This window comes from Opisthocomus hoazin, chromosome 25 (assembly GCF_030867145.1).
Source record: "Opisthocomus hoazin isolate bOpiHoa1 chromosome 25, bOpiHoa1.hap1, whole genome shotgun sequence".
Lineage (NCBI taxonomy): Eukaryota > Metazoa > Chordata > Aves > Opisthocomiformes > Opisthocomidae > Opisthocomus > Opisthocomus hoazin.
The window spans coordinates 11,248,817-11,492,327 of record NC_134438.1 but is presented as its reverse complement, the minus strand read 5'-3'; the positions used below and the strand labels follow the sequence as shown (position 1 = coordinate 11,492,327).

At 42.1% G+C, this 243,511-nt stretch overlaps 11 protein-coding genes and 2 long non-coding RNA genes across 31 annotated transcripts; 10 read left to right on the top strand and 3 right to left on the bottom strand.

The window, feature by feature from the left end:
- Window positions 1-17,502: 17,502 nt before the first annotated feature.
- TSPAN2 (tetraspanin 2) lies at window positions 17,503-44,698 on the top strand. The gene is made up of 8 exons (XM_075442858.1): window positions 17,503-17,648; window positions 20,458-20,560; window positions 33,991-34,088; window positions 34,541-34,615; window positions 35,164-35,265; window positions 37,306-37,380; window positions 38,103-38,186; window positions 40,151-44,698. The coding sequence occupies exons 1-8, from the start codon at window positions 17,580-17,582 to the stop codon at window positions 40,214-40,216; spliced, it is 672 nt and encodes a 223-aa protein (XP_075298973.1). The 5' UTR covers window positions 17,503-17,579; the 3' UTR covers window positions 40,217-44,698.
- Window positions 44,699-45,469: 771 nt separating this feature from the next.
- On the top strand, window positions 45,470-64,566 carry LOC142364132 (uncharacterized). 3 transcript variants are annotated; one of them, XR_012766196.1, is made up of 4 exons: window positions 45,470-46,094; window positions 48,324-48,474; window positions 58,868-59,085; window positions 63,091-64,566. It is a non-coding gene; the product is annotated as an uncharacterized LOC142364132 (long non-coding RNA). The 3 variants fall into 3 exon arrangements; XR_012766194.1 differs by having other exon boundaries at window positions 58,214-59,085; XR_012766195.1 differs by having other exon boundaries at window positions 48,324-48,491.
- Window positions 51,581-55,793, bottom strand: TSHB (thyroid stimulating hormone subunit beta). 2 transcript variants are annotated; one of them, XM_075442935.1, is made up of 3 exons: window positions 55,524-55,793; window positions 52,613-52,775; window positions 51,586-51,879 (listed from the first exon to the last, which is right to left on the bottom strand). In XM_075442935.1, the coding sequence occupies exons 2-3, from the start codon at window positions 52,772-52,774 to the stop codon at window positions 51,637-51,639; spliced, it is 405 nt and encodes a 134-aa protein (XP_075299050.1). In that variant the 5' UTR covers window position 52,775; window positions 55,524-55,793; the 3' UTR covers window positions 51,586-51,636. The 2 variants fall into 2 exon arrangements, with proteins under 2 accessions (XP_009937333.1, XP_075299050.1); XM_009939031.2 differs by lacking the exon at window positions 55,524-55,793 and having other exon boundaries at window positions 51,581-51,879; window positions 52,613-55,513.
- An 82-nt stretch (window positions 64,567-64,648) lies between the features above and the next one.
- Window positions 64,649-105,249, bottom strand: LOC104333520 (synaptonemal complex protein 1). Of its 8 annotated transcripts, XM_075443080.1 has the most exons (32): window positions 105,039-105,249; window positions 102,067-102,176; window positions 100,371-100,497; window positions 98,801-99,166; window positions 98,063-98,203; window positions 97,316-97,455; window positions 97,122-97,226; window positions 96,925-97,024; window positions 95,657-95,785; window positions 95,000-95,119; window positions 94,470-94,583; window positions 84,188-84,282; window positions 83,866-84,050; window positions 82,867-82,943; window positions 81,612-81,673; window positions 80,379-80,483; window positions 77,834-77,937; window positions 77,212-77,329; window positions 76,897-76,967; window positions 76,144-76,225; window positions 75,604-75,666; window positions 75,210-75,272; window positions 74,453-74,515; window positions 73,419-73,535; window positions 72,685-72,795; window positions 71,915-72,007; window positions 70,874-70,948; window positions 68,442-68,501; window positions 68,114-68,293; window positions 66,954-67,097; window positions 66,518-66,604; window positions 64,651-66,434 (listed from the first exon to the last, which is right to left on the bottom strand). In XM_075443080.1, exons 3-32 carry the CDS (start codon window positions 100,459-100,461, stop codon window positions 66,291-66,293), a joined length of 3,405 nt encoding a protein of 1,134 aa, XP_075299195.1. In that variant the 5' UTR covers window positions 100,462-100,497; window positions 102,067-102,176; window positions 105,039-105,249; the 3' UTR covers window positions 64,651-66,290. The 8 variants fall into 8 exon arrangements, with proteins under 8 accessions (XP_075299203.1, XP_075299195.1, XP_075299199.1 ...); XM_075443084.1 differs by lacking the exon at window positions 71,915-72,007; XM_075443087.1 differs by lacking the exon at window positions 95,657-95,785.
- Window positions 85,483-93,740, bottom strand: LOC142364155 (synaptonemal complex protein 1-like). Of its 2 annotated transcripts, XM_075443090.1 has the most exons (6): window positions 92,578-93,740; window positions 89,937-90,004; window positions 89,675-89,748; window positions 88,323-88,381; window positions 87,090-87,159; window positions 85,483-85,581 (listed from the first exon to the last, which is right to left on the bottom strand). In XM_075443090.1, exons 1-6 carry the CDS (start codon window positions 92,581-92,583, stop codon window positions 85,556-85,558), a joined length of 303 nt encoding a protein of 100 aa, XP_075299205.1. In that variant the 5' UTR covers window positions 92,584-93,740; the 3' UTR covers window positions 85,483-85,555. The 2 variants fall into 2 exon arrangements, with proteins under 2 accessions (XP_075299205.1, XP_075299204.1); XM_075443089.1 differs by lacking the exon at window positions 85,483-85,581 and having other exon boundaries at window positions 86,561-87,159.
- On the top strand, window positions 102,907-111,703 carry LOC142364156 (uncharacterized). The gene is made up of 3 exons (XR_012766204.1): window positions 102,907-102,960; window positions 108,414-108,643; window positions 110,370-111,703. It is a non-coding gene; the product is annotated as an uncharacterized LOC142364156 (long non-coding RNA).
- A 3,032-nt stretch (window positions 111,704-114,735) lies between these two features.
- On the top strand, window positions 114,736-119,874 carry SIKE1 (suppressor of IKBKE 1). The gene is given in 5 exon segments (XM_075443058.1): window positions 114,736-115,031; window positions 115,033-115,187; window positions 115,666-115,808; window positions 117,941-118,054; window positions 118,452-119,874. Coding segments are annotated over 5 exon segments (684 nt in total). The 5' UTR covers window positions 114,736-114,849; the 3' UTR covers window positions 118,542-119,874.
- Window positions 119,875-120,520: 646 nt separating this feature from the next.
- On the top strand, window positions 120,521-141,196 carry CSDE1 (cold shock domain containing E1). Of its 2 annotated transcripts, XM_075443151.1 has the most exons (21): window positions 120,521-120,611; window positions 124,421-124,846; window positions 127,297-127,495; window positions 128,271-128,380; window positions 128,737-128,829; window positions 129,369-129,466; window positions 129,622-129,703; window positions 130,061-130,189; window positions 130,355-130,480; window positions 131,357-131,569; window positions 133,263-133,403; window positions 133,496-133,654; window positions 134,250-134,357; window positions 135,189-135,364; window positions 135,771-135,883; window positions 136,599-136,718; window positions 136,952-137,130; window positions 138,121-138,284; window positions 139,242-139,374; window positions 139,899-139,967; window positions 140,794-141,196. In XM_075443151.1, the coding sequence occupies exons 3-20, from the start codon at window positions 127,297-127,299 to the stop codon at window positions 139,944-139,946; spliced, it is 2,391 nt and encodes a 796-aa protein (XP_075299266.1). In that variant the 5' UTR covers window positions 120,521-120,611; window positions 124,421-124,846; the 3' UTR covers window positions 139,947-139,967; window positions 140,794-141,196. The 2 variants fall into 2 exon arrangements, with proteins under 2 accessions (XP_075299266.1, XP_075299265.1); XM_075443150.1 differs by lacking the exon at window positions 140,794-141,196 and having other exon boundaries at window positions 139,899-140,112.
- Window positions 141,197-141,284: 88 nt separating this feature from the next.
- On the top strand, window positions 141,285-148,030 carry NRAS (NRAS proto-oncogene, GTPase). Of its 2 annotated transcripts, none has more exons than XM_075443152.1 (5): window positions 141,285-141,483; window positions 142,056-142,234; window positions 142,697-142,856; window positions 143,684-143,807; window positions 144,492-148,030. In XM_075443152.1, exons 1-4 carry the CDS (start codon window positions 141,373-141,375, stop codon window positions 143,801-143,803), a joined length of 570 nt encoding a protein of 189 aa, XP_075299267.1. In that variant the 5' UTR covers window positions 141,285-141,372; the 3' UTR covers window positions 143,804-143,807; window positions 144,492-148,030. The 2 variants fall into 2 exon arrangements, with proteins under 2 accessions (XP_075299267.1, XP_075299268.1); XM_075443153.1 differs by lacking the exon at window positions 144,492-148,030 and adding an exon at window positions 144,002-144,470.
- A 3,303-nt stretch (window positions 148,031-151,333) lies between these two features.
- AMPD1 (adenosine monophosphate deaminase 1) lies at window positions 151,334-162,137 on the top strand. 2 transcript variants are annotated; one of them, XM_075443234.1, is made up of 15 exons: window positions 151,334-151,438; window positions 154,787-154,961; window positions 155,455-155,620; window positions 156,746-156,908; window positions 157,138-157,357; window positions 157,755-157,884; window positions 158,172-158,366; window positions 158,603-158,734; window positions 158,830-158,993; window positions 159,128-159,254; window positions 160,187-160,350; window positions 160,737-160,857; window positions 161,324-161,497; window positions 161,664-161,774; window positions 161,900-162,137. In XM_075443234.1, exons 1-15 carry the CDS (start codon window positions 151,417-151,419, stop codon window positions 162,053-162,055), a joined length of 2,220 nt encoding a protein of 739 aa, XP_075299349.1. In that variant the 5' UTR covers window positions 151,334-151,416; the 3' UTR covers window positions 162,056-162,137. The 2 variants fall into 2 exon arrangements, with proteins under 2 accessions (XP_075299349.1, XP_075299350.1); XM_075443235.1 differs by lacking the exon at window positions 151,334-151,438 and adding an exon at window positions 152,288-152,393.
- A 182-nt stretch (window positions 162,138-162,319) lies between these two features.
- DENND2C (DENN domain containing 2C) lies at window positions 162,320-188,245 on the top strand. Of its 5 annotated transcripts, none has more exons than XM_075443233.1 (19): window positions 162,320-162,523; window positions 170,729-171,693; window positions 173,416-173,564; window positions 174,120-174,232; window positions 174,603-174,770; window positions 177,526-177,622; window positions 178,372-178,416; window positions 179,637-179,824; window positions 181,520-181,629; window positions 182,123-182,192; window positions 182,532-182,609; window positions 183,442-183,582; window positions 183,952-184,100; window positions 184,498-184,675; window positions 185,005-185,046; window positions 186,082-186,187; window positions 187,039-187,278; window positions 187,610-187,696; window positions 188,062-188,245. In XM_075443233.1, exons 2-19 carry the CDS (start codon window positions 170,885-170,887, stop codon window positions 188,091-188,093), a joined length of 2,802 nt encoding a protein of 933 aa, XP_075299348.1. In that variant the 5' UTR covers window positions 162,320-162,523; window positions 170,729-170,884; the 3' UTR covers window positions 188,094-188,245. The 5 variants fall into 5 exon arrangements, with proteins under 5 accessions (XP_075299348.1, XP_075299343.1, XP_075299346.1 ...); XM_075443228.1 differs by lacking the exon at window positions 162,320-162,523 and adding an exon at window positions 162,631-163,044; XM_075443230.1 differs by lacking the exon at window positions 162,320-162,523 and adding an exon at window positions 168,012-168,185.
- Window positions 188,246-188,342: 97 nt separating this feature from the next.
- Window positions 188,343-192,442, top strand: BCAS2 (BCAS2 pre-mRNA processing factor). The gene is made up of 7 exons (XM_075443172.1): window positions 188,343-188,455; window positions 188,521-188,613; window positions 188,682-188,752; window positions 188,860-189,021; window positions 190,089-190,139; window positions 191,426-191,506; window positions 192,012-192,442. Exons 1-7 carry the CDS (start codon window positions 188,363-188,365, stop codon window positions 192,139-192,141), a joined length of 681 nt encoding a protein of 226 aa, XP_075299287.1. The 5' UTR covers window positions 188,343-188,362; the 3' UTR covers window positions 192,142-192,442.
- Window positions 192,443-193,423: 981 nt separating this feature from the next.
- TRIM33 (tripartite motif containing 33) lies at window positions 193,424-229,225 on the top strand. Its single transcript, XM_075442867.1, has 20 exons — window positions 193,424-193,871; window positions 199,166-199,284; window positions 199,388-199,535; window positions 201,655-201,787; window positions 204,845-204,961; window positions 208,353-208,467; window positions 210,358-210,504; window positions 211,035-211,152; window positions 213,177-213,421; window positions 213,671-213,835; window positions 214,668-214,868; window positions 216,873-217,005; window positions 217,465-217,528; window positions 217,810-217,969; window positions 219,034-219,380; window positions 219,889-220,012; window positions 221,043-221,117; window positions 221,734-221,886; window positions 223,633-223,683; window positions 223,766-229,225. The coding sequence occupies exons 1-20, from the start codon at window positions 193,424-193,426 to the stop codon at window positions 223,976-223,978; spliced, it is 3,276 nt and encodes a 1,091-aa protein (XP_075298982.1). The 3' UTR covers window positions 223,979-229,225.
- The last annotated feature ends 14,286 nt before the right edge of the window (window positions 229,226-243,511 follow it).

Genomic DNA, 243,511 nt, shown 5'->3' with positions numbered 1-243,511 from the left:
ACCCAATAGCACTCTAAAAAGCAAAACCAGCATCTACCACAAGACATTCTCCTTCTTTCCTCATCCATGGGAAAATGGATGGAGGTACTCTTATTTCGCTCTGTGCCTAGCTTTCTACTGGAGTCAGATCAAAAGAGCATACCTTGTATCCGAATGGAATGCACCGAGATCCGAGCTGGTTCATAGATCCTGTGAGGGCTTGTCCAAAGATCCTGTGAGGGCTTGTCCAACAGCCTTCAGCCAGCTATTAGCAAAGCTTTATCCTCTGCACGCAGTTTCTTCTTGCTATAAGAAACGTCATGTATGCAAGTCAGACTGTCGAATAACATGTCCCACCTCAAGCTACTGTGAACAGGAAAAACTCCCACTCTGACTTGATATTCATGAGGAAACAAGCAAAGAAAGCCAAAAGACATAGGTCAGCAATACAACTATTTTTTTTTAAACCAGCTTTTCCCAACTTTCTATTATTTAACTTAATAAGGGCAAATCAGCAGCCAATTAACCACATGCATGTTTATCTGGCTCCCAGCATTGCTCTTGCACCCCTTTCTCATCAGAAACCTGTATTTTCATGTTTGTATGATGCCGGTCTTATCTGGAAGCCCACGCAGCTGGGAACTGAAAAAATGAAATTACAATTTGCTTGGGTCCAAGCTCTTCTCCCTAAAGAGGGCATTCTTTAGCCAGCTGAACTAAGCTTGACACGTGTGAGTGGATACAGAAGACTTTAAGAAACTGGATGCACAAAGAGGGACTTTTTACAAGGGCATGTAGTGATAGAACAAGGGGTGACGGCTTTAAACTGAAAAAGGGTAATTTACATTACATACAAGGAAGAAACTCTTTACTCTGAGGGCTGTGAGGCACAGGCACAGGTTGCCCAGAGAAGCTGTGGCTGCCCCCTCCCTGGCAGTGTCCAAGGCCAGGTTGGACTGGGCTTGGAGCACCCCAGTCTGTTGGAAAGGGTCCCTCCGCATGACAAGGGGGGTTGGAACTAGATGATTGTCCTAGGTTCGGCCAGGACAGGGTTAATTTTCGCCAGAAGCCAGGAGGGGATACAGTCAGGCGGGCTGACCCAAACTGGCCAAACAAAACACAGTATTCAATACCATGTGCCGTCGTGCTGGGTTATAGCTCGGGGAGCAGGCCCGGGGGAAGGCAGTTGCAGCTTGGGAGCGCACAGGACACCGGGCAGTGAGAGTTGCTCTGTCCATTTCAATGTTTGTTCTGTATATTCTCCTCATCAGTATTGTTGTTGTTACTGTTCCCTTTGTTTTGCTGTTCTGTTAAACTCCCCTTATCTGGACCCACGAGTTTTTGCCTTTTTCTTCCCATTCACCTCCCCACCCCCGCGGGGGGAGGGGCGATAGAGCAACCGCGTGGCCCTTTTGTTGCCAGCCACAGCCAAACTGCAACAATGATCTTTAAGGTCCCTTCCAACCCAAACCGTTCTGTGATCCTGTGACAGCAACCAGGGCAAAGGCAGCTGGAGACACAAAACAGGACCAGAAGCAGAGGTTTAGAAAAAAAAAAGAGTAACCAAAGGCAAAAAGAATCAACAACTAATATACTCCACACAGGAAAGATTTGTAGGGGAACAATGGGAAGGAGCAGATTAGAAAGACTAAAGAGAGTTAGAACCAGGAAGGGCCGCAGGCCCAGCAGTAGCAGACAGCAGCAGCCAAATCACACGAAGCCGGCAGCGAGCCCAGAACTTTCTAGCACAGTCCAGCCGCCCGAGCTCGGCACGCACCTGCCGCCCCCACCACAGCAGGGCCCTCCCCAGCTCCCCGACCGCCCAGCGCCGCAGGCCGCCCCCCCGCGCCAGGCCCCACCACCGCTCACCTGCCACCTCAGCCGCCGCGGCTCCCTGCCTTCCCGGGCGGGCAGTCGCATGCGCTGCTCCGCGCCAAGCGGAGGCAGACCGGGCCGCACCGAGAACGCGCGCCCCCACCCGCTCGTTCACGCCGAGCCCAACCACGTGAGCGTGCGGCCACGCAGTGCCCTCGCGAGTCCCCTCCGCGGCGGGAAGGCGGCCGGAGGCGGGGCCTCCTGGTGCGCAGGGAGCGATCGCCGCGGCTCCACCGCCGGAGGCTGCGCCGAGCTCCCGGCGGGCTGGGGGCACGGGTCGGCCGCAGGCGGGGCGGCAGCCCGTCGGAAAACAGTCGAGGGCTGCGGTTACCTTCTGCATCGCACCAGACACGACCAGGAGCTGAACGGAACCCCCGCCTAAAGAAGCAAACCCCTTGCACTGCCCGAGGGCCCGCGCAACTTGTGACGATGTTGTCGAACTGCTGTATTTCTTCACTGCTGGGGCTCCTCCACCACACTGGTGGGGGTAAAGAACCTTCTAGTGGGAGCCCCTGCAAAATCTGAAAGGAGCTGAGCAGTGTGCGGTGCTTGTGGTAGTAGGGGACTGTCATCTGGCTGAAGAGGAGGACAAAGTAGTTCCAGCTCTGAAGAACAAGTGAAATAGGGAGAAGTGTAAGGAAAAAAGGAGTTATAGGACTTGAAGAGACACAAAGACTGCTACAGAGGATGCCAAAGTGGTGATGGCAGAAGCAGAACAAGCCAAATATTAAGATGTGAAAGAGGACAGGATGATGGGGCAGGGAAGGAAGGATGAAGACAAGAGCATTGTTTGAGAGACAGCAGACAAAGATGGAAAGATCACTAGATTGGCCAGTAGTTCCCCTACGATTGGGTGAGTACAATTAGCAAAAAGTAGATGTTCCACAATAGATAAAAGGGGTCCGTGTCCTTCACAGGAAATCTGACTCACCAGAAGGCTTGTATATTGCGCAGAAACTCAGTCACAGCTCTGAGCTTCATTTCACTGACAACTGTGACTGAAGATGCTGTGAATTGGACTTGAGTTGTGTCTGCTGTCAGGGCATAAGGGGAATTGTGTGAAACTCAGCCAGTCAAATGCAGCCTGCTTTGGAGACAGCTGCTAATTCTCAAGGAAAGTTTGTTTTACACATATAGTATGATCATCTCCTCGGAGTGAATTTTCAGTTGTGCTGTACAGTGACCTGCTAACAATGGCTTCGACGAACAAGCAGAGAGAAACTGCCCAGGGAGCCACCCTGCTCTGGGGCCGAGCTCCAGGAATACAGCCTCAAAATGGTGGGGCCCAGATGCTAATGCTAGGGAGGCCTTGATCTCAGAGAGATGTAAATTAACTTTCTATAGCTGCAAAGTAAATAAAACTGCAGACAGTGAACACGTTAACGGGGTGGGGGGAGAGAGATGTAATATAGGGGGAACTATTACAGACATTTGACAGAAAATCAAATGCTGTTCGTTCCATTTCCAGAAAAGCAATCTTTTTAGGGCATTACACTATACTTGGGGAGGGGACAGAACTGGAGCAAGAGCGATACAGTGGGAGCAGACTCCAAAGAGCAGCTCAATTCTTTGGACATTAGCTCTATTTGAGATCACATTTTCTTTTAAACTCCTAAAATATCCATATTTCTATGGTTGATCCATGTACAAAGGCAAAACACTACTGCAACCAATCAGCAATCTTTAGATTATTTCCTCCTAACTGGTTACATTGCCCATAAGCAAAATTTACACCTGGAAATCTACACTTACTCCTCCACAGTAGGCTGTTGGGGAAAATCACTAATTGTTCTACCAACCTGATACCAATAAATCCTACCAATTCCCATGTTCAATTCTGTCCACTGTTGCTCCTGAGTAAGCATCCTGCTAATCTGACCTTTACCTGCCCTGGAAGAAACAGCTCAAGTGCCCTCTAGTGTGGTTGCAGAATATCTAGTCCATGCTTTTCCCGCTTTTGTGGGACTAAATGAGAGGGCTTATATTTGGTTTGAAATATTATAGGTCCATAGAATTTTATGACATAAGCCACTGCGAAAAATACTTTGACTGAAAAATTGATGGTGATTAGGATTTTGTTTTTAAATTGCTGAATTATAGTTATGGCTAGTTTCACAGGCATATGACCTGTTTTATCCCCAAAATGCAAAATAGCAAAATTTACTAAACATGTCTGAATTTTTCATTACCATTACATCAGCTTATGAAGTGATGCTGCTGTTGGGTTCTTTTTCTTGATATAGATGGGCTTACAGCATCACATTCTGAAAAAAAATTATGGTCCTTTGACTTACTTTTTCAGTTCCTTGTATTTCCAAACTTTTAATACATATTTATCAAAGTAAATTTTATTTTTCTTTCTACTACATTTTTAGTAGCTTTTTGGCCACAATAAAAATTTTCTGAAATGCTCAAGTGATTCTTTCTTTTCTATTTGAATTACTTTCCTAGCTGAATCAACGCTAAGAAATTTGGCCCTTTTAAAGCTATTCACAGTCGGAATAATGAACATCCTTAGATGATTTCAGAGCATATGTTTCTGGAAGCTTTCCTGGCTATGGTGCAGTCTTTGAAATAAGCTTCCTGTTCAAGCTAATACACTCATTTAGCTTCAGTAGTGTGCACACCATGAAAGCTAATAGACTTAGGCAGCAAATGGGTTTGTTTTTTCTAAACTGAACGTGGAAATGGGAAGAGTACAGGCTATGGACTAATATAATTGTTTCAGACATCTTGCAAAGTAGTGAAATTCTCAGAACTGACTTGGAAGAAATGCCAGATATATAAATACATGTTCTGGTCATACCAATGGTCCATCTACTTTTATCAGTAGCTGCCAATAAATGCTTAAAGAAACAGCTTGAGAATGGAAGAATGGGGGGGGGGTACTTTCCTAGTATTAGCCTTCTGGAATTCAGTAATGTTTGTTTTAAGAAGAACAGAAAAATAAAATTTAGAGTGAGAAGAGTGGAAATAAAGGACAGCCTGAACTATCCAGCTGTGGAATGATTTCAGAGGAAGAGTCCTGTCATTTGGCTCATCTTTACACAAACAAATTTAAATGCCAGAACTGGGTCTCTCAAATTCTCCTCAACAGTTCACAAATGGTAATGAAACTACTCCAATACCTTCTCCCTCATTTTTCCTAACCACTTAATCCTATTCCATTCTTAATGGCCTTTGCTATTACCTCTAAGACCTGGGAAAAATGTAGAAGTCTATTTAAAACACTGGCAACTTTCCAATCAGCAGTAGCAGCTGTGGCTAGGAACAGCAGCTTTCTCTGACAGAAATTGTCTGTTGTTATACACATACAGTATCACAGTATGAGTGCATCAGTATATTTCCTTCAAATTCTCGGTTTCATGTCTTTTTATCCTTAGCCTTATATACCTTCTTTCCCCTGAACTCCTGCATATGCTCCATTTTCATGTTACATATGTGTCTGTGTGCCAATATAGCCTTTGCAGTAATACCTTCCCCTCACAGCATTGTGTATCTCTTTATGCAGATATTTTTGCCCACTCTGTAGTCTCTTTGCCTTCAGAAATAAGTGAATCCATGCCCTGGGAATTTTAACCATCTTTAAAGGTCAGCTAGTAACTAATCCTGAGGAAAACAATTTAGACATGAATCCTCTTTGTAAAATGTGTGTTCTGATAACTGGAAGTCTTTTCAGGAACAGCCCACCTATCCCGCGGCTGTTGGTGGGATACCAATATTACTGCTGGATAGTTTTAAAACTTTCGTTAAAACAGGCTGGATTTTTTTCCCTTGCCTGTTTGGGTCTTCTTAAAACATTTGCTTCATCAAAATTCCCTTTTTTAAAAATTCTGAGTAAGTCAGGTGTGAGACTAAAGTTCCCCTTTTGTTTTCTAGCCTCATGCCTGTGAATAGGAGTACCCACAGCATGCCTCATCCTTGTAATTTTTGTTACTATTCAACTCTGTTTTTTTTCTTGTCTTCAGTGGTAAGTCATAGAATCATGGGTTGGAAAAGACCTCTAAGATCGTCAAGTCCAACTGTCAACCCCCGCCTCACTACAACCTCCTTTCAGGTAGCTGTAGAGAGCAATAAGGTCTCCCCTCAGCCTCCTTCTCCAGACTAAACAACCCCAGTTCCCTCAGCCGCTCCTCATAAGACTTGCTCTCTAGACCCTTCACCAGCCTCTTTGCTGTTCTCTGGACATGCATCAGTTCAATCAGGTTTTGCATCAATTTGTTTATATGACTGTTATGCATAATGGCTTTGTCTGAAATTGGTGTGAACTGTGAAATTTTCAAGCCAGAATCAGAAAAGTACTGCTCAGGGAGGCATGTGAACAGAAAAGCAAATTGGATTCTATCACGATTGGAATAAGGATCCATATGAAATAGGACCAACCTAGTAAAGTACATCCTAGTACTGCCATGGTTTTCCTTTTTCACACTGCATACTTTAGTTTAACAGTCCCTGATGAGTGCTTCTTACAGTGGCTAGTAGGAATTGGGGAAGGGGAGGAGGGTTATAAAACTCAGTGAAGTTTTGTATACTTAAGCATACAATAAATAGTGATTATAAGCATGGGCAAATCTGACTTTGCCTGAAAAAGGAAATTTTGGTCATAGTGGCAGGTTCTTGAAAAAACATCAGTCACTATTAGCACCTGACTTCAGTCTTAAAATCAAAAGTACTTGACTTTTCTACCCAGATACATGAACAGTTTAACACCTTTATGAGTTGCCAAATATATCTGAATTTGTATGAGTACGCTTGCTCTGGAAGGATATTTTGTACCTTTCTAACATGCTAGCAGTTGTTACAGATGCAATAACTCTGTATAAATAGGACAAGAATAGCTTTGGATACATCATTTTTGAGAGTTCCTCCTCTTCTCAGTTCCTCTGCTTCATAGAAAATTTCCATGGAAGATGTATGCAAAACTCAGCACCATTTCATTTTATTTGAGAAGCAAGCATTTACGTGACAGAATGAAGCTCATATTGGACCTTTCCCTTCTATTTTGTCCTTGCAAAGGAGTAACTCAGCATCAAATTCAGAAAACCTATTTAGACTCCTCAGTCAGTGACTGAGATTCTGTTCCTCAGCAACAGCTCATCCTGCAGGGATGCTTACATTTAACTGGTGTTTACACTCCGGACCACAAAGTTCCCACAGCTTTCATAGTACATGTAAAGAAGCTGCCCAGTCAGAGGAGTGGCATCTTATCTCTGCCCATACCCTTAGAAGACCTACCAAGTAGGCATGCTCTGAAGATGCCTTATATGTGTAAAAACTATTGAAGTCAACATGCAGCCCAGCAGAGAAATTTAGTCTGTGAGTGAGGAGAAAGGCATGCCTGTTGCCAGTCTTTCACATTGCTAACTTGAGTCACGCTATAGGAAGTGGATCATTTAATAATTAATAATTAATCATTTACCGTTAACTTGTTGGATTGAAGATTCCTTGCAGCAGAAATCAAAACTTCTCTTAGATAACTGAACTCTGTGTCCAAATATTCCTCTGATACCACACAGGCAGTTTTTCTGTGCCAAGAGAAAAATCACATTTCGTAGTAAGGGTATAGTAGGCAGCTTGGTGGTGCCCCAGATATAACACAACCAAATGCTATTAATCGTGTAGATTTTAACTCCAGAATACTGTTTGTCTGTGTGTTTTAAAAGCTATCTTTCTTGACTCAAAGCCGTCAAGTACTCGGTGAAATAGGAAAAAAAAAAAAAGGCTTACTAGACTTTTTCAGTTCCCTTGTTTTCTCCTATTTAACCAACAAAAAGAACAAATTTACATCCTTTAAGACAATAAACAATACATGTTCAGATAGCCATCTGTCTTGGGTTTTATTGAGCATTTCTCTGTGATACTGAGCACCTGCTACAGTTCATACATTGTCTTCTGCTGCTGTCATTACGTGGTGAACTCAAATAAATGTCTAAACCTCCATCAGTTCCTAGCTTAAAGTAGTTCTGTGGAAGCAGACACTTCTCTTTAAGGACTTCTGATGTCTGCTGGGCTATCCCATCCACCATCATAATAAGATGCAACTGCTGCTCAATCCCTGCATCTTATGGTCATCTTCCGTTACTGTAATGATTATGCCAGCTAGAGGTAGATCTGAACTGAAATCAGAATCTGTTGGTGAGAGCATGCCAGGCAATACATCACTCACTCATTCCCCAGGAGCTGACCCAGCTTACAGAACTCACTGGTGGAACTGTTATTTCTCATTATGTTACAAACCACCACTGTCCTTTATGTCAGTAAAATGAAATGCAGAAAATATGTGGCACGTTTCAGCACTCAGTTCTCTTATTTCACATTCCAGTCTTGATGCATTTTTGAAGGACCACAGAAATGTGTAGTTTAAAACCTGTCTAGTCAACTTCCTTGATCCTGAGGCATACGCTTTGAATTTAAGTAACTTTCTTTTTTCCGTTGCCCTTTGGAACAGTTTCCTTTTCCTACTTGGCTCAAACTATTTTCACATCAAGACAGCAGTAACAGCACATTCCATCCTGTGATGCAGATTGTGAGTCTGGCCCTTTGGGACCTCTGTGCTGACTGGATGAAATTACATGTGCCCCCAGCACAATTGCCCCAGAGGTATTCCTGGAATGGCTGGCAATATCTGCAGTACCGTACAGTACCCTGAATTTCTGTTGTTGAGACACAGTACAGGAACTCTGTTAACTTTCCAGGCAAAGAGCAGAACTGCACATCCTTCCCTAGATCATGGCATATAGCACAGATCAGCAGAGCTTTTTATAGGCTTTCTGTAGTAAACAGTCCCAGACCACTATGAAATAAGCCATCGTAGACCCTTTTTTATGTATTAGATTTTAATTCTCTAAATAGAAATATAGATTTACATGGAAGTAAACCACAAGGCTGAGCTAGGACAAATATTCAAGAACTCACAGTTCTGGGATCACTCCAGTAGCCCAGTTTCTGCAGAAAATCTCCACTTCTATGCTGGGCTTCACGCTGGTTGCGATACGTGCCTCATAGACCTGTGAAAGCATCCTGAGCCCAGAACAAATGAGCATACTAAAGCCAGAAGCTCTGGAAAAACAGCCTTTTCATGTGTCCCTGGGCATTAAGATGAGGGAGCACTGGCAGTACCTCAAGGCATTCGGTCTATAAGAATGAGGATTATAATGTCAATCCTTCACACTGAGAAGTCGGTAAATGTAGAAGAAACGTACACGTACAAGTATGCACACACTTCTTGGTATATGGAGTGCAAGAAGAATTTGCGGAGTCTGTAAAAGACAGTGCTGAATCCCGTGCTATCCTTCCCTACTATACTCTTTTATTTGTACTTACATCACATTCTCCACCATGGCCAGTATGACACATCTGTAGAATAAAATGAATTTTTAAGGCTTGATGCTTGGGCCATATTCACTGCGTTGCCTGAGTATTATCTGACTTTGATGCTATGAGAATGCATTTTAGGATATTACAGCTTTGGAGTATTAAGATCTTATTTTATAATGAGATGTACAGGTAAGGATCTATATTTGTGCTTTTTCCAGCAGTGCATGCAGCAAGGTTACTAGTTTCTACCATGTGGTATTTTTAGTTTCAAAGTGAACAGCAGCACACTGCTTTGATTTTGGAGGGACAGGGTTCAGGTTGAACAGGGCATTCCTATTAGTGGTGGAAGGACTGCTAAGGCACAATTATTTTTTAACATGCCATGTGCAAGTGAACATACCACAAAACAAAACAAAACATGCATTTGGATCCTCTCCTTTTAGGTCAAGGAAAAGTGTTTACTACTTCAGACCAGCATGTTCTCCGTTGCAAAGCACCATGGTGAAGATGAAGATGGCTCCTCTTGGAACAATTATCGTGAAGAAATCTGCATCAGCTCCAGACCAGTTTCAGTTATGATGTGAAAGCGCATGCAGTAAGTCTCAAAAGAGAATATGGAGAGGGAGTCTAAGGATCACATATGAAAGAGGGAGTAAAAGAGCAGGCAGGCAGTGCCAGAATATGTTGTATGCCAGGGAGAGCATCTCGCCTCTTTAAATCAAGGCCCATTAAAGGCTTGTTCTGCAGATGACCTTTTCAAAACATTTTTTGTGTTTAGAGCTTGCATCGTAATATGACATGTGTCCTGGAAATCATCGGTTTATAAGGACAGAAAGGCCATGTGAGGAAACAGTACATCACATTCTATTACTGCTGGCATGTTTTTTAAGCTGTGTAAGGGTTTTGTGTTTTAAAGCATGGTAGAAAAGAAAAGTATATTCAATAATATGAAGTCAGGCTGTGCACAGGAAAATGCCATTCATTTCTGTGGTCTAAAAGCTCATATTCAGTAGTTGGTCACACTGCAATCCACAGTGGAGACTCCTAGGCCTAGGCTAAATAAGTTCATTCCTGTACAGCTGTTCCAGACCCCCTGTGACTCATCATAGAACTAGTTCCATACCTCATTTTCCATGCTGATCCAACCAGCTAGATTAGCTCAAAATTATCTTAGCCATCATAAATAGCAGAAGAATTCCTTCTAATTAAATACTGAGCAACAGTTGATAACCTGTTTTTCCTTAGTATTTTTCACAGTTTGACAGATCATGTTATTACCCTCTAAACCCAGGTTTCCTGGGAAACAAAGCATCTCCTTACTCTTCTAATCCTTCTAGGGGAATGAAGCCAAATTAAAACATTTCATGGGCGTTCATTACATTCTATCACAGATAGTTCATGGACCTATCAATGTCAACTGCCCAGAATGTGCTACTGCTTAATGGGTAGCAGAAACAACTAAACTTGCTTTTTGTAACAGTTACTTCTTGTTCAGGGACAACATTAACCAGGAACAAAGGTTCCTTTCTGGGCAGTGCTTTATTTCATTCCAAGTCAAGGAAACACTCCACTTCTAAGAACCGGATGTTGTTATGCAAAAATGTGCAAAAGGAGCCCTTCACAAACACGCAAGCCAACTCCAGCTTCTATTATATATGTTTGTCTCCTTTGATTTTCTGGAGGGGAGTGCATTCTTTTAAGTTAAAGATAACAGCAGATAGTTAGGCTATGATATGGAACCTTATTTCTGTTCTTCCTTTGGCTAGAGAAAATTCAGTGGAAATGTTCCTTCGGAACGCACGCAATCACACCTAAGAGGCTGTGCATCCTGTGACTGTTTACATGAGCCTGCAAACTATGTTATCATCAGTCTTTCTGCAGACATGTCCTGTTCACTAAACCCACACACAGGAGAGTCATTTATATGAATATTAAGGACCACTTACTGCACCTTGCAGAGGAACTTACCTTAGTAGGAAGAGTTGCTTTGAAGTGGAAGTGTGCAACTCACATGACTGGTAATCTACCTGAGTAGAGAGAAATCAGGCCCAAAGAGCAGCAGGAATCTGCAAAGAGAGTATATTAACTGGTAATTGGATGAACACTTCTCATTTGTTTAGCAGAGAGCTGGGAGAGGACTCCAAAAGCCAAACTGGGACAGAGAGCTGCTTACTGGGAGAGAACAGAAAAGAAAGTGAGGTATTCTTCTATCCTCATTCCCATTTTGGCCATTAAGGGGAGATGCTTGAAATAATATCTGGATCATGCTTGTTGTAGAAATTAAGTAGTTTATGGGATCCTGTGATTTTGCAGACTTGCAATGCTTTTTCTGAAAAGCAGCTCTCAGAGATAGGCCAGGATTTGAAGCACAGCAAATTCAGGACACTCCTAAAAAGAGAAAACCGGGCCAGTGCAGCTGTCAGGGAATTCAATCATAGTTCTCAACAGCCTTGTTATAAACTTTGCAGACTGATCTGTCATGGGAGTTCCTGACACAAAGCAAGTAAATGCAGAGAGGAAATTAGAAAGGCAAAAGCCCAGCTAGAACTCAGGCTGGCCACTGTTGTAAGGGACAACAAAAAATGTTTTTACAAATACATCAACAACGAAAAGAGGGCCAATGAGAGTCTCCATCTCCTATTGGATGCAAGGGGGAATATTGTCAACAAGGATGAGGAAAAGGCTGAGGTACTTAATGCCTTCTTTGCCTCAGTCTTTAATAGTCAGACTAGTTATTCCCAGGATAGTCAGCCCCCAGTGCTGGAAGATAGGGAAGGAGTGCGGAACAAACCTCCAATAATCCAGGAGGAAGCAGTTAATGACCTGCTATGCCACCTGGACACTTACAAGTCTATGGGGCCGGATGGGATCTACCCAAGGGTGCTGATGAACTGGCGGAGGAGCTGGCCAAGCCACTCTCCATCATCTATCAGCAGTCCCGGCTAACAGGGGAAGTCCCAGATGACTGGAGGATAGCCAGTGTAGCACCCATCTACAAGAAGGGCTGGAAGGAGGATCCCAGGAACTACAGGCCTGCAGCCTGACCTCAGTGCCAGGGAAGATTATGGAGCAATTCATCCTGAGTGCGCTCACCAGGCACGTGAAGGACAACCAGGGGATCAGGCCCAGCCAGCATGCATTCATGAAAGGCAGGTCCTGCTCGACCAAACTGATCTCCTTCTATGACCAGGTGACCCGCCTAGTGGATGAAGGTAAGGCTGTGGATGTCATCTACCTGGACTTTAGTAAGGCCTTTGACACTGTTCCCCACAGTATCCTCCTGGAGAAACTAGCTGCCCATGGTTTGGATGGGTGTACTCTTCGCTGGATAGAGAACTGGCTGAATGGCCAAGCGCAGAGATTGGTAGTGAGTGGAGTTAAATCCAGCTGGTGGCCAGTCACAAGTGGTGTTCCTCAGGGCTCAGTTTTGGGTCCGGTCTTGTTTAACATCAATGATCTGGATGAGGGGATAGAGTGCTCCCTCCATAAGTTTGCAGATGACACCAAGCTGGGCAGGAATGTCTATCTGCTTGAGGATAGGAAGGCTCTGCAGAGGAGTCTGGACAGACTGGATCGATGGGCTGAGGCCAACTGTATGAGGTTTAACAAGGCCAAATGCCGGGTCCTGCACTTCAGTCACAACAACCCCATGCAACGGTACAGGCTTGGGGAGGAGTGGCTGGAAAGCTACCCAGCAGAAAAGGACCTTGGGGTGTTGGTCGACAGCCAGCTGAACATGAGCCAGCAGCGTGCCCAGGTGGCCAAGAAGGCCAACAGCATCCTGGCTTGTATCAGGAATGGCGTGGCCAGCAGGAGTAGGGAGGTGATTGTGCCCCTGTACTCAGCACTGGTGAGGACACACCTCGAGTACTGTGTTCAGTTTTGGACCCCTCACTGAAAGAAGGACATTGAGGTGCTGGAGCGTGTTCAAAGAAGGGCAACAAAGCTGGTGAAGGTTCTGGAGAACAAGTCTTATGAGGGACCAGCTGAGGGAACTGGGGTTGTTCAGTCTGGAGAAGAGGAGGCTCAGGGGAGACCTTATTGCTCTCTATCACTACCTGAAAGGAGGTTGTAGTGAAGTGGGTGTTGGTCTCTTCTCCCAAGTAACTAGCGATAGGACGAGAGGAAATGGCTTGAAGTTGCATCAGGGGAGGTTCACATTGGATATGAGGAAAAATTTCTTTGCTGAAAGAGTGGTCAGGCATTGGAATAGGCTGCCCAGGGAGGTGGTTGAGTCACCATCTCTGGAGGTGTTTAAAAAACGTGTAGATGTGGCACTTCAGGATATGGTTTAGTAGGAATGGTGGTGTTGGGTGGATGGGTGGACTCGATGATTTTTAAGGTCTTTTCCAACCTATGATTCTATGAAATATATTTTTAAAAAATAAAAAGTTTGGAAGGAAACAAAAGAGCAGACTATTTGCTCAGACAGTTGGAGAAGCACAGTCCCTTCTGACATCCTTTGTAGTCCAGGGAGCAATTCCTGAGCTGCATTCTGAGACAGAGGCAGTGTTGCCAGGCCTAGCATTCTGGCAATTACTCAGCTGAAATGGAAATAGCAATACAGATGCCAATGGTATGATGCAAGTTGCATTGTCCCTGTCAGAATGGGAGTCCATTATGGTTTCTGGGCTATTTGCTTGGAATTTGAAGTCAGCTGTAGTTCCATGTAAATTACACGTTTAAGCCAGGAAGTAAGATTTTTTTTTTTTAATGCAAGCTCCTCCTCATTCCCTGGCCTATACTTCTCTGAAGGGCTATTTTGGACTTTGAACAGGGAATTTGAGCTTAGGATGCATCGAAAGAGCTGAGAAGAAGGAAACCTGAACAACTCTCTCCAGAGCTAAGAAGCATGCATATGAAAGTTTTGCTGTTCCTAAAGCGTAAAACTGGAATAATTGTATGCACATGCCTGTAAAACACTTGGAAACAGTTGAACACCAGAGAGAAATAATAATATTGTGCCCTCCTAATCTCTCAAAGGTCAATGGGTTAGCAGGGAACAATGTGGAAGACAATGAAAAACAGAGGAGGAGTAGGTCAGACTTGGAAGGAGAAAATTCAGGCCTGTATGGATACATTTTATAATGTTATAATCCTGAAGTCAGTCTAGGCGTGATCTTTACGGGATTAAAAACTCAGGCTTTCTTCTAGTAATTGAAATTAAACAGTACTTGCTCAAGCAAGGATAGTTTCTTATCCATCTGTCACTACAAATAAAAGTAATACCATGTGTTTAGCAGTATCTAAATATCTGGTGCTACAGTTGGATAACACTTCTTTCAAAAGTTTCCCGGCATGCTCTGCAATGAGAAAATAACCAAAACCAAATGGTCTTTGCCCCAGGATCTGCATAACTGTAAATCTAACTGCAAAGAAATTTCCAGGTTAGAAAGCTGTTACAAATGTCCATATGCTTCTTTCTTCTAAGGTATACTATGTAAGAAGCTACGGGGGAAAGGGCACTTTGGTAATAGAAGGCTCTTTAATACATAAAGCAATACAATCCATGGATTCTGAAGCTGGACATGTTCAAGATGGAAATAAAATGTCAGTCTTCACAGCAAATATGATGACTAACTAGTGCAGCTCATGAAATAACGTTGTGAATTGTCTACCAGCTGAATGTTTACTTCACAATTTCACAATTCTATTGACAAAAATATTATGAGTCTCTCCTTAATTATATTGATTTGTTCCATAATAGCCGATTAAATGAAAATATTAATCACCTTTGTAGTTTTTCTCAAAAATCTCTTAATGGATAGAAAACCTGGAAATCACAAACATTATTATAATAAGGGTTAGGGTTGCATAGCCGCTGATTACCAGACAAAAGCAGAGAACACCAAGTGGAATAAGAGGTTGGTACCTGCAGAGCAATAAATACATTGGATTTGAGGTATAAATCTATGTCTGGAGTGAAGCAGCTGCCCAAGCCCGCTGTTCCAGTATTCACACTCGTCGGGACAGCACCAAGAAGGCGAAGCGTTTCAGACCTTTCCCTCCCTTTCGCCAGGCCTTCGAGCTCCCCCCCCGCCCCCGGCCCGGCCCCGCGGAGCGCCGCGCAGTCGGCCGGGCGGCGGGTGCCGGCAGAGGGCGCTGCCGCACGCAACACGCAGCGGCGCCGCCGCCGGCGAAGCGGGGCGACCTCGCTCGGCCTGCGCGCGGGCGGGACGGGGCGGGGGGAGGCGCGGGGGGCGGCGGGGTCCCGGCGCGCGGCGGCTGCGTTGTGGCTGGCAGCCGTTCTGAACGGAGAGCTGCAGAGAGACCGCCGGTTTCTGTGCTACACCGTCCTGGGCTTCTAGTGACTGGAGACCGGTCACTGTGCCGCAGCCGAGGCTCCGATCCTGGCGGGAATGAGGGGTCCGAGACGGAGCTGGCAGCAACACAGGGAGCAGAAGGAATCCAGTCCTGTCACCTGGACTTTCATAGTTCTTTCAGAGGTCTTCTGAGGTTCGTCCTAAAACATCGCTGGCTGTCAGCACAGCTCTTGGTTACGTGACATTACCGTGCATGCCTATTCGTGGGGCACTGCAGGAGGAAGCTGTGAAGTTCTTCCTAGAGCAGCTCAGAACTGCGCAGTGCTGAAACTCAGGTGGGTACTGACCTGGTACCCGGTTGCCAGGGGGAGCATGGAAGGCTGACTATTCACGACAGCAGTTGAAACTGCTAGCTGGAAAGAGCAAAACCTTCCTGATAAATTTAGCATCAGTTCAACTGGATTTCATTTACTGCAAGAATTATGTAGCAAGGAGACCTACTGTTTATGAAGGCTGAACACTCCACTTCTGAGCTTTTAGAGAAAATCAGCATGAAAATTAATAGAGAAGTACAGAAGCCTGATAAAAGACTTTTTAAAAAACTATCTATTTTGCCATCATAAGCCAATGCAAGACTGCTCTTTTAGATTTTGTATTGCTTCAAATGTATCAAGGGATAATAATAAAGTCCTTTCCTACTGTTTGATACACCTCATTGTCATTAAGCTATTTTATCTATTCAAATGGATTCATGGTTTTGTTATTTTAGAAGGAATACATTGGACCTGGCAGGTCAACACCATCTTGCATAGCATCACTCTGAAGCAAAAAAGGGACATTGCAGGGTTTTGCTTTGTGTCATAAGGTAGGTTGAATGTTTCTTTAAAAAAAGTTTATTTCATTGCAAATGGCACAAGAGATTCTTAATAAAACTCTGCCAATGCAATTCAAATAAACTATTTGGAATGATTTTCCAAAAATGCTGCCAGGCTTTAAAGCAGCTGAAAATAAACAGCAAAGTGAGTGAAAATAGAAACCACCTCCAACATCCTTCAGTAGTACTGGATCATTAGATTAGTGTAATTGCATTCAAAATAACAAGACCCAAATATCTTTTCCTATGCCTTTTTGCATGGTTTCCATACACACCTTGGGAAAAAATTTATTCTAAATATGAAAACAATCTGGATGGATTCTCCAGAGAATCTACCTTACCTCATGCTCCGTTGTCAAAGCCCAGGCAGCTTCACACTCAGACTTTCTGAAGACCATGAAAGAAAACAGCAGCTGAAAAAAACTGTAAGAGGAGAAAGATCTAAGATTTTGACAACAGTGTCAGCATTTTGGGTCAAATATTGAGAACAAAAATGGAAGTATTAGTGACTGGAAAATGAACTTTAGAGGCCCTTAGTTTATGAGCGCGAGCGAAAACAATTGAGAATGGCTCTTTTCCCGCTGTCCTCAGAATTCACACATCAAATTCTCGATCTTGCTTATCATTTGGTGGGCACGCACTCCAGCATTTGCAGAACTTGTCTAATTTAAAGTCTTGGCCTGAGACACACGCCACGCCCAGAAGACCGAGAGGGATTTTATTGAGTCCGCGCAGGAAAAGGGGCGACAGGGCCTGCCACGGGGCCCGGCGGGCCAGCACAGCCCCGCCACCGCCCCCCCGGCCGAGCCGCGGGTCGCAACCCCCCGCTCCCGCAGCCGCCCGAGCCCCGCCGGGGCAGGACGGCCAGACCCCGCCGCGGGCGGCTGCCTTGCGCCCGACTGCCTCGCGCCGCGCCGCGAAACACCGCCGGGCGGGCGGCGGGCCCGGGCGGCGGGCAGGGCCGCGGCGGGCCGCCCCCGGGCACCGCTCTGAGCACAAAGCCCTGCCCACGCCGCTGCCGCGCGCTTCCTGGGCGCCGTCCCCGCTGCACAGCTGCCCCACGCCCGCCGTGCCACCGCCTCCCGGGGCGGGTCCAGGTCAGCGGAGCTGCCCGGGCGCGCCGGCTCGGCCCCGGCCCCGGCCCCCCCCCCCCTCGCCGCGCCCAGCCCTGCACCTGCCTCCCGGCACCGCCCCGCTCCCCGCCCCGCGCGGAGCCGCCGGCGAGTCGGGCCGAGCCGCCGCGGGAGCTGCTGCTGGAGCCGGCGCCCGCCATGGGCGCGGTTCGCGGGGGGATGCGCTGCATCAAGATCCTGCTGTTCATCTTCAACCTGACCTTCTGGGTGAGCGCCGGGCCGGGCGGGGCGGAGCGGGGCCGGGCTGTCGGGGCCAGGCGGAGCCGTGCCGCCTGCGGCACCTGCCGCGGGCGCTCCCGGGCCCCGGCCGCGGCCGGTCCCGCGCGGAGGCGGCCAGCCAGGCCCCCGACGCCCGGGGCGGCGCCGGGGGGAGCGCGGCAGACGGCTGCGGCCGGCGGGGCTGCCGGGCCCCTGCCCCGCGGGGGGGGTGCGCGGGCCCCTCGGAGGAGCGCTGCGGGGGGGCTGTGCCAGCGTGCCGTGCGCGAGTGCCCGAGCAGTGCTCTCGGCTTTCACTCGCTTCTGTAAAGACACATGCAGCTCGTCCTGGGAAAATACATGCTTGGTGTAAGGGGACATTGCCGAGAAAAGACATCTTTCTTAACGGATAATTTCATGTAGTGACCATTTCCCCAACAAGCATAAAATGTCAAACAACAGGAGGCTGTGAGAGGTTCTCCCAGCATCCCATGCAGTGTATTGCAGCGGAACACTTCTTCAGAGCATCATGATGCTTTTTAATAACGCAATCTCTAACACAGAGCCAACAGCAGCTACTTTTACAAGTTCATCCTAAGAGAAAGTCCTTCCATTATATTGCACTTACTTAGCTGAAAGTTACCCTAATGTCGCAATGAGTAGTGTCTACTGCAGAACCCTCAAGAGTTTTAGAGAATGCTATGCCCATCCTGCAAAGATCACTGCACCTTTTTAGTAGTCTCACCGTTCCATAGCACAACTGAATTCAAGCTTTCTTTTTTCTTTCACTTTCCCTCATGCTTCGTTCTCCCTTACAGTAGTAGCTTTCCAGTTTTTCACACTGGAAAGCAATTAGCAATGTTATCTTCTTAAATGTCTTTTTCTTTCTTTGTGATTCACTGTTTTTTTAACAAGAAGTCACAAAATAATCCTGTTCAGTCTCTGGAGCAAGCAGTTTTGGGCTTTTGTCTCCTTTATGCTTGAAACACAGTTAAACCAAATGATTTTCCCTCTTGGTGACAGCACTGCAGGCTCCGGGTACACAGTGCTGCTGTGCTCAAGCAGCAGAGTGATGTTGCCCAGCTGCAGCTGCAAGTCAGTAGAAGGACAAAGCTTTGTGTTATGTTGTTTCACAAAAGTGACAATTACTGTGTTTTGTTATCTGCCTTTTCACTGAGATGGAAGAAACCATCTCCTCAGCTGGACTGGGGTCTTTCATTTCAAATACATCCAAACTACCAGAGGCACTTCGAAGCCTGGAGTGACAGGAGGGGGCTCCTAGTGTGCTCTGGCAGTCCCAGGGCTGAGCCCATGCCTGCAAGCAAGGAGGTTCAAATGCTATGAACAAGGTGGCAGAGGACGCCCATGCTTTGTGCTGTGACACTTCTGTGAGGAAAGCTGCGATCCCAAGCTCTTCAGCCATATGCTTGCCTGCTTTCTTTGCTTGCTGTAGCTATGCCAGATGAATCAAGTGCCAGGCAATGCAGGACAGATTAAAAAAGCCCCATGCCAGGCTACCAAGGATATGGTAAGCAGCAGGTGTTTTGTGAACCTCGTTCAGGTTGCGCAGTTGCTACAGACCTAGGCTCTGGGAGTCCATCAGAACAGTAGCAGAGCATTGTGCCTGGTCCTGCAGGATGCTGAAGCTGTCTGCCAGGAGACACACCATTGCCTGGTAGGCTTATAAATATGTCTGGCATATGGTAGGTCTGAGACCGCTGTCTATAGATCTTTCCCCTCAAACAACATGCCTTGACACTCCTTTTTGATCTATCTTGTTCGCATTAAAGGGAATTTTTACTTGCATTTGACAGCATCCATCACGTTTGTGAGTCATTTCTGTGATCCAAGATATTGTACACTGTAATAATCCTTTCAATTCCTAGTTCTGATAGGGGGTCCCATGGTGATTTACAGAAAAATGCCCCATCATAATTGGTCCAAACACAGTTAACTAGTACATTTCTAAGGACAATATAAGCCTCTTTTTCTGGTAAGCCTTTAAACAGAACCCTTCTTAAAAGTGAACAGCAGCAGCAATTCTGAATTGGCAGATGGTCTCCTGTAGTTTGGTATGATGATTTAGAGGTCCAGCTGGTCTTTCCACAGCATCATATGTCCCGTGATGCTGAAGCTGGACCTCCATGTATGTGATACATAAAGGGGAAGGGGGCACCTCTTAGCCCAAAATGTTGTTATTTAGCGCTAAAACAGCTAGGATGGTTGGGAAAAAAAAAAAAAAAGCCAATTACTTCTTACTCAGTTACTTCTGTCCTAAACGTTTGGCGTGTGCCAAGCCAGCAGGGCTTAACTCCTGGGCATGCAGCAGTTCCCCATAAGGTGCTTCTCCTACAATAACAGCACCATGACTCCAGACGCAGGCCCTGAGTGGCCTCCTGCATACTGCCTGACTACAGTGCCGTTCTGAGGGTTAGGAAGGAGGGCAGAGTGTTCCTCATTGGTTTTGCAGCCTGTCTGTTCTCATGGGCATTCACCTCCCCTCCACAAACCACCTCCCCACCCTACTCCATTCCTTATTACAGTTCAGACCAAGTTTTGATGACTAAATGAGCTTACTTACAAGGTTTGAGAGTCACTAGTAAGTTCAGAAGCACCACTACATTGAAGAGCTGAAAGAAAGTATATTGCACTATAACAGCAATTCATTGTTAGCAAACAATGCTAAAATTGCTTCCTGAATTTTCTGGCAGTGCAATCCTGAGTTGTGGGATTTCAAGAAAGCATAAGGTGCCAATGACACCTCTTGGATGCTCTCCAGCCAACTGTTACTGAAGTATTGACTGGTCTGTTTATCTTGCAGCTGGCAGGATTGGCTGTCATTGCTTTTGGTCTATGGCTGCGGTTTGGTGGGGTTATGGCAGACTTTGCTTCAGACAAAAAGTCTCCAGAGTATTTCTTCATGGGTAAGTTAAAGTGCCTCTGATGACAGTAGCCTTTAGCCTTGGTTTCATCCTGGGGCATGTGAGACACCTTATGCACTGAATTACATGAAGGCCAACAATTCCTGGGCTGAACGACACAAAACTGGACATTCTGGTGCTGTGTGTCATGTCCGTGATGGCTTTGGTCCTTTCTCTGCTTGGCATCAACTTCCTTAGGCCTAACTGAACTCTTCTCTCAGATTTGATCCAATCTTCATATATCCTAAGTGAATTGTGCTAATATTGTCGGAATGGAAGTTGAGATGGGTTAGAGACACCGGGAACATGGGACTCACCAATATATCCTTCTAAAGTTTTCTGTGCAGCTGCTAGCCAACGAAACAACGGTCTCACTTCTGAATGTTTCTAATATCAGTGCAGCAGTAAAACTTTTGCTCAGCAGTTCTCCCTGTGTCTGCACACAGAGGTCTTTGGCATGACTTTAAGTATCAGAGCAAATCCTTCCACAGCTGAAAAGTTACTCTGCAAGGCTTTCAGTCATCTCAAGAACTGTTTGTCCAACCTAGGCAGAAATCAACTAGTTCCCCAAGCCCACAGAACTGGTATTGGTCACATCTAATTTTAGGCATTTAAGATAAATTTTTTTCTCCCTAGGACTTCCAGTTGGGTTTTCTGGAAATGCCACCTGTGCTACATATCTGTAGATATCTTTAAACAGCAGCTGTTCACGACTGCCAGCAACTGCATTTTTCTATCCATTGGAAATTGTAATGTGCCTTTACACCAGAAGAGTCAGATTATTTCTGTTTGAATATATCACCCTTGGAGATGGACTCACTCAATAAAATCCAATTAGTGCAAACATTTTTGCAATGTACAAATGCCAAGTTGAATGAATACCCAGTCCTGCCTTGTCCCTCAAGCCACTCTGACAGGGTGGCCAGGAATGGAAGTTGACCCAAGATGTCCAGTAGCAGTCAGTTACCCATCAAGGGAATATTGCCTGGACTGTGCAGTCACTTCAAATACCCCAGTTCTCTTAGTGGAGACCTTGACTATGATACACCACAGTCCTAACCCCAAGCTTCTTTAATATATGTAACAAGGCTAGAGGCACAGAGCTGACTGTATAGTAGTGTGGGAATAGATGGGTAGAATGTTATGTCCAGCAAAGTTTCAGTGGGAGTTTATGAGGCTGAATAAAACCATTTAGAAGAAAATTTGACTGGGACCTGAGGGTTACTGTGAAATACCCTTTAGCACCTCCACTAACACAGAGAGCCAGATCTGAGCTGCTATGTCAGCAGCATATTAGATCACCTACTTCATTTCCAGATCCAGCTTACACCTGATGAATGTCCTATGCCGTATCTTGGAACTCTTCTTTGCCTCATCCACTTATGTTTGACCCAGGAGATTCAACAAGACAGAAGGATGTTATGGCCTTCAAAGTCAAGTACTGTTGGTTTGTTAGGAGCCAGAAAGCAATACATCCTGTGATGTGAACAAGCACCACAGTCGTTTCACGGCTTTGCAGTGCAGACTGTAACACTGTGTAAACAAGATATTCTTTGTTGCATGTATATTTAAATCTCCAAAAGATTTAATCTGCTTCAGTCATGAATATGAATTACAAAAGCTGTTCAGAGTTGTTAATTCTGGGAAGTCCTGGGGAATGTTCTTGTGAAAGTTTCATCATATACTGTGACATTCAGTTACTGGGCTGTGACATATATTTATAGAGCTCTACGCTGTAACTGCTAGCAGAGGAAGCGCTAAGAAACAGGACATAAATATGTTGTGAATTCTTTTAAACTTGCACTTTTGACTGAATTCTAAAGCAAAGTTTTGGCCCTTTTTTTTAATAGGTATTGTGCTCTGAACAGAGCATTCCTGTAAAACAAAAAATTTTCTGCTGCCCTCCCTCTTTACAAACCATTCAGAAGTCTGAGGCTGTTAACAGTCTGTGACTAAGGCGGTGGTAAAAGAATGGTGAGAAGTTCAGTAATGGTGTGTTTTTTGCAGCAGACAAGGCTGCACTTGACCATCATGCTCAAGAGCTTTACCATTCTAGGAGATTTCAGGTCTGAGCCCCCCTTGACAGTTGTGTATTTGGCCCTTCTCACAGCGACTCTAGGAGTGTTGTTTATTTGGCTTTGTGTGTTTGCTCTGTAACATGCATTCTGGGTGACAGGCAGAATTTTGCATAGGGATTCTTAATATGGAAAACTGCACAGCACAGAAGAAGCAGCTGCCCAGGGAGGCTGAAAGAGAAAGCAGATCATCAGTATGACTTGGAGATATAAACATATGGCCATATATTTAAAAATAATTTCTTTAGTTCTGTTCCACTGACCGCTTTTGTGGCTGCCCTGTGATAACCCAAGGCCCTGTGAGCAGATCAGCTTTGTGTCAGTGCTTGCAACCACAGTGCAGCTGTGTTCACAGTTTGCTTTGTAGGTTGAAGCACTGTCCAGAATCACCATCTTGTGGAAAACATCTCATTTTCTTGCTTCTAAAGAGCAGCACATGCTGCTCTTTTTGTACCTGGATTGAGCTGCCAGCTGAATCTAACCAGCTTCTCTCTTGTGCTTCCTTGTGATGTTTTTTTTTCCTGGATCTAAAATGTTTTAGTTTAAAATAATTGATAATCATATCCTTGCATTTTCCATTAGGCCAGAATGAGTCTCCTTAAATAGCCTGGTTCTTTACGAGCAGTCCAGCTGTCTTTTCTGCCCCCTGGAATAGTTCGGGCCATGACTTGGCAGCCAGGCCTGTTCATCTTTTCCAGCCACTGAAATGTTTTTGTTGGTTTAAGAACAACTCACAGGCAGCAGTGCTGAGGTCAAGCACATATGCGTTCTTAGTTTTCTGTTGCTCGTGGTTTTGTGTTCAGTGATCCATATTATTCCCTACTGCAGCTTGCAGTTTTTTAACCTACAACATAAAAGGCTGGAATTGGAACTCTTTGACCCATGCAGTCTCCGTCCACTTTACAAGATGTATCTTACACTGGAGCGGCCTCCTAAAATCTGACATCCTCTCTCTGCAGCTCCCCAGCTTTTGGAGTTCTTACTGCAGTAGCAGGCAGGACAATATTTTTATGTTACTCCATCTCATAGTATGTTTTTTATTCCTGTGCTTCAAGTGGTGAGGCAAAACTATAGCTTTCATGTTCCACACTGGTAGATTTCATATATTCCTCTCTTAGCTGTACTTGAGAGGGGAAAAAAAAAGAAAGAAAAAAAATATAATTTCAGCAAAGGTCCATAGCTGGGCAGTTACCTCTTTTATCTGAGTTGTCTGTGACACTGTACTGACCAAATGGAGAAAAAAATCTGTAGAATAAAGAGAATTCCCTTGGATTGCTCATCCTTCTTGAGACTCCTGCGAGTTTTATACTGGGCAGGAAAGTCTGAAACAATCAGAAGGAAAAGAGTGATGCCTGTGTGAACCCAAGATGTCAGCATTGCTGTCTCACAATTAGTTGGTCCTTAATTAATTCTTTGTAGTAGCACTCGTCTTATATTTAAAAATACCTAAATCACAGAAGTGAAGACAAAGTGCCTGCTAAGTGCAAGTTGAGCATGTGTCAAGTAAAAACTAACAGGGGGACTTTTTAAGAGCCAGTTCAAGACACTTATTCTCCCCTCTGCTTTTGGTGGATGAAGATGAAATTCTTTTCTGGTTCCTTGGACAACGCGGAGGACAAACTCTCTGTATCCCTAATAAATGAAGTGCAGAGGGTCACATCTCTTGCCAGTAGCAATAAAAATGAAGTGTATGTACTCAAGAAGCCCCTTCAGGAAAAGTAACAAAAACTGATGAACGTGAATAAATCAATATGGGTGACTCTTTCTCATAACTGGAAGCACTGAAGCACTGCTTCTCCTGCGCAGCCAGAGCTCACAAACTTTCTGCTATGTTATGTTCTCTTTGCGCCAGTTCCATGAGCCGTTCTGTGGTCTAGGCATTCATCAGGGCCAAACCAGTTTTGGATAGAAGTTTCAGGGTGGCTGTGGCTTTTTCTTGGGGTCTGTGAGAGCATGAATGATCAATCTAGCTTTGAAAGGTACAGTTAGATGGCGCATGCCTTAGGATATGAAGTCATGTCTGGAGTTGAAGGATATTAGTAGTTTTGCTCCATAGTAGTGGGTGCCCATACAAACAGGAGTTGGCCAGCAATTGAATCCATGTAAACTGTAATTCTTGGGTCCTGTGCCTCATTTTGTTACAGTTCTATTCCTGTATTTTTGAGTCAAGCACTATACCCTTAGTCAACAGTATTTTCTCTCCAAAGTCCATAGCCTCTCAAACTATCAGTCTTTAAAATGAGAGCTATTGGCAAAGTAGCCCCTGTGCAGAGATGCAATACCACAGGAGGAGCATCAAATGGTCCTGTCATCATATGTATTGGAGACACTTTTAGTCTGTACTTAAGACTTAAGCAATAAACTTGTCTTTCTTCTTATCATCTTGTGTGCAAGTGTCTTCTGCAGTTGAGGAAGAGTAGCTTAGAAAAGGCTGATAGTGGCCCTGAGTGGAAAACAAAAGCTGCTGCACTGGAAATCTGCTAAAAAAATATGACACCACCACTACCACCCCCCAAAAAAAACCTTACTGGGAAGTTGTTCAAAAGTCCTCAGTACCTGTGCTGGATCATAAAACCTAGCAATCACTTCCTAAGAGTCAGTAGCCCCCGTGGCAGAGTAAAGACAAGGCCACCACAAAGTTAGAATTCCAACAAAACAAGCAAATTAAGCGTAATGGAATAATCTGTCCATCTACTGCAGGTTGATTGTTTTATATTTGCAATATGCTGAGATTAAGGAGGCTTTTTTTTTTTAATTAATCACTTAAGCATGATAATGCACTTTATGCCTTTTGCCTTTTAAACTGTCCTCCTGGGGGAACATTTCTCCCAACCTGCTCTCTTTGTGTATGGCTATCTGTAAGCTAGCCAGTTCCACACAGCAGCAACAGTCAAACAGTTACACCATTTCCTTCTTTGATGCACCCTCTTCTCCTTCCTCTAAGTGCCTGCACACTGGTCGCATTGCTGTGAATGCTGAACTCTGGCAATAATGCTCACTGAGTACATGGGGTCTCCCTCAGCCCACCGCAGTGAGCGATCAAGCAGCTATATCTGATTCTCATTAGACTGCCCATGCACAGGCCAGAGTCCAGCACTACAGGCTCAACACTTCTACTTTTCCAGAAACAGCCACCTGTAGCAAGTGACCTAGATGACTGAGGATAAAACTGTCACTGGTCTTACATGAAGTAAGAAGACATCAAGATGTTTCGTTTTGCTGTAGCAGCACACTAAACTCCAGAAATGCTCAGGCTTTTTCAGTTACATGCTTTGTTCTTCATACATACTCTTTTTTAAAAGAACTAACTCTGCTATAGATACCAGTCTCTAAAATGGCTTCTAGAAAAAGAACCAAGCCAATATCACCCATTGTATCTCAAGGGAAACGTCCTGTGTTATGCTTCATTCTGACAGAGCTGGAAATAAAATGGGACTGTCCACTATGAAGCCATTAAGAGGAAACCATTTTGTCTGCTGGAAAAAATAAAACAGCAACAAAAAAGCCTTTAGCTCCTTTTCAGGGTGTGTTACTTCAAAAGAATCTACAGAGAGGATTTTGATTGAGTTGGCTTGTTTTGTTCCAGCACTTACTTTAGCTGCACTTGGGTGGGTAAAGACAGCTATCTGCAGAGTCCTAACTTTTGCTGTGGTGGAGGTTGCAGATTTCTGTGAATGCATTATGGCCATACTCCGTTCTCTGTTTTGGATGCCTTGGAGCCTGTGCGATTAAGCATTAGAAGTGTGTACCTGTTGTTGATATCTGCATTGAAATGTACGCATACACAGAGGATTATTCAGGGTGAAGATTGCAGAGAATTGTGAGAGGATTTCAGAATACCAAATGACTGAGTATTAAAAAGGCAGATGAAATACAGTATCAATATAGCAAAGTGATGCAAGTGGTAACAGATAATCTAAGCAGTATAAACACTGACAGACTTTAAATTAGCTATAACCTCTCAGGAATGTGATCTTAGACTCACTGTCAGTTGCTATTGACAAAGTGCCTTGCTCAGCTGCAGTCAAAAACACATGTAAATGTCAGGAATTATTAAGAAAGGAAATGAGAATCCAATTGAAAAATTTTAATGTCATTGTGTAAATTCCAGTGGACTCAGTGTCTTGAATGCTGTATGTGGTTCTGGTCAAAAAGGATGCAATAAAACTAGAAAAAATACTAAGAAGTTTGAAAAGATTATTATCATACTGTGCACTATGAACAACTTCCACATTAGGAAGTTTTTCACACTATTTACATCACTAAATTGCAGAATCCATTGCCACAGGATTCTGTGAAGTTCCACTGTGATAGTACAGATCCAGCTAATACAAGTATGTTGATTACATCTGACTTCATTGAAGTATGCTATAGGGTGAAGTAGATATTGACAGAGCCGTTGGAGACTACTGAGAAGGTAATAGCTGGCATACTTTGGCTTATGTGAATTGGGAATTTAGGGTTGTGAGATGCATGGGAGTAAGGTATGTAACAAGTGCTGGTATTCTGTGGGAATGGGGAGGCAGTGGATCAGCATGTTACATTACAGTGAGGTTGTGTTTAAATTGAAATTCAGGATTTGTGCATCAGCAGAAGCCTACAAACTGGCTGGTATCTGTAGTGCTTTTGTGGTTCCAGGAGGATTAACCACAAAATACTTGTTGAATTCTCACAAGACATATAATTATGTCTGTGCATTATGCTCAAATTAAGCATATGGTCCAATTCTCCAGAAATTCATCTTCCTTCAGAGGACTCGGCCTCACTTCTCCAGTTTTGTAAATGTATTTTATAGATAAATATACTAAAAATCTATTAACACAAAAATGGTAAACTCTGGTAACAAGCCTGTTTCAGAAACTGACTTTGCTACCATGTGCAACATACACAGCTTGTCCCTGTTTGGCCTGTTATTTCAAACTTCTGCAAGTGTTTCACATCTTTTCCAATAGTGCATTTGCACTACAGGTTCCTTGGTGCTCCACTGAGGGCTTGAGAGCCTCAGTCCTTCTGTGGAGAAGCACATCTGCCTCCCAAACTGTAATGCACATACAACCTCTGGAAAATCTCCTCAAGTCATGTCTGGGTTCTAGGACTCCTGTCATCGCTGCCTCTGGATCCCTTACACAAAGAACAGAGCTTCTTGTTTTCTTAGTGGAGTATGAACAGTTGGCGGTTTGTTCAGTGTTAGTTACTCAGCCCAAAAAAGAAAAAGTAGAATTCTTCAAAATGGAAAGTGACCATAGCAGCCAGGTAAACAAGAAACCAATGTGAATTAAAGCCAGACAGAGAAACAGTGTACATTTGTTTGCTCTTTGCAGTAGGCTCTAGACAGTGATTTGTATCTTAAAGACATCAATAGGATTTTTGAAACAAGCAAACAAACAAACAATTCTGGGAGCGTTTTCTATTCCAGTCTCTGAAATTACATCTCAACCAGCCTAGGCAGCTGGCAGAGTATATCTGGTGGTGGTGCTAATGGTTCATGCGTTGTCTGAAATAAGAATGGTTTTAATGTTCACATTAGTAGGTTCCTACCTACCTGGTTTGTGCTGTAATGTTTCCTTTCTGTTCATAAAACATTGGTAGTACACATTTCTGCCTATCATGGGATTCTTTGAAATGGGAGCATAGAGGGACTCTGGTTCTAAGGGCACAGTTGTTACTCTGTCCAAGTGCTATATGACATACTAAAGAACTGGTGACATTTCCTTTCAGATTAGTTATGCATAGATTTGTATGTTACCTTGAGAGCGGTTTTTGATTGCTCTAAGGAACAAAAAACAGATGTCTTGCAGATTTCAGTCATCATCTTTCTAAAAATAGGATTGATCCCTCCCTCACTTGTGATACACATAAACACATACTTCAGTCAACAGCTATAAAATTCCATTCTTCTCTTCTACCAAGTCTAAAACGATGAAATTCTGTATTCACTGCTAATCACAAAAGTTTTGTTCATCCAGAAATGACACACAGAATACCCTTTATCGTTCTCGAGGTGCTTCTTCACACTTGCAGATCTGCTGGCTCCATGTACAGCCCCAGTAGGGTATATGTGCTCATACCCAGAGCAAACAGCATCTTACGGAAGAACTCTGTGCCACGAACACAGATGCCAGTCCACTGGGCTGTGGATTTGTCATTCTTCACTACTGGCAGCCATAGGTTTCTCTGAGATTGCCACGTAACTTTTTAATTCCCCTTGTAATTGCAAAGCAGAGTCTGCTAGAAAATGGGAATCCCTTCTATTGGAATTTTCAGAGGGAATACACCCATTTGACATTTTCCTTTCAGGAAATAATTATTGTCCCCATGGGATCAATCAGAAAATCAAGTATATAGAAAAGCTCCTGCTTTACTGCTTTCCACATTTGTTCTTTGCAAAATGAAACAATGGCTGAAGAATGGGCTTCCCACACACACACACACTCTATTTTTTAGCCAGAAGGGAAATCAATTTGTTATTAGGTGTTCTCTCACTTGACTTATTGCTAAAAGAAGTGTTTGGCTCTCTTCACAGCTTACAAAAATCTGTGTGTTTGTGTGGGGTGGTGTTTTAGCACAGCTAAAACAAAACAAAACAAAAACAACCCACCGCCCCAAACACCTGAATATTTCCCCACAGAAAAGGTCAAGAGAATAGGCTCTGTCTAAAAAAACCCAGTCCTGCGACACTTTGTTTTTCATCCTCTTTTCTTTACGAAGAAGCCCATATTTTCTCCAGTACCCCTTCATAGTCATCAGTGTCCTGGCTGCGTCTGCTCAGATCAACCAATTTTCTGTTGCATTTTCCACATGGCTTTTAATTCTTTGGAATGTGCCTCTTCATCCCTTTGCATTCAGCGGCTGAGAGTGACTTGCTTTGTGGGTCCTGTATGCAGGTGCAATAAACATTCCTGAGTTGTGGGCACTCACATAGACGGCAGGTTTCTGCCATTAGGTCCAGTGTTTGTCCTCCTTAATGCCATAGCTGCATGCCTGTTCTCAGTATTCTCTCTTCATCTGTTGTCTGCTCCTGTGTGGGCTGTCTGCTGCCAATGAACTCAGAGACTAGTTAGTTATCAAACTCTCTTTCCTCTTCACTAGCAGACACAGATCAAAGTGGCAAAATTAGGAATCAGGAAATGAACAGAGGTAAGAGGAAAAATTTCACACAGGCCACAAACATTTGCTTCCTTTCTACCTTGTATTTTTTTTACTTCTGCTGCACAAAAAGCTGCAGCTAGACAGTCTTCTCAAAATTTTCCATTCACCAAAACAAGCTCTCTACCTTGACCTGACTTGCACACTTCTTTTTCCCATGCTGAGCTTTGTGGTGAACTTTTCTGAGTCAGAGTTTCTAGCTATCTAGCTGTTCCATTTTGTGACTGTGTCTTTTTTTTTGTTTCTCTGCTGTGGTGTAGATGCCAAATTGGAGGCCATGCCAAGGCTTTGTATTTTACAATGGAAGCACTTATGAGTAGAAGCTGATTAAGGCTTTGCTTTCCATCCTGCTTTTTTGAAATGAACGGGTTTTAGTAAAGCTTAGTTACTTCTGATACATACTATTGCACAGCAATGTATAACACTAACACCGCCAAATTTCTGCATATGTCTGCTCTGCTAATCCTAACTGGGCTAACTTGATGGCTGTCAGTGCATGATGTCTCTAGGTAATGCTGTGATTCTAAGGGGTGCCATACATTGTCACCCTTTTCTTTCCTTTCTAAAGAGTCTCGCTTTTCAGTTTAGGTCTATTCCTATTAAGAATTTGAGGCAATCATGCTTACGTTGCTACATATAGCCCACTAGGAAAAGAAATACTAGCTCCCTGTCTTTCATACTTACACCATGTAGGATGTTTCTGAATCTACTGCTTTGATACCCTTCCTGGAAATCATCTTCCAGTTGAGCATATGTGGATCTGGGTGCTAGGAAACCTCACAGTGCAAGCCAAGAAGTAACCTGGTCCCTCTGAATTTTTTTCAAGCTAACTCTTCAGGTGTCTCATTCCTGTGAGAAAGATTACATGTGTGTGTATATAGTAGACAAGTAAAAACGTCTTTAGTTTTGTAGAATTTATTTGAAGTGTCGTCATTATTCTCCATCTAGAAATAGCTCTCCAAGTATCAGCAACTACTAGTCCCAGGGTGAGAAAGGATGAAGACTGGAATGAACTCTCCTAAACAGAAAATTGAAGAAGGTGGTTTCAAACTCTTGACTGGCTCAACTGTGGGGCCAGACATACAGCAAGTTCAGCTTTGTTTAGCAGAGTGGTGTGAGTTCTTCCTGTAACACGCCTTAAAAGGGAAGTTCTGACTGAGGTAGCGGTTTAGCTGTGAGTCATGCAAGTGAAATGTTGTCTGTTTCTCAGACAAAAGCAAATTAAAATTCCTGAAAGTGGTCTCAGCCCTGAGCCTCAGAGAGCTTTGTCTTTGCTAGCTGGAAGCAACAAAAAGAAACAGGAAGACTTCTTTCCAGTCATCTTAATCAAAAAGTCTCTCTGCTAAGTTGCCTGGTAAGTAATTACAGGGACTGGAGTAGGCAGTGACATGCAGAAAAGGGTCCAGGAAACATCTTTGTAATTACACTCAATTTGTTACCATGGAGATGTCAGAAAAATGGCAGTTTTGGCGTCTGGCAGTTGAACAGCAGGTTCTGCACCTGAGAGGTTTTTTGTCTTTTCCATTTTATCCTCCACGAGGGGCTGACCTTTCTTGCCTGAGCCACATGTATCTCATATGTCATATGTATGTATATCCCTCCCTCAGTAAAAGCCACTGTGTTGTGAATATGTGTACAAGTATTAGCTTGAAGAGTGCTCAGTCCTAGTAAGCCACTAGATGCTGAATATTAAAAATCCCGAAAATACAGAATATGAACTGCCAGCACAGTCAGCAGCAAATCCCACATATCTGGCATCACAGACATGGTAAAGCCATGTTAATTATAATTGTTTTATTGCTATTTAGCAGAATGTGTTCCTCAGCAGCAGTCTTTGGCACAAGAAATGTACCAGGGCAAGAAGGATGGAGGGGAGGAGAAGGATCACCATAGCTGGGACAGATATCTAGCTGATATACAGTGACTGGACAGTGATGTGCCACTGAATGGGCAGCAGGCAGGAGTTGGTCTTCTCCAAGCAGGCTGCATCTGTGTGGCAGAGTAGCTAGATGCTCTGCACTCTTATACTGATAGTTTGTTTTTTCTTTTTCCTAGCAATCATTGCAAACCATCATTTATAGGGCTTTCTAGTCTAGGTTATACAAAGCCTGCCAACAGTAAATGCCAGCAGCTCTGTTAACCATAAAGTTTTATGTCAGATTTTAAAATAATGTTTAAATTGGCAATTGAGAGTACTAAAGGTTCTCATTAAAAGTTTTCATAGTCAAAGCCGGGAGCAAGGCTCACTGTGCCCTCTGGTGTGCACAGTCTGTAGCTCCACTGTGGCCTGAGGGAAATGAAGCTGGTTTTTCTAGCAGTGGATTGGCATGGCAGATTTCTGCATGTCCTCCACATTGCCCACACAAGACAAAGATTAGAATTACAAGACACTGCACTGAGCCTGTTGTACTTTGGCTGACATGGTACCTAGAGACAAGGCACAAACATAGTTGTTGTGGTCTGATGGGAACTGACACTGCACATGAACAGATGTATTGCCTAAACACAGATCAAGCATGTAAGTTTACAAGTGAGGAAAGAAAAATTCTGTGCTCTTGTTTCCTTTTGTCCTAGATAAAGCCCATGCCAAAAAAAACCCAAACAAACCAAAACCCTTTGCATGTGAGTATTTCTAGCAGTCTTACAGGTGGCGGGAGATGAATACCGTTCCCCTTACCTCTACAGTTTTTGTCCTGTCAAGTTCTGAACATAGCTAGGGTCCTAGATCTTTAACTATGTATGGGGCTATACTGACATCTCCTGCATTCTGTACTTGTCTCTGGCCTGGTCTTTGCTGGCAGTCTCATCCTTAGATTGCTTCATTATCCTCTTAATGTGTTAAGTCTGATGATCCACTATTTGCTGTTCTTTCTTTATGTCATTAAATTTGTCTGCACACAGATAACTCCTTGTGCCAGTAGCCTCAAGTCCATTCAGCAATTCAAGTCCAGGGAGAGGTTGGCTAAGGTGTCTGAGCAGTTCCCTAAATGATTCAGTATCTGCATAACATTTAACTGCGAATATCCAGAACATGCAGGCAATGCAGTGTCGCCACAGGCTGCTGCAGAGCCACTCTGATTCTGCCTGTTGAAATAAAGTGGTGGGAGGGTATCCTGCAGTTCTATCCTGCAGTTCATATGAGGGCAGCATGCATTTTAAGATGCTGTTTGTAGGCCATGCATGCAAAAATCTAGGCCTCTAGGTCTTAGACACTCTACTCCTTTCAAACAGAATCACCTTTTTTAGTATCTGATGTGATTTGTCTGGTTCTGTGATTCTATCCATTTTCAGGCAACACTTCTCCAAGTCTTCTGATCATAATGCACGGATAACATTAACCTTTAAAAGCTGCTGCTATCTCATATTCTGACACTTGCATCAGTATGTTGGAGGAAAAAAAAATATAATGACACTGGAATATGCCTGCTCAGCAGGCAGTAAAGCAAATACTTATCATAAAAGGAAGATGCCACACTCCAAATCAATGAACTGTAGACCAGTTTCCATTCTCTGCAGTGACCAAGTCAGGACTGTTGCTGAGCTTATGACCTCCCCCAGGCTGTTCTTCCCACCCATTATTTTGACAGAGGGTGCACATTCATTGTTTCATTCACTTCCTCTAACAGCTTTCAAGGGGTTCCCCTAATCATCCTCTTCTTTCCAATAGCAATCAGCTTTGTCCCCAGCCAAAGCACTGATTTCAGAGGAACAGCACACTGTAGTACCTGTACCTTTCCTGAAGATCTTCAAATGTCCTTTATTACGTACTGCCACGCAACTGATAAAGCATAGCTGCCAGGCACCTTTTTAAGTTCCATCCCTACATAGCAGTACAGCACATTTCCAGTCCCAGGTTTCACAGAAATAAGCCCTCTAGCACTGTTGGATTTTTTTTTGCCTTACGTTCCTCACTGAGGAGTTGTAAGGTGGTTCTGGATGGTATGGTCTATGTTCTTCCTGGACTGAGCTGCCTTTAGGACAGGAAACTTGGGAGGTGGAAGTCTCCTCATTTGTCTTCATGAGATTCTCCAAGAATTCAGAAGAAATCATTAATCTCCTTTTGTGGCGAGAGCAACTTTTCTGTGTAACAGGTGTTCTTTGTGAGAGTCAGAGACCATTGACACTTACAAATGTGTGGTTTTGACAAAATAGACAGCAGACTTTGGGAAAAGAAACCTTCTTAAATTCTTCTCTGATTCTGATTTTTCATAGGACTCTATGTATTGGTGGGAGCAGGGGCTCTCATGACCACAGTTGGATTTTTTGGGTGCTGTGGAGCAGCGCGGGAGTCTCAGTGCTTACTTGGAGCAGTAAGTAAAAGGTTTCAAGGGCCTGGGCTGCACAGGAAAATAATTCAAAAGCATACGCTTTGTGTCATTAGTAGAAAGATCTTTGCTGTCCAAGACCTGAAATGTCTTACATGTGCTTTTACTGGCTCATCTAGCATTTCTAGCCACTGTGCTATTGCAGAGCTTCCATACATAAAGAAGTTCCATTGCTTGTCTTGTGATATATGTCCAGGAATTATCTTCTGTCTTTTCCAAAGCTATCATCTGAGCCACATCTCGGCCATTTTCACCTTTGCTTCCATATTACAAGAAATCTGACTTGACACCCTTGTTATGGACCCTGCTTACCAGCTTGCTTTCAGTTACTGTGTGGGCTGTTGAGGCCTGGGCAAGGATGAGGGACTGACTGGCAGTCCATATAAAGCAGAATTGTGCAATGTATATTAATAGAAGATTCTCTTCTTCCTCTGCAGTTCTTTGCTTGCTTATTGGTGATATTTGCAGCTGAGGTCACTGCTGGAGTATTTGCCTTTATAGGCAAGAAAGTGGTAAGTAGCAAGCAACTTCTAATGTAATAATGGGGCACTTACGGATTCCAGTGCCGACTGACCTACAGTCTGGCTTTTGTGTAGGAAAACTTTCCAGGACACTTTTCCCAGGAAGACACTCTGACATTCTTATCTGGAGTTAGTGAAAGCTTGTGTTATCACAAGTCCAGAATGGGATGCAATTTTTACCCCGCGCTATTAAAGAAAATATGTAAGTGTGGTTCAACCTTGCATCCACAAGGAACATCAAGTAGAACTATACGATAAGAGGGTATTGCTTGGGAAAAGGGCAAACAAATTGAAGCATTGAACTTCTCCAGCTAGCAGTGTTTAACCAAAACACAGAATACAGCATATGTACATTCTGACCCATGCAGAGTCCCTCTGAATGCCATCAGGCCACAAAACCTCCTATATTTCCAATGATAGTACCTCAGTTTACCAGGCATAATTTTCTGCTCTGGAGGTTGATGACACAAGCTGAAAGTCTGCACTGGATTGTGGGTAAGACTTATTTGCCACTCACTTGGAAAGTTTGATTTCTGCAGGCAATACAGGAAGCCCAGAAAATCTATGAAGACATTTATGATGACTATATGAAAAATCCAGGGGGGAAGGTCAACGGGACCATCTACCATTACCACTCAGCTGTGAGTAGTCCTCCTGAGCTTTAATACAGAATCACAGAATCGTAGGGGTTGGAAGGGGCCTCTGTGGGTCATCTGGTCCAACCCCCCTGCCAAAGCAGGCTCACCTAGAGCAGGCTGCACAGGACCGCATCCAGGCGGCTTCTCAATACCTCCAGAGAAGGAGACTCCACAACACCTCTGGGCAGCCTGTTCCAGTGCTCCATCACCCTTGGAGTAAAGAAGTTCTTTCTCGTGTTCAGATGGAACTTCCTATGCTTCAGTTTGTGCCTGTTGCCCCTTGTCCTGTCACTGGGCACCACTGAAAAGAGTCTGGCCCCATCCTCTTGACACCCACCCTTAAGATATTTGTAAGCCTCTTGAAGATCCCCTCTCAGCCTTCTCTTCTCCAGGCTGAACAAGCCCAGCTACCTCAGCCTTTCCTCACAGGAGAGATGCTCCAGTCCCCTCATCATCTTCGTAGCCCTCCGCTGGACTCTCTCCAGTAGTTCCTCATCTTTTTTGAACTGGGGAGCCCAGAACTGAACGCAGTACTCCAGATGGGGCGTCACCAGGGCAGAGCAGAGGGGCAGGAGAAACTCCCTCGACCTGCTGGTCACACTCTTCTTAATGCACCCCAGGAGACCACTGGCCTTCTTGGCAACCAGGGCACACTGCTGGCTCATGGTTAACCTGTCATCCCCCAGCACTCCCAGGTCTCTCCCCACAGAGCTGCTCTCCAGCAGGTCAGCTGTATCAAGCCTGCACTGGTGCATGGGGTTATTCCTCCTCAGGTGCAGGACCCTGCAGTTGCCAGTGTTGAACTTCATCAGGTTCCTCTGCACCCAGCTCTCCAGCCTGTCAAGGTCTCGCTGAATAACAGCACAGCCTCTACTGTCACATTGCCCTTTAAAATTCAGAATGCCTCCCGCTGAGGTATGAAAGAATAGAATTGTTACTTAAAATGGAACCAGAGGCTCACAACCTGGTTTCCTGATGGCTCTGTCAGAATTCTGGTTTTCAGATCCCAAGTGATCCCTGCCTTCAAAAGTGAAGATGGCCAGGCTTTTAAATTTCAGCTGATGTTTCTGGTCTTTGATGTGCAAAAGATATGACTGTTATGGCCCTTTTGGCTATTAAAATCCAAGAATAAATACTCACAAATGCAGAGAGAGGTAGAAAGGTCTGAATCTCTCTGCATTTGTCAGAGAAAATACTGTGACCCGTGTCCCAGGACCTGCAATGTGGCAGATCCTGTCACTGACTGAACCAACTAGGTAAAAAACCAAAAGCATGTGTGTAACTCAGTTCAGGCCACCCAAAAACTTATCAGAATTAGAACCTGTGACTTCTTGAACCCTATTTGCATCCATCCTGTAGCTACACTGCCTCCCACAGAGATCAAGTTCAAGCTTTGTTGCTTCCTGCAGCATTCCCACATTCTTTAGAACAAACATTTCACAACCTCAGAGCCTTTTGTCCTTCTCCCACAGCTGTTATTTTTGACCCAAAGAGGAATCCCAAGCATTTTGTGGGAGACAGGCAAACAGGAAAAACAAACGCTCTGAAGCACTCTGATTTATTACTGTCTCCAGACCCAGCACTATCTTTTATCAGAAATGAAGATTCTAGCATTCTCTGTTGTAGCTTTTGTGTATTGCCCATAATTCTGTATGCGCTATTTGAACTTTCTGCTTTCTCCCTTTAACAACTCTTGTTTTCTTGTAAGCCAGGAGTCTGCTTTTCCAAAATCCGCTTGTTTGCTTTGTTATGAGATACTGTGATAAAAATCCCTTTTGGAAGTGGTTGTTAATATAAATATGTCTGTTTGCTATGGCTTCAGACAATTGAAACTGATTCTTGAGAATTTTGGCCCATGCAGTTGGAACTCTACCAGAGGCAGCAGTTGATATAGGGAATATATTTATGATTGATCTGTATTGTTCCTTTTTTTTTTAGTTATTTATTGTTTCACTTTCAGTATGAAAGTAGTTACTCACTTTCAGTATGAATGAAGTCCATGGTTTCCCCTTCTTTGATTCTTCATCTCTCTCTCTCATTTAGCTCCAATGCTGTGGTAAAGATAATATGGAACAACAAATGGGATTACCCTGTCCAGAGAATATCCAGATGCCAAAGGCAAGTGTCCGCTGTTGTGGTTGTTCTAATCATTTTATGTCAATTGCTTAGTAAAATTAGAGACATTGTATTAGTAAACAAAAGGAAGAACTTCCTTTTTATCTTGCAAATTCCAGCATGAAATTCCACATGAAATGGAGCAGAGTGGAGGCAGAAATGAGTTGGAGGTCATACTGAACATGCCCAGCCCTCATTTCTGAAGCCTGCTTGTAGCATCCCATGGTACATCATCTGAAAAAAAAACTGGGAAGGATGTAGCAGAACAGGAGTCCTAAATTAAAAGCCCCGCGAAGGCTGAATTTTGGCAAGTGCCTGCCTTAATCATGCATGGAGACTCCTAACTAGAAACTTTGTTGGTGTTAAGAAGGATACTGTTATTTCTGTCTTTCGTGGAATCCGCTTGTGAGTACAATGTCAATCTGAAGGGCGAAACTTTGTGATTTAGCATAGCCTATCATATAAAGGGTTTTAAATTTAGGGAAAGCTGTACAAAAATCATTTGTATGTGTCAGCCTGTACAGACGAGAGGTACAGATGTCTCACTAGAAAAGGGAATATGCTGTGAAAATTGTCCAACAAAACACAAGGCATAGATGCAAGAATTAGGACAGTGACTGCAATAATACTTTTCACGTTTATCTGTACTTTAGTGAGAACAGTGATGGAGTGGGTTGAAGTGTATTTTTCTAGGAGTAAAAATCTTTCAATTTTGTTTTTAATAGAACTGCCTGGTTGAAATCCAGAATGTAATTGATGCTAATCTGCATTTAGTTGGAATTGTTGGAATTGCAATTGCCGGCATCACAGTGAGTAAATCCATGCTCTCACTCTCAAATCTGTATTTGAGCCCAGTATCCTTTCCCTTACTCAAAGCTTTGTGGAAGGTGCTTTTGCAGCAACTGGTGAGATTCCTCAAAGGTGCAGCTATTCTTACCACTTTCAGTGTGTCCTCTCTCTGGCAATTGCCCACATCAGCACAAGCAGATTTGCCTGACTTTGTTTTACCAGTTTGTGTCCTTAGACAAGGTCCAAAGTATCTAATGGTAATCTTGTTTTGTTGTAATAGTAGCAAAGCAGGGTGCACATGAACCAAACTGAAAAGCAAAAGGCCATAGCACCATTTCATTCATCTATTCCAAAACAACTGCACACTGATGCTTCAGGCCCTTTGAGGATCCATTCCGTAGATTTCGTAAGGAACAGAGAGTAACTATCCTCTGTATAGAAATGGCTTTCCAGTAAAGTGCTGGCTGTAGCATTGGTTCAATGTGAAGGATAGTTTATAAACAGATTTTGTAAGTCACAGATCCAGTGATAAATAGGTATTTTGTTAAAGAAACAGGATTAAAACTGCGTAGTTTTCAGAACAGCATTTCTTTCCTAAATGGGTAGCACCTAGTTACAGGTAGCTGTTTCAGCGAATTGTGTCATCAAAGTGTCAGTAACTTTTCTTACAGTCCACCTTCTCCCACAAGTGTGTATTACTGTATTCCCAAGGTCTGGTCCTTCATGACAGAGCTGTGACCAATAGATGTCACCCTGCTGCAAGGATGTGGCAGGAGTGGGCAGTCTGTATCAAACACAGGCTTTAACAGAGCGTGTTTTCCAGCACGCCTGTGGCATGACTTCCTTCAGACTCAGAAACCAGCAGCAGTCTGAAGCACCATGAGGAGCCAGAATAGTAGTAAAGAAAAACACCTTTAGCTGCTCTGAAGAGCAGGAGGTTCATGGACTTCTGTGAACACTTAAAAGCAGATGAAGGGTTTAGGTATGTAATAGAAACAGTGGCGTGTGTAAAGGGGATTAAGCAATCCGGTGATTTGTATAAAACATGAAGGTCTACTCAAAAACACAGCAAAGCAACATGGGTGGGATGGAGTTCCAATAACCTCATTACTCAGTAAGGATACACTAGAAATATGAACATCTCTTCTACAGCTTTCCACCTCAGATACAGCAGAAGCTATGAAATTATAACCTCTTTAGCAGGAGAAACATGTCTATACATTTTTCTGTGCTTGTTTCTGACACTTCATGGGGTATGACTGGTCAACTGTGTCTCCTTCTTCCTAAGGAATATGAACTCAGTGGTTTATCTGCCTGATGGTATTGCTCATCTCCCATCATTAACAATGAGGCCTCAGTAGGTAGCTGCTAACTGCTTTGGAGAATCAACCTGTTGCAAAAAAAAAAATTTCTGGGGACTGTGGCAACACTGATCTCTGCTTTTAACATTCCTTCCAGTTAACTAATTCCCTAACATGAATAGAGTTTTATATTTAATGCATATTCTTGGTCTTGAGTAGTAACTGTTAGGAGCTTAGCTTTCTCTGTAAAACTGCAATGCTCAGCACCAGTTCCAGACACCTGGATCCTCTGGAATGATTCTCTGCTCTTATTCAAATATGTGTACAATATTCCATGTAGAAGCACTCTGAAACTCAGAACCTTTTGGCGCAATACTAGGCATAATACCAATAGTCAGTTATTGATGACAGTTAAATTTATGTTAATAATATTAATGTTTGGGGCTGTTATGCTGGCCTTAACATTTAGAACAAAGAACAGTAAAACTAGTGTGAGCAGATAAAATCTTGGCTTTGAGCATCAGTGAAATCTCCTTTATGTTAATTGTTTGATGTCTTGGAGTTTGTAGATGGAAGCAGTCACTTGCTACTCTGCCATAAGAACCTTCAGATTGTTATGATATGCAGACTATTTTATAATTGTTTTGTAAGTGGATCCCTAAATCGCATCCCTTCTCTTCTAGATCTTTGGCATGATATTCAGCATGGTTCTGTGCTGTGTGATCCGTAACACAAGAGACATGATCTAAAACTTTCGCTGGACAACTATGTCCCAGGAGTTCCAGACTAAGCTTTACAAGAAGTGCTCTTCTACCCAATTTAATAATTGTAATGCATTTTAATTAGTGTTTTAACATACTGAGAGGAAAATATCCCATTAGGTGAGCAGGTGAATTGTATTAGTTACAGGAAATCTGAAGTCAACAAAAAAGGGTTTTAAAATGTCCTTTTTAATGAAAAAAGCAAAAGTGCATCTAAGAATAATTTGATTTTTAATGTTTGTATATGTGCAATTAAGAGTTTACACATCTATAGACAATGTGTAAGCACATGCATATATCTCCTTACAAACGCACATGAGCAGGTACCTGTATATGCAGTACCTTGTTTAGGTAAGTATGTGCAAATGAAATATGTTGTGTGTACATGTTTGCATGCATATTCTTCCAGAGTCTCACTATGCAAGAGTGTACACACACCCATAGGTATACAGTGCTTGAAATCCTTTCATACTGACCCATTTGCCAAGAATTAGCAGAGGAACAAATGCCATTTTAAAAAGTAAGAGCTATCATCCATTTTGTAACTGTTCTTTCCAAAGCCCAAAGTAGAAATAATAAAATTGGACTTTATTAAAAAAAACTTTAATGCCTAAGGGCCTGCTCCAGCAAACTTCAGTTCATGTGAGTAGACCCATTGACTTCACTGTCATGCAGAGACTGGATTTTTTTTTTTTAAGACTGGACCCTTCATACAAATGCAGAAAGCTCTGGGGGAGGAAACATGTCCAAGGAGATCCAGGCTAAAGGAAGAGAGGGAAAGAGATGGGAAGCTGGCAAGATAACGCAGTCATTTGGGAGCAATTGCAGTGCAAAGTGTGCTTACGCTTCCCAAGCTAGCCTGAGACACACACACAAAAAAAACCTATGAGTTAAAGGGGCCACTAAAATCTTTATTCAGAAGTCCCTTTATCCTGCAAGACTCTGTATGGTATATATGCTGGTGCAGGAGTGGAGCCTATATCCAGAAAAACAGCAGCTTTGTCAGATACCCTGTAGAATCTAACTGGCCTGTGGAAGCCAACCGAAGAGTGAAAATGGTCAGGGAAAGACACACAGCACTTTAATATTCTCTGTTTCTGCTTCTGTGACTATCACAGCTTCCATGGGGCTCTTACCTCAACCTCTCACCCTTTCTTGTGGGTGTAAGGCAGGAAAGAAAGATGGGACATATTTACAGAGCCATAAAGCAAATTTTCATACTGGCACCTTTAGATTGCATGTCAGGTATAAAAATTACACTGTGTGCTTGAAATACCTCAGGGCTTGCGTTTACATAGTTTGTTTCTATATTTTTATTTTTCTATTTGTCATATTTATTCATAAGAGAATGTTCCTTTTAAAACAGCCTAGAAAGGTGAAAGGTTGTCCCCAGAAGGGGAAAATAAATTACATCAGAGGCTCAGAATCTCTTAATTTTTGGCTTACTCAAGGTAATTCACCATTTCAGAGAACAGCTTTTCGCTAACAATACCCACATAGCAGCTCTGTTTCTCTGATGATCACTAGTTCAGGTTTCTGAAGAATTTGTTCCATACATGATGGGGAAAATTTCAGCTAAACTACGTATCTTATTGAAATCATCCATGATGTCTAACAGGACTTGGCATTTACAAGTCATGGGGTCTTTATTCCAGTGAAACAGGATGGAAAGAAATGGGATTTCAGAAAATGTGTGCATTTGAGTGTGCATGTTTGTGTGCAATATGCATCCATCATAATATTCCTCTCTCATTTTGCAAAGAAACTCAAATTCTCATCGCTTTTCTGTTACTTCAGAATTGGTAGTACTGCTGCTTTTCCATGTAGCTAATTTAATTGACACATCTTGCTGTCTTTTACACAGAGCTTTCTTTTCAAATTGTTCAACCACAAACTGTGACACTGAGACAGCTGTGCACCAAATGCTGGTATGCAGCAGGCACTGCCAGCTCAGCAGTTTTCAGGCCTAGCTTCAAGCACCCAGCTGATAGGGAGACATTATATCATACACCAAAGAAGAGTTAGGCTGGTGTCGCACTGTTCACAGCTGATTAGCTATGGCTGCCATGTAAAAGTAGGGCCTGAGACCTTATTCTGCAAGCGTCAGACCAGGAAATAGGGCCCCCATCTGCTGTCTGCTCCTAAGAAGGGCTCAACTAGGAGAATGACACTGACAGCAAATCCCTGAGGGTCTCGACCTGAAACTGAGGAATTAAGTTTCTCACAGCAGACAACTGACATAGCCAAAGCAATTTGCTGGATCCCATGTACACCTGAGACTGTCCCTACAACTGGTTCTGCTCTAAATACATAATGGGATAGTATACAAGTGGGGTGTTTGCTCCCGAGGTAATACTGACAGAAAGAAGAAACCTGTGTATAGTGTCATTTTTACCATTCAGAGCAAGGCAGCTTTCCAGGAAAAATAGTAAAAATAGCACAATAGGGAAGTCAGTGGTTCAGGTTCGAAGATTATTGCCCTACAGGGATAGAAATTTGTTGCAAATAAAGCTATTTCCTTCTGTTACACTTCCCCTCATAATGACAGTATTTTATTTATGTTAAAACACATCTATGTATAATTGGTTTTAATTCCTCAAATTTATAGCACCAGAATGTAATGATAGGACCAGAGTTTACTTCTTTATTTGTTTAATGTTTCTTGAGTAAATTGGAAGATGCCCACTCCTGCTTTTGAGGTGCACTGAATAAAAAGGCAGCTTGCAGAAATTTCTGTTGCTTCCCCAGCCCCCCCACTCCCTCAGAAGCACAAAAACATCTAAGTGCCTTATGACAACAGGGAAGAGGGGTACAAAGAAACCTTCTATAAATTCAGACTTGAACAACCTAACTGTCTGCTGAAGTGTTTTGGGTTTGTAGGTTGTTGGGTTTTTTTTTTATTTCCTCCAAACAGTGCATTTGTTTTTCTAAGCATAATTACTGCTTATACTCTGGGGTTTATTGCCGTTTAGGTATATGGGATACTTGCACTGCATATCAGGAACAGAATAATACCCGTTACTGGTTTAGATTATACCAATAACTTAGAGAACTAAGCTGGGAATCAACATGTTCTGCACCTACTAGTGCCTTTAACAGAATTCAGAGATACAGCCTCTTTTGTTGTTTCCTGCTGTTGTGAGGTGTATAATACATTTGCAGCTTTCTCTGCACCTTAGTAACTGACAGTATTTTTTAATTCTTTAAGGGACATAAAATACAGCTGTTTTTTCCTCCTTCCCTGTCAAAGCTGTAAGAATTCTTCCATGTTGCTTTTAGATCATAGCTAGTTAACAATGCCATTTCTATTGACTAGCTTGGGCAGCCCTTTTTCAATGCTCAGGTGTCACAGGTGGGGTTATGGCTATCAAAACTGAATATATAGTGCCCACAGTTTATTGCGCTGCTGCCCTTTCATTTCAGTTTTTCAAAGTGCAAAATCTTTGATCTTTGCCAGCAGTACAAAATCATTTCCAAGCAACTACACCATATGTCTTCAGTAAGAAAGCTTTTCAAAGCTAAGTCCAAACCAATACGTAGACTTCCTCAAATACAGTTCATGCTCCAGAGTTGCATGCCAGGATTTAATTAACAAACTCTAATGCTTGTATGCACCAGATACATAGTAACTGCCATTTAAGTCAGCAGAAGTACCCATTTAGTCCTGTCCCTTGTACCTGTTTCGGAGGAAAGTGACAAAAGATCAGATCCCTCCAGGTGATAATTCTGAAAGCACATCACACACATTTTCTTCTTCTCCTGTCAAACAGTTTGTTCTAAAGCATAAATATGTAAACTGTTGATGCCCTTATATGTCTAAACATCATTATTCACATGTCCCTGGTCTAATTTTTTTAAGTAACTGACTTCAGTTTGAGCTTCATTTGTTACAGGAAAACCTCAGCCAGTTTTGGTGTCTTGCAGAGACTCCACAGGAGCTGATGAACCACAGCCCTGTACTATTCCTACAATGAAGATTCATATTTCACTTTTCTTCATACTGGAAGTGGTAATTTTATAGCAAAAAAAATATATTTCATATGTATTGAAAAAGAAATTGAGTTATCATAAGCCTTCATATTATACAGCCTTTAGAGGCTACTGATTAACAGCATCAGATGCTGTTCATAAAAAATGTACATACATAAAGCTTTTCAGTCTTACTTCTTCCTCTCTATTGGTGCTTCAGCCACCAGGTTCTCCAAAACACAAACCACTTGTACTATGACGTATTTGTTTCTGTACAACAAATTCTGATTTTGGACAGAACTGGTGTATTGGTTTATGCTGCCAAGTCTGTAGCGGAATTACCTCTATGGCAGCTTTCTCTGAGAGAAAAAAAAAACCCACAACTTATTCTGTCGCTGAAATCGGCTTTCGCTTCCCTTTAGTCTAATGTGTTCTGAAGTGGCGTTCTATCACCTTTTCTGTCTTGAATTTGAAACAACTTTCTAATAAAAATAACCTGAAATAAACGACTACCAGAGAGGACTCGTCTCTGTGCACTCCAGCGTGCGCTGTGGGAACCAGTCCCCCACGACCTCCCCGATGTCACGCTAGGGAGGTTCCGCGACGCACCTCCTCCAACCAGCGCGGCGGGCCGGGCGGCCGGCACGGCGCTGAGCTCTGCCCGCGGTGTCCAGCCGAGACCCTCCCGCCGCGGCATGGCTGCCTGCGCCTCACCTGCATCCTGGTGCTCGGGACGGCCAGCGCGCTGGGTCCGGGCACCAGCTGGCGCGGCAGGCGAGCACGGCGGCGGCGCCACCGAAGGTCCGCGGGGCTCGGGCGAGTTCCGGGTAAAGGAGCAGGCCTCGGCCGGCGAGGCGCGCGGCGCCGGGAACCGCAGCTGGACCCAATCCCGCGGCAGCCGCCTCACGGGCCCGCGCGGCCGAGCAGACCCGCCCTCTGGGGCGGGGTAGTGGGCGGTACTCGTTCGGCATTGGCTACCCGCACCGCGGCCAGCGCGCGAGTCGTGCGTTGTCCTCGCGGCGACCGTGGAAAGGCGGCAGAGTGGCAGCCGACGCAGATGCGCCGCCGGGTCTCTGCGCCCGCCGCTGGCGGCGCCGAGGCAGCTGACCAGCCCGAAGATGAGGCGCGGTGACTCGGCGCGTGCCGGGTAACAGGCGGTTCCGCCCCGCCCCGCCCCGTCCCCTCGGGCCGCTCCTCCTCAGCGGCCGCGGGCCCGCCCCGCCGGCCGCGCCACACTGCGGGGAGCAGCGCTGGCCGGCGGCGCACGGCAGCTCGGCTGCACGGCGGCGCCCCCCCTGGTACCTGGGAGGCGCTGGCTCGTAGCCCCGGGGCAGGCCGCGGCGCTCTGGGCGGGGGCGCGGCCGCCCCCCGCCGTGCCGGATTTTTGCTCTCCGGACGAGCCGGAGGGAAGCTGAGGGCCGGGTGGTTACGTTCTCGCTCCCCAGTTTCAGACGTGTTAGTTCGTGTGGGACTGAGCTGCGGCACGGCTACCGCTGGGCGCCTGCGCTGGGGTCGCCGGCGCTGGGCCTCGAGGAGCATGCAGCCGGCACCAGCCGGCGGGGAGCGGCCCCCCGGTCCCCGAGCCGCGGGGTGTCTCTGCTCCTTGTCCCGGGTGGTGGGCGCCGCGTGAAGCCCAGGCGCGTGGCTACGAGCTGGCTGGCAGCAAAGAAGCTGGAGCGAGAGGCCGGCCCGGTTTTGAGGCGTCTCCTGGGTAAGAGAGGCCTAACTAGTGCAACAGCAGTATCATATCAGTATTGAAGAGGAGGCCGCGGCGGCCAATGGACAAATTTGCCTCAGCATGGATTCTGATCGACCAAGTCCCTGTAAGCCTACTTTGTGTTCCGTGCTCCAGTGCTTTTCTGTTACTTCCTCGCCAGAATTAAGATGTTGAGAAGAGGTAAGGATGTTAGGGTTGTCTGCAAATCTATTGCTGAGTTAAGTGAAAGGGCATTTTAAGATAAATTAAATGTAAACAAACACCTGACCCTAAGGAATCATCACCTCAATAGATTGATCTCGCTGGACCTGAGGGTGTTGAACACAAATACTGATGAAAGGCCAAAGGGACAAAGTGCTCTGAGGGCATGTAAATGTGTATTTAAATACATGCATTAACACAACCCAAAAGTCTTATTTGTATTTTTCTTCAATGTAAAAGGAGACATGTTAGTTATTTTCCTCTCGGTGATTTTGCATAGGTAGAACCGTAAAAGTAGACTGCTGTTTTTTGAATGCGTATGTTTGTACGGAAGACAAATATGTCAGTCCCAGCCATGAAGGAGCATTATATTAATTTTGCAGTGCTGCTTATTACTGTAAGTAGGCCTACTTCTCTTTTTTTACTTTGCTAAGTGCAAGTGCTGCTTAATAGTAAGCGGACTTAAATTTTCTTTTGCTAAATACTCTTCAAAGGCTCAGACATCTTGAGAACACACTGTCTGATCTTAATGCTGAAGATTTTGTTTCTTTGCCATTTACTAGGTAACATAATTGCTGCTTTGTTGGGTCAATACCTGCTTCCCATTTTTTTGCTATAATTCTCTATGCTCTTCCCAAACGAGAGAGAGTAGCAATTCATGTTGCAGCTCTTTGCTGAGAACTTGGGAGTCCGCAGCTCTTTTGCATGCTGTCACTACACAGTTTTTACAGTTGTTTTGGGGGCTGGGGAATACCAGACTCTCACTGCCAGAAAGTCTTTTGTAACTCAATGGAAGCTAACCTCTCCTGGTCCAACAGCTGTAGAAGTAGTCTTACATATGTCTAGATGTAACTGGATTGTTTAAACCATAGGTGTAAGGGAGGCAACTTGCAGAAGCAAGGCTCCTACTGTTCCTGCAAAATCATCTGGATTTTCTATTAATTTTAAATGGTGGTTTTGGAGAATTTTGAATTTTCAAACCTTGCCTGCGAAGGCATTTCTTTATCACTAAATTATATATATAATGGTTACAGTTCATGCCTGTGTAGAATCTGTGACAAGCGTGCAAATGCTGTCAGTTTATTATTGCAGTTGCTCTGGTCAAAGCTTTTGCTATTACCCCAGAATGGTTGAGGTTGGAAGGAACCTCTGGAGGTCATCTGGTCCAACCCCCCTGCTCAAGGAGGGCCACCTAGCAGATTCCCATAGTCTTTCATGGAGGCTTTGCTGCAGTTGAAATAAAGTGAAGGTGTTTGGGATAGAGTATCAGATTCCAGGAACATTAATGAAAACTGCAAAGTTGAAAGCAAGATTTTTCTAAGAAGATTAGATTTTGTATTTGTATCCTGTGAATTCTGGTTCCTTTATTTACTATTTCAAGCAAAGCGTAAGTGAGATATCTAATTTATTGGGACCTACAATCATATTTCTAGAAATAAATTTGCATAATCAGAAAAAAAATATACCTTGCATCTCAGTAGTATTTTTAGGTGTCACAGTTAATTTGACCCTGGTAACTCATGAGAATGCAGTCAAGTTGACAGCAGATTTCTGTTTCAGACACTTCTTTGCCAGGGATGGGAACATTTATTTTCTGATATTCTAGATCATTCTTGTTTTGTATATGTGAGAGTTTTGATTTTCAGATTGATTAAATTGTTTTAAGTACTTTGATTCACCTTAACAACCTTTCTGAAAGTAGTATTTCATTTAAAAATGGAAGTTAGTAGAATTTTATAAAATGAGTAGTAATGAGTTTACTACACAGTATTATAGTACTAACTAGGAATCTGAGAGTTTGCCACATATTGACTGGTTTTTGACTGTCATTATACGCTTTGCATTTCAATCTGAGTAAACTTTTGTAATGAGATTAAAAACTCATCTTGTTGGTCAGAAAAGATGTTTCCAGACTGATTTATTTCTCTCTCATGCTTTGAATGGAGTTGAGATTAATTGACCTGTGTAATAGATGGTAGTGGCACAAACAGGTGCTGCCATGGTTGTAACTGATGCAAAACGGTGTGGGATCAGAGCTGGATAATGAATATATCAGTAGGCTGAAATTACCATTTAGACTTTGCTCCTGTATGTAAGAATAAGGTTACATCAACAAGCAAGGCAAACTAGATTATTTTGTCTTTATGATTCCTGCTGCAAAAGAAGAATTATATTACCATTTCATAATCTTTTCTCCCTCTGTGTTAGAAAGGGCTTATTCTATGTAAAGAGATGGTGGTAGGACATTGGTGCTGAAACATGCCAAGTCATTATCGCCTTCCCCATGGAGATGTTGAAAATTCGGTTACAGGATGCTAAAGGAGTGGGCAACTGAATATTTATTCGTCATCCTCACAGAGTACGTGTTTGGTTCAAGTATGTATTTTTAAATATTAATTATTTGATACTTCTGCTAAAAATTTACTCTTACACTTTAATGCAAAACTTTAAAGCTCTAAGTGTTGTGGCAGGTGACATTGTTTCAGGTTGTGCCTTTGATTCTTGAGGGCTATAGTCAATGTAGGTCATTTTTGATACATAGCACATGGGTCCGGGAAGGCGGGGGGGAGGGCAGAGAGAATTCTTGCAATGAGAAAGGGTGGAAAGTGGGTTATTGATGTCTTCAGTGCTAGTACTTCACCTTTGTGAGGTACGGGTTAGTAACTGCTACTTTTCATCAGAAACTGCATGAGTGAATGGAGATACTGTTATGCATGGTGGCAAAAACATCAAATATTCCACCGTCAGCTTTAGTGAGGGATGAGGAAGTGCAAGAACCGTATTTTCAGGAGAAAACTTAAGGAAACAGGTTACTTTCTGCTTCATTTCAGCATCACAGTACCTTGTGAGTAAAGTCTGCTGTTCAGTACCTGGTGGAAAGTTTGTAAATACCACCCCACTGCTAACTAAAGTGTGTAATGTCAAACCTGATGTGCTGAGAAGAAGAATGGCACACTCCTAGCAACTGGGTTCATGCACACAGAGGCCATTAAAAGACTTCACAAGTCATAGGGCCATCTTGCCAAGATAGGACATTTCTTACTTTCTTTTTAATACTTTTCATATTAGCTATGGAATGCTATGTAAATTTAACATGTGCTTCTCTTAGGACTGTTCCTTTTTCTGTCATCTCTCTCTTATTTGCACACTGAACAGTATAGGAGACTATAAAAATTAAAAAAAAAAAAAAAAGAAGAAACAAAAAAAGCCCTGCCCTATTGATTTTTCCTAACTGGTTATGTAGTTGTCTCTGGATGCTGTTAACAGTAGCCCCTAAAATGAACTCTTCACAATAGTTCCCTGCTTGACTCTGGGCTTAACTATGGAATGGCACCTCGTGCTGGTCCATAAAAAGCAATTGAGGGAAACTCTTGGGAAGGCAGATAAAACAGTTTTAAGGTCTAACTGGCACTTGCTAGCACTATGAGGCTTTTCCCAAGAAGAAATACTGATGATTTCTGTAACACACAGCCTTTTAAAAGGTCAAAGAATATATAGTAGATGTATGCAACAGGTCTCCCACGCAAACAAAACTGGAACTTTATGTTAATATCAACAAAAGCAGGAGTATGTTAGTAGGTGTGTCATTGATTTTTGCTTTCTTCTGATTTTGCTGGAAGCAAAAATAAACAGAACGACAGAAAAATAAAAGATCTATGCCAACAGCTGGATGTACAGTGGCTCTGAAGGTTATCAGCAGGTTAATTGTCCATGGGCACAGTGGCAATCTTTGAGTATAGTTGGCGGTTCAAGTTGGGCATAACAAGTTGGCCTTCATCTTCCTGCCTCAAGCAGTTGTGTGGGTCTGTTACTTGCCAAAACTATAAGCAAATCTCTGCCTGAACACCTGAAAGAGCATGAATGCCGCTCTGCTAATGTGAACCTTTGGATAAATCTGTTCCACTTCATATTCCATTCATATTCCACTTTAAAAGTGAAAATTGTTTTTCGTAAAAGCACATTTGCAATCACAGAACAGCGAAGAGCTGTAGTGAAGTAACCCACTTTACAAGGCTAAACACAGGGCTGGGAAGGAGTGAAAGAAGACAAAGCTTTTGGTAGTGATTTGACATATTAGTGGCATATATTATCTGAAAATTGTATTTAGTAGGGCTTTGAATCTTCAGTGTATCTACACAGAGCTGCAAATTCTTAGCTCTGAAAGAGTTTTGCCTTTTTTATGTTACATATTGTTAAAAATCTTTTTACTACCATTTAACTTATTTATACACTGAGATTATTTTTTTCCCTGGCAGCATTTGTCAAGACATGCAGAATGGTAGTGCTGTTCCTCAATCAAGGAAGCATGGAGGATTTTATTTTTTGTCAGCTATGTTCATGCCTTCATTGTAGTCTTGCTGTCTTGTCTACAGTACTCCTGCATCAGCAGAGGTCACATTTATTTGAGCAGGGTCAGTTTAATCAAACTGTGATTTCACCACTACTGTTGTAGGTAGCAGAGATGAGGGACAAAGTTGCAATTCTGTCACTGGATTCTGTAAGCTCTGCTACTTTGTTTTCGAATCACTTAAACCAGGTGGAAACTAGCTCTCATCCTCAGGGATTGGTCTGGTGCAATCATAGCTTGCCACAGAGTCATCAGGTCTAATGAAACAGTAGCACTCACGGGGGAAAGCGAGGGGGGGAATCTCAGTGAAAAGGAAACATTTGTTAGTTTACGTTTATTTCCTTATTCCTGGGTCTGTGCTTCTCACCTGTGCATGTTCAGCACATAGGTTGGGGCTCGGCTCACTTTTCCACTCACAAGGGACCAGCTGACCTGTGTGGGGAAAAAGAGGTTTTTTCTGAGTTTCACTTTAAGTTTGATGGTATTACACTCCCCTTCTGGAGAACAGAGTAGCAAGACTTGAAGCTTCACTGATTCTTCAGTGCTCACAGAGAAAGAAGTTTTTCAAACAATGTACTTCAACAGAAAAGAGAGGCTTACTCCACTAGTGCAGACATGAAAAAGTATGCCTAATGAACACAGGTCTGGACAACAGTGGTGATGACAGATCTACAGAGTAGATAAGCAAACTGTATGGGCTTGGTCTCTGTTGACTACGCTGAAGCTAGGGTCCTCAAAAAATCTAATATTACATATATGGAAAAATACTATTGCTAATATGAAGGCTGTAAGTATATGTCAAAATCTAATTAAAATGTTCAATACTAAGAGTCTGCATTGCCTTTTTTAACACTGACATATGTCAGATGTTTTGTCTCTGAGCATCTCTTCACAAAATACCTGGGATTTATGAGCAAAGGCTTATACATACACATAGTCATTTCTCGTTCTTCCCCAAAGTAGATTGCAGGTGGGTTCCAAAATACAAACTTGCGGTCCTATGATTGTGCTTTTGTGCATGTCACAGAATATGCAGTTAATTGAAGTAAACAGTGATATGTCTTTAGAATAAAACTTTGTGCACACCAATTTGCAAACCTGTTATGAAATACACTTTTATTTATATTTCATTATGAGCACAGAAGTACATTTTGACCACATTCTGCTGGAATCTTACATGTTACAGAGCTTCTGTGGCTTAGTGCAATAGTTTGTCCTAACCTTCTCATGAACACAGTCGCTATAATCAGTGTTACATTTACCACACTTGCAGCTCACAGCCACAGGGTAGGAATAATAAGGGATGGTGTGATGAGGACAGCCCGGAATCAGTGCTGTTTGATACAACATCTCTTTATATGTGCACACGTTCTGGGACAGAGCACTTTTGAGTAGCAGCTTCTTGCCATTGCTGTCCTACAAAGAAAAAAGAAGTGCATTGTTTCACTGAAGCATACATGAGTGTCAGATGACTTCCTCTGAGGTTTTCTTAAACATACAGAAAGCAAACCTCTTTACGCCTAGACTGGCTCTGGTATTTTCAGTGTACTTCTGTTCCAAACTGTAATTTTGAATCTGCATGTGATTGTGGCTCTCTACCCCTGTAGATATGTTCATCTTGCTTTTATGGTTTTAACTAATCTGTGTGGCTGATAGCGCTAACAGTGCTTTGTAATCTGTGTTGGCTACCTACTGACCATGGTGGAACTTCAAATGATATGTTGAACAGTGAAGCTCAAGCGTAGTGTTTAGCATGCCTGCATGCGAGATATTCTCCGCAGCTAGCTGTAGTAACAGTAGGGGGAGTAGAAGTTAGCCAGGTCGTTTACATTAGAGTGACTAAATATAATCTGCCTCTCACCTGGTCCATCCTGACCCCACAAAGTGACTACAGAGACTCTGCAGTGACAGCAGCATTCAGCTCTCTGCTGTGCCACTGGTTTTATAAACTCTGTAGTTCCAGAGGCTTGGCATTTCTCATCCATACCTTCGCAAAAAGCTAACTTGAAAACATGATGATTTTTCTGACTGTGACAAACACTGTTAGAATTGGATCATTTACACACAATTTTCCAGTGAGAACAGGCACTTGTTTTGCAGTGATGGCAGTTATAGAGACAACTGCCTAAAACAGAGTAACACCTTGTACCCGAGTCATGCAAAATCCAGCGCAGATGGTGGTGTTGATGGCCAGGCAGTAGGCACATTCCCTTTTCTCCACATGGATTATATACTCAGAAGGAGCACAAAGTGATGCTGTTCGACCAAAAGTCAGGCCAAAGAGGAGAGACATCACAAAGAAGGGACTCATGCTAGATGGGAGGAAAAACAAACAAAGTAAACCCTAATTAAAATTAGATATACCTTCCAGCTCTTTTCTCAGAATCTGACAAGAACACTTATGATAGTCACAGACTAGAAGTAATCTTAATTTTTTTAGCTACAGCCTGACAAATTCTTTCCAGTATCTCAGACATTTAATTGAAATACTACTAACCACTAAACAGAAAAGAAGGGTAAACAGGCCATTAACAACATATAACAAATTCACTTTTTCCCCCACTAAAGCATATTTCATGGAACTTTTCACTAATAAGTGATAAAATGCTGACACAGAAAAATAACAGAAGCTAAAGGATTTGAAAATGTGATGTGTGAGAGAACATGAGCTCTAGAATTAAGCAGAGATGCTAAAACAATCTTACTGGTTTAAAAATTATTTTTAAAAGAAAGCATCTTGTAAAATGTTCAAGAGAGAAAAAGAAACAGCTGTGCATATCAGGCATACCACTGTATTTGTTTTACTTTCCAGTTGGCTTAGAGGCATGATGAAATGGGAACACTGCCAAGAATTAAATAATAGGTTCAAGCAAATTACAATAAAGAACATCAGGAAAGAGTTCAAATCAATGAATCCCCACTTTATCTGTCTGTTGTGCTGACCTCATTTCTCAGACCTGCTAGGGGATACTGAGAACAAAGCTTTGATTAGCTCTGAGACAATTCCAGGGTCTACTCTATAGCTTCTAAACTACAAACTTAAAATGACAGTGTCTATAAACATATGGACATCACCCTCTAGTCTCTTCCAGCTGTCAGTTTCCCATAGCAAAAGCCATTCATGACACAGTCTGGTTTACCCTGTAGCTGCAACAATGCAAGTCTGGAGAGACCAACCTCGTCAGCTGAATTCTTCCCTATTACAGGAACCTGATTCTGCCTTGAGCTGGGAGAGACAGTGACCCAGCACAAGCTCTGTGTGTGCTTTATACTCTCCAGGCTAATTCCAGGCTGATCTTACTGTTTATATAATTGCATCTGAATTGCTGCTTTCTTATCGCAAAGTCATCTATTGAAAATTCATACTGAACCACAAAGCAAATGTGATAGGAACAAATGTGTCCATAATATCCTAACCTGGAAACTGGAGCTGAAAATCTAATTATTTTAACAGTCATTCCCTTCTCAGGCTTTTAAACTAACCACTGCTTCTAAAAAGTTATTACTGATTAATTTAATCACTACATAGGACAGCAACATCATGACAGGAAGGCTAGCATGGAAGTGGAGTCATCCTGAATCACATGTGGCTAATTCTACACCTATGTTTTTCAGAATTTTTATGATGTCTGGTTCACTCAGTTTGCTTGTCACCTGGCAGGCACAACTCAGACACAGTCCTATACATGTAAAGTAACAAATCTCAAGTCAAAACCTTCTCACTATGCTTATTCACTGCAGCTCTGTTAACACCTACCCTTTCAGCAAATCACTTAACTGCCATTTGGACTTTGATCTGATGTATGTCTTATGCAGGTCAAATACATTCTTACTTTACGTAGCCATAAGAAATATGATGAACTTGAGTTTGAGCTGGTAAACATTGTCACTTTGGGCTGTTGGAGTAGTGATCCAGTCAGTCCCGACAGGTGTTTAGCTAATTCCTGAATAATATTGTCTCCTTTTCCTGTGGTTTTGGACTGCTGCACACAGCTTTGTGTCCTGGACTAATTCTCCAAGGTTTTTTTTTTTTTTTTTGATAAAATGACAGAGTTCTTGTTCTATTAAGACTAGCCAAATGATTTCTGTTTTCATGGGCTCTTTAATTAGGGGTTAATTTCTACCATATAACTTCTCAGGAATTGAATACAACTCTTTCTGGCTTAAGGATGTGAGCAGAGTATTAATTGTGCTCTCAGTAACATCTGTCCATCTACACTTAGGGACAGAAGTGTAACACTTATTTTGCTACTGCTCCAGTATATTATTTAACTCTATATTTGTCTGACGTATTTTAAATGCAATTAAACATACAGGCTATACAAGTATACACATGCATACACCTATATGTACATGATATGTATATATACACCCACATCCTATATACACATATACACTACATACATATGTATGAGTTTTGTTGTTTATAACTTTAATTACAGAAAAGAATGCTTGTTCTTGGAAAAATCTTAACCTTAAATCTTAATCTCCACTCTCAAAGGAGACAACGATCTAGAAAGGAAAAGGAAACAATTCATAAAACTAAATCCCAAAGAGGACAAAATTTCCCAAAATAAGAATAAAAAATAGCATTCCTAAAGCAAGAATATCGCATGTGACCCTTGCATGCATAGCTGAAGTAGGTAATGCTGATTCTTTTCTCTAAAGATTTCACAGTGATTTACAAGCACAGCTTTAGGCAATTGGAGGTGACTGGTTCTGACAGGAAGAACACCACATCCACATTTAAATTGTCCTCAACATATGCTATAAGAGCATAGGCAGAGGACAGATCAGAATATGAAGACATATATCCTTTGCTGCTTTAAAGTGCTAATTTCTCTGATTTGAGCAAAATGGGTGTATCTAGGTGGGGGAAAATTCAGATTAGGGTAAAAAACGATGAAGAATTTGCTTTAAGAGGATATAGGGAAATGTCTGCAAACATCAATAGCAAAGAAAAAAATGTAACAATGCTTGGAAGTCTATCATAGTGAAGATGAAAAAGAGAATGCAACAATAGAACTATAGCAACAAAAAAAGAGGAAAATAACACTCACTGTTAGAAGTGAGAAAATGTAGAACACTCATAAGGGAAGCTGGAGACTAGGAAATAAACTTCTGTCAGTACAGAGGCCAACTGTAATGTCAAGGCGCATTACTAGATGAAGACAAGCTGTTGATGCAAAGTGCAAAGTCTTCAGTAGGTACATGTGCATTTGAAAATGTAGTGGCTGAACAATCAACATACATATTTGCAACAAAAATTATTAAATAAATTGTATAAGGAGTAAATATTTTCAAATCAACATCATTAGCTAGCTAATGCTAATTTCAAGAAGTCTTGGAGTACTAAGGAAATTTCAAAACATTAAGAAAAGCACTAATATTATGCCAATATTTAAGGAGAGTATGTTGACCCAGGTAGCTCTCAACAAGCTAGCCTGACAGCTATCCTTGATAAATCAGGTGAAGTAACAGAAAGTTGATACAGGATTTGAGCAATAAAGAATTAAGGGATGAGAACATAATTAATGCCCGTCAAGATGGTCATAAAATAGGTCATGCCACACAAACATGATTTCATTCTTTGAGGTCATTACAAATTTGGTTGTTAAGGCAACTACATAGATGCAATGTCCTTAGTTCCATCTGTCCAGAGCCCTACTGTCATGAAGATTGAGAGCTATTAGGCAGAGTCAAATGTGGTATATGCTGAATGTTTGGAATTATTAGTCACTGGAGCAGGTAGTATAATTTCAGCAGTGCATTTATGCACTGCAACTTTTTTACCCAGCGTCTGAATGCACTGCAGTGCATTACAGAAAAATCTGACCAGGTATTAAGAATGAAAATTAATGTATCTGGAAGCACAATAAATTAGTCTGAGTGAAACTTGAGACTTGTGACTACTGCTGCTCATACTTAGGTTAGCTCCACAATGATATGGACACAGAACTTCTTGGCTACTACCTTTTCTTTGCTGGCATCATGTTAGCCTGCCCATCTGTCAGAGATGCACTAAACATCACCAGAGTGATATACACATTCATATCTCTTCAGTATTTTACACAAACTATGAAGCTGGTAGAAAAACTTTTCCTTGATTGGCCTTCTGGATGTGACCATAGAGTTCATCCACTACTGACCTCTCTGAACACTTGATGGGAGTCAGATCCCACTACCTGCTGGGGACAGCAAGACAAAAGACTGTGGCAGGACAACGAAGTCCACTGTGGCAATCTGTGAGTGCCCAAGTCTTCTTTCATACAGTTTCCTAAAATCCATAGTTAAAAGTCTGATGCTTATGGATCCATTTCTTTGGCTGCCCCCCTGCTGACCTGCAAACTATTCAGTGGTAGAAATTTTTAATGTGCTTTTACAGCCATCAGCTTTGTAGCCCTGTTCTGGAACAGCCAGTTACACTTTTAATTATTTATATTTAACCTTTCTGTTAACTAAACCAATCCATTCACTGACATCAGTTATTTTACACTTTCATTAAGTGAAAGATAGTATGCTGATGTTCTACAAGAAGTGTTTTAAGTGACCTCTCAATTTAGTAATCATGAAATTATTGGGTTCATTACCCAGGAATCTCTGTAATGGGCTAGAGAAATTCAGTGCATACCAGAAACTTATACGTAAAACTAATATAATAGGATTCTCTGTCACTGACCAATGCCTAAGATAAAAGGAACAATGAGGAAAAGTTATCACACATTATTCCTACTCACTCTTCCCCTGTTAGTAGTAAAACTCAGTGAAAACTTTGTGATCTTGTGAGAAGGTTAAATTATAGAGCAGAGTAAGTCTTGTTTCCACTGCATACATAGCTGTAGATATTAAAATAAAAACATGTCCATGCTTGCAAACAACAGAGAATTAGAAGCTATGCTGATGAAAAATAGACAAAGCCAACCAGATTTCTAAAAGATTAGTATTCTGTTAGAGGAATTATTTCCAACCCCATACTGTTGCAGACCTCCACTGATAAAAGGAAACAAGATCCTAGTATGCTGCCATAGAAACAAGTGGTTTTGCCAGGTTTTGCATTTAAACAGACTGTGGCTGCTGAATTTTTCAAAGCTAATCTGTCTATTGCAAGTCTCTCTCTGTAATAGCTTGAAACATAGCTCTCATCTGTTAAATTTATAGATTCACAGGTGACCACTCTTCTCTTTCTTTCCTAGGATTAGCTGCAGCATTTCCTATCAACCACAGATTAAAATAGCAATTCTCTTTATTGCATATCATATGCCCACGATCTCCATTTATGGTCTGAAAATACTTCATAATCCTATTTGCTGTTCGGCTCGTATGATAGACCACTCTGTATTTGGTTTCATTTCTTTGGAAAGTGCTAGATATTTCTGTTATTCTAAGATATACAATCACTACACTGAGGAGACAATTAAAAAAAAAAAGCCAAACAACAACTGCAAAGACAAGCCAGAAGCCTTCTGCAATGTTACTAAGGATGAATGACTATACCTACCCAATGTCATAAGGATTTTAAGGGATAAAAGTCACAGACACTTTCCGGTTTCTAAGGGGTGTATTGTTCTCCTGATTTGACTGGCAACCTGATAAGCAGTCAGTTGGTAATCAGACAAGGTCTTCACTGATGAAGTTCTGGTGTGGAGACTTGACACTATGCATGCACAATTGACTTTTTCTAGATCAGAATTGAAGCTAATTATATATGCTCAGTATGAACATCAGGGTATGTTTCTGTTTCTCCTTTTAGGCTTTGGGCATGCAGTCCTGTCAGATGCTGTTCTTACCCAACACACATTCCTGTCTTAGGCACTCACACGCCCACCTGAAAAAGAAGTGTCTACCACAGCTATGACAGACTGAAGCCCACCAAAGTGAATGCCTCCCAATAAGGAAGCCACTCTAAGATTCCAGCTAAAAAATAAAATGGCTATAAGGAAGGAAAAAAGGGAGACTGTTCTTCCTCATGAACACTTCCCCTGCAATATACTCCTGGTAGAAGCAAAGTAAACTAAATTAGATACTTTGATATCTAGAGACAGAAAAGGTTGTAGGAATAACACAGTTATTTGTACTAGGTTTTTTTTTTTCTTATTAGAGACATATAACTCCTGTAGCAATTAAAAAAAAATCATTTTAGCTGAGAAATTTTAAGGAATATTATTATTACCGTTTTAGAAATAGTTGTCCTTCATAATAACTATCACACATACCTGAGTATTTTTTAAATGCGTCTTTTTAATCACGATTTTAATATCTTCCTTACATATGCTTGGGGAAAACTGTTTAAAGTGATTCTTCCAGTACAGTGTCTGATTCTGAAATAGCTACTTCTTAAAGCCACTGTGAAGTAAGATCAGCAACTGCCGACTTGTAATGTTCCCCTTCCTCTCATGTGACCTAGTTAGTCTCAACCAGGTGAGGTCAGCACTAGTGTGGGCAGACTGACTAATCTCTGAGGCCAGCGCAGCTTCCCTCGTTTCCATGGAGACTCTCCAGTGTTTCGCCCAGCCCTTGAGGGAGGTGGTGGAGAGCCCGAACGAGGAGGCACCTGCTACGACATCGGGTCTGTTTGCTCAGCAGTGCCTGCGAGCCCATAGACTCCTGCATTTGTCAGCTGGGGTGAGTCTAAAAGAGCGATTTTCTTAAGATCTGTTCTTATTTTCTTCATTCTAGAATGAAGCTTTTAATCAAAACAAATTGTAAAATACCATTTGGGAATAACTATCAGTACTGTCGAGTGACAATTACAGTGTATCTGGAAGTGCTTGCATATGCTAATCCTGGACTGTAGTTTTAAATTCTGGCAGTGGTTACATGCTTCTTTTTTAAGTTAGATACAAAATGGGATTTTCTCAAGTTGTCAAAATAAACATGTCGTCTGATTTTAAATCCTTGTAATATTGTATCAAGCGTTCTAACAATTCTAGACTATTCCAGTTCATTACACAGCATGTAATAAAAAACTGTTGCTACAATATGCTGTGCATTTAACAACAAAGAAAACAGACCAGAGAAAGGTATTTTTGCACCACTTACTGGTGGTGTCAAACAACTAAGAGGAGGATAGGGGGAAGGCCTTTCTTTATACAGTGCTACCACAAGGTATCAGTCTTGCTGAATCTCTCAGTATTACCCAGTATAGAAGTTAAATGCACATACTAGGTAATAACACGCGTTGGAACATTCATTTAGAAAATTCAATGTTTGAGTGAACCCCCAACACTCTGTACTAATGAAATTACAAGCTAACAATTTTGAAATTTCCTGTGTTTAATAAAGCCATGATGGACAAATGATACTGACTTGACATTTGAATATTTTATGAGAGATCCAAGATGAGCATTAGAATAGGTAAATGTTTGTTATTTGTCTTCTCAGACTTAGAACGGAATTTTCAATTCAACTTTTTAGGCTTTCCCCTCTTCTGCTTTTGTTTTAGGCTGTTGTAACAAACAGGTGTACTAAAAAGTTATTACTTATAACTTAGAAAGAAAATTTATTTATTTATTTATTTAAATAAATAAATTAATTAATTAATTTATTAAATTTATTAAATTTAAATAAATAAATAAATAAATTTATTTATTTATTTCTTAGATAGAAAATATAATTCTCAGTTAAAAGCAAGTATCTGCACCAGAAATTTGAGATCAGACATTAAACATATGGCCAAGATAAGTTTTTCAATTGAATCAGCTCTTTTTTAAATACATACATTCTACAATCTATAGACCCAGGGCTACTCAGTTATCCAGTAACTAAATTAAAGGAAAACTAGTATTTGTTCCCAAGGCAATTCAGAAAAAGAGGAATGAGCAGATTAAACAAAGACAAATAAACTCGCTCCTGAACAAGAAAAGTGAGGCAATGTAATGAATGGAATTCAACCTATGCGTTTTCCAATCCTTTTCACTTCTTGTTACCTTATGGCAAAGCACTTTGTTCAGTCCAAAGATTATGTATTTCTTATAAAAGAGACCATACAAACAAAGACACAAAGTGGATCTGGAAAAACAATAACAACAAGTTTTACAGCATTCAGTAATTCAGCTAATGTCAATCAAACCAAGGTGCAAAATGCAGCTATCAGCTGGAATACAAAAAGTATCAGAACAGAATGGATAGAAGCAGTTCCTCTGCTTTAATAACCACATCACACCTGGCACATGTTGTGTCTCACACTATTCACCATACTAAGAAGTCCTCAGGTACACAAAGCTCAAGTTGGTTGTCACTCTGCCACGTACATTTTTGTCATTGAAAAGATCTGTGAATAAAGCAACATCAGAAACGCTCAAACCAAGCAATCAGCTTTTCACAACCATACAGTAAATTTCTTGAACCTCTGGCTCCAAGTCATGGTGGTGGTGCAGCCACACCTAGGCCATGTGCTGCCTGAATGACACATCAGGATAAGCCCTACACACCTTGGGAAAACCTCTCATTGTGCTCTTATCTTGGTGGCAAACGCAGTAGCCTGGAGCTGGGGTGCCCAGGCATCCCCTGGTCACACCTTGGCCACATGTTGCCTGAATTGTCTAACAGAATGACTCAGCACGAATTGTGGCCAGAGATGAAAGTATTGACCACAGCCAATCATCCTGAGCTCCTACAAATAGCGATCCAAAGGTGAGACCCTTTGAACTTTCCAGGACCACAGTTGGCTGTGTGATGCAGGATCTCCCCCTGAGCTGGGACGCCTCTCAGGGTAGATTTCATGAGGATGTCATCTGACGACAATTTCTTGAGGACTCAGAGGCCTGATTTCACAAGGTTCACCGTCTGTTGATGAATGCCAGCACATAACAGTGAATAATCCATGAAACTCACAAAAAAGGAAATATTAATCACAGGTTAACATGTGCGTGCACACAGTTTGGTCCAGAACTATTTGCCTGTCTGTGTGCAGTCTGATTCAGAATTATTTGTCTGCCTGTGTGTGTGATTTAGTTTGACCTTCATCTGTGTGTATAACCCTGATGTAAATTTTGGGTGACCCTTGCCATTTTAGAATCTTTAATTAAGTCATTATTTTGATTGTAACACCTTTCATTGAATCACTCTGTTAAACTGGGTGATGATTAAGTGCTGATAATAATTATACAACATAATCTTGTGATCTGTCTCAAAAATATTAACAAATCCTAAACTGCTGTTAAACCAAACCTGTGTAACAAAATCTTATTTGCAACAAATTCCTTGCTATTATCAAATCTTTAACTAAATCACTATTTGATTGTAATAAATTCCATTGAATCACTCTGTTGAATTGGCTGATGATTAAGTGCTGTCAATAATTATGCAACATAATCTTGTGATCTGTCTCAAAAATATTAATAAATCCTAAACTGTTGCTAAACCAGAGCTCTGTAACAAAACCATATTCGTCACAATCATACAACCCAGGCTTCAGGTAGATGTCACTACATATGACGGCAGTGTTTCCTTGAATTGTTGGGGCCAGACCTATTTATTTTAGTTGAAGCCACGGTACTGATGAAGAGCTCTACCAAGGACTTGATGACAATGTGAAAGTCTGAAGGACTAGGACATACCGTTCTGTGAATAGGGGTGTTGAAGAGGTGAGAGCAGGAAAGTGACAGCATCTGCCTTAGAAAAAAAGGAAAATATTTAAAGTAGCAGAGAAAAATAAAATTGCATGCATGGTAAATAAGGATAACAGGAAGAAAGAAATCAGACGTGGTAGGTCAGACCGTTGCTCACCCTCCTTGAAGAAGTATTTGACAGAAAAGGAACTGGACAACTGTGTTAGCAATATTACAGAGGAAAGTTATAATATATACCAACATTTCCAAATGCTTTCTTTACGTTAAGGTAACATGATATTTACAAACTTCCTGTTGGAAGCTGCAAGTCCTCAGCTGCTCTGTTGAAAGAAGTAATAAATTGGTATCTGCAGTCATTATCAATTATGTTCTCGCTTGGAAGATGCATTATACCTCAGACACTGAAGGCCATATCCTCCTTAAAATTGATTAGTAAAGACCCAGAGTAAAAAGAAATGTGACAAATACATCATGTACATATATTTCACCTGAAATAGCATTGAAAAAAAGGAAATACTCTGTTTATTCAATAACTACATGTATTGGCACAGGTTAATATACATTTTAAAACTCTGTGAAAAAGGCATTTAGAAATAAGCTTATCTTGCTAATACTTTTAAATAAAGTATATATATAAATATACATATATAAAACTTTACTTGTAGCAAATGGGACTAGTCAATAACAAATATCATGGCTAACGTCAGAACATACCCTTTAAAAGTTTAATAAAATTCCACAGATAAAAACATCAATATTCACTACTATTAATAGCTGCTAAGTAGTAGCTTTCAGTTTTTACTTTTCTGAATTGTGTGCTACCTGAAGGATTCACAAACCAAAGCACATGCATTTATTGATTTTCATTTGACTTTCCTATGCAAACTGGATTAATGTCTAACATAAAGTTGCTTGTTTTTTCAATTTTACTATATGTAGTCCATTCACAGAAACAGGCATAGTATGAAGCAAATGTGATTTTTACTTCTGTCCTAGTTGATTACGCTTCCTGTAAGCTTTCTATAGTGGTACTAACAGAATTTTTGTAATTTTGCAGATGATTTGTACAACACACCATGACACACTTATGATATCAGGAAGATTATATGATGAACCATGGATTCACAGCCCTGCCACTACAGTACTGGAAAATAATGAAGTCTTACTGATTACCATTTGAGTCTAGATGTGGGCAGTAAAATTTTTACCTGTTCAAGTGGAAAGACTTTTGTTCGCCTTCAAGACATTATAATTACCACAAAACTCACTGTGACATGCAGAAACTCTTAAAATAGCTACCTAGCATTTCTAATTCTTACTGCTTAAATTTCTTGTAATTTCTTCTCCTACAGTGTCAAATACTGTACATATACCACTATACTGGAAATCATGTTTGGTACATATGAATTTATTTTTCATGTAAAGGCTCAATGAACAATCACTTAAATCCTATTTTTTATAGTAAGGCATTCAAATATCACATATTCTGGAATCAGCAAAGCTATGAATGTGGGTAGGCTAGGCTTGATGTGGATTTTGAATCTTAACATCAACATTGCAAAATTATAGTTCATGGATCTATATGTGAGACATAGCTGAGAAGAGTAGATAGTAGAAGTGTCATTATACTTACCAACAACTGGAATTTTAATTTTTGATTTCTCAGTAACTAGCTTAGGAGTCAAGTCTGCGTATCTGTTGAAGACATCCACAACAGCAGCAGTCAAATTAGAAATATGCTATGTTGAAATGAAGTAACAAACCTTGGCAGGTATTTAGATCTTGTATAAAACACCACCGCCTATTAAAATAAATTACAAACTGCACATATATATTGCGTTTCCAGTGACTGTATTTTCCTTTTCCTGAAAGTAGCTGAAGAGATATCAGTAAGGAACATACGGAATGAAAATGAAGAATAACTGACTTGGCGTGACATTCTCTGTATCCAGTCAAAAAATAAATTAAAAATTAATCTCTAAATTGGAGACACATGGATTTGACAAGTGGGCTACTCCATGGGTAAGGAATTGGCTGGATGGTTGCACTCAGAAGAGTTGCAGTCAATGGCTCAATGTCCAAGTGGAGACCAGTGATGAGTGGCGTTGCTCAGGGGTCCGTACTGGGGCTGGTGCTGTTTAACATCTTTGTTGGTGACATGGACAGTGGGATCAAGTGCACCCTCAGCAAGTTTGCCGATAACACCAAGCTGAGTGGTGCGGTTGACACGCTGGAGGGAAAGGATGCCATCCAGAGGGACCTGGAAAGGCTTGAGAGATGGGCCCGTGTGAACCTCATGAAGTTCAACCAGGCCAACTGTAAGTACCCTGGGCTGCATCCTCAGCAGCGTGGGCAGCAGGTCAAGGGATTCTGCCCCTCTGCTCTGCTCTGGCAAGAGCCCACCTGGAGTCCTGCGTGCAGCTCTGGAGCCCTGAGCGCAGGACAGACCTGGAGCTGTTGGAGCAGGGCTGGAGGAGGCCACAGCAGTGATCCGAGGGCTGGAACCCCTCTGCTGGGAGGAAAGGCTGGGAGAGCTAAGGCTGTTCAGCCTGGAGAAGAGAAGGCTCCAGGGAGACCTTAGAGCAGCCTGCCAGTACCTGGCAGAGGCCTACAAGAAAGCTGGAGAGGAACTTTTTACAAGGGGTGTAAGGGGTGATGGCTTTAAACTGAAAGAGGGTAGATTTACATTAGATACAAGGAAGAAATTCTTCACTCTGAGGGTGGTGAGGCTGTGGCCCAGGCTGCCCAGAGAAGCTGTGGCTGCCCCCTCCCTGGCAATGTCCAAGGCCACGTTGGACAAGGCTTGGAGACCCCCAGTCTGGTGGAAGGGGTCCCTGCCCATGGCAAGGGTGGTTGGAACTGGATGATCTTTATTGTCCCTGCCAACACAAACCGTTCTATTTTATTATTATATGATAAGTAATTAATGTATCTGGGAGAGGTTTAAATGGATTATTTTATACTGCTTACAGTAAAATAATCTTTCTTGGAAAGAACAGGCATCTGGAATTTTTGTGTTATAAGCAGCTTCTGTTCTTTGTTTGGTCTAATTTACACTATTTAAGCAGATATAATATAAAAACTCAATATTCCACAAACATATCAAATGACTTTCCAGCAATAAAAGTTATTCTAACTTCTCGAAAATTTGCTTGCATAAAGATTCCATTTCCAAATATGGAGAAAAAAGCCAGTATATTCTTTCAGATCTTTGGAGAATATTTGTCAGTTACATGTAACAAAAAAATCATTAATATCACTCCACAGCAGATAAGGCATAAGGAACCCAAACTACTAGCCTATACATAAAATCGCTACGCAGAAAGAATGCAGTACATGTATTTTGCTACCTGCTTTAGGTGAATCCAGGATTTTGATTTTTCATAATATTTCAAGATGTACCGTTTTTTTTTTTTTGTTATCTGTAGGCTCTGAAGCAGGTTTTTGTTGTTGCTGTGGAACTAGGATTAATGCAGAAATATATGTTATTCTAAACTATTCTTACACACGCATGGCAGAAGCTGTTAGTCCTTAGGAAGGCTGCTTGGTGATTTATATCTGTCTTCTAATACATAAAGCAACAACAGTCGGACCCACACTTTACATTTCAGATAAACAATTTAATGACATCTTAACATTGTTTTTACGATTGTGAAACACGTGCATGTTTTATTCCTTATAAAACCAAAGTAATTCTATTGAAAATCCAATTTTAAAAAATTCAAAACTGTTTTAACATACTGAAATAGGAACTACTGAAAACAAAACAGTCTAAAATGACAGTTCTGACAACATCTAAAATGAATTAAAAAGCAAGATGACTTCAGGTAAAAGTGCATACATTTTAACAGCTTCAGTATTTCTTTTGCTAAATAATATCCTTTTGTGAATTATGTATGAAGAAAAAGAGAGTAAATTTAAAAGAACAAAACTGAATTTCTTTAAAGCCAGTATTTCTAATGCCACTGTTTTTTTCTTTTTGAAACAGCTGTCTATGTAGTTATACTTATTTCTAAATTTTAAAAATAGGCTAATTTTTGTCCCAACTTTTTATAGTATAGAGAATGGAATGTAGAAAATGCTCTGCAGGTTCATGTAGTTATGTATCTATAAAGTTCATGTGTATAAAGGAAATTAATGTAGTATTAAACATAGTGAGTATGGCAGAAAAATGCAACAACGTACTAACTGTGAAAGAACAATAATACTGTGGTTGTACTAATCAAATAATGCTAGGGCACTAGTCATTTTTTCATTTTAAGTAAACAGCTTTTCAGCTTCTTTAAGTTTTCTTTTCCTGTCTATTCTAGAAACTGCAGTCCATCCAGCCTCTCGCATTTTTCTCATGGTTGTAAGTTTCAGAACAGAGCCTGGAGTTTTCACATTTGATGTAGCTGGTTTCTAAGAAGAAAAATAAAGCCATCCATTAATTTCTATAACTAATTTGATAAACTTCATTTTGATCTGAAGAAAAGCTAAGGTACCTTTTTTGGTGTCATGGCATATAACTTTGAAGCTTGAGGATAATCTTTGTACAATTTTTTAAACATTTCTTCCTCCGAGACTATGCTCTTAAAAATAAAAAATTTACTTAGTCACACTAGATTAAAAAACAGATTTTCTTTCCCCTTAGGAATATTATAGTATGGGAAAAAAACAAAGTTAAGATGTTACTATGAAGCCTGAACAGATCAATAGAAACAATGTAAAAAAACATTATAAAAGTTAATATATAGTTTTGTATAAGTGGTACTCTGTCATACAGTTACTAATTATGTACATACAATTCCGGAAAGAACCAATGAAATACAAATATACATAATAAATACTGTCTTGGATACAGAACCCCCCATGCTTTATATACATTCTTAGATACAGCAGTGTGTAGAAATTAACTGTTACTTGTTTTCTGATTTTTACCAGGAGGTCACTGTGTTCAGAGCTATCTGACTGAGCATCCAGCTGTAGAAGCACTTTTTGCTTTTTCCTGATGTGCTGTTCTGAGTGCAGATTTGTACTTTCACTTTCCAGGCTATGTATTGGAGGAGTCTTTATAATATATGTCTGGGAAAGAAAAAGATTGCATTTAAAATTAAATTTTCAGTGGTAATTATAGAATCTAAAACCAAACTCATAACCCAGTTTACGGACTGAGTATCCAGGAAGACACTAGAGAGTTACGGTGGAACAATCATCTGTCTGTCCACAACATAATGCAAAGACCCAAAACAAACAAACAAAAAAACCAAAAAACCCCACATCAAAAAACCCAAAAAAACCCCCACATACTTTTTGTTGCCAAACAAGGAGAATGAACAGGAAGCTGTGGAAGAACTGAGTTTTATGGCACACTATATCTAACTTCTTTGTGCTTATCTGCAGAAATTCAGGTTGTTCTGAACTGTAGTCACTACATGCAGACTGTAACTAACATTTGAGAAAATGCAAACAAACAGATCTGCACAAAAAACTTTCAAAAAAGATGTTGATAGTCATACCAAGAACAAAATTATTTTTACTTAAATAGTTCTTTGACTAGAAGTTAAACTTCTCAAAAACACTGCAATAGAACAATGCAATCATTTTTTAGAAAGGATAACATAAAAATGGTAGTTGCTGCTATTGTTAAGATAAAATATCACGTGAGCTTCTGACAGGGTAGAAGCATAGGTTTTACAGTTATGACAAAGCAGTCAGGATTACTTTGACAATTTTTGCAGCTACATAAGCTATTTTTTGTTCCATGGAGAAGAATGTGCCTTTACAAACAGTCAACACTTTTAAGATGAAGTAAAAGAATTCTAGAGACATTATTAAATTCACAGTCCCTCTAGAAAAGGAATTGTTACTGATCAATGATAACTGACAAGTTAAGTAACGGAGCAAGGTAAATTGCACACAGTGAGAGCCCAAACACAAACTGCTTTCTAATATTACTGTGAAACACTTTTTTTTTGTGGCTATCTGCCTTTTAAACCCCTGCTTATCACAACAAGAAAAATAAATAAGCATCTACAGACAAGTAAGAAATACAGTCAGAAAAATAAAACAAGAACAGTCCACTGGTATGAGTTACAGACCTTTAATGATGGACTACCCAAGGGACTTTCTGCAGATACTGAAGCAGGCAGTTTTTTCTTTTCCATCATGTTGACTTTTATAGGAGTATCATATGGAGGCTTTTTATTTTTTACATTAACAGATGCACAGTTCAGATCTAAATGAGGTTTAGGAGTCTCAGAAAAATGAGTCTGTATTTTCTAAAATTAAAAAAAAGTTTAAATTAAAAACATTTCAATGTCTTTTGTCGAGTGTATGTAATTTATCATGGAACTTCAATTAGATTCAATTAATCTTCAAAAATATTAAATATCACCAGATTCTAAAATTAATTAAGGTCATAGCTACCTTGTGCTTCTTTTCATTTTCAGGAACCATATTTTGGATGGGTTCTTTTGTAAGATTCTCCTAAAAAGAGTAATGTGATAGGAAGTAAATATTTTATTTTAATTCAGTTGTTGAAAATCTTCTTGGTGTAATTACAGAACACAGTCCACAATTATACTCTATTACAAAGTTGACACTAATATATGACCCAGATTTAGTAAAACTGCAGCACTGAAAAGACATTACTTTTCTACTCAATTCCTTTTCTTCTACAACTTCACCCATCTGTGCTAAGGAACCTACATACCATCCCTTTTTAATGAGAAAATAGGATGCAATTTTTATCGCAGCTGGATTTAAAAGAGAAAGAGCTCTATTTTCTAGTTATTATTTCACGCAAGAAACTGGAAGTATTCTTGTTTATTGAAGTAAACGTTCCTTCACTGTCTTTTACCAGCTGAAGAATTAGCAATCACAAAATCACAGAATGGTTAAGCTTGGAATGGACCTCTGGAGATCGTCTAGTTTAACATCCCTGTTCACAGCAGAGTGAGCTGGAGTAGGTTGATCAGGACTGTGTTCAACAGGGTTTTGAATGCCTCCAGGCATGGAGACTCCACAAACTCTTTGGGCAACCTGTTCCTGTATTTTATCACCCTTACTGTAATAGTTTTTTCTTGTGTTTAATTGGTATTTCTTGTACTTCATTTTGTTCCCATTGCCTCTTGTCCTTTCACTGGATACCACTCAGAAAGTCCACCTTCTTTACTCACTCCCGCGAGGTATTTATACACGCTGATAATGTGCCCCTGAGCTTCCTCTTCTTGAGGCTGAACTACCCTAGCTCTTTCGGTCCCTCTTCTGTCAGATGCTGCACTACCTGAATGATCCTCATGGCCTTTTGCTGCATTTGCTCCGGTATGCCCATGTCTGTCTTGTACTGGGCAGCGCAGAACTGGAAATAATACTCTAAATGTGGTCTCACCAGGGCTGAGTACAGGAAAAGGATCAGCTCCCTTGACCTACCAGCAACACTATTCCTAACGCAGCCTAAGATGCTGAGCACATTTCTGGCTCGTGTTCAGCTTGCTGTTTCCCAGAACCCCAGGGCTTTTCCTGCAAAGCTGCTTTCAAGCCTATCAGCCCCAAACCTGTAACGGTTTTAAAAGCTATTGCTTCCCCAGTGCAGGACTTTGCTGTTAAACCTAATGGGATTCCTGTTCACCCATGTCTCCAGCCTGTCCAGATCTCTCTGAAAGACAGCATAACTGCCTGCTCAATCAAAGCAACCATTTCTCCCTCTTCCATATCATCTGCAAATTTGCCGAGGCTGCACTCTGTCCCATCATCTATGTAATTAACGAAGATGTTAAGCAGTATTGGACCCAGAATCAACCCCACTAGTACATTACTAGTGACTGGCCTTCAGCTGGACTTCATGCCATATTAACTGCAATCCCTTAAGCCCAGCAGCTCAGCCAGTTTTCAATTTACTTTGCTGTCCACTCACCTACCCCATACTTTATCAGTTTGCCTGTAAGGATGTTATGAGAGACAGTGCTGAAGCCTTACCAAGGCTGAGACAAACACGCAGTGTTCTCCCCTTATCTGCCAAATCAGTCATCTTATCACAGAAGGGAATCAGGTTGGTTAAATACAATTGTCCCTTTATATAAGTCTATGCTGACTACCCCCAATCACCTTCTTGTCCTTTATATGTTTGGAAATGGTTTCCAGGATTATTTGTTCCACCAGCTTTCCAGGGACTGAGGTGAGGCTGACTAGCCTACACTTCACCAGATCCTCCTTCTTGCCCTTCTTGAAGTTAGGGTGACATTTGCTTTCTAGTCCTCGGGAAGCTCTGCCAGTCACCATGACTTTTTGAAGATAATCGAGAGTGGTCTTGCAATGATACTGGCCACCCCCCCTCATACCCTCTTATGGGTGTACCTTACCAGATCCCATGGACTTATATATGTCCAGGTTGTTTAAAGATTCCCTAACCTGATCCTCCTCCACCAAAGGTAAGTCTTCTTTTCTGGGTCCCATTGAGTACTACAGCCTTTTCCTTGTCCTTTGTCATCAGAACACCTGCCACATTTGGCAGCAGGTCCTGTAGAAGCCTTTGTTATTGCCCTTCACTTCTCTTGCCAGTTTTACCTCCAGATTGGCTTTGGCTTTCCTGACATCATCCCTGCAACCTTGGACAGTTCTTCACAGGGTTTCAGTTTCTCCCTGCTTCCCTCATACTTGCCAATTAAGGAGTAACGCAAAACATTCAGTACCACCAGAAATGAGACATAACGACTTCAGAGCACCAAGCTCTTGAAATCTGATGGCAAGTGAGATCAAGACCTAGAATCAAAAGTGCACTTCACAGGTGTCATTATTATAATGCATAAGACCAGGCCAAGCATGTCACCCATACTGCTACATCTAATAAAGAAAAATACCTTCTCTTCAATTTCTGCTTTAAGTTGTTCCTTAAGGGATGACAGTTCGCTTTTCAAACATGACAGCTCACTTTCCTAAAAACAATTAGATAAAGGATAGGGTTAACCATGCTTAACCTGGAAAAAAGAAAACAGTCCAAATGAGACAGTAATTAATAGAGATACTCATTATAAACAAAATAAAATTCCATTTGTTCAATTGAGGTAAATTATCCATAAAGTTAGCATGCTGGGAGGTATCTACAATTCATTTTCAGAATGATTCAATCACTAGAATAACAGATGATCAAAGAAGCAGCTACCAAACTAAAAAAAACCACCAAAAAACCAAAAAAATCCACAAAAAACAAACCCATGTAGACTTGAGTCACACCTCCTCCTATTAAAAAAATCTAACTTGACAAAAGCTCTGTGAAAAAATATTCTGTGAATGGAAATGTCAGAAAAATACTGCATTTTAAGTAGATGCTGTAGAACTACACTTTTGTGAAAGTCTTGAAGAGATGCTGGCTCTCAGAACATTTCTCAAAGCTAAGCTTCCCAGAAAGGAGAGAAGAAGAAAAAAAAAAAAAAACGAAGCAACTCTGGACTTGAAGCTTTGTTTTAGTTTGTTTTAAAAAGAGCAGAAGGACTACTAAGAAACAGGTATTTGACCACAACTGTTCAAGGTAATAAATCAAAACACTTGTGAGAACAGGGAGCTGAGGGGTGGAATCCAACTTTTTAGTACAAGTTTCTTATTCAGACAAAGAGGTTAGAACATGACACACTATCAGGAAAAGTAGACACAAAAGCACAACTACTCCCATTTATTTTTAGAAACATCTGGGGGTTTTCTATGCACATAAAAAAATTTGCAAGAAAAAAAACAGTAAATGGAAATTAGTGGGTCGTTCTTTACTGTTCAGTCCCACTAAAGCAGACACTTCCCTCTGCAAGTGTTAAATAGAAAGAAATCTAATGTGATATGTATAATTATATTACCCTTTAAGGACAGTAGCCCCTCCATTTATTTATTTAGTGCTAAAGAGTACACCTTACCAGTGTTCTTTTTGATGATAACTGCTCTTGCTCTTTTGTTTTATAAAGTTTTAACTCTGTATCTTTTTCTGCAACCATTTTATCATATTCATGCTGTGTTAAAAAAAAACAAAAAACTCAAAATATTTGAATAAATATTACAAATATAGACCTACTTAGTCTTAAAACATTACTCATCTTTTCAAATAAGACTATTCTGAAGATTCAGAAAGCACTATGAACAAACATTGATGCTTCAGCAGAACTGTAAAACAGAAAATGCACAAGCAGTATTATTTTGTGGGCTGATAGAGAATGCTTTATCTCTAGGCAGTGGTATGTGTTCAGTGCATAAAAGCTAGCCGTATTATTTTTATTATCAGTATCTGCTAAATACACTGCAAAACAGAGTAATAAGGAATGTAAATTAAAATGTATTGTGAAACTGCTGAAGGTCACCAAGTAATCTCATCATAAAAAGAGGCCCAGACTGATACTGAAGAACACTGCGTTAGAATGGTATCAAAGCAAGCCTGAATAAATAAATAAATAAAAATCCTAGAAATTTTGATAAAAGGAATTCACCTGCCAGTAAGCACGTTTTCAAAATCTGAAGATGAATTTATTTTTAGTTGATGAAAAGTCAAGCATGTGTTCAACTTCCATTTACCTAGACTCAGGTCTTTATTATGAAGTTTCACTTTCTAATTTGTAATGTTCTGGTTTTGAAAGGGTTTTACTTAATATAGTACCACACATTACAAATCACAGAAATCAGTAAAATCTCTTACCTTGTGTTTTTCCATAAGTGCCACCATTTCAGTTATCTTGTGTTGACATCGGATGTCAGTTTCTCTCTGTGTTATTGTTGCTTCATCAGCAACCAACCTCATCTTTTCTACCTGTTAGTAACAAGTTTCATTTAATTCATGAACCATTAACAAAAATACATTAAAAAAAAAAATCTGTTTAATTTCTTCTTATCCCTGTGGGTGCAAAGTATATATAGTCTCATGTAGTGTAGTCCTGATTTGCTTTTAAGATGCTTTTCAAATCCTACATCTTTCATACACATTGTTAAAATGGGCAAATGAATGTAGATTAAAAGTAGATCCATTCTTCCACAGCAGAGAAGTGTCATTTCGAACCACAAGGCCATTTCGAGCACTACACCCTAACATTTTTTGATTTTACCATAAAAAAAAACTGTGGGCAGAAAAATATTAATATGGGACAAGTTATAATCTAATTTGCTTCTACTGTATTTACACCAAGAATAGAATTTCTGTGAACAATATATTGACTAAAAGAATTTTTAACTGGGTTCTTATTTTTAAAGACATATACAAATACTTCAACTTAAGGATCTAATGTACTAAAGCTTCGCTCACATGCATACACAAGAAGTTCCATTTGTGTTGATAAGACTGCTATGTAAGAGCAAGGACTCTGGCTGACACAGCTTTATAACCATCATACATCAAAAAACCCATTAAATGCTGCAGTAAAAATTAACAACTCTCACCTCTTCAAGAAGTTTATTTTCATTTACTTTTTTAGTTTCAATGTCTTTTTGATAGATGTCAACTGTTTCCTTATGTTGCTTGTTCATATTTTCCAACTCTAACTGTAATTTATTCACCTTTTAGGAATGCAGAATTATTGCTGTTATTTGTTCAGGAATAAATATGTCAATGATTTTTTTTGATGTTAAGCTTTTTTCATAAAGAATTGACTTTCGGCCTGAAGTGAGCTAGAAAATACTCATAGAAGCAATGGCAACACCTCAATGGGAAAGACAACCCATACCAGTTTTGTGCACTCCAGTCAATAAACCAGTCCTAAAGCTAGAGGCTAGTCAGTCACAAAGAATCATTCCCATGTAAGGGAACCATCCATTAGCAATCTGACACTATTCTGCCTGTTGTAGAAAAGACTCTTTAGTATTGTTGGCATAGAATGCAAGATACGAAAACAAAACATAACTGATAGTCTCCTAAGACTTAGCAGTACGACTGTGTCATATTTACAATTAAATATTCTTTTAAATTAAAAAGTGAAGAAACACTTTATCCAGAAATAGTTTATTTTCAGAATTTTATTTAGTTCTAAAAAGATCAATTCCTTTTAGCTGCTAATATTAATGAGAATTTGGTATGAAACAAATAGGAAGACTTACCATTGCAGAACACAGTAAAAGAACTGCCTAAAGTGAATAATACATATATTTCTTTTAATTGCTTTGCTGTTTCGATGGGTTGGCATTATTGAATCATGTTCATTATCAACCAAAAAAAGAAAGGGACTGATTAGGAACATAATTCCTGAAGATGTGATGTCCATCTCTTCCAAATGTCTGATAGCCCAGCCAGTGTCCAGTGATTAAAAACAGAAGCATCTTCCAAAAATTATGGGCTCATTCCTGAAAAATCTGTATCCCAGATCCATAAAACAATTACAAACGTGCTTAACATGTATTATCATTAGTTACACCGGGACTTTAAACATTCAGTCTTTGTGCTTTACTGTCATCTTGCACATGAAGTTATTCAAACCTACCTTCCCTTCATAAACACTTGATTTCTTGCTTTCTGCAGTAATTTTTTTTTTCAGCACCTTATTCTGTCAAAATAAAGTAAAACAAGCACTATACTTTAATAAGCTAATAGAATTATGTAATGATTTAACGGTATCAAGTAGGTCAGAATCTCCAAAATTTCAGCTTTCAGCAAATAAATAACTCTCCTTTTGTTGTGCAGTTCAGGTTTCAGATCAATTCTCCAAATAAAAGAGTGCTCAACTCCTTACTTGAATGATACTGTTACTTCATGACTTTATGAAAGGCTCCTTATGGGCAACAACAGAGAATAACTAAAGAGGGTGCAGAATGGAAAGAAAAACTAAGATGCTGCTGACACAAAATGTGCAGATGTCAAGTCAAAAAATACAAGTTATATATATTTTTACAGTACAGATATTAACAATTTGTCCTAATGCACATTTTTTTTTACTGTCGGTAACTGAGATAGGTCATTATTTCAAGTATAGCAATGAAACCACGTACTAAATGAAAATAGTAAAAGTGTATTGAAGATATTATTTCTGTAACTGCATATTTCATAACAAAGGATAATTTTACAAATCAAGTGATTCCAAAGGTGACTCCTTAATTTGCTTAGTTACGATAAGAAATAAAATGTTGTGAATTACATAGGTGTATCTAAAGATATCACACCACACAAAAACTGTTGAAAAGTAACAGTTACCACAAAATACCATGGTTTAAGTATTTGTGACTTTTAAGAACTGTACATACCTCGTGTTGCAGCTCTTCAATGCATTTGTTTTTATTTTCCACCTGTTTCTTTAAATTATTCAACTAAAAGAGATATTTCAAACATTAATAAACTGCTAAAAAATGACTCACTGTGTTAGAAATTACTGTCAATGTTCTTAAACACACATTTGCACAAATCTGATTACTTTCAGTAAGACTGAAACACATGCTAACCTGTTACAATGATTGGAGTTTTAACTGTAAAGCACTACAAGAGTTTTGCTAGCCCAATATCATCAGCATTAATAGCAGTGAACCAGTTCTTCTGTGGTTGTAGAGTTTGGAAAGAAGGAAAAAAAAAAGTAACTTTGCAATTTAAAAAATAATCTTGTATGAAGTTCTCTACAGTCCATGAAAAAATGAATTTTCATACCTTATTTTCTAGAATCTTCAACTGCTTTTCCTTTCTTGAAATTTCATTTTCGATACTCTTAGCCTGGAATTATAATTGTAAACCTTTGACTTTTACAATAAAATCTGGAAATCCATCATGATGTTAAAAACACAGGTATGCTTTGAAACTACAGTAAGAAAGTAAAAATATTTGCACATATTTAAACTAAGACTCATATTACACATTGAGAGCTAATCCATGCCCCATCCATCACTAAGTGGATATACGGAAATGAAAAAAAGGGTGTTCTCTGTTTGCCTGAAATGTAACAAATCTGGACTTTTAAGCCTCCATGTAAAGAGTAAACATCCCAGTGAAGCTTCTTGTCTTTTAAAACAAAAGGGCTCAGAGTGTGTACATATGTTGACTCAATTAGTAGCAGCACTGAAGGAAGAAAGCTTCTGTAAAAGATTACGTCCCTAGGTAAAGCTTTGCAGAGGAAAAAAAAAATTTACACTGAGATTTTGTCCTACAGGTTATGTTATACATTTTCATGATAAAGCACATGATATGGCATACATTTTCATCTCTTTCATCCAGTTTGCTTTTAATCTCTTCACCTTTCTTTGCCATCTTCTCCTTCAAAGACTCCAGTTCATTTCTAAATGCAAAATTAACAAGCATTAGTAAATATTTACTTAATAACTTCAACTTCTTTTCACTACTGCTAAATAAACCCATACTTTATTTTCTAACAAGAGCTGCTAATATTGATGAGAACTTCATAAGCTGTGCAATGAAAAAATTCTTAAAATGAGGCAAAGTGACTGGTAAGTTAGTGTCTGACCTGTACATACTTTTTGTAAGTATGGAAAGATGTTTCCCTTACCTGAGTAAAATATATTCTGATCTGTAATATCATCACACATTTATGAAACATGGAAGGCTGCCTGTCTGTTGGGTTGGTGGTACTCAGACCACTTCAGAAACCAACGTTTAACAAGTTTTACCTTTTCATATTTTATCTATAACCTTTAACTCCCATTTTCGTTTCTTTCACACTTAAGATGTTATTGTAGAACAGGATAGCTACATATAATACGGAGCTATGGCAAAAATTGTTCCTGTAGCAACAGGTATCACTAATTTGTAGAAACTTCTGCATGGTCAACATCAATACTAAATAGTTTCCGTTCAGCTATATAACCTGAAAAAAGCACTAATCTAAAAATCACTGGAAGCAGCACATACACACTACATTTAGACTAACTCTGAAGGAATTGAGTCTACTTCCTTTAATAATATTTTACTTTAATATTTGTATTTACTTGCCTTAGCTGGCCATTTGCTTCTTCCAAGTTTTCAACTAACTGCTTTATATTTTCTTCTTTTTTTCTACTATCCTAAATAAAGACCCATGTAAGTAAAAGGAATAAAACTCAAAGTGACATCTTAAAAAATTCAAAGACATCTTAAACAGTATCTTGATCTGCCTTATTCACAAGGGTAACTGCACTTCCTTTGTATTTTAAACACAAAAAATCGTTCAGGTACTGTGCAGAACCATGTTATGTTGCAGTTTACCATATGATTTATATTTTACATTGAATGTTGTCCTTCAAAAACAGCTGGAAGTTTACAACTTGCCTCATGACTTTCTTGCAGTTTCTTGAGTTCTGTAGCCATATCACTTTTCTCTTGTGCTATTTGTTCTTTTTCTAACAAAAGCTTATTGACATACACTGTTAGTTGTTCATTCTTTAGCCTAATTTAAAACAAACGGTCAAGAGAATAAGAACATGTATTTTGAAATTTCCTTTTAAGTTAAATTTGGCTGTCACAAAATGTTACTTCACACTGAAAAAAGTCCAGGCCTGTATCTACCAATTTAAGCTTTGCAGCAAAGTTTCAGTCATGCAAAAAAAGCAACAGAAGGAGGAAAGAAAATGAGTCAACATTTATATAAATATAATGGTTATTGAAGATGACGTAGTTCAATATGCAGCTCAAAGCAGAGTTAACAATGAATTCAGAAACCTTCTCTTCATGTTAACCCAGCTAAGTGACAGAGATATGGAACATTTACATACGTATAAATACAGAAAATGCAATTTATAAAGAGAGCTATATAACAGACGTCATATTCTGTGCAAAGGTTCAAAATTTTCATCAGAAAACAATCATAGATCATTTAATTGTATATTAAAGTAACTTCTATTTAACACAACAAAAATTTAAACTAATAATGTATTTTCAAAAATGATCATACGCCTCTTGTTCATGATCCGTATTCAGTGTCACAAGCCGTCTTAAATAATTTTGTTCCTTTTCAGCTGTACTAGTCAGCTGTACTTTCAAATCATGGATTTCTTTCTGCAGAAGAAAAAGAAAGTGTTTTGAGTATATGTATGTAAACTACAACTCGTGAAAGCTATCAGAAATGACTGATAACACAAAGCTTTAAGATGAGAAGGCTCAGGGAGATCTTACCTACGTATACAAACATGCGAAAGGAGGGTGAAAAGAGGATGAAGCCAGGTTCTTTTCAGTGGTACCCAGTGATAGGACAAGGGGCAGTGGGCACAAACTGAAACACAGGTTCCCTCTGAGCATCAAGAAACACTTTCTTACTTTGAGGGTGACCAAGCACTGGCAAAGGTTGCCAGGGAGGTTGTGGAGTCTTCATCCTTGGAGACACTCAAAAACCATCTGGACACGGTCCTGGAAAACCAGCTCCGGGTGACCCTGCTGGAGCAGGGGTTTGGAGCAGATGACCTCCAGAGGTCCCCTCCCACTTCAACCAGTCTGTAATTCTGAACTGGAGACTTCTATACAAGCTACCTGCGCTCTTCAGGGATGAAACCAGTAACAACAGCAAGACTCAAACAAGCTACTTCCCATCTAGCTGCATGAGCTGGGACTGGCATCAACTCAAGTTTTAGGTAGACCATGGATGTAGGTTATGGTGCAGCTGCATTGGTTCCAGTTCAGTAAAAAAGGCCCCTCCAGGCCAGAACTCTATAGGCACCTATTCCTTTTTAGGCTGAAGTAAACTGTGCCTCAGTTTCTTCTCTGCCTTTCTACAGTAGGAATCATGATAACTAACTCAGGCACAGATGTGTAAGGGAAATTGAGAGAATTCCACCCATTTCAGTGACTGCTGGAAAAAAAAAAATCTACCTGTGGTGCAGATCACCACTCACAATTGCTGGGTTTTGTTGCAGTCTCAATAGACAAAGCCAGAAAAGGGTAAGGACTGAGACGCAGCCCAGAGGAACGACAGAGGAGCAACGGTGGACAGATGTGTCATGGGTTGTCAGAAGTATTTTGTGACACTTGGGTGCAAAAAAGCCTGAGCATAAGGGACCAATCAAGCAGAAAGCATGTAAACTGCTAAAGCATGTTTTCTGCTGAAAGTTGGCAGATTTTCTGACCAGGCTATTTTTCAGAAACTGCTGCCCTCATCTGCAAAGTCAGAAATTGAGTTGAGGTCAATCTCCAAATAACAAGACGATATTTTGGCTCAGCGTTGCACATTTTGTCTGCTTCGGCAGGGGGGTTGGACTAGATGACCCACGGAGGTCCCTTCCAACCCCGAATATTCTGTGATTCTGTGAAACAAAACTACATATATGCCATAAATTAGCCAGACTGTATCTTTATATCTCTCTGGCGTGATGTGGAAGTAATGTGAGATATTGAACTCTGATACAAATGCTAAATGCGTCCCCTATTGTAAGCGTAACTAGCTGGTCTGGAAAATTACGGACAAAATTAGCTTTCCTTGGACATTATTTTAAATAAAGACATTTGCTTCAGATATAACGCGCTTTTGCATTCATTTAAATGAAAAAAAAATATTAAAAAAAATCACAGAATTCCACTACTATGTGATAGAATAAGCAAATAATTTGGATGCATCCCAAACCACAAAGCGAAACTCTTCTGTCAGAAACTTGCTGCCATTACAAGATAAGGCAAGCCTTGTAATGTAATGTAATGTAGTTTATAACATTTAAATGCTTTGAATTTGGTCTCTTCTCCCAACTAACTAGTGATAAGACAAGAGGCAATGGCCTCAAGTTGCATTAGGGGAGGTTTAGATTAGATATTAGGAAAAATTTCTTTACTGAAAGAGTGGTCAGACATTGGAATAGGCTGCCCAGGGAATTGATGGAGTCACCATCCCTGGAGGTGTTAAAAAAATGTCTAGATGTGGCACTTCAGGACATGGTCTAGTAGGCATGGTGGTGCTGGGTGGATGGTTGGACTTGATGATCTTAGAGGTCTTTTCCAACCTATGATTCTATAATTCTATGAATACCATTTCCTCCAAATATTTGGTGATACACTGCTATGACAGGCACTGGCAGGCAGTTGATGTGGGAGGAGGAAGGGAAGGAGGGAGAGAGGAAGCAGGGGAGAGAGATCAGTTTTTAACCACAGCACATGAAGAACTTCTGGAATTTCTTAGCACAGGCGGCTATGGAGGCAAACGGTATGAGGAAGTTCAAAAACAGATGAGACAAGTGAACATGAGCAAGTCCATAAACTGATAGCAAAGGCAGCTGACAGGGATGTGTCCTCAAACGTCCTTAATACAGCTACTATATGAATGTAAGGGGAATGGACAGGAGATAATAGTCAGGCTTGCCTATTAGGTAGTATCTTCTGCTGTCATTGTCACAAGCAGAGCAGTGTATTGGATGGAACACTGGTCTGACTATGTGATATTTCTTCTGTTCTTATATACAAGCGATAATGTGTAACCTAACTATTTATAAAAATGCGTTACTACCACCCTTTATTCAGACCTCTCTGATTTGGAGAACATTTTTCGTTTCTTCTTCTCTCTTCTGCAAATTTTCTACAGTAGCCTCGAGATCTTTCTTCTTCACTAGAAGCCCTTCAACTTTTCCCTGTTTAAGCACATCAGTGAAACTCAGTTTAGAAAATTCAATGAACAGTATATAAGGAACAAACATATGTGGTAAAAGGCAAACCTGGTTTCGCACTACGTTACTTTAGCTGATGCAGTTTCTGTTAGACTTGTAAATACAAGATCATAACTAAAATAATCCTATATCAAAAGTGTACTTCATATAGCTTAGACTTCTGTACCAGAAAATGAGCCTCTGTCACAGTTTAGTAGGGTTCACAGAGACCAGAGCTAATTATGTCAGGAAACTTCCCTATAAGTAAGAAAAGAACACCCAGTATCATAGGAATACATGGAACAGGGTGTTATAACCAAAAGACCTTTCTGTAGGCTCTTAAACGTTTTCTCTGAGAAGGGACATGCATCACCACAGCATTCAATGCTTTCTAGATACTAAAAGCTGCAGTATGGTGGACACCTCACCATAACTAACACCCCTCAAACAGCAAAATTATCACAACAGATTTGCAAAGTCATAAACCTATGAAACTGCTTATCAGTTTCTTCATGTTGTCACACATAACCTTTTCACAAATTCCACTGCCTTTTTTAGGTGGTGTCAGAAGCTTGGTTATCATTTAAACACCAAAATGAGTCTTTACAATGCCTAATTTTCAGAAGATTATTATGAAGAAAGCTAGCCACTCCAGGAATTATCTTTACTGCCAAAATTTAGTTGATCCCTCAGCCTCAAATGTCATATGCATGGCGCTCACAAGGTTTGAGCTAATGTTCATCACAAAAACAAACAAACAAAAAAAGTATTTTTCAGAAAAGTTCAGAATGATGAAACAGTGAGTGCTAGGCATAACTAAAAATGGAAAATCTTTACATCCACAGGGAGTGGCATTTGAATAGGTGTGAATGAAGAAGGAAATGACCAGAAATGTTGTCAACGAAAACCAGAACAAAGCAGAACAGAACAAGAGAAACAGTGGAAAGCATCAAATCCTTCAAAGAAAAAACTTCAGTCATCTGAAAGACAGGTAAAAAGGCAACATTAAGGCAGATTAGGCAGTGTTTCTATATGGCATTTAAGATACTTAAAAAGCAAGAGAGACTACATATGAAAAGTAAATGCCATGAGACTAATAAAATGAGCATTTACCAGTGTTTCTGACAGCTCTTCAAGTTGCATTTCTTTGTCACATTTCAGTTTAGTCATCTCTTCTACAGCACATGTAAAATTAATTAAGCAGAAATAATTTTACTTATTTAGCATGCAGTACAAAGCATTTATCCCTTTGCAGTACCCAATTTTCAAAACTTGTTGGATTAAGTTCAGAAATTTTAAAGCTAAATTATGACTTAATCTAAATGTAGAGTTGAAAAAATGGTTCAGAAAGACACTAGCAAATATAAATTTATTAGCAAATAGCAAATCTGAAGAGAAACTAATCATTTGTCTTAAATAAAATTCAGAGCCTATTGTGTTTTCCATAATCGTGGCTTCAAATATACCATGGACTGTAAGACTGTTTACAAAGGAGTAATCTCCAAATATTGATGCATCTGCATTTTTCCAGAAAAAAGTCTGTACTGATGAAGATATTCACATGGATATGCTGAAAAAGGAAACCACTTCTTAGTAATTTCAAAATGTTTTCTATGTGCATGTTCACATTACTGGTATTTTTCACAAGTAGTGGATACCAAACTCATTTTTGCTCTGGAATTCTCACAGATCACACCTCACCCTGTTCTAGACAAGCATTAGCAGTTAACTTTTGAACACTCATTTTTAGATACCCCCAGCACATACAAGGACATAAAACTTTATTTCTCGTCTGTCATATCAGGGTTAGAGACATATGCTGCACACTTGGAAAACAGCGCTGAAGATAGATCTCTTACTCTGGAGCTAAGAAGCGCATATCTAGAAATCACAAGGTATCAAAGCAATATTTAAAGCTAACCATTGTCAGTGTAATTCTACATTCAACACGGGGAGAATGGTCTGCAGGAAAGTTTAATGCAAGTGTTTCGTCTCTGCTACAAGCTACAGAAGTCATTCCTGGAATCTACTGTTCAGCAGTCTAACACTACCTCTCAAACAGATCTGCAGCGCTATCAGTCTTAACTGGAAGCATTCAGAGAAACCAAAAATGACTTCTGGGAGAATCCATGCATGTATGGTCTTACTATTAGAGGTCTGCACAGCACTGCTGTTTCACTGGTGCAAGCTACAATGACTACCAAAGAAAAGGGAGTCAGATGAGTAAAAATAAATTTAAGCATTCCTGACAGGTACAGTGTACTGTAAAAACATTTTTTCAAGCAATAGGGACAGTCTATTTTCAGAAAACAGCAGAAAACATTTTTATTGTTACCTAGCTCATTTTAGTTCTTTCTACAGATCTTACCCAGTTCAGCAGACTTATTCCTGAGCTCCAAGGTAAGTAGCTTTGACTCATTTTCATATTTCTCCAGTCTAAGAAAACTGTAATTTAAAAAAAAAAAAAATTTGTACAGTACAAAGCACTGCACTTGAAACTTAAAGGACAATAAGACAAAGTCTTACCACAAGCATTTTAAGAACCTTTGCCTTGCAACAGGCAGGTGATATATCTGGCTGTAAACTGTATCATATTTCACTTTTACAACTTTGGAACAGCAGACATAAAATATACATACATAAACCTGTATTTTTTAAAAATAGAATTATGAAAGTTGGGGAGGAGGGGAGGGAGGAAAAACTTTGCTTTCTTGTAGACCAATATCAACCAGCACAACCGAAAAAATTTATAATAAATTCTGTTCATTTAGACCAGTGTGTCAAAAAAACAAATTTCATCTTCATATCCCTTTGTTCTTGGATTTGTCATAAACTGCAACTACTTAGGAGACAATTTAATGCTGCATACCCAAAATCACTGTTTCTCGAAAAACTCAGCTGTGTTAATGTATTAAAATACATCTTTGCTGCTCTGTTCTCATTTTCATAACGGTTAATTTTAATTGCTATCAGGTTATTTGACAAATACATAATTTTTAAAAATACAGAAAACCTGAAATATATTAATAATAGGCATCAGCATTAAACAGTACTATTATCACATATGAAGGAATATCATCCTCACTAAATGTTCTGCTAATGAAGAACTGTCAAGTACTAAATGAGATTACTGCTCTGTTAGTTAAGAGCTGCATGCACAAAAAAATCAAACAGCATAACAACCCTCAAGTGCTAAAAATTCAAATAACCAGACAGGTGAAGGATATTTTTTTTTAAGTTATTAGTGATTACCAAAATATTTAATTACACCAGATCACATATGAAGTTTAGGTTTTATACCCAGCAGCTCGGTAATCTAGAATTTTACCTCTAAGATCATTCGTCGAATTTAATCTATTTAATTTACCTGTTTTGCTCTTTTTGCAGCAAGCTTTTCAAACTGGAAACAGAAGTCTCATACTCCTCTCTCAGGGATGTGAGCAAAGCCTTAGTTTTTTTACATTCTTCCACCTGCGCTTCTTTTTCTCCAGTGACCTCAATTAATGCTTTCACTGCAGTCTCCAATTCAGTTTCTAAGGTTTTTTGAGTAACCTACAAAGAAATTATATAATTTCTAAACATGTTTTGCAACAAACAGATACAATTGTTTCATATCTAAAGTATCAGTAATAATTTATGCAATTACTCGTCTAATCTATATATACTGGAAAGTTATAAGCAAGCTGTACCTCTCTTTTTTGCAATGAAACTTTGGCCTCTTCCAGTTCTGCCCTCAGGTGTTCTTGCTTTACCTGGGATTCCTTTAGCATTTCTCCCTCACGTCCTAAGAAAAAAGATATATGCTCACATTGAAGAAAAATAGGATATTTACGAAAAAATTCTTGCATTTCTATTTTACAGACAAATACATTCCTACAACTTAAATTACGTAACGTATTCACGTCATTGTTAAGGAAAACATCTCCAAGATGATTATTCAACTTATGAAGTATCAGCAACCAAAATGCAAAATTACACATATCTACAAAATGTAACAAAAGGCAGCCACTTATATGCATCTGGCATTAAACCAATACTAAAACCTTCCTCCCCACTCCCGGGGGCAGGGGGAGGCTGAAAATTGCCTCAGTTCTAAAGAACAAACATACTTGCATCATGTACTATAAATATTTTATAATAAATGGCTTAAAAATACTCAAAATCAAGTTCTGAAAAGTAAGTTTCCTCAGCGGCACCTGACTGTATGTTTGCAAAACTCAAGCAATGTATTTTCCCCTTGCAGTCTTCAAAAGCTCTCACTGCTTGACTCACCCTTAAAAAAGAACACTTCAAAAATAGTTGTACTTCCAATCCCAGTCAATCCTTTGCCTATTTGCAAATAGGTTCCATTTAAAAGCTGTGACATTTTGGGGGGTTATTTGGCAAAGATGTGAAAATATGTCTCCTTTAACACAGAACAAGGCTACTATTTATGGACTACTGAACAAATATACTTTGAAGAGCTTTCAATAACTTTATTTGAAACAGATCAACCCAGTAACAACACTATTATCTACTATCATGCCATGTTTACTATACAAGTTCAACTAGAAATGGGAAGTTTCCAGAACTGGGGCAGGGTTATATAGCATCCTGGTAAAACTCACTTCTGTTACAGAAAAGGAATGAAGGGTATATGGCACCTTTACAGCAGTATAACATTTACTCTTCATAAACTCTCGTGTACAAGAAAAATCCCTTGCAAAGAAGCTGTCATGTCAATATAAAACCAGGATGCCACCTAGGCCTAAAGGGAAAACCTTTGTTATGAAATAAGGGTCTAGATTTTATGCATACACACATCACACTACCAGTCCTGATCACAGTCCAGCATCTTCTGTTCCAAGCAAAAATATGGCCTTCAAGGCTCCAAAATTCTGCTACTGACTGGTAACAGGGTAAAATTACCACAATCCTGTTTCCTATACTTCTATAACGAATATTACATTTTAACATAGCAGTGAGAACTCTTACTTTTTGCTTCTACTAAGTCAGCAATCTTATTTTTGGATTCCTGCAGCTGAGTCCTGATGTCTCTTATTATATCATCTTTTTCATCACTTTGTATGGTAAGAACTGAAATCTAACAAAATTAAAATAATATCATAATGCAATCTAGGACAAAGGACAGATTCTCATTTTCATTTGTGCACCATGTATGATTGGCATACAATGGCTGTCATTCAAGTTATATAAGGTGGTTGGTCTTAGTCCAATAATGATCAAGTCATATTACTCTGGATGAAAAAGCTCGGCAGTTCAAAATCAAAACATGAATTCCAACAGACTAAAAGATACTGGAACATCACTAAAGTTAGCAGAATCTTCAACTTAATCTTGGCTACCTCACCACCACTACAAAAAACCTACTCTAATCTCAGATTCCTAAACTCTCTTACCAGCCTAGGTTCTGATATGCATTATAATTCTTCTTCCCACCTTCCTTCTTACAAGAGATGAAGTACACCTTTCTTAAATGTGAGGTGTGGTGACTGCTTTGCTAATTCAATGCTTCTGCACAAGCCACTTTTATAAAGGCAAGCGTATGTATAGAGAACAGAAAGAGCATTCAGTGTTTACACAGTGCTTTCAAATCCTGACACTAAGATGTCCCTTGTTACAATACAGCAGCCTAGTTCACATTTTATTCCAAATAGCATAGAAGGAACATACCATCAAAGGGTTATTTGCAATATTAATCTCCATCCTTCCAAAATAGAAATATTTTACTAACAACCAAGCACTTCTAAAGTGATTATTTTCATTTGATATATCAGTAAGTTACAAAAGCAAAACAGAGTTTAAATAGTAAAGAAACTGCAAGATTTTTTCAAAAATAAAGCTGTACTTATTAGATTGTAAAACTGAGCAAACCTGCTCTTCCTTCATACTGACTTCCAGTTTGTATTCTTTTTCAAACTTGTCCGCTTTTTCTGCTTCTTCTTTTACTTTTGAGATATAGTAATATCCATAGTTAACATACTAGCTAGAATAAGCTCCAAGTTAAACACATTTTCCAGTTTAAGATTGCTTAAAATTGTACAGCTCTACAATTTGTTTCCTAAAGAGTAATCACTGAGTTCATGTTTGAATTTATTTTCTAATCAGACAAATTAATTTTTGTGCCAGCTTTCTACAGAATTAGTCCACTATTTCATGTATTACTTCATAGTTCTTTATTAGAAACTAACAGAAACACACATGTAAAAATGAAACAGGCACATAGTAGCAGAAATAAAGCAAGTATTTAATTAAAATTTCAGTAACTATACACTAGTGCATTAGTATTTAAATAAACCAACTACGTAAAATAAGTGGTGATCTCTAGACTGTACTTCACACACAAAACTTAGATTTTGAGTGACTATTTGAAACATAAAATTCCAAATCTGACCCAATGGAAAAACAATACAAAGGACCAGGCATTTAACAGCAGCCACCATGAATAAAAGAGGGTCCAGACTGTCACAGTGTTAACAGTTCACCATTTTAACACTTTGTATCTTTCCGGCCTGAAACTGCATGCAATAAAATCTGTGAAGTACAAAATTGTTAAGCTTGCAGCATAAACACAATCAACAGAATTCTCACATTTGAAACACATTTCCAGTCTGGTGTTCTCTGCTTGCACACGAAGCTCTTCAAATGCCATTATCATTCTCTGGAAATAAAATTAAATATATACATTCATATAAAACTAAGTAATTTCAGTGGTGAAAAATTATGTTTATGGATTGTAAAGAAACAGTATTACAAGCTAGTTCACATTAGTAGGAGAAATTTAGTTAAAAACAAAATTGAGAGCATAAACATATTTTGAGTTAACAGAATGTTATAATTATTCGAAGTTGGAAGTTTAAGAATTTCTGTACTCAAGATCTAAACAATTTCAAGCGTGAAATACTTTTACTGATCCATGTTTGTAGATCTCTAACACAATGAAGGAGTTGTTGTGCTTGTCTTGGTTGCTACAACAACCTATAATTAATATCTAACTGTTATACCATGTAGTCTCCGACTCTGCTTAATTATCAAGTTCACCAGTCCCAAACAATGATGCCTCATCTTTCTCCATCATAAAGATACGAAGGTCATACCTTCCACACTGGAATAATTAATAACAAAATTATGAATTAATTTATTTGGCAAGACTGCAGTTCTTTTACAAATTAAGAAGGTAAAAACTCTCTTTAAGTCAAGGAATATTCACACCTTGTACTTTTTATTCCACACAAAATCACCAGTTTCCATTCTGAATTTTGCTGTTCTGTGTCACACTCAACACTGAAATTAATTTTCTTTGTTCACCTTTATTTTATATTGTATTTTACACTAAATAAAATTATCTAACAGAATAACCCTAACATATATGACCCCAAAACCTGACTGAACACGGCCCTACACAAACTGCTCTAGTTGACCTTGCTTTCACCAGGGGAAGTTCTCCAGATGTTCTCCAGAGGATGCTTACAACCTCAGCCATTCTGTAAAATCACCAGATAGGTGAAACAGAGTACAAAAAGAAAACAGAAGTTATGGCAGTCACCTAACACTAAGCAGATCATACAGATCACACAGATCTACAGTCCAAACACTGTTGCGTTTTATCCGGTGAAATGTGCCCTATACAATACAAAAATAATTCTTGAAAAGGGACTGAAAATCCAACTTCCTGGATCACACATGATTGTTCTAATCACTTTATTAAATAGAGCATGTGCTTTGTATGAAAAGTATCTCAACATATGCAAGTAACTCAGATATCTCAACATAGCCATACACCTTGGATCAGATTTGAGCCTTTTAACAAGCTGCGTCACTTACTTCAACATTATTATTAAGTTCCATGTATAGTTGCCTTGTTTCTTCTCTTTCACATTCATCTATCAAAGTAAGAAAGTACCATAAAGTTTTTCTTTTGAAAAAGAACACCAGCTGTCAAAGTCATTACGCTTAAACAGCATAATGAATTAAAAAATTAATCATAGACTCTTTTGTTTTAAAAAAATCATTATGAAATGTGTGCCACAAGTTATATAATCTGGAGAAAATGTATATTCCATTGAAACATCAGACAAGCTCAGCTTTTCAGACCTCCTTCCCAATGTCACTTTTTCTGTGAATAGTGTAATTCTGAATCAACTTATATAACCATAATAATTTTGATACTATTAATGTTGTTGAACCTTAGTATATGAAAAACGTTAGTGTTTTAAAAACTAATATATAAAGCTTAGCACTGAATTTCTTCCCATCAGCAGATACCCATGACCACAGAACTGTCATAGAATTGTAACAATACTCCCATCTTTTTCATTTTCAGAATTGATATTACTTTTCCCTAAGAAAACAGTTATAGAAGAGAACAGTAAGAAACACAACTATCAAATAAGTACAGTACATCTATACATGGGTGTTTGTAGAAGCAAGGCTAAAAGGAAACAGATACTTCTTAAGTATCCAGGATCAAGTTAGTAAAATGTTAAAGATTATAATAACAATCCTGAATTTCATATAGAATAAAATCCCAAGTCAAGAACATATTTTAAAACCTGAAAAAATTTAAACTCTGTTAAGTTATTCAGCTGTCTTGCCCTGGTCAATTTAGTGAGAGGAATGCTAATTACTCATAGTGTCTTGCAGTTTAGACCTTTTTTCCCCACAAATCTCTAGCTGCTCCAAACAGGATAACACCAACTCTGGAAATTTGTTAAAGAGAGCTGGGAAAGGTAACTAGCGTAGATTCTACTGCCTAAACACAGGCATGAAAGTGCCACCTCATATCCGTTAATATATTCAAGGTATCTGGATGGAACTGAAAAACGTCAGTGGAGACCTGCACTCCTCTGGAGTGGCTGCTAGGGGCTAATCAGAGTTGCTTACACTGCTTTAAACTTGTATCAGTGTTTAGACACTGAAATAGCTCCCAGGCTTGTAAACTTTCGGCAAACAATCATACCGACTTCAGAAAACCTCTGGATTTACCATTACAAAACATACATGTATTAGACCTACGGCTTCACTTCTGATTTCACTCTAATGCAGAGCCGTACACAGTCCCTCTCAGCCAAAGAACGTATTTGGAACAGAATGATGGATAGCTTTTTTCCTTCAGGAATTTAGAGAGAGCTAGAAGTACATTTACTTTCATAAACCAAAATTTAAACAGCATTTACATTTGGTGGACTTCTCTGTGAAGTGAGTACAGGTTTCCTTCAGCAGATTACACAGATGCCTTGAAGCGCTGTTTCTAAAAGAGGGAAAAAATACCGTAATATGCTGTCACAGAAATGCATGTCACTTTGCATACCTAAGTAGTAACAATGTAAATGCCCTGATGACATTTACAATTTAACAGCTATATGTAACTTCCCATTCTAATGCAGTTCTCAGCACGAAAACTATTTTCACAAAAATATATTTGATTGTATTACTTACTCTTTTAAGAGATCTTTATTTTCACATATCTCATCTTCCAGTTTTAAACTTAGTTTTTCATTTTCAAACTAATTTCACAGGGAACAAATACAAAAAAAACATTGTTATCAAAAAATGCACTAGAAATAAACTTTCATTTCTGAAATCTCACATGAAAAACTCATTTTCTGCATCAGAAGACAGATATCTGTTTTATCTGATATTACATGCTGAGCCATCTTTTGTTACAGTTTGCATGAAGGACATAATACTAAACAATAATTTACCAGCAACTGAAACGCAAGTATGTTATTCACACATGCATTCACACACTACCTGTGTGCACCCCTTCTCAGAATAACTGTTTTCTCAAGGCAAAAGTCAAACAACCAAAGATGACTCAGGTTACCAAAGCAAACGCAAACAAACAAATGACAACCACAAAAAAAGAAGGACCAATAAATTGTCTAAAATATGTATTTCAGTCAAAAAGCTGTCCATCACTACCAGCGAGATAAGAAACTGTGATAAAGCAGAGTGCACTCCTTCCTGTATGTGTTGAATACAGAAATATGCATGAGCACACTTTACACATACCAGGAGAATAAAAGCTTATTCAGTCTTGAACAAGTTTCTGCACACCCACAGTATGATGTGCATGTAAATAACACAAAGATGGAATGCATATTGTTAAAAAGAGGAAAACCATTTTTAAAACCCAAAATGTTACTTTTTCCTTCAAGAACAGTAGAAACATAGGTCATTGGTATCTAGCCAAGTGGCTTCTTTGAAGTCATCGCATTAACGGTTCAAAATTTCTTCAATCTCTCCAACATTCTTTAATATATAATTGTATGAATAATGTTTTCATATTAAATCAGGAAGAACTTTCTGTTTACTTTACATATTCAGTGTATATTGTACAATACTGGCCTGCAATTCTTGAATGGCTTTACGCTGTGCTTCAATAATCTTTCTATTTTCTTGCAATTTTCTTTCTTTCTGCTTTAGTTCTGATTCTACAGTTAGTTTCCACCGCTTGATCTGCTCAGCCTCTTTGTAGAGTTTTGAATACAATTCATTCATTGTTTCCACATTCTATTAAAATAGGTTCCACAATTTAATCTCAAATGCTATTTAATTAAGAAAGTTTTAGATACATATTTATCACTTAGAAATAACACAAGCAAATTTTTTTCCCACAGATGGTGACACAAGCTTATATACAATCAGGAATCAAAGTTTATACCTTTGTATATCCACTGTGTATGTATCAACAGACATTACAGCACAAGTAAGAGACACTTACACAAATGAAAAATACCCCACTGCCTTCAGATATAGTGACATCACTAAACAGATAGCCTTAAGGATATGGATAACTGCACTCCACCAAAACTCAATCAAAGTTTTGCTGGAATTATCAGTAGAGACAAGATTCTTTCCGTTAGGTTCTTCACACCATTTCCCTCCTCTTATTCTGACAGCTACTGCTCAGTTAAGTAAAATCAGCTTCAGAGATCTCATCCAAGACTACCTGTGATACGATTTTGCAGTTAACTCATACACAATGCAGGAAAAAAAACAACCAACCTTGTGCTCTTAGAAGGCCTTTAGAGCACTGTACAAGCAGCACTTGATCTTGATCAGTGGTTTAGGCAGGTAAGAGTAGTACAGGGCAAATTTGCAGTTTGTTTTAGGTATGTCATCACCTAATACTATCCTTGTTTTGGCTGCATCATGATATTATTACAGTCCTGACTGTATTTTAATAGCTGCTAGGGCTAAAAGAAATTTAGTTCTCAGGGATACGAAAATCACTGGGAAGACTGCAAGAAATATGTTCCATTTTGTTGCAGCAAACAGCATTTCATATCTGGGAAGCACAGGAAGCTACCACCAAAAAAAAAAAAAAGCTTTACTGAGCTATACTAAAGCAGAAAAACGTTGGTAAAGATGCTATGAGAACAATCAAATGCCTGAGGAAACCTCTTTGCTAAACTCCTTGCTTCATAGATAAAATAAAGCCAAACAAGGAAATTGGGATTATCTGCTTCAGTTTTCCAAAGAATACTCCAACTTCAATCCTTCTACCTGTCCACAGACTGTTTAGAACTGGTTTCAGAAAGGTATTTAAATGCCTAAACCTTATTTTGATTAAAACTCCCAGACTCCGCAGGAATTTAAAAAAACAAACCAACAAAACAAAACAAAAAACCAACAACTTTGAAATCACCTTAATATTTAAAGGTTCACCTCCAAGCATGTTCACTGAATCAGAAATACCTCCTCTAAGTGATTCAGCTTTAAACAGGAGACAGAAAATTACTATTCCCCTTTGACTACTTCCTTTAGCCCTGAAGTAACTACTCAACAGTGCTTTAGGCACTGTTTTGGGAACAAATTAGGAAGCCCTAAGAAATCAGATATGCAGAGTTTACACTTAGCTGACCTCTTCGTCTATCTCACAGGAAAGTTTTACTTGCTGTGAAATCGCATCTGAAACAGGAAGAGATTGTGATAAATGCATTTTTTAAAAAAATAACAGTGGAACTGTATTTAACAGCGTTACAGCTATGAAATTGTTAAACTACTCATGAAAAATGTCAATATTAAAAAATTTTAAAAGAATGTGCAAGCTAAATGCTTATTTTAGTCTTACCTGCATCAGTGATTTCACCACGGTTCAGTGTACTCATCATTACAAATGGCAAATTAAAATCATCATCTGGGCATTTGTTAAAACCCTGCACAAATTTAAAAGTCAGTTTCTTAGTAGATTTGTAAAAATGGATTATAACATCCAGAAAAAAAGCACAGCTAATGCAAAAACAGAATTTTCCATTAATAAATCAGCTACCTACAATTTTCAAAGCCCAAGGTATTGATAATGGCTTTGGAAATCTCCTGCTTGCTTCTTACTTCAGAGTGGCTTTTCAAACTATTGTTTTGTAGTTTGCTTTATAAACTACACTGTGGCCAAAGTAGAAGCTTCTGATGACAAGAACTTGTTAGCTATTGCAAGCCTGTACATAGTTGCATGGTACATGACTCATTAACCAAAATTACTTTTTTCAAGTCCAATCTTTAATACTTCTTTTTTGCTGTACTCCTATGAGTACTTCTAAAACACATTTGACTATGTTTTAGCATGAAAAATTCATTTTACAATGTGTTTTAAACATTACAGAAATTTGTCTTGTAAATAGCATAACTCAATTCCTGTCAGAATATCACATTTGAACTATTACACTCCATAATGAGCCTCACCATGAAAAAATATCTTGTTGAATTCACATAACTCAAGAGCATAGCGACAGAACATTTTCACTGCACACTTGATCTGGTGGGACCAATAAATCAAAGCCAGTAAGGGTATCGGTGGTGGTGTACAGTTAAAATACATAGCAGATGTTCGAGAAGATTCTTTTTTGTTTTGATAGAAAAAAGTAAACTCTCTGAAATAAAAATTTGAGATGTTTCCCCCCCAGCACCAATCTTAACAGTTTGCAGAAAAATGAGTTCAGCGCACACATTTTCACGCATACACATGCGTGTGCTTTCCGCGACGGAGGATCGGGACTTTGCCTGGGGACTACTCGGGAGGACCGCACCCCCGTGTCCCCGCAGAAGGGCCTCTGCTCCCTCCCACCGCTCCCGCTCCGCCGCCCGCCCTGTCAGCCGTCGCCTCCAGAGCAACACGACGCAAGGCAGGCGACAGCACCGTTTACCTGGCACAGCCCCGTTGCCCGCGTGCTCGTCTGGGGTTTGACTGCAGACACCTGGCCACCGCTCAGGCGCGGCGGCACGAACAATTTAAACGGTTTTTCTTTTTCCATGGTTTCGGGGAAAAGGGCAGCTCTCAGAGCCGACACCTCATGACGCGCGCACTAACACCCCGAACTCGCCGGCTGCTGAGGGAGGACAAAAAGGCGCGAAGCGAAAGCGCGCGATGGAGGCGGGCGGGGAGGCGGCGGGCGCGGCGCGTGCCGGGCCGCGCGAGGCGAGGCGGGGCGGAGTTGCGACCCTCAGGAGAACGCGGTGCTGTTGCGCGCCGCCGCGAGGGTCGGCATGGCCTAGTGGAGATCCCAGATCTCGCAGAGCAGGGAGGTCAGCCGGGGGTCCCTTGTTCTCCAAGTCATCAGCACCTCCGCGTGGCTGTGATGGAGGGTGCGCAGTTCCGTGAGGCGCCCGATAAGGCGGGCGAAATGCTGGGGGTCTTCAGGGTGGTGGATCTTCGAGTACTTGTAGAGGATGCCCAGCAGCGGCTCCTGCAGCTCTTCTACGTGCCGCTTGTTCCTCAGGAGCGGGCGATCTGAGGGAGCGCGGCGGGAGAGCGCGGTTAGCGGGCGGGAGCGCGCGCGGCCGTTGGGTGGGCGGAGGCAGGGGGCGCGGAGGGGCGGCTGGACGGGCGGCGGGGCCGTTGGGCGCGCGGAGGGGTGGCGGGAGGGGGCGCAGCCGCACCCGAGGGCCCAGTGGGTGGCGGCGGGCTGTGCCAGGGGCCGGTGAACGCTCGTTGTAACTCGCGTCACAGCCAGTCGGCTCCTGGTTTACCTGAGAAGAACACGGTTGTTGCTACAAGCAGGGCATATTCGGTCTCAGTCACTTTCAGTTCCCCCATGCTTCTGTAGAAGTAAAACAGTGCGGTAATAAACTCCTCGGTTATACCTTAAAAATGAAATACAATAATCAGAATGTTATTTCAGTGCAGAAACGGGCGCTGCTATTACGAATCATCTTTGTCTTAATCTTTTAAGGCTCCAGGCTGTTCCATGGCCAGACTTGGTGAAAACAGTGTTTCTAAAGTAGTAACAAAAGTGGTATTGCAGCTGTACTGTGGAGCTTTTGATAAATATGGCTCAAGGCTTTAACCTGGGATATAAGCAAACACGACCGTAGCGTCTTCCTTCCGTAAGGGTGTAATGCCTGCACATGTAACAAAGCAGCTCGAGGGAGGGGAGAGGAAGAAGAGAGGAGAATGAGAACAAGCAGTGGCCACACTCACAATGTTGCTCAGTATGATTAAGAACAGGACCAGCAAAGCAAAAGATTCCCGAGTATTTTGATTCTGAGACCTCCATTACCTGTGGTAGTAGTGGAAGTTGGACTCTCTTCATTGTGAGACATTTCCATGGAATAAATGCTGGTTTTATCAAGGTTTTGAATGTGACAACATGTCCCATGATCAGAAAGTCTTACATGACCTGGAGCAAGACATGACAGTTCCCAGCCAAGCTTAATGTGACTTTAAATATTTGTGTGTATCTGCTTTGCAGATAAATACCTGAAAATGTGTGACTTTCTGCCAGACCCATGCAGGTAGAAAAAATAGTTCTTTTTGGCATCCAGCACCATGTTTATCTGTTGCATCATTGTTTGTCAAAGTCTTTTGTGTTAAACTTGACACAATATATAATATATCATTAATATAGCTAATATTATCCATCCACCCCAGAATTTCTGCAAACTCTCAAAAACGTCGCTCTTTGCTTGGAAGCAATGGGAGGAAAACAGAGATCCAATTATAGTTTGGGTTGTTAAATTTTTTTTTTTTTTTGCATGCTCTTCAAAAAAACAAAAAGCCTATAGAAGGTATGTGGGCATGACCAGTACTATTCTAAGTACCACTATGCTGGAATATATAATTCTTTGAGATTAAGTGAATTAAAATGAATGAAAGTTGTTTCAAAATGGCAGAACCTCCTACTGGTGTTAATACGAAGCCGGTTAGTCAAACTTACTTTCACTTGTTGATGGTTCGCATTCACTAATTCTTTGGTTATATATTTGGGCTGAACGCAAAAACATTGCCTCAACTGTTGACCCTTTTAACAGCGCGATCTGATCTTCACTAGCTAAACTTTCAAATCCTGCAGAGGAAGATACATGTTAAGAATCAAGGATGGCTGTGGCTTCCTTTAAGCCTCTAACATGAGTTGATAAAATGATTTTTTAATAAACGCCTTTACTTGAAAGGAGGAGCCATAGTTAAAAGATGCATGTACCAAAGACTATTTGGATCCTTCTTGCTAGTTTGCAAGTTAGACCAAAGGAAAAAAAAACAAAACCAAAGTGCAGTTGTCAGTGTCCAGTGTTAGAATATTCACAGGAAGATACAAATAAAAATTTTGGGACCAAGCAAGATTTTTATCAAAAATTTCTTCTTAAAATTTGATTTATATCCCATGGCCTAATACCTTAGAAATTTGCTACATTGCTTAGTGGCTGTGGATATTGTCCTTATTCATTAATATCTGATCTTTTTAAAAAATGTGTTAGTCTTTTGATAGACTTATAATTCAAGAGCAAAGGAACTTTGTTTTCTTTTCTTAATCCTGATCAAAGCAGGGTATGTAACATAAGAAAACAAACAGCTCATCCATTCTTTCAGATCTGTTCCACAGTAGTGATAAATTACACCAAATACCTGCTTTAGACATGCTGATTGACTTTTGTCAGCAAGTTTTACAACTTTAAGAGTAAAGAAAAAATTATCACCCTCTCTGTCAAATGTTATTATGTCAATTTTACATTGAAATGTAGTGAATTTAATTGCATGTTCCCTTGTTCTTTGTTAAAGGAAAATACGAATAGAAGCACCTGGTTAGTCCCTTCTATGCTGCCTTTTCCTTTGAAGGAACATCTGCTTGTTTCTTTGATGACAATAATAAATTGCAAACTGAACTGGATTACAGAGAATGTGTTAAAATAGTAATTCACTCAAGATGGTATTTTGAAGCCCATATACTTTAAATGTCTCTATTCCATGTCAGAAATGGAAAAGAAATCTAATCATAGTAAGCTTTTGAAGTGAATGCTTCTAACTTGTCCTCATGACAAGCAAATGGTAACTCTGATCGTTAGAATTGAAAGACAAAATAGTAAGTTGAATGAGAGTTTTCTTAAAGCTTGTGTTTTTCTCGGATTCATCCCATCAGTATGGTTTCTGCCTCTTAAAAGAAAAAAGAGTCACACTATTCTGTAACATTTCCCAACAGAAGGAACTTACCTGGAAGTCTTTTTGTGAAGTCCACTAACACTTGTACATGGACAACTGCTGTCTCAGAGAGACGGAGAAAACTTTCCTCAGGACTTGCAGTTTCTTGTAGCTGCATGAAAGAGCATTTAGACATCTGGTATACCCAAGATACAGTGTTTAGGATAATAGTAACTTATCAATTCAGGCTGATTGTTCTGTATACGTACAAACTTCTTTGCTTCCTCAAGGGGAATTGTGTATTTTTGGTGTGCTGCTACAATGTGGTCAAGAAGCTGATGTTCTCCTGGAGTAAGTTCCATCTTCTCTGGGATCTGTTAAAAAAATAAATCAATCAAGTGACAATGACTTGGGGCAAAAGTAAATGATAAAAAGAGGTATTTTAAAGAGAAAAATATCCCACTTTTCCAGATCTTGTTGTAGATGATACATGCTTACTATTCAGTCTCTCATCTTCCAGTTTTACGCTGCAAAGAAAACTTCTCTTCTGTTTGAAATTCTTCCTGAGTCGCTTTGACTTGCACTGTACTTCAGTCAGCAAGCCTGTGAGGCATGGAAGTGTGTATCAATACATATATATTCAAATAATTACAATTTTAAATAATCATTTTTATTCATAGCTAACACGAACCTTGCATCACAGGAGCCGTCACCTATAAGGAACTACACTTCCTAGAGAATATGGCAATGTTTTATTCACTAGCCCAGTTAGTGTTCAGTATCCACCAAAGATCTGAGTGTTTGCAGTCTTCTTTTGTTATCTTACTTGTGGCTCTGACATACGAAAATTTTTAATTAAAAACTATTGTGCAATTTTATTTTTTTTTCCAAACACAAAAGCACATCTGATATGCTTTCTGCTGTCCCGTCAAGTTTCAGGATATTTAGCTGTCTCTTGCTAGTACTCTTTTTTTTGCTAGTAATGTCCTTGAATAGCAGTCCTCTTAATTTCAGGAGATACTTCCCAAGCATTGGTTGTTTCTGCAGATGAAGATGCTACAGGTGCTACAGAATCCAAAGTTAAATTTTTCTACAGCTAAATGAAGTTTAGACCAATACCATTTAGCTGTTATGAGGAGAAAGGATTGATTCTGGAAAAGGTTTTATCTGAGTTGATTAGTAAATTAGCCAGCATGGAAGGAGCACTTACATTCTGCTAGCATTCCCACAGCTTTACACTTCTTCAAGCGACATTCCTGACACTTCCTTCGCATGTACATGTCCATTTCACAATGACCACCATTCTTGCATTGATACACTGCATTTTTGGTTATGCTACGTCGAAAGAAGCCTACAGACAAGGATCAGGTTATGACTGAAGGAATCTAAGGAGCTTTACGCATAATGATTTAAAGAATTAAACTTCCCTTTGGGATTTTTTTTTTCTTTTACAGTGGAAATATAACCTTGATTTTAAATTTGCATGTTCTTTCTGACTAACATTAATCACTGTTTTCCTTACCTGATCAGGACAGCTCCCATATATCAAGTTAAAATAGAAATAGCAAGTAATTATTACTAGTTTTTAATTTTAATAATAAGTAAAATTAATAACACTGAAGTAAATCTATAATAAATGGTCATGAGAAAATCAGCACCTGCTTAAATGGACACTATTCTAGTGAATAAATAATGCAAAAATCAGTTGCATGAAATGCTCATATTAAATACACGCTGTGAAAGCATTTCTTCAAAAAACGTTATAAAAATATGAACATGGAGTAAGTGTGTTAGATAAAGCGTTCCTTAGATAAATTACAATCCTCTGTAGAAACATCAAGTTAAAAAATAATTAAATCTGTTTGCTTAAATCACGGATGTGGAACATTATGTTGAGCTATCTGGGGCCACATTCCTGGGTGAGATACAGATTATCCTGTTCCCTTACCTTTACAGCCTTCGCAGGTAAGTGCATTGTAGTGATAGCCTGAGGCCTTGTCACCACACACAACACACAGCTCCTCCTGTCCCTTCAGTCTCAAAGAAGAGTGGTTTAATCTTGGCCGTTTTAGTCCTTGGTATCCACCGTCATCAATGTGGGGAGCCATGAAAGGGGGTTTGCTTAATTCACAGCTGCTGACAATACACTGGCCATCGCTGTACTGAGAGTCCAGGCCATATGTGCTGTATGGGCACTGAGAAGGTGGTGACTGTAAAACTGGAGGAGGAATTTGAACTGTTGAGTACTGGCAGTAAGGCACAGTCTGAAAATCGGTGTCTTGCAGCTGATAGTTGATGTGCTCCGGTAAAACATCTAGATACACAAGGGATTGAAAATTAAATCAAAACCTGAAGAATATGTCAACACCAGCTACTTGAAAGTTTTTAAATATTTTGTAGATTAAGTGTTTAATCATAAATATTAGAGGAACGCATTTTCAGAAGGGCAATCTGACACGTTCTTTTTAAATGTGCTACCTGTAATGGTTTTAAGTAAAACCTTAGATGTAGTGAAAATAGCTCGGTAACGTTTTGGACAATGTCATATGGGTACCACTGGATTCTTGTTAGTACATAATTGAGTATCACTTGCCAAATGATGATATAGTTACCTTTTGATTTTACACTTAAAGGTTATTTTTATTAGTTGTCCCCATTACAGAAGAATATGTTCCCATAAGTAAGTGAATTTGTTAATGAGCAAAATGTTTGTTATTGATCTGTATTTCAGGCATAATTTCAAAAATGTCGCACAACAAGGGCCTGAGGAAGATGGTCCAGAAATTATAGAGTGGTGAAAATTACTGTGACTGGAGTCTTAAAGTTGAAAGTCAGTACAGTAAAAAGCAGAGGCTTGCTTTATTTAGTGTTTTTCAATATATAATCCTTTACAGCTAAGAAATTTCATTTTAGCAAAATACATGTACAGAATTATGAATAGACCTTCTTCCTGCCTTTCTGTCTGTAGAGTTTTAATTTTATCCAGCCCCCCCTTAACTGTAAACAGCTGTACTGAAGAAAGCTTGTGCAACATGCATCATGTTTCATTCTTCTTTTGGGATTGTTCAAATCTCCGTAAAAACAAATTGGAAAATTTTTTTTTAAGCAGTTTATAGGTCTCTATTTTTAATGGGCTTTGGATCCTACTTTTACCCATCCAGAATCAAATTAGTTACTGCAATTATAGTTCTATAAAGTATAGAATAACCATTGTCTGTCTACAATGTATCTGGAATACTGTAACAAAACCTGTATTTTCTTCATGCAAGTCAAAGGGAGACAGCACCAGTAATGTTTATACGAAATGATCAGTCAGCATAATTACACTGTGTACAAAAGTCTGTATAAGCACATGCTAGTATATTTCAATACTCTTTCAGTATGGGTGTGATAGTCAAATGTGTAATTTCTAAAAGCTTGCAGAGATAAACACAAACAAAGAAAATAAGGGGAATTTCCACAGATACTGATTTTACTGTACTGCTTTTTCATAATAATATAAATTTTGCTTTACTCACCATAATATTGTATGGGCTCAGGAAGGCAATACCCATCAGATACAGCGACAAATGTATTTGCCATATTCTGCTCCCAGCTGCACTGTTTCATTCACTTTGCTGTGCGATAGACTTTTAAGAAGGCAACCTAGAGAAATGGAAAAGTAAGAGAAACATCATGTGAGAAAGAATTGCTGGGTAGGTTTAGCTACAGAGCTAAAACCAGAAAACTGCAGAATATGAAACAGTTTGCAGATCTTAAGAAAATCAGAGCTTTGTGTGGTCACATAACACTCGTAATGAGGTTGCAAAACATTTGATTGTCCTGACAGTACAGATTCAGGATAGTGTCCATTCCTAGATTTCCAAGTTATATTTAGAACTGTTTTGCTCCTAATTTTACACAAAACCATGTAGCGGAATCAGACTAATTATTGGTAAATTCTCTAGTTCAGGAAGAGATTAAAAGGAGCTTCAATGGATAGAAAAAAATTGCTTTCAGGATGAGTTAGGACATTTGCACTAATGTGGATGTGGTGGATGATCTGTTTCTGCACAAAGATGGGCTTTTAGTGAATTTGCTTCATTCACTTATTATGGAAATCTGAAGCAAGTAAATACAGGAAAATAGCCTAGAAAGGCCAGCATAGAATATCTCTTCTTCCCCATGTATATACTCTTTTATGCAGTAAAAGTCAGCTTTGCCCCAATTAAGCACTGCCTAATTTACATTAGGTTCCAAATTTAAGAGCCTCTGTTCCTTTAAGAGTACAAAGCATCCCATGAAGACCAAAAAAATCAATCTCATACAGGATGTATTGCCCTCTAGAGAGCTTTTCTCTGTCCCTTGATTATTGAAGGAGCCTGGACTCCTGGTTGGATGCTTTGATGTTCACCGTTACAAAGTGTACTGAGAGCTGACAGTGACACAAATGGTGCAGAATAGCTATTGTGCTTTTTCAAAACTTGTCTTATTTTTCAGTAATTTCACTTTATAGAGAGGTTCTGAAAAAGAGTGTTCTAAAAATTTTTATAAGAGTTTTAGAAAAAAAAGAGAATGTCTGTATGGACACTAGCATCAGCTGTGTTTGAGTTTACGTGCGTGTACAGACATTCTCGGGTATTGCTTAGCGATTAAGTGGTAATGGAGTAGCCATTAGAGAAGAAAGTAGAAAAAATATTTTCCTTGCTCCCTTGTCCCTCTGCATGTGTGAAATGTGTGAAAGCGTCACTGGTTAAAAGTATGTTGTATCTCATGTCCATTAAATAAGGACTTTACAAGACAATTTGCCAGACTATTAGGCTTTCCCTGAGCAGACAGGAAAGACAGAAAAGATGAAAAAGGTAGGTAAGTATTTGGAAACTACAGAAAATCAAACTCCTACGTGTGCAGCAGGATTCTCTGTATATGCCTCTTGCAGAATTTACACCAAATGGGGTTTAAAGATCTTCCTTGAAGGATTCACATGTTGGGTTCTGTGCAATACCTATACCTAGCTACAGCTGAGAAAATTAATATATCATTTCAGAGAATCTGAGTTGAAGTCATGTCTTGAAAGACACACATTCCTTCCTCCAAAACTGGACATATCTTTGGAACTGAACACTTTCTCTTTGTGTTGTTTGCAGAAGGTGAAAAGATGCAGTGAGGCTGGAATGCTGATTTTTTTTTGTTATCTCTGCTAGTAAATATTTGTTTGAAAGAGAAATGACTCACTGAATCATGAAGTCCTTATCAGTTAGATCAATTTGGCCTAGGCAAAGTCCATGTTTTTCTCCAAAAATGTGTATTTGCTGAAGAAATGTATTTCTGGATTCTAGTAGTTCCTTTAAATAAAAATAGTAAAAGAATAGAAGTTAAAATAAAATTACAGTCTTCCAGTCTGATAAAAATCTTATATTTGAGTTTGAAGTACATATTACCAAATGCAAGGTGGTTCGTTCATTAAACAATCTAAATCTTGGAAGCAGACTTTCATTAGGCAAAGTTTTCTCAATTTAGGTATTGTATAAGGGATTTGAGGATTTAGCCCGTCTTACTGATTTTTATAGCATATAAAAGTTATCAGTTGCAACCACAGAATTCCCAGCTTAGAATGAGACTTTGTAAATTGAAACTCTTTAAATTAAGAGAATAACACTATTAATAGTAAATCCAGTGGTTATTTGAGGAATGCTGTACTGTCTTGAAATGAGACTTAATGGTCATGCCTGTGCATGAATATTAACTGTTTCATTTTCTGACACCTGAGAATTTAGCGTTAGCAAGCTTGTTCTTCTGCTATAAAATAGCACTGGGCTTTTTAAAACAAAAAATATAAAGAACAGAATAAGATATGTAAGGAAGGAACTTAATTTTCTAGGACAAGGAATTTTTGATTATTTCTAAGATTGACTGTCGTAGTCATGCAACTTTTGCTTCACCTTTCATATATGAGTCAGTCAGCAGTAGGGAAGCCTCCTCCAAACTTTCAGAGTTGCTGAAATTTCATGACGCATTATATGCTAGTCTCTTAAAAGTTCAGTCGCCATCCCTAATCTCTCACTCTTCACTGGGAGTGAACCATGACCTAAAGGACACTTCTTCAGCCCACACATGCATTCATTGCAGGCAAGTAAATTCTGCATGCACACAAAGCTTAGCTACACACTGTTAAACTGTGGAATCCTTGACAGAATGTAGCATACATGCCCAATCATAATTTTTAAAACACAGTAATTTGGACAAAGTTGAAATAAGACTGGAGTAAGCGCTTTGGATGTTTTGGGCAGTTATAGTTATGCCATTCCCAAACCAAAATATTTTGTGCCCATTTTTCTCTTTTACGTGTACTCAAAATATATCTATACATTTCTGTGTATGTGTGCTTTGAAAAGGAAGAAAAAACTATTCCCAGAGATTATGCATAAAGGTCAGCCTAAAAATTGGAAATAACTAAAAACAAAAGAAGATTAATTTTTTAATAACTTGTTTTGTAGAATCACAAGCAGTAACACAGTTAGGATGAAAATCTTCAGTCTTTAGTCAGACATACTGACCTGAAAGAAAATGTTGTCTGGATAAAGGCACATGGTGTTGCCTGCTTTTGCTTCTTCTCAGTTACTTCTGAGGTGCTATTTCTGCTGGATATTTTCTCATGTGAAAATCCTGATCATTTTTTGGGGGGGGGGGGTGTTGTTTGTCCGCTTTTTTTAAATTTTAAAAGCATGTGCAAGTGGAAGATTTTTATTTTTTCAGAAGAAGATGTGACCTATACTCTAGGTTGCTTAAGCACCTTTGAAAATGTTGCACTTTTAGAGGCTTACTTTTGACAGTAATCAGTCTTCTGCACTAATAACGTTCAGTATAAACTGGAATGTGTGTTGATTCAAGGGGTTGGTTATCTATCTAATACAGAAATTCAGCAACATTTAGTTATTAGTCCTAATTGAAAGACTTTTCAGTTTATCAAAGATAGGAGCCATTAAAGGAAAAAAAAAAAAAGCCATTAATTGATAGAAGTAAAGTAGAATCACAAACCAGGCACTTAACAGAATGTACATGTTCAGACTAGAATACATACTGTACATACATTTCTTGTTATTTATGGTGAAAGATGTTGGTTTTATCATTTTTATTGCTATAAAATACCATATCATAAAGTAACATATCATCAACTTATATTCTTAAATTTATTAAGATGCAAAACATACTTCTTAGTATGCTCCAGGGAGCTCTTTAAGAGGTATGTATTGACAGTACTTTAACTGCTATCATAAATATTTTGACAGTTGAGTCATAGGGAAGTATCTTGTTTACAGGGAATTTTAGGAACTCAAGCTGAAGGTATTAAACATTTATTTAACACACCTTGTGGCATGTTAATGATCATGTAGTGGAACTAGATAGCACATTTCAATCTCAGTGTTAATCACTGTACTTTCCTTTTTAATTTTTAATCTGTGAAATTTAAACCAAAACCTGAAAAAAAAATTAAATTAGCACAATCGGTGGCAACTATATGTGATGCCAGGTGATATATTCAGTTTCACTCAAGCAATTCAGTAATCCTTGATTACTGTGATTAAAGAATAATTTTGCAGGGGAAGTTGTAGCACCACTTGATTGATCCTATATGCAGCTTACATGTATTATTAAGGTTTTATCTGTTTCTCCCAGTTTTAATGTGCCAAAAAGCTCCCCAAAGCTACTCTTTGAAGAAATTCCACTTCTCATTTAATGTGTTCCTTTGTTGTCATATAATAAGCATAACAGGAATTGGCTGATTTCACTAATAGACTGTCTTACAATTAACTTGAATTATTCCTTTGAAATTGTTACTCCATGAATAATTATTTCAAAGGTATAATTTTTATACATTGTAAAACAGGAAGTTAGAGGTTGTTTGAAACTTACAGTTTTCCAGGTACTTTGGGGAAGGGAAAGAAATAATTGAATTTAAAAGTTCTTTTACTTTACTCTGTAAGTCAAATGAAGTACTGTTGGAACAAATTCTTGGCAGTAGGATGGCAAATTTAAAAGTGCATGTTTTCTATTTTCATTTAGTCGGCCATTTGAAAAGAAAGGAAAAAAAAAAGTAAAAAGAAAAAAGCCCAATGCATTAAATATTTTCACATAGCAAACTGACTTACAACTAGAGCAACAATTTATAATCGCAGAGCATTCAGAGAAGAAAATTAAATACTTACAGTAGTTCCAGAGTGTTTCTTGCTTCCAGAGTTGAGTCTACTGGGCTGTACTGCTGATCCTAGCTCTGAGCCCAGCTGGAGCAAACTGGGCCTTTTCCCTATTTATCAGTTTCTGTGCATACACTAGGCTCCAGACACTCCACAGAGCAATGCTATGGCTCTGAGATGCAAACTTCCCACACAGCTTTTTCAGGGGTCGAAGCAAGGGCAGCTGCAAGTCCACATAAATCAAATAATAACTGGGTCATCAGGGACAGAGGTCATGGGGACCCTCACGTCACTGTTTCCCAGAGTTCTCCCCGTCTAATTACTAAATATTCTGCTTTCTTTACTAGAATTTAAAATTCTCCCATTTTGATTGCTTGTCCAAGTGTTAATGGATAATGTTAATTTCCTGGGCAGAGAAAATATTGCCATAGTATTATTTTGAGATATCTCAATATGACATAATAATCGAATTTGGAAACACTTGATTAGGCCACTATCTCCAAACACGGAACACTTACCTTGTTCTCCCTGTTCTAATTCTGACATACTTGTGTTGATGCAGCACAGACAGGGTTCACGTATGCGCCCATAACAGAAAATGATTGTTAGCAACTTTTGTTGCTACTAATTTTGCAAAACTCGTTCTTAAAAAAACCAAGTATTTCCATTATTAATACTTTATAATAAGTTAATCATTACAATGTACGGTTTTCATAATTTCCTAGATACAAGATGTGATTTTTTGGATAGGTCATTTTCTTGTTAAGTACCCTCTCATTACACTTGCTCCGTAACATGATGCACTGCAGGTTGCAAACATATTAACTCCAGAATGAGGTCACTTTTCTTCTGTGTAAGAGCAAATCTTGATTTACCTGAGGAAAAAATGGTTCTATTGTATACTTCATGGAATTAGATGGCAAAGGGAAAAACTAATTTCCTGTTGGTTATCTTACTGCAAAGTCAGTTAAAATGGTCTTTAGGGACAATAGGTTTTCACGGATCTGTGGCATAATACACAGCAAGCAGACATCACCCTGCAAACGGGAGTCATATTTGTATACCGTAGGCTCCAGAGAAGAGTATGCTACTTATTTCCATGTAGTGTGGCAACATGTAAGAATCTCTTAGTCTTTGAGTCTGGCTTTCAAGAACAAAAAAGATTGACTCACAGATAATATTTGATCATCTTGTGGGTTTTTCTGAGCTTTCAAGTGCTCTGCATTGATAATGTGTGATGACAGAGGGCTGGAATGCATAGATTATGCAGTAGAGACAAAGATAATGAACTTGTACATTTAATTATGATCAGCATCTGTCTTTCCAGTAAAAGCAGCCTTATACAGCAACTTACAAAGATGTCAAAAAAACTTCAGTGGTAAAAATGAAGAATTTACAATTGTTAGAATGAATATTTTTTTTCATAGCAGCATCTCTTTCACGTATGCCATTGGCTTTTTCATGAAAGTTGGAAAAACAAGCAGACTTGTGAAATATTGCCTTTAGCTTTTAAATATTACTGATTTTTTTTAGTACTTTTTCTGATAGAAGATACCTTACAGGTAAGCTGTTCAAATGTACCTATGGGACTTGGGTATTTAAGGCCGACTGACTCTGGGAAACCCAAGTGTGAAGCCCAGGTTTTTAGAAGGTATCTAATCCCCATTCTATTCAGGGTTGTAAACCCAAGTGGATTCAGAGTAAATTCAATTTCTAAAAGAAATACGTATCTTCGTAGCTGTGGTAATAAAACTATTTTGCATAGTCATAGAGTGATTCAGACCAGGTGACTGGTCTATGGTACATATATTTACACTGTTTTAACAGATCACTTCTCCTATTCAAAGCTTACTGTGACAAGAAAAATGGGAGACCTGAGAGACCACTTGAGTCACATAAAGAACTTCTGCAAAGAAGTGGAAAATAAACTGTTTTCCATGCTTGTAAAGAATCAAGAAATAAAAAGCTTATTTAGGAGTAAGGAAGTTTTAAATTTAAATACTAGAGAAAGCAATTACAGTAGTAAAAATAGCACTGGAATAAGTCACCTGTACAATCTTCATCAGTGGATGCTTTGAAGATCAGTTTGGGGCACCTGGTAGAATTTAAGAATTGTTCTCTCTAAGTTATTTTGATATGTAAAGGAGGAGGAAGGATTTTTGAGATGTCTTCCAGCTCTATCTTCTGTTATTTTTCCTCATGTGTCAATTCTGTAAAACACTGATAAAGTTTCTGATCAGTAACACGCCTAGTGCTACTTTCATGGCAAAGGAAATAATCATATACTTCAAACATGCTGTATTAGAAGTCAGTAAACAAAATGTCACCTATAGATATGACCTGGAAATATTAGCTGAACAATTTCATGTCATGAGTCAAAACCTAAAAGTGCCACTGAAGTGGAGAAGGGACACATGTTTTCAGTACAAAACAATCAGATCTGATGACACTGGTCTGACTTGAACACCTTGTGTTGCACCGCTTTTGCAGCCTCATTTCCATCATTAGTGTGAACTGTGAGCTTCCCTGCAGTCTAATCTCCGTAGAATGTCTGTCTTTATGCAGTTAGGCCTAAGAATTTGATGAGTGCTGAAACTGCAGATCAAGAAAGAGCTTCCCTAGATCGATATCTGTTGAGAGAATTCATTTTCAAGCTAAGCAGAATTCTTTGTTCATCTGAACTAGGGATTCTAGATCTCTGTAACTTATTTGGTATTTGAATAGTTAAAGGAAATCATATCTTCTCCAGCTGGATCTTCTCTACATAACTGACCCGTTTGGCTTGATCTGGTATTGGATTGTTTACGTAACTTCAGTAATTAACCACTATCAGCCTCATTAATGAAACATAAACCACCTCTTCTGCTCATTTATAAAGCATTTGTCAAACAAAACTTAAACAAAGGGCAGAATCTCAGCAAAGTAATAGTCCTTCAAAAGCTACTGAGACTCTGACTACAAGTCATCACGGTCACTTTGTTGTTTTTCAGTAAAAATGAAACAGAAGTGATGGCATTGTCTATTGCTTTTGGCTAACTTCTCACAAAAACATCTGAGATCTGTCACATGAGGGCAATGATGTCTAGACAACTATTTTGGCCATTTCAGTACAAAATACTGATGTTCCAGCTCATTACTGTAAATCATTAAATGATGAAAGCAAGAGTGAAATACTAAACAATTTGGAGCCTTTGGAAAACTAATTGCTAATTACAGTAATTGCTGTTATATGTGAGTTAAAGGTTATATTGAAATATAGATTATTTCATTAAAGGATTAAGTCTCTCTTGGTAGTAAACTGTTCTGAATAATATTAAAGTTGAATATTAACAATACAGCTTATGTATTAAAAAGATCTAACTTAATCTTTACCTATTTTTGTTTCAGAGAAAGAAAATGTTTTAGAGGCATAAAATACACTAGCAGACTAATAGATGCCAAAAATTTTGTGTTCTGAGAGCTACTTGCATTTACAATTTGTTAAGGAACTCAAGAAAAAACTACAAGCTTTCTGTTCACCCTCTCTTCTGGATTATTTATTAATCTTCAAAAGGTGTGGTGGTTCTGGCACTGCTAGGATTTTCTGCACGGCATGGATGGATGAACCTCAGCCCTGGGTGAGAAACAGCACAAAGCCTCATGACTAACATTTTTGCAGATCGGTGTTCTTTTGCACTCCTGACTCTCCACAGAGAGATTTAATTTGAATAGGATGCGTATCTGTTGTATGAGGTGGTTTTGTTTACTGGATCATCTGTTCCAAGATAGTATCAGGTCCACAAGCTACAGTAGTAGGAAATTTTCCCTTGTTGTATTCAGCAAATTCACCAACAATTTGAATGCAAAACTTGAGGACAGGAAGCCTATGTGGGAATGGTACTAAACAGTATATAGGCATCAGTGATGAGGAGGGCTGCATAGAACAGAAGCAGCATGGGACTGTGTCAAAGATTACTTTGTCTGTTTTATGTTGTTATTTGCCTAAAATGTAATTAACCTAGAATTCTAAAAAATGTGCTTGTTTTGATGTCATTATTTGCCTGCTTTGCCTGCAGCAGAGAGAGAACATTGATCAGTTCACTTGAAACTTAAGAATGTGAGTGTAGGAGTTCAGGGACTATCTTTTTCTGCATACATGTATGGCCTCTGTTGGATGGGGCCCCAGCCAGACTGAAGTGCTTAAGATCCAATGTAATACTTCTCATGATGAAACAAAACATCAAAAAAAGATGCTATTTGTGCAAGTTCTCCCAGCACTCCTTCCCTTCTGTAGGTTTTAAACCTACTCATTTTTGTAGACTCAAGCAACAAGGTTTGTATGTCATTTCCTTTGAGCACTAGTTTGCAAACTTTTATCTTCCCTACATGTAGCTTTTTACAGCAGTACAGTTATTTGCAAAAATTAAATAAATAGTCTTTACAGAGCAAAACTATATGTTTCAGCAGAGGAATGGGAGTGAGGCTAGCCAGGGAAATTTCATCAGGCAGCACCTTTCAACCTGAATTTATATGGTGTTCACATATGAAATTACTCAACTATTCCCCCAAAAGGGGTGACAGGGGGATCTATGCAGCGAACAGCTCCCATTTAGCATTGTAGAGCATGTGTTTGTTCAGTTGGTTTAGTGTTAGATAATATAAATGCTCTTCTGTTTTGCATCAGATGTACCAGACAAATCATCATAGTCAGATTAGAAGAGAAATAACTCAGGAGAAGAGGAAAGTTCTCATTAAGTTCTTAAATGCTTTCATGGGATAAAATAATGGGAGACCATATCAGACCAGAGAGGAAAACCAATTTTGATCTTTTTAAAATTGTTTTTTTTCTTTAAATCCCTATGGAAACTAAAAAAAAAAAAAAAAAAAAAAAAAAAAAAAAGCTTACAGGCTTTTCACAAATCATGAAGAGCTAAACACGTTGAATTTTAATAAAAAAGCCAAACTGCTTTGAAAATTTCAAGACAGCCTACAAAGTGTTCCTGTTCCTTCTGTGCATTTCTTTAAGCTTGTTGTGCAGGGCAGTCCCAGTACCTTCAGGTAGAATAAGTACTAATAAGCACATCCATTCAACACTAACAAAATGTATGGGTATCCTTACATCTCCACCTTTCAATACCCTTGGACAAATCTATGTGTTTCCCCTTGGCAGGAAGACCAAGATTTGTCAATAAAATGCTCCAGTGCACCAGTATTCAGCAAAGCATGATGTGGAAGAAAGTACAGATATTAACTAAAGCTTGATTACAATATCCTGCAATTACTGCAGAATTGATAGTTCATAGAGAATACTTGTAAATGTAAGTTTAAGCATTCAGGTTCTTAAATGACTGTACTTCTTTGTAGGTACAGCAAAGAGAAGCCAAGTCCTGGACCCGATTTCCATAAAGCAGAATATCTTGACACTCTGTATTAAACATTACAAAATATTTACTGTGGAATCCCTTGGTCATCATTTTATCACCAGTGGAGTCTTGCTGCTGAGAGACTGAAAGACCTGGATATATCCATTTGTCAGTGATAATGTTTTCCCTTTTTTCCAGCCTGAATTCCATCTTAAGGACATTTGTTTTAATAGTAAAAAGAATATTAGACTCATAAATGTATATGCTGTGGTGCAATGGGTGACTCTTCAAGATTTATCAAAGCAGGATAATTAAGATGAACAATAAGACTGAGTTTCTTGGTAATAACTTTTGTCACGGAATGACTCTGTTTTATGCAACAGTAATCCACCTTGAAGTATAGGCTAGGAAGTGCAGGAAGAGGATTCATTTGGCCTCCTGGTCTGTAAGTCTCTGTGCTACATGTTTTGTCGAGGGCAATACCAGTGAAATTGTGACAGTAGTTGATGACTGTGTTAACACCATCACTTAATTTTAAAAGCAAGCAGTCAAAGAGTGTTGGGTGTGTGGTGTGAGAGAGAAGTCTGATTTGCCTTTTAAACAGGCTGTAGCTGCTGAAATATTTGGCTGTTAGATACTCAAGGAAGGACTCGTAGTAGAAATGAGAAATACCATGTTCAGCTTTTGAAAAGCTAATGTCTGCTGCATTACCGTGTGAGACTTATGCTTTCAGAGACTCAGCCAAAATTTTGCAAACTGTGCTGACCACACTTACGGCTAGCATGATCTCACCCAAAATGCAAGAAATATCCTAGGAATTTACTTTTTAAGTAATTTTATTCTTTTATCTACATCCAGCATTTAGATGCCACTCAATCTGTCACAGATGTTGCCGTTTTCTACCGGTCAAATCTTCTGTGCATGATTATCCATCATTTACTCCACTGACGGTTTCTGGATAAGCTACGGGCATTACCTGGTGCATGTTGTTTTAACATCCTCAGTGCCGATGCCTGAAGTCATCCCAGGTTTACAGACACTATGTTGTGCTCAGGATTCTGTGCTGTGTCTGCTAACAGTCTCTTTAATTAGTTTTCCTGTGCTTTTGGTCTGTCTAGATTTCTTTACTTTTTGATTTTCCTGCTGTGAGCAAGAACCTCCTCAGCTGTACTCAGAAATGCTATGTATTTATTCCATCACAGAAATACTATTTATGATTTTTCAAAGATGGCCTAGAAATTATTTTGGTTCTGTAGCAGCTTTGCTGTTTTGGAGAGCCTCAGTATGCTTCTATCTAGTGTATACTTTTCCTGCTAGAACAAATCCACGTTCTGTTTGACAAAATACAGCCATGTGGTTAAGAGTTATTAAAAGCATTAAAGCATTAACCTCTTGTAACCTCATTTTTCACTTTGTACACATACATAAGTGCTTCATCGAATTGAAGTTAAACACTAAAAAGTTTGAGGCCAAATTTATACATTCTCTTCAGTTTATACAGAATTGATGTGATAAGCCAAATGAATTATAAGACACTACTACTCAGAAAATGCTCATCCGTTGATTTGTTTAAGCTCTGTTGCTACATACTAGAAGTTTTGGTGACAAGCATTCCCAGCATCTAAATCAAGGAATTTGTCCTACTGGGATCCGATCTGTGTCCTGGCGCCACATTAGCTTATTCCACTGTCCTTTAGAAGTTGAACAAACGATTCTGTGTCAAAAAATCTGCTAGAGAGGGGGTGAGCCGCATCCTTGAGTGAGAACAGAAAACTAAGCACTGTGTGGTGGTAGTATCGTGGACTCCCATCTTCTTCTCATTCTGCAGTTTTATTGCAAGCGGCCAGAATCCCACAGAGGGACTGCAACAATCCTGAAATGAAAGTCCAATATAGCAGTGCTGGCCCTTGTCTCCCTTGCTTGTCTCTACTTGACATGAAAGTCCAGGATGTCATCTATGAAGCCAGGGAAAAGTGAGTATTGAATCATAAGTATAAATGCAAGGAACAGAACAGGGCAGAGATTCAGCCATACAATCCAGGTGCAGTTTCTGCTGAGGTGTAATGATTCTTCATGCTGCACAGACAGGATGTTCCTTCAGCTGACTTCCTAGCAGATGCGAATTGGAATTTCCAGTGCTGCATTTCTAAAAGGCTCACTGAGTGCTGTAAAGCTGAATTAAGTGGAATGTTAGAGATTGCATGTTTGATTTCACAGAACTTCCTTATGTTGAATAAGGTGCAAAACGGGAAGATACTTAACTGGTGGTGCACATATATCATTCCATATAGCTGTATCAGGCCTACTCCTGTGTGGCTGCTCAAAGGCTCTGCAAAAATTGATATACTGGCAGAGGCTTTAAAGGCAGCGATGGAGTTGGGAGCATAGGCAGAGTGAACCACGCAGGCAGGGTCCTTTGAGGATACAGTAGTGGGGACAGACAGTGGAACACGGGAAACAAGCACTGGCTACAACTTAGGAATGTCATGTCTATCTTAGGACAGGGCAGTCTTTTGCCAACTTGTTCCATAACCAGAATGGTAAATGCAGTAATATCTGTTAGTTTTCCAAATGCACATGAATCATCCATTATGAAAAAGGAATTCTGATAACAAGTTGTCTTTAGTACTCTCTACTAAGAAGAAAAATGAGGAACCAGAAGATAAAACATATTATAAAGCATGTTCTAGACCTTTAGTTCCACACAAGCTACTATAAAGCAGCATTACGTTTCCCAAAGTTGCAACATATATCTCATGCTTTACTAATTAATCTGATTCTTAAGAAATACTCCAAATGCAGATGCTTACTGTGTATTTTGAAATTGTTGCTTATATAAAATTATCTTATTCAGCACTTTTGCACTAGGCTTGGTTATCTCTGGGATCATAAAGAAGCTCCTATCTGATAAAGCATCCTAGATTTTTTTATGTTTCTGTCTGAATGGGGATTTAAACTTGAAAGATGAGTTAAGTCAAAGGCAGTACTCTTCAAACGTTATTGCTGAAAACATTATTAATAAAGTTGGCAATATTAAATAAAAAAGCTTTGTGGTACAAAGTTAAGCAAAGCATCAAGGACATCACAGATCACTAACCGTAGCTTCAGTTAGCAAATATCAAAGCAGCAAGTCAGCATTACACAGCTTGTTATTTTAACTTGAGTGGAGGATGTTTACTGTTAAAAGGAACAAACATGAGTATTAGATAAGATGACAGCTGAACCATCTCGGCCCAGAATTTATCACACACAGCCTGGGGGAGTATTCAAAGCGATAACCAGAACCCCCCCCCGGGTCAAGGATATGTGCCCTTCCGCAAACAGGCCGCACGGCGCGGCCCAGCGCTCGCTCAGAGCGGAGACTCCCAGCCCGGGTCTCCTCCCGGGAGCCGCACCGCAGAACACCACGGAAAAGGCTCCTCACGCCTGAGAACACGCACCCGCGATACGCGTGCGTGAAAGGGCTCTGGCACGGAGAACACGCGCGGCATCAGGCTTCCGTGCAAAGGGCGAGGACGCTATCCTGGCGCGGGCCGCTCTGCGATGCTGCTTCCCTAGTGACGTGCGGAATCAAACTTCACAACTCAGAGAGTTATAAAGCAGGTATGTTTATTGCGGCGCCGGGTGCAAGGGGGATCGCTCCTCCTAACATGCACACCGAGTCACGAAGCATGCACCTATTTATTACAAAGCTTATCTAAGTAGGCTGGACTATTGTAATTATTTCTCGGAATTCATTATCATATTCCACCCCCCTTTAGCACTTGCGCAGTGTCGTCTGGTGGTCGTCTGTGGGGGTCTTCTGGATGAAGACTCGTAGTCTTCCTCGCTGTGTGCTTTCACCTTTGGCTCAAAAATTCCTGAGTTGTCTGTGTTGGCTGAGTCCCAAACCATAGAAGCAGTTTCAGCTAGAGTTGCTTCTTACAGACAACAAAGTTCTGGTTATCAGTCCTTGTTTCTCTTCGTCTGTCTCACAAGCAGTCCTTGTTAGCTACATTTGAGCCACAACAGTCCTTGTTAGCAAGATTACAAAAGAACAGAACTAAACTGAATAACAGTGTTTAACTCTTTCTTTAACATAGATGAAAAATTATATAACAAAATTAAACTAAAGCTATAGCAAAATCGAACTAATTTTCAATTCCCCACATCACTAGGGACGCGGGTGTCCCCGCACCCCGACAGCCACCGGAAAGTACCAACAGAGAAGCACGAGGCCCTTCCATTTTCCTTCCACAGAGGCCCGGGGCGCGCTGGCGGGCGGCGGCGGCGCTCCCTGCCGGCCTCGCGCTACCGCGCGCCGTCCGAGCGGCGCCTCAGCCCCAGCCCGCGCTTGCGCACTCCGCGCCCGGGAGCGGCGTTCCCGGCGCGCGGTCTCGCGTCTGCCCGCGCCTGGCGGCGGGCAGGGGCGGGCGCCGCCGGTGGCGCCGGGCATGGGGCCGCTGCGGGGGTGAGGAGCGCTGCTCGCCTCGGCGCCCGCCATGACCTGCACCATCGAGAAGATCCTTACGGACGCGAAGACGCTGCTGGACCGGCTGAAGGAGCATGACACCGCGGCCGAGTCGCTCATTGACCAGTCCGCCGTCCTGCACCAGCGCGTGGCCGCCATGAGAGAGGCGGGCGCGGCGTGGGCCGAGAACGTGAGAGCGGGCGGCGGGCGGGTGGCGGCGGGCGAGTGGCGGGGCGGCCGGACCGACAGCCGTGTCTCAGCAGGGCCCGGGCGCCGCGGCGGAGCGGGCCGGCCCATCCCGGCCGCGGCCGCACCTGCTTCTGTCCCAGGAGAACACGCAGATTCGCGACCTGCAGCGTGAGAACAGGGGTGAGCCGGGCCGGCGGGCTGCCGGGGCGGTGGCGGCGGGGCCCGTTGCGGGGAGCCGGGGTCGGGGTGGACGGCGGGTGTTGGGGGGACCGCGGGGGCCGTGTTGGGTGCCGCGCGGGGGAGCCCCGGGGGGGGCTGGGGCAGCGTGCGGGGGAGGCCGCGCGCTTGGTGGCCCCGGCGGGAGGGGGCTCGTCGAGGGGCCGGGCCCGGGGGTGGGGCGCAGCTGTTTTGCCCGCTGTCGGCGCCGCGGATGCCTCGGCGTGGAGGTGGATGCCGGCGTCGGGATGGCTTCGTGGCTCGGCGAGGGCTCCGGGCAGCCAGCTGCCCCGGGCCGGAGTCCCAGGGCTGCGCTGTCGAGGGGACCGGTGGGGCAGCACGAGTCCAGCGAGCAGCTGGCACCGAGTACCCCTAGGCATCTACTGTCGTTGCTATGAAAAACTGCTTGTAGTTTGTGGCAATGACCTACTGTGTTTTGCAGACCTGTGGATCTCACTGGAGGAGCACCAAGATGCGTTAGAGCTGATCATGAGCAAATACAGAAAGCAGATGTTACAGCTTTTGCAAGGGAGAAAAGGTGAAGATACAGAACCAGTCTTGAAAGTTCATCGGGCTAATTCCTTGGTAAGGTGGGATGGGGACAGAAGAGGGCTCAAGACCCCTCTTCCCTGTCTCTTGCTTGCTTTCATACAACCTTTGTTTCCATTCCTGGAACATCTCTGCTCTGAAATACATTTTCTGAAACTCTTGTCTCTCTTTGCTGGTATTTTTTTTCTCTGTTCCTTTTACAGCATGCAGCTTGTAACAGTTATCACAGAGGACACTGAAAAGCATAACCCTTTCACGGCCCAGGTGAAGGCTTTTTCTTTATGCACTAGTGGTGAATTCCCTGGGTTAAGCTTAATGCACGTGATTCTCTACGGTAAAATCAAAGACATCAGAGTTGTTACTGTTCATATTCAGTAATTGTAACAAAGCAAGAATCTTCTAAATCTCTGTGAGCTGCAGTATGTTTAGTTCTTAAGAAATCGTCACTCCCAAATGTTTTTAAATCTGGATACTCTGTGCAGTGGCCTAAAAGTGTATGTTCGCCCATATTGGGTGCAGTGATTTCAGAACTCCAAGGTGTCGCTACTGATAACTGCTGCCTATTTTACCTTCAGGTGTCTAATATTATAATAACATTAAATCTCCTTTTAAGGCTTACGAATTAAGCTAGGCCTTTGTTAAAATGCATTTTTAATGGGATTAGAGAACAGCTAGGTGGTTAAACCTAGTGACATCTGATATTTTTTAAGTGGAATGGCAGAGAGCCTAACTCTTTGCACGTATATATTTGCACTGATATGTAGCAACTCATTAGTTCTCTGTTTTGTGTTGCTTGGGTCCTCTGAAGTTAAGTAGTGTAGCAATGTCTTGCTTCCAGTGCTAGCTTGGGTGCATGAATTGCTCTGTTTATCAAGACTTAATATGTGAACAAGACTTCTAACATTAATCTGTGGCACTGCGTTTCCTCCATTTTAATGACATGGAAATGCAAAGCTGAAAAGGCTCTGGAGGAACCTTTGATGAAATGTACTTAGACTACCTCAATATCTGGGCAATATCTTCTGTACTTCAGATTGAGTCTGTGAGTTTTTTCCTACCCACTGCTTTGAAAATAGTAACAATAGTAACAAAATTCCATTTTAATATCTGTTAAAGAGCTGTATTCTTATTATAACCATCTTTCTGTTTAGAAAAAAACATTATTTTCTCTTCCCAGATTAAGTTATCTAAGTCTTTCTTGTTCCTCCACCACTGTTCTAGATGCTCTAACTTGTTTACATATTTTCTGAATGATGGAATTCAAACCTGAATTCTCTGCTCTGGTGATACACTTATATTCCAGAGGCAGTGGAATAACTACCAGCACTTAGAGAAAAGCAACTCCACGCTATAACATTATCTGATATTCCCCAAAGTGCTTTGTGGTAGCCTTATATTTTTATGTTACGTTAAAATGCTTCAAAAGCTTCCAGATTTTTACCTTGCTATTTCCTGCCAATTACTCACATTTTCATGTTTGCACATTTGAGTTCCTTTCTATATACTGTGTTTTGAAACTGAATGCTCTTCAAACGGGACCTGTTGCTACATTATATGTTGGAATTTTTCAGTGTTCATTATATGTGCATTTCTGAACTTCAACAAAATGCATCTTCCAAAGGATCTGAGCTGTATCTAGACAGGTTCTGTAAAAACTGCTTCAGGAGGCTCTGTTCTTATTTTAGCTTCCTTGCTTGCCTTCCTTCTGAGATGAGGCTGTTTACTTCATGCTGTTACTTAGTCTTGAAATCTCATTTGCTTTTATATTTGGCATTCTTATAAATTCAGAGTCATGCTTTTCTAATAAAGCAATATAAAATTTGCTGCATAGTAATCATATTCATGTGAACCTGAATCTGTTGTCTCAGTCCTTGTTGCACTTGAAATTACTTCCATGTTAGTAAGTAAGGGTGCCTTATCTTGCTGAGTGATGTAGCTCTATTTACTGTTTTCACTGGTGACTCATGATAACGAACAATAAGGTATGTGTTTCCATCTTTAAATGTTACACAAGTCAGACAGGATTGCAAGTGCTTGGGGAGAATTAAAATTCAAAACAGGAAAACAATCCAAAATCAGGAAAATGAAAGTAATTTATTAAGAAGGGATAAATTATTGCTGCTGCTTTTGCCTGAACATGTTGAATATATTACTTTTATATCTTTCAGGAAATTGAAAGTCAAATAGACAGAATATGTGAGATGAGAGAGGTGATGAGAAAAGCTATTGAAGTCGATGATGATCAGTTCTTTAAAGTTCAGGAGAAACTAGCTCAGTTGGAGGTAAGAACAGATACAATTGCTAAGGATAGATCGAGCTTTGGGAGTCTTTAGACTTACTCTGGACTTTCTATGTTTGTATGTGTCAAGGATTTATACAACCAAAAATTTGGGGGTGGGGTCAGGGAATGCAGAACATGATCTCTTTATTTTCGAGTTCTTGGTGTTTGTATTATATAAATGAAGCCAGAAGTAAAAGATAAGCTTTAAATGATGTGGTTCCCCTCTTGCTACCTCTATATTAATGCTTATGTTACAAAATCAGTGTTTTATTTAGCTGTGAAGGAGTGGGGCTGTTTAAAGATTGTCGTCCTTTAATCGGGAATTAGCTTGTTTCTGTTATAGTCCTTTCATTGTGAATTAGCTAATTTCTATTTCAGCAAAAATATTGATTTTGCAGCTTGAAAACAAAGAGCTGCGTGAACTATTGTCAATCAGCAAAGAATCTTTTGAGGTGGGGAGCGAAGATCTGCCTGACTGTGAAGCTTAGGTCACAAAATAACCTTATCTCCAAATCTTGACTTCAAAGACTATTATGAAACTACCCTGCAAGGATGGGTTTCAATTTGTTCTTTCAGGTGTTTCCTTGTATGTTTATTTTGTCTTTCAAAATGTGTGGGCTGTTTTCTCTGCATTTTTTTGAAATTACATAGTGTTGATGGCAAAGGCTTGCATTGCTGCTCCATCTCAGTAATTGCAGCATACAGATGCTTAACAATGAAGTATTTGATGTGTACTCCTGTGTGATAGTGTATTTCCTGTCCCATTGGTTATTTTTTATGAGAGTTGGTTAGTAAGTCCAATTGTGCAGATGGCACTTAAATCCACCTTGTCAGTAGCTAGAGAACATAATACAGGTTGTGATTATTTTATTTGATAGAAGGAATAAGAGATTATTCGAAAACTGCATTGTAAATGGTAGGTACACATTTTGCTCTGCCTGCATAAAGCAGGCATGCAGAGCTTTTGTTTTGCTTTGAAGAGCTAACACTCAGTATTTGGCTGGGTTGATGTCGTTACTTGGACAGCTGCTTAGAAGCAGATCAAGAAAACAGCAGATAGCCAGTAGAGCACTCCAGTAGTAACTCTTGCAAGAAGCATATTTTACCTTGATTTAGGCCTGAAAACCAGACTAGATGAGCCTTTCTGACACCTCTGTGTTTTTGAAGGACATTGCTTATCTGACTAATTTTTTTTCATGAGTAGACCTGTTCTGGCTTTACCAGTGCTCCAGGGTATGCGGACACTGGCTAGCTCTGATCTGAAAGCGGTGCATTCAAACCCTGCACAGAACACAGCACTTTCAGATCAAAGCTCTTTGGCCTCCCGCCACTTTGGACTTCAGGAAGAATGAGCTGAGGTCCGCCTGAAAGCTAAACCACACGTAGACATGTTTTTAATGTTACATCGCAGGTAAGTCTAGTGACAGATGTTACATAGTTATTGCAGGATCCTAATCTGAGTGAAATTAGAGTTGCAGTGTTATAGGAATTTATCAATATTGTGATTTTTTTAATGACATTTAAGATCTCTATTACCTGTGATCAAAGAACAGTCCTCCAAGAACAGTATAACCATCTCATTTCCAGTAGTGGTTTAAATTTTTACACCACTTTTTCCAAAGAGAGAATTTTGATAGGTGCAGAAGGTGATTTACGTTCACAGCTTATTAAGAGAAGTTTTCTTGCAACCATTTGGAATATCCAGCAAGACTGTTTGGTAGACAGAAGGGATTTCTGTACAGGAGTGATCTTGTATACAATCCTTTTCTACTAGAAATTGTTTGAGAGAATAAAAAAACCCAATGGGCAGGATTTTCTCAAGTGTATTGTGTTGTGTGAATCCTGGGGATAATTCCGTCTGTTCTCCATGTACCTGAGCCGTGCGCACCCTCCTTATTTTTTTGCATTGCGTGAATGAAATACTACCCTGACCAAAAATGAAGTTTAAATACATTCCCGTTGCTGCTGTCCTGCTCTGGCTCTGTGAGGGTGCATCTGTCTGGCAGTGGGCGCTCCCAGGGGCCGCGGCCGTTGCTGGAGAATCCGCGCGGCTCCCGCTGCACGACGGCCCCGGGCTGCGTTCCCTGGGGCTCCGCGCGTTCCCGGGGGCCGGCCGCGACGCCGGAGCCTCGTGCCTCGGGGGCTTGCGGCCTTCACCGCCAGCAGCGCGCGCGGTCCCTGCGCAAGGCCCCGCCTTCCCGGAGCCGAGGTGGCAGCTATAGCGCGCGGGGACCCCGCGAGCGCGGGGCCTGCTCGCGCCTGGCGCCGGCAGCGCCGCCCTCACCGCGGGCCCTCGCGGGGCAGAACCGCGGGTGTTGCCGCGCGGCGGCCTGGGCTCCCCTCAGGCCGGGGGGGGGCGCTGCTGTCCGTACAGAAACCCTCTCGCGTGGCCGCGCCACCGGCCGCTCTCCCGGCGCGCGTGCGCACCATGGAGCTCTCGGCTCCTCTCGGCGCAGGCGCGGCTCCGCCCCGGCTCTCGCGAGAGGCCGGGATTTATTCCTACGTGCTGTGCCGTGCTGCTCATGGCGGCGCTGGAGCGGGGGCGCTGAGCTGTTGGGGTGAGTACGGCCCGCGGCCGCCTCCCGCGGCCCCCCGCGCCGCCCAGACGGCGCCCGCGCACGCGAGGGGCCACCGGGACCCCCGAGAGTCGGCGGAAGAGGTAGAGGGCACCTCTGGACCCGCCTCCCGTTTATCTCCGGTCTCGGCGGGGCAGAGCTGCCTGGAACCTCCCCTCGGCTGCGCGGAGTGCGGCGGCCGGGGGAGAGGGGGGGCGGGAGCCTGCCTCGCAGCCCGCCGCTCCCGGGGATCGAATACCGGTGGCGGCGGGCTGCTGGGCCGTGGCGGCGTGCGCACTACGCGTCCCGGCGTCCTGCGGACAGACGCCCGGCCGCCGGGGCTCTTGGGGGCTGGAGTTCCCCCTCCAGCCGCGTAGGCGGGGCCACGGCGACGCCGGAACTCGCTTTCCCGGCGCGCTGCGCGGCCCAGCGGGCTGTGGGGCTTGTCGGGGCCTGCAGGCCGGCGAGTGCCGGTCGGGCCGCGGGCGGCCGCCGGGGGGACTACGTGTCCCGGTAGGCAGCGGGCGGGGCCTCGGCGCTGGGGCTCCTGGGGACGGGCCTGCGCGGCCGCGGTGGAGGGGCGGTGGCGGACCGCGGCTCCCGGCGTGCCGCGCGCGCAGCCCCGCCCGGCGCGGAGGGTAGGCCGTCGTCCCTTTGTGTGTGGGGGAACGGCCGCCATCGCCCCCCTTTGTGTGCGGGGAGGGCGGCGGGGCGGCCACTCCCTTCGCCGTGCTCGTCTTTCCCCTGGGCCGGGAGGCGGCGGGGCCCGGCGCGGCCCCTTTCCGGCCTTTGCTCTGTCACAGCGTAGGCCGCGGTCGGCGTGCTGGCTGCCTCCGGCTCGCCGCGGCCCCGCTCGGCGCGCTGCTGGCTGGGCCTCTGGCGCCGCCCCTCGGCGGGGCCCGCGGCTCCGCGGCCTCCATCTTGCTGCAGCGCGGCGAGCGGGGCCGGCGGGAGGGCCGCGCCGGGCTCGAGGCTTGCTGTGCCGCAGGCCCCTCCTCAGGGCCCGCGACGAGCCGCCATCGGCCTGGGTCTCGTTTTCTGTTGTCGGAGTTAATGACAAGAACGGGGCTCTTCCCAGGTTCCAAACCCGTTACAAGTAAACGGATTTTTTGTTTTATGTTTTGGGTTGTTTTTTTTTTTTAATAAAGAGTTTATGTGCCTTTACGGATGTCCTTGGACGTTATTAACTCCCCCCCCCCATGTCTTTTTTGGACTTAAAAGTGACTTCATTGATATAGCGAATATTAGTAGCTGATCTCGTAGCTGTCACATATTGTTTGGGGTGCTCAAGAGCTGGTTGTTCAGTACTGCTTTCCAACATTTATCTGAAAAGATACGGAATAGCTTTATCTCCAAGTGTCTAATAGCTGTGTTGTGCATGCATACTGAAAAAAGTAAGTTTTATGTTTATTAGATTTCATCTTAGTCGTGTAAGAGATGGCTATTTGTAGAAGCACATGTTTTAATCCAGTAAAATGCAGACTCTTGTAGTTACATCTTTTTTTGTGAGGAAAGTGGGAAACAAAACAGTGTAATCCGGGAGGTTCTACTGTTAGGCTGTATAGATGGTTTCTAACTGTGAACGGCTTTGTGTGACTTCCTGTCATTTAGAAAACTCCACACCTGAAAGACTTCAAGAACAGGACTTGTACAGCTCTTCTCTGTCTTTGTATTAATCCTTTCAGCTGTAAATATACAAATGCAGAACCCAGTGTGACTTGGGGGCTGGGCAGCTGCTTAGGGTGTTTAGCATTGGGAGGAGTATTTATAGTAGCTGAATTAAAAAGTAAAGAATTTGAGGCAGACACCATGAGATTTTTTTTTTTTTACTTTAGTTATGCTTGCGTGCCAACTTTTTTTTTTGTTTAATAACATAAGTGTAGTAAACCAGTCTTGTTATCAAATTAAAATGGCTTTTAAGGGAAAAGCTTATGCCGTATCCCATTACCTGACAAAATTAGCTTTAGTCATCTTTGTAGAGGTGTTTTTATTATTCTGTGAAGTTGTAATATATTCTGTGCCCAGAAAAATGAGAAATGTAATATGATACAAGTCACAGCTCTAGTAGAGCTCTAATAAATACTAGTTTAAATAGATGAGAGAGAAGTACATGAATAAGAAGAATCTAAGTGTCCCTGTGCAGGTCTTGTGATAAAGTGTATGCCTACTTCATTTCTCATGAACGTTGCTGGGAGGATGCTCATATGAGATCTGAAATGCCCTCCGAAAAACAATACAATCCTAAAAAAGATTGTGGTAATGATTGCCTGAATCTAATATGGAAGGATGTGAAAAGTCTAATGATCCTGTTATTTTTGCAATAGCTTTATGTCTTCTGACATATTTTTTTATAATTGAATCTTTCACTGGAAACCTTTCGTACCAGATAGTGATTTGTACTACCTTCATCCAATTTCTGACTTAGTTTCCTTAGTGTATGTGTAATGGTCTGACAAAAATCTTACTTCAACATAAAGTGTTTTGGAGTGGTGACTAAAGGAAGATGCTTTGTCTGGAGGAGAGGTTGTTGAAATACAAACTTGTGTGAAAAGTGGGTGATGATTTTGCATATAGCCATTGTGTGCTTTGGGGGTTTAGAATTTTTATTTGTAATAGCTGACTGCAGCCAGCGTTTTCACTCTGATGACAGTTAGATGTCTTTGCATTCATTTTTCAGTCACTTAAGTTGACTCAAGTCCACTAAAGGGACTTTAGAGCTCAAAGTAAATTGTGAAATTCACTTTCCTGCTACAGTGGAAAAATAGGCTTTGTCCATGTTTTTGCTTGTTTGATGTGATGAACAACTTCAGGAAGAGTTGTGCTCTGATGCTTAGTTCCTTTAGATTACTGCATAACATGCTAGTTTATGCATAGATTGATAGCTGTGTTGCTCTTGGCAGCTTTTGTCCACAAAAATCTCCTCCTCATTTTTTTTCTTGTGTCTGCTGAGTAAGCAACAAACTCAAATCAATAGTTGATTTTATTTCTTTTCAAAAAAAAAAAAGCTTCTGTTTCTATAAAGCTTCAGTTTTGTGTGGTAGGTGGCAGTTTGTCCAAACCACTTTCTCATGAAAATACAAAGTGGTACTGGAAAACTTCAGGAGAGAATTATTTTCTAGTTACTGTTGCAGAGAGGCTTCTCTGTTACGTCGTCTACACAGATATTATCTATATGTAATCAGCACTTTGCAAACAGTGTTTTAAGAAGTCCACAGAATGGCTCCTCAGTTATTTTACATGCTGTGCTGGGGTGCATATGGTCTGTGTAGAACAGTCACACAGCGTCTATACGTATAATTGAGAAGCTTGTTTATTGTTACACAAAGCTAAAAGTGCTTCAGGTATGGCTAGTCCTTGACTTACCTTTTGGAACAAAAATTATCAGGAAATTCTAATGCCACCCCCCACCCCCCGCTACTCTGAAGTTCCATGCAGGCACTTACTAATTAAACTGAGACAGCACCCATATGAAGTTATTGATGGGGGACTAAGACTTGCATTAAATGATGCTGCTGTTCATCAAAGTGAAGTTGATGTTTTAATTGTACAAACTGGAACCTTTCCTGAAGTGCCAAACTGCATCTGAAGAGTTTAAAATTGGAGATATCATATCACTGGCTTGGAGGTATTGTTTCTTGGAAAACAAAACTGAAAATTGGAATGCCAAACATATCTGTAAAACAAGTCTTTCCTGGCATGGATCAAACCTACAGTATTAAGGTAGAGGAAATGCACCTGTTTGTAGGAGCACCTAGGACTGATGGATAGTTTCTTTTAAAGTGATATTTAATGTGTTGGGTTTTTTTCTCTAGTATGAAGTGGAACAGAACAGAATTTACCACCTGAAACTGCTGCTTCAAGTTCAGATCAGGAAAAGAATATACCGCATCGTAACAACAACTCAAGACCAAAGAAGAGGAAACTTACACTGAAGATACAAGGCTTGATCTGAAACAAGAAGTTTGTGCCTACTCAACAGCTTCAAAAGAGCACGTCCCAACGCTGCTAGTAGTCTTTGTTTTCTCCAGTGCTGTAGTGAAATTGCCCAGGGCAGCAGCACTTGTATTCTCTATTAGCTTGATAGATCACATTCTCTTGCTATCTTTTTTTCTTTCTCTCTTTCTCTCTCTCTCTTTTTTTTTTTTCCCAATAATAGCAGTCTTCATCCTTAAACTTGTGCTGAAACAGAAGAGTCGGCTAATACTACTGAAAGTGCAATATTTGAATATCACTGCGAGGTTGGTGTATGTGTTTACATAAAGTTACATATATTTCTAAGCTTGATAGGAAACAAATTGTCAGCAAAAGGGTGTGGGTTTTGTTAGGGTTTTTTAGCAGTTCTTTGCTGTTACGTTTAGTAATAGTATGATGAATTAATAGTACCTGTGTTACGGTTCTATTTGACAATAGTTATAACCATAGAGAGCGGGTTATTAATGTTTCTCCCTTCTATTAACAGTAGTGTTGTGGGTTTGATGCCTTTTTTTTTTTTTCAAATAACCTCTGTTTAGTCTTTTTTCAATCTTAATGCACGTGTGGGTGTTTTTTCTTTAATTCATCTGAGTACTTGTATTGGTGGGGTTCATAGTTCTTATAAACTGATAGGGCAGCAGTGTTAAAAGTCAACCGTTGGGAGTGAACAGGACAGCCAGGTAGTTGTGGTCCAGTATGTAACCATTATATTGTAGATCCAAGCAAATCTTGTTTATACATTGATGGGTTGTAGCCTATTACTAGAAGCTTCATGAAGAATGGTTTTATGACAATAGTACTGGTGATACGTATGGATGGATATAGTCTTTGATTTTTGTTACACTCCATTATAACATTACGTTTGAACAGGTGTAGGAATATGACAAGCATCTGGAAAGACTGCCAATATTATCATGTATCTTTACAGCAAATTTTAGTGCCACCCTGAGGAGTGAATCTTTACTTGAACTTAAGTTGTCAGGCTTTAGATGGTTGATGATGTGTTCTTTGTGCTATACTACTAATACTTCTTTAAACTCAACCTGTTCAAATGGTGTCATGCAATGATAGTCTTTGAGCAAGAGATTACTGAAGTGTGGTTTTCTAATCCTGAGACAGGCTACTCTGAACTTGATTTTTAGGTACATTTTTTGTAATTTTCTGTACCTGAAGTACCTTTAGTAGTAGTCTGTTGCTTCGTGTCTGCATCGGGGGTGTATGTGTGTTTGTGTACTTACCTCGTATCAGAGATTTGAAGTGGCCATTTTGCAAATGACTCACAAAAAACATTTGTTACACTGATTTGAGCTTTCTGAATGGATTAATGGTCTTGCCTATTATTCTGCTGTGAAGAGGTATAGTAATATATCATTTTCCCTTCTCTCAGCCACCCTGCTTGCAGGACCAATTTATTTTTGAAAAATATTTCAAACTCTAGGATGCCTTAAAATCAAACACTTCAGCTTTTGCCTTTCCGCAAGGGCATCTTGTGTGTGATATATCCTAGGGGTTGCCCTCCTCAAAAGATGAGGGTTTGTCTATTGGAGTGATGCTCTTTGATCACTTTCAAACTGGTTTTCAAACAGCATAATAAGACATGCGGTAACTACACCTTTTAATATGTTGAGTAACTTGATGTCTGTATTAGAGTAGGAAGCATGACCATTTTACAAGTTGCTCAGACATGTGCTATCTCGACTAAACGTATTACTGGCTAATTTCGAATCTCTTCTGCTTGATGCAGCAAGAACGCAGAGAACAGATACAGTCTCATTCTGTTTCCTAAATAAGTACTCTGGAAACTGCAGCAAATAAACTCCTCCAATACTGTATTTTAAGATGCATATTGACTCTTTGGGGAGGGTTGCTTCAGTGGTCTTTCTTGAATTCAAGTGGTGAGGTGTAATACATTTCAACTGATTCAGTTGCTAACCTGGAAATGGCTTAGGTTAAAAATGAGACTTGCACATTAAAAAGCCAGTGAGTTAGTAAAGGGACTTGTGTATATTTTAAGATTGAATCTGTGCCTTGAAGAGAAAAGACCCCCACCCCCAAATATTGTCATGGATGTAAGTGAATTAAACAGTCATTTACAGCTTAAACTTTGTTTAATTTAATGCTGTTTTCAAGTTCTCTCAGTGTCTCGAGCACTTGATCTCCTGTGCCACAGAAATATTAGTTTAATTCTGAATATTAATTCCATAACTGTGCAAAAACGTTTAAATCCTTAAAACCATTTTTTTTTTCAGTATGAAAGACTGAACAGACAAACTAGGGGCAAACTTTACAGGGATGTGAATCTAATTCTGTTGATTCGTAACTGCTGTATTTTCCTAATTACCTGCTCAATTTGGAAGAGCAGATACTTCAGATTTTTTCAGGCTCTGATCTGAAATAGTGAATGTGGGAGTACTTTGAGGTGTAATACTTAAAGTCAGAAGTTTGTTTTGGTGTAAGTAAGCTTTATTTTTGTGTTGTAGTTCTGGCCTATTTTATAAATATATTGCCTGTCTAAATTTTAAGGTTTATTGTTTTACAAAAGATTGACTAGTTTGATGTTCTTACTCTGTTTTAAAAATGGTTAGAATTTGCTTGTTACAATAGCTTCCACAAGCTCCTTTGTGTTTGTTATTCTGTTATGTGGGTATGGAGAAAGGAAACATTTCAAGTAGAGTGTGTGTGTTGTTTTTTTTACCCTACGGTTTCTTTTAAACAGATGAGCTTTGATCCAAACCTGCTCCACAACAATGGACACAACGGGTACCCCAATGGTACTTCGGCAGCACTGCGTGAGACTGGGGTTATAGAGAAACTGCTGACCTCTTATGGATTCATTCAGTGTTCAGAACGGCAAGCTAGACTGTTCTTCCACTGTTCACAGTATAATGGCAACTTACAGGAGCTCAAAGTAGGAGGTAATTGGGCAACTTTCAAAGCCTCTTGACTGAGTGAAGACCAGTCTCTTTCACTTGCCATGGAAAATCCTTTTATCTCGTGTCATGAACAGATGCATGCTGTTCCTTCCGATGGGCTAAAGAGATAATTGAGTTAATAATCTACCACTCCCGATAAGAGACCTTTACAGCACTTAAGCTTTGTGCAGCTTGCATTAATGTAATTGTGGCCATTCTGGAAAAGATGTTGTGTTAGGTCAAACTTGTATAACTGAGATGGAAGCAAGTGCTTAGACTGTTGAAGGATATACCTCATGTACTCAGTATTTCTTTGTTTAAAATTAGTTTGAAGATGGCTGGTTCTTTCTCAGAATGGTAAAGCTGCTACTTCATGCTACTATCTAACGTGGCAGTGAAGTTTCTAAACTGTTCAATGGCATTTGCTATGTTGTCTGAACTTCAGTGTGAAGTCTGATATGTAGTGAGTGGGGAAGGGAATTACTGAAGGGCAAGCCATTACAATAGAATAGTTCATTAGCAACAGGAGGGAATAAGCAGAATAAACAGATAAATTTTGCAAATCGTGCCCTTCCTTAGCAACAAAAGCACCTGAGTTTTATTTATTGTGTTTGGCCACAAGCCCTGAATTACCAAATGTAACCATTTAGTGATAAAAAAAAAAAAAAAAACCACAAACAAACAAACAAACAAACAAAAAAAAACCACAAACAAAAAAAAACCAAAAACAAACCCAAACAAAACTGTGACACCAGTATCATATTTGGTTGCCTTGTAGATGATGTTGAGTTTGAAGTGTCTTCTGATCGCCGAACTGGAAAACCCATTGCTATTAAATTGGTGAAGATAAAACCAGAAATATTGCCTGAAGAACGAATAAATGGACAGGTTAGTGCCTGTTTTCTATACATGCATAATTTCCATCCTTTACTCCAGTACATAGGGCTGGATTCATTTAGCACGTATGTTAACTACGTACATATTCAGTTACACTGAAATATATTTTTGTTGTTCTGGTAAAAATTCAGAGGTTCAGTTTGAGCTCTGAGCTCCAGACAGTTCTTAGAGTCAACAGGTGTTCTGTAAGATTGAAACTTTGCAGCGTGGCATTACTTGTTGAGTTACACTAGAAGTGCATCCCTGACTGCATAGTAGAGGATGCTGAGATTCATTTTGTATTCAGCAATGCTGCTCCTGAAATGACTAGCATTGGATTTCTTTTTTTTTGTTTGTTTGACTGGTAGGTTGTGTGCGCTGTTCCTCACAATTTAGAGAGTAAATCTCCAGCTGCCCCGGGTCAGAGTCCAACAGGGAGTGTGTGCTACGAACGTAATGGGGTAAAGCTTACATATTTTACTTGAACTCTTCACTGATCCGTCACTGTGGTCTGTGAGTGAAAAAATTGGCACAATTAAATCTGAACAGTTGACAGTGCTAAGAACTCTAGTTCTTGGCCAAAAAAAAAAAGCATGCTTTGATAATTACTACAAACAGAAATGTTAATTCAACAGCTTGCTTGCTTATGTCCATGGGGAACTTTATGTAGAGCCAAGTAGTTGTGTTTCTCTTTTAAAACTTAGTGAAGCTAGGTTATGTAATGTTCATGTATCCTTATCTTGAACTTCGAAAATTTAAACTTTTGTGTTTAAAGATGGCCACGTACAAGCCATTCAACCTAAGTTGCTTGTTACAGACTCATCAAAACAGCGTGATGGAAAAAAGAATGTTTTTGCATGCCGTGTTTGATCCATTTTTTGTTTTGTCAGTAAATGAATTTCTTAAACAGTAGATACTGTTATTAAACAAAAGTGTGTTAATTTTTCTTTGAAAAAACTATTCTGCAAATAGACTAATATTAGTCAGTGTTAATTTACAGGAAGTATTTTACCTGACTTATACACCTGAGGATGTTGAAGGAAATGTACAGCTGGAAACAGGAGATAAAATAAACTTCGTAATTGATACAAATAAACAGTAAGTTGGTATTGCTTTTCTGACTTTTAGTAGTCAGGCAGCAATTCATGTCTGTTTCAAGAACTGAAATGACATTATATAATATAATCTTAACTTTTGCTCCAGTTTTGAGTTGTTTTATGTTTGCTCTGTTCACTTTTTTCGCCCTCTTCTAGTACTGGTGCTGTAAGTGCTCGTAACATTATGCTATTAAAAAAGAAACAAGCCCGCTGTCAAGGAGTAGTCTGTGCCATGAAAGTAAGTGATGCCTTAGCTTTAATGTTTCATTTGAAAATGAAATACTGTTCTGAAAAGTGGTGTTAGGAGTAGTATATTTGGGGCATTAAGAGCTATTAACAGGTTGGAGCTGTGGGTGTAAACTGGATGAAAGGGTTTAAAAAGCTAGTATTTGATGCTAATATGCTTCTTCACAAACGAAGTCCTATTTATTTCCATTTATATATTTTCTTGTGGTAGTATGTTAGCAGTGTGCACTCATAAGTCTGCTATATTGGTATGTCGTGGTCTTTCATTGTGTTTGACAGAACCTGTAAAATTTTGTCTTGCTGTGCTAAGAGAATAGGCAATTTATTAAACGCTTTGTTCTGTTCTTAGGAAGCCTTTGGATTTATTGAGAGGGGTGATGTCGTGAAGGAGATATTCTTTCACTATAGTGAATTTAAAGGTGACCTAGAAGCCTTACAGCCTGGTGATGATGTGGAATTTACAATCAAAGACAGAAATGTAAGACGAAATCCAGTAAAAACTGAAGACAAGATCCTAGGGCATAACTGGACAGCTGTCTATTTCTTCAAATTCATTTGTAAAAAGGAGGGGGGAGGAGGTTCATTGGAAAATGTCTTCTACCTTACCTCTTCTCTGAGTGTTTGACTGATTTTGTGCTTTTAGGGTAAAGAAGTTGCAACAGATGTTAGACTGCTGCCTCAAGGAACTGTCATTTTTGAGGATATCAGCATTGAACATTTTGAAGGAACTGTAACCAAAGTAATTCCAAAAGTACCCAGCAAAAACCAGGTGAATTTCAGTATTTACTTGAGTTTGTGTGAAATGTTGTATTGATTGTATTGAATTCCAGTTAAACAGTAGAAATGTTCCCCTTTCTGTGTAACAGTCTGCTGCATAAGCATTGTGTCAGAGTAAAGGAGTAAGCTTGTACTTAACCTGTAGCAGCCATTGATAGCAGTTACAGTATGCAATTTTTCTAAAGGTTGTAAAGAGCAAGAATTAGAGTAGTGGTACATTGGGGAGTGTTTTCTTTAGTGTTTCAAATAGTTCCCATTGAATTTTGTGAGTTCAGGATCCATCTTTAAGGGAAAAGGGGAGAAAATATATGCTGGAATAAGCCTGATGTGTGAATTCCTGTGAACATTAACAGTTATTGAGTATTTTAGCAGAGGGATAACTTGACCTTTAATGTTTGGCTTTGAGGAAAGAGTGTACACAAGCACTTCCCTTAAGGTTTTGGATGAGTCTGCATTGTTTTGGGAAGGTTTGGGGTGGGGTTTTTGGTGTGTTTTTAACACTTATAAGGCAGACATTGCCTTTTAGAAGTGTTCTAAGTATGGTTGTAAATATCCTTGAAATAAAGTTTTAATTTCTTTGGCAATACATGCTTGGTGCCTTTTAAAAAAAAAAAAAAAAGAGAGAGAAAGAAAACAAAACCCCCAAAAAACAACCACCACCACCAAGAACTACCTTGCATTTGGCTATGGACAGTAAATTACAAATCAGGAGTGGTAGAAATAAAGCATAATGTGGTCTGAGTCCAGGAGGCATTTGGTGTCGTCCATACTTTTGTTAGCATTAGTATTTCTGCCAGCTATTCTGTCTGCAGTTATGCTGAGTCTTGTAGGTGAACTAACTTTTTCTGTTGGATTTTCTGACTGCTAGAGTGATCCATTACCTGGCCGCATCAAAGTTGACTTTGTGATTCCTAAAGAACTTCCATTTGGAGACAAAGATACAAAATCCAAGGTGACCTTGCTGGAAAGTGACCACGTTCGATTCAATATTTCAACAGACAGACGTGACAAACTGGAACGAGCCACCAATATTGAGGTTCTACCCAATACTTTCCAGTTTACTAATGAAACTAGGGAAATGGCAAGTATCTATCTTTAAAAGTTTTAATTCTTGAGGGGAATGAAAGTAAAACATGAAAGTTTTGTCTTAAGCAATAACTTAACGTAAGAGTTGCTATTGTCTTCCATTGCCTTTTCTGAAATCTAATTCTCAGATGTACACTGGAAACAAAGTGCTTAAATGGTATAAAATTCAGAATTGATGCTGCACATCTTTCCTTTAAAAAAATAAGTAGTTAACTACTGAGTAAATGAAGCAGTATTAGAAAATTGGGCCTTAACTGGCCCTCTTGGATTGGATTGCTATCTGGTTATAGCAGACAGAAGTAATACAAGAACTATTAGTTTAAAAATTCATGTGCTTGAGTCTAAATAGGTAACTACTCATGTTCTTTAGGAAAACTAGACGAACCTGAGGCTACTGTAGTTCAGGTAGTGAAAAGCCTTAAGACTTGGAGGAGGTACTGTGTGCGGCTTTTGGATTTCATGTTTTTTGGCGAATATCTCTGTCGTGAGGGTCCAGCAGAAGGACAGTGAAGAGCTGCATTCTATCACATATAAAAAACTGGATTACAGGGACTAAGATGAATGTGCTAATCAGTGTTAAAAAACATATTTTAATTCCTGTAATTTGGAATGTTGGTTCTCTTTCAGCTAGGCTGTAAGTTTGCCTTCCTTTTGAATTGGAGTCCAATTACAGTGCTATCACATCAGTATGCTGTGAGTTAGGGACCCTTTGCTTTAAGAAAACCACTGAACTTTGACTTCAGCTTCTCAGATTTTGGCATACTACCCTATAGTTGTCTTGTGTTTCTACTCTGGCTAGATATATTTGCCCACCTGAATCGAGCTGTTTTTGAGGTGGCAAGTATCGGCTGCTTCTAGAAAGGTTAGCTGTTTTTTCCTGAGCTTGTGAAAGCTATATGAGAGTGTTCCTAAAGGTGGAAAGTATCTTTGCATTGTCATTCAAATCATGTGAGCCTTCCCTGAGAGTTGCTAACGGCTCTGTAGTAACTGAGTTGAACTGTAGTATCTAGGTTGGACTGAATATGTTCATGAATTATTTATTTTTAAACAGAGGTCAGGGTGATAAACTGATTTTTTTTTTTTTTTTTTTTTTTTTTTGGACACTTGATGGGGCACAGTATATTCTGTTTATTGCACAGTATATTCTGTTTATTATTCAGTGTTCTATTTCTAGTGGTTACCAGGAAGGCTGCTAAAATATTATGTAACATGCTTACCATAATATACACCCATGGATACGGAAATCTGGAAATCTGATGTGTTTTCTCTTAAACTTCCCTCTCACCAGTGGTTTTATTTCCTGCTTATATAAGTTACTGTATGTTTCATGTGTGTTTATGTATGTATTATATGCTTGTGTAGATGATGTGAGTATTTATAGAGTTACCCTCTTCAAGACTGTGTTCTCTGTGCAGTAGTAGTGTGAGGTTCTTTAACTGTAGTGCTTCTTGTTAGTGGCTTAAATTAATCTTTTCGACTTCATAAGAAATTGAGAAACTAAGTAAGTACGACTTATTTGCCTTTCAGGTTGACCATAGCCTTTAGCACTACAGTTTGCAAGGAAGCATATTGCATAAACCAAGAAGTGTTTTCGTAGGATTCAGTCCTTGCGTTGCAATTATTACGTACTCCAGACAGATGTCGCATACTGGTAGCAAAACTGTAATTGTCCACTTGACTATTCTCAGGGTGTGATTGCAGCAATGAGAGATGGCTTTGGCTTCATTAAATGTGTGGACCGGGATGCTCGCATGTTCTTTCACTTCAGTGAAATTATGGATGGAAATCAACTCCATATTTCTGATGAAGTAGAGTTCACTGTCGTTCCTGTAAGTGAGATGAATATGAAATCTTCTATGAAATCTTATTTTTAAAATAAATTGTGTAGTCTGTCTAAAATCTGATTGATGTTGTTTTTCAGGATATGTTGTCTGCCCAAAGAAATCATGCTATAAGGATTAAAAAACTTCCAAAGGGCACGGTTTCTTTCCACACTCAATCAGATCACCGTTTTGTGGGCACTATAGACAAAGAAGCCACTCCAGCCAAAGCCACTAGCCCAAATAAAGGCAAAGAGAAGGTAATGCTGCTCTTCTACTTGTGAAATACGAGTTCTGTGTTCCTGGCTTTGACGACTGAGGCCGATTCCTTAAAATCTCTAATTCAACTTTTTGAAGCACTGTTTGTCATGTATAAATGTGAACGACATTGGACAGCTAATGACAGCAGTCAGTGAAACTAACTTGTGTGAAACAAGAAAATAAAAGCATCGTTAATGATAACGTTGTTGAGAATAATTTCCAAGAACTTCATGGGAAGTGTCTTTCTACCTGCTGCTACATAAGATTCTAGATAGAATTGGTTGAAATTAAGTTTCTAGGGCTAGAGGAGAGCCTCTGTTGTTTTGTCATGCTGTTTTAAACAGTGCCAGAATAATTAAACTTCCAATACTTAACTGCAAATGATGGTAATACTTTCTTTCCTTTAAGAGTATTATCTAATGTCTAATTTAAAGCTTCTTACTCGGAGTTGATTGCATGGTGTTTTTCACCAGTTACTGAGCAGTTACTGTGAAACCACTGTGGGTCAAATGAGCATTGCTTGAATTGTATGTAGTAAACTTGTTTGCTTACAAATAAGATACTGATTGCTGAATTTTGATGTCTTGTTTTTAGGAAGCTGAGGATGGAGTAATTGTTTATGATGACTGTGGAGTGAAACTGACTATTCCTTACCAGGCCAAGGATGTGGAAGGATCTGCTAATCCCCAGATAGGAGATAAGGCAATATAACTAAATATACCCTTGGGAAATACTTTTCTGTGTATTGTGAGGTGTGAGCTTCTCTTTGGCTTGCTACTGGATTTCTTCTCCCTCTCACATCAAGTGAAGGGCAAAGCATCTGTGTAGTGTCACTCGTTTCTTCTGTCCTACATTTGAGTGGCTAAATCTTCTGTGTGACTAAGAAAAATATCCTAAAACCTGCTGATACATACATGAAAAAAGCGTCTTATTATGTAAATAATGCATTTTAAACAGGAATTCTTATCATTAAGGTGGTGGACTCTGCTTGTGAATAATTAAGAGGAAATTAGCGTAAAAACTTTGAGATGAATGTTGAAGAGAGCATACCCTTATGATCAAATTAGCCTGAAACAATGGAAAAGGAGAAAGAAAGGGCTCGGAGATCTGGAAGAGCAGCCTAAAAGCTGTTAGTGTTCAGGAGCCATGCTAGGAAGTCCCTGGTTACTGTTTTTAAAAACCTGAAGTGAGCAAAGCTAGGTACGTGCTCACTGTGGGCCACTGCTGAAAAGCATAGTGAAAGGAGATGAATCATATGAACAGAAAGATTCTCATCTTTAATGGGTAAGAGAAGCTGAGTGCTAGAGGCTGGCTTGCCTTGCAGATGTTACTGGTGTGACTGCTACTCTTTGGAATGTAGTAAATGTCAATGACTGACAGATGTTTCTGGGAGATTTGCTGGAGAGTCTAGATGTTGGTCAGAGCTATGCGGCTTTGAAGTGAGTGGTGTCAGGTTTTGTTTTTTTTTTTTGGTGGTGGTCGTGGTTTGTTTGGGTTTCTTGTATCTAGAATTGATATGCTCCTCTTCAACAGGTTGAGTTCAGTGTTTGTGAAGTGAAGAGAACTGGCTTGCAAACAGCTGTTTCTGTCAGAATGCTAGGACGCAATTACAGCTCGAAGAGACTTTTGGGATATGTGGCAGCCCTGAAAGATAATTTTGGATTTATTGAAACAGCCAATCATGATAAGGAGATCTTTTTCCACTACAGGTGAATGACAATTTTATTATTATTGTTGTTTGTGTGTGTGGGTTTTGTTGGGGGAGGGAGGCAGAGTTTGGTAGGTTTGACTGTTAAACCTATTTGGACTTCCAGTACGTGTGTGTGTGTGTATATATATATATATATGCTTAGGTGTCTCAGGATCTGTTTATTATCTCGGCTGGGCTGGTTCAGGCTCTTTTGTTCGTCAGCAGTCTTGATGTTCTATGCCTCTGAATCCCAGGACAAGAAATACAGTAGATTTGAGGTGCTTCACTTTCTTGAGCGAGGATTTCTTGAAAATGTGAGATGCTGAGCTAGTTAAATGGTTTCTGATCAACTTATGTAAATGTTGGATGAGCATCGCTGCTGTTATGTAACTAAAGCAAAATTGTACCTGATTCTGTTCCTATAGTGAATACTGTGGTGATATTGATAGCCTGGAACTTGGAGACACTGTTGAGTACAGCTTGTCAAAAGGCAAAGGAAACAAAGTTAGTGCAGAAAAGGTGAACAAAACACATGCAGGTAAGACTGTAACTGGTATTTTCTGCTTACAAGGCTCTTGACAGGTGCTGTTGGGTATTTACAGTTGGAGTTCAGACCAAGAGGATGATGCTTAATGTGGTGGTCACTGGTTTTCTGAAACCTGTTGCCTGTGTTTCCAGAGAACGGACAAATGCAGACCAACAGACCTGTAGACAGTATTAACTCTTTGGGCCTTTATCGTGCTCTGTAATCTTCAATTGGAGGGTTATAAGGAGAGACCTAGTGGCAGAACTAGCCAAATTAGTAATTGCACTAGTTGTGCTGTACCTCACAGAATGAAGATTGCAGGAGGAATGCAGATGGGGGTATTAAGGACTTGGGGGCATTAAGGACTTGGGGGCAAAAACTGCATACTTAAAGTTTGTTGAATAGCTAAAGTGAGCAGGGAAGGGGAATGCAGTGGAAGAGAAGTAAAATAATTCAGTTCGCTTTTCAAGTTCCATGGCTCCTACTTTCATGAGAAACTAATATTTTTCTACTTCCATGTTAGAACTGTCAGTGTGGTCTTGATGAGGAAAGCTATTGTTAAGTTGTCACTGTGTTGAAGCTGTTCCGGTTTTACTGGGTGATAGAGTGCACTGCCATAGGTGTCTTGCAGTGCAAACTGTTATCTTCTGGCCAATCTGAGTCACTTACTAATTCTTTTTAAAATAAAATGACTAGAACATCCTGTTCTTGCACTGTCTCTTTTCAGTGAATGGTATCACAGAAGAAGCTGATCCAACTGTTTACTCTGGTAAAGTAATTCGTCCCTTAAGGAGTGTAGATCCCACACAAACTGAATACCAGGGCATGATTGAAGTCATGGAGGATGGTAAGATTTGTTGCTTCTAAATTGTAAGTTTTCCTGTCATAAATGCACAAGAAGCATAGAAGTTTATTAAACTGTAAATAGAGGTGTTGAGGATTATATTCACGCTACAGACTATATTCATACTACTAAACTGGCAGTAGAAGTACCACTTCTAATATTGGAAATAAATTCTAAGTGCCCTCAGGTAGGAAAGGATGCCACTCAGTTCTGTCTCATACTTTTTCCTCCTCTAGGTGAGATGAAAGGAGAGGTCTATCCGTTTGGAATTGTTGGAATGGCAAACAAAGGTGACTGTCTGCAAAAGGGAGAGACAGTAAAGTTTCAGCTCTGTGTTCTTGGTCAAAATGGGCAGACAATGGCTGTTAACATCACACCGTTCCGCAGGGCCACAGTGGAATGCGTGAAAGATCAGGTGAGTGACCGCTGCTAATGAAGGCAAGGTGCAGGTTAATAGGAAATAACTGCTTGACTTGGCATAGAGCAGATGAGATGAGAACCCACTTCAGCACCTCCGTCCAGGAAGCTTGTTGTGCAGAAATGGATTGCTTTGTACTCTGGTTCTAGGGAAGTAGGTTTGTGTATCCCAAGTACTAGTTTATGCAAGCCTGTGTAATGTGATTTTAGTAAAGGTGAACTCAGTGCTTGGTTTGGTGCTGATGCATTGGTACGAGTGGGCAGCAGTTCCTGCAGTGGGTGATTCTGAAGACCTGATTTTGAGATGTCCTAGAATTGATCTAACTAGTTTCTGCTGAACAGGGCATTAAAAAAAAAGGTGTTTAAAAAAAGAAACAAAACTGCGCATACTCTGCTTCCAGAAGATGCTTATTTGGAGCATTAAGCAGTCAATGACTGCAGTCCACTTCAACTGCGAAGGCTGATCATTTGCCCTAGTTAGCTGCATCTCAGAATGATTAGAAAATCAAGTGCTGTGAATGCTTTCTATTTTTATAGTTCATCTGCACCACTAAGTTCTAGACATCTATGGAGAGATGAGTTTTGTTGGTTTATGCATGAGTGGAATGGTAAATGGAAGTAAATGACTGCTTACACCAGTGACAGACTAAAAAATTGAGTAGTTTCTACTGTATAACTTTTAAGATGGAGTCTTAGAACATGAAGCAGTGCTCTTCTCGGTTTAATGCAACTGCCAGGACTTTGGCAGTTTTCAGAACTTGTTCTATAGACTTTGGGGTTTAAATGTGACTTTACTAACCCAAGAAGAATGCCTAGACTTCAAGTATTGTTTCTGGAGAGAATGTTCTGTTCAATGTAGAAATTGCATTTCCACTTCAGAGTGGGTTTTTTTTTTCCCTGGATGTAGTTAAACTGCAGTAATGAGTGAGTTGTTGCATGTGTTTGGAGCAAGAGGAAAGAAATAACCTTGTGATGTGTTGGTTTTCAGTTTGGTTTCATTAACTATGAAGTGGGTGACAGCAAAAAGCTCTTCTTCCATGTCAAAGAAGTTCAGGATGGTGTGGAGCTACAGGCTGGGGATGAAGTGGAGTTCTCAGTAATCCTGAACCAGCGCACAGGAAAATGCAGTGCCTGTAATGTGTGGCGTGTCTGGTGAGAATTTAGAATTGATTTAATCTGGCATACTGTCTACATAACAGTAGTGGAGCGCATGCTGCTTCTGAGTTGAGCTAGCTGCTCCTTAGAATGGGAGCACTGAATTTCAGCTGGCTTCAGCAAGAGCCTCTCATCTGAGAACTGCCAGCACTTGGAGGATGTCCAGGACAGTGCAGCGGCAGAACTCTCAGCTTTTTGTAGTTGCAGGTGGCGGCTTCTTAATCTCTTCTTAAGAAGCTCCCCCTGCCCTGTCGCAGGAACTTTGGTACAGCCTTCTAAGTAGAAATTAATGAATGATAAGAAAACTGATGGTATTCTTCTGTAGTAGCTGGCCTCTCTGGCCAGCATATAGTACATGGTGCTCCCACCTGTCTCCTGAAGAGCAACTTTCATTTTTAAATAGAAAAACAATGTTGTTAGGCACTCTTTTCGTTTTGGCATGTCATTTCTTAAGGGCGATGGGTTTTTTTTTTGCTTTTGAACTGCTTATACATTTTGCAGAAGACTACCCAATTTGGATTTTGCTTAAGCTTGAGGTAGCTTCTTGTTGCTGTAGAAGTGCTAATGTGCAATTTTTTTCTCTCAAAATTGTGTTATCTTCAGAGATGTTAATACTGTGCCATTACATACTGGCAGCTCATAAGCCTTTCATTGTTCCAGTTAAAGGGAACAGAAATGTAGGAAGTACTATTTATGTGTGCATGAGAGTAAATGCAACACCTCTGCTCACTAAAGAACACCCTTTTGAGAATACTGTTTTGAGCTACTGCTGTTTCAGAGTCCTGTGTTTAAAGTAATGGTTTTGAGGCAGACATACATGGTATCATCCAGCGGATCCGCTTTCACATGAGACAGGTTATGCTAATGGCTTAATGGGGAAAGTGACTATAAATTAGGTAGCTTACACCATCTCTGGGAAGTCATTGCTGGTCTGTATGGTTGACTCTGTTACAGCGAAGGCGCAAAGGCTGTTGCTGCTCCACGTCCTGATAGACTTGTTAATCGTTTGAAGAGCATTAATCTGGATGATGCCAATGCTCCTCGTCTAACAGTTCTTCGTCAGCCTAGGGGACCGGATAACTCAAAGGTACATAAGAAGAAAGGCTGGCTTGCAGTTCTTCTGCAGTTTGTGTTTTGACTTAAATAACATAACACTGCTTCCTCTGTCGGAAGCCTTAACCGGTGTCTGCTTTCATTCCATAGTGTACTAGTCGCCTGCTGTGTCAGATGTGTGAATTTAGGGGTGCTGTACCATGTGTCAGTAATGCGTGTTGTGGTTTCAGAAGAGCACGTAGTATAGAAGCAACCAATTTCTGCTGATGTTCTAGCCCATAATGGCTATTTTGGTTTGTTTTTTATTTTATAAATCCTACTCCCCTTTTCAGAGATCCTAAGTGAAAGCCCTTTGTCTAAACTCCGCTTTCACATAAGGTTATGCCCCCACTTGATAAGCAGAAGGAGTAAAGTGTCTAGAATCTGAAGTATCTAGGACTAAAAAAAGCCACGTGGCCACAGAACCTGTTCTGTTACTGTCTCTTGTTTCTGAAGACAGGTTTGCTTTAAAGCACTATGCCAGAGCTAAAAAGTTTTGTTTTGTTTTTTTTTTTGCAGGGATTTGGTGCAGAGAGAAAGATCCGTCAAGCTGGTGTTATAGACTGATCCACAAAACCCATACCTGATGTACGACTGAGTGGTGGGGGCTGGTGAAGGGTACTGAATATCTCCCCATTCATCCCTTCCTCCAAATTCTAAGAAGCTATTACACCGGTTTTAACACCTTCTCATGTTATGTTTAAAATAAATTTATGAAACCATTTTAAAATTATGCACAGTTGCATTCTGGAGAACTTACGGTGGCGCCTTATAGTATCACATTTTAGAAGCTTGTTTTGAATGGTGCATTTAACGCAACCGGTAACTGCAAATCTACATTGCCTATGTGAGTAAACATTATAGACAGCTCTACTCTGGTAGACCTTATGGAATTCTGCACTACAGTTATCTATGCTTTATCTTTGTTATTTTGGCCAAGGTATTACTATGCCTTAGTGCTCCATTGTGTTATGACTTTCCTTCCAAGTGGAAGCGGAAGGCTCACTTCAGCTTGCTCTGCTCAAATTCTGAGGACCATGAGGGTAGAATAAGTTTGACTTTATATATAATCTGTATTAGCATTCAGATAACTTAAGTTGATGGCCAAATGTTACAATGTTTTCAGATTTCGTTTAACTCCAGTCCTTTAGGCAGCCAAGTTGTTAGAGCTCAGTGAAAGTCTCTGTCCAGGGTAGACTTATTTTTGTAGCGTTCTGAAACACGTGCAGTGCAGAATTTCATAAGGCTGAGGTGTGCCATCAGTGTGGTAATTTAAATATATTTAAAAAATGCACAGTTCTGCTGCTGCTTAGAACACTGCAGCTTCTAAACCCAGTTTCTTTTACTGATTTAAATTTAAAAAGAAAGAAGTTGTGCCTGAAGTGAATACGTTTTTGTTTTCTTTTTTTTGCAGCTGGCACCCAGTGTACTGTAAAAGAATAAATACTTAGGCTCTCCATAGCTGTATTGAGACTTTCATCAAGGTGAAATAGTTGATGTCTGTGTGCTTTCCCCCTCCCCCTGCCCCCTCCCTCCATTCCCCAGTCACACTTTATCAAGCAAGAAAACTGAGTGATTGGTCTAAGTATTACTTTAACCAAAAAGATCAGGAGTTTCGCTCTTCGAATAGAGGGCAGTACTGTGGTTTGGTTTGTTTTTTTAGGTTTTTTTCATGTTACCTCTATTCTCAATTTAGGGTTTTCTTCTCTGGGAGATGCATTATCTTTGTAAAACAAACATTGCTTTCTCCAATTTTTTTTTTTTCTGTTAATGGCAAAGAATGGAAATAGAATAAAGTTTTACTGATTTTGAAAAAAGCTTCCCTCGTGGCCCGTGTCTTGCTTCCCGGGGCGTCACGTGTCCGGAAGCGGCGGGGGCGCGGCGAGGCTCTTCCGGCGGCGGGCGGTGACGGCGCGCCGAGGCCGGAAGCCGGAAGGCGCCGGGCAGGGTGTTCCGCGGAGGGGGGCGGCGAGCTGCGCTCCGCCCGAGGGCGATGACCGAGTACAAGTTGGTGGTGGTGGGCGCCGGCGGCGTCGGCAAGAGCGCGCTGACCATCCAGCTCATCCAGAACCACTTCGTGGACGAGTACGACCCCACCATCGAGGTGAGCCGGGGCGGTCCGGCGGCGGGGGGCGCGGTGCCGCCGGCGGGGACGGTCGCGGGCGGGGAGCTCCGTGGGAATCGAGGCGGGGGGCTGCTGCTCGTTTGGCTTTCTGCCTGAAAAGCCAGATGCGAGGTCGGGGCGCACAGGGTAAGAAATGCAGGGAGAGTTCTGCGGAGGTTCCTTCTGCGCTCTGCTCCCGGCTTTCCCGGGCGGAGCGCGGCTAGCCACGGCAACAAAAGAGTCACCACCGGCCCGCGTAGGTTGCCCGTTCTGGTCACGGTGTTGTGGGGGTGGTGGTTATGATGGTTTTTTCTGTTTGCTAGTTGAGTAATTTCTTACAAAAACCAGGATTTTTCTTTTTTGTAAGAAAAGTCGAGGGAGCTTAGAGTAACATTTTAGATGCTGATAGTTTTAGATACTGGTATTTTTCCATTAGAGCAGGGTAGAAAAGCTCCTCTGAGTCGTGCTCTTCTGTTTTATTATGATTTTTATTTTTCCTTAGCAATATCTGAGTTGGAAAGAAGCAGTACAATGTTTTCCTCTAATCTAAAAATCACTTGTGTGTTTTGCAGGATTCATATAGAAAGCAGGTTGTTATTGATGGAGAGACGTGCTTGTTAGACATTCTGGACACTGCGGGACAGGAAGAGTATAGTGCCATGCGTGATCAGTACATGAGAACTGGGGAAGGATTCCTCTGTGTTTTTGCCATTAACAACAGTAAATCGTTTGCTGATATTAACCTTTACAGGTATGATCTGGGCCTTTACCACAGGGAGGGAAGACTGGAAAAGGCATCAGACCCATTTTCTGTTAGACTCAGTGAAGACTAAATAATAGACAAATATTAAATTTCCCACTTCTTTCAGAAAGATTTTCAAGCTTACCTATGTTCTGTGTCTGTACGTTATTAGTCAGCTGAGAGTGGGACAGTTCTCTGGAGTGTTGTGTTAATCAAATGATACCTAGAGGGTACAGAACGTGATCTCTATGGAAATGGGTAAGAAGGCAAACACGTATCAGAGTGGAGTTATACATGGACTAGAAGATGGAGGGTACGAAGTTATTAGATGTACTGCTGCAGGTTAGAACCCCTGAGGTCCTGTCCAGCTTTAACATATTTTTGTAGCACGGAGTTGTTTGGATACTGAACTAATGCAGCTTTTATATTTAGAAAATAGTTCCTAACTTTTTTTTGTTTGTCTTTTTAAAGAGAACAGATCAAGAGAGTGAAAGATTCAGATGATGTGCCAATGGTGCTAGTCGGGAATAAGTGTGATTTGCCCACAAGAACAGTAGACACAAAACAGGCTCAAGAATTAGCAAAAAGCTACGGAATTCCCTTCATAGAGACATCTGCTAAAACAAGACAGGTAAGATGCTTCCATTCTTGGCCTGACTACTTCCTGTATGCTAAATGCAGAATGGTCTAACACTCTCCCATGTACTTTTTATCTTCTCTGCAGGAGTAAGCATTTTTGTAATCCTTTTGCAATTTTTAGCTTTTGATTTCCCCACTCATTCTTAACCTGAAAGAGTTCTGTTTTTATCACTAGGCTAGGCCAGCACGCAAATCACTTCAGACTTGTGTTGATTTTCTTTGAAGGGGGTCATGTTCGTAAGAAGGAGAGCTTCATCTGCTCTTGCTGAGAAGTGGTCACACTGTGCGGTTAGTTATCCCTGATCGGTTTGGTTTTCTTGGCTTCTTAATGAAGGCCAATTATAGGATTACATTTACAGGAAGAGTTCTACAGACTGGACTAGTAGAATTCTTCATAGTTGTATTGAATGTGTGGCTCTGTCCAGTCAGCATGTGTTCTACCTATGTCAGTGTGGAGTGAAGCAAAAAAGGTGCAATTATTAAGCAGTAGCCAGAAAATTCTAACAATTCTGGAATGGAGGTTATTAGTGACATAGCAGCTTGTTTCCTGCATGGGACCTCTACAGTTGCAGTTTACCTTGTTGCTTGTAATGGCTGTTCCCCTAGATGACTGCCTCAGAGGAAGAGTCAAAAGTGTAAGTGGAGAGGTTTGGACATAAGTGCTAGTTCTTTCCTCTTACGAGCTATGGGATAAGTTGGCTACTACTCTTCCTGTAGAAGTATGTGTTTCAAATATGCTAAGGGATCCTGTGATGGAAAGAACAGTGATCTCAGAAGCTTCAGGAAAGAAAATACTTTACCTGGATCATTTGCATTCAGGGTGTGGAAGATGCTTTTTACACACTGGTGAGAGAGATCCGGCAGTACCGGATGAAAAAACTCAACAGCAGTGAAGATGGAAATCAAGGCTGTATGGGATTGTCTTGCATTGTGATGTGATAAGGTGAGCTGTAATTTAAGTTTTTCATGGGCTTCTTGTCTGTATGTCTTTCAGTTGTTGATAAGCATGGCTTAGAAATACTAGCTGCTATAGCTGGGATTTTTCCCTATTATATAACTCATTGATACACAGAGATTTAGATCCTACAATTAATGATGACTTTTTTTTTTTTCTTTCTTCCCTTCCCCTCTAAGTAGAAAGCAAAGCTTAAGAAAAGGAAATTCACAGCAACCTTTTGGCTGTAGCCTCTGGATTTCTGCTGAATGGATAATTGTGTGATTTTCTGTATAATTCTTGTCAGTGTCTCCTTCCTTTGGGAAACCATTTTGACTATTTGGAGAATATGTAATTTCTGTCTTGTACACAAGAAAAACCTGAACTAGAAAGAGGAGTGTGCACAATTCTGCAGTTGCTATTTGCTGATGATGGATTGGCTTCTGCACAGCTTATGTTGAGCTGTGTTCCTCTGGAATATGGACTCTTTGAAGATTAACTAAATAAAGTAATGCAAGTAATGAAACTTATGAGCTCCCCAGCTGAGTGAAATTCTTTTCAACAGTTACCTAAAAGATGTTGCTTATCACTGTAAAAACAGGTAGACCAGTTCAGGACTTGTATTACACCATTGTATTGCACATCCATCACAAAGTTGGACAGGAGCTAATTTGAGATGCCTTTCTGTTCCAGATGCCAAGAATATGTTGTTCAGATGTAGCTGCTGGATGAGTCTCGATGCTACTGTATTGCGTCTCATGCTGATGCCCTGCAGTATTTTGGTGCCAGTGACCAGAATCTTGGTACCAGTTAATTAGCACAAGGTCCTTTTCTGTGCTCCATCTGAAGAGAACATCTATGGCGTCTACCTCCTTGCTCAGCTAACGGAGCAGTCGCATCTCTTGCTGTACTGGGATTCTTTTCTCCCTGTGTTATCTGGGTCCAAGAAGAAAACCAGTCACAAGAAAAGTGAACTATAGAGACTAAATGCTGTGAAAAAGATGACACTTTACCTCTAGAGTAAAAGCTAGAAGTGATGTTTGTCCCCTTTCTATTGGATTCTGATTTGCAGTGCTATCAGAGGAGTGGCACTAATCATTGCTCGTCAGGTAATGTCAGAAATGGTTTTGCCACCATGGATGTTCAGATTGGTATCTGTTCCCTGTGCACCCGTACAGCGTATTCGTAACATGTCCTTTGTGCCAGGAGTACTGCTTAACTGATCCTTCATTTATTGTAATAAAAAGCAGATATCTTTCCTAACTTAAGTGCCTGTTTGCTAAGAAGAGTTAAAGTTGTCCCCTATTCCCCTGGGTTGAAGAAAACCCCAAAGCCTGGAATTTCTTGAGAGCTCATTGTCTTAAGCAGGCAAGTCTTGTGCGGGTGATCTCTTTGCCTGACAGAATACTAAACAGGAATTTGTAGGCTGGAAGATCCAGCAGGCACTTGTAAGACTCTTGAACTGGGGAGGGGGACATACTGTGTCTGTTTTTTACTTTCTTTGTAGGTGGAACTGTTTATATTCTGTGGTGTTTTCTGCAGCATTCAGATCTCTTCCAAGTGGGACCAAATTAGCCAGCTGTTCATATTTAACCTTAACTGGCAACATCTATGGGCAGCTTCTCAATAGTTAACCTAGTAACTGAAGGTTAGTTAGTTTGGACAGTTGTTTTTCAACTCTGTCTGTAACTTGCAAATTATTTTTTTCTGAATTACTTACCACCAGGCTGTAAACATAGTCTCTTCAAAATGTCTCTCTGTAAAATGTAGTTGGAAAGTCTGCTTGTCAGGGAAGGAGTGTGGAATTTCAGGCTGACTATTTGGTGCAGTGGTTGTCGTGGACTTACTATGTCCAGACTGAGAGGAGAAGGCAATGAACTGTAACAGAAAACTAAGCAGTAATTCTCTTGCACTCAAAGTATGAGAGAATTACTGCATAAGCTGTGTGAGGAGTTCTTAGAACAGAACGTTGTCACCTCATATAATTGGGACATGAAAAGTGTGATCACTGTTGCAAAGCCTATCAGTGCTTCTTGGAATACTGTGTCATTCCCTAGTTCTTGTGCTGCTGATACTTGATTCTCTTCTATGTTGTCAGACAGTGTGTCCCACAGCAAAGCTGAGTTTGCAGTTACTATCTGATGGAAGAGTAATGAGCCTTCAGCCAACAGAGGGAGCGTTCAGTCCACCATGAACAGAGGAATTCTGAGAGACTTAGTTTCAGTTTGTTGATATCGGATTCGTACATCTTAATTTGGAGTTCTCAATTTCAAATAGAAATCCGTAAATACTGAGAGAAGAAATTGTTCCTTTTAGTAATGGTTCCTTCACTGCTTGTATTCTTAATTCTCTTCTTAGAATGACAAGGATCAATCTGCATCACATTTTCTTTGTCTGCAGTAATCCTTATAAGTACTTTTTGCAGTTTATTTTACCCTTGACTCATTTGACACTGATAATTAAAAATACAATATTTCTACATAAAACATTATTTTTCAGCAACATACACAGTGGCAAGCAGCATTATGGATAGCATTGGCTGTGACTCGAGTTGAGCTCGTTTGAAGGTGATCTCGTGCCTGCAAGTTAAACATGACAGAATTACCATTACTGCAAGCTGTCATGTCTGTAATCAGCAAGCAGTGTTTTTCATTTGTTTGGTGCAAGAAGTGAAGTTATGTGTGAAAGGATTCTTTGAGCACTGTGACAGGAGATGACTTGCGTCTTAAAGAGATGTGTGACACACTGTTGTCCACCTAATAAAATGACACATGGAAAATGATAGCTTTTGGGATACACATCTGGTCACATAGATTCAGTATTTTGGGAAGACAGCAATGTGGAGTTTGCGATATGTTTGAATGGTCAGATCTTGTCATCCGGGTCCATGTATGTTTTTTAATTATTTGGGAAACTTAGGAGTTGCTTTCCTGGCAAGCAGGATTGCAGAGTTCAGAGCACGACTGCCTGCTGCCTGTGGCCATGGGAAACCTTTTGAAGCTGGCATTTGATGTTTGCAGGTTGCGTGGTCAAGTATGGAAAATTGCTTATTTTGGATGGAGGTTTATCATAATAATTCTCTACATTGCATGGCATGTTCTAGTTGTCATTAAAAATGAAGCTGTAACTCCAAAAGCTGTGAATTCTCAGAATTGTTTGGAAACTGGCAAATGCATCTACTTTCTCTTTGTTGTTACCTTTCTCTGGGGCTACATAAAATCTAACAAGGGAAGAAGACCTGGTAAGGATATTCACCTTTGGAACCTTAGAGGAGGATGTGTCAGCTTTTAGGATGCTTCAGAGCTGAGCTACCTGAGTGGTACTCCTGTCTGCATTGTTTTAGATTCAAGTCTAGCAAGTCATAAAAAATCAGGGTGTTGTACTAGTCGTGAGTGTAAACGGTTGTACTTTGTTTCCAGCTATCTACATAAGAGAACCCTGCTTTTGGCGGCAACTGAAAGAGAACTGTGAAAGGAAAAAAACCCTGACAACTTTTGGGAAAATTATTTAGAAGATAGGCACAGATGTTTTTGCACAAGACAGGTCCCTGGAAAAGGTGATGGTGTAGATTTAGTCCAAATGTTATTATTTAGAATTAACAGCACAGCACTGTGTTGGTGCCAAGCTAACTTTACTGTCCTGACTGTGAAAAACAGGTATAAACAACTTTGAGGTAAAATATGAAAAAGGGGTAAAGCTCTTGTTCAAAAATTACAAGTGCCAATAACCGAAAGAAGTGTTTCTGTTGTTATGGACGGAGAACAGCAGTTTAATAAGATAGTGTAACTCTGTGGCTTGTTACTGTTAGTGTCCCCGCTCCATGGTCTTGTTCAAACAACAGTGCTCACATTTTGTTCTTATTGTCATCAATTACTTGATCATTAATAACTGACTTTGGATAGTAACTATGATTCTTGAGACAGAATCATTTTTAGTACAGTTCAATGACTTACAATTGGATTTCAAGCAACTTCAGGTCTATTGGGGAAAGGAGAGTAGAGGAAGTTTGAGTTACATTCTGATCCTGTATGCGGTCCTCCTTTACTCTCCAAGCCTTGAGTGAATGTTTGTGTATAACCTCTAGGATGGTAGGGAACTGTTGGGATCTGGACGTTTTATCCAAGGGCTAATTTGTTGTTACTTTGTATAATTATTTGCTTTCAATAATGCATCTCTTGGTTTGAATTGAAGTAAATTATTTTGCTTCTTAAATAACTTTTTTAAAGAATAAACTCTGAATTCTTTGGTTGTTTCTTTTGTGACAATGATCTGGGCATGGGATCCACAACTGGCTTATAGAAAGCTGATAACAGTGCTATCTGCCTTCTCTGTGGGATGTACATTTACTCAAATTGTCACTTCTGTAATGTGCATGAACACCTGTATCATATGTTCGCTATAGCACGAATAAGCAGTGAGAGTGACTTGGAGGCATCCCATAGGCTTGTTCCAGAGTCCAGTGTTAATGACTTCACCAGTCTACGCCATGTCATGCATCTTGCATTAGCGTTGAGTCTCTGTATTTTCAGTGGAGTCCAACATAAGATTCTTGCTGACTTTGCCCTTGGAGAGGATGCTTGCTAAGTCAAAAAAAGAGGGGAAATTTCTTTACTTCATATTACAAGAGTGAAATGAGCTAGAAAATGATTGCTGTGTCCAAATCATGTTCTCTGTTAGGCTTTGAAGTTGCTTAATTCTTAATGAAGTCTTCTAAAATACTTGTTGGCTTTCCTTCTGCAATAAGGCAAATTTTATTGGACCACGCAGTATGTGTGCTTGAAGTGTGTTTGTCCTAAGGCATTGTGTCAGGCCTCTGGAACCCAGAGTCCAATCTGTTTTCTGTGGAAGCAGCTTAAGAATAGACTCCTAGTAACAGGTCTAAAACTTCTTGCACTGTGTTGCTGCCTGTTCCAAAAGGAGAGATTCAGAAGTTTAGTACAGTTGGGTGCTTAAAAGCAAGGGTTGTCTTGGCTTATTAGAAAAGTTTTCCTCCAGTACAATTGTTATCTGTAACAGTCTATTCCTAGAAACTAGTTCACACCTTAAGGACTTACTGACTTTTGTTCCATACTGGGACAGAGACTGGTTTTAACAGCCCTAGAGGAATCTGTGTCGGGAATGACTGAGAGCAACGTGGGGAGAGAACTTGCTGAGGCTCTTCTTAGTGCAAGGTGCTGTTGGTCAAAGGCAAAGCACATCAGGGTGTGCCTTGTGAGTTTCCACATTACCTCTCTCTGTTAATACTTTTCTTCTTCAGGAACCGAAACCATATTCTATCAAAACTTGCCCCTAGGCTTCTGTTTGGAGAGCTACCCGTGATATGACTGCTTTGTTAGGTGAACTGGAGGAAGATCCTGCTAAATCCCTAAGCTCCCAAATTTCTGGCATGTTTGGCCATTTTTCTTTGACTAGACCTAGGTGGAATGAAGGCAGCTCAGAGATAAAAGTGGGGTTTTACAGCCACTCTGAAGCCTCTGGGTGTGAATCGCTTGCCAGATGAAAAAGAGTGGGAAGATAGCTTATTTGTATTCAGTACTTCAGTTTAAAGAGGCTGTAGATCTAACTTTAGCACAGCATAGCCAAGCTTTACTCGTATTTCTACCATGAACCCAGTTAAGTTGACCCTGTGACTTACAAAGCTTATAAAGAGACCTGTTGAGGAAGATGACCAGTGCACCCTAAATGTTATTTTTGGTTTCAGATGTGAATCCCAAGATCTTGATATATCCAGGAAGGTTAGGGGTAGATATAGTCCCTGTGGGAGAGCAAACAAGCAGGAGCCAGTTTGTATTGACTGTAAATGGGATAGTTAAACAATAATGTGGTGTGGGAACTTACAAACTGGGGAATGAGTAAGAACAAGAATAATTCAGAAACTGAAGACTGCGCTCAGCATGAGAGAGATCAGCTATTACAGATCTAGACTGTAACAGCATCCCAGCTTTGCCCTGTTGGCTGCACCTGTGCGTGTTGGAGGGGAAATCAATTCATATTCTTGGGGAATATCTGAGAAGTGGAGCTAAAACTCCATGAATTCTGGAGACTATCTTAGTTGTAACCCAGCATGTTTTGAAGTTTTGCATATCAAATAGTGATCTTTCAGAGAGTTTCTGGATGCTCTGGAAGTTACCTCAGCTGGAGATGCTGCGCCAGGTCTTAGCTCATCTGACTTCACTGACTAGTTGTGCCACAAGCTTCCCATGCACCTATGAACAAAATCTGTGACTTGTTACTTCTAGCTCTGTATCTTATGCAAGTAACTCTTTCACTTGTTCCAGCCTTCTTCTGGGACAAGGTCTTTTCATAGCTATTCCTACAAAATATAGTGCAGGAAGCCCTTACATGCATGTACAATTCCAAACAATGTTGTGTTTTCCAGGGCTGCTAGTTTTTCTGTTCCCTTTTCTGCTATGACCAAAGTCACCTTTTAAATCAGCAGCAAGACAGTGTTACCTATAGACTGAATGCTTTGCTTGACTTGTCCTGATTTTATTGCAGTTTTTCAACTCCATCAAGAAGTGAAGTATAAGCAAACAGGAAAAAGCTCTATTTCAGATCTAAACCATTGTATCCTTCTGACGTGTACAGGCTTACCACTTACCACCAGGAAGCCAAGTCAGAAGCTCAGACTTACCCTGGCAACATGCAGGGCAGTACAAATTCTGGCCATTTTCTTCTGACAGGAGCTGTTTTCCAACTTCACGTGAGAGATCTGAAGTAGGTTTGAGGAGACCCTAAAGGACTGGGTACAGCCCTCAATGCCTGTATGCTAGAAAGAATCTTAAAACAAGCCGGGAGGTACTTCCCAAACTGATACCCTGCTCTGCCAGATCCAAGCCACCATGTGTAGCTTAAGGGAGGAACTTCTTGCAACACCTTGGATTGTACGAAGTGCTGGCCTCTATAAGATAACGCTTTTGTTGTGACTCACCATGTACAGAACTGAGTATCACCTTACTATTCTGATACAAAGTTTTATAAAGACAGTTCCTGAAAAGCTCAGGAACAAAATATAGCTCCTTGCACTTTCCTTTTGTTGTTTGTTTGTTTGATTTAGCTGGGAAAGATGCAAGGACATCTGTGCAACTCCTGTTGCTAAAAAACAGTCTTTAAAGTAGACCGCTCTCAGGAAAAAACTTCTCTGAATAGGACACTGGTTGGTGAGAGCAGGTCATTTGTACCTATCCACAGCTCCTGTTCTGATGAAAACATCAGCCCTGCGCCTAAGGGATTTGCTTTAAACCATTGGTTCAGCACAAAAGACATCAGTTTTAGTCTGACTTCCACAGTCAACTTCAGAAAGGTTGAACTATCCTGGGAAGTAGCGATCTGGCCAGAAAACAGGTGAAGCTCTACTAAATGTGAAATGAAAGCCCAACTTAAAAAAAAAAAAAAAAGTTAAATTTGAGCCCTGGTTTCACCTGTTTCAGTGCAACTGCTTACGGTTGCACTTTAAATAGTCTTGTAGTTGACCTCCCTTCTCCTTTTAGAGTGGGAGAGTCTAATTACAGGGAAGGGAAAGCAGTAAAATTAGTGTTAGGCTGTTGTGCAGTCAGTCAGCTACTTGTGCTCTGTTACAGTAGGGTGTTACTTGAGGCTCTGCAAGCTTGCTGCAAAGATGTCACGGGTGAGAATTCCAGGTAGGTCTGAAAGCAAGTAGTGAGACAAGGAGCCATGGGCAGCTTGTTAGCCTGCAGCCTCCGAGATTTTGGTGGTGTGGTATCTTTGCAGTCCAGGGAACCTCGCTGGGGGCTTTGAGCATTTTTCTTCCTGCTTGGAGACGTTTTTGGATAGTGTCTCAAAGAAACAGCATTATTATTTAAATCTTGTGCTGCTCATATTGAAGACAAATATTGTGCATCCTGCAGTGTAATGTATCCTGTAGCGATACCATTAAATCACTGTGGAAGGGGTCAGAGGGATTTCAGGATTCTCTGGTCAACCTAGCTAAGCTCCGAAGATGTGGGGTGCTGCAGTCCCGAGGGGATGGGGAACACAAAGCTGGGCAGCAGGAGTTAGGGCCAGCTAGGGTTTGCAGAACGGTACAGAGGGACATGTGACTGCCATTACAGAGCCCTGAAGAATATCGGCACCAGACAGTTCTGATTAGAGCACGTTTAGAATTGCAGTGCTGTGTGGTGTGATAGACACTGTCCTAGTACGTGAAACTAGCATTAAATCCTGGCCCTGCAACATCAGTGGGAGTTTGTTGACCTTCATGGGTTTAATTTTCATCCACTAAAGAGATGAAAGGTCAAACGAGGCATTTCTGGGATGCTTAGTTTGCAAATGAATACGTGGAGTTCAAATGCCAGGAGAGTATGTTCTGCGGGCTGGACTTTGGGAAGTCAGCAGCTGGTGACTTGTGATGCCAGAGCTCCAGTCTGAATTTCCTGGGTCAGATGGAAAGGGCATGAGGTTCACCCCTAAAATATTGATGCCACACTGTATGACCAGGAGTGACGATCTGTGGAACTGCAGTGTCTCAGCTGTCTGATCCTGTTAGTAGATAAGCGGAGATGCGACCACAGATGTCAGGAGGGTGAAACTTGGCATCTTTGAAATCACCATCCATCCTGACCTTCACAAAGGATGGTGAGTTATGGACAAAAAATAGCAAAACAGCCCTGGTGCTCCAAGTCACCAAAATATTTGCTTTCTTGTTCAAGTGGGAGAATGCTGTTCTGCCCTCTTAAGTTGTTCCTGTGCTCCTCTGCATTGTGGTGCCTGGTGTAGGGAGAGATGTTCCAAGACAGCTCAGTCTTATTAGATGACTAGGTATCTGTTAGTTGCTTGTAGTGTTGACTGAGGTGATCTAGGTTCTAGAAAATGCTATTCCTCTCGGACAGCTTCAGGGAAACCCAGAGACTGCTGTAAGGCAGAAGCTCTGCCAAAGAGCCTCAGGTTGGATGGCATCTGCAATGTGGTTCATTTATGCACACACCACTGAGGCTGTATCGTGGAACAGTCAACATTGAACTTACATCTTTGTATTGCACAAAGTGACAAGTACTGTTCTTTCTTTTGTAAGTGGAAGGCTTTGGCTAAATTTGTACTTTAATCACTGATGTGATAATTAGGCAAAAAGTCTTAGATTTTGAAGGGCTGATCACATCACATCTGGTTTTATTTTGTTTCTGTTTTATTTCAAACAGCAGAAGACAAAGGTGAGTATTACTAGGATTTTTATATGCTCTGCTGTGTTACTGCCTAGACATGATATTTGGAAACAAACAGCAGTTACGTGATCATGGTGATCTTTCAGCAGTTTGAGAAGATGCTATTTCTCAGCAGTGCCAGCTGTGCCCCCTCACTGTTTCATGGAATTGTTCCAGCTTTTTGGTCCTTTGATATATGAACCTGCTATTTGTTAAATATTGTCCTAGCACTCCTGAGCTCCTGCTTAGGAGATAAACTTTTTTTAGTGGAGTTCTTTCCTCTGTGGCAGGAAGTGAAACATTTTGCATTTTCCCTTGCACCTATTCACACCTTTGTAACAGACATCCAGCCTAAAGTAACTGATTTTTAATGTATCCTGCTTCTAATGGATTTGATCCATGAGGGGACAGATCCAATGCTTCATCTCCTTTATTCAGGATGAAGTCCACAGTATGGTACCCCAGCCCTCTTCTTCCTACTTCATGTTTGCTGAGGCTCTATGTGTCAGCAGAAAACATTTCTTGCTGAGACACATGTCGTCCCAGAGTCACTAACAGTGGGTTGTAATGGGATTGTGCAAAAGAATGCATTTTGTCTTCTAAGAGGCACTTTGGGGCCCATTGATGATACAGCAGCTTTACAACAGCAAGCAACTTTTGTTATTGAAATCCTTTTTATGTGAAATTGCACTACTGAGAAATGGACCTAGTGCCAGAATTCCCCTGTGCATTTGTAGTTCAGTACAAGCCTGTTTGCCTTACCATGTAACAGCAGGGTAAGGAAGCCCCTGTGTTATGCCCCCCCACTAACCCACAGCTAGGACCTTGGAACTGCAAATTCAGGGCTACAGGGATAAACTGTTTTGATCCCCCCCAATACCCTGTGGGGAAAAAAAATGGCTGGGTTCATTACTGAAAATCTCTTATAGGTCTGGCACGCTTCTGCCATGCATGTCGGTTCCTTCTGCTTTGGTCCTCATCTGCTGACCTTGTCCTGTCTGACATGTCAGTGGTGTGGTCCATTTTGCAGAATTGATCCTCACTATGCTTCATGCTGAGCTCCAACTGCCAGCAAAACTGGCTCGAATAGTGTCCATATGCTGCTATGCAAGTGTGCGCTTCCAGGAGATGTTGCCAGAAGAGCCCTTGGGTTCTTGTTTTATGGTGTTTTGTTGGCAGTGGAAGGGCTTTTAACAACCTTCTTTATCCTACTCCATAAAACTCCAGCCGACCTTGTGTCAATGGCAACTTCGCGGGGCCAGATTAGCTGGCACTTTTGCAGCATGCTGCACATTATGGGCTGAGAGGGGTCTAGTCCACATGATGGTTCCATAGTTAGGAGCTCTTCAGCTCCACTGTGATGGCGGGAACTAAGTGCTTGGGCTGCCAGCTCTGTCCTTCTCCACCTATACCTCTGTCTTCATCCTGGCTGGATGCCTTGTGGAGCAAGTGGGTCTTTGGCTTCCCAGAGCTGCAAGGGCTCTGCCAATCTTCCCCTCTCATCCCCAGTGCATGCTCTCGTAAGTGGCCTTTGCAAGGACTTCTTTCTGGGCCTTTTTGTGCTACTCTTGCAATGTGGGTTGTATTTATGTTTTCTGGTGTGCTGGGAGTATCTAGGTATGTTTCCAGCCCACTGTGTGTGGCCCAGGCTCAGCAAGCTTGTTGCAACTTTTGGAGGTTGCTCAGAGTCTTCCAGGCAACATGGAGGTGTAGGTGTTGTAAGGCAATGGCACCTGAGCATTAAGCTGACTGCAAGGGGCACCTGCCTGTTAGGGTGGCTGGGAACCAGGTGCCTTGTGTGACCCTGTACTCTGCTCCTTCTCCTTGCAGAGATGGATGAGGCAATGCGCTCCTTTGCAGAGAAGGTCTTTGCCTCCGAGGTGAAAGATGAGGAGATCAGGCAAGAGATCTCTCCTTTTGATGTGGAAGAGATCTGCCCCATTTCACGCCAGGAAATGAGAAGGCACTTGATGCTTCAGGAGAGCTCTGCCACAGCAGAAAAGCGGTGAGCAATAACCAGGGCAGTGGGGGAAAGGAGAGGAGCATTGTCTGCACATCCCTAGCTAGAGTTGGAAGAAAGCAGGGGGAACATAAGGTCTGAGAAGACAGTTTACCACACACAAAATGGGATAAATCCTTGGTAATCCCAGAGCACCTGTCAGGCACTTCAGGGTGTCCTCTCTAGCTGTTCCCGCTGCTGGGCAGAAAGACACCCTTGTCCTGTTCCCTGGGTGTCAGCACTGCAGTGGCCACAGAGCTGTTGGAGAGGGAGACTTGGAGACCTTTCTCTGGAAAGGTGCAACTTCCAAAGACCGTATCTGAAAATCTGTGGCTACTTTGTGTGCTGTGGCCTCTGCTCTTGGCAGTGTCTAAGGTGCTCAGAAAGTACCAGTGAGATGATTCATGTTGTGCACAGTTGGAATATGGCTGCGGTAAGTGCACCTGACCCTGTGGCCATGGAGTCAGGGATGTTTGCCTGAGGCTTTCCTCCCTGGCAGGAAGAAGCGCCTGCTCCGCCTGAAGACAATTGCATTGGCGGTCCCTGTGGCTCACAAGTCTATAACCAGACTATCCACTATTGATGAGGTCATCTCTACCTCCCCCCTGTACCAGACCGTGCCTGACTTCCAGCGGGTACAGATAACAGGGGATTATGCCTCTGGGGTAGGTACTTGCATGGCTATACCCTTGCCCATGCTGACTACCACCTCATCTAGTCCCTGCCTGTCCTTCAGTAGTGCCCAGTGTCACAGGAGTCTGTATCGGGTGCGGTGGGGATAGTCTGTGTGTTCCAACTCATTCTGTGTCTCGTGAGCATCTGATGGTGCCCTGCTGTATCCCTGGAGGATCCAAATCTGTGCTCCTTAGCAGGAGTCTGTGGGGTGCTGCATGCTTCCCATGGGATTCTCTGGACAGGGCAGAGGGGAGGGCATCGCAGGGTGGGCTGTGCTTGTTCTGTCGCAACCTGCTCCTGCCTCCACATAGCTGCATCTGTCTGAGATCTATGCGCATCTCGCAGAATCCCAGAATGGCTGAGGTTGGCAGGGACCTCTGGAGGTCATCTGGGCCAACCCCCCTGCTCAAGCAGGGTCACCTAGAGCCAGTTGACCAGGGCTGCTATCGCATGCTGTGCTAAGTCATCCTTCTCCTCCTCCACAGCCTCCTGTTACATTTGTGCTGCTTCTGAGGTACTGCTGGCGGGTTGCTCCCTACTGGGCTGGAGCAAGTTGCTCAGCCTGGAGTTGCATAGCAGAGGAGCAATTAGGGGAAGCTGAAAGTCCCTATGTGCACAGGCACATTCCTTCTACCATGACTGCAGCTAGCTGCAGGTGCTGCGTGGTATTCTCCCATGCTGCTCCAGTCTGTCCTCTCTTCACTGCCCAAAACACTTGTCTGTGCAGTAAATCAAAAATTCTTGGCACATTGGGTCAGTGTATGTTGTTGGTTCTGCTTCAGTTTCAGCCTGGGCTCCAAAAATATCTTCTAGTGTTTTGCCCAGGCCTGGCTTCCATTTCAGTGACAAGTACAGTTTGCAGTGAGGAACGTAAGAGGGGATCACAGTGGGGATTCATTAGTTCTCGTGTGAGGAACTTCCCTTCGCCATGTCGAGGGCTTTGCCAATCATCCCTTTTTTGCCCTGTTCAGGCAGAGCCGTGGGAGGGAGGGGATGATAAGGTACGTATCTTGCTGTGAACAAAGTTGTCCTCTTTAGATCTTGGTGCACCAGGGTATCTCTCAGGCAGCTAGGTTCCAGCTGTGTGGTTGTATTCAGCAACAGCCCTCTTACAGGTGACAGTTGAAGATTTTGAAGTTGTCTGCAAAGGCTTGTACCGTGCCCTGTGCATCCGGGAGAAATACATGCACCAGTCTGTGCAGAGGTTCCCCAGGACCCCATCTCAGTACCTGCGTGCTATCGAAGGCGAGGTCTGGAGGGCAAGTGACACTGGCCCAGGTACATCTAGGCACACAGAGGGTTTTCCTCTCTGGCTTCAGCATGGGGTGGGCAGGGGTCACAAATGGGTTGCAGAAGTGCTCCTCAGGGGAGTCGCTTGCCCAGGCCTCCTCTTCAGTGTCACAGTGGCGGGGCTGTTCCTGCCCTCTGCCTGGGGTGGAGGAGCGTGGCAGGCTTGTGGTGTGTTGGCTGGCAGCCTGTGCCTCATTGTATTCTCCCTTTGGTCCAGTGTTCACCCCACCAGTGAAGGATGGACAGGATCCCTTTGACACTGGGAATCTCGCCGAGGACCTGGGATACCATATCCAGATGAAGGATGGGGTAGTTTACATCTATGGAGACAAGGCAGCGATTGGCAGAAATGAGCCAAAGGACCTGCCCTACCCCAGCCTCGAGCACTTTGTTGATGACATGAACTTCCTCTTGGCTCTCATTGCACAGGGGCCTGTGTAAGTGCACAGCCCAGCACTTCTGGGTACAGCTGAACAGGTCTGGCCTCAGCAGGCAGAGGGAGGTCAGGGCTTCCTGGGAGGAGGGAGGAACCTGCTGATGCCATACCTGCAGCCTTCTGGCTACCAAAGTGTCCTTGGCCCTTGTCAGCCATCTTGATTGGGGTCCTAAGCAAAGTCAGCATTCAGGGATTGGAGACACACCCCGCGGGTATGCTCACGCCTGGCCAGATCTTCCTTTGAAGCTCTATAATGGAGCCAGGAGACGCGCCCTAGGAAGGCAGGCCAGGCTAGTGTGCGCTCCTCCACTCAGGTGAAAGCTGCATCCCTCTGTTTGACGGGCCATGTGTTGAGGGGTAAGGAGTCCAGTCACTGTTCTGCCCTTTGCTTTCACTAGTAAGACCTATGCTCATCGGCGCCTGAAGTTCCTCTCATCCAAATTCCAAGTGCATGAAATGCTAAATGAGATGGATGAGATGAAAGAGCTGAAGAACAACCCCCACCGGGACTTCTACAACTGCCGGAAGGTAAATGGCAAGGCTTACAGCTCTAGCGACTCTGAATATGAGCTGTCTTGGTGTCTTCCCCTCCCTGAGAGCTGGATATTAGAGTCAAGGTTTGTGGCACCTACATTGTTCCTGCTAATGGCATGGTGCTGACTGGGCTGCTCTTGGCCTAGGCCTGTTGCGTTCATCTGCTGGGCTGAGCCATGCTCCCCACACAACTTGGGCTCACCTAAGGGGTTTGTTAGCCTCCCTGCGATGGTACCGGAGCATCCCTACTTGAAGCTAGATAGCTGTCCCTGTTTTCCCAGGTGGACACACACATTCATGCTGCAGCCTGCATGAACCAGAAGCATCTTCTGCGTTTCATCAAGAAATCATACTGTGTGGATGTTGACCGTGTAGTTTATGATGCCAAGGGCAAACAGCTCACCCTGAAACAGCTTTTCCAGCAGCTCAATCTGCACCCCTATGACCTGACAGTGGATTCCCTGGACGTCCATGCTGTAAGTGGTAGGGCATTTACTGTAACACCACTCTTGGGTCACTCTCATCCACCCCATAGGCATGCCTCTTCCTCTCCCTGTGTATCCACGATATGTTGTGCATGTTAGAGTTTGTGGCAGGGTGTAGCAGCTCCTGGCTTTTCCATTTGGGTTGTTTGGGTCAGGCCCTGCTCAGCTGGTATGCTTGGACCCAGCGTGTGTATGTGTAGTATTTGCCCCTGATCACTCTTCTCTAGGGGCGGCAGACATTTCAGCGCTTTGACAAGTTCAATGACAAGTACAACCCCGTGGGTGCCAGCGAGCTGCGTGACCTCTATCTGAAGACGGAGAACACTATCAATGGCGAGTACTTTGCTACCATCATCAAGGTGAGAATACAGCGGAGGAGAGAGCAGTTAAGCTGTGGTGCTGTTGTGCCCCAGGGCTGGAGGGTCCCTATGCAACTGTCTGTTCTGGTTTGCAGGAGGTTGGCTCTGATCTGGAGGATGCCAAGTACCAGCATGCGGAGCCTCGCCTCTCAATCTATGGGAGATCCGCTGAGGAGTGGCCCAAGCTAGCCAGCTGGTTCAACAAACATCGGGTCTATTCCCCCAACATGAAGTGGATGATCCAAGTACCCAGGATTTAGTATGTGCTGTGGGTCTGAGAGCGCACTGTGCCTTACAGTGGACTATACATCGTTTTTTTATCCTGAAGGGATTAAGGGGGCAGTGGGTCATGTTGTTCCTCTGCTAGTAGTTAATCCCTGTCTCTGTCCACAGTGATGTGTTCAGGTCTAAGAATTTCCTCCCACACTTTGGGAAGATGCTGGAAAATATCTTTGTTCCTGTGTTTGAGGCAACTGTCAATCCTCAAGCCCACAAAGAGCTGAGTGTCTTTCTACGCCACGTGAGTGTCACCTGATGATGTTTTCAGGGTGTGGTGAGCACTGTCCCATCCCACTTGGTGGGTAAGGGGAGGTGAGCTTTTTCAGTTCTCTGCGGGTACCCAGGAGTCATGACAATGCCCCAAGAGGCTTGACTAAAAACAAAATTTTACTTGGAATTCAGTGAGATTACAAAAGATGGCAACTTTGTGATACCAAGTGTTTGTTCTTCTGACAGGGAGTGATTCAGTGTCCTCCGCTGAGCACGTCTGTAGCCATAAGGTGTTCCTTATCTGGAACACTGGCTGCTGTTCTACAACCGTTAATCAAACTGTTGTGCATCCTGCTCGAAATGAGTCAGTGGGCCTCGGTCTTGGTGGTCTCACCCTGCCCCTCTGCAAGGGTGGTTGCAGCCTCGCGCAGGCACTTAACTTCCCTGCCTGATTTAGGAGTTTGCTTAATTCGAGTGTCTTTGTCGCCGTTTCTCAAGATAGATGTTTGAGACAATTGTTCACTTTGATCTGGGGCCTGACAAGCACTCACCTTCCTGTTTGTGCACAAGAAATGGGGTAGTGGCCCTGACATAGAAATTGTGATCTGTGGGCTTGTGGCCCTAGTGCCACGTGCTGGGAAAGGGGGGGTAGGGGATGTCCAGAAGTGCTGGGAGGGGGCAGACTCCCTGAGCTGGCTGCTGTGGGGCTGTGAGAAATTCTCCCCACTCGCCTCCTGGAGAAGTGGTTTGGTGTGAGCTTTATTTCTGGCCCTTGGTAGAGGCTGGGCATTTGTGAGGAGCAAGGTCTGCAGCCTTGCCCCCGGCTCTGCTCTAGGCTGGGGCAGGGGTACAGGCCACAGCTGGGCTATGGCAAGCTGCAGCGGGGCAGGGTGGGTCAGCCTGCCTGGGCATGATGAGGTGGGGAGCTTTGAGATGCAGCTTTTTTGTTACCTTGCCAAGCAGATCACTGGCTTCGACAGCGTGGATGATGAATCCAAGCATAGTGGACACATGTTCTGCACTAAAAGCCCAAAGCCAGAGCAATGGACTTCTGAGAAGAACCCATCCTACACCTACTATGTATACTATATGTATGCCAACATCCTGGTTCTTAACAACCTACGCAGGTGAGGTCTGCTAAGGGACCTGCCGCGGTCTGGCAGAAGGGGGGGCTGCATCATGAGTTGTCTCGGCTCTTTGATTGTTGGTGTGGAAGAAGTGGGGCCCTCCTTGCTCTGCCACCAGTGTAGTTTGGAACTTCATGTCTGAGAGCAATTTCCAAACACTCCTCAGCAGGAAGTGTGATGGACTGGGGTGAAAATCGGGATTGCAGAGATGCGCCTATTGTGTGCACAGAGGAGAAAGGAGAACAAGTAATGTGCTCCTAGGTCAAGCTGGATTCTTGGGCACTCACTGGTAGGGGCAGAGCTGGACCTGAAGTCAGGGAATCTTGCATCGCTTGCCGCCTAACCCCGCTGCTTGCCTGCTCTGAGTCCTTCTTCCATGTGCCCAGGCAGCGTGGTATGAACACGTTCCTCTTCCGTCCACACTGTGGGGAAGCCGGGGCCGTCACACATCTGCTTGCAGCCTTCATGACAGCAGATAATATCTCCCACGGTCTCAACCTCAAGAAGGTAAGTGGAGTAGTCTGCCACAGAGCAGCACAGGCATGGCAAAGGAGGAGAACAGGGTTACGGCTGGCCTCTGCTGACAGTCAGCTGTGCTTCTGCTTCAGACTGACACAGACAGCCTGGCTTCAGGCAGATGCTGCATGATTCTCTGGGTTTCTCTAGGAATGTTTGTGGATGTAGCTGAGAAATGTATTCAGATTTCAGAGGTTCAGCCTCAGACCTTTCATTGCATATGTATGTTATCCCTGGAGCCAGCTGAGTTCTGGAATCAGGTTTTAATTCACTTGGCCTCTCGTGCTCCATATGGGCCCTGGAGGACTGCTAGCTTGCCAATCTTTTCGTGCACATATGAGCTCTCTGCACCAGATTTCCTGGCTGGGGCACGGGGCTGATCTGAGGAGTTACCCTGGAGAGGTGGAGGGCGCAGCAACTTGATCCCCTAACCTGGAAACTCTGCTCATCTTTGCAGAGCCCGGTGTTGCAGTATCTGTACTTCCTTGCCCAAATTCCCATTGCTATGTCCCCACTCAGCAACAACAGCCTCTTCCTGGAGTATGCGAAGAATCCATTGCCTGACTTCCACCAGAAGGGCCTCATGGTGTCCCTTTCTACAGATGACCCTATGCAGTTCCATTACACCAAGGTAGAGTGCGAGCTGATCACCTCCTGCTGTCTGAGCACCAGGACCGTGGGGGCCTCGTTTTTCAGGGCAACATTTGCCGAGGGTCCATCGTGCTGGGACAGCCCAAGCGGCAGCGTGGGCTGTGCTGGCAGGAGCTGCTGGCCTCTGACCCAGCCTGTGGCTGCAGGAGCCCCTGATGGAGGAGTACGCCATTGCTGCCCAGGTCTTCAAGCTGAGCACCTGTGACATGTGTGAGATTGCCAGAAACAGTGTCCTGCAGTGTGGCCTGTCCCATGAGGTGGGTGCGCTCCTGGGGAGCGTGGACTCGGCCGCGCTGCCGGCGCTCGGGGCAGGGCTGGGGGGCGCCGGGCCGTGGCCACCGGGCGCCTCCCGCCTCTGAACCGCTGTCCCCGCCTCTGGCAGGAGAAAGCCAAGTTCCTGGGTGAGCACTATCAGGAAGAGGGGCCGCAAGGCAACGACATCCGCAAGACGAACGTGGCTCAGATCCGCATGGCCTACCGCTACGAGACCTGGTGCTACGAGCTCAACCTCATCGCCGAGGGCCTGAAAGCCGACTAGAGCGCGCGGACCGCGGGGGGGCGCCAGGGCTGGGCGGGGGCGCGCGCTCCGCGGCGGCCGCGCAGTAAAACCCGGTGCGTGAGCAGCTGCGTGCGCGCTGCGAGGGGCGGGGCTGCCTCCTGCGTGGCGGGCGCGTCAGCCAATGGGCGGTAGCTCGGTGCGCGCCGGGAGCGTTCTGCGGGAGAGGGGCCGGGAGCGCCGGGGGAGGGGGGGAGCGGGGCGGGGCGGCCGGGCTGCGCTCGTCACCCGCGTCCCGGGGCTCCGGGCAGGCAGCTGGATCCGGCGGGGACCGGGCCTTCCTACGGCGTCGCTGCCGCACAGTCGCCGACGGGCTCGGGGCTGCGGGGCGGGACGCGGCGGAGCCTGCCGGGCCCGGGCGCTGCTGGCAGCGGCGCGGGGCCGCGCGGTCCGATCGCTGCCGGTCCCGGCCCCGGCGACAGCCTGGGACCGCGTTGCTGCTGGGATCGGGTAAGGAGGCGCCGCGGCCTCGGGCTCGTCTCGCGCCCCGGAGCGGGGGTCGGGCGGCCCCGCCGGCGCGCGGCAGTCCCCGCGGGAGCCCCGCTCCGCCCCGCCGCACGCTCGAGGGCCTGCGGCGGGGCCGGCGCGTCCCCGCCCCCAGGGTCTCCGTGGGGCGGGGGGCGGGAGCCGAACCCGGGCGGCACTGGGCGCCCGCTGAGGGCCGCCGGCTGCCCAGCCCGGGGACGGGGAGGCTCGGGCGGGTCTCACCGGTGTGTGCGAGGCCGGCGGGGACGGCGCGAGGAGCACCCAGCCAGGCTCTGCAGCGGTGCCCGGTGACGGGACGTGGGGTGATGGGCCCGAGCTCACACACAGGAGGCTCCGTCCCAACACCAGGAAGAGCTTCTGCACTCCGAGGGCAACCGAGCGCTGCCACAGGTTGCCTAGGGAGGCTGGAGATACTCAAAAGCCATCTGAACACGGCCCTGTGCAGCCTGCCGCCAGTGTCCCTGCTGGAGCAGGGGCTGGACAAGGTGACCTCCCACCTCAGCCACCCTGTGGTTCTGTACAGTTTGCTTACAGCAAATTATTTACTAGTAGGCTGTGTAGTGCTGGATATTTGTGCTTTGTTGCACTGAGGTACGCAGGCCTGAGTGGCTACAGAGGTCCTTTCCAGCAGTGCTGTCAGGGGGGTAGGATGATGTGCTGGACCAGTCTCCCCTTGCCTTTCCCAGTTCACTGTGTAGAGCCCTCTCAGTTTCAGTTACTATGGTTGAACTCAGCCTGCCTGAGCGGGCACCTGGCTACCACGACACTGATGGAGCCCTGGTGGTGGTGGGAGCTATTCCTCTTGACAGCTGTGGCTTCCATCAGCCCTAAAGACACAAGAAAACTAGAATAGGAGTTGCAGGAAAAACAGCCCCTAGAAATGTGTGTCTGGGCAATGGCGATTGTGGTTTCTGCTGTCCCTGTCTGTCAGAGTTACAGAAGGGAAGGATGAGAAGTGAGTGGTGACCTTGCTGTACAGGGAGAGTGGAGCAGAGAAATGAGAAGCTGTTGAGCAAGCCCACCCAGGGCTCTGTCAGCCGGAGGTGAGGTGCCGGAGTTTGGTCCAGCCATGCGCTTGGTCACGGATGGGCAGGTGAGGGAAGGGCCCTGGGGCAGGGTATTTGCTGGAGCAATGGAAGCGTCCTGACCAGGATGAGGAGCCCAGTGGCTCCCCAGGAGTGCACTATGTCTTTCACTCAGTACTCAGTCTGGTGCTCCCTTCAGGGGCTTGGAGGCAGGACTGGGCAAATTGCTTACTCTCTGAGTATTTAGAAGTTAAACTGGTGCAGGGGTAGGATGTGGTGAGTGGAGAAATGGACCCTGAAAGATTTGGGGCACCCCATCCCAAAAGCATGTCTCTTGGGCTGTATGCTCCAGTTTGCCTTGAAGGGAAGGGCATGTGCAGAGAATGTCAGGGTGTCAGGTATGGGGGGGAATAGATGGTGGCAGTGGCAGCTTTGTAAAATTTTCCTGCTTGAAACAGCTGGCTGGAGGATCTGTGCTGGAGTGCTGAGTCTAGTGTTGTACATTGCTGGTTGGTAAAATTCTTACCTCAGTTGTTCAGTATGGCTGTGGCTTGTTCCCTGTAGCTCTGGCAACACGTTGTCTGGATGTGTGTCTGAGAGGTTTTCTAGTGCTGCCTTGGTCTGCACCCTCTGAGTCTCCTGGGGCTGCTGCCTCCGAGCTGCTGAGGCTTCTCCAAAGCAAAGAGTGGCCGGTGGTTGTGACCCCACGCAGCCTGTCTGCAGTGGCCTTGGTAACATAAAGGTGGTTGTGGCTTTATGGTGATGTCAGCCCTGGGGGAAGCCTGGAATCTCACTTCGGACAGTTGCACCAAGAAGTGGCTTCAGGATAGGTCATGGTCATGTTTGAGTTTAATTTTTCTCTCTGTCCCCATCTTGGATCTTAGTTCTTGTTTGAAGCTGCAGCATTGCTGGGGCATGCAGCCAGCTTGTGGTGTAGTGCAAGTCAACTGCTGTTTTCAGTGTTGCTAACCTGAGCATTCAGATACTGCGAGTCAGGTTAAAAAACCATGAATTCAAAAATAGTATGTTGTGGGTTCTGTCCATGTGTCCTTTTGTATAAAAGCCTTCAGGGCTTAGACGTTTAAAGTGTTTTGTGTTTTTTTAGCATGGGTAGAAACTTACTTTCAAGAAGTTGAATTTCGTCACTTCAGAAAAAGACTGAAAGCTGAAAGATAGAGATATACCTTCTTGTCAGTACAAAAGTCTTAGGACCTGTGGTAGGGGTCAGACTTAACCTTCTTTTGCCCCGTGATTAAGATTAACATCACAGTGTGCCCACGGTCTGTGCTCTACATGGCCGAGTATCTGATGAGGTGGAACTCCATTCCTCAGCATGATATGCAGAAGCTTTGAAGGAGTTAATAATTAGAGTTGCTTTGTATTGAGATGGAAATGACTAAGCAGACCACATTCCTGAAGTGTTACTTATTTTGATATAAAATCTGCTTGTTTGGTACTGCCTGTGCCTTTCAGACATCAGCATGGCAGAGTTTTGTTCAGAAAAGCTTTGGGTTTGTTATGGAGCTGAACAGAAAGGGAGTAGCTGAGAAATCTGGAAGGGGTCCTTGCTGCTGTGCTGGCTGTCCCCTCATCCCTTCAGGACTGAGCTGGCAGCTTCCCTAGGCTTCAGAAGACCAGAAGCTGTCTTTCATTTGGTTGCCAACACAGGAGGCTTGGTGACAAGGAGGTCTCTTGTGTGGTTCAGAACTGCATTGCTCTCATAAAAGGAGTGAAAGATTGCTTCAGATCTGCGTGAGCTTGCCAAGCCAATGATTTGCGTGTTCTTGTATCTATTGTGCAGCAGGGTAAGGTACGGCGGTGTGTTAGTGCCTGTTTAGCTGGTCAGCTGCCAGTATGAGTGTGGTAAGGAGGGTTGTGGGGTACCTGTGGTGGGCGGGCGTGACCTCAGTATCAGAGTATTTTATGCTTGAACAGCAGTGGCAGCGTTCTCTCCTTGAGCATGTAGTTTCAGGAAACGGAATTGTCTTGAGACTTTGCATGGAAGAATGCTTAGTATGCTCTCTGGCTTTCAGAATTTGAAAAAGAGTCAGGGCTACCTATCACGTGGTGTGAATGTGCCTCATTCTTCTGCTTTGGACAAAAATAAAGAAGCTGTCTTCAAACACCATGGATCAGAGAGCCCGTCTTTTGGGAGAAATGTGAGATACTTTGTCTAGAAATTATTTCTCTTTGCCCAAAACTACTGCTTTCAATGAAATAATTCAGTATACTTGACTACACCGAACGGCTGTAAGTACTAATGCAGTAGGGATGAGGGCTGTGATCAGCGGTGCAGTCTAGCTGGAGGCCTGTAGCTAGTGGTGTTCGCCGAGGGTCAGTACTCAGCCCAGTCTTGTTCAACTTATTTGCCAGTGACCTGGAAGAAGGGATAGAGTGTACCCTCAGCAAGTTTTGTGATGACACAAAGCTGGGAGGGGTGGCTGATACACTGGAAAGGCTGTGCTGCTGTTCAGCAAGACCTGGAGAGGCTGGAGAGTTGGGCGGAGAGGAACCTCATGAAGTCCAACAAGGGCAAGTGCAGGGTCCCCCATGCTGGGGGATGACCTGCTGGAGACCAGCTCTGGGGAGAGGGATATGGGAGTGCTGGTGGACAAGTTGACCATGAGCCAGCAGTGTGCCCTGGTTGCCAAGAAGGCCAGTGGTATCCTGGGGTGCATTACGAAGAGTGTGACCAGCAGGTCGAGGGGTGTTCTCCTTCCCCTCTGCTCTGCCCTGGTGAGGCCCCATCTGGAGTACTTCCTCTAGTTCTGGGCTCCCCAGTTCAAAAAAGATGAGGCACTACTGGAGAGAGTCTGGTGGAGGGCTACGAAGATGATGAGGGGACTGGAGCACCTCCCCTATGAGGAAAGGCTGAGAGAGCTGGGCTTGTTCAGCCTGGAGAAGAGAAGGCTGAGAGGGGATCTTACAGCTGCTTACCAATATCTTAAGGTTGAGTGTCAAGAGGATGGGGCCAGACTCTTTTCAGTGGTTCTCAGTGAGAGGACAAGGGGCAATGGGCACAAACTGAAGCGTAGGAAGTTCCATCTGAACACGAGGAAGAGAACTTCTTTACTCCAAGGGTGACACAGCACTGGAACAGGCTGCCCAGAGGTATTGTGGAGTCTCCTTCTCTGGAGGTATTCAGAACTCAGCTGGGTGAGGTCCTGTGCAGCCTGCTCTGGGTGAGCCGGGGGGTTGGACTGGATGATCTCCAGCGGTCCCTTCCAACCCCTGCCATGCTGGGATTCTGTGATAAAATTGGCTTCTGTGGAAGTATTGGGAAGCATTCCGGAGCCACTGAAGGAGTTTGGAAGGAGAGGTCGGGAGAGAAGCAGTCATGTTAAGTGTGGTTAGTGTGTGAAAGGAGTGGTGTGTGTGGTCCGTGAGATACAAGTGCTGGCTGCCTGACTCGAGTGGTCTCTACCAGTTCTGTGTGCCTAAGCTGTGTTTTGACCTATCTCAGACTCTGTCTGAGGGTTACTTAGCTTGGATCAGACCACCCCAGTTTGCTCTTTCTTCACCAAAGATCAGTCTCTACTCTTGCGCTGGCTCATGTGTTGAGCTTAGATTAAATCCCTGGTTCTTAATAGAAGCCACCTGCCTTGCAAGCCTGGAAAGGTAAAGAGCTGCATTCTTCTCCTCCTCGGATGGTTATTTTGGAAGACATAGTTCAGGGCTGTGGCTGGTGGAGCAGCACTGAGCCGGAGAGAATGTTGGGTGCTTTAAGCTTGTGCTCTGCCGTCTGTGTTAAAAGATGAGCCAGGAGCCATGTGTTTCTACATGGGAAAGGCTGGGAGCCAGACCTGCTGGAGCACCAGCAGCCCTGCACTTCCTGAGCATGGACACAACTAGGAAGCTGAACAGGGCTGCTCAGTCTGCTCTGTGCAGTGCTTTGCCCTCGTGGATGCTGCATGCAGATGTTTTGCCAGGCTGCTGGTCTGAGCCCAGGGGGAGCTGACAGCTGGTGTATTTGGAGGAGAGAGCTGCCAGTGCTGCTGGAAAGGAAGGGAGCCTTAGGTGCCACGTGTGGGCATGCTGTTGGCATGGAGCTGCATGCGTGATGGCTGGAAGGGGAGTGCATACGCTGGTCTTGAAATGCTTAATCCTGTGAATAAGCCCATTGCACCACACTGCAAGGTCCTTTCGGGGGCCTGTCCCAGGGTGAGTTCTGCATCCAGTGATCCTGTGTTTGAAGACCGGGCAGGGAGTAAAGGTGCCTGGTCTGTTTGGGCTGTGAGGAGGCTGTTTCGCCCCTCTCCTAGCCTGGCTTTCCCTGTGAGAGCCTTTCCTTCTTTGCTGGCTTGTGCTTCAGGTCCTCAGGAGCGGCCTTGAGCACTGTTGCTGTAGTGTAGTTGCAACGGCATTGGAAAGGGGAAAGTTGCTTTCCTGTCTGCTAATCAGGGCTGTGCAGATAGGGACTGAGGAAGGATGGCTCTGCTCTGGCTCAGGATGTTTTGGAAACGATGTCTATTTATAGGAGAGGGCAGGGGCCCCTTGCTGCCTGGAGCAGCAGGAGAGCAGCCTGGCTGTGCGGGAAGAGGGTCTCGCAGTGGGGCACGGTAGCACTGCAGTACCCTGGGCAAGGGAGTCAGGAGAGTGGGGTAGGTGTGGTTTCCTGTTTTCTGTGATCTCTGTCATTCTCAAACTTATTCTACTCTATCCCTACCCCTCCATGAGGGGATCAGCAGCCCTCTGCTGTTGGGTTGTCCCCTGCCTGCACCTTGCTGCTGGCAGGAACAGGGAGTGGGTGCTGGGGCCGTTGCTGGGGCTGTCACTGGGACCAGTGCTGGGGCCACAGTGTCAGCTGCACAGTTGTGGCTTCATCTCGCTGCTTTGGAGATGTGCTGGGTGGTGGTCAGGAGCAGTGTGGCTACGAAAGTGTTGAGGACAGGGTGGAATGCTGATGAGGGACAGAAGGCAGATGATGGAGCAAATACCCCCAGTTCAGTTGCTTACCCAGGTTGTCCAGGTTTAGCCCATTCGCTGCTGAGCGGGAGAGTTACCGGCAGCTGTCTGGGACAATGTACTAAGCAATGCCAGACTGCAAGAACCCACGCTGTTCTCTCTGGAGACAGGCAGCAGTGAGCTTCTTGTCATAGCAAGAAATTCTCTTTTGGTAGAGAGTACGAAAGTGCAGCAGACAGCCGAGACATGGTGCCGTGTGTGCCCAGGCCATCACCGAATTGCCTGTGGAACCCTGGGCTGTCCTATGTCACTGAGCTTTCTCACTAACTATATCAAGTAGGTCCGCCAAGGCCGGTGCTTTTCTTTTAATTGCACTGCAAAAGCCTCTGCCAAGCAAATCAGCTATGCCAGGGACAGAGCTGGTAGTGCTGGAGCACTGGAATTTGAGGTGCAGTGTCAGTGGTGGGAAGGATGCAGGCCTCTGCTGCAGCAGGGGATCTCCACACCCAGCCCGGTGCATGGGGCATGAACCCTTGTCAGGCAGGTTTAAGCTCCTCTGTCTTCCAGCTTTGTTTGCTTCCCATCTGTGGTTCTGCAAATTCTTACAGGACCTCATGAGTCAATGAAAACCGGGTGTCGTAATAGCAGCTTTGGAGGACACGTACCCAGTTTTTGGCAGTGAGAGCTGGCTGGGTCTGTCAGGTGGAGCCTGAGTACAGGCTTTGTTTTGCTATGGTCTGTGTTCCCACCTGGAGCAAGTCTGGCTTGCTTTCTGCAGCGTTCCTCTGTTTTTGCTGTGTGCGGAATGGGGACTGGTTGCTGCTCTTGTTCTGCCTTCTCTGGGGAGACTTCTTAGTGCCAGGGGAATGTTACTGAAACCAGCGTGGCCATGCCTGCTGCATGACCTGGCCTGAGCCTGAGCTTTGCTAAGCGCTTGTCTCCTAATACAAATGGAGAACATTAAATAGACCAGGAGGGTTGGAACTTCTGAAATGGGGTAACTGCCTGGAGAAAGAGAGGAACAGAGCGTATTAGAGCCTATGGGCTGCTGTCTTCTGTCCAAGATGAGTTTTCAACTGTGCTGGCGTATCTGAAAATACTGGGGGTGCCTTGTGAGCTACAGGTAAAGCCGAAGGGCTCCAAAGCTGGGGACTCCACATGTGAAATGTCTGTACTGAGGTCGTGCCAGACCTGTAGCTGCTGGGCCTGTAGAGCCACTCAGGTTCTCCCCAGTGGTTTCGCCTGCTGTTCTTGCTGCAGGACTATCTGGAGGGCTGTCTGCTGTATCCTCTGGATTATGCGTTGGGGTAGTCTCAAACAGTGTAGCTCCTATTTGCGCAGGCTCTGCTTGAATACAAGAGTCATAGTGTTTCTTTAGCATTCCTTCTCCTCTGCTGATCTAAACACAAGGCTATTTACCTCCTGAGCATGAGAACTCGCCATTTTTCTCTGCCTTTTGGCCTCTGTTGTATGCCTGTTAAAGCTTGCCCTGGCTGCACTGCCCTCCAGTCTCACTGATGGCAAATTTAGGTCAGGTGTTGACAAGCAGAAGATCAGACAGGTTTTTACTTGTGTTGTGCAGCAGGAGAGCACTTCTGGGAGGAGGAGTGCTGTTGGGCTCGTCTCCAGTCATCACAACTGTCATAGTCCTCCCATGTGAAGCAGCAGCCGTCCTGCTGCTGCTGACTCTGAAGAAGTAGGTGTCATTCCCTTTCTATAAAGCTGGCATGGTATCTTGTATTTTGCTTTGTCTCTGCTGTGTTGAGAGCTCTGGTAGAGACATTGTGCTGCAGTGGTTTGGCTATGTACTGCTGGAGGTGCTCTGAGCAGTACAGAGCATCGGGAGAAGCTGAGCACTCCTGCCTGGCCTGCATCGGTACGAGCAAGCAGCAGAAGGCCTGGCGAAGAGCTCTGCTGCAGACAGGCCGTGCTGCTGTGTTCCTGTGCCATTAAATAATATCCTTGAGTTTGGACCCTTGGGATTCTTGGCTGTGTTTTGTTCCTGTTGTGGTGTTTTGTTTGTTTTTTAAGTCAGTGAGACCTCTACTTCCTTTTGCTAGCCCTCCCAGATGTGTGCTAGAGAAATGGGCTTTGTGTGGAGCATGCTCTGGACGCCAGTCTTGAACATGTGATTTGGGGAGGAATGTTCTTCAGCAATTGCCAGAGAGCAGCTGGGAGTTCCCGGTGATGTGCATGGCTGGAGTGCAGCTGATGGTTCTTTTCTTCTTTTTGTCCACAGGTCGTGCTAGCAGACTGTGCTTGCAGAGCTGACACCCAGAGGCTCTTGGACACCGCTGGGTGCTCTGGAGTCTTATGCCAGCTTGAAGTGTGCAGGACACGGGTGGACCTGGACAGGGCTGGAGATGGCGTGTTTGTAAGCACATTGGCACTTGCCATGCACCCAGCAGGGTCAGTGGACAGTAGTTTCTCTCGCTCTGCTGTGCAGACCCTCTCCCGGAGCCACTGCCGCAACATCAAACAGAAGATCTCCCAGTGGGAAGGGAGGACACGAGGATGCTCCAGCAAAGAGAGACAGCAGCTGAAGGACTTCGGAGTAAAGTATGATCCCAGCTGCAATCCTCTACCCAAAGTGAAGCCAGAACCTACAGAGGAGGCCAGAAAGACTGGGTCCAAAGATGCAAAGAGCCTGGGTTTGGACTTCAGGGAAGATGCGCGGAACTGCTTGCAGACCGATGACTGTGGTGACCCCAAGCGCTGTGCATGCAGCCTAGCTTCCCAAGCCAAGGAGAAAGGAGAGTGGCAAGCAGGCTTCCGGGAGCCAAGTGTGACACTGCCTCCAGGGAATTTCTATACCTCACAAGTGCTGTGGAGGAGAGTAGATCCCCTTCTGCCTGGCAAAGCCGCATCAGTTCCCTTGGACCTTCAGAGGAAGCGACGGAGCTGTAGCTCCACGGAAAGAGAACTTAACATCAGAGGAGCGGACTCTCTCTGCGGGGCAGAGAGGAGCTGGAAAAGCATTTACTCTGAGGCTGAGAGGCAAGAGGAGGAGTCAGCTGCTGTCCCACCACCCAAGCCCTGCAGGACCTTCCGCTATCTTGCAGAAAAGGGTGCTAGTAGCTGTAGCACTGCCAGTGCTACCAGGGAAGCTCCCCTGCAAGAGCAGCATGGAGGAGACTCAGTGTCATCCTCCAACAATCCTGAGAAGAGAATAGCCAGCAGGAGGATCAGAGGGAGAACCCAGAGGTACATGATTCATCTCTCATGCCTGAAACATGTCTCCTTAAATCAATTTCTAGATGGGTTTAAACAGCTTGTTTTCCACAATACCCTTGTGGAGGTGCTAGTACTGATGATGCGTCTGTTGATGGGGAGAGGATATTTCTGGATGAAAGTATCCCTTTTCCAGCATTCCGTATGCACTGCTTTTGCTGCTGATAATCTTGCAAAGAAGGCTAAAAGCTCTAAACAGATGTTAGTCCCGCACCTTAAAACAGAGTTGAGTGACAATATGCTGGTCCCAGGGAGAGTGCTGCCTGCTTCTTGCCCTGAGCTTGTCCTCAGCTGCAGTTTGTGGATTACAGAATAGCTTTCTCTTGGGGCAGTATGGCTGCAAAATGTTCTGGCTTTCCTGTGAGTCTAAGATTCTCTTGTTGCTTAAAGTTGGAGGCTGTCAGCTGTGGGTACCCCTGTTGCAGTAGGTCTGGCTATTCTGTCTGCGCTCCCGTAGGTCCCTGTTACAGAGTAAAAAACCCTCTGAGCTAGTCTGATGCTAGTTCTGCTTACAGATGAGCTGCCTGGGGCAGCTGTGCTAGAGAGGAGTGTGGACATTGTAGGTGGGGGTGTGGCTAGGACTTCTGAATCCTTCTTTCGCAGTGGCAAAGCATGCAGCAACAAAACCAAATTTTACGATGATGGGATAAATCCCTGCCAGCTCCTTTGTGACCTCTGTGCCATAATTTTGAAATGGAAGCCAAATGTATGAAAATGCAAACTCACAATTGCAATAACACCCTTAGCATGAGCAGCAGGGGAGAGGTCCAGTAGAAAGCAGTGCCCTAATTCTGAGTACTGCTGCAAGTGCTTTGTCTGCAAAACGTGTTTTGGGTTCTTGCCTCTGTGACAGGATGGGACTCACCATACCTGCTTGGACCATGCTTGGCTATGGAGCCTCCAACTTCATTTTTAATTTAAAAATCTCCCAGAATGAATGAGTGAGTAGGACTTGCTTAGTGTGCTGGTTTTGGCTGGGATAGAGTTAATTTTCTTTCTGGTAGCTTGTGTGGTGGTGTGTTTTGGATTTGTGATGAAAATAGTATTGATAACACACCAGTGTTTTAGTTATTGCTGAGCAATTGCTGACACAGAGTCAAGGCCTTTACTGCTTCTCACACCATCTCGCCAGCGAGCAGGCTGGGGCTGGGCAAGATATTTGGAGAGGTCACAGCCGGGACGGCTGACCCCAGCTGACCAAAGGGATATTCCATGCTATATGGCATCGTGCTCGGGAATAAAAACTGGGGGAAGAAGGAGGAAGGGGGGATGTTCAGAGTGATGGTATTTGTCTTCCCAAGTCACTGTTGTGCATGATCGAGTCCTGCTTTCCTGGAGATGGCTGCACACCTGCCTGCCAAGGAGAAATACTGAATGAATCCCTTATTTGGCTTTGCTTGAGTGCGCAGCTTTTGCTTTACCTATTCAACTGTCTTTATCTCGACCTATGTGTTTTCTCACTTTTACCCTTCTGATTCTGTCCCCCGTCCCACTGGGCGGGAGCGAGTGAACGGCTGTGTGGGGCTGAGCTGCTGGCTGGGGTTAAATCTCAACACTTGGAAATCAGAGAGTCCAGAGTGGAGCATCCATGTGCTTGATGGCCCCAAGGAGGACCATGCTCTTTGTTGACTGGAGACAGCAACTCACTGGTACATGTAGGTGCCTTTAGGAGAAGTTACACTGGTTTTCCTCTAGGAAATCTTTTGAGTTTGAGGACATCCAGGGCTTCCGCAACCGGATGGCAACCACCAACTCCCACAGACTTCGAGAAGAGCCAAATGGCACTACAGGATCCAGGCTCATCTACACACAGTCAGAAGACAACATCTACGAGGACGTTATCTGTATGTGCCTGTGCTTCTGGGGGATGCACTCACTTTGTTAAAGGGTAGCAAATTTGCTGGGGAGGGAGGAAGGAAGACGAGAATACATTGAGGCCCTTTACAGCTCTGTGACTTTTAAGGTCTTGTCCATCTGGGGTTCTTTGTTGATGTTAGTAACTGTCTGCTTGTGAACAGCCTGATTTCAGATGTCATGGGAGGTCATTAGAAGTGGGCTATGTGAAACTGATTTCTTTATTAGCTCTTCAAATGCTTTGCTCGAATGCTGCACAGAGATCAGTGTGAACACTGACAAAACTAGCTGCTTCGCAATAGAGCTACTTTCTCTGCAGTGGTACTAGTGTGTTTTTTTGCTGAGTCCATGTACAGTTTGCCAAGTTGATGGTCATGGGTTAGAAGGATCTTTGGATGGTGGAAACCTAATCCGTCTTAAAGCACGTCTCTCTCAGACCCTGTTAAAGCTTGTCAGACAACTGTACACTCTCCCTGCTTACACCCCTCGCAAGAATGCAGGACTTTATCTCCTTTCATAAATCCCCCATCCAATGCTTTTTCCAGGTCCTGGAAAAGAGAACCCCTATGAAGATATTGGAGCGCTGCCCTTGCCCCTGTGGAAGGTCCCGTCTGTGTGGAAGCTACCACCCCCCAGGAGCACCAGTAGAGCTCCCAAGGTAGAGTGAGGGGATTGAATTGTGATGTGTTTACAGAGTCATCCTCACAAGGGCCCCATTTTGTGCTCCCCCCTTGCCTCACATTCGCCACTGCTACATCATTGGGTTTCATTATTTTTTGTTGTTTGTTATTAATGTAAGTGATAATGAACAGCCATGGCAGTGGCAGTTGATTAAACTGCTAAGGAGCAAAAGAATAGGAACAAAAGAATGTTGATGAGATGCCTGAATGTGTGGGGTAGGGGTGGGATGGAGAGCTTGGTAGAGCAGGAGGCTGCAGGAAGTTTATAATTATCTGACTCCTTTGACTCTGAGCTCGGACCAAAGCTTAATCCCATGCTTAACCATCTCTTCCGATTCTATTTTCTAGCCTCCCCCAAAACCTCCCTTCCTCAGTCGCAAGACTTTTGAGCTAAAGTCCTCCCAGACAAGTTTCCAAAGGAAAATGGTGAAGGACACAACCCTGCCTGTCACGCTGGCTGAGTGGAAGCTGTTCCGAGCAGTAGAGGCTGCTAGCAGGAGAAACAACTTGCCCTGGGTGAGATTTAAGCATGAAACATTACTTCTTGCATGGTATTTCAAACTCTCGCAGTTTTGTCTAGCACTTTCTGAGTGCTCTGTAAGTGGTCACGGAGCTGTGTGTCTGGCAGGTGAATGCTGGTTAGGACTGCTGTGTGTATGGACAAGTGATGCTACTTGAACAATTTCCCCTCCAAGTATCAGGGCAGGCATTCAGGGATCAAAATAACAGAGTGCCAGTTCTAGCTGGGGTGGCCGTGGTTTTGCTGGCTAAGGATCTGCAAAGGGAGTACTAGGTGTTGACCTGGACATCAGTGCTGTGTGCGAATACTAGCTCTTCCCTGTCCTTTATCATTTAAGCCTTGTTCCTAATGCTTCCATGAAGTGTAACTATGCTGGTTTTGTGCTGAATGTGGTGCAGGAATGCAAGGAAGCTCTCTGTGAGCTCAAGGGCTAGCTCTGTACAATTGTGTGTAGTGTTCCTTGCTCCTGACGACTTCTCAGACTGACCCTTACATTCTCGCTGCAGGCACTGAACTGTCAGGTGGTTGACATTATGGGGCTGCTGTGGGGAGCTGACTGGGCCCTTGATTACTTGGCTTGGAGTTCCTGACTTGAAATCAGGAACCTACCCTTGCAACGTGAAGAGCAGCTTTTAGAGATAAGCGTGTTTCACAAAGCCTTCAAACAGTTCTCCTCTCTGTGGCCCCTGGCCACTCCCTCCTGCCTGTGTGCAAAGGCAGGTATGTTTCTGAGGCGATAGTAGTGAGAAATGCTTTTAATCCACTGTCATGATAGCAGACTCCATTGTAATTCTGATTTGATACATTGGAAATCTTTCTAGATACTATTATTGCTTACCAGCTTATGTCCCTCAGTGACAAAATGCAGCATGTGGTCTACAAGGACAGCTGCAGCTACCACTGTAGTGGCACTTTGTGGATAGGACTCAAATTCCGGTTGTGGTAGTGGCAACAACTTACTTTTGCCATGGTAAAGTGATTTCACTTCTGCTGATCTTTATTTATTGTAAAAATTTGGTGTATTTGCTCAAATTGCACAAGACTACCAGGTAAAGTTGGGCAGCAGCAAAATGCTTTTCAAACTTTAAGTACTTTAGAGTAATAAGAAACTTCTGTATGTTTTTAAACAAACTGTTGGCCTGGAAAATCAGGAAGGAGATAGCAAGATTATAAAAAACCTGTGATGGAGAGTCTCTTTCATTTGGAGGGGAAAAATAAAACATTATCCAAAAGCAAACCTGTTCCAAAAATCTGGTAACAATTTACATGCAGGAACCACACTTTATTCTTTTTGCTCACAAGGAACTGAGCCAAGATTGCTCAAGAGATTGAGAAAAGGATTGGAGTCTAAAAAGAAAAAGCTTACTTGTTGCTTAAGAAACACGTAGCTACCTTAAGCACATCCAATATCTTTCACTGGTGACTCAACTGCACAGAAATCAAAACAGAGATTGAAATCCTCTAGGTAAGGCTGGATGGTAGAGGGCAAAAAGGCAGATTTTGCAGGAGAGACACTGCTTTCTGCTGTGGGCTCTTCTTCGTTGCAGCCTCATCATGCTAGGAAGACTGGCTGATGCAGAAAATGAGGAGTAATAGATCTGAAAAGGAGATGAGCCTAAGCCTTGTTTGCTGAGCTGGGGATAAAGGCTTGAGCTGAAAAACAGGTTCTCTTGCTGAATATCTTCCTTTTTATGCAGTATTTGTGGTGACAAATGGCTGGGCCCCACCCTCCTACACTCAGTGGGAGCATTTAATGAATTCTTAACTTGAGACTAGAATGAGCTTGACCTGCTCACTGAATTTAGTGTAAGTCCTTCTTCACAACATGCAGAACGAAGGAGCCACCTGCAGCCATGTACACCTGGCAGCTGAGGCGCGGAGTCCAGACAGGCCTGTGGCAGGAGTAACAGAAAGCATTAGGACTTTGGTTTTAAGGCCAGGAAGATTAACAGCGTTGACTTGGAGTGTCTAAATGCCCTTCTTTCATGTCTGTAGCTTAGTCTGCATTGGGCTATGTTTTTTTTACACAGTTTTTCTTCCAGTGGACCAGGTCTGTGGTGTCCCTGCAGCATAGACCCATTAGTCTGTCCCACTGTCTATCTTCACCTACACAAACTGAAAGTACATAATCCTTTCATTTTAGCAAACTACCGTGGGACAAAGACTGTGCTTAGAGCAGCCATGTTCTGTGCCTGACGTGGTGCTTTGGAGAACTTACTCTAGCTGTCTGTCATCCAGCTGCAGGAGCAAACTTACAGCAAAACAAACCCCAAGCTACATGGAGAGAGCTCTGCTTTTTCTGGGCTTGGAAGGAATTGGGATGCTTGAGAGCATGCGGAGTTCAGAGTCCTTTGTGGTGGAGGGTTTATAAGATATTCTTGCAAGTGCCTTTGCAGTTGGCCTCTCTAATAGAAAATGGAGATCTGATGCCAGACGGTTTACCACTTCTGCTGTCTGTTTGGTAAGCAAAGTATGATAATTTCCAGAATGCTTGTACAGTTCGGTGTCAGCTTAGAGTTGTGCTAACAGTAATCTCTCTTGTAGCAGAAAATCTGTGCTCATTCATTATCCAGTGAGCTGTGCTAAATGTACTCTAGCAGGCAGTCTCTGAGCCAGGGTCCCTGGCAGGAGTTGAGCAGCCTTTCCCAACAGCTATCATGTAGCACCACAACACTTGGGCTGCCGTCTTGTTGGCACTTGGACTTGTTTCTGGACCCCCACATTAACCTCTGCTTCTGCTTTGGATTTCAGCTGGTACTAAAAATACAGGAGATCTTTGACTCTAAGCGTGGAAAGAAGAAGGTGAAGTTGCTCAGTCCTGCAGGGAGGGAAGCGCCTCCAGTGAAAGGTACAGAGGTCTCCAGCACCATACTCTTTGCTACAAACCTCTTGAGTGGCACAGCTCCCGTACATGCTCGGGTACTGCTAGCAGGCCAGGCACCACCATCTCCTGCAGCTCACGCTGGCCTGACCCAACAGTGCTAAATCCCATGTCTTGCGGCTGGAATTGTTGAGCTTTCTGTACTGCTAGGATTGGGAACACTTGCCTAACCAAAGTTTAACACTGTCACAAATGGAAGAGTCTACTGTGATTCCTGAAGAGCTGGGCTATTGGTTGAAAGTGCTTTTTCAAAGAAGCAGAACAAAACCCAAAATTCCCCACAAAACCAGTTGGCACAAGAACTACTGCTGACTACTCCACTCACCACTTTTGTGCCTCTAAAGTGATATTCTTGTGTTCTTCTGATTTTGAAGCTGTGGCGTGGTTTTGATTTATAGTATATTCTGTTCAGCAACTCTGTTAACTTTTGTAGTAGCATCAAATAACCACCTGGTTTCTGTTCTTTGTCAGTGTTCAGCTGACCTACAGGTGGTTTACTGGAAACAGTGACTTGACATCAACTTTGCTTTTTCAAATTTACTGTTGTAGCACATTTGCCAGTACTGGCTGTTCTTTGCTGATGTTTTGAGCAGGATAGGTGGGCAGACCTGAGTGATGTTGGTCTGATGAGTCTAAAGTTCTCTCTCTTTCACAACTTTGGGTGTTGCCCATCTTTCTTATGTGTGGCTAATAAGTGAAAACTATGTGTGTTTCAGGTGAAGCCAATGGGAATGAAAGTGATACAGAAAATCAGCCAAAAAGTGAGTGAATCACAGGGGCTGGTCCTGTCCCCATAGCACTACATTGGCTGAGGCACTAATGGGAAAAGCACCCTTGACTAGCTGTGGCTTCTGCCGAGACAGAGAAGCGGAACATCTAAGAGGCAGCATGGGCTGGGAGGTGTTGTGACAAATCAATCTCTATTTCTGCTGCTTCTCCTGAGCACTTGAGGTCTAATGCCATTAATCTGCCAGTTGCTAGAAGGAGATTCACTTTCGGGTTGGTAGAGTCACACTTAACTAAAATATGTCTTCCAGGAGATGATTGTGCGTGGATCACCTTTGCTGCTAACCCTTGAGGTTATTTCCCCCCTAATTCCTTCACTTCGTTCTGTTTCATGTGTATAATGTTGTGAAATACCCTCTCCTCTGTGGAGAAATGGCTTGGTTATATGTGTGGTTCCACAGTCCTGAGTTTGATCGTAGGCCTGAACTACAGACTTGAAATACCTGCTTGGTTTTGGCTGGTGTTGGAAGGACCAAAGAGGTCTTAGTTTCTGTTTGAATCTAAAATGGTAATGGTTGGTCAGCAGCTCTGATGAGAGACTCCGTCGTGTCTCTAAGCAAGCATCTAGTGAAAAGGACTAACGGAATTGTTTTAGATATTTCATTTACTTGGAGGGAAGCATACAGAAGGCCTTAACTTGGAGCGAATAGTGAAGTTCCACTTTTTTATGTTAAGGAGAGTAATGGCGAGTGAAGAGTCTCTGCAGAAATACAGTGATTGAGTCACTGCCTGATTTAAGAGTAGTTTCCAAAGTGTCCAGAATGTGTCATGGTGCCTGGGCCGCAGGAATTTATTGTATCGCAGTGTTGTGCCTGTGCTTGTGAGTCTGTACTGCCTGTCAGGACATAGCAGCCTGCAGGTTTCTTGGCCAGAAAACTGTCTCTGCCTCTCTTGAATGCCCATGCTGCTTTACAGAATTTGTGGAGAGAATGTCAGGACAGCAGGAGAATGCTAGCTGTCAGTCAGGAGGGATTTGCAGGAGATGCTGCAAGGCCAGTGCTCCTCTGTCTGCAGCATCTCTGTGCTTGAGGAGGCGCTGCAGGAGTCCAAATCCTGTAGAACACATCAGTGACGTTAGGCAAATGCACCCATGTCTTTTCCCCCTTCTAAAGGTGGTGATGAGTCATCTCCTGTGACCTGCAGGTGTGTGGCAATGATGGCCACAGACTAGTTTTGGATTTGTTCCTTTCTTCAGGTCGACACGGGTGCCTGCTGCAGGTGCAGTCAGCCTCCAAGAGGAACCTGCACTACCAGACTTTGGAGAGGGATTTGATAGAGTTCCAGGAGCAGCGGCTATTTGAGCTGTTTGTGGTGGTGTCGCTGCACAAGAAGGCACCTGAGATGATGTACACACCACAGATCATACAGCAGTTTCCCAGCAAGGTAGGAGCTACGGAATTAAAATGGCAAAGCCATGTGTACTAGCCCTCAAAAAGCAGAGGAGGACGGTGGAAGTTAAAGTACTGTAGCTAGAACAAGCCTTTTGAAATAGACTTTCTTTCTGTCCGTTCAGCCCAAAGGGATGGCAGGATCAGTATGTGACTCCGAGTTATGACTCAGTGTTACATAGTAGTTACTGTGAAGCTAAGAGGATGGAGCCTTGGTGCTTGCTTCTGTGGTTCCAGATGGAAATGAATATTCAGTTGTCACTGTCTAGGCTTCTGCCTGCTGCCTTCCACTAAAAAACTGAACAAAACTAGTAATTCTAGCTGTGCTATCAGGAGTAAGACAGAGATTGTTAAGGAATCTGCATGTCGTCCAAACAGAGAAGGAGATGTCAGATTCATTAAGGGTTTATTGAGGTTATGTGGGACTTGAGCTGGACCCATAGTGTCCAGCTGCATAAGGGACTTGTGTGCAAGTAACTCTAGTGTCTTAAATGTGTAAACATTTTGGATTCACAAAATTAATCAGAAAGCATTCACAGTCTTAATTTAGTGGGTAAAACTGGACATACATAAATAATATCTGCTAAAAGTGCAAACTTCAGGGTGTTAGCAGGAAGAAAGGAATGTAACCAGATTTAGCTGGTGCAACCTCTCAATCTGTTCATCGCCTCTGGGAAGGGCAGTGCATTGTGCATTGTTCTTTTCCTGCTGCCCTAGCAGACAATCAGACCCAACTGTACCCTGTGGCTCTTTACTGGCTTTTATAAATGCACTAACAAATACTTATCCTCTGCTCAAACTAAAGTGTTTGGTGAGTGACTTTGTATGGGACAGTCTGTCATGTTGGGATTTTGCAGGAAACATTGCTCAGTAATTATGGAGGTGTTCTGATTACAGATTTGTCTCCCTTCTAAAAACAGCCCTGCTTCCAAGTAATCTGCTTGTCACCGTCTTCTTTGGGCTGCGTGCCCAAGGACATCAAAGCTTTTGTACAACTGTTGCTCTCTGAAAATGCTGTACTGTTTTCCCAACTGCTCCTTCATGCTGTCACAGCTTGGGACAGTGGAGTAATGTAGATGCACTGAGAGTACAGTGTCTAAAATCAGCTTTATGCAATAAACTTTCCTCTTCTCCGAGGCATTTCCTACTTGAAATGCGATCTCTCTTATTTGAAACCTTCCTTTTGCCCGTTCTGGGCAGTTCTGAGCATGGAAAGTTGTCCTGTAGTCTGTGAGGGATTTGACTTGAGCCCACACATGGTAACTGGAATATGTGATTCAAATACACTATTTCTGCAATTGAATTATGAGTGATCTGCATATCACACGCTGAACACATTCCTGTTTCTCGTAGTGTCCTCAAATCTCCTAGGAACAGAACCGAGGGAAGCTGACACAGCCATCGTTTCGGGGTTCACATTTAGCTTCGTTCCCCAATAAACTTGGCCATGCTTATAAATCCTTACTCAGTTCTTACCGAGACCAGCTGGGTAATTTTACAAAGGTTCGATCAGCAGGAAAGATGCAAGAGAGAACTGGGAATCTGTTAATGTTCTCCTGTACTTGTGCATAAGCTATCTGATGGTTCAGTATTTGGAAGCCTCAGGAAGATACTGTCTCCCATTGTTTTAAATGCTGCAGCTGTGCGCACCATACTTCAGTGACTTCAAATGCATGTGTTACCCCTCCAGCCTGAACATCCCTTCAGACAGTCAAAGGATATGGAAGAGAGGCTAAAGGTCATTCCCAAATTCTGCTTTCCAGATCCAAAAGACTGGTTTCCTGCCTCAGAACTTAAAAGGTAAAGACTTGGTTTTGAATACTCGTGCCTGAAACAGGCAATGCTGATAGCTTAGGTATATGCCAGTTTCCTGGACCAGAGGAACTGCAGCCAGAGCAAGGAAAAATGGGAAAGGCAGAATCCCCAACCCTATGACAGGGGAAGATGAGATGTGGAGGTGGACTCAGAAGTGCTGCTTCTGCCCAAGCACCATCTTTCCTATAAGAAGGAAGTTTGTAGCATCTGTTCAAGGCCAGCTCCCGGGGCTGGCAGGAGGTTCTGTTGCTCCTTGGCAGAATGGAGAAGCAGCTGGGAAGGAAGAGAGCTGTAGTAGCTCAATGAGAGTCCATGGCTGCAGGTTTTTACACTGAATAGAGCCCAAAGTAGCTTGCTAACCACAGCAGGGGGGATTCAGCATGACCAGGAAGAGAGTGGCTTGTAGTTTGTGTGCTTTGTCAGTCTCTTCTCTGAACTGCATTGCGAATTTAACCCTGACTGTTCTTTGGTTCCCCAGTGAAACATTTTCTTTTGTGCTGACGGGTGAGGATGGCAGCCGCTGGTTTGGATACTGCAAGAAGCTCCTGGTAAGCATCTGTGTATTGGGTAGAGTGCAAAGAACGCATTGATAAATGCACAGTCAAGCAGTAATTTCCCATGTGAGTTACGTAGCACCTTTGCTGCTGCTGAGGTTACCAGCCCTTGGAACGCCTAAGGGAAGGAGCATGATGATGGCCAGCAATACAGTGAAATGGGTTCTGGGTGTGAAGGACAACTCCTGGAACTGGTCATTCCTCAGGAGTCTGTTAAGTCAGAAGTGTAGAGGGAACTACAGCAGAAGGAATTCTGCAAATCAGCTATAGTGTAGGTGCTAGGTTCTTTATTGCATCCCTGTTCTCAGCATAACTATTCCTGTTGCCTTTCAGCCAGAAGGGAAAGGGAAGCGCCTTCCTGAGGTATACTGCATCGTCAGCCGCCTGGGCTGCTTCAACCTCTTCTCTAAGGTGAAGTGGGGAGAGCCTGTTACTTGTCATCAGACTTGAGAGTCTCTGACAACCTGCAAGGTCCAGAAAGTAACTGGATGTCTCTGTCCAGTCTAGAATTGCTTAGCAATTGTAACTCATCCCAGCAGAGTGGTGCTTCTGTGCTGCCTTTGCTTTGACAGGGCAAATAAAATGATACTAGTGCTGAGACTTGCCAGCCGATATGCAGATGACTATTCCTTCAGCAAATTATTGTCAGGAAGTGGCTTATAATACTTGCTATTACTGATGGTGCCCCTTTATCCTCTTCTGTGACTTGGAAATGGAAAATCAGTTGCGGGGGGCAAGGGGAGGAGATCTCGGCTTGTTTCTTCTAGCATCATGAGGAGAGTAGATAAGGAGGTAAAGACTGGGGAATGCTACTGCAGGTAAAAGGCAGCTATTGCAGAAGAATACAGGGGTGAGCTTATAATGAAAGCTGATTTCTAATCATTGGAGGACAGAGTTTCTAGAAGAGTGTTTCAGAAGGATTTCTTGGGGAGGAGGATAGAGTTTTGGTCTTCTTACTCCTCTAACGAGTTGTGAGAATTTGAGTACCATATAGAAGACATTTCCGTGCAGTAGCAGGAGACTGGATTTGAGACTGGAGAGTTGTACTCACAGGTATCTATTCCCATTTAATCGTTCAGACATTTGAGAGGAGCTTTAGCACGGATTGCAAGTGAGGGGGGAGAGGGCTGTGAGTCTGTGTTGGAGCCTTCATGTGTAGCTATGGATGCTCGGACAGAAGCTCGTTATCTCCTCTAGACTCACCAGCAGGCATTGAACCAATGTCCGATGTATTGTCTTGCAGATTTTAGATGAAGTGGAGAAGAGGCGAGAGATGTCCCCAGCCCTAGTACACCCATTTATGCGTAGCGTAATGGAGGCACCTTTCCCTGCCCCTGGACGCACAATCACTGTGAGGAGTTTCCTGCCAGGCGCAGGAAATGAGGTAATGGACATCAGGACTGGCTTTCCCGTGTCGATGGTGTTTCTGGGGCATAGTGGCACTTTGCCAACTGCGCTGTAGAGTGATGCCGCCTGTAATAATTAGTCTGAAGATAATGTCCTGAAGTCCAAAGGGAGTCTGTTGCAGAAACCCGCTTCCTGTTGAATCATCTACTGTAGAAGTGATTCACTGCTCTTCAAGGAAGAGCTGCTTGGGAGTCCCCCGCAATGCCCTGTGCTGACTGCCCAGGCCGCAGGATTCCGCTTGTGAGGAGCCACCATTTCTGTGCTCCAGCCAGACTGCCCCTTGTCCAGGCTGGCTCTGTGCTGCAGCTGTCTCCTGCAGCGCTCCGTGTCTCTGCTTGCCTCTCAGGTGATGGAACTCTGCCGTCCGTTGGATTCTCGACTCGAACATGTTGACTTTGAATGCCTGTTTAAGTGTCTAAGTGTCTCTCACACGATTCGGGTCTTTGCCTCTCTCCTGCTGGAAAGGAGAGTCATCTTTGTTGCTGACAACTTAAGGTAAAAAAGGAGTCTGAATGACTAGTTCTTTCTGAGGGATATTATTTTTTCTTCTGTGTTTGGGCCTGTTTCATGTGCAAGCTTGTCTAATTTTTTGTAAATAGTTACATTTAAAAGCTTTTTGCAGGCTTTCCACACAACCTGTGCATGCTTAGTATTTGGAGTGTGTTATTTACCCAAGAGGAGGTAAGGGAAGGTTTCCTTTACCTCTTTAGAGTGAGTTGATGCTATTCCCAGTCCCCCATAACTGACTTTAAAAGTGGATGCATGGGGCTTCTGCTGATGCATAAACAAAGTATGTGAATTACGTTTCCCATGAGCATTTCTAACCTGTGTCTGTAGCTGAGTACTGAATGAGACATTGACAATCCACTCTGTGCTTCTCTTACCTTTCTAGCACTCTGTCTAAATGTGGCCATGCCGCAGTTGCAACGCTTTATCCCTTCACTTGGCAACACACCTACATACCAGTCCTACCAACTTCTATGATTGATATTGTGTGCTCTCCGACCCCATTCTTAATTGGCATTCTCTCATGCTCATTACCACAGCTCCAGGACCTGCCCATAGAAGAGGTGAGAATTGGGTGAAGCACAGTGGAGGGACAATCTCAGTGATATGAGGCTGACCTCTCTGGAATAACCCCTGTGGATTCTGTCTTAATATAAACAAACTTTTCTGAGACAGTTGGTGAACTTGTCAGATACATGTCAGGGTGTTCCGTTGTTATCAGAGGTGAATAATATTCACTGTTCTTATAGACAGGCTGCATGCAAAACTTGTGTTTTATGTGTCACATCCCCTGCCACTGGGGACATTAAAAAAAAAAAAAAAAAAGTGTTTTTTTCTGTAAAGCATCGTAGCTGGTAATAAGAGTCAATGTGTTTTGCATATCTTTCCCCAGGTTCTGATTGTTGATCTTTGTGCTGACAAGTTCTTGCAAGAGGTGAGTGAAAGAACAGTACCAGGCGCACATGGTTATATGCCAGAAAAGGCATCAATGAAAGAAAATGAAAACAAGAAATCAGCGAAAGCTAGTGTTCATATGTAGACTCCACTGGTTGAAGAAAATTGTTGCATTCCTTTTTGGTTGATAGAGAAGGGAACAGGCTTACAAATCTTTGTTGCAATATTGAGGTTGCAGGAGGTAACAGAGCTCTGTGAAGCCAAAGCTGCTGCTTATCTGAGCTGGATTTAAAAACAGATACTTAGTTGGTTCAGTATGGATTTAAAAACAGTTACTTAGTTGGTTTGTTATGTGAAGTTGACAACTAAGATTCTTTGCTGCTTTCTGGCTGTCTTTCTGTGTACTACTTCTCTAGAGGGCTAACTCCTCTCTTACCTAGCTGGGGTGTGTCTGTTGGTATTGTGTGTGGGGTCGTGTCCCCCCCCCCCCCCCCCCCGCCCCAGGAGTGATAGTCTAGGAGGCAAATTACCACAGTTCACTTGTGGTTCTCTGCTGAGCTTTACCTAATATGCTTCTGCATCTCCAGACAGGTAGCTATAAACATAGTGGTATATTACTAGTTCAGGAGGATATTTGCATCTCCTTTTCCTTGCTTTACTGTTCTATTTTGCCTTGCAGCCTGCAACTGGAAAAAGGTATTAAAGGATCAGGTGTTTTTTAACCATAATTTTGAGACTTGTCATATTTTCTCAACAGACTTTTGTTGTTCTTGTGTGTTTTATCACTGGTATAATAAGCCTGAGTCTGTGTCGTGGATATAGCACACGTTCTGTGTTGGCCAGCTGTGTGTGTGACTCCAATAGTATGTAGTTGGAGGGTTCTGAGCAAACGTTTTTCATTTCTGTGGCTTCAAGACAAATGTATTGTCTCCACCAAGATACACCATATCACAGAGTAACTTCCCTCTAACTGTTTTAGTCATGTTATGAGTATTTATCATCTGCTTACAATTAGAAGATCCTGCTGCTGATAGATATAACACAAAAACGCTTTAATGGCCTTTTTTATCATTAGGTATCTGATGAAGATGGGATCCTGCCTCATAAACTCCAGGCTGCACTTGTACAAATCTTGGAAGAACGAAGTGAAATCTTGTCACATGAGCAGAGTGACACACAAGGTACTTCTGTGGAAAAGTGTTTTCACAGAAGCAAATCTCTGCAGCTTCCATGTAGTTGATACAAAAATAAGCAAATGGAAATAAACATTAGGAAGCGACATTTTAGAAAGCTATTTTCCTGTGATCTTACTGAGAGCATCTTTCTTGTGAATATGTTAGGAAGAAGTTTGATGTCCTAACAGTTGTTCCTCTTTTCACAATTACTATGTGTGGAGCTCTAGTTTTCCTTGGGCCAAGTGCATCAGTTCCTGTGCTTTGAGTTTTCTTTGATTTTTCTTCAGTGGCAGAGAGAACATTTTTCTAAAAAAGAGAATGTAGCAAGTTTCTGTACTTCAGAGTAATCTGACAGATCATTTTCGAAGTTGAACTACTTTATACATAACCCATCAGATAAACAAGTGTGAGAATTTTAAAAAGCATTGAGTAGCTTGAGAGAATGGCTTTGGCAAATTACGTAATTCCATGCACATCAGAAGGAAAAAAGTTAGTTTTCCAGTGGGTTTGTGTTCTGTAATTTGCCTGATTATGTAAGAAAGTTGATCTTAGATTGTTATGAGCTTACAGCTTATTAGACACTAGATGTTTGACAGGGGAAAAGAAATCCTGAATGCTTTACTAAATGCTTTAACTACTGGAAAAGCTTTAGAATAGAACCTGTCTCAGCTGCAGCAGACAGTTGACATGGGAGAGAAATATTTGAGCTATGGCTTCTTTGATATCAAACGCTCATCTGAAATTTCATAGTCTGAGACAGCCAGCCTAAAAAGTAACTCTTGCTAGTCTTTTAGAAGAGGAATGACCAAAGTGATGAATGTAGAGGGGAAATGGCTCCTCCTTTGTCCTCTTCACAGGTGGCATGCCTCTCAACTCCCTGGTGTCTGAAGCTTTTGTGCAGTTCTTTGTGGAGATCGTTGGACACTACTCCCTGCACATGAATGTCACAGAAAAAGGGGAGCGGGTGTTTCAGTGGGAACTGTTCCGTAAATCTCATGTGTCACGCAATGTGCGTCATTTCTTGCACTTCTTCATGGAAACGCAGATGTTTGCAGGGTTCATACAGGATCGAGAGCTAAGTAAGAACGTGGTCAAAGGTGAGGTTTGATCTTACTTTCTTGTTTTACAAACTCAAAGTATAATGTCATGTGACTTTGACTTTCAGGAAGCCTTTTGTCCTGCAAGTTATCCTGTTGACATTTTGGCGTATGTAATAGCTCTGTGCCCTTCTAATTACTACTCAACAGAATTCATCTTATGAAGCAAAGAATTTTTGCATCTCTCTCCTTTCTGGGCTTGATCCTGCAGCTTACATTATGTGCACGATTCCTTTTCATAACTTCCTTGTTAATGATATAAGATGCCACATGCTAAAAGATGGAGTAGCTCATCTAGGTTAGTGATTTTTTTCTTTTGATTTTTCTTTAGGCCTTTTTGAAGTCCGTGCCTTAGAGTATTTGGAGAGTATTCCAGATATGGAACCAACTGGAATGAACAAAATCCTTCGCAGTCTTGGTAAAAGGACACCCTTACTTTTGGTTCTTTTTCTTTTTTAATAAATTTAGCTATTGAACAAACGATTGCATGCAAAAGAGAGCAGGGCCCTTGCACTTCTGCTCCTTTTGTGTACATTTGCCCCTTCAGGGGACACCAAACACTTTTGTAAGATTTTTCTTTTATTTTTAAGCTTTTATTTTCATTTTCAGATAAAAGTTTGCATAAGTTGCCTCATCCTAGAGCTGTCTAAACTTGTTTCCTAACTTTGATCTTGGCTGAGAGCACGCTCGTGACGCAGCAGCCCGGTCCGTGTGGATTTCCACCGGAACCAGCTCCTCAGACCGATGACTCTTCCGTAACGTTGGGTTTTTTTTTCTCCCCAGGAAGTAAAATGAAGTTTCTTCAGAAGAAATGAACGGGCGCTGCTGCGCCGCTGGGCCCGGGGGTGCCGCCCGCCCCGCGGCAGGAGCCGGACTCTGCCTCCCGGCGGGCCGGGGGCTGCGCGGGGCTGCTAACAATGACCTGACGGCTCGAACCACTCTCGTCTCTCCCTTCCGCGCCGGGGCCGGCGGGGGCCTGGGGCTGCGGCGCGCGCGCGGGGAGGGGCGGGGCGGGCGCGCGCGCAGGCGCCGTGCGGCAGCGGGGCGGGGCCGGCGCAGGCGCAGAGCGCGGGGCGGGCGCGCGATGGCGGGCCCGGGGCTGGTGGCTGGAGACGTGGTGGTGGACGCGCTGCCCTACTTCGACCAGGGCTACGAGGCGCCGGGCGTGCGCGAGGCGGTGAGTGCGGGCCGGGCGGCGGGCGCGGGCCGGGCGCGGGCCTGCCTGACGCCCCCTGTGCGCAGGCCGCGGCGCTGGTGGAGGAGGAGACGCGGCGGTACCGGCCGACGAAGAACTACCTCAGCTACCTGCCGGCGCATGACTACAGCGCCTTCGAGGTGAGGCGGCCCCGGACCCCGCGCCCCCCGCCGGCCCTGGCGCCGCCTGACCGCCGCTCTCCCCGCAGACCGAGATCATGCGGAACGAGTTCGAGCGCCTGGCGGCCCGGCAGCCCCTGGAGCTGCTCAGCATGAAGAGGTGAGCCCAGCCGAGGCGGCCCGAGCCGCCGCCCGCCCCCGGGAGCGCCGTCGGGTGAGCGGTGCCCGCCGGGCCTTCTCCTGAGCCGGGCGGGCGGCCTGTGCTAGGTACGAGCTGCCGGCCCCCTCCTCCGGGCAGAAGAACGATATCACGGCGTGGCAGGAGTGTGTGAACAACTCCATGGCGCAGCTGGAGCACCAGGCGGTCCGCATCGAGAACCTGGAGTTAATGTCTCAGCATGGTTGCAACGCGTGGAAGGTGTACAACGAGTAAGGCCTTTGTCTGCTTTGCTGAACCTAGTTGGAGTTCTGACTTCAGTTTCTGTGCGTTCCCCTGTGTAGGTCCAGTGGGAATCTTTAGAACGCATTCTGGAATAACTGAGCCCCTTTGAGAGAGTTATATGTAGAAGAAGAGGATGCTGATCTGAAAGAGAAGGAGCCGTCTCTGTGGCCAACAAATAGCCTGTGTTTCAATACATCTCAATCTTGAATTTTGCGAGTTATTGTTCAGGTGGCAGTTGGTGATAATGGGCTTTAACTGGGGATAACTAAAGGGACTAATGACAGCCTGCGAAATGATAATTCAGTAGTAGAAATAAAGATGACTTACTACTGCTGCTGCTCGGCCTGGAGCCATTATTACTAAAGCTGTAGCAAAAGCAAAAAAAAAAAATTTGTAGACTGTATGACTGTGGGAAGCACCAGGGTTATTTCAGGCAGAGAACGTTAATGTCCACTTTCGAGAAGGGTTAGCTTAGCCTTAGATACAGGTGTAGACAAAAGGAATGCAAAACTCACCTGTGAGAGAAGGCGGAAGGTTGCTTAGTTTAGGAGAAGGGAGGCAGGTGGAGGATCTGCTAGTTCTCACATATGTCGGGAAGCAAAAAGAACTTTGTGCTCTATGGTATAGGAGGGAAACAAAAATTGGTTACAGGTAATTTTAGAATTAAAATTTGAAGATGGATGATAAGGTAGGGAGGTGTTACAGTAGCGTTCTAGTCAGAATAGCACAAGCATACAGTAACAAGCTTGAAGATAAAACGTAATCAGCTAATGGATATGATTTTATGATGCTGTCTCATGGCAAGGGCTGACCATAGTGATTATTGAAGGTTTGTGTCTTCAGACTGAATATGTTACAATCAAGAGTGTTGTGGCATGATGTCGTTCCCTTCAGGAGTGAAGGGCACAGATGGCACTGACATGACAAGTTGTCTAGTGTTTGTGTTGCAGTGGCTTGTTGCGTCCTTAACTCTGAAGGGTTAAGTGGCAGGTTAAATGGGTCTGGTCTAGCAATTGTATGCTTTCCTAATGCTTTGCTTGCGTTCTGGTATTAGACACCTGGTTCACATGATAGAACAAGCCCAGAAAGAGCTTCAGAAGTTGAGGTAAGTCATTCTTTTTCATATTTTCATACTGAGATTGGAAGGAAAGCGAACCCCTCTTCTCCCCACCCCTCCCCAAGATACACAAAGGCTTGTGTATGTGTTCCTGCCATGGTCATAGGAAAAAAGACCCCATGATAACAATCATTAAGAAATCTGATACTGCCCTCCCCAAGTGGTTACATTCATAATGCCTGTTCCACTCAAACTCTGTGTTTGTTTTGTTTGGGTTTATTTTGTTTTGTCTGAACATCTTGCTTTGAACAGAATGAATCGTGGTGGAATCCTCTCTGAAATGCAGTCATGTTCTTTTCACTGCTGATAGACTTTTATTCAGTGTGCAGTTGTTCCAGTGAAGACATGTTCCCTTATGTTAGATTTGGCCCATCATTTTAAAGTGGATGCTTTAATGAGTTTACAGAGATGGGTTACTTGGGGATGGAGGTTGTACCATATTGAAATGATGCACCTTCATAATTCACTCTATTTAGAATGTGTGCTATGGACTTGGCAAGTAAAGCTTTTCAGCTTTCAGATTTAGGTGAATCAGGCTGTCGTTTTCAGCCTGAAGATGGGACTGTGTACTGGGACAAGGCAAGCTGTGTAGCGATTCATATCTTTTATGAGTACCTGCGTGTTTAAATTAGCTGGAATGATTGCCTTGTCCAGAATCACCATGGGACAGGGTAGATGCAGAACTCAAGTTGGGAAGGCTAAAGGAACACCACAGTGCATGGCAAGGAGGCTAACAGAATAAGAGGGTTAGCAGTGTGCACTAAGAGCCACGTAGGGACCGACGTATTTTAAGTATTCTGCACTTCTCAGGCTCTTCACTGAATTACTGAATTTTGTCATTGATCAGCCATTCATCTTTGCTTTTCTGACTTTTTTTTCAGAGAGAATAAAATATTGTCTCTGCTCTGCACTTGTCTAGGAGCAGTAGGCTTGGATGTTTGAAGTTTTGCTTGTAGTAGAGTAGAAGGCTTTTTTGTTATTTTTGTTGGTTTTGATTTTTTTGTCATTTTGGTTTATGTTTGCTTTTTGGGGTTTTGGGGGGGGAGGGGGTTTGTTGTGGGTTTTTTTTTTTTTTTTTTTTTTAATTTATCTCAGGGTTCTGCGTACAGCCCTGTATTGGGATTTGTCCGTCTGTATGTTGTAGTTGTGGTCCTGGCTACACAAGTGTTTTCTGGTAGCACTTCTGGAGATGAGGTGTATTTTGAAATTAGCAGCAGGTACTACAAATTTTAAAGAAAGGAGACAAAAAAATACATAGATCTTTTTCTCCCCAGGAAAAACATTCAAGATCTGAACTGGCAACGAAAGAACACGCAGCTCACAGCTGGGGCTAAACTACGAGAAATGGAATCTACGTGAGTATCTAGAATTTTTCTGTTAAATCTTCCACATGTATATCTTGTGCTTGAAATTCTTCCAGGCAGAGCATCAGTGGTCTTCCAGTCCTATTGCAGGATGTTATCATGTGAATACTGTTGCTTTGCACAAAATGTTTTAAAGGATTTGTAATTCAGGTCTACATAATAGTTATTGTGGTTGAGTGAATCAAGGAGCAACAGATTTGAAAAGGAGGCATATTAGCTGCTTGAAATTGGCTAAATTGTTTCTTCTTTATCTAAATATTAGCAGTTAGTGGATTTGAGTCTAGTAAATTGAATTTTGTATGTTAAACAGGGTTAAGACCTACCTTTTGTCACTTTGGTTGTTCAAATTACCATTGATACCAGCTGAGGTTTATCATGTACTGAGAAAAATACTGCATTATTTGGTGTCTTTGTGCTTTCTTTGGAGCAATAACTGTCTTTGATTTTAAACCAGGGGACTGTTAAATAAGGCTTTTTTATTTCTTTTCCCTTCCAGATGGGTCTCTCTTGTCAGTAAAAATTACGAGATTGAACGAACTATTGTGCAGCTAGAAAATGAAATTTCACAAATCAAACAGCAGCATGGGGAAGCAAACAAGGAGAACATCCAGCAAGACTTCCAGTGACTTAATCCTTACAGTCTTACTGCAAAAAAACCCAAAAGCCTCTGGAGATGCTATGGGTTTGTAGGCATCCCTAGTTGCAGTTGTGTAAGGTGATGAAAAGGTATTTTCGTTGTTTCTTTTCCTTGTTTTAAATTCTAGGAGGAGGCAGGGTAGACTCAAAAATGTCCTGTTTAAATGTATTATAGGCACAGATAATTGTACTGTAAATTGTTTCACTCTTTATATACAAGTAGGAGCTCTTGAAAATGTCTGATGCTTTTACATTTTCCCCTGTGCCTTTAATAAACGTTGTTCTGCTGTCTGCATGGCTTCTGGTTCACGTTCAAGAAGCAGCCCCAGTGCTGTCAGCGAGGTAAGCTTGGCCAGATAAACCCGCCTAAGGGCACTGCGTGGTTGATGGGCTTAAACTTGACCTCGGTGTGAGAGACTGTCTGGGGAAGAGGCTGTGGCCGGTAACTGGCCTGTGCCACCCCAGGGAGAGGTGAGGAGCCAAGGTACAGAACTGCCAAGGTAAATGCTTGTTCACGTGCATGAGGTGTCCCAGCCCCGCTGGCCCAAGGGGCTTTTCTTCAGGTGTTCTGCACGCTGCGCGGCAGGGTCATGACAGCACTCACCCAGTGCCCCGTTCATGCGTAACCCCCATTATCCCTCCCGCACTGTGTCGCTGTAGGTCTGGCAGCACCTCCAGGCCTCGGCGCGCTCCTCCTGCACCTCCTCTGCTCGCCCGGCGCCAGGCCTCGCGCCTCGCCTCTCTCCTGCAGACGCGGAGGGTCCCCTCCCTCCGTCGATCGCTTATTCGTCAGCAGGGGCGGGTGACGGGCACGGCTCTCGAGATGGCGGCACGGCCTTCACACCGCCCTGCGCTCCTCCGCCGGTCGCACCGCGTCGGGGGGACGCGAGGGGCCCGCAACGGCCCCGGCGTGGCACAGCGCGCGCCCTCGGTTCCTGGAGAGGCGGTGCTCGCAGGCGGGGCCGGGGCCGGCTCCCTGCCGCGCGCTCTGCCCCTGGCGATTGGTTGTGAAGCCGCCGACGCCGGCCAATGGAGATGCACCGCGAGGTGCGGTGACAGGCCCGCGCCCCGCCCCGGCCGGCCGTACGTCACGACTCGTCTTCCCGGACGCCCTCTTACCCACCGAGCACGCGCTCCTGCGCACGACCTCTCGGGCCCTATCGAGCGCGCCTGCGCGAGCCTCGGGCCCGCCTCCCTGCTGGGGCGCGCGCGCACGGCTCGTGGTGACGCCGTGCGTGCGCGGAGCGGGGAGTCGGGTTCAAAGGAGGAAACATGGCGGAAAACAAAGGAGGCGGCGGCGGCGGGGAGGGGGCTGTCGAGGCCGGGCCGGGCGGCGGCGGCGGCCCGGAGCCCGCGGCCGCGTCCCCCTCCGGCGCCGCGCCGCCCGCGCTCGCCGCCGCGCCGCCCGAGGAGCGGGAGAGCCCGGGCGCGGCGGCGGCGGAGCGCGGTCTCGGGGAGGCCGAGGCCGAGGCGGCGGCGGGGCCCGGTGTCGTTCCCGGGCCGGGCCCCAGCCCGGTGCCGCCACTGACGCCGTCGGCGCCGGGGCCGTTCTCGCTGCTGGACACCTGCGCCGTGTGCGCGCAGAGCCTGCAGAGCCGGCGCGAGGCCGAGCCCAAGCTGCTGCCCTGCCTGCACTCCTTCTGCCGGCGCTGCCTGCCAGAGCCCGAGCGCCAGCTCAGCGTGCCCGTGCCCGGCGGCGCCAACGGCGACGTCCAGCAAGGTGAGCGCGGCGGCGGCCCCCGCCCGGGCCTCTCCCCGCCGCCCTGCTCCGCGCTGCTCGCTGCGTTCTCCCTTCGGCTTCCCTGGGCTCGGACCCGTGGTGTCTCTCGGCCTCGCTCGGTGGCTGTGCCCGGGGCGGCGGCGTACGTGACCGCCGGCCGTTCAGTTGCCCCAGTCCTCCCGGGGCCCGCCCTACAACGCCCGGCGGCGGCTTGCTTCGTGTTTTCAAGCGACAGCTGAAACTTGGCAGTTGGTCTGCGTGTGCTTGCAATCGCAGCGTAAATTGCGTTACGTGTTTCGGCTTTCGGGGGTGCTGCGGTAGAGGCGTGTCTGCGAGGAGGCGTTCAGCTGTTCAGTTCTACAGTACTCGGGGAAAAAACCTGGTCTGAGTGAAACCTAATTCACTGTTGTTAGTATTGTGTGCTCCGGTGTAAGTGGTGTGTGCAGTACGCCGGCTTTCAGCTTCCTGTTTGCTGTGGAGCGAGTTAAAACGTTGCAGTGCTGTTTGTTGGCTGACTCGCTGTGCCAATATGCTCTACTCATAGGTAACTTCTGTGCCATGCAGCAAGCGCAGACTGCTCTTTCCAGGTGTTTTTATTGAAATCACACCTTGAATTTTATTTTTTTATTTTATGTGTTCAGGGAAGGAAACGAAAAGCTTCTGGAGCTTTTAATGGAGTGACTCACATGCTGTGGTCTACAGACCAAACTAGGGCCCTAGTAGGTGGTTTTGCAGGTCTTGACTGGGCCCTGTGGTCAAAGAGACCTTGTTTGGTGACATCTTTCTGGTTTTAGCAAGGACTCAAGCCTTTCCTGCATTGCATAGTGAAGGAATTAACCTGGCTTGGTAGTGGTTCTTTAATCCAAACTGTTGAGAAGTGGATCATCAGGGATGTTGTCTTAGAAAGCCCATGAGTTTTTAAAAGATGATGCATTAAATACAGTTTATAAATGCACTAACTACTCAGTTGGTCTTGTGATCCTTCTTGTTAAATTCCAGAGTCTGCGTTTTGCTAAGTTTATTTTACTAGCAATTAGCAGTATTATCTGAATCCTGCTGCATCTGTTAGGATGCAAGTGTGGGAACAACACGGCACGTAGCTTCTGAAGTACATATAAACTGCAATATCAATTCTTGTTATACACAGTTGAAGAATGGTTGATTGTGTGCTTTGACGAAGTAATTCATCTTTGGATTTTTGTATCAAAAATGTTTACATGATGTGAGCAAGATGTGCATGTAGGGTCCAGGAGAGTACACTGGAAAAGATGTGTATCATCCATCTTGTAGTGGTATGTGAGTCTGTGTGAACCAATGTATTAGTCCAGCAGGTCAGTTAAGAACAAAACGCTGACCAACCAAAACTGCAGACAAGGATGCAGTTTTGTGGACAGCTCTCTCTGCACGTTGTAAATGGAATAAGTTGCATGGCACGTGAGATGCCTACCAGTAAGTGGGTTACAAAATGGACATTCTCAATGTACAGAGAAGTACCACATTGCTTAGTCACACAGGTTCCTTCCCTGTTGACGTCGGTTATGATAATTGCGAGTGTTACTTCCACTTCTACTGCTTCTCTAGTCTCCTTAACCATGAGCAGGTTTTTTTTGATGAAGGAAGAATTAATGGGAAGTGGTACCCACAACTGTACCTGAAGCAAGTTGCACTAAACTGCAGATGCTCGCTGCTGGATTATATGCTGTACTACTTCATACGCATTTAAATTTGCCAGCTATTTTGCAGTGTCTCTACATCTAGATAAGAGAATTAAAAGTGCTGTGGAAAAGGACGAGATTTTTCTTTTGGTGTTTTCCTGGTTGCTTTCTTAATTAGTTTCACATTTTGCTCTGTAAGAGTTGTCAGTACTTAGAATAGTAAATATGTGTATTTATTTGGTAATAACTGTGGAAACTACTTACCAGGAGTTGAGTTCGAGATTGGTACCTACAGAGTAGCTCTCTGAATGACAGTACCCTTTCCTGATGAAAGCATGCTATAGCGCTCAGAGAGAAAACAGTAAGGATGCTTGAAGGCGATGGTTTGTGGTCTATATTGGCATCTCTTCTACGCTGTTGCCACTCCTCTGAGAGACACCGCTAATGAAGATGGAAGAATGGTCTCGTTTCCTAAAAGTCTGAGAAACACTGACTAAAGTTTAAAACAACTATCCAGAGTTGTGGTATGCTGTGTTAAAAAGAAGTAACTGGTAGGTTCCTACCTATTGCACTGGTGAAAGAATTTTTTTTTTTTGCTGTTGTTTACATTTATGTTGGGACAAAAATCAGAGGTTTTTGAGTTTGTGTTTAAAGCATGTGTGTTTTTATGTAATTTATTTAATGAACATAAAAAGTAGCATCTTATATTCAGTTTAACAACTTAGTAGGTCATTGGAATGTGCATTTTGTTTGGTGGATAGATGATTTCTTAATGCCTGGTGTTTCAGCTTTCTGACTAGACTCTTCCTTTCAGGTTGAATACGTTACAAGAAAATGCCTTCTTGCATTTGTGTTAGAGTATTCTGAAAAATGTTTATTTCAAAGTTAGAGATTTCAGACATACTGCAAAACAAATTCTTATGCACCTGTTGCTGCTTCTCCTGGGAAGATAGGTTGTTTTGAGATTTCACTGCCTCACTGAGGTACTTACAATCTCTCAAGAAGATTATCTCAATAGAGAGAATGCCTGGCTCTCCCAGCTCCTTGTGAATGTCACAATCTTCATTAGGTTGAAAAACTAAGAGAGCTGCAAGATGCTTTTAGAGAGCCTAAGGGATACATACACGATTGGGTAATGTGCATATTTGTATAATGTGAGGAACAATACATTTACTACTGAGTGCTATAATGTGATAGTATTTTAAATTATTTTGATATGGTGAATTCAACTCCCGTACCTGTTGCTTTTGTATTTAGAAACCATGCATTAATCACACCTTAAATTACGCAGTGACTATTTTTAATTTGCTTTGAAAGGGGGATGTAGAAATGGTATGATGTCTATGAGAATGTGACATATGACTTAAATTGAGCTTGGTAGTAGTTACCATATTTTCAGTCTAGAAGCCTAAAAATTCCTGCATCAATTAGACAGCTTAAGCTATATAAATACAGGCCATCTTAGTTTTAGTGAAGGTTACTACATGTCACCTGAACTCTCTTGATTCTTTAGCTTTCTCCTGTGTTAATGAGTGAGGGTCATGAATATACATGCTGGAAATCAGCACAGGACTGTTTGTCCAAAAAAACCCCTAACACCTTGAAAGTGGTTTTTGTTTTTTGGTGGGTTGTTTGTTTTTTTTTTTTAAATGGATTTATATTCTGAGAGATTTCAGTCTGTGTCACTCACTTGACCTGTGAGGGTTGGTTTCAAGGTCTAATTACAGAAACTAGAACAGGGGTTTTGATGTATGGCTATGCAGAAATATGTATTCAGACCCTTACATTTCTGAGAGAAGTAAGTAGGATGTACACACAGTAACTGCTGTTGGTGTTCTCAACCAATAAATTAAACCTGGCAGAGATTCATTCTTTAGAGGACTGTATACATGCCAAGTTTGAACTTAAAACGGAAGTTTGAGTTATTAGATTGCATGAGTGCTTGCAAATATTTCCTGGACTGCGAAGCTTTATCATCATTATAACAATGTAAACATCTGAAAGGATTTTGAATTTTCTTATGTTCACTTAGTACTTTTGTGTTGGGAGTCAGCCTGACACATTTCAACTCCAAACAAGCATGCGTGTTTAAAACCAGATGTCTAAAATGATGCTGTTCACTCAATAGTGACTAGTATTGTAGAAGGTTGATGACCTGATCATCAGTGGATGATGTGGTAGAGTTTTAGGCTAGTGCTAATTAATCTCATAAGTATCAACAGAACATCTAATCCATAGCTTCATTGTGTTATGAAAGCTCTTTTACACGTAGGTACTGAAATACTGGCTATTTTTCACATCCTGCTCTTGAAGCACGTTTGCTTTGATGAGACAGAATTTTTAGTTGGATTGTTGTTGCTCTGCAGTGAATCTTCGGTGTTCTGAAGCCATCGTTAATTTTAGCACTTGAAAAAAATTAATGCTAACTTACTACTAATGTAATTAATCTCCTTGAAATAAGTCCTGCTATTCTAATTGAATATCCACAGAGGAGTTGAGCATCATTTAATTACACTTACTTTTTGAAGTTGTTTCAGGTATCCTAGTGTATAAAAGTACCCAATTGCTTTGAAAGCTTCTCCTTCAAAACGATATTCACAATAAAATTGTGTAGGAACTTGATTTAAGACTAGATGACACTGCTGGGAAGAAAGTGTTAACCACTACCTTAGTGGTAAGTAGGTTTTCATCTATAACGTAGGTTGTTCATAGAACATCTTAAAAGGTCAATTTGGCTCGCGTAGCGACTTCTTTGCAGCTCCACTGAGGACTTCAAACTCCAATTTAGCAATTACGGAGGATAACAAAGCAGGATACTGGAAAGGAACTAGTGTTAAAACTGTGCGAGTATATATTTACATGTCTGTGTGCAAAGTATTACATGTGCTGCAGAAAGGCAGGTGTAGTTGAACTGAGGATTTTTTGCTGTCAACTTGTGTGTTTTGGTATTAGCCTTCCCTGCAGAACGCTATTTGAAAAAAAAGGTGAAACCTTCAGATAGTCCGTATTACTGCGTCTGCCTCCCTGACCTCAAGGAAATGGGTGTTGTTGGAAAACATCATCTGTTGTATCTGGGAGCACACTGTAACACTCTACTACTTCGGCGTTTTGATGAACATCACTGAAGTCACACCTGACTATCCAGGCACACCTCTTCTAATGCTTATCTTGAGACAGACTGGACAATAGACGGTTGTAAAAAGTAATTAACGGTTGTCTTGAGTTTAACAAACTAAAATGAGGAAAGAAAAAAGATACCATATTTTCTTGGGGAGAACAAATGACTTGACTGAAAATACCTTTTTTTTTTGGGTAGAAATCAGTAGGAAAACCTGAATATGATGTAGAAATTGTCACAACTTCGTTCTAGGTAAGGGATCTTTTTCTGAAGAGGGGTGTTTGTGTGGTTTGTGGGTTTTTTTGTTTGTGTTTTGTTGTTGGGGTGAGTTTTTTTGGGAAACCTGTTATACATGGGTAACGGCTGTTTTTTAAGGCTAATGTCAACTGTGGAATCTGTTCATTTATCAAGTGAAATGAGCAGCCTGAGGATTTTGTGTTCATTCTTGTCATCTTTTAATTCTGAGCATGTTGGTTTTCACATTCTTTTTTCTTAAAACTGGGAAACTCTTTCTGTTGCAGTTGGTGTAATCAGATGTCCAGTATGCCGCCAAGAATGCAGACAGATAGATCTGGTGGATAACTACTTTGTGAAAGACACGTCAGAAACGCCGAGCAGCTCCGATGAGAAGTCCGAACAGGTGTGGCACTCTCCTGCTTGCTGGAATTCACATGCTGGTTTTGATTCTGTACATGTTAATGCTTTCCAGGAAGATGACGGTAATTGACTGCTTCCCTTTGCAGGTGTGTACAAGCTGTGAAGATAACGCTAGCGCTGTTGGATTTTGTGTAGAGTGTGGGGAATGGCTGTGCAAGACTTGCATAGAAGCTCATCAGCGAGTAAAATTTACTAAAGATCATATGATCAGAAAAAAAGAGGATGTATCTTCAGGTGAGTGTTTGGCTATCACTTAGTCCTGCCTGTAGTAAAAATGTTTTCTCTTTGGCACGTGTAAAAAGAGAGAGGGAGGATTATTTAGGTAACAACCAGCTGTATGGCTTTTCCCAAAGATTTGGGAAAAGTTTAGTAAAAAGCTACCAGTTTTGCACTGGTAGCTCTAAAAATAGAGGAAAAACTAAATTTTAAGCTAATATGGGTTATTTGCTAATGCTTTTTATAGTTCGATGTCCAGTGTGAAAAATATCTTATGTACAGAAGAAACAGAATGAGACTACAGTCTTTGGAAAGGATTTAGATCCATTCTTAATAATACTTTTATTTAGTAGAACAACTGACTAAGTGGAGAGGAGAATCTGGAAAGCGCTGACATATTAGTTATGTCTTATCCGTTGGCCAAGGAAATTAAATTTAATGTGCGAAGTGTGTGTACAGTTTGCCTAGACATGCAGCTTTATTAGAAGTTAATTCTTAAAGTATCGTTTGACTATGTATTGTTTGTAACCTACTGAGGGAATGTGGTATACATTCTCAAAACAGATAAAAGGTAACTGGGTTTTAGCTTAGAAGATTCTATTTGTAAATGGGATGAAAGTTCTGATTTAAAGACCTGTAGGTTCTACAATATCTGGATGTATACGAAGACTGCTCATACTGAGGAAGAGTAATCTTGGCTTTTTGCTCTCTCTCTGCATTTAAAGTAAATTAAGATCTTCAAGACTGTTTCATTCTGCCATTTTAAAGGAGTAACACTGCTTTGCTTTCTGCCGAGTCTTGTCAAAATAATATTGAGTTAAAAAGTTTGCTATTCAGCGTACTTCTTTCAGACAACGATCTTATTTCACTGGCTGTATCACATAAACTTTGTTTTTTGAGAGGTTTCTCTGTATGTCTTAATGGATATTGGTTAATAAGAGATATTACCTATTTAAATTTAGATGTAGTAATCCTAGTAGATGAATAACCCTTAAGGTGAAATCAAATTACAGGGCCCTACAAAGAATTACTAACGTTTTTCTCTAGGAGTGCTATATTGTGACTGTCAAGGTGTTACTGTAGCTCTGCTTACCCTTCAATAACCTGATTGGGGATGTGCCGAAAAACAGCTGTTCCAATAAAGTAAATTTGCTATCAGAAATTTGAGTTAGTGTTTATGAAGATGGAAGCCCATGTGTAGTTGGTGTGCTAGCATATGACAAGAATGTAGCCTGCCTTTGACCTGGCATGCAGCAATCCTTAGTACCTCTTGATTGTGGGCAATGACTATTAATTATTTCCTCAAGGGAGCTTGTCCCTTTCTTTCTTTTTAAACTCGAAGATATGCTCTGGAGACTTTAAATTTCTATTAACAAGTGTCAGCTGTAGATGCATGAGCTCTCTTTCTTTATAGTAACTGGCATGATATAACAAGCTTTGGAAATGTTGGAGACTGAGGAGGAAAGTCATGTTTTAAACCTTACCTACTGTATCTTTCAAAGGCTGCCTTCCTCTGTATTAACTTCAAAATATCTTTAGAAGACTGTGCAGCACTTTTTAGTAAACTCAGAACAATTTTTTTGTTATCTGTAATTTGCCTAAGTTGAAAAGTTAAGTAGTTTAGCTGACGTTTAAGTAACTCTTAACATGGGCAATGTTTGCTTTGCATTTGCCACTTCAGTTGCAGATGACTTAGTGAGGTTTATAAAGGTTTTGAAGTGATAATTTAGAAAGCCTATGAGTGTTTGACAGTATAGAAGTTTGTGAGGTTTGATCCTTCCTTCAACGTGTCAAAGGCGAAATTGCATGTGATTTAATCTTTAAACATGTGTATTTGATCCTGGTGTTTGTGTACAGTTTTTACATTCTTACAGGTGCCAGTGTCTTCTGAGCATTTATGATAGGAGAGGAATTCCTCCTTATCTTTGAGTACAATAAAGTGGAAACAGCCATACACCGCTGGCACTGTAAATATTTCAGTGAGAATGTATTCACAGTAACTGTAGGGTGAGAAGGGGTCTGTAATTGTCTTTGTTCAAATTCTTGGTTGTTACTTGGCTTGGAAGTTAGTTGTTTTGCTCTTCAGATTGTCTAAGTTTTATTTTAAAATGCAAAAATGGTTTATTTTTAAAAACAGAGGCCGTGGGAGCATCTGGTCAACGTCCTGTTTTCTGTCCTGTCCACAAACAAGAGCAGTTAAAACTTTTCTGTGAAACATGTGACAGGCTGACATGCAGAGACTGTCAGTTACTGGAACACAAAGAACACAGGTACAAATATTACCATGTCTTGATTCCTGTGGTGTGCTTTCTCAGAGGATGAAATGGCATTGATTTAAAACAGTTGTGGCATCAAATACTGTTGTATTTACTCTTTGTCAAACTAAAATGATCCCTTGTGAAGGAGAACTTGTGTGGAGTGCTGAAAACTTTTAAGGGATCAGTTGGTTGAGCTTTGTCAATTATCTTAAGAGCAGATTCAAAACAGCATGGTCTGAGGCGATTTGGTGCGATTAAGGTGTTAACTTGCCTGGCGTTTACCAGCGCTGTCACTCTGCTCAGGACTTGAATAGAAATTGCGACAGCCCTGAACACCTGGCGCTGTAGAGAAGCGACAGTGATATAGCGAGTGAGTCGTGGACGAGGTAGTTTTTTGAAAGGGCAAGTTTTATTACAGAACAGTCTTTCAATTTAGGGTAATTTTGTAAAGGAAGGTATACATTTTGCATCAGATTAATATGTTTTTCTAGTACAGAGGGAAAAATTGTTTGGATTTAGTTGGCTGAAAGTGGCCTCATTCCAAGTGAAATGATGGGTTTTGTCTCCGGAGCTTGCTTTTCTCTTAACTGCTAGAAAAAGGTTGAAACCTCTTAAGATATATTAAAAATTCCTGCTCTTTAACAGCTGTGTCATATAGTTGTTTGAATGTTTGAAAAAGTATTGTGCAGTGTTATGATAGCGGATCTGGGGATAAATACGTATTTATCAGCTACTGCAGCACTGCCTTTCCTGGTTGGTCTACAAGTAACTCTTCTCTGTAAAGGTGCTTGACAGTGCATTGCAATATTGAATTTAGTGGTGTTTTTTTTTTTTTTCCAGAGTGGTGGGTGCTCTCATAGACTGCCACAGCAGCCTAATGGAGAACTTTTACTTTTGAAATGAGTACTGTTAAAGTATTAACAGCCTTGAGTATTCCTGCTCTGTTCTTTCATAGGCTTGGTCATAAATGTCCCGAAAGACACACTTTCATTCAGAAAGCGTGGTCTCCTAGGGTATGTTAACTTTTTCTAGTTGGTTTCTTTGCATCTGTTTTGCACATGGTGCTGACTGATTAACAGATGTATCTTGTTCTACTCTACCTGCTCTCTTCCAGTAAGAGAAGAGAATACTTTGCTATTAACATGCTTTGTTGCAGAATATTCTTTAAAACTTGTTTTGCCTGCAGATGAGAATTACAGATGATTAGGGCAGCTGCTTCGTCTGTGGTGAAGTATAACTGAGATTTCTGTGAAGCTCACTAAATCGTTGAAGGAAAAATCATGCCAAGTGGAAACAAGAATTGATTTTAATCTCCACTTCTTACCTGAAATCCTAATAGTTTGCGTCAAAGGAGAATAAATCGCTGTTTCAGTAGCAACATAGTCCAGTGTTCAGAATTTCAAGGGAAAGAATTGCTGGTGATTCTGTAGAAAGCTGACATTCTTTTAGCAGCCTAATGGTGTATGATTCCTCTAGTTTAGGCAGTTTTCAGTCCGCATGCTTTGGAAGCTAGAACTACAATACTGTATATATATATATATATATTAAGTCTTTTGGCTGTAGCAGGAACTACAGAAAAATTTTAGCAGTACTAGGTAAGTGTAGATTTATTTTTTTTTTCCTCCTTAAAGTGGAAATCTGACTTTCAACTTAATGAAAATTTTTAGAGTTTTAGAAAATCAGCAGATCTCCAAACATTTCAATTTTTGTGGCCTTTGGGCTGTAGTAATGCTACTTTTTGCATTATAGTACCTAAAATCTTGTGATGCTGTCTGTCTACGAGAACTTTAGACTGTTCTTGGAAAAAGCGACATTCTGACATTGAGACTGACAAATCTAAACTCTTGTAGTTGAAACTTGTCTATTGCTGGTACAAAATGAATGAACAGGAGCAGAGTTGTTTCTGTTGTGAATAGTGTTCTCTTTGCTTAAGTCTCTGTTATCGTAATTGTGAGTAATTCGATTCAAGAAACAGTGTTATTGTAAATTCGATCATGTGTCCAAACAGTCTTTTCCTACTAGATTTACTAGATTGTAATGTTCTCCTAGATTTTAACAAAAGACAACGCTACTTTCTTTTCAGTTCTGGTCAGGAGATAGCATAGGTTGCTTCTAATGCAGCTGGTAAGAGGCTTCACTTCAACTGGAGTCTTCTGCCAGTTTGAATGTTGGGGTTTAGTGTAGTGAAGAAGGGAAGACATGCTGGGAACCTAAGTTTTCTGTGTTAACAAATCATGTTTCAGAAAGATGAAGTTTACTTACTGCAGAGACAAGAAGTGGCAAGATGGGAGTCCTGGGTTTTGGGGGGAATCTTTTGATAGTCCAGCAGTTAATCAGAAAATATTAAAACTCTTTGAGCTACTTAATTCCCCGTGCCATTTTCAATATAGGTGTTTTGCTTCTGTTGCATTGTTAATTCCTGTGATGCATAGTACATTAGGAAAATGCAACTAATGTCATTATTTTTGTTTGTAGCTACTTGCACTATTTTCAGATGAAGTAATGGAAGGTGCATTTGATATAGTAGCTGGTTGATGGGCTTGAAAGGGAATGATATGTTCTTCGCTTGGAAGGACCAAAAAAAAAGTTGTTTTTTTAATAGGAATATGTTCTTTCAGAGTAAACTAATTTAGTCAAATATAAGCAGTATAATCTCAACTGAAAAACTGTTTTTCTGGGGTAGGTTTTTTTTTCTGTATCATGTAAAATGTGTTTAAGCTATTAGGGCATTTTCGTCATCTAACATTAACAAAATGATTTGTCAAAGTTTGAAGTTTCTGGTATTTCCTTTAGCTGGTCCTCCATAGCTTGGTATCTTGTGAAACAATGCAGTGCGTTGTCTCCCTGTGTAGTTTTAATTAAGAAGTGACCCACAGAGGTTCAGTCTTCTGGATACTTACAAATGATTTTATCAGTACTGAAACATTGTGCACACTGATCGGCATAAATACAGTTTGATTTTTTCTGCGTGTTTTGTCAAAATTTTATAACGTTACATCTAAATTGGGAACCCTTAGTTTCAGTGCATTGTTCCTTAGTAACTGATATCTTCTTTTGTGTGTTGAAAAGGTATCAGTTTTTGGAAGAAGCTTTTCAGAACCAGAAGGGTGCAATTGAGAACCTGTTGGCCAAACTTCTTGAGAAGAAGAATTATGTAAATTTTGCAGCTGCCCAAGTTCAGAATAGGTAAGCAACCCAAAATTATTAACTGTTACTATTACATTCATCTTACTGTGATTCATTAAAGAGGCAATGATGGGACTCGAGTAATACTTACGTTTTATTTGTTTCTATATCTTTGGCTGTATTGGACTTAATTACTTTTCATAATGTTTTCTTCCCTACAATACTGTGCATCTGTTGGACGTTGTTACAAGAAGTGAGTGTCAAAGATGATGTCTTTTATGGCAACTTTGAGTAGAGCCAAAGATGTGACACATCTGTTGCACTTGGGGGAGGGGGAAGGGGAAAATAAATAGAAAGGAATAAAAAAGGGAATAAAAAAGGAAAGGCAAACCCATCTTATGGTTTCTGCTAAGTTCAGTTCTAGGTGACAGAAGTGTTGGCTGTAGAGACAAACAAATTTTTCTTGAAATATTTTTATGTTTCATTTGAATGCGTCTTCTATAACGTGTAACAAAAACTTGTTTTGAAACTGAATAGGAGATTGTGTGGGTTTTTTGAGGGTTTTGTTTTGTGTTTTTTTTTTTTTTTAATTAGGCAAGCAAAACTTAGTGTAATTACCTGAAAGGAAGACAGGCTTTTCCTTAGGTAGTTTTAAGTTAAGAATTCCAGGGTGTCATGGTTTAACCTGGCAGTTGGCAACTAGGACCATGCAACCACTCACTGCTTCCCTCCCCACCCCCACCCCCCCACTCCCCCCCCCCCCAAGGGATATGGAGGAGCATGGACAAACACTAAAACTAGTAGGTTGAAATAAAGACAGTTTAATAAGACAACAAAAGAGGGAATAATAATAATAATAATAATAATAGTAATGAATATGCAAAGCAAGCTATACACAATGCAGTTTTTCTTACCACCTGATGACTGATTCCACAGTCAGTCCCCAGGCAGCAATTGCGGAGCTCGTGGATTTCACAGAGCTCACTGAACTCATGGACAAAAGTTCCAACTCATGGAAAAAAGAGAGTTCCTGCCCCCCGGCCAACCTACACTAATAAACTGAGCATGACATCTATGGTATGGATCATTTCAGCTTGCCAGCTTGGGCTAGCTGTTTGGCCATGCTCCCTCCCAGCTCTTACACACCTGCACATTAGCTGACTATGGGAAACTGAAAAAAAGTCCTTGATTTCTTAGCAACAACTAAAAACATCAGTCTATTGTCAATATTCCTCTTACACTAAATCCAAAATACAGCAGCTACCGGGAGGAAAATTAATTCTATCCCAGCCGAAACCAGGGCACAGGGTTTGCTTAAATTCAGTGTCATAGAGAATATTGAATGCAGAGACAGAGAGAGCACATGATTGCTTCTGGCTTTTCACCTACATGTGGTGATGTGGTGTGCTGGAGGTCAGGGAATTCCACTATGATTCTTGGTGGTTTTGTGAGCCTTCTGCAACTTTTAAGTCATTTGCGAAATGACAGAGCATCTGGAGATGGGAAGTACAAAGGTGGAAGGAACTGTTCCAAAGATGTAAGGAGAAGTTCTGGTGCAAATTCTTAACTCCTAGTGGTACCATGTACATTTAAAAACAAAACAAAACAAAAAAAACCAAAAAAAACACACACACAAAAAAAAAACCCCACAAAAAACCACCACCAAAAAAAAAGTTTTAAGGGAAGGAGAACATACAACATGACAGAGGAAAATGTGTGAAGATGATGGAAGAAATAGAAATGGAATTTTTGATGTGCTGATTCAGCATGGAACTCTTTGAAGGGACCCAAAAGAGAACACCATGGGGAAGCAGGAGGACAAGCTGTAGAATTGTTACATGCTTGAAGAAGAGACAGAAACCTGGTTACATGGGAAATAATTAAACTGAAAGCTCAAGAAATGTCACAAAAAGTTCTGTGATGAGAATTGAAGGCCACTAATGGGTGGTGGGTATATGCGTAACACATTGTCATGTTTTTTTGCCAAAGAATTTCTGGCTTCACTGAAAATTCAGTGAATTTCGGCAGCATGTGATTAGCTTGTGTAAAGATTGTGACTATCTGTTGAGCTAAATGGGTGGTGCGAGACACTGGTTTACTTTGGCATGCTATTCAGTTACTTTGTTGAAGTGTAGGGCACAAAATCTATGATCATAAAAACTTCAGGGAATGAAAAAAAAGTGTATTACAATAATGTTGTCAGTGTTAGCAGGTGGTGTGAAATTGCCATTGTATGTGATCGTGAAACGTAAAACAGTGTTGAAGGAATAGCTGCCTACTGGAATAATTGTGAGGTGCCAAAGGCAAGGATGGATGCCTACTGACTTAATGAAGGGTTGGCTGAATATGTTTTGGAGTGGAAAATCAGATTGTGTTGTCACGAAAAAGCATGTATCCAAGGTGCCTTAAAGGGCATTTGACACCAACAATGAATATGATCGTCAGACAAGTGGTTATTGGTCTTGTGATCATATTGGGATGAATGACATCACAAGTTCAGATGCTTGATCTGGTAGTGAGGAAGCCCTTTAAAAAAGGACAGTTTAAGTCTTTGTGCTCAAACTGGCTCATGGCAAAGTATTGTGCTCTGACTCCAAGCGAAGTAATGAATCCTTCTGCAATGCTATATTGTCATTAGATTAAGGCAGCATAGGATGAAATAAATCCAGATTTTGCAATGGAGTTTAAGAAATAGTGTATTTGAAATTCTGTGGACAGAACTCAAGATGTTTTACTTGAGTCTGAAGAAGTTGAGAATAGTGAAGACACTAAAACTGAGGAAGAATAACAATGATGGAAAGGATGAGGAGGTGTGAGGTATAAACAAAATTGAAAGGCAATTGTATTAAAGTGCAACAGAATAATGTAGACTAATGTCAGGTAAATCATTAGTGAAATGTTTATATCACTATTGATTACAGGTGTGTAATAACCTTTTTGGTACAATAGTTTTTGGGGGAGTTGAAGAAGTCTATCTGACATTCAGAGTTGACTTTCTGGTTAATACACAATAGCATGAAAGTTTAAGGTGTCATAAATATATTCTTCATAGTGAAAGAGAGGTGATAGGGAGATAAATATATATGTGTACATAAACACACATGTGGTCTTGGCTGGGTATGTCTGTGTGTAAGCATATAAATAAAGTGTATAAACCCAAGGACTGTCTCATATTAAGTAAAATGCAAGTTGTTAATTGAGGTACTGTCTTGATCGCAGGCTGCTTAAATTTTTTTTCCAAAACTGAAATTTTGATGGCTACTTTGAAAAATTTGATTAATGATTTCTCTGTTAGAAATCACACAAACTATAAATTTTGTACTTATCGGAACTTCTTCAATACAGAAATTGCTCCTTCACTCTTCAAGGGTGGGAAGATATCTGTGGTATGTTTAGTATTTGGCGGCATAGTATAAAGTGACTGCCTGACAATACATTTTTCTTTTTTTAGGATAAAAGAAGTAAATGAAACTAACAAACGAGTAGAACAGGAAATCAAAGTGGCTATATTCACCCTCATCAATGAAATCAATAAAAAGGGAAAATCTCTCTTACAGCACCTTGAGGTACAGTTAAGAGAAAAATTATTAGTGGTGTTTAGTGTTTCCAGTCCCCTGTTGAGAATTCACATTCTGTGTTTGAAAACAGTTTGTTTGGTGTGACTGCAGGAGTTGCAGTATTAATATTGCCTATGAATAGCTTGTTTTAGTTAAATCTCTTGTTCATCCTCTCACTAGCTAGAGCCTGTGGCTCCTTTAGTTTTACATTTATGCCTCAGATTCATTCAAAATCAGGTTCATCATAAAGGGGTGTCTAAAAATCTCCTTTCCACGTTCTGTTTGCCATATTTCTGTATTATTACATAATTCTAAGGTGCCTATAATCTAGTCTTTTCCTCAAACAGCTTTTTAAGGTTCCTGCAAATCTATTAGCACTGTGGATGAGTTGCTGCTTTTTGTCTTCTGATACCTTGTTTACAAGTTTTTCTTCAGAGTGTAATCTCCTAGAGACAGGTGTCTCTACTTTTTCTTGAGCACGTAACAAATTGATGCAATGTGTTTGATGCCACTTTACGTAGATTTTTTCTCTGTGGGTTGTGGTAGGTTGTTGTTAAAATCTGTTTCCCACCTTTTGCTTGTGCAGGGTGGTATGAGCAGGGCAAAGGAGCAGGGAAGCAGACAGGCTAGTATTAATTTTCACTTCTGGCATCATATTAACTGCTTTGCTGTGAAGACAGTGGTGGTCCTAATGGCAGTTCTTAGTATTTTTTTCCTTAGTAATGTTCACAACTGGTGTTGACTTTTAACAAATCCTGACCTTTGAAGTACACCTAAGTTTTCAAAGGCATGGTAGTCTTACGTATTTGTACATGAAGATGTAATGCTGGTATTTTAAGTTATGTAGATTGGCATCCTAAGGGAGGCAGTGGCTTTAAACACACTTTTCAGTTAGCATATTCTGAGTAATTATTATATACCGACTTTTATTCAAATCTATGAAAATGTAGCTTATGACTACTTTTTTATCTGAAGAGAGAAAACCTATTGTAAGAAGTTAGTTCATAGCACGTTGCCACTCTGCCATGATGTGACTGAAAAATTTAAGATCAATTTAATTACGATATATTTCTTCTGATTAAGAAGCATTTATTTGGCAGTGAAATGGAGAATTCCTGGAAGAAAAGAGTATTTGATCAGGAGTGAAATAAAGAGTTTAAAATTACTTGAGTAACTGAGTTTTGGCTTTTCTTTTTTACCTAGCCATTTGTTACAAGCTAGAATAATTCCTTTGGAAACTTTCCTTTTTTGTGAGGTTGTAACAGTTGCTCAAGCGTGTATTGTTAAATTTGAAACCTGAAGATTCAGTACTGCAACCCAGATTTTTAGCACGAGATTTACAGCTGGCAAGTTATCAAAGGCTGGAGACTACTTGGAGATGGGGCTACTGAGTTTACCTGACGTACTCCAGAGGTGTTTAGCGGCAGTTTCTGGTTGGCATAGGAGCTGGTGTTCAGAGTGCCTGGGCCACTGCTGTTGCTGTCTCTTCCAGTTGCTGCTCTGCAGCTCCATGGTGGCAGTTGCAGGAATGCCAGGGCACCCGTTCCCTTGGGCCCCAGTCTGGGTCGCTCCCCCAGTTCTTTGTCCTGCAGCTGTGCGTCCAGCAACATGAAGAAGAGAATTGGTCTTGTTTCAGTAGCTGATATTTTCCTGGGATAAAGTAGAGGCTCTTCTCTGAGCCCACTATTTTCCCTGCAATTTGGTACCTCTGGGAAGAATGGTAGAGGGGAATAATAGAGAATTATTATTTGATGGTTCTAGCCACTCTGAATATGAGCATTAGTATAAGCTACTTTGCTTGTGACATTTTTCATTTGCTCTAAGAACTGTGATTGCAGTTTTACATTTTCCTCATAAATCTGAAGCCCCCACTGTAATAAGGTTTTTATTTCTTTGTAGAATGTAACAAAGGAGAGACAGATGAAGTTAATACAACAACAAAATGACATCACTGGTCTTTCGCGACAAGTGAAGCACGTGATGAACTTTACTAATTGGGCTATTGCAAGTGGCAGCAGTACTGCTTTGCTATACAGTAAACGACTGGTAAGGAAGCATTCTCTGACTTGCCTGCACAGTACAGAGAATGTTTAGTCAAAAGAATTTTCTGAGTTATCATGCAGCTTCACTAAGTTATATCCAAGGAAGAGACAATGAGTTGTTGATACTTCATTTAAAAAAAATGAGTAATGAGATAAATGATTCTGTAATAATGGGGTAAATTTCCCAACTTCTACACCACTTTTCATTTGCAAATTAAGGACTTAACAGCATTATCGTAGAAGAAATGAGGTTAAGCTCTGTAAGGGCGCCTCGGTGTTTCACTTTAGTCATTGCAGAAGTAGTAATTGTGTAACAGTGCTGCTCTGTAATCCTCTGAGTTGAGTAAAAAATTAGTTGTACAGTGGATGATTTCCCTGGTGAATTGAGTATTTTCCAGGCTGATAACCAAACTTGCCATTGATGGTCCTTGTTGGTGATCCAGCAGTCTAAACTTGCTGGGTAAATGCGCACTTCTTAATATTCTCATTCTTTAGTTTGTTGTCATCAACAGTCTTGTTTTTGCTTTCCATTAGATAACATTCCAGTTACGTCATATTTTAAAGGCACGTTGTGATCCTGTCCCAGCTGCCAATGGAGCAATACGCTTCCATTGTGACCCTACATTCTGGGCAAAGAATGTCGTCAATTTAGGTGAGAATTGTGTTTGTTTATTCTATGTTACTTGAAAAACTAGATTGATTTGGAGGCATTCGTCCAACGTGAATGAGTGACTCTTAATGCAGGAGATGAAACTCTCTTGATGTAACCCATCCAGTCCTGATTACCCCCCTTATCTGCTCTGTTCTTCTATTAGCGAAGGTTTCTCCGCAGGTTTTGGTTTCCAGTGGGAATGGTTCTAGGAATGTCCCTTTTTTCCCCCCTCTCTTAAAGTGGTTCTGATGCTTATAGTACAACACAGTAGCGCTAAATGGGTGTTTCAGTTTCTGGAACAGCTTATTTGGCAAGTAAATAGAATCAGTTTTGCCTGTCTGAACTCCATATTTAGTTGCATATGGAGTAATACTAGACGTCTTAATGTGTTGGAAGTTGCATTAACAAGCATAATTAGGAGAACTGTTGATATGAGCTAAGTACCAAGCTAGTCCATATGATTGCTGGAAAGGTAAGTGCATTAAGAAGCAATGTGTAACTACTTTTATATTCCAAGATGTTTGACAGATTTATAAAGAACAACAGACCCTCGTAATGGGAGATACACTGCTGTTCCTGTGTGTGTTCCCTGCAGCTGCCACGCGGTAGGTTATGGCGCCATAGCTGTAACCTGTCATATCTTAAACAGTTGCACTGAGAAAAACTACTTATTTCTTCTTTGCCTGAAAGCATTAGCTGCCATGGGAGTTTGCAGTAGTCTTGGTGAGATAGGAGCTTGGAGTGCTCATGTTCTGCAAGAGTGTTTAGTGACAGCTGGGATCACTGGACGTTTGCAGTTACAATTACTGCACATTGCTGGCTGTTGTCAGATGCAGTGATAACTTGTCCTCTTTAAAGGATGTAAGGTGTTTAATCTTGTAGCGTCTTTATAATTGCTTTATCCTGCAGCAGTGTAGTGTCACAGTTTTTCTTCCATGTTAATCCCCTAATCATAGATACTTTTCAAAGAATGGGTTTTGAATGAGAGGAGAGGTGAGCTAGAGTGGGGAGAGCACAGGCAGAGGTATCTGTCAGCACCTGCTTGTGAACTTTTCTGTTGGATAAAAAGCTAATAGAAAATATGATTAAAATCTCAGCTCTTCCTGATGCTTTTTGTGTGTACTTGCTTCTAGCCTAAAAGTCCACTAACCAGGTTTTGGTGTTCCTGTCTTTAGTCAAGGAGGTTTATGTGCACAGTAAACAAACTTTTTCCTGTGTGAGTAATGGTTTAAAATTTACACTGTTCCTTCATGGGCAGTTCCTCGAGCAATTTTTCAGCACTGTTACTCTTGGAGATTAGTCAAGAAGGAAAAAGCAAGGCTTTCCAAGACACAGCTTCTCATGTTGTTTGACTAGGAATCTGGGGCAGGCGGGGGAAGCTATATAGGAAACAGAACAGAAACTGTCAACCTCAGTAAAAACTGACATGCAGCTTCCAATGAGTACATGTTCAAAGTCAAAAATCAACATTTTGCCTTTTCCTTTTAAAAATAGGACTATAGATAGCTAGAGAGGCAATGTGGTCCATCACATTTTATCAAGGCAGGACTTGCTTGCAGTAGTGTTTTTGTCATGCTTGTATAACTTATTCTTAGGCATTCAGTGATGGGACACTGTCCACTGTCTCCCAAATATCTTTTCCCTGGGTTTACTTCCTTAGGTATAGAAACTTTATGCTCAAGATGTGTTTTTCCTATTTTATTTCTCAGCTTCTCTGTTTGTTGTGAGCACAGAACTATCATGTCTGTCTTGTCTTTTAGGCTGTGCAGTTTTAGTTCTTTCACTTTTTGCTCACAGGTCATGTTTTTAGTTTAGCAATTTCTTCTTCTTGTGGTATAGGTTTTATTTTTGCTTCTTTCCTGTATGGTTATGGAGACTTAAAATGAAAATTTCAAACTTGAATTGCTTTGTTACTGCTCCTGAGGAAACTGAATTAGAAACATCTGAGTATTCTGCATTAATCAACCTTTGGATGATGATGGAGGTTTGACTGTTGACTAGTTCTTTTGTTTTGTTTTATTTAGGTAACCTTGTCATTGAAAATAAACCAACTCCTAGTTACACTCCTAACGTAGTGGTTGGACAGGCTCCTCCAGGAACAAACCATGTTAACAAAGCTCCAGGACAAATCAATCTAGCGCAGCTTCGACTTCAGCATATGCAGCAACAAGTGTATGCACAAAAGCATCAGCAACTGCAGCAGATGAGGATGGGGCAGCCAGCTGGGTCAGTTCCCAGGCAGACAAGTCCACAAATCTTACAGCAGCAGGTAAGTATCTTGTATGTTCTTATTTCACCTTTTACCAGAACACTGAGACTTAAAATTGCCCTATTGAATATAAACTTACAAAGCAGTTTATAAATGGGAAAAATCTCATGAAATTTGACATACTTTAAATGTGACAACTATTGGCTTTTCTTGATGTTATGTAAATAGTAAACCTACTACTGTGGAAAGAGATTGGCTTCTTTTTTCCATGTTAAAAGCAAAAATTTTAAAAAACAAAAACCCTTGCAGCCTCCCAGGTTGATCAGCATGCAGACCATGCAGAGGGGTAACATGAACTGTGGGGCTTTCCAAGCACATCAGATGAGAATGGCTCAGAATGCTGCTCGTATACCAGGAATACCACGCCACAATGGACCACAATACTCCATGATGCAACCTCACCTTCAAAGACAAGTATATCCTGTGTACACGCTTCATTTGTGCCATTGTGCCAAACTTTCATTACAATAGATGATACCTCCAGCTGTAAATGTGTTTATCTGTAACACTTATAACTCACAGCTACACACATTTATATGCTTTTTTCGTGCTGCATACTGTACTGTGACATTTTTGCTGAACATAAGAAAATTCAAACCTTAAGAATGAAAATGAATTCTAGTGTTTGTATTGCATTTTAGTTCTGAGAAACATAACATACACTTTTTAACTTTGCAGTGACGTTCAGCTTTTGGGTTTCTTGGAGAGTAGTCAGGAGCAGTGAAGTTCAAAGTGATGTAATTGAGGGTTTTTAATGAAACCAATTTCTAAAGTGTTTTTAAACCTGAAGCATGATGCAGAGGTCTGCATACCATTAAGAATAAAAATTCTTGGCAATGAATGTTAATATGACTGGAAAACTAAAAATGAGTTTATAATACTTGAAACAGTTACTCTATTCTTTTTTTAAAAAAAAGTTTGTAAACAGATATATGGACTCTGAAGTTGTCTTTGGAGGAAGTAATTGATTTAGTAAAGTGTAACTATACATGAAAATTATTTGGTGGAAGATGCGCTATATATTTAAATATCTAGCCACATAAAATGTTTTTTCTTTCTGAGTAAATAAAAATAGCAGTTACCTTGCATTCAGTGCTGTCAGGTTATGTTGATAGGAATGTGAGTTTATATGTTCTCACCCCCCCATTTTTTGTTGAGGACTGTCATAATGCAGATTACAATTTTACATGCAGTAACTCTCTGATTGGTCTGTAATGCAGTCGTGGTCTCTTCTCTTTTCCTGCAGCATTCTAACCCTGGGCACGCAGGGCCTTTTCCAGTTGTTTCTGTGCACAACACCACTATTAATCCAACTAGTCCTACTACAGCAACAATGGCAAGTGCAAACCGTGGTCCGACAAGTCCGTCCGTTACAGCAATCGAACTCATTCCTTCCGTAACAAACCCAGAGAATTTACCTTCCCTGCCAGATATCCCACCCATCCAGGTCAGTGGAGAAGATCAGGCACTTACACTGCGGGTGAAGTAAGGATCTGCTTTTCTTTCTGCATCTTTTTTATTTGGACACTGGTGCTTGTCCGTGGAATGGTATAGTTAGTTATCGTTTAAAGTCAAAGAATTAAAATCTTGACTTGGACATGCAGTTATTTTCACTATGTAGGACTAACCTGCTCCACCTGTGTTAACTTTTAGATTAATCAGTATTTAATGGCAGTACTATAGTAAAATTGATACTTGGATTAGTTAATCCCAAGTACTGTGCTCACTTCCTTACTTCCAGAAGACTGTCATATGGGAAGATACCACTAGAATAGTTGAATAGCTTTGTATGTCGAATGCCCCAAATGATGATTTATTCAGAATTAAAGTTGCCTGGCACTTCTCTGTGATGTTTGTAAATGTAACAATCAAATGCAGGAAGTACAGAGAAATGGTGTCCCACTGTCCTACTTTTCTCTCCTTACATTTCCTCTGTACCCCAGTAGTGTGGCTGTAAGAATTTCCTTGTATGCAAGAGGCCAGCATTTACATTAGCGTTGAATCCTGGAAGAAGCTGCAGAACACTTAAGCTGGCCTTCGTGCTTAATCTTGAGCTGTAGTGGTGTTGCTTGCACAGAATGTGACTGTTGCTGCTTCTGTACGTTTCGCTTCATCTGCACGCTATTGGTACTCGCTCACTTGGAACTGAAGAGTGTGCCCTGTATTCATTGCCCAGAGAGGCAGTGGTTGGTACTGCACACAAGCTGAGGTAGAGTTTGATGAAGTCACGCTCATTTGGAGAGGTCAGCAGTATAATGTACGAGTGGAGGCAGAGAAAGTAAAAGTAATGTGTTTTCTGCAGGAGTGTTTGAGAGGCCAGGGAGGGGAGGATGATGGCTTTGTCGTGAGAACAGGATGCTTACATTGAAACACCCATATAAAGTACGTGAGATTCGGTCATGATACAGGAAACAATCGCCTTAGAAACAGACCCTGTATATCATCCAAGCGGATGGTCTGCTGTAATACCAGTAGCAACCTCTTGACTCTTAGTCTACAGAGAGTCATGTTCAAGGGTTGTATGTTCAGGTTTCTCATGTGGCTGTAGGTAATTTGCTAACGTAAGAACAGTGGGGGGGAAAAAAGGATTGCATCTCTGAATGTGATTGATCTGCAGTGCTGAAGCGTTGTTAGTCATTAGAACAAAACACAAGTACAACTGTTTATGACTGATTTCAGCTGTGTGTCTAAAGTTCGTGATACACCAAGTTAGAAATAGTTATTAGTGGGATAGTCTAAAACATAAACATGCAACTTCTAGGTGCACCGAAAATGCAGAGTTCTGTTAAGATGCTCTGTTTTATACCTGTTCATGTAATAGCTGTCATGGATTTTAGCTGATGAAGGAGTTGGATAGGAAGCTGTTAGTCTTTGAAGTTGCTTGCACAGTCATAAAAACCTGCTTTGAATTCAGTGCGTTTCAAACACATTATTTGCAGTTATGCTGTCTTGCAGTTAATAGCTTTAAGGAAACAGGTATCCTAGTACTTTAACTGCTTGTTTTTAATAGATACTAAAATCTGTGTAGAAAGTGAATGGAAGAGAGGGAGATTTCACATCATGCTAAGGAAAAACAAGTTCATGGTTTCCCTTAACATCTTAATTGTGGAACAACTCTTGCAATATTAGTAAACTGGTAGATTCTATAACGCACTGAACATCTGGGAACCAAAAAGTTCGGAATGACCTAGAGTAAGTGCAGCATATGACAACACCATAAGGACTCATTTAGGAACTTTTGAAAAATCTTACTTGAAGTTTCTGACTGGCTTTTTGTTTTAAAAGATTGATATCTGTATGAAACTGATAAAAATGTTTGCTGATGTCCTGAATCCTTGAAGGGATAGTGAACAATTCTGGTAAAGATACTGATCACAGTTCAAAAATGTGGAACTATTAAGAAACTCTAATTAGGCCTCTGTGATTCAAACTTTTTGTTTTTGCTTCTTAGCTTGAAGATGCTGGTTCAAGTAATTTAGACACACTTCTAAGTAGATACATTACAGGCAGCCACCTACCCCCACAACCTACAAGTACCATGAATCCCTCCCCAGGACCTTCAGCCCTATCTCCAGGGTCATCAGGTAAATGTGATGGATATTTCTAGTGATTCTAGAAAGTGATGGGTGTTTCTGGTATTTAAATTTGAAAATAATTATAATTAATTGTAAGATTCTGTGAATGAATGGTTGCAACAGTGGAACTTAGTACGTTTCTCGAAACCTGCATGCAAAACACACAGAGACTGCTTTATTTTATTGGTCGATGTCAGTGGATAAAATTTGAGGACTTAACAGGCTGAGTGCTATAGCACAGTTTAGATTAGGTGAAATAATTACTGGGACTGTAGCTGTTGTCTGTGTTTTTTATTTAATATTGTGTGCTAGACCTTTGTTCTGACAAAATGACTGAGAGGGCAGCTGACTTATGTAAATTATTAGTTTAGGTTACTCTAGCAGTACTTCTGGTGTTACTCAAAACTAGTCATTTTACTGCAAAATGTAAATTTGTACCAAGTCAACTTCTGTGCTGCTTCTTTGCAGGTTTACCCAACTCTCACACTCCTGTGAGGCCACCTAGTACCTCCAGCACAGGCAGCAGAGGAAGGTGAGTATGTTACATTAACATTGCCAGGCTGAAAAATCTGACATGAAGAATTAAAAAATGAGTTGGCAGCAGGTCAATAGGGCTTTGATATAACTGTGACCTAGTAATGGAAGAATACTTACATGAAGAAGATTCCGTGGCCCCCCCTCCCTCTGTGATTATCTAGTGTCTGGTAAACTTGAGCTATCTTGCAGTGTTCTGAAATGCTTTGCCTAGGAAATGGTCACTTAAATTTCTTTGCTCTGAGTTTTCCTCTTGTTTATGTGCTGGTATCTTTCTAGCTGTGGCTCCTCGGGCAGAACTGCTGAGAAGACTAACATTAACTTCAAGTCTGACCAAGTGAAAGTCAAGCAAGAGCCAGGGACAGAGGAAGAGATATGCAGTTTCTCAGGAACAGTAAAACAAGAAAAAACAGAGGATGGCAGAAGGAGTGCTTGCATGGTAAAGTCAAGTTTGTGCAACAGTATGTTTATGGTTTTCCTAGCAGCATGTTTAAGAATTTGGAAATAATAAAGCAATTTTAAGCCTCATATTTTATGAACAGCCCTGAAGATTGAGAGGTATTTTCCTCCCTGGCAGTGTGTCTGAACTTTAAGTGTGGGCCAGCTTGAGTGTTGAGCTGTCTGTTTTTGTAGTACTGCTAAGACTTCTCATTACAGAGGGGTTGTGACATAGGTACCAATAAGCTGGCAGTGGGACTTGGACAATAGCTTGCTGGTTTATGTTGAACAAATAAACATTAAATGATGGCGGACATTTCCCTTCTGGATTTGGACACAACTCAGCCTAGTGGTGTGGATGCATAACGCGCCCAGTCCTTGTTAGTTTTGATACCCATTCTGATAGGTAGTTGTGTGTTGAAAGTAGTCTGATAGAAAACAGAACTTAATCTGTTTGGTCCATGTTGAGGACTTTGTGCTCTGCCAGACACAGGATAGTCCGTCATGTAAATTTTATCTTTAGCTATTAAATACTCCTAACAGTGTAGTGTGTTTGCTGCTTTTAATCCCTAACTAATAAAAGCTGTAAGTCACCCATTGTTAATAGTTCTTGAACATTCATACGTATGTAATTACATTGAGAAATCTTCCAATCAGTCAAAAGTTCTTATGCCAGAGCATAAAAGAAATATTTATACAAGTGAATATTTTTTCAGTATTTCTCAGCTATGCTTGATTTAATAGGATTGTATACTGGGAGCAGTGTGATGGATTTGAGGGGTTTTCATAATGACAGTGAAGGTATATTTTTAACAATTTATCAGTGTGTTTGACTTGAAAGCTTGTTTGACATGTTATGTATCAGTAGAAATGTCTGTTCTTGAAGGATGGACTTGTGAAAAAGTAGGTTTCAATACTGTATGCAACTCGGGTCTCCATAATGTTTTGCCGCTTATTTTGGGAAATGAGTATAGTACCTTTGGATGGCTTTCGACTTCCAACATATGAAGAAAGATGCCCTTGTAAAATTGACTCTGCGATTTTCATCTCCTACTTTCATTTCAGCTTAGTAGTCCTGAGAGCAGCTTGACACCACCGCTATCCACAAACTTGCATCTGGAAAGTGAATTAGAAGCATTAGGAAGTCTTGAAAATCATGTAAAAACTGAACCAGCAGATTTAAGTGAAAGTTGCAAACAGTCTGGTCATAGCCTTGTAAATGGAAAATCCCCAGTGCGGAGTCTAATGCACCGAGCAGCTAGAATTGGAGGAGAAGGCAATAACAAAGATGATGATCCAAATGAAGACTGGTGTGCTGTATGCCAAAATGGAGGGGATCTATTATGTTGCGAAAAGTGCCCAAAGGTGTTTCACCTGACTTGTCACGTACCAACACTCCTCAGCTTTCCAAGGTACCAGAAATAGTGTAATGGTTCCTGAGAACAGCTCTGTCGTCTGATTCATATGGTAGATTTCAACACAGTACCAAAACTAGCTTCATCCTCAACATCAGCTAGTTCTGGATGATTTCTTGTCAGTACAAAAATCTGACATTTCAGAGGCCTGCCTGAATTGTTTTGCGTGTAAATGGTCAGTATTTATCTGATTAACATACGGCCTCTCAAAGTGTGATTCTGTTATATAAAGTTCATTTTAAAGTCATGGTGAGCCATTTTAAAGTCATGGTGAGCGAGGTGTTGTAAAGTATTAGAACATACTTGGGAGAGGAATATGAGGGCAGGAAAAATGCTCTTTGCTGGCAGAATTATCTTGAGCAATAAGCGTTATTCCTTATCCTTGGATATCTAAGTCTTTACTACAGTACAATGTGAATCTGTAAGAGCTAATTAATCTTTATAGCCATCACCGATGAGACTTTGTGCCTGGATATCTGGAATAATTGTGTTTATTTCTGTTTAGTGGAGAGTGGATATGTACATTCTGCAGAGATCTGAGCAAACCAGAAGTGGAATATGATTGTGACAATTCACAACACAGCAAGAAAGGGAAAACGGCACAAGGCCTGAGTCCTGTGGACCAGAGGGTATGTCTCAAATCTGTAGGAATCTGTTTCCTAGAAAGAAATGCTTTCTCACATTGGCTATCCCCCACTGTTTCTTGAAGATGTTTTTGATGTGGCTGCAGCAAATTAAATGTAGTTGTGGCTTTTGCAAAAAAACCCCAAAAAACCCAAAATGAATAATGAGATTTTTCTTGCTGTGACCACATATCCAAGTGTTGGTGACTATGTGGGAGTGCTCCATTGCATTGGGACTGTAATAATCTAGTAGCTAAAACTTGCATGTAAACACATACTGTGTATTTAAATGCTTCGTTTAACATACATTAATCTCTGCAGTGTTCTGAATCAGAAGTTCTTTACATTTAACATTGATGCAACCTTCATAAAAATTCTTCCTAAGTTTGGAGTGTTAAGTTCATGCTGTGAGAGGTGCTAGAAGTGTTTAGGTGCATTCTTGTGGAAGGTGTAATGACCTTGACAGTCAGAATTATTTTTAGCTTTATCAATCAGCCTGTGCATAAAGTGTTAGACTTTTATCAAATTTCTCCAAAGGAATTACAGGCAAAGGAAAGAAAATTATTTCAACAGGGAATTCATAGAAACACTCTGGCTTTGGTTTCAAATTGTTTAATTTTGTCTTGTGGAGAAAAGAATAAAACTCTGCAGCTCGGTCCTTTCCTGTTACATCCATTTATGGTTGGACAAAAGCAGTTGTAGTTTGTCTCTCTCCTTTTTTTTTTTTTTTTTTTTTAATTTGACTGTATATTAGCATGTCTCTTCTTGTTTGACTTTAGCCCTAGGCATTTGTTTAGGAAGAAGAAAGCAAAAAGGGAGTGTATTTCTGCTGTGTGAACAGTAAGGTGGTGTTCTACCTTTTCAACAATGCCCTCCTAAGAACTTTACATTTTATAATTAAGCTTGTGGGGATTGCATTTAGATTTTCTAGTACTAAGCTTCTAAAGTACAAACCTATTTAAAATAGGGAGATATGAACTTCTGGGCTGAGGATAAATTAAGGATATTAATGTGAAGCTGTTTATTTCTTTGTAAGAAATGTGAACGTCTCCTGCTTTACCTGTATTGTCATGAGCTGAGCATTGAATTTCAAGAGCCAGTTCCAGCCTCGGTGAGTCTCCTGAAAAATAATTTGTGATCTATTTTTGGCATAACATCTCTAAAAGTCTAGAGTTGAGTTTGGGAAGGAACTGACTGCTTTTACTTGAGGCATGTCCCCTTGATCAATCTAAAAGTTCTGGTGGTCATCCATTATTTCATGATTCTGAGAGAGACAGAAGCGGATTCTGTAGCTTCTCCGTGCAGAGACTCTACTCCCTGTCCCAAACTCAGATATTTAAAAATACTTTCAAACAGCAGTTGTTGAATTGGAAGAGGATGTGTCAGGATACCCACAAAATTCAAAATGCTTTAGGAGAGGTGTTTTTTTTGTTTGTTTTTTTTTTTTTTTTGGACAATCTTTAAATGAAAGGAGGAAAGAAACTTCTTTGACTGCTGTTTTCAGCTGTAAAAGAAGTAACTGTAATGAAAAGCATTGCTATGAGAAACACTGAAGGGTAGAAAGAACTTCTTAAAGAGTTTGAGGAAAGGAAATTGTTCTCACTTGCTGAACGGGCATACAGTGCATGATGAGGTTAGCTGATTGATATTTTGATAAATGAAAAAATTCTATTGCTCTGTGAACCATGTAGCCATTGTAGTGATAAATCACTGTTTGTTTTTTGCAGATACCAAACTACTATAAAATTATAAAGAAACCAATGGATTTATCTACAGTGAAAAAGAAACTGCAAAAGAAGCATTCCCAACACTACCAGACTCCTGAGGATTTTGTGGCAGATGTCCGGTTGATCTTCAAGAACTGTGAAAGGTTTAATGAAGTATGTTAACTTCCAATCTGTATACGTTTTTTTAGATTAAGATATATTTCAACATGGTTGTGCAGCTTCTCCAGTTAAAGGCTTATGGAGCAGATGTTGAATCAGACACTTCAAACAAAACAAATGCAATTACAGAACTACCTCTCAGTTTCAGCTAGATGGGGAGATCAGGCTTTAGCAGAAGGAACTTTTTAAATGCGTTCACTGCTATGAATATAGGACTGAGGAGCAGGGTGATCTTGTTACTGCATGTTGAATAGATTGTATAAGTGCTTAGGGAGTGTGATAATAAATACAATCAAGCAGTCCTTAAAACTGTGTCAAGCTATACAGATAATTGTGCTTCTACTCATGAAGCATGGTAGACCTCTGCTGAGGAAAAGTGCCTTTCTGAAGAACCTTCTACTGGTTCTAGTACCTCATGCAGGCAGAATCCAGAAAAGTGGTGTATTTGTAATGGCTAGTATTAAGCTTAGTGCTTTAGCTTATGGGTAGATGGGCTCTCCCAAAAAGTGGTTTTCAGTAGATAACTTTGCTATGGAGTCCTATTTTTGATGAATGTGGAAAGCTGACTTACTTTGCAATGAACCCATCTGATAATGAAATATTTGCACCTTACATGTGAAATGTCACTCGGGGAGATAAATTACCATGAGTTATTACTAGGTGAAGCAATGGAAAAAATATTCTGGATATCAAAAAAAAAATTGTGGTGTTGTGCTGAAACAGAGTAGGAGCTGAGATCAGAGGGTATCCTCATATCTGAGATGCCTTAAAGCAAGGATGACAGAAAGGCCTGGGGAGAAGACATCACAAGGAATGGCTTTCTTCTGACCTTAGAAATGCATAAAACAGCCAGTATTTTCTTGTAAAATGTAATCTGAGTTTTGCAGCGTTTGGGCTGCATTTCTGGCTCTGTGAAGAAGTAAATTGAAGAAAGTACACAAACCCGCAATTAAAATCTCAACTGTTTCACAAGTACACTAGTGAAAATCAAAGTTAATGATGTAATGCTCTAAATGCTCAGAAGCATTTGGGACTTTGACACTCCTGACTCCGTTATGTCTCTGCATTAGGTGGAGGTTAATGAGCACTGTGGAAGAAGTTGCAATTATGTGAACTTCTCAAACAAAGGAGTTAATGAAGCATCTACTGTAGAGGAAAACATGCTGCAGCTCTTAGGGACAAGAGTAAAACAAGGGAGCAAGGACTCATGGATGTGGGTTGTTTTTTTAAAAAAAAAAAAAAAAAAAAGAAAAGGTGTTTCAGACTATTCTCTCTGTTTGAAATGCTGGCTTATGGCAGAAGATGAGTCACCCTGAGCTCTCATGATAGCATCATGTCTAGTGCCTCTAAGCCGTATGCTTTTAAAAAAATATAAATCAAAGTGGGGTAAGACCCGCAAGAAAGTAGGCTCATGGAGCACTTCTCTCTAAAGAGATAGTAATGTGCAGGCAACTAAAATGTATAATGAAGAAAGCAGTCATGAGTAGAGCACAGTTTTGAAAATGACTGGGAGACACTTATTGTATGAAAGTTGTGTGTTTTGTTGAAGGTTGATTTATCTCATGTCACTTTCCTAAGACTGTTTTAAACCTGCTTCCGCTAAGTTTGAGAACTCTAAAGAGGTGTAGTCCATAACAAACTTGTTGTTATGGCTGACTTTAGTCATCCAATCCTATGCAATCTCATAACTTTAGAAAGGATTATAATTTCATTTTTTTTTGACTCTGGTATCCTTTTTAGATGATGAAAGTTGTTCAAGTTTATGCAGAAACACAAGAGATTAATTTGAAGGTAAGCGTTTCAGACCATGCACACTTGGTGAAGGGATGTGCATTTCCAACAGGTGAATATTCCTGTCTTCTTTTATTTACAGGCTGATTCAGAAGTAGCGCAGGCAGGGAAGGCAGTTGCATTATACTTTGAAGAGAAACTTACAGAGATCTACCCAGACAGGACCTTCCAGCCTTTGCCTGAATTTGAGCAGGAAGAGGATGATGGTGAAATAACTGAGGACTCCGATGAAGATTTTATACAACCACGTAGAAAACGCCTAAAATCAGATGAGAGACCAGTGCATATAAAGTAACCTAGCGATATGGACCTAAAAATTATTGTAAAAACTGTTATTTAAGTGTTCCTGGAATATTATCATGCCTGCAGTGGCCATCTTGAAGAAGCTGATAGCTTTTTAAACAGTATTAGATTACAAAAAACATTTGTACAGAAAAACATTCTCATCAAAAGGGGAAAAAAACCTGTATTGTAAATTTTTGGTGACTTTTTTTTTTTCCTTGATTGTTTGCTATATTCTTTTTCCTGATGGAAGGGACACCCTCATCCTGGTCTCAGATAGAGGTGGATGAATGTTGAAGAGAAGCAGACTTGATAAGAGATGTTCCATGTACAGATAAGACTGCTTAGCACAATGTTCTGCAGAACTGGACCAGTGCAGTTACTGTATCTTGCATTCATGCTGGACTGCAGTGTAAACTGTAAGCAGTGTTCCTGAAATCTCCTCTTCGTGCGAACTTAAGTGTGTGTTGGTCATTGCTTTTATCATCTCGTTTAAGCAGTATTGTGAATAACTGATATTCTGTGTTGATCCAGTTACCTAAATTTGACTTTCTTTACTACATTTTATGTACAGCAAAAGGAAAAGAAAAATCATTAAACTGTTCTGAATTGGCAAGTGCAGGAGTGTGAGTTCTTGACGGATGAAAGACTGAACTGGTGGCAACAATCTCTTTTCAGTAGGGCTGGGTGTATTTATTATGAATCCTGTACACAGAACACTTTAATGGCGTTCATGACAGAAGTCTTAGCGTTGTGTCACCTGTCCCTGATCCCCATAATGAGGCAGAATGTTATGTCCAGTATTCATTATCTAATTTTCTGTACTTAAAATATAGACTGAAGAGGTAATAACTGGTTGGGGTATTTTTCCAGTCTTCCTAAATGTCAGTTTCTAATAGACCACTTGGCAAACAATAACCTATTAACTACCAAATGTGTAAAATTTCCTGTATTCACTTTGTCTTATTTGTAAATAGTGAATTGAGATTTCTTGCAGATCAGCAACATTTGCTGAGCTGTTTTTAAGCTAATATGTATTCTTATTAATTGTTCCTATCAAGAAAAGATTTGTAATATATGCTATTTCTAACATTGCATTCATTTTGAGGTTCTGTCTTATTTTTGTTAGAGTACTACTCAGAACTTTCTTCAGAAGCAGCTTTTGAGCGAAATGTCTAGAAAGATTGGAATAAATCTGTTGAGATTGGGTTATTTGTCCATCCATTGGACAAAGCATTTGCACAGACCGGGATTTGGTTTTGAGTGGTGTCTGGTCAAATATTGAAAACAGAACAGTTCCCCTGTTTCCCTAAACCCTTTGGCAGGCATCTCTGCAGTGCCTTCTCATTGCACATTGCCTTCATTTCAGCATTTCTGGTTAGAAATGAGGTCATCACAAAGTAATTATAGTTGGAACAGTTGTTTTCTTTACTGACAGAAATCAGTACTAGAAATAATAAATGTAATTTCTGGCCTTCATATAGGTCTTGTTAAAATAAGACGAAGAAATCATGTAATTGGATGAAGTAAAGTTGACAGACTATAAATTTGCCGTAAGATTTTGTGTGAATACAGCAGTTCTGTGGTAAATCACCAGGGTTTTCCATGAGCAATTCCTGTGACGTTGTATACACTTTACCATAATGGTAAAGATAAATATTTTAGCACAATGTATCAAATTGAGAGATGCTCTCAGCAATTTTTATGCAATTCACTTAAGATTTGATTTCCTTTTATAAGAATGAAGTCTGTGTGCATTGTGACTATACCTCTCTTACAATAAATAAGGGGACTGAAGGTATTTGTAACTTGAAGCTCACTTCTTCAGATTACGCAAATGTTACACTTAAAACTCAAATGGAGGTGGGTGGTTTTTTTTCGTTTCTCAGATATTAACATAGTGACAGTTTAAATTTATTTTTTACAAGTTTCTGTGTGAAAGCGAAAGTATTTCTACTTAAACCTATTAAATTGACAAATGGCAAGAACTTTGTCTGTAGAAAGGACAACATGTGTGAATAGGACACCAGTAGTAACAAGGGATCATTTAATGGCTCTCTGTATTGCCTTTTGATGCATCTCTAGTTTCTCAGCTTCATTTTGCAAAGGAATATTATTAAAATTATCGTGAAAATAAGATCTTGTGAATTCTCTTCAATTGGGTTTACCATTTTTATGGTGCTTAAGCATTCTAGGTTGTGTACCTGCAGGCCTCAACTTTTTCACTGTTCACTTTGTAAGGCACCAGTCACGGATTCAAGGACTGCGGATACCCTCTGCCTGGAGCCTGGGACAAGCGTGATGGCATCCTGGACTGGGTCGCAGCATGGGGGAAGGACCGCGCTGCACAGCTGCAGTTCAGGGGTAGCACGTGTTCGCTGGCTGCTGCAAGAGCCATACCATCGCTTTTCCACCCCGACCCCAGGTACCAGACCCCAGACCAGATGTCTGAATGTTTTGAGATAGCCGCTCTGATTGGCTCACTCCCTATGACAAGGAAGAAAAATTGTCAAACTGTAGGCTGGTGACTTAGCCTGTATGCCGGTAGTTCACCTGCAAACCACAAGTGGTGCTAAGCTTTGGCCTCGGTGAGAGTTCAGACTACTCTTGCGCATAACTCACTGAACTTCTAGAATTGGTCCTTCCATTCAGTTCATCAGTGCTCAGTAGTATTATGTGGAATTTTGACTTGTGTGCAAGAAATCTTAAGCGTTTGTCCTTTATATAAAAAAAACTAAACAACATTTCCCCCCCCCCCCCCCCCCCCCCAGTTTTGGAACTGCCAACACAACAATTCAATGATTGTTATGAAATTAGCTGATTTCTATTAAAAAAATATTTGAAAGGATAGATGAGTTCTACTAATACGTTTCCTGATCCTATAGTCTGTAGATGTTCATCGTAGACCTGGTGTTTGCTCAGTCAAAACAACTTTTTGGTGCCACGCTATATGTAATTTTTTCAAGAGCAAATTAGTGGGGTTTGTATTAACAGGCCACTGTGTTACTCTGAGTATCTTCTCTATGCCAGATGATGTGTGTGTGATATGTGCAAGTGATGGTGTGTTTTGCCCTGGAAATTAGAGCATAGCTTACATCAGCAAAACTTGTAGCAGATAAAAGATGCGGTGGGTGCACACTGCATGCTAGCTCCTGTGTCTGCATGGCTGCAGTGTTTCAAGACGATAGCGAGAAGGGAGCCTGGCACATGATGTAACTGTATGCCCTCATTTAAGACACTTGTAAAAAAGACCATGTCTCAATTTTTGTTGTAAATGACCCTGAAGTTTAAGTTAATCCAAAGAGGCAGAAGGCAACTTGCTTTTGAAATAAGAGTGAAAAATGTACAGTGTGCTACTTGGGGACTTCTCAATTACCTCAGCAGGTATCCTGCCATGTAGTTACTAGTGATTAGTGATAAATTAACGAGCCGAATAGGTTCAGGTCCTTTATTTAACTATGCCCTGGAATTAAGTGGCCTATAGTATAATAAGGCAGAGTTACTATCCAAAAAAATGATGTTCCCCAAACTTTTGAAAATAGAAATGCTCTGTTAAATGTAGAGAGGTTGTTTTTTTGTGTGGAATGTCACCATTTCTATTGCTTATGACATTTGACTGTGTCAGCACACGACACTGGATCATTGAAATGTTTTATAAAGATTTCTGCAAGCCACTGGAACAGAAGTTCTTAAAATTAGCCCAAATTTATCATTCTATTGTATAACCAAGTATATTGGCTGACCTCTAAAAGTATATGTAGTGGCAGCAGTATTTTAAAGCTATGTGTGTGATGTACTGGAAGTTGGCTTTTTCTTGTTTTTCTTACTTTCTTCCTTGGAAAAAGCAATAAAACTGCTTTGTCTGTTGCCTATTAGCATGACAGGAATCCTTTCCTTTGGATAGTGATTTTATAGGAAAGTTTGTATGCGTATCACCAAGTCGAGCTTTTAAAAAAAAGTCTGCAGGAGTTATTGACAATATAGTGTGGCATTTTATTTTAAAAATTGGGGAAAGTTACATATTTTTTTAAAAAGTAGGTGTTTGAGTAAATAACTGAGGTACTTTTTTTAAAAAAAATGTATATGCCACAATTTACATAGACATATTTCAGATTGAACATATGCATTGTATCTTCAGGTACGGCGATTTCTTTTATTTTCTCAATGTGCATGTACAGTAACTCCCATCTAGCTCCTGTGTTTGCTTATGGGGATCCTACTTTATATGCTTTCTAATGTATCTGAATTGAATTAGTTTCCAAAATTTGCAGTTAATTTGAGTGGCTTTATTGTAAGTGAACTATTAAATGTATGAAATGCAGTTTTGGCCTTTTCTATTGAGTGATCTTACAGTTCAGGTCTGCTTCCTTTAGAACTTATTTCTACAAGCAGAGGTACTAAAATATTTTGTAAGTTCAACTTGTTGCAGCATTCACTCCAGAGTGTGAGCTACACTACAAAAAAAAAAGCGCATGTCTGCTAATGCCCTGCAAATGGGAGTATTTCTTGAGTTCAGAACACCGTGAAACATGTATATAAAGCTATAAAGATTTGTGCAGTTGAAAGCCTGTTTTACATGTAAACGTGCTCATGGAAGGGTTAAATTCATGGCATTCTTTGATTATTTCTTGCTTCCGGTAATTGAACTGGTTCTTTTTTGCACATAGTAAACTTCGCTGATCTTTTAATACAATTCTTTAAAAACGTGCTGTTTCTGTGGTATTGTGTTATCTGAATAATCATATTTAACTTTTTTAAAACAAGGTTACTGTTTCCAATTGTTCTGTTCCTGTGTATTTTGCTGGTGTGTAAAAAAAAAAAAAGTTTTCTTTACATGATTATTTAATACATTAGCTGCCTGTAAATATTTCTTGTTAAGTGCTCTGGAATGTACTGTAGAAGTTGTATTAGGTCAGTTTAAAGCATTGTTTGAAAACCATTTTGTTTTGGTTATTTCTATTAAATTAGAAAAATGATTCTTTCAATTTGATTTTCTTTTTTGCACATTTGCGTTAGATCATTAGCTACTAGTTCATGTCTGGCAAAAGACTTTTCTGATAGTTGCAGCGTGGAAGTACCTTGATGAATTTTTAACTGCAGCAGTTGAAGTGTGACCACTTGGGGCTGCATTGTCTGCAGCAATCAGTAGTTCCGAGACAGAAAATACTGATGCCTAAGCTCGATTCAAAGCTGGAGTTGGAGATGCTGTGATTTCACCACTCTGCACTTTTCCATAAAATGGTTTGTCACGTTTATCTACACCTAGTGCATGAAATAAAAGTATTTGAAGGTTTCTCTAGGGTTTTTTGTGCTGTTGTCATCCTGAAGTTTGGTGCAGCCTTGGAGGAGACAGTTCTGAGGTGTGCAGCTCGCGCGTGTACAGTTCCTAGAGCTGGGATGCTTTCCAAAGGCCCGACAGACCTGACAACGGAGTCTGTGGGGCGAAGGCTCCGAGGTGTTGTACCCTGCACCCCTGCCACCCCCCAGTAAGCACTGGAAAAAGAGAAGGGAGCTGAACTTCATTGCTCTGGAACTTCTTAGCATTACACCCATAGCTGTATGATGCTTCTCATTTGCTGTCTGTCTGTCACGCTCTGCTCTGCACGGTGGTTAGTGTATCTGACCTCTTGGAAATGTCTGGAGTGAATGCATAGCTAGGGTCAGCGTACATTTTGTTATATCAGGACCAGATCCATGCAATAATGTGGTGTGTGGCCCTGCACTTGGGTGCGAGGTGTGGTTCAGAATACAGGGGAGCAACGCCAGTGGAAGCAATCTGGTCTGCTGGCCAGTCCACCTCTCGTGGATTCACTAGTGCTGTGATCTAGGAGGTAAGGTTGGTAGTCTTTGTAAGGGAAGAGGAGGAGCTTGCTTTGGCATCATCAGTACTTTTTGCTGTGCATGTGTAATGCTGTTGCGATGCTGTTTTGTTCATTCCCATTTTAACTGCAGTTTAGCGTATATGCCTTGACCTGCTCTCTCCTAATGATAAATCAATTTTTTGTGCTGATGATGTTACTGGAGCAGTCTCGTGACTTGTCATATCAGAACTAAATGCAGAATTGAGTTTATGTATCTTGGGATACGGCCCAGTTCAACTACAGCTGTACAATTTGAAGTAGAAACTAGTCTGGTTTGTTTTAACAGGAGTCAGATTAAATGGTTGCAGATTGTTGCAGGCATCAATATCAATTGTGCTCTAGCTGACCGTGCAGACCTGCAAGAAGGAAGTCAAGTGAGCATGCACGTAAACTATAATTACCTCTGATTAATTTTTCTGCAAGCAATGAAAGAGAGGTCTAGTAACCTCGAATGTCAACCATCTTGAAGGTATGTTTGTACTTTCATAACCTTTGCAGTTGGGAAGACTGATCCAAGCATGTCTGTTGTTATGGATCAGAACTAGCTTCAGGCTGTAGCTCATAAAGAAGTTGGATTTTTCTCTTACTGTTTGTTTATTCTGTAAGTGCTTGTGGTGGCTTAGTATCACAGAAGCTCCACAATAAGAGAGACGTCTTCTAGGAAAAGGTTTAGTTAACTTTACTAAAGTACATATTTATTCATGCTAAAATTGAGAACACCTGCATTTACAATGAGCACCTGAACACGCTTACTTGCCTTGTAAAATCTGCAGCAAAGGACCAGATGGTTTGAACCTAAGCCATTGCACTTCAGATGGATTTTGCTGCTACACCCAATATTGCCTGTGTGAGGTGACGCTTGCTTTGCGTGTGCTCGACACAAATGGATGGCCGGATGCTTCGATGACCCTTCTGATTCCTCTAGAGCTGGAGTTTGGTGCTCTGCTGGCAGAGGAACAATGAGGAGTTCTCTGGGTGGATGTCTCGTTTGTCTTTGCCAGGCACTGTAGCATTGCCTCACTGTGTCCAGAGTAAGCTTAGCCTTGCCAGTCCTTCTGCTCTGGCTTCTGAGAGCCTGTCTGCTCCGTCTTTCTGTAGCATTTGTGTTGGCTGCCTCTATGGCTGGACTGTGATCTATTGTTTTCAGCACCTCTGACTCCACTCGATCCCCTGGATTCCCTCAGTAGGCTTGCCTGGGTTTTTTCCCTTCATGTCCTAGCTAAACTTCTGGCTTGCTCCAGTGTCACTGAGCTGTTCACCCCATCACAAAGTGCTGCAATTCGGTTGCCAATTTTTTATTCCCCCTCCAGCAGGCTGTATCTTAATCTCCTCTTTCCATCCTGAAATTCTACCAAGAGTTAGAAACTATGCCGCTAAACTGTTTGGCCGTTTGCTGCTGTTGTAGAGTTCACATCTATATCTCTGTAGACAAGAATGTGATTTTGGAATTATTGCCATACTTCTCTGAGCGTTGAGATTATAAACCCGTATCTTCAGAGCGCTGGCCTTCCTTCCCCTTATTGATGATCCACTTCACTGCGTGAGCTCTTTGGATCACTTCAGTGCCTGAATATGCATACAGGGGCTGAGCTGTATATCATATTGTTCTTGTGTCCTTTATGTTAGTGGAGCCAAGCATGTGGAGCTAAGCACTTAACATGGAGTAGAATTGCTCTGTGAAATTACCTTCCAATGCATTCCATGGGCTACCACTGCAGCTTAGTGCTTGGTGATCTTCACATGGTTTAATGCTTAGGATCTAGGAAAATGTTTGTTAAATTAGTGGGGATTAAAACCAGGGATATAAATTCCTGCTCCTTTCATTCACACATCAGAGATGAGCATGTTTAGCATGCAACTTTAATTAGCAGAGGACACAAGACTCGCAAAACACGGTGCTGGGTCCTGTCAGCTCAGGCTGATGGATGCCTGGTGAGGACTCCTCAGCAAGGAGTCCCTTGCTCCCAGGAAGAGCTTGCTGCTGTCATGTGCAGCGCAGGCCCTGCACTCCCCTGGGCAGAATCAGATCCACCTCCGCTGCCAGGGCCCAGCCAGCGAGAGGGAGCACCAAGGCTTGTTTGGATGCAGTCATTTCCTTAACTAAGCCTCTAGAGCAACTGGCTTGCTGAGAGGGTCTTTATTTTTCTATCTAGTATGTCATATCAGAGATAAACACAAAAGCCTTTCAGAGTAGAACCGTTACTCAGCAAATGTTACGTAGCTGGGGGTGAGAAGTGATCCTGTCTGTCACGTCTCTGGTGACTAGAACTGTAAATCATGTCTTTTGAAGATTTCCACCACTGCTGGGAATATGGGGCTGGCATATGGCATTAGGGCATGCCGAAGCTGTGAATTGGACACTGGGATCTACACGGCAGTATCTGTTTCAGATCACTTTCCTATCAGGAAAGAGCTAGCTCTGAAGGTGGCTCAAACCCCCATTCGTTTGCAATTGTGTTTGGAGGCCTGTTCAGTGCAGTTCTGCAGTTGTTGCTGGGTGCAGTTACAGGGGCTGTGCCATGGATCTGAACAGGGGTTTTGCAGCTGAGTGCAGGACAAGATGCCAAGTGCCAAAATGAAGTCTGTTTTCCCCTTGGAGGTCATCTGTGTCTCCAGCCAATCTCAAATGTAAGTCGTTTGTCTGCTCTGTTTACCCTAGCATGTTTTCAAAGGAAGAAGATGTTGCAGCAACAAGTCCTTCTGACAGTGTGCTGTAGGGACCGTGCTGAGTGATAAATTCTGCTTTCTAAATGAAGACAGATTATCTGCCGGTCCAAGTTTAATCAGCTCAACACAACAAACAGTGTAGGTGCATGTAATTCGGAGAACTGCAGCCACTGTGTTAGGAAGCACGGCGCGATCTGTGAATAGTCAGACACACACCCTGCGTGAAAGCAGAGATCACGAACTGTAAATGATGCGTCATTCTGCTAAGAATTTGTAAACTAACCGTTCCTTCTTTAAAATCTCTTATACGGAAAATGTCACCAGATGGTGCTCTTACACAGCCGTCTAGGTGCTGGTCTCCCAGGGAGCAAAGTTTGGTCTTGGGAAGAAATTCTCAGGCAAGGCTGACTTCGGTTTCTGTGGGTGTGAGAGATAGCTGATGAAGTGAGGCTGCCTTACACCCCAGGGTCAGCGTTCATATTTAAGTGGAATGTGGTAGCCTGGGGACTTCAATCTCATTGATCTCTCTCCGTCTTAGCCTTCGCAGAGTGCTGAGCTTACTGCCTGGATGTGCGAGCAGAGAGCTGAAGGCGATGCTGTCATGTCACGCAGGGAAAGTTGGAAATGACCGCCCTGGGCACAGCGGGCAGTAGCAGCAACCCTCCTGCTATGGGGAAACTCTGTGAACCATGGCTGCTGGGGAGGAGGCATGTCGGAACAGCCCAGCTGGCGATCCCCTCGTCTGCCCCCTCTTTGCCACTGCGAGGCACATGGGGGTTGGGGAAGCTTTCAGCAAGCAGGAGCTACTGCAATGGTAACAAGCTCTGTGCCCTGTCTCTGGCAATTGCTTTGAGCACTGTTGGTGCCAGTGACAAAGAACAGTGGGCTTTTCGTTTGAATCGGTCATGTAGCATAGGCTCTTGGGTGATACTCTACACCACTAAAACTCTTCCAGGAAGATGATGCTCCTCAGTCACTTCTTGTTATTGGAAGTTGTTACTCGGTGTCCTTTTCCGGAGCAGAGCACGTAACCAAGCTAGTGACTGCTGTTGCCACTGCAGGCTTACTGCGTGCTCCTGAAAGAAGCAAGGTCTGAGCATCACCTATAGACAGCAGCCTGGTGCCCTCGCCCGGCATCTGATGTTGTCTCTTGGGCTTGTGTGTTCTTGGTGCTGAGCGAAGAGTTGTGACTAGGTGAGATCTGAGCCTGCCATTGATCCTAGCCCTGGATTTTTGTGCTGCACCAGGCAATGCCGTGGATGCTGGATATGTTCAGCCTGCTTTGAGCTCAGGCATAGCTGTACTGGATCAGCGAGTGTTAATAATGACTGTGATGTGGACTGGATTTTAATCCTTGTCATCTCTTTTCCTGCTGCCCTGCATCTAACGGAAAGGAAGGGCTATAACTACCCAGAATGAATTAAGGATCAGTATTTAATGCTGGAAAGACTGGCAGTGCCAAAGTTGGTAACACTGAGACATTTCAGTTATTCCTTCAGTAGGTAATCGGAAGAGCTGCGTGTGGTCTGTGTCTCCTGCTGGAGCTGCAGTATGTTCCTGGTATTACTACCCTCATGCAATGCTCTCCTTCTCTCTGGAAAACATGATTAATCAGAACGTGTTGTCGGCATTCAATACTCTGCCTTGTTATTTGGAAGTTTTCTTTCCCTATCTTGGTGTCCAGAGCTACAGTATGATCTTTGTTAACTCTATAATTTCTCAGTTCCCTTTCACAGCAAGTGGTCTGATACTCAGTGTGCTGCTGGCTCATGGGGTGACTGTGGACATGTCAAACCAATTCAATCTTCTGCCCAATTATAATCAATCTAATTCTCCTGCAGATACACACAGACCCGGTGTCCTTTTAGTGTCTGAGTAGAACATAAATGTGTCAGGCTATCTTATTTTCTGCTGGCTGTTTAAAACTCAATTCTGTAGGAAGTAATTCAATAATGCTGTTGTTGGGCCTGGAGATTCTATCCTACTCTGCTTCCAAGGAGCCGTCTCTCCTTCTTGCCTTTGCTCTATGATAAGCACAGTGACTGGCTCCACAGAGAAAGCTTTCTGGATGCGTGTGTCTGAGACATGATTTATGGGGGCCATGTTTGTAGGTGGTGTAAGTGGACAGAGCTTGATCAAAGTCATCAGAAGACCTATACCCTCATTTACTTGATGAGCTACTTCTTCCTTTAAACAATGTTCTTTCTTTTTTATTCCTGAGTTCTAGTACTAATGTGCAGAGATGACTTTGTGGTGTGATCCTAGTCAGGAGGGCTCTGGCAGGACAGTCGTGAGGGTCTGGGCAATGTCTGGGGCTGGGACCCCTGGCATCCCGGAAGCATGTTCCTCCCAGGGACAAGGTGCTGCAGGCTTTGGGCCCATCACCCTCTGCTTGTCTGGGCTGCCCACGACTGGGGTTATTGCCTTTGACAGCACTCTGCTGTGATGATGGAGGGCACTTCACTGGCTTAGAGCAGTGGCGGGGAGGATGCACAACTACTATCTAAGCAGACCTACTAAGTAAAAAACTTCTTGTCAGTGCTAATGGCTGTATATCTTTCACTCTTGTCATTTTAGAGCCGTGGGAAATAACGTTGTCAGTACGTAAACAGATTTAAAAAAAACCCATGACAACCCAGTGAAGACTTTTGGCCATGAGATTTTATGCTGGCAGGAGCAGCAAACACCCTTCAATGAGGCAGACATGATCCTTCTTCCCTGCTGTCCCAGCCATTTCCCCAGGGTGAGCCCTTGGGCACCAGTGGTGGGCTATGAAGCCTCCTGCCTGATGAGAGCAGCCTGTTGTTTTTCTTCTGTTGCATGGCTCCCCTGCTCTTCGCATGGGCAGCTGGCAAGGAAACCCTTATTCCAAACCGCAGGACCTGATGCTCCTCTTTCTAGGGGGTATGAAGCTGTGGGAAAGTAGATGCAACAGAAACCAACAGCTTGGGAAAGTCCCATACACTGCGTGGCTAACAGATGAAGCAAGTTATATTTCTCTGTGAGGATCCTCGGGAACCGAGATGATTGCTAACACATCTGTCATTTAGGATTAGCTATTCTGTCCATTGTCACCTGTGGAAGGAGATTATTAAATAGTGAAGTGATTGGCAAGGGTTTCTTTTTTCCTTTTTTACTAATAGGGGTATTGCAAATGCCGCTTTGGGCTCCCAGGAGAGATCCTGGCAGAGGATGCTCTGAGGGCAACCTGTACATAGAACAGAGATCTTTGATGCAGAGCTGTGTGTCTTCTTCATCAGCCAGAAGAGTCACTTGGGTTGCTGGCTGCAGGTCTTGTGAAAGAGGTTGGGTATGGGTGTCTGGGCCATGCTGGGAATGCCCGTCCCTGCCTGCAGGACCCCCACCCTGCCATGGTGTCCCCGAGGGCAGGACGGCACCTGGGGAGTCGGAGAGACGAGGGGTAACGAGTCAGTGGTGCCAGGCTCAGTTCAGATGGGCTGGATACCGCAAGGCACGGCAGGTGAGGAGCTGTCAGTCCCTGTGGGGTGAGGATGCAGGGCGGCAATGCAGGGCGAGGACGTGGGGCAGCAGTGTGGGGCGATGGATGATGCGGGGCCATGTGGGATGGCAGCACTTCAGGAGCCAGGGCTGTGCGGGTTGTGCCCGGCTGGAAAGCACCATTTGAGAGGAGACCACTCATGTGCTTTGGGGTGTTGGGTAGGAAGCATCGGCATGGGGGAAGCAGATCCTGCAGTTCTGTGGTGCTCTCTGGGGGCTGATGGAGCAGGTTAATCAAAGAGCCCTCAGGCTTCTTTTCACATGTTAATTTTCTCCTGAAATGAAAACACTACAGCATTTTCTCTTCGAGGCACAATTGTGCACCATTGTTTTTGTTTTCTCTGTTATAGGAATACTGCTATTTTTATTACTCGCATTTCCACTGGGAGGGATAAAAATAACTAGAATACGGCAAATGCTTTGTAAGCACATCAGGGGGGTGGGGGGAACCCAGCTTATAACTCCTTATTTTTTGTTACAGATATCAGTTTAGCTTGTTTATTCCTGAAGGTTGAGATCAAATATGTTCTGCTTTGCTTTCCTCTCTCCGCGTAAACAATTGTGGTTTAAAGCCTGTGCTGATTCTAGGGAGGGTTGGGCTTGCAATCTCCTGCACTCTCTGCTGGGTGTTATTGCCTACGGTGCAGAAGAAAGGTGGTTGCAGGTGGATGTACTCAGTCTCTTACTGTGCTGTGCAGACATGTGGGATTTTTCCAGATTCTTTCATCCAGCTGTCTCAATGTCTAGTTATCTTCTTTCCTGATAGAAACTGTGCCATGTGCAATGTGGTCCTGGACTATTTCCAATGTGAAGACTACCCACCTCATGGCTGCTACAGCTGTGCGCACACATGGCCTTTAAAGTGTCATGGGAACCGTCAGTGAAAACCACTGACCAAACCCTCATTCTGCTCTGGAAACACTTAACGCCACCAAGGAAGACCTGGAGACTACGGCAATGACACTTAAAAGGGCCTCCTTCTGCTTTCCTGAATTACAGTGGCTGAGGAGTATAAGAGAGCAAAGGCTTCTCGGGAATCTTTAGCACTTTATTACCACAGACAAATTTTAATCTCTCATCTGGTTCTGACACCAGCATTTCATTGGCCTTCGAGGAAGGTGCAGTCTTTTTAAAGTAAATTATGCAGTGATACTGGTAATAGTGTCCACAGCACAGAGGGATGAAATGAGACCCTAAAACCAGTACGTTTTCATCTCTTCTCAGAAAAAGGATATGTTAACATCTGTCGTTAACATTTATGCGAAGGCCAACTTGATCGTTCTAATAGCTGCATACCAGACAACAGCCACATTTTACGTTTTCACAGCATCGCAGAAACAGGCTTTTCACCTAAGGGGAGGTAGTGACTAACTTTGTAAATCAGGTTGAGGAACTGAAATGGGTCTAATCCCAGCCTAGTATTTATTCCTGTGAGGCAGTACCACGTTCGGGTAACAGGATTTGCTGCCATAATCTTCCTGAAATTTAGGTCCTAAATAACCCTAGCTTGTCAAACTGACACAGGGCTGACAGGCGTTTGTGGCAGCGTGTGTCACTGCAGCTGTGCACACAAGGCTTGTGCCTCGCACAGCTGCCTTGGCTTGGATGCAGCCGAGATGTCAATCTTCGGTCAGGCACCCTGGCCCTCGCTTCATTAATTTTATTGAGATTGTGCCTTGTGTTAAATGCAGATGCTTGGAGAATGCAGATGCTTGGAGAATGGAAGGTCAGAGTTCCCCAGGCTATTTAGCTAATGGCTTTTGGGCATGGCTGGTAGCTGCAATACTCACAGCCACATCTCTCTGATACAATCTCATCTGATCTGTCTCAGCCATCTGATGCTGCTGGAGCAGAAATGGCATTTTAGAGCTTCCAGCCCCGCCAAATCATTTTGTGACTGTTCACCTTGAGGATATGCAAAAATTCCAGGTCGATAAAATACATTTCAGAAGTTTCATCACCAGAAAACAATTTTTGATAGTTCTGCCCCTAGAAAGCTTCCTACCTGGGTGCACTTGCGGTGTCCATCTTTTTGTGCAATAAGCTGCAGTGCCTCTTGGAATCAGTGCTCTTTAGGACACCAGGCCATGTTTTCTTGACATTAAGTCAGTGAAGCTAGCACTACACAGCAACACCTCGCTGACACTTCGGGACAGGAGCTTGCAGCAGATACGGCTTGCCCCTTGCCGCAGAGGCAGGAGACTGCTGCACTCTGGAAACTCTGTACTACACACCGTCCGGTAAGCGTTTAATACTCAGAGCACAGCTCATTTAAATATATTTTTTTCTAAAGTTAGTATGAGCTCAATTCTTGCTACTAGTCTTGGATTTAAACTAATTGCTAAAGCTCTGTCTCCATTATGACAAGCAGGGTAATCTCCTCCTCTCTGCACTCAGAGATTAGGTGAGGATGTTGGGTTTGCTCGCTGCTCGCACACCGTCAGCCACCGCAGCAGATCTGCGTATCAAAGCGGTGCGTGAAGGTGCACAGCAATACGTGTTGCATTTATACACAGATGGCACATTGATGTTGCCAAAGGATCCAGATCAGCGTCATTTTTCTTGGCAAGAATCTCTGAATCATTTTTGAGCTCTTTCCAATTATCGTATTAACTAGGAGAGTAAACAATATCATACTATTAGAACTGGCATAAATAAATGCTGCTGCTCCCTCTGCAGACTTGATTATTATTAAAATAAAACGAAACAGCTTCAAATAGATTCTAATCCAAATCAAATTAATAGTATGTCCTATTTCAGCTGGACAAATGTATTTGTGATTCCACTTTAGTAGCACACATTCACATAGGTGTGACCAGATATATTGAATAGAAAAAAAAAAGTTGTACATAGTTAGCCATGTTTGGACTCCAGATATAAATATCCTATGATTAGATATTATTGAATATACTCGTTAATCCAGTTGCAGTGTGATACAAAACTTCCTAGTTCCTCAAATATTAGTGGTAATATTGTCTTTGGTGCTTGTCTTCTACTTTACTGGAGGGAAAATTATTATCCTTTCTCACTCTGCTCACTCTCAGATTATTATGAATTTTACCACTTTCAATCTTAGTTACTGAGCAGTGTGTGCCGTGCTCTAACTGATGCAAATTATAGTCAATATTTTCATTCATTTTGTGGTCTGGTCTGAAGTGATTATTTCGAAGGTAATTCAAGAGCTTTGTTGTTGCATATAATGTATTTCCCTCTGTAATCCAAGTCTGTTGAGCCGTTTTTCCGTAACGTTTATTCAACACTAAGCTCTTCTGGACTAGCTACAGATGCAGCCTTTTCTATTCAACTGTTAGCTCTGCTTCTCTAAACGTAGCATCAGGCCCCATGGACCGGGAGAGGATAAACGCTGCCCTGTGAGAGCAAGGGGTGCCACACTTTCCTAAATGCCATGTGCGTGCCGCTGCAGGGAAAAGCTTGCCAGAAAGAGACAGTCTGAAATGCCAGCGTGGATGCAGGTGAGACCAAGCTGCTGAACCCCTTCAGAGCTCATCAGCTCTGCCCAGGTCCCTGGGAGCGTGGAGGGGGGCACTTGCCTCTGCTGGTCACACTGGAAGGTGGAAAGATGACTTGGGGGAGTAATTTGGCCTCCAAGTACAAACTAACTCTGAGGCAGGCTGCTCAAAGGATGCTCTGCAGCAGCCTAGGAGCTGTTCTCGTGCATCTGCTCTGTGCTCGAGCCCCTCCGCCCTTGGACCAGGGCTGTGATGTGGCCAGGGATGGGGGCACAGGCTGGAGGGCTAGGAGGGGAGCTGGGGCGCCTGGGGAGAGGTGCCCGGGCCCTCCGGAGCATCCTGTGTGCATCTGCATGTGGCCACGCAGCAGCTTCCCAGTGGGAGATGAGACACGAAGTCTTGTATCTCTGTAGCTGTGTGTGTGTATGTGGGAGAAGAGAAGAAAGCGTGAGAGGCTTTGCTTGGGAAAAGCAGTGTTTGGATTTTCAGACGTGGGAGCTGCGATCTGGCTGTTTTACAGCCTTCTGTGTTGGACAATAAACAGTGCATATGACAAATTCAAAGTTATAAGGTGCAAAAAGAGTCTGGTTTTGTGTTCTGAAGAACTATTTGTGGAGATTATGGATGTTAACATGAGGGTCTCCTGCTATTGTTACCCAGCAAGCCTAGAATCCTCTGATATGTAAATGAAGGTGAATAATTGATCCAGGGTGACTTTAGATTTAAAAGTAAAAAAGTTCTTGGTATAACCTTTGAAATAAAATTAGCTTTTTTTCTAAATAATTGAATTTTATTATTGATTTCTGTGTTACAAGCTCTCAATTGGACATTAACCTTTTTCTAAGGGTTTGGTTAGGGTTTTTGTTTGTCTGTTGAAATCTCTTCAAGGTAAATTCAAATTTCAAATGCAATACTTGACTGATGTACTCTAGGAATTCCTCTCTTGTGCCAATGTTAGTGGCCCAGGCGAAAACTGCTGCTGTGCTAGGGAGATGTGGTGGTGGTGGCGTTACCCAGGGGCTCACATGCATCCCCTTGAGTCTCGCTGTTCTTTGGTTTTGGTGTCTGGGCCACAGATGCCCCGGAGGAGGCAATGAAAGGAGGAGCACGAGAAGAGGTGCTGCTCCCTTCTTGCCTGGCCCCGAGCACAACACCCACTGCTGCACTGGTGCTGGAAGCGCGGACTGACTGCCAGTAGCTCTTATGAAGCATCATCCGAGATGCCTGTGCATGTGCCAAGGCTGGCCATGTGCACAACTTACGGGTTTCAGTGCTGCAGGGGACAAAACTACTCCATTTAGAAAAGCCTTGGGAGGCTGTGATGAGTGTTGATGTACTTATTCCTTGCTTTTACTGTCATTAGCTCTTATTTTGAAGCTGGCTTGCAAGCCTGGGACTCTGTTGCTTGTGAGCTGTAGGTGGTCACTCAGTATAGGAGTTTATCACTAAATCCCGATGTACATGACGTCCACTGAGCTATTGGGACATGGTATGCGCAGCTATAGTTACTTGTGCCACTGCTTTGTTGAAGTAAATTGGGTGAAATCTTTGGGGGGGGGATGTCACAGTGACAAATGTAAACTTGATTACTATTTGAGGATGCTTCAGCATTCTTTGCTAGAAACTATGTGATCCTAGTTTGGGATGGTCTGGTGCTCTGTAGGTGTTTAATGGGACTACAGAAGCTGTAAGAAGGGTGGATTTGCAGTCAGCTACCGATTTCTCAGTGCTGGGGAAGACTGTCCTGCAAGTCAGGATGTAAGCCATGCTGAATTTTAGAGCACTGCAAATCCACCCTTCGCTGTCTGCCCTACAGAGGCCTCCTGGACACGGCGTATGTCTGAATTTTCCCAGAGGAGGGTAATGTCCTGAAAGGTTGGAGGTTGTTTTGCTAATCTGTCTCTAATCACTCCTGAATACACTAATGTTGTCCTGGAACTGCTGCCATTAGTGGTGCTTTCAAGCAGTGGACAGCAGACCACTAATGGAGAGAGATCAGATGTTTGGGATCCAGTCACCCTGAGGAAGACTCTAATAGGGAAGAAGCAGCACCAGCACAAGGTGATTGTAACTTTACCTATGTAGTCTCCTGAGTTTTGTTTTTTCATTGTGTGCTCATATGTTTTTAATCTGCCCAGGTGAGCAGCATGCTCATTACAGTAAACCAGGTAAGCTTGGTCACAGTTGCTGAGTAAACATCATCTCTGATCCTTCCAGCCTCCCCGTGGAGGTCTCGGAGCCCCAGCTATGGTCTTCCTTTGTGTGGGCTCTTGCAACCTGCTCTCGGGACTGCAGCTCTGTTCTGCGTCGTGACTGCATCTGCCGGGCGGAGTCAGCTCAGTGTGTGACATGTTCCTCTTGCATCTTTTCAGTCACAGGTGGAAAAAATGTTCTGAAGGACCTTCTGCAGTGACACTAGGTTTCTTGAATGTATGTATACAAGTTTCTCCTTCAGAGCAAGAGGCAGAAGTAAACATATGTTCAGCTTTGGGAAAGGTCCTGGGCTGAAATGTTGCAGCAAAACCATTGTTAACTCCTTCATACTTCAGGACACTTAAGAGGCTGTATCAGGGTAGGGCCTAGCCCCTGGTAGGTGTTGTATGGACCCAAATCAGGGAGGGAAAGGCCCTTCTGTAAGGGCTGTACAGCCTAAGGAAAAATACTGTGCAATAAATAAGGAAAGACGAAGGCTGGGGGGTCAGTGATGGGAACAATTGGTTCTAAAGACAGGTTTTGGGCATAATTTGAGTTTCAAGTTTCTTATAAAGATAAATAGGTGGGTGGTTTTAGTGAGTTTGTCATATAAATGTAATGCAAACTACACCTGAGCGTGAGCTCCTAGCAAATTACTTGTTTAGCTTCCAGCCTTGGGAAGTCTGGAATCTCTGCTTGGTAAACACAGACCTTTGCAAGCCGTGGTGCTGCCAGCAAGCAGCTGGTGATGTTGGTGTCTGCCTGCATGTGGCAAACACTTTCAGAAAGACTTCCTAATCTGCAGGTGTGCCTCAAACCGCTTGCAGCAGCAGGTTATACAGCACTGACCGGGAGGTGGTAGTGTCTAATTAAAAGTGTCTCTTCATGACCAGTTATGGGATAGTGCTCTGTTAATAAAAGACTTCACTCATGTTGTCATGGCAACAGAAGTTTTTGGAAGCAGAAGCGCTGAGCAGGTAAGTCGCTCTTGCCAGGCAGAGGTTGCCATGCTGGAGGAAGCACGGGAGTTTGGACAAGGAGCACGTGGGCGGTTTGCAGGAGGCTGAGGATCTTTGGAGGTTTGCAGGAGGTTTGGGAGCTGCGGGAGGTTTGCGGGAGCTTTGGGAGCTGCGGGAGGTTTGTGGGAGGTTTGCGGGAGGTTGAAGAGCTTTGGAGGTTTGCGGGGGGGTTTGGGAGCTGCAGGGGGGTTTGCTGCCCCGCAGGCGTGGAGTGGCTGGGTGAGAGGGCTGTGAGAGGACTTGTGCTGTGGTGGGTGCTTGTGTGGCTCCTGGGACTCGAAGCGCTTCAGCGAGTAATTAACGGACATAATAAACCCGGTGGCATGACTCTCAGCATACTCTGTTGCGATGTGGGGCTGAGGGACTGGTGTAGCTTTAGCCCTGGCTCTCCAGTATGCTCATTATATTTGTACTAGCTTCTGCACTCCAGAAGCTGCAAGAAATCATTCTGCTGTACATAATGTTAATTGCCTGTTATACAATTGCTTCTTTTCCCATGTCTGTCAAATACATTCTCTTTTCAAAAGTATAGTTTTGTCATGTAGCGTGACCTGTCTGCTAAATTACAATGGGAATAAAAAAATACTGCAGATTTTTTTTTTTAAATCTAATTATGGAATACAATAGCATTCCCAATCTCTGTTGCGATCTGCAGCCTGTTGTGTTAGGACCAGAACAAACAAATCAATAAAACCTGCTGCTTTTCTTATGTTGCCTTTGGCAGTTTTAAGTAGTTTGTGCAGTGTTCACGGAAGCACTCCTGTTTCTGTTGTCTGATGATGTGCTGTCCTCAGCCAGAAGATTTCAGCACTCACTT

Bases quoted from the DNA above. Each gene is read 5' to 3' on its own strand.
- TSPAN2 (XM_075442858.1), top strand. From the start codon at position 17,580: ATGGGCGCGGTTCGCGGGGGGATGCGCTGCATCAAGATCCTGCTGTTC. The intron at 34,089-34,540 runs GTAAGTAAAAGG...CTTCCTCTGCAG, and splicing joins CTCAGTGCTTACTTGGAGCA to TTCTTTGCTTGCTTATTGGT. The intron at 38,187-40,150 runs GTGAGTAAATCC...CTTCTCTTCTAG, and splicing joins TTGCAATTGCCGGCATCACA to ATCTTTGGCATGATATTCAG.
- TSHB (XM_075442935.1), bottom strand. From the start codon at position 52,774: ATGAGTCCCTTCTTTGTGATGTCTCTCCTCTTTGGCCTGACTTTTGGT. The intron at 51,880-52,612 runs GTACAAGGTGTT...TTTTCTTTGTAG, and splicing joins CTGGATTTTGCATGACTCGG to GACAGCAATGGCAAGAAGCT.
- LOC142364155 (XM_075443089.1), bottom strand. The intron at 89,749-89,936 runs GTAAGTAATACA...TCCCTCTTTTAG, and splicing joins AATAAAGATCTCTTAAAAGA to AAACAGCGCTTCAAGGCATC. The intron at 87,160-88,322 runs GTAAGTGACGCA...TTTTATTTCCAG, and splicing joins AACTTAATAATAATGTTGAA to AGAATGATAATGGCATTTGA.
- LOC104333520 (XM_075443080.1), bottom strand. From the start codon at position 100,461: ATGAAACAGTGCAGCTGGGAGCAGAATATGGCAAATACATTTGTCGCT. The intron at 80,484-81,611 runs GTAAATGCTCAT...GTGCTTAAACAG, and splicing joins AAGAGCTGTCAGAAACACTG to GGAAAAGTTGAAGGGCTTCT. The intron at 68,294-68,441 runs GTAGCTATGACC...TTTTAATTTTAG, and splicing joins AAAATGAAAAGAAGCACAAG to AAAATACAGACTCATTTTTC.
- CSDE1 (XM_075443151.1), top strand. From the start codon at position 127,297: ATGAGCTTTGATCCAAACCTGCTCCACAACAATGGACACAACGGGTAC. The intron at 128,830-129,368 runs GTAAAGCTTACA...GTTAATTTACAG, and splicing joins TGTGCTACGAACGTAATGGG to GAAGTATTTTACCTGACTTA. The intron at 139,375-139,898 runs GTACATAAGAAG...TTTTTTTTGCAG, and splicing joins GGGGACCGGATAACTCAAAG to GGATTTGGTGCAGAGAGAAA.
- NRAS (XM_075443152.1), top strand. From the start codon at position 141,373: ATGACCGAGTACAAGTTGGTGGTGGTGGGCGCCGGCGGCGTCGGCAAG. The intron at 141,484-142,055 runs GTGAGCCGGGGC...TGTGTTTTGCAG, and splicing joins AGTACGACCCCACCATCGAG to GATTCATATAGAAAGCAGGT. The intron at 142,235-142,696 runs GTATGATCTGGG...GTCTTTTTAAAG, and splicing joins GCTGATATTAACCTTTACAG to AGAACAGATCAAGAGAGTGA.
- AMPD1 (XM_075443234.1), top strand. From the start codon at position 151,417: ATGTCACGGGTGAGAATTCCAG. The intron at 155,621-156,745 runs GTAGGTACTTGC...GCCCTCTTACAG, and splicing joins CAGGGGATTATGCCTCTGGG to GTGACAGTTGAAGATTTTGA. The intron at 156,909-157,137 runs GTACATCTAGGC...CCTTTGGTCCAG, and splicing joins GGCAAGTGACACTGGCCCAG to TGTTCACCCCACCAGTGAAG.
- DENND2C (XM_075443228.1), top strand. From the start codon at position 162,865: ATGGGCCCGAGCTCACACACAGGAGGCTCCGTCCCAACACCAGGAAGA. The intron at 178,417-179,636 runs GTGAGTGAATCA...TCCTTTCTTCAG, and splicing joins TACAGAAAATCAGCCAAAAA to GTCGACACGGGTGCCTGCTG. The intron at 184,676-185,004 runs GTGAGAATTGGG...ATCTTTCCCCAG, and splicing joins AGGACCTGCCCATAGAAGAG to GTTCTGATTGTTGATCTTTG.
- BCAS2 (XM_075443172.1), top strand. From the start codon at position 188,363: ATGGCGGGCCCGGGGCTGGTGGCTGGAGACGTGGTGGTGGACGCGCTG. The intron at 188,456-188,520 runs GTGAGTGCGGGC...CCCTGTGCGCAG, and splicing joins CGCCGGGCGTGCGCGAGGCG to GCCGCGGCGCTGGTGGAGGA. The intron at 190,140-191,425 runs GTAAGTCATTCT...TTTTCTCCCCAG, and splicing joins AAAGAGCTTCAGAAGTTGAG to GAAAAACATTCAAGATCTGA.
- TRIM33 (XM_075442867.1), top strand. From the start codon at position 193,424: ATGGCGGAAAACAAAGGAGGCGGCGGCGGCGGGGAGGGGGCTGTCGAG. The intron at 199,285-199,387 runs GTGTGGCACTCT...TTCCCTTTGCAG, and splicing joins CCGATGAGAAGTCCGAACAG to GTGTGTACAAGCTGTGAAGA. The intron at 208,468-210,357 runs GTACAGTTAAGA...ATTTCTTTGTAG, and splicing joins CTCTCTTACAGCACCTTGAG to AATGTAACAAAGGAGAGACA.